Here is a 262,083-nt window from a genome sequence, read left to right as displayed (position 1 = left end):
ATCAGGAGGTGGTAAACAAGATAACCAGTCAGCCTGTTATTGATGTTAGTGTACTGCCAAACTATTTACTATCATCAGGAGGTGGTAAACAAGATAACCAGTCAGTCTGTTATTGATGTTATCAACACTATTCACTGTCATCAGGAGGTGGTAAACAAGATAACCAGTCAGCCTGTTATTGATGTTAGTGTACTGCCAAACTATTCACTATCATCAGGAGGTGGTAAACAAGATAACCAGTCAGCCTGTTATTGATGTTAGTGTACTGCCAAACTATTCACTGTCATCAGGAGGTGGTAAACAAGATAACCAGTCAGCCTGTTATTGATGTTAGTGTACTGCCAAACTATTTACTATCATCAGGAGGTGGTAAACAAGATAACCAGTCAGTCTGTTATTGATGTTAGTGTACTGCCAAACTATTCACTGTCATCAGGAGGTGGTAAACAAGATAACCAGTCAGCCTGTTATTGATGTTAGTGTACTGCCAAACTATTCACTGTCATCAGGAGGTGGTAAACAAGATAACCAGTCAGCCTGTTATTGATGTTAGTGTACTGCCAAACTATTCACTGTCATCAGGAGGTGGTAAACAAGATAACCAGTCAGCCTGTTATTGATGTTAGTGTACTGCCAAACTATTTACTATCATCAGGAGGTGGTAAACAAGATAACCAGTCAGCCTGTTATTGATGTTAACAACACTATTCACTGTCATCAGGAGGTGGTAAACAAGATAACCAGTCAGCCTGTTATTGATGTTAGTGTACTGCCAAACTATTCACTGTCATCAGGAGGTGGTAAACAAGATAACCAGTCAGCCTGTTATTGATGTTAACAACACTATTCACTGTCATCAGGAGGTGGTAAACAAGATAACCAGTCAGCCTGTTATTGATGTTAACAACACTATTCACTGTCATCAGGAGGTGGTAAACAAGATAACCAGTCAGCCTGTTATTGATGTTAGTGTACTGCCAAACTATTTACTATCATCAGGAGGTGGTAAACAAGATAACCAGTCAGCCTGTTATTGATGTTAGTGTACAACACTATTCACTGTCATCAGGAGGTGGTAAACAAGATAACCAGTCAGCCTGTTATTGATGTTAGTGTACTATTCACTGTCATCAAGGTGGTACTATTGTTACTATCATCAGGAGGTGGTAAACAAGATAACCAGTCAGCCTGTTATTGATGTTAGTGTACTGCCAAACTATTCACTGTCATCAGGAGGTGGTAAACAAGATAACCAGTCAGCCTGTTATTGATGTTAGTGTACTGCCAAACTATTCACTGTCATCAGGAGGTGGTAAACAAGATAACCAGTCAGCCTGTTATTGATGTTAGTGTACTGCCAAACTATTCACTGTCATCAGGAGGTGGTAAACAAGATAATCAGTCAGCCTGTTATTGATATTAGTGTACTGCCAAACTATCTACTATCATCAGGAGGTGGTAAACAAGATAACCAGTCAGCCTGTTATTGATGTTAGTGTACTGCCAAACTATTTACTATCATCAGGAGGTGGTAAACAAGATAACCAGTCAGCCTGTTATTGATGTTAGTGTACTGCCAAACTATTCACTGTCATCAGGAGGTGGTAAACAAGATAACCAGTCAGCCTGTTATTGATGTTAGTGTACTGCCAAACTATTTACTATCATCAGGAGGTGGTAAACAAGATAACCAGTCAGCCTGTTATTGATGTTAGTGTACTGCCAAACTATTCACTGTCATCAGGAGGTGGTAAACAAGATAACCAGTCAGCCTGTTATTGATGTTAGTGTACTGCCAAACTACTATTCACTGTCATCAGGAGGTGTAAGATAACCAGTCAGCTGTTATTGATGTTAACCAAACTATTCACTGTCATCAGGAGGTGGTAAACAAGATAACCAGTCAGCCTGTTATTGATGTTAGTGTACTGCCAAACTATTCACTGTCATCAGGAGGTGGTAAACAAGATAACCAGTCAGCCTGTTATTGATGTTAGTGTACTGCCAAACTATTCACTATCATCAGGAGGTGGTAAACAAGATAACCAGTCAGCCTGTTATTGATGTTAGTGTACTGCCAAACTATTAACTGTGTTCAGGAGGTGGTAAACAAGATAACCAGTCAGCCTGTTATTGATGTTAGTGTACTGCCAAACTATTTACTATCATCAGGAGGTGGTAAACAAGATAACCAGTCAGCCTGTTATTGATGTTAGTGTACTGCCAAACTATTCACTGTCATCAGGAGGTGGTAAACAAGATAACCAGTCAGCCTGTTATTGATGTTATTGATGTTACTGCCAAACTATTCACTGTCATCAGGAGGTGGTAAACAAGATAACCAGTCAGCCTGTTATTGATGTTAGTGTACTGCCAAACTATTCACTGTCATCAGGAGGTGGTAAACAAGATAACCAGTCAGCCTGTTATTGATGTTAGTGTACTGCCAAACTATTCACTGTCATCAGGAGGTGGTAAACAAGATAACCAGTCAGCCTGTTATTGATGTTAGTGTACTGCCAAACTATTCACTGTCATCAGGAGGTGGTAAACAAGATAACCAGTCAGCCTGTTATTGATGTTAGTGTACTGCCAAACTATTCACTGTCATCAGGAGGTGGTAAACAAGATAACCAGTCAGCCTGTTATTGATGTTAACAACACTATTCACTGTCATCAGGAGGTGGTAAACAAGATAACCAGTCAGCCTGTTATTGATGTTAACAACACTATTCACTGTCATCAGGAGGTGGTAAACAAGATAACCAGTCAGCCTGTTATTGATGTTAGTGTACTGCCAAACTATTCACTATCATCAGGAGGTGGTAAACAAGATAACCAGTCAGCCTGTTATTGATGTTAACAAGCCTGTTATTGATGTTAACAACACTATTCACTGTCATCAGGAGGTGGTAAACAAGATAACCAGTCAGCCTGTTATTGATGTTAACAACACTATTCACTGTCATCAGGAGGTGGTAAACAAGATAACCAGTCAGCCTGTTATTGATGTTAGTGTACTGCCAAACTATTCACTGTCATCAGGAGGTGGTAAACAAGATAACCAGTCAGCCTGTTATTGATGTTAGTGTACTGCCAAACTATTCACTGTCATCAGGAGGTGGTAAACAAGATAACCGGTCAGCCTGTTATTGATATTAGTGTACTGCGGAAATATTCACTATCATCAGGAGGTGGTAAACAAGAAAAAATAATAAAAAACAGTTTATATCCTTACGACCCAAGTCAAAGGAAGTACATTAATAAACATAAGACGCGTGAGTCCTCCAAAAGTCAACACTCGATGCAAGAGCGGAGTGGCTTTTATAATCAAGTTACATGGAACCAATTGATATTCTATTCCGAAATACAACACCAATCTTCGTCTCTCCAATTACTGACGTGACATGAGCCGAGTTGAACGTCGATCGTTGTGTCGGGGTGATGACCATGTTATAATGGTGTTACATGGAGGCATATGCTCGACCACTCGCAAAACGAAAGCTGGTCTGATATGTTAGTTGCTTGTCTGATAAGGTTAGAATTAACGTTCGTGAGACCAAGTAAAACAAATTATAATCCGATTGAAAAATCTGCCGCGGTACCATCTCAAACTAGTGGAATACATGAAGTCAAAGGGAACATGCCCGTGTCATGAAATACAATGTGATCTATTAAAACCTCTGTCACTAAAGTGTACCTGGTTTTTTCTGTGATTGATAACAATAGCGTTTTATTCTAGTGAAACCGCTTCTATTGACTGATCTGGGTGATTTCGGGTAATCTACTTATTTTCACGACATAACGATAATATAGATTAGGTTAGTTGTAAAATCTGGCCAGGTTTACTATATATATATATAGTGTCTTATGATGATCGTCGTGGCATTGCAATTTGCTGCTATAACAGGCGTTTCTAATCTAGACATATCGTTCATTCGCCATACGAAATAAAATTTTAGATTTTATATCAACCAATCAGAAATATTAATCATCTCGGCAAGTCACGTGCGTCAAAGTTTTAATTTTCTTCAAATAAAATTGATGATATCCTGAATTAGATGATGTATCTTGAGCAATATATGCGTCATGCATGGATACGTTTGAACATAACCACCCCCACTTCAGCCTCTGTCTTATCTAGTACTGAAATAGTACCATCATTTCAGTCTGTCTTACCTAGTACTGAAAAAGTACTATCATTTCAGTCTGTCTTATCTAATATTGAAATAGAACCGCCATTTCAGTCTGTCTTACCTAGTATTGAATTAGTATCAATTTCCATAATGTTTGGGGAGTGCGAGGACACACAACCCTTGCACTCCTCGTTACCATATATAACAATAGTCATAACAGAATCCCACATGATTAGGGCCTTTTTTGTCGTATTTACAAAAAAAAAAAAAAAACTCGCTTCGGATGTTTTTCACAAGGCCATAGCTGTCATGTTGACCGTGTTATTACGAACGAAATTTGCCGCGAGCAACACTGGAAATGGACTAACAGTTTACCTAGCGTAAAATCCTCCTAACAATGTCAGTTTTCTGTCGAATCCATTACTTAACAGTAGAAAGCGCCTTTGATTCGTCTCCATTTTTTAGCAATTAATTACAACGCGAGATAAAATTCATTAATAGCAAGTAAGACATGTATTGACAGTATACATCTAAATGGCCATCATTGATAGCGAACAAACATTCTCTGACACTCGACAAACACGTCCACGACTCACTTGATACATCGCTACATATTCCTCACTGTGACGCCATGATCAAGAAGCCCTAGGTATTTGCTTTCCGCCTACATACTGTTGATAGAGTAAGCTGTCATATTTTTGATCTGAAATCCTTTTTTCACCAGTGATCCATTTTGTACTCTCCTTCCAGAGGTAAATACATCACAAGCGTTGCTAGGAATATGACAGGACCGGAAGTTTCCCTTCTCCAGCTACCATCATTTTATTCCCCGACTCTCTCCGATATCATTGTCATCTGACCATCCGTTAACTGCTATAATGTATATTTCTCTCTCAGAGCATTTTTCTCCCAAGGTCAGATAAGATCCTTTATCAAACTTGATGGCGCTTAATGCAAAATTATCATTTAATACGAACATGACAAACACACTTCCGGTAACGATACGGTTACCTCCTTACAGTAATACAAGTTCTAACCAAACATATACGGATGTAGCTGACTTTGTCTAGTTAGCGATTAATGGAATACAAAGGTTAATGCCTTTCGGAATGGATAGGTCACGACTTCAGTTAAGTACACCAACATTTAAGACTTTTGATGTAGAGTGAATAATATGAAATTCTCATTAGATGAATCTAAATATAATGCTGACAATATCTGAAAGACTAGAAAGAAATCTCTATTGTTTTCTGGCCGTTCTCGTTCTGGTAGAGTGAAATCTTCCACCAGTCTCTGATGTGTTGTAATATGTCCTCGCTATTTGTTCCCGGTGTGACCTGACAGGGGTAGAATCTTCTCTTTGTTCGCCATCGGTTCCCGCCATGTCCTGACAGGGGTAGAATCTTCTCTTTGTTCGCCATCTGTTCCCGCCATGTCCTGACATGGGTAGAATCTTCTCTTTCTACGCCATCTGTTCCCGCCGTGTCCTGACAGGGGTAGAATCTTCTCTTTCTTCGCCATCTGTTCCCGCCGTGTCCTGACAGGGGTATAATTCTCTCTTTCTTCGCCATCTGTTCCCGCCGTGTCCTGACAGGGGTATAATCCTCTCTTTCTTCGCCATCTGTTCCCGCCGTGTCCTGACAGGGGTATAATCCTCTCTTTCTTTGCCATCTGTTCCCGCCGTGTCCTGACAGGGGTATAATCCTCTCTTTCTTCGCCATCTGTTCCCGCCGTGTCCTGACAGGGGTAGAATCTTCTCTTTCTACGCCATCTGTTCCCGCCGTGTCCTGACAGGGGTAGAATCTTCTCTTTCTACGCCATCTGTTCCCGCCGTGTCCTGACAGGGGTAGAATCCTCTCTTTCTACGCCATCTGTTCCCGCCGTGTCCTGACAGGGGTAGAATCCTCTCTTTCTTTGCCATCTGTTCCCGCCGTGTCCTGACAGGGGTAGAATCTTCTCTTTCTACGCCATCTGTTCCCGCCGTGTCCTGACAGGGGTAGAATCTTCTCTTTCTACGCCATCTGTTTCCGCCGTGTCCTGACAGGGGTAGAATCTTCTCTTTCTTCGCCATCTGTTCCCGGCGTGTCCTGATAGGGGAAGCAACTTCTCTTCCTTCGCTATCTGTTCCCGCCGTCTCCTGACAGAAGTAGCATATTTTCCTTCTCCGCCAGAATCTTCTCTTTCTTAACCATATGTTCTCTGCTTTCCGAATTGAGGCAACAACTTCCCAGTGTGTGACCTGACCGATTTCTCCTGTCCGGAGTTCTGTTCGAGGAATCATCGTGCCCGGGGATCAGATAAGTAAGATTCCTTCCCGTCACTCTCTGTCCCCAGATTGTCTCGGCTAACTTCAGCATCTTCTCCATATATTAGATAAGTAAGATTCCTTCCCGTCACTCTCTGTCCCCAGATTGTCTCGGCTAACTTCAGCATCTTCTCCATATATCAGATAAGTAAGATTCCTTCCCGTCACTCTCTGTCCCCAGATTGTCTCGGCTAACTTCAGCATCTTCTCCATATATCAGATAAGTAAGATTCCTTCCCGTCACTCTCTGTCCCCAGATTGTCTCGGCTAACTTCAGCATTATTTCCATATATCAGATAAGTAAGATTCCTTCCCGTCACTCTCTGTCCCCAGATTGTCTCGGCTAACTTCAGCATCTTCTCCATATATTAGATAAGTAAGATTCCTTCCCGTCACTCTCTGTCCCCAGATTGTCTCGGCTAACTTCAGCATCTTCTCCATATATCAGATAAGTAAGATTCCTTCCCGTCACTCTCTGTCCCCAGATTGTCTCGGCTAACTTCAGCATCTTCTCCATATATCAGATAAGTAAGATTCCTTCCCGTCACTCTCTGTCCCCAGATTGTCTCGGCTAACTTCAGCATTATTTCCATATATCAGATAAGTAAGATTCCTTCCCGTCACTCTCTGTCCCCAGATTGTCTCGGCTAACTTCAGCATCTTCTCCATATATCAGATAAGTAAGATTCCTTCCCGTCACTCTCTGTCCCCAGATTGTCTCGGCTAACTTCAGCATCTTCTCCATATATCAGATAAGTAAGATTCCTTCCCGTCACTCTCTGTCCCCAGATTGTCTCGGCTAACTTCAGCATCTTCTCCATATATCAGATAAGTAAGATTCCTTCCCGTCACTCTCTGTCCCCAGATTGTCTCGGCTAACTTCAGCATCGTTTCCATACATCAGATGAATGAGATTCCTTCTGCCATGTAAACCTTGGTCAATTCGAGTAAGTAATGTCACGTTCTCTTCATTTTGCACAAAGAAATCGAAACTTCTCACTTTGGCGACGTTAAAACTTCCCATGGTCTTCCTTCAACAACCTGCACCTCTATTGTTGAATAATGTATGTTAAAGTACAACTGACCATCCTAACATAATGTTGTGTGACGTGTACAGTAATATGACAGCCTATATATTTTCACATCAAATGACCAGCTATACGACAAATAAGGCCACATCCTATTTGTGGTCAGAATGTGCTGAATCCCCACGTTATATGTAGGTCAGTGGGTATTACAGAGAACGTTCGGTGACACGTATTGAATATAAAGAGTGTTATAATGGTTATGGAACGTTAGTCTGATTAGAACGAGCGGGAACAATGGCCGCGTGGACGATGTCAGGAATTATCGAATTGTGCACATTATCGGCTGGTCATGGTTGTTACTCCAGCCTAAACTTCCATACATGGCGCCTCTTCCTATTGTGGTGCTGGTGGTCAAATCAACAAACACAATCGTAGATATTGGCAGGACAGCTCTACACAGACGTATCAGGTGTTGTTTCAACAGGTTACCCATTGTTGTGGGCTATTTACAAATAGAACAGTTGTCAGATACATGTTTGTGACCGAGAGTATGACGTCAGTGAGATAGAATTGCCTAATTGCATTACGCCTACTGAATATTAGTATTGTCCTTTCAACAACATGGGTCATTTAAAACGACCTCCGTATTCATGCGAAGTGAGCCCATGTGTTGAGTGCGCGTGTTTGTGCGAGACTGTGATATGGTCATTTAAGATGCCTTGTGGAAGTGTTTCCGATCCTATATGTATTACAACACTGAAGTTTATAGCCAAATCCCCTCCTCTACACTCTCCGTTTTCTAGGTCTCGGGTCATGTGACCAACACATGTCATCAAGACAACAGGATCTCACGACCACAAACAGAACAAATGACGACAATTCAATGTCAGTATCATCGATTCCTGAAAGTACTAAATCTAAAAACAATCTCTTCAACGACCTTTTTTAAGTTCATTGACTTTTTTAAGTGCAAGTGTGTCAAATGTCATCTGACCTTCACATACACGGATGGGGTTGAATCAGACATGAACGGGTCTCCAGTTTCAACCTAGATTTATTAATTCCAGTTTCTTTCCACGATGTTGACCCTTAGCTGAATTGTTCCGGTCAAGGATATTGATTGGGAATATTTGTTTCATTATTATTGTAAACGTTTTATAAAGACTTTGTCTCAGTGATAATACCAGCAGACCTCGTGAAACCGTTAATATTGTTAAGTCCACTAGGCAACCAGAGATATGTTCCACGGCCTAATTATCAGCATTATTTAACACGCTGTTGATAATTTCCTATGTTAAAAGCCGGTGTCGCATGCTCATTGACGTGACTCGATCTTATTCCCTGGCACCCTGGTGTTGTACCTATGACTTACGTCAATATTACCTGGTCAGACGCTGTGAATCGACCCAGATAGTCAGCTTATACCAAACACATGTTTCAAATTATTAATTTCGATGGTCATAACATTTTACGTCATGTCGGTCTAAAAGGTGTAAACAAACCACAATCTACCGACTTTCTCATGTCAACAAATAAATCAACAGCATTGTTGTCAACTATTTAATATCCATGTGCCAAAAAAACCTTCATTCTCAAAAATATAGTTTCAAAACCATCTATCTAAACAACTGGAACGTGTGATATCACTACGTAGGTATTCAAGTGTTTCACTACCATGGTTACAATGAGGTTTAGTAATACATAATTTAAGAGGATTTTTTCCTGTGCCAAGAATCTACCAGATGAAACTAGCACTGTTTAATGTAAGATACAAATTATTTAATCATTGATCATATATGTCTTTTTCTCTCCTGAAAAACAGATGTCATGAAGTCTACACAACATAGTAAACGTGCCAACACGGCAAACACAACAACATACATTAATTATGAAGTACAGAAATAGTCTTGCTTACAAGATATACATACATATATATATATAATATACATATGAAATATATATATGTGGTTACATATCTAATTCTAATATTCACAAATCCTATATGCTGAAACTATTGAGGACCAATTCACACTCCTAAATTGAAAGGTGTTAAAGAACTTTTTGTGGCAAGTTTGTATCCATAAAGACCAATGAGAACCCAAGTTGGACTCTAAACAACATGCATTTAGTACCTGGTAAAACAAATGGACATTCAATGTTCCCGACAAATAAGGCCGGACGAAACAAATTTCATCAAATTGCCATTCAATGTTCGTGACCGGGAAATATGGAGAGTATACTGAAACACGTGACGGTGTATATAATGTGGGTGGATGAGAAGAAGCTGAAACAAGTGACGGTGTATTTAATGTGGGTAGATGAGAAGAAGCTGAAACACGTGACGGTGTATATAATGTGGGTGGATAAGAAAAGAGAAGAAGCTGAAACAAGTGACGGTGTATATAATGTGGGTGGATGAGAAGAAGCTGAAACACGTGACGGTGTATATAATGTGGGTGGATGAGAAGAGAAGAAGCTGAAACACGTGACGGTGTATATAATGTGTGTGGATGAGAAGAAGCTGATACACGTGACTGTGTATTTAATGTGGGTTGATGAGAAGATGCTGAAACACGTGACGGTGTATATAATGTGGGTGGATAAGAAAAGAGAAGAAGCTGAAACACGTGACGGTGTATATAATGTGGGTGGATGAGAAGAAGCTGAAACACGTGACGGTGTATATAATGTGGGTGGATGAGAAGAGAAGAAGCTGAAACACGTGACGGTGTATATAATGTGGGTGGATGAGAAGAAGCTGAAACACGTGACGGTGTATATAATGTGGGTAGATGAGAAGAAGCTGAAACACGTGACGGTGTATATAATGTGGGTGGATAAGAAAAGAGAAGAAGCTGAAACACGTGACGGTGTATATAATGTGGGTGGATGAGAAGAAGCTGAAACACGTGACGGTGTATATAATGTGGGTAGATGAGAAGAAGCTGAAACACGTGACGGTGTATATAATGTGGGTGGATAAAGAAGCTGGGAAGAGATATATAATGTGGGTGTAAGACTGAAACACGTGACGGTGTATATAATGTGGGTGGATGAGAAGAAGCTGAAACACGTGACGGTGTATATAATGTGGGTGGATGAGAAGAGAAGAAGCTGAAACACGTGACGGTGTATATAATGTGGGTGGATGAGAAGAAGCTGGAACACATGACGGTGTATATAATGTGGGTGGATGAGAAGAAGCTGGGACACGTGATGGTATATATAATGTGGGTGTATGACAAGAAGCTGGAACACGTGACGGTGTATATAATGTGGGTAGTTGAGAAGAAGCTGGAACACGTGACGGTGTATATAATGTGGGTGGATGAGAAGAGAAGAAGCTGAAACACGTGACGGTGTATATAATGTGGGTGGATGAGAAGAAGCTGGAACACGTGACGGTATATATAATGTGGGTGGATGAGAAGAAGCTGGAACACGTGACGGTATATATAATGTGGGTGGATGAGAAGAAGCTGGAACACGTGACGGTATATATAATGTGGGTGGATGAGAAGAATCTGGAACACGTGACGGTATATATAATGTGGGTGGATGAGAAGAAGCTGGAACACGTGACGGTATATATAATGTGGGTGGATGAGAAGAAGCTGGAACACGTGACGGTATATATAATGTGGGTAGATGAGAAGATGTTTATTTTAGGAGGAAATGTTGTAAAACTCTTATTACAACAGCCCCTTTTGGCAATAGTGTAGACAGTGGAATTAAGAAAAATACCCTTCTTCTCTTTTGTTCTAGACACACTGCTGTGCTAGTTTAAAATATTCCGAAACTTCGTTATAAGCTAGTTTTCACAACTTGTTCATTTTTCAAGTCACATTAATCCAAAACATGATCACTTTAGATAACGGAGAGCTGTATAGAGAGAGCTCTCCTTGACTTAAACGCTGTATTATTGCGTCTGTGGTTGGGGATGGGGTGGACGTGGCGCGTGGAGTGATGTATTCATATTTGGGGTTGAGAGTTCTTATATCCAGTCAAAACTAAACAACTACACAGATCTTTTTTCTTTCTTACATGTATCTTTATTTCTGTACAGAATTGTAAAATCAACGTTCGCTCTGACTAAATAAGGACACCGTACACGAGTACAACACAACGAATGACCTCAGATGTCTTAGATGTGCTCCTACTGAGTAGAGTTTCTGACAGTACACTAACAAGTCAGCTCCTACTGAGTAAAGTTTCTGACAGTACACTAATTAGTCAGCTCCTACTGAGTAGAGTTTCTGACAGTACACTAATTAGTCAGCTCCTACTGAGTAGAGTTTCTGACAGTACACTAATTAGTCAGCTTCTACTGAGTAGAGTTTCTGACAGTACACTAATTAGTCAGTTCCTACTGAGTAGAGTTTCTGACAGTACACTAATTAGTCAGCTCCTACTGAGTAGAGTTTCTGACAGTACACTAATAGCTCCTACTAGTAGAGTTTCTGACAGTAGCTCACTTAGAGTTTCTGACAGTACACTAATTAGTCAGCTCCTACTGAGTTTCTGACAGTACACTAATTAGTCAGCTCCTACTGAGTAGAGTTTCTGACAGTACACTAATAAGTCAGCTCCTACTGAGTAGAGTTTCTGACAGTACACTAATTAGTCAGCTCCTACTGAGTAGAGTTTCTGACAGTACACTAATTAGTCAGCTCCTACTGAGTTTCTGACAGTACACTAATTTGTCAGCTCCTACTGAGTAGAGTTTCTGACAGTACACTAATTTGTCAGCTCCTACTAAGTAGAATTTCAGACAGTTCACTTATAAGTAAGCTCCTACTAAGTAGAATACTAACAGTCCATTAATTAGTCTGATATGTCGGTAGTGTATCGACTGTGTCATGGGTTTGTGGGAATAGCGGATTAATACAGCGGAAATTGAAGAACAAAACGAACCTGATTTAACCCATACAAAATCCGACTTAGACGAGGTGGTCAGCACATGACGTGGGTGGGGTCAGCACCAGCACATAGACACACACGCGAACAGCTCATTATCCCCGCTAAATGACACATAATTTCGCAATAACGATGAAACAAATTGGTTACCAGAAAGTAATCACGAGCTTTGGTGTACTTTACTAATCGTCCCTCGGCAGACTGACCAGTGACGAGGCGTGGATATAATCGTCATCAAGAATACATAGCCAGGAAACTATGGCAATTCAAGTGATATTTATATTTAAATTCAGAATTATCGATTTGATTTAGAAATTTTCATTTGGATTAAAAAAAAAAACTTTTATAAAGCAACACTTGACATGCTGCAGGTAAAGTCATCTAGTGTGTATCAGCATGTGTCGACACCCGAAGTCAACATGATCCTGGGATTACCGATTTCTATCTGTCGTATTTGCCAGGAGACCTTGATAACATAGTGGTAGGCCCGTATGGTTTTAATATCATGTCCGTGTTAACACTTGATAAATCGGTGACTTCCAGCAGGTCCGCACTAGTCAAGAATTATTTAAGGATAAAACAATATCTGCCTTGTACTGATATACTGCTCCTATTGTCATTGCTGTGTACATAATTCCAATATGGTACCTCTGTCCTTGGTATTTTTTTTTTCATTCTTTTTATATGAAATTATTGCATTCAATGAATAATAAAAATCAATATTTGAAAAAAGAAATTTGAAATACATCGTGGCAAATGTATCCTGAATCAGCACAGGTCCCGCAGCTATTCGACCTCAGATCTGCTATTGATGGCAGTAATTAATACAAATGTGTAGCGGTCGGTTCGTAATTCTTGGCGCTGGGTACTTAGCTGTAATATGTCACTACAACTAGTCGGGTTTTCATAAGCCCTCATGGACCAAACAGAGACGTTAAACGGATTGCAAGAATTTTCCACTCTATTATGTAATTAATGTCAGCGTTCATTTTGAATATATATAAATATTAAAAAACTGTCCGAATATTAAGATATACCGGTGTCCGACATACAAAAATATCATCTCTCCGTGTATACTGTAATGTTGTACTGTTCTATGTAACCTATATATATTACTGACATCACGTGATGGAAGTCTTTATGCCTCTGAGTTAATGAGACAGTTAATTCCCTTGATCAGCTTTATCCAGCGTCCATGTTTGTTTCCATTCGAATGAGTCTGTATTATTTGGAAGCTTTACTTTAACACAGCAATATGATGTGTGTCTTCTGATGCTGTACACTCCTGTACTGTCAGAAAGTCGGAAAGCAATTTGTTTGGTTTAAGTAAAACTCATTTGTATCAGAATTCCTCAAAATGCAACAGCTGAAATTTTTTAAAAACATTTTAGAATATTTATCAATATTTGCCTTACGTAATGCTATCCGGTCAAAATACCCAAGTATAGAAATTATCCTCGCCATTTCCGGGGATTTAAATGCACACGTGAATACGAGATCGAGGAGATATCATTATTTAAATAGTATTACTGAGGAGCCTGGCTAGTTGATGGTACTATTACTGAGGGGGTTGGCTAGTTGATGTACTATTACTGAGGAGCCTGGCTAGTTAATGGTACTATTACTGAGGAGCCTGGCTAGTTAATGGTACTATTACTGAGGAGCCTGGCAAGTTGGTGGTACTATTACTGAGGAGCCTGGCAAGTTGGTGGTACTATTACTGAGGGGCCTGGCAAGTTGGTGGTACTATTACTGAGGAGTCTGACTAGTTGATGGTACTATTACTGAGGAGCCTGGCAAGTTGATAGTACTATTACTGAGGAGCCTGACTAGTTGATGGTACTATTACTGAGGAGCCTGGCTAGTTGGTGGTACTATTACTGAGGAGACTAGCAAGTTGGTGGTACTATTACTGAGGAGCCTGGCAAGTTGATAGTACTATTACTGAGGAGCCTGACTAGTTGATGGTACTATTACTGAGGAGCCTGGCTAGTTGGTGGTACTATTACTGAGGAGACTAGCAAGTTGGTGGTACTATTACTGAGGAGCCTGGCAAGTTGGTGGTACTATTACTGAGGGGCCTGGCAAGTTGGTGGTACTATTACTGAGGAGTCTGACTAGTTGATGGTACTATTACTGAGGAGCCTGGCAAGTTGATAGTACTATTACTGAGGAGCCTGACTAGTTGATGGTACTATTACTGAGGAGCCTGGCTAGTTGGTGGTACTATTACTGAGGAGCCTGGCTAGTTGATGGTACTATTACTAAGGTGTCTGGCTAGTTGATGGTACTATTACTGAGGGGTCTGGCTAGTTGATGTACTATTACTGAGGAGCCTGGCTAGTTGATGGTACTATTACTGAGGAGCCTGGCAAGTTGATGATACTATTACTGAGGAGCCTGGCAAGTTGGTGGTACTATTACTGAGGAGCCTGGCAAGTTGATGATACTATTACTGAGGAGCCTGGCTAGTTAATGGTACTATTACTGAGGAGCCTGGCTAGTTGATGTACTATTACTGAGGAGCCTGGCTAGTTGATGGTACTATTACTGAGGGGCCTGGCTAGTTGATGTACTATTACTGAGGGGTCTGGCTAGTTGATGGTACTATTACTGAGGGGCCTGGCTAGTTGATGGTACTATTACTGAGGGGTCTGGCATGTTGGTGGTACTATTACTGAGGAGTCTGACTAGTTGGTGGTACTATTACTTAGGGGGTTGGCTAGTTGGTCGTACTATTACTGAGGAGCCTGGCTAGTTGATGGTACTATTACTGAGGAGCCTGGCAAGTTGGTGGTACTATTACTGAGGAGCCTGGCTAGTTGATGGTACTATTACTGAGGAGCCTGGCTAGTTGACGGTACTATTACATTATCAGTACCATCTGGACATTCAATGTGGACATTATAAGTAAAATCTGGAAATTATCGGTATTGTACATTATCAGTAGAATCTGGACATTATCGGTATAATCTGGACATTATCACGGACTTTATCAGTACAATCTGGACATTATCAGTACAATCTGGACATCATCAGTACAATCTGGACATTATCAGCACAATCTGGACATTATCAGTATAATCTGGACATTATCAGTACATTCTGGACATTATCAGTATAATCTGGACATTATCAGTACAGTCTGGACATTATCAGTACAATCTGGACATTATCAGTATAATTCGGACATTATCAGTATAATCTGGACATTATCAGTACAGTCTGGACATTATCAGTACAATCTGGACATTATCAGTATAATCTGGACATTATCAGTACAATCTGGACATTATCAGTACAGTCTGGACATTATCAGTACAATCTGGACATTATCGGTACAATCTGGACATTATCGATGCTGTCTGTCGACAGATCTATTAATATATATTAATCGGTTTTATTATTGATAATACCACAACGTTTACTAGAAGTTGTATCCTTAGGAAATGAAAACATCGATCTCTGTCAATTAGGGATTATGTTTGTGATTAGATTTACCACATCTATTGATTATCGCTCTATACTCACAAACACCCATAGGAGAACTGGGGGCCTGTCTTCTAATGAGAATACTTGACGACTACCAGGATAGGTGTACTTGTTGTCAGAAATGTATGAGTAATGAGCTAAATACTAAACTACCCAACGAAGTGAGAAATGTTAGCAATTTCTGGGGATTCATTTTACTGCCTCATTACCTTTGTCCATATTGTCTCAGCTCTATTCGCCCTCCATTATAGCTAATTGGTCATATAATCACCGGTGTTCTGGTGTTGGTGTCTATCGAATTGTGATTGCTAAATAGTTATGTAAAACAAACACGCTAACACTTTTCCACTTACTCCTTCGAATAATGTAACATTAGAAGTTATACACAAACTCTTGTACATGAAACACAGGGTCTTGCGAGACTGGACAATAAAACAATTATAAAGAGCAATCGTTAGAGATCAATAGGTCTTATCAACTATAATCACCAGGACAATTGTTTACATTCCAACTCCGAAGTGTCGATATTATCACAACTCTGTTATCAAACATGCATTCATCATGTTTTACTGATTAAGAACTCCTTATCGGTATCAAAACCATATCATTATCCCTTAAGTTATTTACTGATTTTTTTTGTATATCAGAAAAAAATAAAATGACTTTATTACAAGACGTATGCGAATTCGTTATATAAAATATGTCAGAAGTTATTCCTTATCAGCATGGGTTCGCTAAGAGATACTGTCTACACTTTAAAGTCCCGGCGTGTAACGATACACAATGAATGAAAGATAACAGACAATTACAGAAAGTACAAACATTTTACGGACTTGTACTAAACTGAACGGTAGTAGATCATGATCTTTTGTGATGGTTAGATACTCACGGAGAAGTAAAATTATATTAGGTGAGAGGTAAACATCAAGAGAACACCTACAAGGGAAGAACATCTTATGTCAAACTCAAACGCATTGAAAAGAGAAAAAAATCACGAAGTCTGTTGTGGAGATACAATAAGAATAAGACCAGGTGTTGTGAGAGGGTAAGCGTCTTCTGGTTCATCGACGACACCCGTCTTAGTCGTTTCAAGTAAGCTTCTCAAATCAGTACTAGGGTAACAACAAGGCAACTACAATGTATACGAGACGTATAAGGAAATAGGCCATTCCTCAGTAATGTATGTATTGACGGCTGTAAAGCTTCCCCATCGTCTTCACCAAACTACAATACTACTGTAACCCGAAACACCGGATATTGTGTCTTAGGGCAGGAAATGGCGGGTAGGGCAGGGCAGGGCAGGGCAGGGCAAGGCAAGGCAGGGCAGGCCATGAAATGGCGGGTAGGGCAGGGCAGGACAGGGCAGGGCAAGGCATTGAAACTGTATATATTTGTGATACATTGACACTTCATTTCGCATCACTGATCTACCCGGTTTCACAAAAAAAAATCTGCTACAAGAAGAAATGAATGACTCTATCTTCTTAGTTTACCAAAGAGTTTAAAATTTAAACGTGTTTAGTTAGGCAGGTCATGTGCTGACATACAAACTTGTAAGGAGAGTGGGTTGCGAAGAAATAACATGGAAATGGCATTTGTCCCTCTTGTTGTGTATGGTAGAACGGTACAGTTAAGTCCACGATAATGATGTGGTAACGTTCTCTACCGACAATGTTATATAAATAATATTGTTTCTAAAAAGTAAATGATGCTAGTTTCTAAGCGATGTCATTTATCTGTCGGAATACCAAGCATTGTATAACTAACCCGAAGTGATTTATATCACGAACTCGTGTCCCAATCATAAACCACGTTAGTTTACAGTTATCAATAGATTCACGTCTCCCCAATAAACCACAGCAATTAAATCTTAGAGCAAAGTGACAATGCCCGATCGTGTTTCCCTCCGGGTTACACTGGTGACAGAGAAACTATTATCTCAAATGGCTAATACGATAAAACGCCAGTAATCACAAATGGATAGAAGATGTTCATTTAAATAAATGATGGCAATCACTGGGTCATATATATCTATATCGTTTTCTTTAAAAAAAGATAAGTGAAATAATAACGAGCAAGGGAAAATTAACATCCAGACATCCCTGATATCAATGTCCTTTGTAATTATTGCTGCACTCGACCAAAAGTTAATATTTGGGTAAGTACGTTATTTTCTTGTTTAATTTTGTTTTGTATTTTTGTTTTGTGTGTGTGTGTGTTTTTTTTTTTTTTTTTGTTTTTCAAATGAACGCAACAGTAAGAAAATTAAATAGAGTGAAGGATGACAGGAAAAAACAGTTACATACATTATCACTTATATTGTTAACGAATTATTCAACAATGGGAATATTTCAATTATATCTACAACTTCATATATTTAAAGTGCTTGTGTACAACTACTGATAAACACTGTTACTATAAAGAAAAAGATAGGTTAAAAACATGTCAGTAATTGTTAAATGAATCATGCATATTACACGTGAATAAATACGTTTTATGTAAACAACAACATGTGTCAACAAATCAATGGTTTGGTATTACCTTGGGACGCCAGCGCACACACTACCACTACAGCTAAGCCTGTATTGGTCTCCATGATCAAGTACTCCCAGACCTCCTTGTTTCAATACATGGATGCTATTTCAAACTGAGGACATCATCCAGGCTGCTTTTCTAGATTCTTATCGAGTCCATGATGAAAGCTAGCAGGATTTCCAACTCGGCGACAAACGGGGAGACTAGGCCTCGAACCATTATTACGTAAATGGTAAAGCGATGTTATTATTTTTTTTTATAAAAAGCACCTGTACAACTGATTGGGTTAGAAAGGATATATTTATTTTAATCACATTATCTATCTTCGTGTAATTTAATTTAATCGGATACGCCTGTCCTTTGTCCCCTTTTCTTGGAATGCTGGAGTCCAAACCAGAGCGGTGTCTGTAGTGGCTGGCTGTTGGATCGATCGAGCGAGAGACGCGTAACCAAGAGGAACACGTATTAATTATTAATCTATGTGGCTTGTTATAATTATAGTATATGACTCTCGACAAATCATTTTTATTGTCACCTAATATGTATTTCAACTTACCCGTATCCACACATTTACATATGTCTCGCGCTTCGTTGGGATTACGAACTTGTACAGATATTTTTTGTCTTTGAAAGGCCGTGAATATTTTGAATGCTCTGAGCGTGTCTTATGTTGGAATACTGGTACCATTTGTAGTTAGAATTGTCCATTTAGTGTATGGCCAGACGTTTTAAACTCCCCGTACGGTATAGTACAACATCAGTCCGGGTTAGTTTTTAGCACTTACCTAAACCCCATTTCTATATAAAATAATTTTGGTCGTTTGAGCGGTCCAGAAATATTATGAGGTGACACAAGCTTAGGTTTTAACTATCTCAATAAACGAATCTCAATCCTTCGGACAGTCTCTCCAGAGTGAGAAAGTTCCTCTACACCGACCTAGAATGGGAAAGTTCCTCTACACCGACCTAGAATGGGAAAGTTCCTAGACACCGACCTAGAATGGGAAAGTTCCTCTACACCGACCTAGAATGGGAAAGTTCCTCTACACCGACCTAGAATGGGAAAGTTCCTCTACACCGACCTAGAATGGGAAAGTGCCTCTACACCGACCTAGAATGGGAAAGTTCCTCTACACCGACCTAGAATGGGAAAGTTCCTCCACACCGACCTAGAATGGGAAAGTTCCTCGACACCGACCTAGAATGGGAAAGTTCCTCGACACCGACCTAGAATGGGAAAGATCCTCGACACCGACCTAGAATGGGAAAGTTCCTCCACACCGACCTAGAATGGGAAAGTTCCTCGACACCGACCTAGAATGGGAAAGTTCCTCCACACCGACCTAGAATGGGAAAGTCCCTAGACACCGACCTAGAATGGGAAAGTTCCTAGACTCCGACCTAGAATGGGAAAGTTCCTCCACACCGACCTAGAATGGGAAAGTCCCTAGACACCGACCTAGAATGGGAAAGTTCCTCCACACCGACCTAGAATGGGAAAGTCCCTAGACACCGACCTAGAATGGGAAAGTCCCTAGACACCGACCTAGAATGGGAAAGTTCCTAGACTCCGACCTAGAATGGGAAAGTTCGTTGACACCGACCTCTAAGCGTGCTTATACCCGATGTCAAAATCAATCAAAAACACGTCTCTTTCCTTTCAAAGGACCAAAGAATGGAGATGAATCGTAACCTTGCATAATCAGGGCTTTATTGTGTCTGGCATTAGGACGCAGATTGATTTTATAGTCATGTGTTGTGATGTTCTTCCAGGTTTACTGTCTTAGAGGAAAGTCATAGAGAGCTTTTACGCCAGGAATCAAGGGTTTCTTGTTGTGCCCTAACGAACGCTGAGTTCTATCATACCCGGAACCTAGGGTATTCCGTATTAAGCGAGCAATATATGATTTTCTGTCTTCCTTTCTGCTTTAGAAAACCGAAGGGGGTTTCTTCTTTTGTTCATGCTTTGGAGAACAAAAATATGCCTTCTGGCTTGGTTTTGGCTGGAAGTAAACAAAGGATTTTTAATCGTAAAACGTCTTGTCACCCCTGTGAGTAATAGCCCCCTCCTTAGTTGCTCCTTTGGTGTAACATCTTCCCTCTTCGTCGCTCCTCGGGAGTAATATCCATCGCTCATGGTAACTAACATCTTCCCTTTATCGCTCATGGTAACTAACATCTTCCCTTTATCGCTCATGGTAACAAATATCTCCACTTCGTTGCTCCTGGTAACTAACATCTCCCCTTTATCGCTCATGGTAACAAATATCTCCCCTTCGTTGCTCCTGGTAAATAACATCTCCCCTTTATCGCTCATGGTAACAAATATCTCCACTTCGTTGCTCCTGGTAACTAACATCTCCCCTTTATCGCTCATGGTAACTAACATCTTCCCTTTATCGCTCATGGTAACAAATATCTCCACTTCGTTGCTCCTGGTAACTAACATCTCCCCTTTATCGCTCATGGTAACAAATATCTCCCCTTCGTTGCTCCTGGTAAATAACATCTCCCCTTTATCGCTCATGGTAACAAATATCTCCCCTTTATCGCTCATGGTAAGTAACATCTCCCCTTTATCGCTCATGGTAACAAATATCTCCCCTTTATCGCTCATGGTAAGTAACATCTCCCCTTTATCGCTCATGGTAGCAAATATCTCCACTTCGTTGCTCCTGGTAACTAACATCTCCCTTTTATCGCTCATGGTAACTAACATCTCCCCTTTATCGCTCATGGTAACTAACATCTCCCCTTTATCGCTCATGGTAACAAATATCTCCCCTTTATCGCTCATGGTAACTGACATCTCCCCTTTATCGCTCATGGTAAGTAACATCTCCCCTTTATCGCTCATGGTAACAAATATCTCCCCTTTATCGCTCATGGTAAGTAACATCTCCCCTTTATCGCTCCTGGTAACTAACATCTCCCCTTTATCGCTCATGGTAACAAATATCTCCCCTTTATCGCTCATGGTAACAAATATCTCCCCTTTATCGCTCATGGTAAGTAACATCTCCCCTTTATCGCTCATGGTAACAAATATCTCCCCTTTATCGCTCATGGTAAGTAACATCTCCCTTTTATCGCTCATGGTAACAAATATCTCCCCTTTATCGCTCATGGTAACTAACATCTCCCCTTTATCGCTCATGGTAACAAATATCTCCCCTTTATCGCTCATGGTAACAAATATCTCCCCTTTATCGCTCATGGTAAGTAACATCTCCCCTTTATCGCTCATGTAGCAAATATCTCCCCTTTATCGCTCATGGTAAGTAACATCTCCCCTTTATCGCTCATGGTAACAAATATCTCCCCTTTATCGCTCATGGTAAGTAACATCTCCCCTTTATCGCTCATGGTAAGTAACATCTCCCCTTTATCGCTCATGGTAAGTAACATCTCCCCTTTATCGCTCATGGTAACAAATATCTCCACTTCGTTGCTCCTGGTAAGTAACATCTCCCCTTTATCGCTCATGGTAACAAATATCTCCCCTTTATCGCTCATGGTAAGTAACATCTCCCCTTTATCGCTCATGGTAACAAATATCTCCACTTCGTTGCTCCTGGTAACTAACATCTCCCCTTTATCGCTCCTGGTAACTAACATCTAACCTTTATCGCTCATGGTAACAAATATCTTCCCTTTATCGCTCATGGTAACTAACATCTCCCCTTTATCGCTCCTGGTAACTATCATCTCCCCTTTATCGCTCATGGTAACTAACATCTCCCCTTTGTTGCCCATGGTAAGTAACATCTCCCCTTTATCGCTCCTGGTAACTAACATCTCCCCTTCATCGCTCATGGTAAGTAACATCTCCCCTTTATCGCTCATGGTAACTAACATCTCCCCTTTATCGCTCATGGTAACTAATATCTCCACCCTTTATCGCTCATGCTAACAAATATCTCCCCTTCGTTGCTCCTGGTAGCTAACATCTCCCCTTTTTCGCTCCTGGTAAGTAACATCTCCCCTTTATCGCTCATAGTAACTAACATCTCCCCTTTATCGCTCATGGTAACAAATATCTCCCCTTCGTTGCTCCTGGTAACTAACATTTCCCCTTTATCGCTCATGGTAACTAACATCTCCCCTTTATCGCTCACGGTAACTAACATCTCCCCTTCGTTGCCCATGGTAACATCTCCCCTTTGTCGCTCATGGTAACTGACATCTCCCCTTTATCGCTCATGGTAACAAATATCTCCCCTTCGTTGCTTGGTAACTAACATCTCCCCTTTATCGCTCATGGTAACAAATATCTCCCCTTCGTTGCTCCTGGTAACTAACATCTCCCCTTTATCGCTCATGGTAACAAATATCTCCCCTTCGTTGCTCCTGGTAACTATCATCTCCCCTTTATCGCTCCTGGTAACTAACATCTCCCCTTTATCGCTCTTGGTAACTAACATCTCCCCTTTATCGCTCATGGTAATAAATATCTTCCCTTTATCGCTCATGGTAACAAATATCTCCCCTTTATCGCTCCTGGTAACTAACATCTCCCCTTTATCGCTCATGGTAATAAATATTTCCCCTTTATCGCTCCTGGTAACTAACATCTCCCCTTTATCGCTCCTGGTAACTAACATCTCCCCTTCGTTGCTCCTGGTAACTAACATCTCCCCTTTATCGCTCATGGTAACAAATATCTCCCCTTCGTTGTTCCTGGTAACTAACATCTCCCCATTATCGCTCCTTATAAGTAACATCTTCCTCTCATTGTTCTTGGTAAGTAACATCTCCTCTGGCCATTCCTGGTAAATTACATCTCCTTTTCACAGTAACACTTCTCCTTTGTCGCTCCTGGTAAGTAACATCCCTCTTTTTTCGCTCCTGGTAACACCTCATTCTCTTCACTCTTGGTAAGTAACATATTCAATTTGTCGCTCCTGGTAAGTAAAATCTCCCCTTTGTCGCTCCCGCGGAGAGTAATAGCCCTCCTTCCTAGTTGCCCCTCAGGAGTAACATCTCCCCTCTTCGTCGATCGTCAGGAATAACAACTTCCGTCCACGTCACTCCTGGAAAGTAACATCTCGCCTTCGTCGCTCTTGGTTAAAAATTTCTCCCCTTTGTCGCTCAACGTAGTAAGAAACATCTTCCCTTCGTCGCTCTTGGTAACAAACATCTCCCCTGTTGCTCCTCGTAGTAAGGGACATCTTCCCTTCGTCCCTCCTCCTGGTAAGTAAACATCTCCCCTTCGTCCCTCCTCCTTCCCTCCCTTCCCTCCTCCTGGTAAGTAAACATCTCCCCTTCGCCCCTCCTCCTGGTAAGATGCATCTTCCCTTCGTCGCTATTGGTAACAAACATCTTCCCTTCGTCGCTCTTGGTAGATAGCATTTCCTATCCGTCGCTCCTGTAACATCTCACTCCTCGTCACCCCTATGGAATATTACGTATCCCCCTCTCCTAGTTGCTTTTTGGGGGTAACATCTCACGTCTTCTTTGCTCCTGGAGAGTAACATCTTCCGTCCTCGTCGCTCCTGGGAAATATTACATTTTCCCTTCTTGCTACAGAGGAATAACTTCTCCCTCATCGTTACCCCCTATAATGGAGTCTTATCTTGGTTCAGAACGTTTGCTGTCGGCGATGCTCATGAATGGAGATTGAACGTCATCATTCCATTCCGGAGAGCTTTATAGCCATGATTGTGTCATGTATGGGTTTGCATATATCACGTATATTGTTTCTGGTAAATAACATTTTCTCAAGCGTCTGTGGGACAACGCCCACACGGCTGTCATCGGCTACTGCGTCTGCCATGGAATGCGGAATCAGACCTATTTTATCAAAAATCAACTCAAGTGTAAACGTTTATTTGAGAAGTATTTACTAGCCTAGACTTCAGTATCAAACTCTGGGCATATGATTTAGCATTTCAGCAAATTATGGTATAGATATATCAGCATAGTTATTCTGTAACCAATAGTGGGCATAAACAAGCTCCGATCAGTAGTGACTAATGATAAGCATGATTTTAGTGTAGCTACTCAGTGACCAATAGTAATATACTAGAATTGTATATGAGTAACCAGTTCTGAACATATACTAGTAAGCGTGCGCTAGCATGTTATAATGTATTTTACACACCAAGATAAGTCCATACAAATCTCTGTAAAAATGCCCATCTTCCTGTTGTCAGTTCACGTCACACCAGGTCGCTGAGAAAAATTAAATTGGTTTTAATCAATCAATTAATGTGTTAGCAAAAAATAAAGACTTCCGGAAGAAGTTTAGAGATACCAGATGCTTAAAAAAACACGGCTGTTTGTCATAGGAACGATAGAAAGACAATGGCTACTTGTTGGGCATGACCATTAGTCTTTGTGGTCAGTCTCTATATGTACTCAAGCTTGGAGTATTTTTCACGGCTGTTTCATAAAGTGTGGCAGGTGTTTATTTTCCTCTTTGTCATCGAAAGCCACGTCCACAACAAAACACGAAAACTTGTTAATTCAACAGCAAGGGCCGGTTATTTATGAACTGTTAAATGGTGTTTAACCAATTCGATAATACAGAAAGGTTTTTGAGGTTTATGTAAACAGAAACAAAGGTCATACATGTGTTTGTAGTGTTGCTGAATCAATCGGTCAGTTTGAGTATATGTAAACTTGACCGTATGGTCAGTATTGATGTGGCCAGAGTATTGGTACAACGGAGGCCATTTGGCGTGACGAGCTGGTCTTCTGTTTTCGCTAATTCATGTCGAGAAGTGGTTCCATGTGATGACTTGTGTCACGCCTAGACCAAAAACAGCATGTAATTAAAAGTACACAAGCACATACACTTTTACTTAATAAGTGACAAGTGAAAGTAGGTGATCTGATGAATATATGCCAGTCGTGACGATCGAAGACTGGTCGATGATAGATATACTTACAATATACGTATATGTATTTGAAAAGTGGGTGGGGGAGAGGGGGGGATGTACATTGATTTGGTACAAGTTTGTACACTGTACACGTGAATTCTGTATCAATATGCTACCTGGATGTAATTGGTTATGGGTGAGTATCTGAGGGTTTCTATTATGGCCTCTGAAACAAGTAAATAAGATAACAAAAGACTTGATTCATTTTGTATTTACAAACACAATTACTGCAACGGAAGTGATTTTAGAGACAGACAAAATTGTAATAGTAACGGAGAAAACCAACACGACTATCATTGTGTGACGTCAATTTGGTGTAACTTAAAACTCGTACTATTATCAATTAGTGCGTAAATAAATGTTCAACGTAAGTTTCACAAGTAAAAATAACGGTTGCTCCCCCAAAATACTTACACGCTTGCCTATTCTATACGTACACTTCCTGTTGTTTATACCTCTGTCACACCTGTTTCTTTATATCTTGTGAGGTGTGCCCATCGTTATCGGTCATTTTTACAGCTTTGTGTGGTGTTTTCTTCATACTCGTTTAAATTTCATCATGTACACGTCTCCGTAGTTGTGTAATTCTTACGATGTGTTTCTGTGTACATCAAACCACAGTCATTGATTCCATTCATCACACTTGGATGTTCAGAAAGGAACACCTCTTGTCGTCAATAATGTTTCGGCATAAATGATTCACGAGGACTATCGAACAAATATTCCTATGAAGATTTTTGAGATATATTGGATATTCGCCCTCACTAAATGGTCTTATCAAGTTGTTAAAAAGTATCTACAAAATGTTGGATCCAGGTAAAATTAAATAAACCCTGAAAAAACAGCTCTGATGTAAAAGTCTCTAGGTACTGATGGTCTCTAGGTACTGAAGGTTCTAGGTACTGATGGTCTCTAGGTACTGAAGGTCACTAGGTACTGAAGGTCTCTAGGTACTGAAGGTTCTAGGTACTGATGGTCTCTAGGTACTGATGGTCTCTAGGTACTGAAGGTTCTAGGTACTGATGGTCTCTAGGTACTGAAGGTTCTAGGTACTGAAGGTCTCTAGGTTCTGAAGGTCCTAGGTACTGATGGTCTCTAGGTACTGAAGGTTCTAGGTACTGATGGTCTCTAGGTACTGATGGTCTCTAGGTACTGAAGGTTCTAGGTACTGATGGTCTCTAGGTACTGATGGTCTCTAGGTACTGAAGGTCTCTAGGTACTGATGGTCTCTGACTGGTCTCTAACTGATTTCTAGGTACTGATGGTCTCTAGGTACTGAAGGTCTCTAGGTACTGATGGTCTCTAGGTACTGAAGGTCTCTAGGTACTGAAGGTTCTAGGTACTGATGGTCTCTAGGTACTAAAGGTCTCTAGGTACTGATGGTCTCTAGGTACTGAAGGTTCTAGGTACTGATGGTCTCTAGGTACTGAAGGTCTCTAGGTACTGAAGGTCTCTAGGTACTGAAGGTCTCTAGGTACTGAAGGTTCTAGGTACTGATGGTCTCTAGGTACTAGGTACTGAAGGTTCTAGGTACTGATGGTCTCTAGGTACTGATGGTCTCTAGGTACTGAAGGTTCTAGGTACTGATGGTCTCTAGGTACTGATGGTCTCTAGGTACTGATGGTCTCTAGGTACTGATGGTCTCTAAGTACTAAAGGTCTCTAGGTACTGATGGTCTCTAGGTACTGATGGTCTCTAGGTACTGAAGGTCACTAGGTACTGATGGTCTGTAGGTACTGAAGGTTTTAGGTACTGATGGTCTCTAGGTACTGATGGTCTCTAGGTACTGAAGGTCTCTGGGTATTGAAGGTCTCTGGGTACGGATGGTCTCTGGGTATTGAAGGTCTCTGGGTACGGATGGTCTCTAGGTACTGAAGGTTCTAGGTACTGAAGGTCTCTAGGTACTGATGGTCTCTAGGTACTGAAGGTTCTAGGTACTGAAGGTTCTAGGCACTGATGGTCTCTGGGTACTGAAGGTCTCTAGGTACTGATGATCTCTAGGTACTAAAGGTCTCTAGGTACTGAAGGTTCTAGGTACTGATGGTCTGTAGGTACTGAAGGTTCTAGGTACTGATGGTCTCTAGGTACTGATGGTCTCTAGGTACTAAAGGTCTCTAGGTACTGAAGGTCTCTAGGTACTGATGGTCTCTAGGTACTGATGGTCTCTAGGTACTGTTGGTCTCTAGGTACTGATGGTCTCTAAGTACTAAAGGTCTCTAGGTACTGATGGTCTCTAGGTACTGAAGGTTCTAGGTACTAAAGGTCTCTAGGTACTGATGGTCTCTAGGTACTGATGGTCTCTAGGTACTGAAGGTTCTAGGTACTGATGATCTCTAGGTACTGAAGGTCTCTAGGTACTGAAGGTCTCTAGGTACTGAAGGTCTCTAGGTACTGATGGTCTCTCTAGGTACTGATGGTCTCTAGGTACTGATGGTCTCTAGGTACTGAAGGTCTCTAGGTACTGAAGGTTCTGGGTACTGATGGTCTCTAGGTACCGATGGTCTCTAGGTACTAAAGGTCTCTAGGTACTGAAGGTTCTAGGTACTGATGGTCTCTAGGTACTGATGGTCTCTAGGTACTGAAGGTCTCTAGGTACTGATGGTCTCTAGGTACTGATGGTCTCTAGGTACTGAAGGTCTCTAGGTACTGAAGGTTCTAGGTATGGATGGTCTCTAAGTACTAAAGGTCTCTAGGTACCGATGGTCTCTAGGTACTGATGGTCTATAGGTACTAAAGGTCTCTAGGTACTGATGGTCTCTAGGTACTGAAGGTTCTAGGTACTGATGGTCTCTAGGTACTGATGGTCTCTAGGTACTGATGGTCTCTAGGTACTGAAGGTTCTAGGTACTGATGGTCTCTAGGTACTGAAGGTCTCTAGGTACGGAAGGTTCTGGGTACTGATGGTCTCTAGGTACTGATGGTCTCTAGGTACTGAAGGTCTCTAGGTACTGAAGGTTCTAGGTACTGAAGGTTCTAGGTACTGATGGTCTCTAGGTACTGAAGGTCTCTAGGTACTGAAGGTTCTAGGTACTGATGGTCTCTAGGTACTGAAGGTTCTAGGTACTGAAGGTTGGTATGATGGTCTCTAAGTACTAAAGGTCTCTAGGTACTGATGGTCTCTAGGTACTGAAGGTTCTAGGTACTGATGGTCTCTAGGTACTGATGGTCACTAGGTACTGATGGTCTCTAGGTACTGAAGGTTCTAGGTACTGAAGGTTCTAGGTACTGATGGTCTCTAGGTACTGAAGGTTCTAGGTACTGATGGTCTCTAGGTACTGAAGGTCTCTAGGTACTGATGGTCTCTAGGTACTGAAGGTCTAGGTACTGAAGGTTCTAGGTACTGAAGGTCGAATGCTAACAAAACGTTTTTATGTCTTTATCGGCAAAAGAAAGTTTCCTTAATCTATGTTCAGCTGAATGATAAACAGGCGGTATAGTTTTTACAGTTTTCAGTTTTTCAAGGTCCTGTTAATGTCTAACATCCTTTCACTGCCAGTTGTTGATCACTCCAGCAGTGTGAACATCTGTATCCTGTCAGACAACAACCATCACATGCAAAAGCAGTTGGTTAAATTTCAACATAAGTCACAACTCCTCATTTGTAAGTAAATATCTTGGGTCTTTATTTGATACTTTTTCATAACTATACATATCTTATTTATGAAAATATGATATATATATATATATATATATATTATACCAACAAATAGATGACGTCTGACTAATTGATAAAAAGGTCTATATAACATGATATGAGTATGGACACATTCTAAGTTATACTAGTAGCATGTATACATTTCACTATGCAATATGGAATGGATGCTATAGTTCTTCTAGTGTCTCTCTCTGCTAGCTAAATCTCTCTCACAACAAAACATAATGCCTCGTACAAGTTATAATAAGAAAAGAACAACACATCACATGATTTCACTATTCAGATCTAAGACTGGATGGACTCTAGCTATCCAAATTCACTTTATTGCATACAATATCATTTACTGACACAGTGCTATCAGTCCCCAGACACTACCAGACTTCCATACATTTATCCAACCTTGCTACACACAAATATCATATCGGTCTATCATGTCTCCATTATCTCCCTTTCACAACTGCCTGAGGAATCATAGCACTCTGTAGGTAAAATATATACTCTCATATGGAATCAATGTACAAATCAACAAAATATCCCTTAAATAATTAATGCATTCACAGTTGAAATATCAAACTATTTATGATCTATCATACAGAACTGCCCAAATACCCTAAGTAGTGGGAGTTCCAAACACTTGTTACAGAAAATTCTGTAACATCATCACATCATCAAATGTCAATATCATCTACATTCAACAAAATGTTCAACATCATCAACAAATAAATCAATCATAAGTAAACCAAAAAAGTAAATATACTTTAACTTGTCAGTTAACCGAGTGGTATACATATGTTTCTTAAACATTCCTTAGCATTTTCTTCATAAAATAACTAAAATTAAAGAAATTTTTAACTATTTTCTTCCAATAAAATGCTTCTCAATAGTAAATTTGAGGAAAATGGATGAAACATGACCAGAGTATGTATACGAAACTAATGAAACCATCAACAGAAAACAGGGAACCTAAAAGGTCCTTCTGAAACTGGGACCAGTTTATATAAGGAACTGTGAAAGGTTAACCTGGTGAGTCAATGACCAGAGTACAATCTGGGAACTGTGACAGGTTAACCTGGTGAGTCAATGACCAGAGTACAATCTGGGAACTGTGACAGGTTAACCTGGTGAGTCAATGACCAGAGTACAATCTGGGAACTGTGACAGGTTAACCTGGTGAGTCAATGACCAGAGTACAATCTGGGAACTGTGACAGGTTAACCCGGCGAGTCAATGACCAGAGTACAATCTGGGAACTGTGACATGTTAACCCGGTGAAACAATTGCCAGAGTACTTACACGGAACCTTGACAAGTTGAGGCAATGACCACAGTACATACAGGAAACTGTGACGAGTTATCCTAGTAAAACTGTGACCAGAGTACATACTGGTAACTGTGACGAGTTGTCCTAGTAAAACTGTGACCAGAGTACATACTGGTAACTGTGACGAGTTGTCCTAGTAAAACTGTGACCACAGTACATACAGGAAACTGTGACGAGTTGTCCTAGTAAAACTGTGACCAGAGTACATACTGGTAACTGTGACGAGTTGTCCTGATGAAACTGTGATCATGGTACATACATGGAACAGTGACAGGTTGTCCAAATCAACCCTAAACATGACTACTTACATTGTATGATGGGTTATGCTGTTAGGTTGATCAGTTTAATTGCAGTTTTGCATAGATAATGAGAGACATATGAATGTATTGTTTCATACTAGTTTACTTGAAATAATGCTGTACAAATATGACACAGGGGAGATAACCCTTGTTGAATCTGCCAGTGCAATGTGAAGGGCTATCTATAACACCAAAACTATGGGGAAAACCTTCCACAATTACATATGCTGCATTATGTTAAAAAAGGCAACAACTTATAGAAAGGTTAATAATGTCAAATTAGTATAATTTTTTTTTATTAGACTAGATGTAAACATGCTGCTCAATCCTCTGGTTATAACAATAGGCTGTCTGCTGGTCAGAAAAAAATAAAAGAACATTTCTTACAGGGTAAAATCGGTCTCTGGAATGACTACAGTGTGGATCACAATAAGGTCAATCTGTTCAAATCTCACTCAATTAACATTCTCCTGTTACATCCTCATAGGTCACACTTAAATATTTCTATTTCCTGATAACTTTAAAAGATTCCATAAGCTCTGCTTTTTGTTCTCAGTAAATATATGCTGACAAGTTTATCTTTCACCTGTATGGATGATATCCATTTAGTTCACCATTCCTCAGCAATAATGTTCAATGCTTACCTTTAGATTTGTTATATTCTGTTGTCCTAAATAGATTCTGATTAGATTTAAACCAAAATAAGTTATTATTTATCAACTTTTCATTTTTTAATATTGAACAGCCACTTGACAATGATATGTGGCAGACTAAGTGGCTAAACTGTAAAATAGATATGATTCTATAAAATCTTGATGGAGGCACTTTGACTCCTTTATATCATACTTTTCCCCTATTAGTCTTTACAGTACATATGCACAACAGCTAGTACATGCACATATATACCACAGGTTGTATACACATGTATACCAAAATAATGTATATACCAGCAGTACACTAACAGGTATGCAAGGTGTATACACATGTATACCATAGGTACATACACATGTACATTAAAGTACACATGTACACAGAAAGGACACATGTACACTAAAACACATCTATGCAATGGTACAAGCAAGAATACCTGTATCTACTGATAGGCACCACACACGAATACCGATCTCTACTGATAGGCACCACATATAAATACCTGTATCTAGTGATAGGCACCACATATAAATACCTGTATCTACTGATAGGCACCACAGATAAATACCTGTATCTACTGATAGGCACCACATATAAATACCTCTATCTATTGATAGGCACCACATGTAAATACCTGTATCTACTGATAGGCACCACATATAAATACCTGTATCTACTGATAGGCACCACGTATAAATACCTGTATCTACTGATAGGCACCACAGATAAATACCTGTATCTACTGATAGGCACCACATATAAATACCTGTATCTACTGATAGGCACCACATATAAATACCTGTATCTACTGATAGGCACCACATATAAATACCTGTATCTACTGATAGGCACCACATATAAATACCTGTATCTACTGATAGGCACCACATATAAATACCTGTATCTACTGATAGGCACCACATATAAATACCTGTATCTACTGATAGGCACCACAGATAAATACCTGTATCTACTGATAGGCATCAGCTTTGTACTGCATTAAATACGATCACTATTTGACATGGTTAAACATAATATAGTTATACACATTTACTTCCATATTATGTTCTCTAATACACAAATTTGCCAATTTTTGCTCATCATGTACAACTAATACACAATAAATATATCACCCTGAGCAAGATTACATTTCTCTTATAATGATATTTTTATGTACAAATCTATACAAATTACCATACAAATATGTTTTCTTACATAAAATGTACATTCTTGTTTACCACAATAGTTAAGCCATACAAACTTCCTTTGTCACCATTTACACAACACATGTCCTTCTGAAGGACCCTTCCTTGGGTATTCTAAACTTTTGGAGCTAATTCAAAGAAGTAAATGTTTAAGGCTTAATGCACCATTCAACCCCAAATTTAAGAGCTTCTTGCAAGCTCTAACAAATGTGCCTCTGTCAAAGAGTTCCTACAGACAGAATTTGAAAAGTATATAAACACAAATTTGTTAATAAGTCCCAACTTTACTGTAAGATTTCTCCATTCAAGAGCTTCTTTAGACAGAGCACCCTATTAAAGAACACCTTCAGAGCCCCTTGTTTTTGGGCTCCTACAGATGGAGCCTCCTGCTCAAGAGCACCTTCAGACAGAGCACCCTGTTAAGAGCCCCAACAGACAGAGTTCCCTTTTCATGAGCTCACCCACATTGAACAATCTTTTCAAGAGCTTTAACAGACAAAGCACAATAATGTTTTAAAAGATATTTCTGTATGTCACAGCTGAAGTTTATACAAGATATTTCTGTATGTCACAGCTGAAGGTTATACAAGATATTTCTGTATGTCACAGCTGAAGGTTATACAAGATATTTCTGTATGTCACAGCTGAAGGTTATACAAGATATTTCTGTATGTCACAGCTGAAGGTTATACAAGATATTTCTGTATGTCACAGCTGAAGGTTATATAAGATATTTCTGTATGTCAAAGTCATATGTTATATAACATATCTTATATGTCACAGTCATATGTTAAACAAGCTATTTCTGTATGTCAAAGTCATATGTTATACAAGATATTTCTGTATGTCAAAGTCATATGTTATATAACATATCTTATATGTCACAGTCATGTTAAACAAGCTATTTCTGTATGTCATACTCATATGTTATACAAGATATTTCTGTATGTCAAAGTCATATGTTAAACAAGCTATTTCTGTATGTCAAAGTCATATGTTATACAAGATATTTCTGTATGTCAAAGTCATATGTTAAACAAGATATTTCTGTATGTCAAAGTCATATGTTAAACAAGATATTTCTATATGTCAAAGTCATATGTTAAACAAGATATTTCTATATGTCACACACATTTTAAGTCCACAATATGTGTCTCTCACTCAAAGGAAATATATAAAATATATCTATATATATATTGCACTATACTATAAGAGAATGTGATAACACCATTCATATCTCTTCCATCCTCTTGACAAAGCCTGTATCAAATACAATCCACAAATACAAACGGATATACAAAATTGCTCACAGCTACATGTTTCTCATAAAATACACATGCATGTACATAGCTCACTATATATACTGGTAATATATAATGTAATAGAAGTTAATTTCTATATAACATATGTATTGTAAATGTTTGTTCTCATCAAAATACAAGAATAACGACCTGCTACATTGTTTTTCCTCTGAAATTGCCTTTTTCCATGTCTGACCTACTAGACTATCACCAGTAGTTAAAATGCTGACTTTTTTCTTTACAAATCATGATTTTTTAATCACGTAAATAAAAATCAAAACAGTATCTTCAATACCTTCAATTTATGTTAAGTGTATTTTGAAGTAAAAAATAAACATTTAACAACTGCCAATTTTCCTTGTTTTGATAAAATATAAACAAATATGGATATATCACAAGTTAACTTTCCAATAAAAAACAAGCTTGTAAAAACAGCAATAAACGCTTTGATCTGCATACAAACGTTTGACATTGTTTTGTGAAAAATAACTAGCTTATCATATATGAAATTTAGGTGGGAAATAAAAATACAAAACAAAAAAATGCATATTTCAAGTTGTTGAAAAATAATATCAATATAGTTTATATCACAATCCGACTTTTAATACAAAAGAAACCAGTAATATATTGCACTGGTATGTTATATGGGAAAATGCTCAAAATAGTACAATATGTGTAAAAATGGCAAGGAAAAGAAGAACATAGCAGAATTTTAATATATTTCCATGAATACATATACAAGATTGGAAATAATGGTTAAGCGACAAAATGTTAAAAACTGCAGAATGTTAAATCTGAAGATGACAAAATGAAGACAATCTTAATGAAAAAGAGCATGAGCTCACCTAAACATGTGTATATATATATATATAGTCCCGACCCAGCACCCTGTGATAGTATTCATGTACAAAAGCTGAAACAGGATCAGAGGTTTGTGCGTTATAGGAGAGATGAACTTGATAGTTCGACAAACTCTATCAGAACTCAAAGCAGGATCAGAGGTTTGTGCGTTATAGGAGAGATGAACTTGATAGTTCGACAAACTCTATCAGAACTCAAAGCAGATACTGGCTTTAAAATCATCTTTTCTATACAGGACAATATGCATTAATCTTTTTTTTTAAAATAAACTTTACATCTGTACAAGACATAAAATGTGTCCCATGAAAACAGTCTATAAGGGAAGCATATTTTCAACTCTTTTCCTTTAAAAACATGGGAAGAAACCTAAGGACCATCATTTTATAAGCAATCCAAGTTGTAACAAATTACTATATAAGTTTGTTAGCATCACTTTGTATTGAAAATAATATGGAAAGTTATTTTTTTGTTTAGTACTACAAAAGAAATATCAGCATAAATATTGTGACATGAGCTTATTCTTAAGTGATCTCTTACTTGTTTAAAAATCAACAGTCTATCTTTGAATATTCTTTGTGTTGTAACAACATATTTCAGAAAGAAAAAAAAAAGAATACAGCTAATATGCGACAGCTAACACATACAACAATAATAATATGTAACCATTAAAACATAGCAAATGTGACAGCTGACACATAAAGCACAGCCAATGTGACAACAAACACAAAGCACAGTCAATGTTACAATTGACACACAAAGCACAGTCAATGCGAACAGCTGACACAAAACACAGTTAATGTGACAGCTGACACAAAGCACAGCCAATGCGACAATTGACATACAAAGCACAGTCAATGCGAATGGCTGACACAAAACACAGCCAATGAGACAGTGGACACAAAGCACAGTCAATGTGACAATTGACACATAAAGCACAGCCAATGTGACATCTGACACAAAGCACAGCCAATGTGACAATTGACACATAAAGCACAGCCAATGTGACATCTGACACAAAGCACAGCCAATGTGACATCTGACACAAAGCACAGCCAATGTGACAATTGACACATTAGAAAGAACCAATCAAATCATCCACACTACCAGAAAGCACGGAAAGGATAACTGATATTTTTTCATTGTCATACAAAAATAGATAAAAACTTTTGAAGAAAGATTACGCAAAGCATATTTGAATATAAGTCTGAGATATCAAATATGAGTACTTTCATCTCAACAGAGATAGTATCAAGCTCATTGTAACATTAAGCACCAATACCAACTATCATTAGAGTTCATATGTAACATCACTTGACTGTGAAATTCTTCATTAGTGAAAAATAACGAGTAAAAGACATGAGTTTATCCCAACAAAGTCTGAAGAAGGTAACCTAAAAACAAAGACTGATGAGGGTTACCTAAACCATAAGTCTGCAGAGGGTTACCTAAAAACAAAGGCTGAAGAGGATTACCTAAAAACAAAGGCTGAAGAGGGTTACCTAAAAACAAAGACTGAAGAGGTTACCTAAAAGCAATGTCTGAAGAGGGTTACCTAAAAACAAAGTCTGAAGAGGGTTACCTAAAAACAAAGACTGAAGAGGTTACCTAAAAGCAATGTCTGAAGAGGGTTACCTAAAAACAAAGTCTGAAGAGGGTTACCTAAAAATAAAGGCTGAAGAGGGTTACCTAAAAACAAAGTCTGAAGAGGGTTACCTAAAAATAAAGGCTGAAGAGGGTTACCTAAAACAAAGTCTGATGAGGGTTACCTAAAACCAAATCTGAAGAGGGTTACCTTAAAAACAAAGTCTGAGGTAAATTACCTAAAAAGAAAGTCGAAATAGGGCTACCAAAAAAATCTAAAAAAAAGGATATCTAAAAACAAAGTTTGAAAAGGGTTGTCGAAAAACAAAGACTGAAAACGGTTACCTAAAATCGAATTTGAAGAGGGTTACCTAAAATCAAATCTGAAGAGAGTTACATAAAAACAAAGCCTAAAGAAATTTACCTAAAAGCAATGCCTGAAGAGGGTTACCTAAATACAAAGTTTGAGGAAAATTACCTAATAACAATGTCTAAAGAGAGTTATCTCTACCTACCAAATGTGGCATTGTTTGATGACAGTAGCAAACAGAAAGTCTTTATTTCCTGATCTACAGCTACATTGTAAAGAAATACAATGTTTACAATATTGGTAACTAAAATATGAAACAGGAATATGATTTGGCTGGCATGTAAAATACTGATGTAAAATAAGAGTATAATCCTCACAATATGTGTCTAACATGTGAAACAAGAAAGTTTTTTGAACAAAAGACACTGGCATCTGAAACTTTGGGAGAAATGTATGATACATTATTGGCAGGATTCATCTAAAGATGTGGAACAGTCTACATACTACTTTAATAGTCTTGGCAGGACATAAAAACACAATTTTGATTTCAAAATCAGATAGAATACCATCTGTTGTTAAACACATCAGAAAGATTGTATTCAGTAACAAATAGAGGTATTTATATTAGCACAGAGGGAACATAAACATAAAATGTCTAAAAACTCAACAAAGTTTAAAAAAAAAAAAAGAATAAGCAAAAACTTTCACTGTCATGCGATGCCTATTGTTTCCTTTAGTGGCTTTTGGCTGATATTTCTATCATTAGAGTTATGTCCCCTTCCACTGGAGATTTTTGGTGGAATCATATGCTGTGTCGCTATGAGTTCAGGTGAGTATCTGTCCAGCATGCCTTGCCTGAATGGAATCCCATGCGAAATAGCATGAGTCCAGGAAGCGTTTGATATCCCAGTCAAGTCACCAATATTTTGTGGCACACTCCGATGATTGTCGACAGAGGCAGTTACACCTGGGTAACCAGAAAAGGCCAATTGTGCGTCCAAGTCAAAACTTTCACTATGCCAACTGAATGGTCGATTGGAGTGTGATGATACCATAGTACTACTAGGGTAACAGGATGACAGTCGCCTAGGGTCAAGGTCACTGGACAACCTGTGTGAGATTCGTGAATCTGTTGATTGTATTGTAGATGAATCGTAAGAGCCACTTAGATTACCATTTTGACTGTTTGTGCCCATAAGGGATTTGTCCTTGCATAGTGCCATCATTAGTGGTATTGCAAACATATTTTGACCAAGTATTTTCTCCTTCAGTTCCGGATGTAATGTTTCCTTTTTCTTGTTTCCTGTTCTTGGTTTCTGTGGAAGACTGTCTGACAAGGAAGTATCTGGAGATGACTGTTGCAGACAAAAGAAAAAAAAAATAAATATGAATAACCTTATTAAATTATTAAAGAGAACAATTGCAAGATTATAAAATTTATGGAAAATTTTAAAATATATTCTGAGTTAATCAATGCTTTCGCATAAAATTAAGTACTATCACAGCAATTAACTTCATCGCACTTTGTTAAAAAGTATCCATACCTCTAAGTCCTCATCCAGATTTGTTTCCATGTAGCGCCTTTGTTCAGATGGGGGTTGGGACACCTGGGGGTCTTGACCTAAATTTAACACAGCACTTGTGTCCAACACAGGGGAGGAGTCCCCTAAGTTAACATGGCCAGACGAGTCAGCAAACATTGGTGGAGGGGCTAACAGTTCATGTGCTTGAAGTGTCATCTCACTGCCCTCTACATAGGCATTACTGGATTCTACAGTTCGATTTGAGGGCATAAAGTTGGACATTTGTAACCTGTGTGGAAGGCCAGCCTCTAGACCACACTGGTTCTGCTGATAGGCACCAGCTAGATTTACATTGCCAGAAAACATGTCCATCATTTGGTCACTTAGTCCAGAGTCCAGCTGAAGATGGGGCAGCTGGCTGTCACTGGTGTGTATTTGTAACTGGCCCAGCGTGCCCTTGAAACTGTCTGCCCGACTGGTGCTTCGACTGACTGGCTGTGAGTAGGAGATACGTTCAGGCATCGGGGCTCCCCCACTTGATGATGGTGTGTGTGCAGGTGCCATATATATGGGTACTGTCCTGGGGCTGAATTGTGGCGGGTGGATATGTTGTTGAGACATTCTACGGTACCCCTCACCCCCTGATGGGGAGAAATCTATATCTGACTGATGTCCACTAAGAGGGAAAGCCCCAACAGATGACGACCCTGGTGACCTCTTGTCTGTCCCATGTTTAGATGAGGGTGAGAGCTGTTGAGGACGTGGTATAGATGGGGAATGGTCTCCAGGTTTAGACCCACCTGGACGTCCCACTGATGAAGATTTGTACAATTCTGTAGGTCCCACCTCCATCCCAGAACTTCCATTCTTGTTTGATTTGTAGTCTGGAAAAGAAAAAAAAATTGTTACTGCATGGAGTCAAGTTCACATATAAAACTGTCACAGTAAGGTAGACATGACATGGGAGAGGATGAAGACAGCTTGCCAGCTTCAGTTGATAGGAAGTTCTTATTACCCTAGTAGCAGGAGGTTTAATAAAGAGATCACTATGTGGGATTCTGGCAAACTTGATTTTTTTTCAATTACTTGAATTATTCCTATTGCAGATTTGGTGTTTATTCATTGTGTAGGCTGTATGAGACTGAGAGACTTTGTGAAAGTATACGATGCAGAATGTAATTTTGCTGTAGAGCAGCACTCATATACTTACTTGGCAGAGTAGACACAGACACACCATCCCGTGACACTACTGAGTACTTGGAACGGGATTGACTAGGAGGTGTCAGTCGGCTCATTGGTCTAGGAGGACAGTCTATCAATATCTCTCTTGATGGATCTGTATATGAATACATAAATAAGGAATTAACAAGGTTATACAATTTTTATTATTTTGATTACACTGCAAAGGAGAATATGTCAAAACAGGTTTAACCACTTTTTCGATTAAATTCATCAAATTTTCTAGGTTGTACCAGTTAACAAAAGATTTCTTCAAAAAGACCTAGCTGTTAGTACATGGGAATCTCCAAACATAATCAATCTATCAAAAAGCTCACTATTTTGAGTTTTGATATAAAGCTTTTCTTTATTATGACTATAACTGGTCTTGAGAACAGATACTGAATGTAGTTCCAGAAGGAAGTATTACCATCCTCCCCCTCAAAACTGATGGTCATCTTGTCACTGGCAATGCCAGATGTGGTGTTGGAGCTGGCATCACTTATGACTGAGTAACGAGGGTTGGTACTTGAGGACTTGCTGGCAGGGGACAAACTCCCCCTGAAGGAACCTCCATTGGCCATGTAGTCCTTTGTGTCACTGTATATGTATGCTTCATTGTATCTCTTTTTGTCTGCAACAGAGTTAAACATGGACTTAAGAATTAGAAATCTATAGACAAGAAGAGGTGTAACACTGTCCATAAGCTTATTAAGAACAATCTGACCAATCTTAATTGTTTTCTTTTATGATCAATATATACTGAGTTACTGTCTGACTACTGAAATTTAGAGTTATCACCCCTGTCTTAGTAACATTCTAAACACAAGTGTAAGTTCTGAACATTGCTTGATCAATAAAAAGCATGAATGAGAAAAGCTAGAAATAATATCTTAAGTAATTGTATGAAATTTCAAAGTAACCATTTTACCAAAACACTTGCTCTGAGATGTCACATTCAGACATCGAGCTAGGAACTGCCAGTTGCTGTCTACAACAATCTTACTTCTGCCAGAGGTTAATGTCTACAACAATCTTACCTTCTGCGTCGAGGTGCTGTATTTCCATGAGTTTGGACTGAATGGCCATCTGGAACATGTGTGTGGTGCGACAGATGTACAGTAAGTACTTGGATGTGTTATCACAGTCAGTGTAGTAGGTAAACTTCCGCCCTGCAGGGTTACCTACTGATCTAATCTCAAACTTCTTTTTCTGTAAAATAACAACGATACTTTCTTTTCAAAACTTTCTCCGGCTTCAAAACTATTCGAAAGTTAATTACATCACAATAAATCACACATTTCATACCTAAACTTTGTCTAAACAATCAGTAGCAGATAGGATGTTGTTTTAATGAATACATAGAAAGTAATCATTATTATCATTTATATTTTAAAAAGAGGACTACAAGAGTTAGACTTATTAAACTGTTATAAAGAATGTCTCCTACAGGTAACAAACAAAATGTAAGTAACAACTTACATCAAAATATAATTTTCCTATGTCTGGCCACAGGAAAGTAGAAATCAAATCTTTCAAATGGCCTTCAAGTTCCTGAAACAATGAAAAAAACGTTACATAAATTTTCAATCCTTAACTAACATTCTTCTGTAATTTTGACTTTGAAATCAAATACAATGCAGTAGACTGAACAAGGGAGATAACACACACATATTAAAATATCTCTATCCATAATGTAACTCTCAGGATCACAAGTACACACATATATCTAAAATTTGTTGGTCCTACAGCCATTGCACTTACCATGTTCACTATTCTAGTGATATGTTCCCTATACACTTAAACAATGCAGAGTCTAACCCGTTCTCAATGGACTTTAATGCTACTGATGAAAATCTATCAAATATAAACTTCAATTTAAATTTCTCATTACTACTACAGCAGAATTGATTACTTTCCAATTTTACCTCATAAATCTCTATGCCACGTGCACAAATGCCTAGCCAGGCATTCCATCGTTTGTCCGTTTTCCTTTTTCGCAGGCGGTAGAAGTGGAGATTATGGGCAGCGGGAGATAGAGATGCTTCCTTGATAAATCGTAGTTTGGCTTCTGACTTGGTCAGATTTTGCAGATCTTGGTGTATAAGTGGAGTATTTTTTTGTATATAGGAACCACCTCTCTGCTGGATCATCTACAAATCAGATCTATATACTATAAGATACTTGTAGAAAATATTACAGGTTAGAAATAAATCCTACATATAACCATTTGAACATATATACAATTTTAACACCATCAGTACAATTTGTCATTCTTTGCCAAACTGTTTACACTAGAAATAGTCACACAAAGTTAAATTTATACAACTATTTACCCAAGCTGGGAAGTATTCCCTAGGGTCAAAGTAATCGTCACCATGTCGGTCAGGAAAGTAATTGCCAAAATCAGCCTGGAGAGCAAAGGATGCAATCTGGAAACACTTCTCCTCCGTACAAACATGGTCATAGTTGAGGATGTTTTCCCTCAGTTGTAGGTAATACAGATGCCGTGTCACATTCTCCCTATGAAATGTAAGTTTTATACATTGATACAGCAGTGTTTCACACCTTCACCCATAATAACAACTGTAAAGACAAGCAATAATTGTAAAATGATTCAAGTAAATTTTATAACACAATGTACTAGATGTCCAAATCTTTGTCAGTCATATCAAACTTCAAATGTGCAAGATGACATTATGCATGTCTTACATAAAATAAGTTCATCAATCATAGGTTAGAAAGAGAGAAAACTAGTTTTTCTTTTCAGCAAATAAACGAAGCCAGTTGTATAATGTGTGAGAATACAGAATAGATTAATCTTTCATTCAGTAATTTCAAAAACTAATCTCAAACAAAAGCAATGAGTAGAAAATCGTGGTTCATACAAACATGGGCCTCATATGTCCATAACTAGAGATAGAAGGAATGGTATCATAATGACACTGATCCAACTGACTTCAATGTCCTATATCATACTGGTAGTAAGCACACACAGCAGTGTCATTTATAAGACTGTAATGGTCATGAATGCAATTCTACTAAAACATGCAGCAGAAGTGCAAATAAAACTTTATTTTTTTTTTCATCAAACGTGATTGCTGATTAAAGACCCTGCACAATTTGAGCTAGTAATGATTGTTTTAATAGATGTACAAATGACATTGACAAATAACCTTTTGTTTCACGTCAGCAATGCCAGGTTAATCTTACCTCAACAGGACGACTTGGTCAACATAAAACTGCACTTTGAAGTACACAGTAAAAACAGGCTGGCCCAATGCATCAAAACCCTGTAAACGTTATATAACCTTATGTAGGTTTATGAATATAAAAAATGCAAACATATATACACGAAACATAATACAATAATTAACAGTAAAATCAATATTCTGTTAACAATTGTGTAAGGTACTAGTCACTGATCAGACATTAATTAAAGGAGTTCTTGTTAATTGTTAAAGTCCACTAAGAAACATGTCTTTCAACCAAAAATTAATTAAGATATTCCGATCTCTATTGAAGAGGTCCTGAATTGTTTCATGTAACCTAACACCCTAAATATATACAGGCTGTAGTACTTTCTCTGACACTCGACATAACTTTACAGCTTCCGTGAGTACACCTTCTCAAAAGTAACACCTTAAAAACCTTCTCAAAAGTAACACCTTAAAAACCTTATCAAGAGTAACACCCTAAGTCTTATTCTTCTCCTTCATCAAATAAAGTTCATCTAAAGGAACTGTATATTTAACAGGAAGACATTATAGCATAATGCATCTCATCAGGCAAAGGCAGTCATGTATCATATTGATGTTGAAATATGATTTTTAAGAAGCCAACATTTTTTAGTAATTAGGTATTAAGAGCTATTATTAAGTAATGATACAATAATATGATAAAGACGTGGCTATTATCTTTACCATAGAACCAGGTCAATCAACACCCACCCTAAATGATATATATATCAACAGAAACTTCAAACAGAAATCTGAATGACTTTTTAATATGTTGGAAATTATCTGTGTGTATAACTACCTCTCCATGACTCGACTTCCATGCTTTTGGTGCTTGCTTGTGAATTTTTTCCTCCAGAGTGACAAATTGGTATTCACCGTCTGCAAATAGAGAGACATAAAATTGATATAAAGTGGAATTCCTGAAATCTAGTCATGCATAGTAATTGGAAAATACTTATGATATCAATGGAAAAAAGCTTCATCTGCAATAGTGCATGAAATTACTATAAAGAATACAGGTATTTAATACTGATCTGTTAGAACTTCCTTCACTGGTCATGATCAACAGATCCTACCCTTACTATCTGCTACCCATTTAATGATAGGAGGTTCACATCTTTACAAATTCAAATCATATTCACAAATTATGGAGGGGTGGTACACTTGGCAAAATTTGATATGAAGAGATGTACATATTGTTAACATACCTTATATGGTAAAATCAAATGTTAGCTCATTATCACTTTTTGTCAATTTAGCCCAAAGATGAATTCCTACATCCATCATGAATGCCATATAATATATCATAATATCATATATGTATTTTAGTGCAATACTTACTGCATTAAAAGTGGTAAAATATGATTACTGCTACAATTTGTTTATTTACAGTATACCATTGTTTATATAACTTCTTCACATGTATTTAGCCTCATAAGTTGTAAATGAATTCTTGTACAGTTACATCACACTTTTTTATGGGTTTATCACCATGTAAAGAGCCACGGGTCATTTTGAAGCAGACAGGCCTGTCACATGCATTCAAACCCAACTGATTGATTGATTGAATGATTGACAGGTTTTCTGTATCAGTGCCTCTTCCTATGTCCGGGTATTGTCTCATCGACGAACGTCAGTGTTCTAGCTGTGTGAGGGGGTGACCTGCATCCCCCTCAATTGGGTGGAACCGTCTGTAGCAGTTAACATTTAATTATACTAGTTTTAGAAGATAGCTCCAGGGCCTAATAGTACTTTATCCTAACTCTAGTAGTTGAAACATGTCCAGAAGCTGAAAGGACGAGTTGGGAGCCTATCTAGATTTGGTTTGTGTTACTGTAATTTTGAAGTCTAACGCCTTAAACATAACTGACACTATCCCTAGACCTCTGGACTGGCGTTATCACACCTACTCTTTTTCTAAAAGCCAAAGAGAGATCTTTAGCATTGGAGATTAGACAATCCACATGGACCACCGTTTAAAGTCCCATCCATCGGACTATGGTGAGTGGTTAGTGGTTAGATTGGTAGAGGTGCAATTATAGTTATCACTTGTTATATTGTTGTCCCGTCTTGAAACCTTTCCGATCATATTAACTGAGCTTCTTTATCACTTTACAAATGTCTATTGCTTTCTCTGATTCCACTCCATTCCTTCTGTATACATCTCCTCACTATACCAATTTACATAATTATATATGTGATTTGTGTGAATGTGCAGAATTAGAAGGGGTTATGAGAGGTTTTCCGCATAATAAGTTACATTTAAGTACAAAGTGTAATAATAGGCTGAGAATATCTACGATAGGTTTAAAGTTTTTAAACACAGAGAGATTCGTTGCACATGCATGGGTAGAACAGTTGGATTATGTTTAAGGCTATGTGTTTAGCAGGAGTAATGTGTTAATTCTAACTGGTTACATCTTGAGTTTAGATAGAGAGGAATTAAGGTGTCTAATCTAACCTATATACGATTATATACATCCCGCAGTTTGAGTAGAAGTACTATTTATATAAGCGTGAGATGGGATGGGGGTGGTGGGGGGGTGGGGGCCGGGGGCTTTTATAATGTTTAGTTGGTTTGTATGCTTGTGTTGTATGAATGGTTTTGTGTTGAGTAAAATTTTGAGATTCTACATTTCAAGATAACAGGTATTGGTGTTGTGTTTGCTTTTTGACCCTCTAGCAAGTGTTGAATAAATAGTTCTGTATAAAAATTATCAAGACATGTTTATTCCCATTGCCCTACCCAACAGGGTTCCATATGCTACAAGCCAGGGTACAAGATCCGAATCCGACTTTAAACCAGTCCATGACCGTTGTACCCTGAGGTTCCCTTTATGTTTAAACTGTACTGGACATAGGGCCTTCAATGTGGAGTTTGTTTGTGTATTTTTCAACATATTGAGTCATAAGTACAACAAATATTTTAAAAAGGGCGCGTTTATTTATGTGTGTTGTTTTATTTATGTGTACAGTTTCAGCAACAAGAATTTCACTTGGAATCTCTGGGGGACACAATTGCCTTCAATGTGTGTGTAGACTTTTTTAAAAATGTGACATTTTTGGGTTTTACGTGTATAAAGACACAATCACAATACAGGACAGACTGTGATCTTGTCATTCTAAGAAATACAAAACTGTCCAAGAAGGGATTAAACAAAACACTTGAGATGTCTCACTGATGACGAGAAATTTTTGTGCTTATATACATATCAACACATAATTCAGACCGATTACTTTTACGTATTACTGTCCAATTAAACTTGTATACAGCTGTGAACAGTTACAAAATATGGGTAGGAAGGTATTAATTTTGACAATACAAACAAGTAAAATATAACCTAGCAGTGATTCAGTGTGTATTCATCTGTCATGTTTACCATGCCAGACAGAGATTCCTAATTCTACTTTCTTCTGCAGCACTACACGTCCCATAAAACACTCCCCATAAAAACACTCCAGGAGATAGAGAGCTAACATGAGAAGTGTTTCCCACACACATTAGAATTCTTAGCAAAAACTCATTCTGGTGTAAGATCATGATTAGTTAATTAAAGCCGGCTTGTTCACAGACACAATAAACAATGATACCTTTCTTCTGCGCCAATCCAAAATACTCAGTTTCACGCAGATTCAGGTGCCCTGTCACTTGATTGAACACATCCTGAAATTTTGATTTTACCTGAAAATAGAAAACAACAAATGGTATTTTTCAACTGGTACATCTATTTTTGTTAACTTTTGGCTGGTGTATGACTGCTACTACACTTCCTATCCTCCTATCCCCAGCATCATTTTACTGCCATAGAATAAAAACAGAAGGTATTGAAATGAACAATATTTCATTAATATTCACATACTAACATCTATCATAAATTGATGGCAAATGATTATATATTTCAGTGTTTCAAGAAAGCTTTAAATCTTTTTTTTTTTTTAGATTTTGAAAAAGCTTCTTATTATAACCATGTTTCAAAGTCAGATTTTGAAATATGACTGTACCAAACTGAGTGCAATCTTAAGAGGATGACACATATGAATGTCATTTCTAGAATTGGAAGTAATACACAAATTTTATCTCTACATCAAAGCTTGGTACTTTTATTTGAATTGTAATCAACCATCAACCAGGACACTTGTTAACACAAGTCAAAGTTAGTCTTTTAAAACTCCAACCACGAGCTGTACTTTGCCTCACTACAAAATAACCAGTGATATACGAACATGTGATTCCTATTAACCGCATAGTTGTGTGAAGGATTTAATTATGATGTAGTGTGGTGTAATGGAAATCTCTCCCTACGCCTGAAACATCTGTTGGTAAATTACTATATCTACTTATCACCATCTACAACAATTATAAAACTCCTCGGCCAGATCTAGGCAATCATGTCAAATCATGTCCCTTTTTCAAAAATAAATACCTCTCTGATGGTTTATATAAATCTATTATAAACACCTAAAACAAATCTTAAATTTAATTGTTAAAGATTATGAAAATAACAATATAAACAGAACAATATGGTAGATTAAATCAAAATAAGGTAATTCACACTGATTATAGTAAAATGTTTAACTACTTTTTATTACACATTTGATCTGTATGTTTCTAGAGACATAAAAAATTATAAACATAAAGGAAAATTGGGTTTTCAAATGAACAGTAAGTTTTGATAACCTTACAAATTTGTATTTCATGTCTAACAGGAATGATGTAAAGAGAAGGGTAGCATACAGGTACACTAAAACGGTACAGTTTCTGAATGTTTCAGCAATATAGATAGAAATTTATCATAATGCAACTGTTTTTCTGTACCTTTTCTTAAAAACTATAAAAAGTGGTGAAGAAATGTAGAAGGACATTTAAGACTGAAGTTTCATTTTGCATGGTGCTTTACAGGCCATATGTTTCACAATAGTGTTTAGTATTACAGTAGTGTTAAGTTCAGTTTTTAAAATTTTACAGTAGTGTGTTTCACAAGCCTTAAGTATTTTTTACAATAGCATTAAGTTTAACAGCAGTGTTTACCTTTTACAAGTAATCATTTCTTTTTACAGTAGTGTTAAGTTTTGCAGTAGTTTACAGCGGTATCAATTATAAATTTTCACAGTAATGTTCATTTTTACAACAGTGTTTAGTTTCAGAGTTCAGTTTTACAGTAAAGTTAAGTTTTAACAGTAATTTTGAGTTTTATACTATATATAATTTTAAGTTTCACATTAGTATTAAGTTTTACAGTACATATAGTGTTAAGTTTTAAAGAGTTTTTACAGTAGTGCTTTTTGTCCAGCATGATGGGTTTGAGAAGGTGCTGCCTCAGTTCTGTAATCAGTTTACGAGGTGTAAGTGTCTACTTCAAACTGTGCAGGTGTGAAAACTGACATGTAGCTTTCCTTTTCTCTGTATTCCCAAATTACATCTCTCCTGCACTCAGACAGCAGGGAGGGGTCCTTACCATTTTACTGCTCATAGCATTTCTCAATTCACAGTCAGTGTTAATTTTACAGATTTCCAATTATTTCTAGTGTTTACAAGTACATGTGTACTCAAGTAAAAACAGAAGGCTTCTATCTGTGGAACACACAAGCTATGAATGAGTCATCCTCACCCAAATAACTCTCACTGCTCCAGGAGGTGGCTGTGGTTTACCTGTACAGGGGAGGATGGAGTATGGTATGGTGGTTGTTAGCAATTGAACCAATGCAACTAGTTGAGGAATTAGTTGAATTGCTGCCATTTGATAGAAGATTAAAATTAAACTTACTGGTAGATATTGTGAATGAATTGCTATTGCTGATGGGATGATTGAATTATAAATTTGAAGTACAGGTGGATGAGATGGTTGAATTATTGATGTTTGATTGGGTGGTTGAATTATTGGTGTTGGATGAGATGGTTGAATTATTGGTGTTTGATTGGGTGGTTGAATTATTGGTGTTTGATTGAGTGGTTGAATTATTGGTGTTTGATTGGGTGGTTGAATTATTGATGCTTGATGAGATGGTTGAATTATTGGTGTTTGATTGGGTGGTTGAATTATTGGTGTTGAATGAGGTGGTTGAATTATTGGTGGTTGAATTATTGGTTGAATTATTGATGTTTGATTGGGTGGATGAATTATTGGTGTTTGATTGGGTGGTTGAATTATTGGTGTTTGATTGGGTGGTTGTATTATTGGTATTGAATGAGGTGGTTGAATTATTGATGCTTGATTGGGTGGTTGAATTATTGGTTGAATTATTGATGTTTGATTGGGTGGATGAATTATTGGTGTTTGATTGGGTGGTTGAATTGATGGTGATAAATTGGTGATGATGAATTGGTGGTGATGAATTTGATGGTTGAATCATTGCATTTTGAGCACTGGATGAGGTGATTGAATTGTTGATGGTAGATGGAGTATCTAATTGTGAGATATAAACAACTACATCAAAGCATTACAATCACAAACATCCCTTTATACCTTTTACTACAGCATTGTCTAATTGCTAAATCCTCCATTTTTGAACATTTCTGTAAGATATGATTTATTCACCGAGAACACTCAGCATTTATTCAATAATATCAATAGGTCTGCTTTCCTTTACCAGACATTACCTACATTTTCCATGTTACTTTTGGCATGTTCATTGATTGTCCCTTTTGTTATCCAATTTGTGTTATATTTCCTTTCCCATATCACCCTGTTAAAATCTGAAATAATTTTAATCTAATCAGAATATTTTATCTTGTCTTCCTCATTGTTTTCTCGTATCACGACAGAAACACTTTGATCAAAATCTTTTCTAGTGTTAATAATGTTACAAAGAAAGCACCGAGAAACTGAACTACAAGATAAAAGAGTACATGTGTATGAATGTGCCATATACAATGACCAGGAAATATTTTTAAGTTATGTCATTTCATGAACAATGTACCATTTCTTTTGAACCAGTACTATTTATATACTGTTAATACATATCAACGTGACATTGTGGTTGTAGGCGCTATTCAGTGTGAAGTTATAGACATACCACAAAACAAATATTCTGTTGATTAATTTCTGTACCATGTTATAGACATGCTACAAACAAATACTCTATACTGACAATTAAACTTCAATGTGATCACGTTGTTGTAGATCACTACAAATACTCTATACTGACAATTAAACTTCAATGTGATCACGTTGTTGTAGACCACTACAAATACTCTATACTGACAATTAAACTTCAATGTGATCACGTTGTTGTAGATCACTACAAATACTCTATACTGACAATTAAACTTCAATGTGATCACGTTGTTGTAGACCACTACAAATACTCTATACTGACAATTAAACTTCAATGTGATCACGTTGTTGTAGATCACTACAAATACTCTATACTGACAATTAAACTTCAATGTGATCACGTTGTTGTAGACCACTACAAATACTCTATACTGACAATTAAACTTCAATGTGATCACGTTGTTGTAGATCACTACAAATACTCTATACTGACAATTAAACTTCAATGTGATCACGTTGTTGTAGATCACTACAAATACTCTATACTGACAATTAAACTTCAATGTGATCACGTTGTTGTAGATCACTACAAACAAATACTCTATACTGACAATTAAACTTCAATGTGATCACGTTGTTGTAGATCACTACAAATACTCTATACTGACAATTAAACTTCAATGTGATCACGTTGTTGTAGATCACTACAAACAAATACTCTATACTGACAATTAAATTTCAATGTGATCACGTTGTTGTAGATCACTACAAATACTCTATACTGACAATTAAATTTCAATGTAATCACGTTGTTGTAGACCACTACAAATACTCTATACTGACAATTAAACTTCAATGTGATCACGTTGTAGTAGATCACTACAAACAAATACCCTACCCTGTCGATTCAATTTCAATGTGATCACGTTGTTGTAGACATGCCATACACAAATACTCTATACTGTTGAAAAATGTTAGTGTGATCACATTGTGCCATTAAAAATATATACTAAAACAATGGTTATTAAAATGTTTTTCATCTGATAGTTTTCAGGACCTAAACCCTGATATACTCCTGATATCTGACAATAGCCCAAGATGGTGACCATCTTAGTGGCCGAGGCATATGATCAACACTGACTTTGGAGAAATGTATTACAATGCTATGCTTAAATGTATCAACGAAATGTGAAGTTAGGAGTATGTTGATGATGTATTTCTGACGTATTTCAAATGACTTTTCTCTGTCGGTAATGTCAGAATGTTGATAAAGACAATACACTGTACCTAATCGTTACAGAAGGTAATATTCTCAATCCAAAAATAAAACAATGTCACAAGGTATTGTGACCCGAATCTATTGACATCATGACTTAAAGTGGGCGGAGCTTCTATGTTATCAATGGCTGAAAGAAGCATTTTGATTGGCTAAGACCAAGTGGGGGACCATTTCAAACTAAATTGTGCAGTTATTGGTTTTTGATGAATTTCATTGATATTGCAATAACAACATGATTTTCAGACTCGGCTTATTTTAGAATGGGTATGGTATGCTTGTTTTTAAACATGAACTGGAGATTAGATCATGAATATTGTCATGTTAACATTCGACTGTATCTCCTGTTAATACAAAAATTCATGATCTAATCTCCAGTATATTTATAAAAACAAGCACACTATCCCTTAATTATATATCACACACTGATGTCTACACAGTTAATACATTTTTGAGAGATGTTGTTTTCCGGAACAATGGTTTTTGATGTTTCTGATTGTTTTTTTTATGAAATAATAAATGAACACTGTTGTGACTACATTTGACGTAAGAAAATCCTGTTTATACTGAGGCAGCTGGATAAAGATATACAGTATTGAGAATGAATGTCCAGAAGATAATTTTTAATAATCTGTCTTGTTAGAATCAACTTCACAGCTGTTCCTCACAATAACTCTTTAAATGCTGAATAGCTATTTGCTGAAAAGTTATCAGTACAAATTGATATATACCAAATGAAATATAGTCAACGATAGAATGAGATTATCATTCAGTTACATGTTTAAGGAATACAAGTAATTATGAGCCAAAGGATTATTTTCCCATTTAAATGTAAATTGCACATGTTTTCACTGATGTTTACTATGCTGGATAATAGAATAAAACATTGGTGAAATTAACTTTCACCATGATACATGCATCATATATCATACTTCATTAGAAAGTCACCAACTAGGACTTGTATTCTTAATTACTTGTTAAAAATTCTATTTTACTCACATCAACGTAGACTTGTATATGTTCCTTGTCCAACAAAATTACGTTGACCACTTTGCGCTTCTTACAGGAGGCATGGGCCAGACTGAGAGAAGACATGCTCTTCCTGTCCGCCCCTAGTTACACGGTGGACGCGTCACACAGCGATCTATGGGCTTTGTGTGACCACAGCAGGCTATAGTGGCATCCATCCTGAAAAATCAACAAGAACACATTTCATCCAAGTTTCAATAAATATGACCGACCAGTTTTGATACAGGAATAAATTGATGAGCACCTGTTAGTGTTTCTATTGAACTGCAGCTGTATGGGCTTAATTATAGTAACAGTTCTCTTCGTGTAGAAAGAGGCAGTAAAATGATCTCAGTTATCTATCCCTGTGTAAGAAGATCCCAAAATGTGACCAACTTCATGTTAGTCCCTCAATGCACAAGTCATTGGAAGTTATAGGAATATGACACCCTGACATCATGCCGCAATCATCAGAGATGCTTAGAGAACTTCTGCTGCAGACAAGCGTCCCTACATAACTCAGGAGAGTTGTGGAGTTAAGGAAGATACAGGGCACTGGATTCCCAACTCTCTACAAAGTGTAATACACAGTGTCACAGGCAGCCCAGCAGCCATTCACCACAGCACCTAGTGACAACCCTAACTTTCTCCCATACTTCACAGGTGTATTCTGATTTTCCTCAGGTAGGAAAAAGATAGCTAACATTTGCTATATGACACTAATCACAATGGGGTAGCCCCATCATTTTTATGTAGCGTAACCATGTCACAGATTGATAACCTCATCAACTTCAACTTCATAAGATATTCATAATGACGTGATAAATAGGTTTCACAACAAATAACTTGTTTTTTTAGTATGGGCTTAAAAAAAATCAAACATAGGTCAGGACAGGACATGGGCCAGGATATCTCAATCTGAATGATTTTGATTGGGAATTGGACAACACAAGCTTTCACAATTTTTCATGGTCCTTTTCTTCAAAGTACAAAGGTACAAGTAATAAACTGATAAAGCAATTTATGCAATATACAGAGAGAGTAAATGATATCTATAGAGGAATATTCCTGTCCACAGAACAGACCCATTAAGAATCTATTAATCATCAGATTTAATCAGCTTTCAGCAATACACTAATTACACACAGATTTGTATATAACTCTCACTGTGGATAATTGATTCAACACAGAACAAACAGTATCAACTATTTCTACCTGAATATACACTAACTCAGCTTATGTATATCATTACCTAACATACAACCTGGATCATGCCAAGGAGAAGATACAACAGTATAGGATGCACTTTAAAAAGTACAAGTATGAATAATATCTTTGCCATGAGTGCTGTAGCTAATACCAGGTGTTTTGGTGGTATAACTCCAGGATCATGCTTTGTTAGCAGGACCACACGTGCAGGGCACTATGACACAGCCATGAGTCCCCATCCTAATTGTTTAAAGTTGTGTAATGTTGGCTTGGCATGGGTATAACACCCAACATTCTACAGACATGAATTATCTCACTGAACTAGTGTAGGGAGAGTACCTTAAACTCATGATCACAGTCAGATAGAAAGTATTATGTATTATCAATTTGGATAAATGTGAAGTTCAATACTATAGACCAGTTTATACTACGTGACTCTTTCTGTAGAGTAATTTTCTCTATGTTGATTAAGACACATAACAAGGCAGTGCATGATAGTCACTTTCTGCATGTGTATCTCCATGCCAACATGTGCAACTGTAGCATAACTAGCTATATATATCTGTTGAGTATGTGCAGCATGTGTTGTGGTGGTGATACAGGATTTGTGGTAATTATGTGGCATAGCAATGCTTGTAGCCAACTCCTTTATAATCTACCTGACTACAGACAACAATAGTTTGTCAACATATAGCAGTTGACTATTAAAATCGCATTATAATTAATGTCAAATTGCCTCATATCTATACATAAATTGTTGTCAGAACTGCATATATACAAATTAGTGAGTTATATATTACCCTATATAAAAGCACACATCAACCAGAGAAACCGTTTACATGGTGGTACCATAGGTTAGGAAGGCTTTGTGTACCATGCAAATTTAAAAGTCACATTTGATATATAATGACTAAAACCTATTTAAGTAAGATAGAAGTTTATCACTTGATATCAGGCACAAAGGCATTACATACATGCTGACAATACTGGTGCAGCAGTCAATTCTACAAGGGTTACAATACAATTTGACAACTTCATCATCAGATTGACCTCAGTGGTCTTGTGTAACTTGTTGTTGTTCTTTATTCCAGTCTCAAGTCACAATAAAACTGCATTCCTCTAATGTTATCAATAACAGATATAATGGTTGCATTAAAAATTTCTGATACCTATTACATTATCAAAAGATATTTGAGACATATTAATATCACAAATTACTGTTTGATCCATACCTAAATATCTACATTTCTCAGGAATTGAACTGACTCTCCACAAAACTTTTAAACAGGAGACTTATTGTGAGGTGGCCATATTTTTTTCACAGTAAAAAGGAATGTGTTGCATGCCAATAGATGTGATTCCTTGTATATAGTGTCTTGTCCACTGATGTGGTTCCTTGTCTGGACATGTGGTGTCAGGTCTAGTGTCTTGTCCACTGATGTGGTTCCTTGTCTGGACATGTGGTGTCAGGTCTAGAGTCTTGTCCACTGATGTGGTTCCTGGTCTCTACATGTGGTGTCAGGTCTAGTGTCTTGTCCACTGATGTGGTTCCTTGTCGGTTAATGTGGTGCCTGGTTTAGTGCTTTGTCCACTGATGCAGTTCCTTGTCTGGACATGTGGTGTCAGGTCTAGTGTCTTGTCCACTGATGTGGTTCCTTGTCGGTAAATGTGGTGCCTGGGTTAGTGCTTTGTCCACTGATGCAGTTCCTTGTCTGGACATGTGGTGCTATGTCTAGTGCCTTATCCACTGATATGGTTTCATGTCTGTTCAAGTGGTACCTTATCTATAGGTGTGGTGCCTTGTCTGAAAAAAATTTCAGTGCCTGGCCAATAGATATATGGTGTCTTCTCTGTGCATATCGATGTTTATAATTTAGGTGAAGTGCCTTCAAAACATTATTGGTGCCTTCTGTATGTGCTGTGCCTTGTCTGTCTATATACAGCATGCTTTGTCTGGATGCCTTGTACATACATGTGCCTTTTCTGTACATAGGGTGCGTTGCTGTCATGCTGTTTTCAATGTATATATGTTTGCATGATAAACGATTGCTGTTTTGCCATTAACATTCATGTTCAAAGTCTTATCAGCTGATCAGTTTGTAGAGCATGTTGCTTGCATCCTACATGCACACCAGTTGCGCTTCTCCATCACAACCTCTCCCTTCCCCATATTATAACACTTGTTCGTATGCTGTCTCACTTGTTTATGTAAAAACCTCAGCACTGACAGAATTGTAAACAAAGTCTGCATCTTTCTCAAAATAGAATTCAAGTCATATGACAGCATACTCAAAGGTAGTCTATAAATCTTGGGTGTACAATATGGACACCTATCAACCACACCAGTAGTCTATAAGTCTGGGAACACATGACCACATACAACTTCTCAGACACATTAGTAGTCTGTAAATCTAGGAACACATGGCTGGCCATGTACTACTTCTTGGACACATCAGTAATAAATAAATCTGGGAACACATGGCCACATATTACTTCTCAGACACATCAGTAGTCTATAAATCTGAGAATGTGTTTTTTCGGACATATCACTACTTCTCAGACACATCAGTAGTCTGTAAATCTGAGAATGTGTTTTTTCGGACATATAACTACTTCTCAGACACACCAGTAGTCTGTAAACCTGGGAACACATGGCTGGCCATGTACTACTTCTAAGACACCTCAGTAATAAATAAATCTGGGAACACATGGCCACATATTACTTCTCAGACACATCAGTAGCCTATAAATCTCGGAACACATGGCCACATATTACTTCTCAGACACATCAGTAGTCTATAAATCTGGGAACACATGGCCACATATTACTTCTCAGACACATCAGTAATAAATAAATCTGGGAAGACATGGCCACATATTACTTCTCAGACACATCAGTAGCCTATAAATCTCGGAACACATGGCCACATATTACTTCTCAGACACATCAGTAGCCTATAAATCTCGGAACACATGGCCACATATTACTTCTCAGACACATCAGTAGTCTATAAATCTGAGAATGTCTTTTTTCGGACATATAACTACTTCTCAGACACATCAGTAGTCTGTAAATCTGGGAACACATGGCTGACCACGTACTACTTCTTGGACACATCAGTAATAAATAAATCTGGGAACACATGGCCACATATTACTTCTCAGACACATCAGTAGCCTATAAATCTGGGAACACATGGCTGGCCATGTACTACTTCTCCGACACATCAGTAGTCTATAAATCTGGGAACACATGGCTGGCCATGTACTTCTTCTCCGACACATCAGTAGTCTATAAGTCTGGGAACACATGACCACATACAACTTCTCAGACACATCAGTAGTCTGTAAATCTGGGAACACATGGCTGGCCATGTACTACTTCTTGGACACATCAGTAGTCTATAAATCTGGGAACACATGGCTGGCCATGTACTACTTCTCAGACACATCTGTAGTCTATAAGTCTGGGAACACATGGCTGACCACGTACTACTTCTCAGACACATCAGTAGTCTACAAATCTGGGAACACATGGTCACATATTATTTCTCAGACACATCAGTAGTCTATAAATCTGGGAATACAAAGACGTGTACTACTTCAACACCATATCAGTAGTAAAGAAATCTGGAAATGTGATATGGACATTAACTACTTCTCAAAGGCACCATTATACATTGTAGTCTATATATCTAGGAATACAAAAGTCTATAAATCTGTAAATACAATAGTCTATAAATGTGAGAAAACAATAGTCTGGGAATACACTAGTCTATAATGGGAATACACTAATCTATAAATCTGGGAATACACTAATCTATAAATCGGGGAATACACTATTCTATAAATCTGTAAATACAATAGTCTATAATGGGAATACACTATTCTATAAATCTGTAAATACAATAGTCTATAATGGGAATACACTAATCTATAAATCGGGGAATACACTAATCTATAAATCGGGGAATACACTAGTCTATAAATCTGTAAATACAATAGTCTATAATGGGAATACACTAATCTATAAATCTGGGAATACACTAGTCTATAAATCTGTAAATACAATAGTCTATAATGGGAATACACTAATCTATAAATCTGGGAATACACTAGTCTATAATGGGAATACACTAGTCTATAAATCTGTAGATACAATAGTCTATAATGGGAATACACTAATCTATAAATCGGGGAATACAAAAGTCTATAAATCTGTAAATACAATAGTTTATAATGGGAATACACTAATCTATAAATCGGGGGAATACACTAATCTATAAATCTGGGGAATACACTAGTCTATAAATCTGTAAATACAATAGTCTATAATGGGAATACACTAGTCTATAAATCTGGGAATACACTAATCTATAAATCTGGGAATACACTAATCTATAAATCTGGGAATACACTAATCTATAAATCTGTAAATACAATAGTCTATAATGGGAATACACTAATCTATAAATCTGGGACTAAACTAGTCTATAAATCTGGGAATACACTATATCTATAAATCTATAATGGGAATACACTAATCTATAAATCTGGGAATACACTAATCTATAAATCTGTAAATACAATAGTCTATAATGGGAATACACTAATCTATAAATCTGGGAATACACTAGTCTATAATGGGAATACACTAATCTATAATGGGAATACACTAATCTATAATGGGAATACACTAATCTATAAATCTGTAAATACAATAGTCTATAATGGGAATACACTAATCTATAATGGGAATACACTAATCTATAAATCTGTAAATACAATAGTCTATAATGGGAATACACTAATCTAATAACTAATAAATCTGGGAATACACTAATCTATAAATCTGTAAATACAATAGTCTATAATGTGAATACACTAATATATAACTCTGGGAATACAATAGTCTATAATGGGAATACACTAATCTATAAATCTGTAAATACACTAATCTATAAATCTGGGAATACACTATTCTATAAATCTGGGAATACACTAGTCTATAATGGGAATACACTAATCTATAAATCTGGGAATACACTAATCTATAAATCTGGGAATACACTAATCTATAAATCTGGGAATACACTAATCTATAAATCTGGGAATAAATCTGGGAATACACTAATCTATAAATCTGGGAATACACTAATCTATAAATCTGGGAATACACTAATCTATAAATCTGGGAATACACTAGTCTATAATCACTATAAAATCTGGGAATACTATAATAATACACTATAAATGGGAATACACTAATCTATAAATCTGGGAATACACTAATCTATAAATCTGGGAATACACTAGTCTATAATGGGAATACACTAGTCTATAATGGGAATACACTAATCTATAAATCTGGGAATACACTAATCTATAAATCTGGGAATACACTAGTCTATAATGGGAATACACTAGTCTATAAATCTGGGAATACACTAGTCTATAATGGGAATACACTAGTCTATAATGGGAATACACTAATCTATAAATCTGGGAATACACTAGTCTATAAATCTGTAAATACAATAGTCTATAATGGGAATACACTAATCTATAAATCGGGGAATACACTAGTCTATAAATCTGGGAATACACTAATCTATAAATCTGGGAATACACTAATATATAAATCTGGGAATACACTAATCTATAAATCTGGGAATACACTATTCTATAAATCTGTAAATACAATAGTCTATAATGGGAATACACTAATCTATAAATCTGGGAATACACTATTCTATAAATCTGGGAATACACTAATCTATAAATCTGGGAATACACTAATCTATAAATCTGGGAATACACTAGTCTATAAATCTGGGAATACACTAATCTATAAATCTGGGAATACACTAGTCTATAAATCTGGGAATACACTAATCTATAAATCTGGGAATACACTAATCTATAAATCTGGGAATACACTAATCTATAAATCTGGGAATACACTAATCTATAAATCTGGGAATACACTATTCTATAAATCTGGGAATACACTAATCTATAATGGGAATACAACATAGCAGGTAACCAAGAAAACCTAACTTCTCCTTTTTCCTTTATCTACCCTATTCACAGTAAGAAGTGTTGAGGAGACAACTTTGTCTGTATTGCTGACCATGGCACAGTGAGGAGTAGTTTGAAGGGTTCCGATTATCTATTGGCAATTTTTTTTTCATTTTTTGTTGCGGATGATAGTCAGAATTCCTATTCCTGCGAGGATCTGCATTCAGAAGATGTTTCTGTAAACCTACCAAATTCTCGCAGAATTGGCTTGGTTTACAACATTTAATTGATTTGACACATACTATAGTTTATAAATTATGTTTTATCTTTCCATTGATGCATGATTTATAACTATCATGCTGTTGTAAACTTTATAAAACATCTCCTAAAGACTGACCCTTACTGGGGTTGCTAATATTTGGTGTTTTTATATAGGGAAGAATTTTGACTATAGTCCAAACAAAGACAAAAATGTAATTGCAAATAGATAGTCAAAACCCTTGAAACTAAGTGATGAGGATTATATAAGTTCTGATGTACTCCTAGATTGTTTCTAACATCTAATAACATCTTGTTCCCAGGAATCCTGTATACAGATTAGTGCGTACACTCCCTTCATTTGTGTCTCAACATATTGATGGTGTTATACAACATATACAAATAATGGGTCCATCATAAACAATATCAAGTACATAATCATCATACAGTGATGAACTAATCATGTGATCAGTATAATACAATCCTATATACACTGTCATATCCAAAGTGTGGGTGGAAGTGGAACTGGTTGTTTTCTAAAACTCACATATAACATGTACTAATCAGGTAATGTATACACACAACTTAATTATAACCCATCAGCTGTAGAGGTATCTTGGGTTAAAAACTATTTTAATTATAACACACCAGAATAATGACAGTATGGGTATATAGGTACATGGCTCTTTAATACAAACAAATAAGAATTCAAATTCAATTTTCATTTCCTAAAAAACAAACCTTTTAAAAAGTTGATATAACACAACTAGTCTGAATGTTCAAATAAATAACTTGACACTTCACATTTAGCAACAAAAATCTACATGAGTCCCGTCTGATATGACGATGTGCTCATATCACTTAGTATCTGAACAAAGGCTAAACTGCTTGGCAGAATAAAACTTACCAAATTCGGAATAGTCACTAAAGCCAGGTGCATTCAATTAAACATTGTATTATATCATCTAGTTACATGATTGGTGTCCTACATGTTTACTGAAACACTGACTTTCCTCACTGATTTAGCAGGTCCTTTGTTTTTTTCTTTCTCTAGTACACATTACAGCCCCTTTCTACACAATGTACTTTTATTTTAAAAGTATTGATACCGATGAAAAAGTTAATATAAAGTAGATTTTTGTGATTTGTTTGTGATTTTAATGATATATACCAATCAAACTATCAGAATCATTGCAAAATTCTCAATACAGTCAAACTTTTGGGTTTAAGCCTTAATGATTGTTTATTTTTTAGGTATGTGAAAAACTTTCAGCAATATCATTAAGTGACACTTTAAAGCTCACGCCATCAACATCATCTTTTCCCCATCCATTTGGTATCTCTTATCAGGATTTTAAATTATCTTTATATGGCATACAGGCATATCTGTAGTATGTAATTATAAGGATATTTACCAACACTTTTGACATTTAAATACCATGGCCACGATTAATTAGTTATATCACAATGTTCGCTCGTACTAACATTTGTATGAAATGTGCAGACAGTCCTGCTGCTGTACTGTGTAGTCCTCAGACTCCTTGAAAAATCATGGACTTAGCCCTGTGATATTTATGCTTACCCATTCATAACAAAAAAAACAATAACATTCTTTGATAAAGAGCCAACCCAGTATGTTAGCCAAGATGAGCCACGATAAGACAGCTTGCCAGACAAGAAGAAATATATGATCTGTAAGCTGATATACATACAGCATTTAGATGTCCAAATATTTTCCAAGAGGTCAACGGTTGTAAAGGGCAATATGCCTGGAATGTGTATTGATACAACACAAAGAGAAGAATTTACATATATATATATATATACCACATACACAGGCATTTCATCATAGACTTAATAGTAAATTATAATTTTTTTTTCCTTTCATTTCTTTTTGTTTGTCTGTCACATTCCCTCAGCTAGCACTGCCCAATGCAGTACTTACACAATTATTACATGCATGTGGAGGCATAATTTATATGAAGCTTTGCCAAACAAGATCTCTTCACAGCCCACACAACAATGCAGTGGCAACAAACAGCTAGTGATTAGACAATCTGGTGATAGTGATACGTCTGTAAGGTGATTAATACAGGTATTAATACCATACAAATCATTCATCAACTGTCTTCTAAAATCTCTGCACTGCATTTTAACTCCAATTATCCTATTATATATGTACAGTAAACTTTGATACTAAATGCTGATATACAATGTATAAGTAATTAAATGCTATTTAATAAACATGTAACTTCAGTGCCTCAGTCACGGTATTTCTACGTAACCTGTACAAAAAATATAATAGGAACTTCACAAAGCCAACCTTTACCTTTGAGCCGAGTATTTCATAATTATATTAAGGAATGATAGTATAATATGCAGGGAAATAACACTGAGAAAATATTTTAGGACAACAATATTCAATATGAAATAGGTATTACCTTAAAGTGAGTTATAATTATATATATATCATTTAAAATGCCTTTTGATATATTTCATAGCTTCACTAAAGTGGTTTATACATCTTTATAAAGGAAACTTAATGAGCTTTCAAATGAAATTGAATTAAAATAATCATATTTCATTATATTAAGGACAAATGGAGAATCAGAGTTCCTCATTATGTGAAAGTTTTAAACCAAATCAAGGCCCTTCAACACATTTCTTTTATGAAACGATAATACATTTAGTGACGAAAATTACCAAGTCTTAAACTAGCAATATCAGGTAAACAAGGAATCAGATGTGATCCAATCTTGATTGTTATATGATTTTCTCAATAAAAATTGCATTTCCCAGACCGGTAATAGGCGATTATTAAATCAAATACAGTATGTTTGTTAAGTTTATTTGAATTATTTCAAAATTTTAGAATGCTTTTATCTCTACATGAAAGTTTGAAAAAAAATTCTGAAAGTCAAGATTTTTTTTAAAAGAAATAAACAGGTCGGAAGTTCCCAGTTTGTTCTGAGATGAAAGTTCCAGCAACCCAGCTGTTCAAGGAGGATCATAGTTAGCCAGGCTATGCCTGTTTTTACCACTTTGAATTTCCATTTTCAATAACATAAAGCACTTGCTATAACTGCAGATTTGAATAATTTTCCTAATAAAAATACAATGAAAAAGAAAAAAATTCAAATGCTGAAAGAGCTAGTGTATTTATATTGTAAAGCACAAGTACATTTTACTGATTTACATCAACCTACTTACTACATTCACAGGCACATACATAGATTAAGTAACATCTAATGATTTCCATACCTACAGAAGGAATGTATTATTTACATACCTGAGCATTCATGTCATTACTTACATTTACATAGAGCCATAAAGACAGGAAGGATTTTGCTGTCTCAATAGGAAAGATAGAAATCTACACTTGTAGCCGACCAATATGATTACAGTTACCTTCTAATTAAAAGTATTCATAACTGTCAAAACTTTTTGATCCCATGTCAATAATTATATAAAAACATCAATTTTACGTATTTTTACCAGTTCACAAGGTACATCTGCACTGACCTCCATATTGAGAAATTAATACATTTTTGACAGTGACAGGGTTAATATACACTGTTTGGATTAGATAGGGTGTCAGAATACACAAGATAAGGCATAAATGACACTCAAGAGTCAGTAAACTTGGGGTCAAGTTTGATTATAAATGTATTCCTTTCTTTTTTTTGGTATACACATATTTTTTTACACAAATTAGGTACATGTAATTTATAAAGCAATTTGGCAATATACCTAGTATTCAAAATTTTAGTATGAAAAAGTGCCTTCATTTGACAAAAAATAAGACACTGGTTATAGAAGGGGAAATAGAACAAAACATTAAGTATTATTCAGATGTGATGCTATGACGACTCTTGATAATTATATTTAGTGTTGATGATGTTATAAACAATGGGCAATAACCCTAAGAAAGTGTACAGTGGAATATGGACTCATGAAAATAAGTTGTAGATTGACCACTGAGAGCGTTGCAACTTATAATTAATGGCAAGTGAAACCCTTAATCATTGTCATGGCATATTATTATAGCAAATCATGTTTTTTAGATATAACTTTAGTTCTTCCTTTTTTCTTATAATTTTAAAATTAATGTCATCTTGTAGATATCATGACAATAAAGTGCTAATTGTCTATAATATTTTACATCCTTCATTATCCAGTTGATTTTCTTGGTTCAACAGCCTTTCGCCAGTCTATTATGGACATATCACTAAATAAAAAAAAATCAACTGAACACTTTCTCTGTTGATTTGCTGCTGGCTTATACTGTTGGGCTCAAAAAATAAAGTCAGTGATATAAGATGGTTAATATTAAACCCCATGCTTTCTTTCTAGATATACAGATCGATATCAAAATGTTTATAATTTATTATATGACAGTTTGTTAAATCTAACCATGTGAAGAATTTCCAGCCTTGTGCAATACTGATAATTCTGGTGACAAAATCTATATAATATACAATATTGTTCAGTATTGAAAGTAATGAAACATTATAGGTAAAAATTGCATCTCAACAATAGTATCTTTTTTCCTCGTTATACTTGAAAATTTTGTTTTATATATTGTCCACATAACCAGTCTGAGCTGGTTCCACTCATGTTAATCCATGATCCCATTATTCTATATCAGGTGTATTTGATTAATGAGGATTTACATGTAGCTGACACAGCTATGAAGAATACTTTGGGTATCTGATCGTGAATCATACTTTCACTTTCATGACTGTGAAAAATACTTTTCAATAGTGTGGGTTACATAATGGCAAAGACTGAAAATTAAACAGTGTCTCTTTCTTGGATGTCAAGATTTCCATGATCTCAACAGGCCAGCAAAGAATCCTGTGTGATTATGACAAACACAATTTGACTGACTGATCAGATGATTGCTAAAATATGAATTAATTTAATTATTTATTGTGACAATTTCTTTCTTACTATATTATGGTTCAAAATTTGATTCATATGTATAGGATATCATAAAAAAAACTGGGTTCTATCATCCCCCTCCCCGAAAAAAAATATATATATATATAATAAAATACAAGGGACTGTCTCATTTCAGGAGAAAATGTGATGTATCAAGTACTATATATCATATTGGAATGATCAGTTATTGTCTTCCTGTATACATTAAACGAGGAATGTTGACATATATGAATTTCCAATAAAATATGTTATGTAAATAGATGTTTTCCAACAGTGTGAACACACTCAATGAAAAAATCAGTCAGATTTAAACGTGTTTTCCTGTGTTATTGACATAAATAGAAGCTTTAAATGCCTTTGTCTATATTCTATTAGTAGCAATTCATGAATGGTATGTGTGAATGGTTAGATTTGTCTCAAGAATGTTGTGAGAATTTTAATTTCTGTAACTAGAGCTAGAGCTGTCACATATACTGATCCTGTACAGTGGCATCAAATTGTGTTACCGTCTGTAGGTATGTAGCTTAGTACCAGTTTGTACATGGAAATTGATAGGTAGAGTGATTCTTATTATGTATCCACTCTTTAAATTCTACTCCTGTTACAATGACCGAATTGTGATACCCATCATACATATATGCCATTGTCATTCACACTTATGTCATTGTAGCTATTTTAACACAGCACAGTACAACACTAAATAACCCCCCCCCCCTTTTTTTTCGTTCTTTCTCCATCCCAAGTGGTCTGCTGTAGCTGAACATTGAGAAGTAGAAGGATCAACAGGTAATCATGAGATAAAAGTAACATGTTGCTGTAACAATTGAGGGAGAGGGGACCGCATGGCAAGCAACCTCCGTCAAGGTATGTTCTTTAAGACAGTGTGCTCATTCAACCGTCAAAGTAAGCTGGAGCAATCAAACCGGGCCAACGAAAGCTCTAACACCCCCTAACCGGAATAAAGATATATCTATAAAACGGCATGTAGAAACATATTACCTGTCGAAATCTAGGTCCAAGATACTTGCAAAAATGCATAGCGATCCAACATTGTAATAAAACTGCACATAACAGTCACATCGCACCCAAATTCTTCACATTCCGAACTTCTTTGTAGATTTTCGCTTCATACAGACCGATGAGCCTCGTTTTCTAACCAAACATAATCTCGAATCCACCTGTTTGCATTGTACAACTTATTTCTTACTTCCTCAAGAACAATCCAGAATAAACAACCAGTGTAAATTACCTAAATGCACTTTATGTCATTTTCATTTTATTGTACCTAAACGTACTTCTAAAACATGTATACTTATCACATTAATGTTGGTTAAAGATTAACACTAAACCACTTCCGGTATTTGAAGCATGGAGGGAACACAAACCCATGTGCAGTATGCTTTCGTGAGCTAGCCAGCGATCGCGAATGCGAGACACTATCCGTCAAATGTTACCAGAAAACAGACGATTTTTTGTCTAGTGTCATAGAAAATGTTCGAACAATTAAAACAATATAGCATCATTACATTGACAACCACAAGACTGGCTGACGTTTCTTGCTGAGAACGTGGCTACATAAGGTATAGTTTAAGTAAGGTTAAACGTAACCACTGTGAGTTAGGTTATCGTTAAAAACCAAATAAAATCTTTGAAAAATCTTTAATCTCAATTCAGGATCATTGTTCCAGATATGTGTACACACATCAGTCTTCTTTCAGCTGTTCAGAAGTAGCCTGATCAGAAGTCTAGGTATGAGGGCAATTCGACCCAAAGTATGACTAAGTGTAGTGAAATATTTTTTTTTACATGGAAAAAAGTGCAGCATTGTTAAATAAGATAACCATATTGATATATAGACTGATGAGGGAACATTGGGTTTTTAATAAATACTCTGTATGGAAGCATTACAAACATGTTCAACATTATCATTAAGAATATTATTTATTGTAAATTAATTTACAGATATGGACACAGAGGCTTATTCCCAGCCTGCGTCCATCATATATCCTAATAAATTAAATAATTTACATAAGCCCCCAATTGCTGTACAATTGAACATGTTGGCGAGGTCCAGTGCTTGTATAGAACTTTTGAAATGGTCATAATTTTAAAGGTGAAAGACAGAAAATTCCTATGAAGAAAAGAACCTATTTTATTGTTCATTGTTTGTCCAAATATTATCAGACATGTACGTAATACCACCAGGCCCTCCGTTAACACCATGCACTCTTGACATTGATTTAGATTACTAGAGATTTACAGACGGAAGGATTGTCAAAAGCTTTGTATAATTTTTTCCTTCCATCCATTGTTCACTTTTCTATATGTCTGGAGATTTTTTGGGTTTTCATCTGATCACTTAGAACTTTTTTAAAGCTTTTTCTTCAGGCTTTGTATTACAATGACATGAGATTGTACTTTAGGAATGGCTTTTTAGTTTTAAAATTTTTAGAAGAGTTAATGGGTGTATATAGATCCACTCAGCACTCTTACTGAAAAAAATATAGTCAAAATTCCACTTTCTCTACTAAGATGCTTCATTTCATTTCCTTTGCAATTTTCATGATACATTCTTTTAGACAACTTAAGTTATATCTATTTGTTGCAAGTGATTATGTAATGTTTTGTGATGTAAAACAATCAGAAATGACGAAAGACTAAAAGAAAAAAATAAACAAAGGGGCTATCCATGGTTATATTATCAAAGGGAGGCAATCCCTGTAAAACACATGCACACTGCATGCCAACTCTTTTATTGTGTACATTGTAACGGAAAGAGTTTTCAAAGGTAAAACTGAGACAATTTTACTTTTTTTAGCTTTTTAATTTGAAGAATAGAGAGCTGATGTAGTCACATCTGCATTAGTGTTGGTGGCAACGTTACCCAACCTTAATTCAGCATTTTTCTCTAGCAGTACTAGATTATCACTATCAAATGATGTTGATTATGAGATAATTACGTATTAATTTATCAAAGTAAGGGTTTCTCCATTCTGAAAGATGAAGCGTACAGATGCCTAAAACATTACGAATAACATATTACAATACATGGTAAAACATGTCATAGAACACACCCAAATCAAACTCGCACTTACACACAACACACAGGTGACATTCACATTACTGTCAATACATATTGCTCAGTAGTACAGATACAAAAGTGAATATTAATTCTGCTATGTAGCTTACTACAGAAATACGACATGTTACTTACATTTACATAGGACATAAATGACGTAGACCAAAACTAAATAGAGGATAACATAATGTACTTTAAAAGATATTACTCTCGTCCAGATTGATCAGATGAAAATATAGAAAAAATCTGAATAGTTGAATTACTTCTTTGAAATAGATCAATAATTGATCTTTATCAATAATTTGTATAGACATAAACAATTTGCAATATAAATCAAAGACTTACCCTGTGTATGGCACGACAGACTGGAAATAATGAGAAATATCAAAACAGGTCTTTTCGGTATCAGCCCAAAATCAGAAGTTAGAAAGGAAAGAAAGGTTAACTGAAAAAAGGAAGAAATGATTAAACAGCGCATGTCACAGGTCAAGTGGTCAGTCATTGTCCCGAACATGTACGTAACTAAAAATAGTATACCTATTCTGGGCCTACTAGATATGTACTAAATACAAACAATCACTTGTATTACAGGGTCCCACATTAATATGAATTATTTTTAATATGCCAAACCATTTCTCTCATATTTATGAGGTCCTAAAGGTGTACATTTCTGTTTGTGGAATTTAGGAAAAAGTCTAATGTTGAAGTTTTTAGCAAGTTTTTCAAGCAGTACTTGATCACACGTCATTAGGCAGTTGACCATTAAATGGTTCAAGCATTCATATGAATTATCTCTAGTATTATCAATATACTGAATCATACTTTTCATATTTTTGTGGCCCAAAAGAGGTAAATGTGTTTATGAATAAATATGTGTTCTGTGCTGTTCTCAAACAGCTCTTGTTCTATGTAATTACAGTACACATACAGGATGATGGGAAGCACTGTGCCATCTTCATCTCTCCAAAATTATTGAATAGCAATGGAATCGGTTCTTGATTGTCTGAAGATTCAAGACAAACAAATCTTTGAAGATTTATTGGTTTACAGGTATACTGTTGTTGACAAATATTACAAGCTCCGGTATTAATGAACTATGTTCCCAATATGTACTTGATTGTATACTGAAATGATATATAAGTTTTCATATTGTAATCTTATAAATTATGTTTTAATCAAATATGATTCAATGTAGTATTGTGAAAATAATCAATCCTCAGTGAATGTGGAACAAAATTGATATGCCTATCAACCAAACAACAACAAAAACGCGATAATATGTAAATGCAGAGTCGCAACTCTTGTCAGTTATTATATTAATTATTTATGATTAAGATGAACTAAGACGAATGTTGATATAGACATGTACATTGCTGGTATATTATATTAGAACTCATGATGCACATCGTTTGCTGAAGAGGCTGGATCATATCCACAAAAGCCTACAGGATGCTGATCAGAAAGGTCACCTGAAACAAATTGTACCGACCACTACCAAACAGTTCCTCCAACAAGTTATACAATGCTACTATAGATGTATTGAATCTATGAAGCTTGCCAGATCTGTGGAAAAGGTACTTATTCCTGATAGGGATGGCATAGATTGATCTCCCTTGCTTTATTATTTCAAACAACTGTTTCACAGTCTTGTAATTTTAGGCATGAACAATATTAGTCAACTCAAATCTGCCTTTAAGGTTGAGGTCCTTGTATATACAGATGCTGCCATTCGATCTAGTGATTAAATGTCTGTCCTTTGATTTAATTTTTTTTGTGTCGAGTGATTGAAATGTTAGGAGTAGTGATTAAATTTGGTGTCTTGTGATCATCAGATTATTCCTTTGGTAATCTGTATATTTGTTAGAGAAATTCATTTTTCATTCTGTTTGTACTTTGTCGTCATTTTCTTCCGACGTTTTGATGATTTGATAATTTTTGTTGGTTTATTATTTTAATTGTTTGCTTTTGTCTTTCAGTTGTTACACCCTTGGAGATCAACGTATGAAGCATATATCCATGATGAATTGTCAGCATTTGTTTCCTCAGTGATATCCAAGGAAAATCCAGATTTAGCAAGTTTAACAGCAGGTAATTTTAGGCAAATTGATGCTCTTTACTACTATTTGAAATATATATATTTTTTTCTGTGATTAACAGAAAACAAGAAATCAAATAAAAAAAAGAAATAAAAAAGAAATATCTCCTCTCTTGGATTCATGAAAAAATTTATATGGCTGAGTATGGTTGTTTCTTGAATAGTATCCAATTTGCTGGAGCTTAACTTAGTGGTGAGAGATGCTGTGGTGAAGATTCTGGTCCCATTTCTTAATTGGATAGAAAGATGTTTAGGCCTATTGACGAGGAAACCACCTTTAGATCTATCTACAACTGAGGCTGGAAATCTTTATATTCTGGTCAAGGTGAGATTTCCAGATTTTCTTTTCTTTTCTTAAATTCTATGGCCAAAGTTACTTTTACATGTATTTTTCATGTAAGTAGGAAAATTGATTCTAATTCACTCATGATTTCCTAAATCAATTCACGGTAATTTTGCTAATTTCAGGTTCTTCTTTTCAAAACAATGCTACAAATTGGTGTTTTTAAGGATTAAAGGTCAAAAGTCAAGGTCATTATCAATAGAAAATGGGCTTCTACTCAATAGCATATTAAAAAGTATATAACTCTTTATGATATTTCTACTATGCTGTATCATTGCACTCAGTGTAATTTTGTAGGTGTGATATGAATTCTGAAAAAAATTCTGTATGTGATGACTTTTGTTTCCCTTCTTTAATTATTTGTCCACAACAGATTGTGCTGCAGCTGTTTCAATCCTGTCCACTGGGAACAGCCATTACAGAAAACAACCTTCCTCAGTATAAATCTCTGGAATCAATACTTAATACAGTGTACAGCATTCTGGATATTGATGTAAGCAGAAATATGTTTGTGTTACTTTCAGAGACTGGTAGACTAGGATAGTTTGTCATAAAATGATGGAATACAATTTGTGTTCAAGGTTTCAGGTGACCGTTGATGTTTTATTAAGTCCAACAATTTTGCACTATATATTTTTTTGTAGTTGAATTTATTGAAAGCAAAATTCTGTCAAATGACATAGATGATAATAGATGATAGATCTTTTTATTATTAAGTGTGTTAAAGCCACAAGATCAAAAAGTCTTATAGAACTTATTTAAATTCCTCATTGTTGATATTGTGTTCTAGTTGTATTCTTAGGTCCATTTCTCAGCCATTTTAACCAAGAGGATCTCAATTTATGTGACATCTTCCTGTCCTATCCTGACACAAACATTAGCCAACCTCATTATACAAAACCATACTTCCTTCTGTTCTAGGGGTATGCCACAGACTGTGTTTTGTTGGCGGGGACAACATTTTCCTATGTTTTGACCACAGTCTCCACACCAGCTGTCACTGTGTCAGCTTTCTGGTCAACATTCCAGTCTCTCAATAATCCAGGTACATGTCATTTCATCACTCTATCCTTGATTTAATTAACAATAAAACTAGAGGCATTTCAGGATTTAGTTTAGGGAGGAGGATTGATGTAGTTGTAATCTTTGGTAAATTACACCGTATGCAGTGTGAAAATAGCAGCCAATAATAAATAGACTCTAAAATGATGTGTTATTGAGATTGCTGAACAGAGAACAGAGGTATTCTCCACCCACTGATGGTTGTGTTTGTTCTTCGATAAATAACTCATTTGTTAATATGCCAATCAATCTCTGTTTGGTGCATACAGATTTCATTGTTGTACAATATATAGATGTTATAAACTTTTAGCAGTGCTTTTGAATGTCAGTTTCTTTTCAGATTTCAAGTTTTCCACTGACATTCTGAAGACTCCTGAATACACACCCTGTCTGTCTAACCCCTTCAGAAAGTCCCTTGGTCCTGTTTGTCTGGTCAAAGGTATGGTAGCCTGTAGTTCAGCTGAACTGTTGTGTTACCAAGGAGAGAACCAGTCCAATATTTTCATCACTGACCTTTACCCAGTGATGATTGGATACTGCACGGGACCAATCAATTTACACTTCCATTCATTTAGTTTATTATTGTCATGGTTTAAAAAATTCTCCATGTGTTTATCACAAAGTGAAAATTTTCATATTGGAAAACTTGAAATAAGTGCCATTTTTCCACAAACTTTGACTTTAGTATATTTGAATTGGGACAGTCCAGTAGAAGATGTGGCAGAAATAGTTGGAGAGATATTTCGAATGTTATTGGAATGCTGGGATACCACATCAACTAAACATAAAACTAGTCGGAAAGAATTGGACAATGACTTACCAGAAAGTGTTTTGTCCAAATTAGAAACCACACCTTGGTATGTGAAGGGAAAGTACAGGATTCTAGCTATACTTTTGTCTCATATGGACCAAGAAAAGGTGAGAAGCTCTCTTTGAAGGATGTTGAGTGATTATCCTTACATCTGTATTTTGATATGATTAGTAGTTGAATTTTCTTCAAACAAAGAATATCTCCTTACAGACTTTCAGAAGATAGGCTTTCATGTCGGGATTAAAAGTAGATATTGTCAAGTATGGCAGATAATTTTTGGTTCACAGGTGGTGACTCTGTGTAATTTTGACTGTATCATCAGCTCTTCCTTTTCTTTTGGCCATTTTCTATTGTTTGTGTAGAATAATAGACTGACCTTTCTCAAAGATTGGAATTTCAAGCCTCTGTAAATTGATTTTTATTGACAATATATTATGTTGATAAAAGCCTTCAGGACACCTTAATGCTATTCATTGTCTTCACATATTAAAAAAATGATGTATTTTGCAACCATTTTTTTTGTTAGTTTTGTATATAGAAGGATGTAAAGTTTGTGAATCTCTGACCTACAAATCTTGTCCATTCTCGATTACCATACCCATAGATTCTTACCTAACAGTTCTGATCTGTTTTTGTATTACTTCCTTGGTAGATACTTACAAGATATCCTGAGATTAGAAAGCACCTGCAACAGTGTATGTCTACAAACTACTTAGCTCCATGTGGAGCAGATGTCTACAAATCCTTCCTTCAGCAAATCAGGTAATTCCATACCTAGAGTATACCCTCCATATATCATCCTTTAACTGGGTATATACTGTCTGCAGATAATCCAATAAGATGTATTTTGTCCTCAGGTAATCCCAAGGTCTTCTACATTGTTCGGTCCTCAGGTAATCCCATAACTATGGGCGGTACATACTGTATTTTCTGAATATATATATATATATATCATTCTCAGGTAATCTTAATTGTGATGTAATGTTCTGTGAAAGCAGATTGGGGATTTTCAAATCATAGATTTGAAAGTACAACCCAAAGATTTTGATCCAGCAAGTGTTTTTTTTATATGACAGTTATTGTATCTTAAAAAGCTCTGTTTACACTTTCTCATCAGGAAACAAAATGGCAGTGATATCAGTGTGTGGATTACTATCTGGCTGGAAACCATGATGCAGAGTCTCACCAACAGTAACACGTAAATACATTTTGAGGCAATAAAATTCAAAGTTTAAAGTTAGTTTTTTTTTATGTTACTATTATAGGCGCTTCCCTTGATGATAATTCAGAACATATGATATGCAATATATATTGAAGGCATTTCATATCAAAATCTTACTGAAACTATTCATTTTGTCTCTTAAGTTTTTGAAAGTGTCAAAAGAAATATTTTTACAATGTAAGATGATTCACAGGGAAGTACCCTAAGGATCTTTCACTCTTTAAATTAGACAAAATTTGTACATAAAGTACATCTCATTGTATGAAAGTATACCGGTGGCATTCACTGGATTAGTAATAAGAGTAAGAGTTAATATCATTTTTTGAAAACTTCTGAAGAGCACAAAAAAAATCACTGAAATGTTGATATTTATTTCCATATGATGTCAGACTACTGCGAAGTAATACTAATCACTACTGGGTGCAGTCCACACTCAAGGTGCTGCCATCTGTGGGGGATTTTCTCCAGGAACACATGTCAGATGTGCTGTACTCAAGTAATACTCAGTTCCCACGACAACATGTTCTTCATGCCTGGGTGGTGGTGTCAAAGGTCATCAGGAACCTTACAGGAAGGGAAGCTCAGGTGGGTTATCTATTCATCCTTGTTTACATTAAACCATTATTGAAAACATTCTAAAGGTCTTGTTACATTTTGCACCAATACAATGGACCCTCGATTGTCTGGACATCTTTGTTTCTACCTAAAATTGTCTGGAATAGGTGTTTTCCAGAACTACGAGATTAACTGGTCATACAGAGTTACATCCCTTTAAAACATAATCAACAGCATTTGATTGACATCCACTATTGATGTTTTGTTAAGTCATTTCGATGTTTAACATTCCTGATAATTTTTTAATTTCATGTATAAAACACATAATGAACAACTTTCTGAGTCTGATTGGACTTTTACTTTTTTAGAAAAAACAAATGATTAGAAGTATTATCTTCATCAGCTGAGCATTTTCTTTGTAGAAAATTTGAAGTTTCTTGAAAAGAAAATGAGCTGCTTGATAATTTGGTGAAAAATATATTGTTTTCTAATAACTGGCACGATGTGCAAATTATAATCATACCTTCTGATGAATGGCAGACCCTTCTTTTGTCACTAGAAATTGAGATGTAAAATAAACGATGGCATTCTCATTGAACTAAATTAAACACCCTGTATATGTTGAATTAGTGTTAAAATGTATCATAAACAGGTTATTAAATATCTGTTCACCAAATGTTTCTTTGTGTGAAAATGGATGTATCCAATAAAAATGGTATCAGAAGAACATGGAAGTTTTTCAATATATAAGCTTCATATTGTGTCTTCTGACTTGAACTTCCAGTATTCACGTCTTACAAATGAGTATTGTTTATCCATTATCAATCTGATACCTACCTGACTACTGTCAGATTTTCTTTACCATAGAAGTAGCACCATTACACAGGTGAGTGCCCACAAGTATGACCCTACATTGGTCTCTATGACTATGAACACTGCTTACTGTTATAGAAGTGTGGTCTGTATGTAATAAATTTTCATTCATCCCGACCAGTTAGAATATTTGTGTTGCCCATCTTTCTGAGTTATACAAAGTCCTGTTAACATTAAAGGACTCTACTTTGCTGAGGGAAGCTCTGTACAGCAGTTCAGAAGAGACACGAGCAGAGGCAATCAGTTTGATGTGTTGCTCCTTACGTAAGGCAGGTAAGTATTCAACAGTCTCTGCAATTTATATTCAACATCTATCTAATCTTGTAATGCTGGCTAGTACTCAACATATTTCTGTACATTGGCAAATATGTGACATAGCTCTATACTTTTGCTGGTACCGTAATTGACATAATTCTGTACTCTGGCTTGGCTAGCTCTCGACTTATTTCTGTATCTGGCTAGTTCACATCATATTTCTGTCCTCTAATCCAGTTTGAAGCGGTATTTAACATGCATGCTTCTGTATTTGGAAAGTATTTCAATATGTAACATGTAATATTTGGTATAAACACAACACAACTTGTTGTTTTATTGAATAAGAATATTGAAAATACATAGATTTATATGCATGTTACAAAATGCACTTCATGTTAAGCTATAAAAGAAATATTACAAAATGTGCTTTTAACATATGTCCAGCATGAATAGATAAGTTCAGCTGATGACTTAAAAGTTTTATGAGGTAACCTTGGAATGTTTTGTTTGGTAGTTAGGAAATCTTTGACTGTTATAGTATTGTTAGGAGAATAACCATCATTATCTACAGAATCCCTGTCAGAGAGAGACAGCACATTGTTGATGGAAATTCTGCCCTTCAACCTGAAGATTGATTCTGCCCCGTTTAGACAACATCTGGGAGCCAGTGTGAAGAAGCTATTGGCCAGAATACGAGACAGCTGTCTTGCGGGTTTAAAGGTCAAAAAGGATACCTTAATAGGTTTGTACATGTCATACTAGATAAAAGTATGTGATAGCTGTCTTGTGGGTTTAAAGGTCAAAAAGGATACTTTATTAGGTTTGTACAGGTCATTCTCGATAAAGTATGAGACAGCTGTCTTGTAGGGTTTAAAGGCATAAAGAAGGATGTTATAGTGGGGATGGACAGATCATACTGTATACAGAGATAGGACAGGCATCAAGAAGGATGTCATGGTGGGGATGTACACCTCATACTGTGTACAGGGATGGGACAGGCATCAAGAAGGATGTCATGGTGGGGATGTACACCTCATACTGTATACTGGGATGGGACAGGCATCAAGAAGGATGTCATGGTGGGGATGTACACCTCATACTGTGTACAGGGATGGGACAGGCATCAAGAAGGATGTCATGGTGGGGATGTATACAGGAATGGGACAGGCATCAAGAAGGATGTCATGGTGGGGATGTACACCTCATACTGTGTACAGGGATGGGACAGGCATCAAGAAGGATGTCAGGATGTCATGGGACAGGCATGGGGATGTATACAGGAATGGGACAGGCATCAAGAAGGATGTCATGGTGGGGATGTATACAGGAATGGGACAGGCATCAAGAAGGATGTCATGGTGGGGATGTATACAGGAATGGGACAGGCATCAAGAAGGATGTCATGGTGGAGATGTACAGATCATACTGTATACTGGGATGGGACAGGCATCAAGAAGGATGTCATGGTGGGGATGTACACCTCATACTGTATACTGGGATGGGACAGGCATCAAAAAGGATGTCATGGTGGGGATGTATACAGGGATGGGACAGGCATCAAGAAAGATGTCATGGTGGGGATGTACTGATCATACTGTATATAGGGATGGGACAGGCATCAAGAAAGATATCATGTTGGTGATGTATACAGGGATGGGACAGGCATCAAGAAGGATGTCATGGTGGGGATGTATACAGGAATGGGACAGGCATCAAGAAAAATATCATGGTGGGGATGTATACAGGGATGGGACAGGCATCAAGAAAGATGTCATGGTGGGGTTGTATACAGAGTGGGACAGGCATCAAGAAGGATGTCATGGTGGGGTTGTATACAGAGTGGGACAGGCAACAAGAAGGATATCATGGTTGGGATGTACACCTCATACTGTATACAGGGATGGGACAGGCATCAAGAAAGATGTCATGGTGGGGTTGTATACAGAGTGGGACAGGCATCAAGAAGGATGTCATGGTGGGGATGTACACCTCATACTGTATACAGGGATGAGACAAGTGTGTTGAAGGAAGTCCTGGCAAAGTAAATTTTCATAATCTGCTTTAAATTTTTTAATCCAAATCGAGTAATGATTGAAAAAATAAACCATAAATGATTCATTTCTCATATACAAATGTATGATTCATAATTAAGGACACTGGTTTAGAATAATTTTGATCAGAGTACATGCACAATGGAAACCATTTAAAGTCACTTTCCCCTATATATTTTATTTAACGCAACACCAGATAATGTTATTTACATTTGTGTGTGTCTATTTCTCAACACCTAATAACAGATTGCCTTTTCCATCTGTTGATGCAGTGGTTTGGTAATGGACCTTTAAATAAATGGAATGCTTTGATATTGAAAAAAAGAAAGTAGGTTTGATCTTTGTTTGGTATGATTTATTCATTACAGGTCCCTCTTTAACATTTGTTGAATGGCTGCACCAACTCTTGGTAGATAACCTGATGCCTGGGGCTTGTTACCAAAGACGCAAGACTTGTCTTGACCTCTTAACCATTGTGTATGACACACTGGTGTACCAGACCGACTCCAGACAGAGAAAGTCCTTCACACCAGGTAAAAGCTGTAAATTCATCATTGAAAATGGCAGAAATGCAAGTTATAAATCATTAGCTTTCATATAGGAGAATTTTATGTCATTTTCTTCAAGTTTTATTGCTGTATACTGAGAAACATTCCCTCCCTGACAAAAATACTTTATCTCCCCATGTAAAATTTGACTTGGGCATAGGTTAGACATGCCAATTGTTGTAAAGTTAGGAATTTCACCATTTCATTTTAATTGATGGATTATCAATCATAGGCCTATTTTTACTGTAAATTAAAACATTGATAATTAACAGGAATTTCCTTAGTTTAACTCAGTTTTTGTCAGGATGACATGTAGCCATTGTATTTCATCAGGCCTCATGCACCATTCCCTGTGTGTACAAACTTCATCTTCAGTTTCACTGGTGGTATTCAGTTGAATCTTGCCAAGAAAAATCCTTACCAGGTGTTCTTATTTTTTGGGCAGGTCAGAAATCCAAGAATATAAACCTCTCAAGTTTCACTTGTGCCATTAACCTGAAATTGACAGGGATCAAATGTTCAACATGCCACTCATGTCAGCCTTTTTGAAACATGATTGTGTAATCATTGTTTTGTTGAATAACACCTTTTTTAAGCTTCTTCTCAAGTTCTCTAAGAGAGATTGATCTGAAACTTGCTATGAACAATCTTTAAACAAAGTTTACTTATTTGTTGCACTAGTCCGAAATGATGTGAGAACATTTTATGGTTATTGTTAATTTACATTGCTCCCATTGAACTGAAAATTTGACGAGATATCAAGGAAATGAAACCAGCAAAGTGTTTTATTTATTGGCCTCCTTGAAACTTTGACATGGGAGTTGCAGCAGTGGTTTTGTAACATGATTGAAAAATCATGGTTTTCCAGAACAACAACTACTTTTAGCCCACCTGGTCCAAAGGACTTGTGAGCTTATTCCATGGCATGGTGTTGCTATTAGTCACGAATGACTTAGCCAGATTTGGCCTAATTTGGGAGGGAGGGAGGGAGGGACATGCCTAATAGGGGAAATACTGAAAATCTTACTTCCCTTGTAGGAATTATTGGATTTTGTCCAAATTAGGACTTAGATATCCATGGGTGGAGGGGAATCAATTCTGTATAAATGGTAGATCCAGGCCTCCTGAGGTGGGAGGAATAGAGCCCAGTTTGGAATATGGAAGTTCTTAAAAATCAGCAAGGATGTTGTCCAGTTTTGGTCTGAAGCAGTTTTTATGAAGAGTGAATTAGATTTCTATGTGACCGCAAGGCAGAGACCTAACAGGGAAACTAATTCAGAAATTAGTTGTCATATTTGAAATTCGTTTTAACATGACTGAATAGCTGAATTAGCCAGGTGAGCAATACAGGCTTCTTAGGCCTCTTGTTTGGAAAGGAATTGTACAAAAGTGAATAGCACTTTCAATACAAATTCAGGTACTGGTAAAAGCAAACATTGCATCACACAGGTTTTTGGTCCTTCTAGGACTTGTCAGTGATGCTAAGGGCCTAAACTTTTAAACCTGAATGAAGTGTTCTAGCCCTATAACTTCTTCTTAAGTTCTTTAGTGGGAGTTAGCTAAAACTTGCTGAAATTATCAGATTTTGTCCTGACCAAGTATTTTCGTGTTGGTCTGAAATCTAACATGGCTGCCATGGTTGCCATCTCAAAAAACACATTTAAAACTTCTTCCCATAGTGCCATTGATGGAAAATTAATCATTTGATAATTGATCACACTACCAATACTGCTGTTATATCATATAAAGGTCTTCATAGTCCAATGGCTGTGCAGGCCCATTGGCCTCTTGTTAACAATAGATGAATATCTACCTGCAGTTTACAAGTATCCTGAGTACTTACAGCTGTAGCGCATTCGTAAATCTGTTGTTTATCTGTTGTTGATTAAATGTCAAAATTATTCAGGTTTATGAACAGGACTGTGACCCTCACACACCCTATTGCATGCTTCTATGATTAAATGTTGTGACCAAAATAGCAACTGGGATGGGGTCATCTACAGGATTTAAATAAAGATGTTTCATGTTTTACACTGAAACTTTCCTATGTTGTTAAATCACAAGATGGTTAAAGATTCCTGGAATGCAGTATGTATGTAAATATCACTGCAAACAGAGGGAGAATTAACAAAATTATTTCATTTCAGAATCAACATTATCGTTGGTCGCCTATGCCAGGGAACAGAATTTATGGGATTTTTTTTCTGCATCCAACAAAGTCTGTCTCCTCCAATGTTTATGTGATGGCGCTGACGAGGTAAGTCTTACTGGTACATAGTCAGTCTCCACCACTGTCTGTGTGATGACGAGGTAACAGTCACCACCACTGTGTGTGTGATGAACAGATAACAGTCTCCACCACTGTCTGTGTGATGACGAGGTAACAGTCTCCATCACTGTCTGTGTGATGACCAGATAACAGTCTCCACCACTGTCTGTGTGATGACGAGGTAACAGTCTCCATCACTGTCTGTGTGATGACCAGATAACAGTCTCCACCACTGTCTGTGTGATGACGAGGTAACAGTCTCCACCACTGTCTGTGTGATGACGAGGTAACAATCTCCACCACAGTCTGTGTGATGACGAGGTAACAGTCTCGACCACTGTCTGTGTGATGACGAGGTAAGTCTTACTGGTACATAGTCAGTCTCCATCACTGTCTGTGTGGTGATGAGGTAACAGTCTCCACCACTGTCTGTGTGTTGACGAGGTTGGTCTTACTGATACATAGTCAGTCTTCATCACTGTCTGTGTGATGATGAGATAACAGTCTCCACCACTGTCTGTGTGATTATGAGGTAACACTCTCCACCACTGTCTGTGTGATGATGAGGTAACAGTCTCCATCACTGTCTGTGTGATGACGAGGTAACAGTCTCCACCACTGTCTGTGTGTTGACGAGGTAAGTCTTACTGGTACAAAGTCAGTCTCCACCCGATGGGTTGAAATATTGATACAATGAATCTGCAATAGTCTGGACGTGAAAAATCTGGAAAAATCACAATCACAATTGTAACACCCAAATTAACTACATTAAGAAGCGGAAGAGTATGTACACTGATTTATATAACATTGCAGCCACATTGCCAATGTGTAATACTGGAAAATAACATACATTTGGTGTAGTAGATTCATCTCAGTGGTACACAATGGAAATTCAAATATTTTACGATGAATTCAATAAAGAATAAACATTTGAATAAATAATCATATCATTAATGAAATATCTATTGTTGCATTATAAACAGATGTAACTCCGGGAAACTGGTCATATGAACAAACTCAGCAGTCGGGAAACAAGCAGTCCAGATATTTTTAGCTGGGAATCGCTGTATCTGGATTATTAAGGGACATGTTCGTTAACTTTGAAATTTTGTGTACCTGTTTCTTCAAAATTGTTTGTTGTTGCATTTTTAACAGATCCAAGAAATGGCTGCTCATTTATTGATGAAGTATTTTCAATGGCCATTGTTATCATATTCATCAAGACCTAGAATGACTCAGGAGGACTTTGCATGCCACCTGCTGACTCATGCACTCAATTGTTGTAACAGTCCAAAGGCTTCGGAAAGTCAGAGTGGAGCTCTTCTGACAAAGATCATCTTCACAAAGTAAGTCACATGTGAAGGACTTCTGACAAAGATAGCCTTCACTAAGTGAGTCCTATTTGGAGGACTTTTACCAATGATTGTCTCGACAAAGTGAGTCACATTTGGAGGACTTCTGACAAAGATTGTCAGTAAATTTCTACTGACAGATATGTAGTATATGTCTGATATAAAGTAATTTTCTGCTAACAGTGACGTTGTAAATATCTGATTTACGGTAATTTTCTACTGATAGTGATGTTGTAAATATCTGATTTACAGTAATTTTCTGCTAACAGTGATGTTGTAAATATCTGATTTACAGTAATTTTCTACTGACAGTGACATTGTAAAGATCTGATTTACAGTAATTTACTACTGACAGTGATGTTGTAAATATCTGATTTACAGTAATTTTCTACTGACAGTGATGTTGTAAATATCTGATTTACAGTAATTTACTACTGACCATGACGTTGTAAATATCTGATTTACAGTAATTTTCTACTGACAGTGATGTTGTAAATATCTGATTTACAGTAATTTTCTACTGACAGTGATGTTGTAAATATCTGATTTACAGTAATTTTCTACTGATAGTGATGTTGTAAATATCTGATTTACGGTAATTTTCTACTGACAGTGACATAAATATCTGATTTACGGTAATTTTTTACTGACAGTGATGTAAATATCTGATTTACAGTAATTTTCTACTGATTTACGGTAATTTTCTACTGACAGTGACATAAATATCTGATTTACGGTAATTTTTTACTGACAGTGATATAAATATCTGATTTACAGTAATTTTCTGCTAACAGTGATGTTGTAAATATCTGATTTACAGTAATTTTCTACTGACAGTGACGTTGTAAATATCTGATTTACAGTAATTTTCTACTGACAGTGATGTTGTAAATATCTGATTTACAGTAATTTTCTACTGATATTGATGTTGTAAATATCTGATTTACGGTAATTTTCTACTGACAGTGACATTGTAAATATCTGATTTACGGTAATTTTCTACTGACAGTGATGTAAATATCTGATTTACAGTAATTTTCTGCTAACAGTGATGTTGTAAATATCTGATTTACAGTAATTTTCTACTGACAGTGACGTTGTAAATATCTGATTTACGGTAATTTTCTGCTAACAGTGATGTTGTAAATATCTGATTTACAGTAATTTTCTACTGACAGTGACGTTGTAAATATCTGATTTACAGTAATTTTCTACTGACCATGACGTTGTAAATATCTGATTTACAGTAATTTTCTACTGACAGTGATGTTGTAAATATCTGATTTACAGTAATTTTCTACTGACAGGTATGTGGAATATATCTGATATAAAGTAATTCTCTTCTGACAGGTATGTAGTAGAACAGGGATGGACATTTGAAATGTCTCTCACTGAAGTTGGGGTGCATTGTACTGTTCAACCTTTAAACAATCCAAGAGGAGATAACGCAGCTGTGAAGTTTCTGAGAACACTCATCTCATTCATTGTTAAGACTTTGGAAGCTTCCAAGACCAATGTTGTTTTGGCCTCAAGGACATCACCAGTTCATGGTAAGTAATTTGGTTTCATTGGTAATGTTGTTTCCCTCTGTTCGTCATCATAAAGTTTTGTTCTGAGTCTACGTAGAATATGTCCAATATAGTAGAGAATATAAAATAATCGTGGCTATCAAAATAGAGAATATAAAATGATGCTGACTGTGAAACGAATTTGATTTCATACTAATTTTTCATCTGTTCACAGCTTTTTGTAATTTCACACTTTTGACCGGAGTTATCTAACATGTATTTGATGATGAACTTTTTTTCAAGGGTTTGTTACGGCCTGTACAAGATGTGTAACTGAGACCGTGGACCTTCTGTGCAAACACTTGAGTGACTTAGACACAGTTGTTATGGAGATGATATCATTGAATATAGATGTGATTGATACAATGCTGAAGGTGATGGCTAGAGACAGTGAGATGGGTGAGTGCTCATTGTCAAGGTGAGGTATAAGCTTTTAATGGCAAGGCTTGACTTTGATTCAGTCCATGTGTGTTCTGCTCACTAAGTAATTCTAGATAAGATTATTGTTCAGGAATGGATCATTTTAAAGGTAATTGTTTGTCGAATTAGATCTTTGCTTGTCTCTGTTGGTAACTAGAGATGGAGTTGTAATGATGTTGTATCATTTTTATCTTGCGGTGACTAGGTATGTTGAAGTAATGAGACATAGGTGCAACTTTTCTGTCAGTGTCCCATACCAAACATAAAGAAGTTACATTTACATTAATTTCTTAGAAAGCATAAGTAGTATTTGATGATAAAGTTACATTGAAGAATGCATAACTCAAATCAGGATAGAAATAGAGATTTAGCTGTTTTAGTGAATCTAAGTGGAACAGTGAGACATATATATCCTTAGAATTCTTGTGATAGATAAACACTGAAAGTTTAACTAGTGAATGTGTGACTGTTTCTGATACACATGTCTCTATCCCACAGAAAGTAACATCTGTTAAATGTTTGTATGTGTGCTACGTTACAGAGTTGTGTCCATCCTTTGCTGAGATCGGTTCTGCTCTTGAGAGTTGGATCGCGGAGAGTGAGGATACATATACAGAGTCGACATCTTTATCTGCAGAGTATCAATACCTGCTCTCCTGGTGCTGGATCAACCTCAAGGTGAAATTCTACGACTTTGGTTGTTAATTTGTGTATATCTTACTAGAGTTATGACTATCAATTAGAATCAAGGATATTAAATAAGAAAGTTTTACTTCAAGTATATACTTACCCATGTCAGGAAACAGCACCATGATTTAAATGTAAGGCCTTCATAATAATTTTCTATTAATTTTATAAAAACCTCAACATATGTCGGAGTAAAAAGATAAAATGCCATTTGTGTATGACACTTCTAGTGAAGTCTGGAACCGACTTGTGACTCTGGGAACTGTTTATTCTCTCACATTGGTACGATATTGTCTGGAATGTTTTGGAATTTCAAAGTAATGTTTTAATTTAAAAAGATCACAATCTTGTACTGATGATATTTTACATTTATAATTTGAAGTTTAATCATACAAAAGTAATCATATATATAACATTGCCAATGTTGTTTGATACTGTGTTCTTTAAACTAACTGTGTGAGTTATGATTGTATATTGATCAGTTTAATATCTCAAAGAAAATTACACTACAGGAGAGTTGTAAGAGCTTGGGCCACCTCACAGAAGTACTGGATCAAAATAAAGAAGGAGCTATGAAAACCATACACAGAATTAGTCAAGTGTTCCTAAACATTCTCACAAATTGCCGTCACAAGGTAGGTCACCAAAACATCCGCACTCACTGTCAACACAAAGTAGGTCACCAAAACATCCGCTCAAACTGTCAACATAAAGTAGGTCACCAAAACATCCGCGCGAACTATCAACACAAAAGTATATCACCAAAACATCCTCACAAGATGTCAACACAAAGTAGGTCACCAAAACATCCGCTCAAACTGTCAACACAAAGTAGGTCACCAAAACATCTGCTCAAACTGTCAACACAAAGTAGGTCACCAAAACATCCACTCAAACTGTCAACACAAAGTAGGTCACCAAAACATCTGCACAAACTGTCAACACAAAGTAGGTCACCAAAATATCTGCACAAACTGTCAACACCAAGTAGGTCACCAAAACATCCACTCAAACTGTCAACACAAAGTAGGTTACCAAAACATTCTCACAAACTGTCAACACAAAGTAGGTCACCAAAATATCTGCTCAAACTGTCAACACAAGGTAGGTCACCAAAACATCTGCTCAAACTGTCAACACAAGGTAGGTCACTAAAATATCCTCATAAAATGTCAACACAAAGTAGGTCACCAAAATATCTGCTCAAACTGTCAACACAAAGTAGGTCACCAAAATATCTGCTCAAAATGTCAACACAAGGTAGGTTATTAAAATATCCTCACAAATGGTAAACACAAGGTAGGTCACCAAAACATCTGCTCAAACTGTCAACACAAGGTAGGTCACCAAAACATCCTCACAAACTGTCAACACAAGGTAGGTAACCAAAACATCCACACAAACTGTCAACACAAAGTAGGTAACCAAAACCTCCTCACAAACTGTCAACACAAAGTAGGTCACCAAAACATCCGCTCAAACTGTCAACACAAAGTAGGTCACCAAAACATTCTCACAAACTGTCAACACAAAGTAGGTCACCAAAACATCCACACAAACTGTCAACACAAAGTAGGTCACCAAAACATTCTCACAAACTGTCAACACAATGTAGGTCACCAAAACATCTGCTTCAACTGTCAACACATTGTAGGTCACCAAAACATTCTCACAAACTGTCAACACCAGTTATATCACCTAAACATCTCTATCATTGTACATGAACAGGAAGAAATGATGAAATATTGACAGAATTGTTTTAATATAACATGATAGTATTTACATTATTTCTTTGAGAATTATGTGTCTTCTTTGTTGTAGGGTGTTATAGAGGGTTGTCGATCAGCTTTTGCCCGCTTTTGTTATTCACTGTTTACATCCATCAATAAGGAACTTAATCAGATTCCTGAACTCATCCTGAAAGAGGTATGGTTAAAATATAACTGTTATTTTTACAGCTTTTCAATATGTGTTCACATTGCATCTTCTCCTTGGCTTGTTACAGGCTTTAGAATAATCTCCTTCTGCATGCCAATTTATTATCGGTAACTTTGTGTGTTGGCAAGGTATTGCTAACACCTGTGTTGTACTGTGTATGTTTACTAGGTACTAGTAAGACCTGTGTTATACTGTGTATGTTTACTAGTAAGACCTGAGTTGTACTGTGTATGTTTACTAGGTACTAGCAAGACCTGTGTTGTACTGTGTATATTTAAAAGGTACTAGTAAGACCTGTGTTGTACTGTGTATGTTTACTAGGTATTAGTAAGACCTGTGTTGTACTGTGTGTGTTTACTAGTAAGACCTGTGTTGTACTGTGTATGTTTACTAGGTACTAGTAAGACCTGTGTTGTACTTTGTATGTTTACTACGTACTAGTAAGACCTGTGTTGTACTGTGTATGTTTACTAGGTACTAGTAAGACCTGTGTTGTACTGTGTATGTTTACTAGGTACTAGTAACACCCGTGTTGTACTGTGTATGTTTACTAGGTACTAGTAAGACCTGTGTTGTACTGTGTATGTTTACTAGGTACTAATAAGACCTGTGTTGTACTGTGTATGTTTACTAGTAAGACCTGAGTTGTACTGTGTATGTTTACTAGTAAGACCTGAGTTGTACTGTGTATGTTTACTAGGTGTTGTTAAGACCTGTGTTGTACTGTGTATGTTTACTAGGTACTAGTAAGACCTGTATTGTACTGTGTATGTTTACAAGGTACTAGTAACACCCGTGTTGTACTGTGTATGTTTACTAGGTACTACTAAGACCTGTGTTGTACTGTGTATGTTTACTAGGTAGTAGTAAGACCTGTATTGTACTGTGTATGTTTACTAGGTACTAGTAAGACCTGTGTTGTACTGTGTATGTTTACAAGGTATTGTTATTACCTGTGTCATATTGTGTATGTTTACTAGGTACTAGTAAGACCTGTGTTGTACTGTGTGTGTTTACTAGTAAGAGCTGTGTTGTACTGTGTATGTTTACTAGGTGTTGTTAAGACCTGTGTTTTACTGTGTATGTTTACTAGGTACTAGTAAGACCTGTGTTGTACTGTGTATGTTTACTAGGTAGTAGTAAGACCTGTATTGTACTGTGTATGTTTACTAGGTACTAGTAAGACCTGTGTTGTACTGTGTATGTTTACTAGGTAGTAGTAAGACCTGTATTGTACTGTGTATGTTTACTAGGTACTAGTAAGACCTGTGTTGTACTGTGTATGTTTACAAGGTATTGTTATTACCGGTGTCATATTGTGTATGTTTACTAGGTACTAGTAAGACCTGTGTTGTACTGTGTGTGTTTACTAGTAAGAGCTGTGTTGTACTGTGTATGTTTACTAGGTGTTGTTAAGACCTGTGTTTTACTGTGTATGTTTACTAGGTACTAGTAAGACCTGTGTTGTACTGTGTGTGTTTACTAGTAAGAGCTGTGTTGTACTGTGTATGTTTACTAGGTGTTGTTAAGACCTGTGTTTTACTGTGTATGTTTACTAGGTACTAGTAAGACCTGTGTTGTACTGTGTATGTTTACTAGGTACTAGTAAGACCTGTGTTGTACTGTGTATGTTTACTAGGTACTAGTAAGACCTGTGTTGTACTGTGTATGTTTAGTAGGTACTAGTAAAACCTGTGTTGTACTGAGTGTGTTTACTAGTAAGACCTATGTTGTACTGTGTATGTTTACTAGGTACTAGTAAGACCTGTGTTGTACTGTGTATGTTTACTAGGTGTTGTTAAGACCTGTGTTGTACTGTGTATGTTTACTAGGTACTAGTAAGACCTGTGTTGTACTGTGTATGTTTACTAGGTACTAGTAAGACCTGTGTTGTACTGAGTGTGTTTACTAGTAAGACCTATGTTGTACTGTGTATGTTTACTAGGTACTAGTAAGACCTGTGTTTTATCTTCAGGAGTAAACATTTGGGTACCAACCCTCATCAACTAACTGCTGTAATTTGATGTTCTATCCATGGTATAAGATATTATAAGGAAATATTACCTGGTTCACTGTAATGCCCACTTTCATATTATAACCTATATGGTCATAGCCCCCAACTCAAGGTCATACTTCTTACTCCAAGGTCAACATTGATAGTTTGGTTGTAAGATGAAATATTGAAATTACATTTTAATCCTTTTTCTTCAGTCTTTGTCCACCCTGGTTACCAAGGCGACCTCTACCTCCACGACCAGGATGTCAGCTGGGCTGCCTATAATTATACAGACTATTGTCAGCTGTGAGAGGAAATATAAAAAGGTTGACCATGATACATTCAAATTTTATGTATACCATTGCACTGGTTCAAGACTTGAGTCCAATTAATTAGGACCAAACTGGTTCAGAATGACAGCTTAATGGGCAGAAATTACTTTTGTCTAGAAGATGTCAAATAGATTAAAACATATCAAATTGACAAGAATCAAATTAGAAGAACTATCATGTATGTTCATCTTGTGTATGATTCTCCTTCTGATTTATTGGACCTAATATCAGTTGAACTCATTTCTTTATTATTTATCTGTACTACCCAGTATCACTCTGTGATTGATTACCTGGTTCCTTTACAGACCAAGCTGTTACAGACGGCCCTAGACTCTCTATTCCACATCACCAGTCTACCCCTGGCTGCACAGCTAGATGATAAGTTTGACTTACCTCAGGTTCACGGCTTGAACATCCTCAACTCCCTCTACAGTGACTCCAGTTTGTCCGCATCGCTCACACAATACATAGAGAACACTGTAAAGCTGGTGGTGGACAGCTTTGGTTCGCCAGCCTGGGCTATACGTAATGCTGCCACACGACTTTTCAGTATGTAGACTTGCACAAGTGGAAGTAATAGAGTTTGTATTTTCTGATTGTAATGTTACAATATTAGGGGAGAGTCTTATCAAATTATCATTAAAGTTTAATTAAGTCAATTTGACATGGACATGAGTGGAAGATTATATTCAACATATACCAACAATAAAATGTGACTCATATTCTTTAGAAATAAGAGAAAATTCAAATTAATTTCAGTACGATACCATCAAATTTTGAGGTGAACAGGAGATTTTCTCGCTGCTTAGACAATAGTGTGACATCATTCATTTATGATGTCATAGAGATATTTTTACAAGTATTGTCTTCTTGTGTTGATGACATTGGTATATTACACGGCAGAACAGTAAGTCTTTTGTGCCAATGTTTCCATACTCTTTAGAAGGAAAAATGCTGTTTTGTGTCCTAATTATGATCTGTGATATTTCAGGTGCTTTGGTGACAAGGATATTTGGTCCTAGGAAGAGTTTGGAGGAAGGTGCCTGTAATACATTGTCTTTCCAGGAGTTTGCTGCCCATTACCCAGAGATACCTCCCTTTATGCTAGGACAGCTAGACAGAGCTCTACAGACAGATATTGGTGCTGTAGACAAGCTCCACCCATCTCTCTTCCCTGTGCTAACTCTGCTGTCACACCTTGGACCCACAGAAACAGCTGAACAGCAGCACAGGTACTTCTCTTATAGGGTCTGTAAAAAAAGTCTGACAGCACCAGAGATACTTCTCATGTAGGGTCATTAGAAACAGTCAAACAACAGAACAGGTACTTTTCTTATAGGATCTGTAGAAAGTGGCCATCAGTAGCACACATACTTCTCTAATAGGTTCTGTAGAATGTGGCCTACAGTAGCACACATACTTCTCTAATAGGTTCTGTAGAAAGTGGCCATCAGTAGCACACATACTTCTCTAATAGGATCTGTAGAAAGTGGCCATCAGTAGCACACATACTTCTCTAATAGGATCTGTAGAAAGTGGCCATCAGTAGCACACATACTTCTCTAATAGGATCTGTAGAAAGTGGCCATCAGTAGCACACATACTTCTCTAATAGGTTCTGTAGAAAGTGGCCATCAGTAGCACACATACTTCTCTAATAGGTTCTATAGAAAGTGGCCATCAGTAGCACAGGTACTTCTCTTATAAGCTCTGTAGAAAGTGGCAAACAGTACCACACAAACTTCTCTAATAGGTTCTGTGAAATGTCGCCTGCAGTAGCACAGTGTACTTCTCTAAAAGTTTCTGTAGAAAGTGGCCTACAGTAGCACACATACTTCTCTAATAGGTTCTGTAGAACGTGGCCTGCAGTAGCACACATACTTCTCTAATAGGTTCTGTAGAAAGTGGCATCAGTAGCACACATACTTCTCTAATAGGATCTGTAGAAAGTGGCCATCAGTAGCACACATACTTCTCTAATAGGATCTGTAGAAAGTGGCCATCAGTAGCACACATACTTCTCTAATAGGTTCTGTAGAAAGTGGCCATCAGTAGCACACATACTTCTCTAATAGGTTCTATAGAAAGTGGCCATCAGTAGCACAGGTACTTCTCTTATAAGCTCTGTAGAAAGTGGCAAACAGTACCACACAAACTTCTCTAATAGGTTCTGTGAAATGTCGCCTGCAGTAGCACAGTGTACTTCTCTAAAAGTTTCTGTAGAAAGTGGCCTACAGTAGCACACATACTTCTCTAATAGGTTCTGTAAAATGTAGCAAACAGTAACTTTTTTCTGTATTTTATTTATTTCTGGCTGCAATCTGAAAACTGTTATAAATTATAAAATAGTAACACGTCCATTTATGGTTGGAAAGAAAGACTTGCTTTATGCATTTACAATACTGAATAATCCTCATTAAAAATGTCAGTTGAAAGTTTACTAAAAAACCTAAAATAAAATTTGCTGCTTTCTCCAGCCTTATCACAGAGTTCAAGAGTCGGATCGAGTTCTTGTTGGCAAGTCCAGTGTATTACCTCCGCCATTTGACAGCAAGTGCATTTGTTGCTATGATAACTGTACAGTCAGTGAAGGACTCTATGATAAGCCTACTGAAGGACATCCCAGAGAATCCATGTCCAAGTCACAAGTACAACAGACTTCATGGAACTCTTCTGTGTTTGGAGAAAACTCTAGTCGTCCATAATGCATGTATAAGGTTTGTGGATATACACTGTTTAATTTTTCAAGGATTGTGAGAAGAAAATTGTATTTACTCCTACTGAGGATTAGATCTATGTCTAGAAGTACATTCATTGTCGTTAGGCTCCTGCAAGGACAGTATGTATAAGTAACTGGGATAGGTACTGTAAAGTCATTCAATTCAGTGGGGGATTTATTTTGATGGTACTTTTGATCCTTGTATTCTATAGAGCAATATTTACTTACTAAATCAATTGTCTATGAAATACAACTTTTTGGAAACCAACGAAAATTAAGACCCACAAAAATGTATGATTTTACTGATATGTAATAACCATTACTTCCTCTTACTGTTCTTTTGTGATCTGTTCAGAGTTAATTCTTTTTTTATTTTTACAGTGAAACTGACTGTGTGGATGTGATGAAGGTACTGAAGACACGAGCTTGGATAAGTAGTGACCCAGCAGTGTGTCCACTCATCACAAATACGTACCTTTCTGTACTCAATAAACTTACAGAATTGTTTCCAGCTAAAGTGCGGACTGATAGTCTTCATTTGGTCAGGTTGATGCAGAAGTCTGCTACCTGTCATTATAAAAGTGTCAATGTAAGTATCTATACAAGTGGTATAATATATATACATGTGTACACAACTTAAAGGCTCCACGAAATATCTAATAAAATAATAGTAGTCTTTGAAATAGATCTTTCTGCAAAACAAGCAATGCTGTCTCCTAATATTTAGTTTGGTTTTCTACATGTGTACAACGATTCATCAGCACAAGTGTTATATATTTAATTAGTGATACACTTTTCTTATAAATTTAAATCTAATCTAATCCTTATGTAAAATATTTGTTCTTGTGAAAAGCTGGGCCAAGGAGTATTAACCAAGAACCTGGTACAGTGTTTGCTGAGGAACCACGACTGGGAGGTGGAGAATGATGACGAGTTAGTTCATGACCTACTCGGGGGGACTGAAAAGGACGCTAAGCTGGCTTGTGTGTCCACACTGGAATGTATGCTGGAGTCAAGGACCTGGCAAGCTTTGCAGTGGAGCACCATTCAGGTACAGTTCTCATCACATGGGCTTCACTTCTTCTAACCACAGAAACATCATGTTAAAACTCTGTAGAATGATATGTCATTAACAAATGTTACTGGAAATTTTAGTTCTGTAAAATTTCTTAATCATTGATCAGAGAAGTGTACATGGAGAGGATTTTTATAACATGTTGTTATTGTAATCTGTACTTTATAGCTTTGTCATTGACATGGTACTAACATTTCAAAACTGCAACAGACATTTCTGTCATCCTCCAATATCTTGAAACTTCAATGATACAGCTTCTGTTGTATAGATTTTGGTTGCTTTGTACAACCATCCAACAGTCACACATCATCATTGTAAATCTTCAGGGTCAGCTGATTGATGTCCTTCATAGGGAGACTTACCCTCCATTGCTGGCCAACTGTCTGTCTCTGTTACTCAATATACACAACACTCATGGCACCAACTCGGACACTGCCGAACAATTGTACCAGTACTGCTGTAACCATGGTGACAGTCAAGGGGGAAGTCTGGAGGCAACCATACTGGCAGTAATGGCAATCGGAATTAAAAACAGTTTTGACATTTCTAGGTATCATCTCTGTGAATTCCTTTTTAACCTTATTCATAGAAGAAAGTTACACATTCATCATAGTATCTAATACAAACATGAAGCTTATTAAGCATGATATGTTGAACTCTATGATGTTTTCATTTTGCCATTATGTTTGTGGCATCAAAGAAAAGTTTAAATGTACCCTAATAATATAATAAAGACTTGCCATTCTCTTTGATCTTTATTTGATAATTTATTTGATACCGGATTATTGTTTTAACTAAAAAATGAAAAAAATAGAGATTATGTTTCCCAATATCTAGTGATAGTTTGAAAAATCAAGAATATTATTGGAGTGTATTTTGTTCGTTAATCCCAACTTCTGTCTGGCTGTGTCACTTATGTGATCATTTTAACTCACTTTGTCCAAAGGGCCAACAAGATTATGCCATGGCCCAGCGTCTGTCGTCAGGCTGGTGTCTGTCAATTCTTTATGAAAAACTGCTAGCTGTCTTTAATGGAGCTCAAGTTTGTATTAACAGATAGTCTTGGCCCACTTTGGTAGGAGGGACATGGCCTAATATTGGAAATTAAGCAAATTTTTTAAAATTCTTCTGTTGGAATGGCTAGATGTTGTCCCAATTTGGTCTGAAGCATGCAAGGGCGAAGGAGAATCAATTTTGTATAAGCTATGTGTTATGTCCCTTAGGGTACGGGAGGGGCAGGGCTCACATTGCGAAAAAGAGCATATTATTATAAATCTTTCATACGTTGGAATGTGTTAATTTTGTCCAAATATGATCTTGAGCATCCATGTGAGAAGAGAACTTGTATCAGTGTTGCATCTGACATTAACATCCCCCACTCTCCCCAATGGGGCCTAAAATGGATAATAATATCTGGTACCTTGTTTTATTTTTACCTCCATTGTTAGACCTGAGGTTGTGATATGACTAATATTTTCTCTGTTATTTAGGCCCTCGTCACCAGACCTGATTGCATGGTGCAACCGAGTGTTGAAGGCCAGCAGAACGACCGGTGATGAACATTTTAGACTTGCTGCCGCACAAGCCATGGGCACAGCTGGACATGTCATAATGTCTCCATCCGGGGTGTCTGAAGATGTTACCCATCAGGAGTGTGTTGTAAAGTGAGTGTTCAACGATTCTATTCTGGTAATATGTTTTTTGTATAAACTGAAAACTGTAATTGTGCTGCTCACTTTAAGGTATATGGGACCAAATCTATTAGCATGGTTCTTTTGTTTCTGATGATAATGATTTTTTTACAACACAAATGCTATCTACATCATCATACATTAACCGCTGTTTGATAAGAATGCGTTTCTGTGTAGACTTTTCCAGGCATTGTCAAACCTGATCCAGGATGATGACACAGATGTACGAGTACAAGCAATGGAGATTATACCACACCTGTGTTACAAAGGAAGGTCTATTGAGGTGAGAGGACACACAATCTTTGTTATATGTGTGTTTTGGAGGTTAGAGCACAGGTCAGCATATACAGGTAATCATATCTGTTATACAGGTCATCACACAGGTTATACAGGTCAGCACATATACAGGTAATAATTCCAGTTATACAGGTCATCACACAGGTTATACAGGTCAGCACATATACAGGTAATCATATCTGTTATACAGGTCAGCACATATACAGGTAATAATTCCAGTTATACAGGTCATCACACAGGTTGTACAGGTTATCACACAAATTATACAGGTAATAACACAAATTATACAGGTAACCACACAAATTATACAGGTAATCACACAAATTATACAGGTAATCACACAAATTATACAGATAATCACACAAATTATACAGGTAATCACACAAATTATACAGGTAATAACACAAATTATACAGGTAATCACACAAATTATACAGATAATCACACAAATTATACAGGTAATCACACAAATTATACAGGTAATCACACAAATTATATAGATAATCACACAAATTATACAGATAACCACACAAATTATATAGATAATCACACAAATTATACAGATAACCACACAAATTATACAGGTAATCACACAAATTATACAGGTAATCACACAAATTATATAGATAATCACACAAATTATACAGGTAATCACACAAATTATACAGGTAATCACACAAATTATATAGATAATCACACAAATTATACAGATAACCACACAAATTATATAGATAATCACACAAATTATACAGGTAATCACACAAATTATACAGGTAATCACACAAATTATATAGATAATCACACAAATTATATAGATAATCACACAAATTATATAGATAATCACACAAATTATACAGATAATCACACAAATTATACAGGTAATCACACAAATTATACAGGTAATCACACAAATTATATAGATAATCACACAAATTATACAGATAACCACACAAATTATATAGATAATCACACAAATTATACAGGTAATCACACAAATTATATTATATAGATAATCACACAAATTATATAGATAATCACACAAATTATATAGATAATCACACAAATTATACAGGTAACCACACAAATTATACAGGTAATCACACAAATTATACAGATAATCACACAAATTATACATACAGGTAATCACACAAATTATACAGGTAATCACACAAATTATATAGATAATCACACAAATTATACAGATAACCACACAAATTATATAGATAATCACACAAATTATACAGATAACCACACAAATTATACAGGTAATCACACAAATTATACAGGTAATCACACAAATTATATAGATAATCACACAAATTATACAGGTAATCACACAAATTATACAGGTAATCACACAAATTATATAGATAATCACACAAATTATACAGATAATCACACAAATTATATAGATAACCACACAAATTATATAGATAATCACACAAATTATACAGGTAATCACACAAATTATATAGATAATCACACAAATTATACAGGTAATCACACAAATTATACAGATAAACACACAAATTATACAGGTAATCACACAAATTATACAGCTAATCACACAAATTATATAGATAATCACACAAATTATACAGGTAATCACACAAATTATACAGGTAATCACACAAATTATACAGATAACCACACAAATTATACAGGTAATCACACAAATTATACAGGTAATCACACAAATTATATAGATAATCACACAAATTATATAGATAATCACACAAATTATACAGGTAACCACACAAATTATACAGGTAATCACACAAATTATACAGATAACCACACAAATTATACAGGTAACCACACAAATTATACAGGTAATCACACAAATTATACAGATAACCACACAAATTATACAGGTAACCACACAAATTATACAGGTAATCACACAAATTATATAGATAATCACACAAATTATATAGATAATCACACAAATTATACAGGTAACCACACAAATTATACAGGTAATCACACAAATTATACAGATAACCACACAAATTATACAGGTAACCACACAAATTATACAGGTAATCACACAAATTATACAGATAACCACACAAATTATACAGGTAATCACACAAAGTATACAGGTAATCACACAAATTTTACAAGTAACCACACAAATTATACAGGCAATCGCACAAATTATACAGATAACCACACAAATTATACAGGTAATCACACAAAGTATACAGGTAACCACACGTTTTACAGGTAACCACACGTTTTACAGGTAACCACACAAAGTATACAGGTAACCACACATGTTTTACAGGTAACCACACTTGTTTTACAGGTAATAACACTAGTTATACAGGTAATCATACAAGTTATACAGGCCATTACAGAAGTTATACAGGTAATCACACTGATCCATCTCGATTTGGAATATCAAACCAATTTTGTGTCCAAAATGGTTGAAATATCCTGGAAACCACCTCTGAAAATGAGCCTAACCTGAATGATCAAGACCAGAGTTCTGACCAGTGCACTGTGAAATTGACATTTGTGATGACAGTTGTAAGCTTTGTGACCTGGGCTTGTACACTGGTCAGGGAAAGGTTATATGCACAATACCTACCCTTATTGGGAGGTTTATTGTAAACATAATATATAGTTATCTCCAATGACAGATTGAAATCCTATCAAAAGACAGCACAGTGAAGTGTATATAAGGATGCAGTTTTACTTTGAACTCTGACAGTGTTATGACATATTAACACTTTCTTATTTACAGTATGGTGCTGTACAATACAACACCGGATACCAGGTAAACACACCTATTTTAACAACATTCTGATGTTAGTCACAGATATGTACTTAATATGAATCGTGATACTTTTTTGTAGAATTTGTCAATTGTCAACCATACAATGTAAGCTGTGATTACTAACAGGATTGTTCATGTTTTAAAAAAAAAATGTTTGTCGTCATAGTTGTTGAGAATTTTATTAATTTTTTAATTATGAAAAAAACACAGTTAATACCACGTTTAAATTTGCTCAATTAACTTTTACATATTGTGCTAATGGTATTAGATGTGTTAACGTGGAACAGGAAATTAGAATACATCAGACATTAATGTTATCTACAGGTATGTTAGGGCATCACTTTTCTTCATGTGTCAGTTCAAAATGATAGTCATTCTGATTTGTAAACATTGTGTAATGGTTTCCTCTACAGCTGCTGTTTGAGTTCCTACACATGTCATACTGGTGGTCAGAGGCTGTGGTGTCCAGTCTTGTTAAGATGTTGTACCAACCAAAGGATGTCCATGCATGCATTACACACAAGCTTACTACATGGTATGTATATATGATTATATCCTTACAGGTAGTGTGTGATCAAGGAAAAATAGCATGTACACAATGTGTCGTGTATGATCAGGGCCTGTCACACGTGTTGTGTGTCGTGTATCATCAGGGGCAGATAACACACATGTGTTGTGTATCATCAGGGCCTGTCACACGTGTTATGTGTCGTGTATCATCAGGGGCAGATAACAAACATGTGTTGTGTGTGATCAGTGCAGATAACACGCGCATTATGTGTCGTGTATCATCAGGGGCAGATAACTCACATTATGTGTTGTGTGTGATCAGGGGCAGATAACACATGCATTATGTGTTGTATGTGATCAGTGCAGATAACACATGCATTATGTGTTGTATGTGATCGGTGCAGATAACACATGCATTATGTGTTGTATGTGATCAGGGGCAGCTAACATATACATTTTGTTGTGTGTATTTAAGGGCAGATAACACATGCATAATGAGATGTATGTGATCGGGTCAGATAACACATGCATAATGAGATGTATGTGATCGGGTCAGATAACATACATAATGTGTTGTGTATGATCAGGGGCAGATAGCAAACCTGTGTTGTGTGTGATCAGTGCATATAACACACACATTATGTGTTGTGTGTGATCAGTGCAGTTGTGTGTGATCAGTGCATATAACACACACATTATGTGTTGTGTGTGATCAGTGCAGATAACACACACATTACATGTTGTGTGTTATCAGAGGCAGATAACACATGCATCATTTGTTGTGTGTGATCAGGGGGAGATAACACACATTATTTGTTGTGTGTGATCAGGGGCAGCTAATATACATTATGTGTTGTGTATAGTCAAGGGCAGATAGCACATGCATAATGAGATGTATGTGATTGGGGCAGATAACATACTCATAATGTGTTGTGTATGATAAAGGGAAGATAACTCATACACAATGTGTTGTCTACTATCAAGGGAAGATAACTCATACACAATGTGTTGTCTACTATCAAGGGAAGATAACTCATACACAATGTGTTGTGTATAATAAAGGGAAGATAACTCATACACAATGTGTTGTCTACTATCAAGGGAAGATAACTCATACACAATGTGTTGTCTACTATCAAGGGAAGATAACTCATACACAATGTGTTGTCTACTATCAAGGGAAGATAACTCATACACAATGTGTTGTGTATAATAAAGGGAAGATAACTCATACACAATGTGTTGTCTACTATCAAGGGAAGATAACTCATACACAATGTGTTGTCTACTATCAAGGGAAGATAACTCATACACAATGTGTTGTATACTATCAAGGGTATATAACTCATACACAATGTGTTGTGTGTGAAAAGTGGGGACTATCATGTAGAGAATATAAAAGCTGTATTTCATACTTACTGAAAAAAAAATTTGATTAAGTCATGTTACCAGATAAACATTTCACTTTAGTGTCACAGGTGTTATTATTAAGGTCCTCTATCAAGACCCGTGTTCTGTGTATTGCTTTGTTTCAGTCAGCAGCAACTATTTGAGCAGGAGGATGATACATTCTGCACAGAAAGTATATTTACCAGACTCCAAATCTACAAGTCATTGAAGGTAAACTTGAAATATCATCATTGTTTTTGTCTAGGTTGTGTATATCTGGTAGGAAAGGAACTGTATTACTATATTTACCTATAAGATTTTAAAATCTACCTTCAATAGAGTCATTAGGATTCAGATTTTTATCACTAGTGGAAGTTTGGAACATAGTAATTATTGTGGAAATCATTGGCCTATAATCATACCACTACATCTTCCTGGGATATGAATATTTTTCGTTGTTTCAGAATATTGTGGGTAAATGTGAAGATGAGCAGTCCTACTCTAGTATCCAATGTCTGAGAGAGACAGGACAAGCCCTGAGTGCTGATCTAGTGTTTGTGGAGGATTTCCTCAACACACATGTGAAGGGTATGTATTGTGACATGTACACTGATACTGTTGTACCTGTTGCCATGTTAGGGATCCAGAACTTTTGGCTTAATTCTGTAGTGATTGAGAGATGATATCCTCACTGAGTTGATAGGAAGCAGTATTTTATCAGGGAGATATAATGAATGTTTTATGTTACAGGTAAGCCTGTATACAATGTCTGTATGGATACAGCAGTTCTATCAGCTATTGCTGGTTGTGTGCTGTTTGGTTTGGTCCTGGTTGACGCCAATGTTCTTTCCGAGCTTTTCAACTCTACACAGCTGCAAAACATTATCTCTGTAAGTTAGCTTACTGACCAGAAGTTTCTTTTTTCACAAAAAGATTACAAATTTATCATCATTGGTTTAATTAACGATGTCAGCAACCAAGAATGAATTAAAAATGACAACAACACTAACATGAAGCTTTGTTCAACTTTGAATGTTAATGTGAAAACCAGATTTCTGAAACAATGCACCAAATGGTACTAAATTAATATAGCTTTTATGGTTTAAATCTCAATAAGTAAAAATATTGATAGCACTTCTATGTTTTGAAAATTGCACTGCAGTCATTACATCGTGATTGTACTATAAATATAAATTACTGATAGCACTTCTACCTGTAAATCTTTCACCCATGTCACACAGATCATCTTGTCTAATTTGGAAGCTAAACATTTCGGATCATTATCAGGGATTTTCTCATCATCATGTTCCTACCAGTCATGTTCACAATATGCTGAGTGAATTTTCTTTTGATTTACAGAATCCAAATCTGCCACCTTCGTTCATACATAGAATTTGTGGAACAAGTAATCAAGACAGAAACTGGTTGGAGTAACTTGAGTGACGTGAATGATTAAAATTTAAAACCTGATGGATTTGTGTGGCTGTAGCTAATTAATGATTCCTAGTACTATACTATAGGACTCTTTCATTTCTCAGGTAGTAGGATGGGGACATTCCACCAGAGGTCACAAAATGTTGTAAAACCCGAGACTTTACTGAGGGTTTTAACACATTTTGGACCATGAAGGTAAAGTATCCCATCCTTCACCCTACATGTGATAAGAGTATTTTTCTCTCATTTCCCATTCTTAAATATTGAAAAAATATTAGCTTCACATCGACAATTTACCAACTACCAAGGACGCCATACTATACAAAAATCATATTTATTGGCGCAATTAATTGACAAGTTGACATAGAAAATAAATTCTCTGTATGTAGATTTTACAAACAAAATTTGACCTAGAAAGAATAAACAGTCATTGTAAATAACTATTTGTACACATGTGTAAAAATTGTATCATGTCATGACGTCTTTGGGAAGGGACACGTCACATTTCCTACATGCGCATGTCTGTATTGCATGGGTGTATGTGTTATACAAGAACAGCCAACCTGGGTGTATTGCTGTGGACAGACCAGTATTACATGGGTAGAAATGAGAGAAAAGACTTTATGACTACTTAAATGCTGAACTAGAATGTAGAGACTTGATACAATTTTTTATCCTGTGACTAGCACTGCCATTGTCAGAATACACCTGCCACATAAATTTTTGCTATATTTGGCTGTGATGGAAAGCAGTTGTATTTGAGCAAGTGCATTAATTTGACAGAATTACTTACTGAATATACTTATATAGTAGCATGTTTAGAAATTGAAATAGTTATTGAAATAGGCGATTTTACATATTAAGAAGAAGTTGATTTATGAAAATTCATAAAATCGCTCTTATATGGGATGAAGTTTGAAACTATATTTCCACATGGAGCAATTATTTTGGTGCCCATTGTCTGATAAAACTCAGGGTAACATCAAAGTCAGGTAGAGAGATTGAACAACAAAAAGGTTAAAGTTTAAATAGTCCGATTTTAAAGCAATGCTGCAGGATAAATAGAATATATAGTCATTGTCATAAAATACCAGCTGTATTTTGGGGCGGGTGAAGAGACAAAAGTGGGAGCTTCTGGACATGTATTCTCTATGTATACTGGACAAGATATTAACTTGTGTATAGAAAGTCGTATACAAATGTTTATAAAAATATATCAATGGTTTGTGTCAAACTGTCCTTTGTCTTGTGTAGTAATGACTTAAGCAATGGGTGTGTGTGAAGAGACCATCAATACTTGGTGTACATCTGGGTGTAGTGAGGTCATACAACCAATCAAGAACTCCTTGTCTTGTAACTTATAACAAAGAAAACATAAAACAACAGAAAATCTTCTTTTTTCAAAATAAAAAATTAACTTTTTGCAATAACGTTCAATAGAAATATACAAATAGAAGGTAAAATCATTAAAGAAAACATCAAATGCCCAATAAACAAAGATTGGAATGTCCTTCCTTGGTAAAGTCCTTTCACTAAATCGTATTCTGGGTATAACCAATTGTTCTGTATCACATGATTAAGAGTTAAATATATATTCCAAATTTTTATAAATTTAAAATTAACATGCAATAAAATTTCATACACGTGACATGGTTGTGTATATTTGCACATTTAAATCAAATCATGATTTGATTATAAATAAGACCTGGATGTTGTTGTAATAACAAATGTCCTACTCATTATTAACACTGAGTCAAATTCCTTTATAGCTTCCTTTCCCTGGGGTAACATTCATATAGATTTCTGACCCGCCATTAAACACTAAACCAAACTTTGTATACATCCTCCACCCGCCATTAAAAACTACACCAAACTTTGTATATATCCCCCAACCGCCATTAAAAACTACACCAAACTTTGTATATATCCCCCACCCGCCATTAAACACTACACCAAAATTTGTATACATCCCCATCCGCTATGAAACACTACACCAAAATAGACATTGGGTCAGAATCCTCCTAGATCTCCCATCCGGCATTAAAACTGGGCCAAAATTCTTACAGATCCCTCGCCTAACATAAACATTGGAGCAAAATTCATACAGATCTCCCATCCGTTATGACACTAGGCCATTCTTTAAAGGCCCGTACCTAGCTTTAACACGAGGTAAATGTTCGTCGAGTGTATTATGTGTATACTGGCTAAACATCGGTTAATCATCTATCCGGTCTGAATGTTGGATTTAGTTATAAAGATCATACCCTGCCAGTCTGAACATTAAAATCCCCATCCTAACCTATATCCAATTTGTGAAAAGGAAGTCTTATTTTACATATGCAGTATAATTTTAAATCCCAATAGGTTTTTGCATATAGCGAAGTAGCTTTCAGTCTGTGCAATTTAGATATGTAGATGCATATGTACGTGGAAGCTTAACGAAAATGTGAAAGACTTAATCTAATGGCTAGATCACACGACATCATTCTGCATGACACATGGCATGTTTATTTCATGCCGGACAGGCAGGTGATGCTTTCTGCGCATTGGGGGCCATTTGGTTTTCTTCCAGTCAAGACCACATTCCTGACAAGCCACACGGCGCTTCAGCTCCCGGGCAAGGTAAGCGGAGTTGTCACTGCGAGGGACAGGACCAAGGCCACGCTCCAGATATGACTTACGGAATACCTACGACCAGCAAAGATGAAGACATGCCTCAGGATTTGTGTCAATTGCTTTCAATGTTGGTGATATAATTTGTATTTATAGTCAAAAGTCTCCACCGTTAAAGTATCCAAATAACACCACACAGCGAAGTAGACATATCGTGAAATATTAACACTCCCGCGAACTTATAGCGGTATTGAGTTGTCATTCTTGACTACAATGCTAAGCATGATAGGAGTTCTTTCTCGTTAATTGTGAAGTAAGTGTACTGTTATCAAGAAATTATTCAAAACTCATATGCGCTCATATTTTAGCATGCGAAGCTCTGAATTTGTCGTGACAAATACCGGGGTAAGAAATTCCCTTTGTTGGAATTTCCGACTCTAAATTAGATCGAAATGATGACATTTGCTTTATTCAAGCGAATTCATTGGTTGGTATAGTAAGATGATGGATAATCGTCCTACGTCATTTTAAAAGTAATATGCGATTGGCTGAGAAAAAGAAAAGTTATAAACGCGAAACCAGGGGAACCCTTGCAAGGCGTACTCTCGGTATACAGTCACGGACTATCTCCTGACTTCACGATAACCTTTTTTGACGGTTAAATTCCGTTTGCTTTTAAATTAGAAATTAATTGTACATTTTTATGAATACTTCAACTATAATTCGCCGAAAGTAATAGAGTTAATTTTTCATCGATAGCGAACAACGGACGGAAAACTCAACAAACTCGGGTTTTCATGCACAAGAAACTGTTCACTCGCCAAGAACAGTAACTCTGTATATATCTCAAAGGACAAGTATTTCCCGCTATGTTTAGCGATAACGAAAAGGCGTCCATAATTCGTTTCAGCATGCTGGTAAAGCATCTCACACGAACGTTTCACATCTATCAAGCATTTTACAAAGTCGCACTTTTCCCAACTGTTGGTATTCCTCAATACATTTTGACCAAATCGTCATCTGCCATTATTCTTTTAGAAATATATGGCATATGAAGAATGTGATGGTTGAAATAGATATTGTGCAACAATGTCCGTAATTTGCTTCCGGGCACAAGTCTCTACACATTATCATTTCTCATTTTGTATTCTGCATCAATGAATTTTGCGTTTAGCTCAAAACGTCGTACTAGTTTTCCATAACTAAAACCGTTATTTGTGATAGTAAACTGAAAAGGAGAGAACTGGTATTGGCAATGTCTGTTGCCCGATATACACGTGCAATGGTTAGCTGCATTAAAATGCATAAAATATTATAATATTCGGTTAGTGAACGTTATGATCGGTTAGCCGGTGACAACCCTAACATTTACCCTTAGATATTCTGCGCGTTTGTCCTCCACTATCTGTTCTAGGATTTCATAGTCCTTTTCGCTGAACTTGGACTTCAGGACCATTAGTCGGTCATCTTGCTCCTTCCGCGGGAGTCGCTCTATGTCCACCACTGCCTCGTGTATCCGGTTGTTGGTGATGGGTATACTGTTATGGAGCAAACGTTGTATAAAACACACACAATAATGGCACCCTTCAATACGAAATTAGAATCAGATAATGTACAGCCAGATAATGAATTAAACAGCACCATACAGCTGTTTCATGGTCCATCCTTCTAGGATCCATCAGTGATGCAAATGGGATCAGACATTAATGTTTGGAGGAGCGAATAAGGCTCTTGATGAGTGTATAGAACATTTCATGTGGGTTTTAAAACTACCTTGAGTGGAATAGGGGTGATAAGCAGATTGAGGTGAAGTAGGTTTTGCTGTAAACCTGGGTTTCAATGACAATACCATATCATCGTGTTTAAGTTCTGACAAGAAAAAGTTGTTACCATTTCGGAATGTTCTTGTAAGATCGCGTTGTTGAGCTGTTTGATTTGTTCTCCCTCCGCCGGTTGTCCGTCCGTCCGCTAGCCCGACCGCTACTAGAGGCGACATTCCTGGAACAATGCTCCCATAACTGAAAGGAACAAGCTACCATTAAGCATGACATTGCTTATACAAAATAGACAAAAAGTGTAAAAAGTACCGTGAAACATATGAAAATATGGAACTTGACACAAATAAAATGTCTCGGCGACACAAGTGGAGCCTATCAAATCTCTGCCACATAGATCTAGGTTCATCCCCTTTGTTCGAATTGTCGTGTCTCACCTCGCTAGCCGACATATCCTCGGGGATGAGGGAAGTATCGGGAGACGGCCAATATCGGGCGGGGAAGTCGCACACATCTGGGTCCGGCCTGGGACGAACTGGGGATCATAAAACACTGATGCAAATATAAACAGGGTTATGTTTTACTTTTCTACCAAATTAATATGGACTCATTGATAATCGGTAATATCCAAAAGTATCACTCAAAATTCAATTTTCTATGGGCTGTTATTTGTACATTATGTTATATAGCAACAAAACATGATAATTATTATAACCGGTGTCTTTGGTAAAATGAGTGTCTTACAAGTGTTAAAGGAAAGCGGTTCGGGAAGGGAGGCTGGATCAATGATGTTAGATAATTTATACTTGGCCGGAAGTGTCATCATATCCCCTTCGTAGTATTGCGAACGCATGAATCGCACCTTGTCCTCTCTCCTCTGTCTTGGCATGTTGATAATCTCTGAAAAAAGTGGGCACAATCTGGAGACAATTGGATGTTAACTGGTGAGGTGACTATATTCGAAACACATTTCAATGTGCTACAATACATTTAAGAGCAAATCGGAAAGATCGCAGTTAGCTTTCTTTATTTTTTTCCAAAAAACTTGACTGGTAGTTGCGTTTGAAGGTTACATGCTGCACCAATATACCAAGTGATTCCTCATCTCTGTGTAAGACATCACTGATGCGTCCGTACCCGTTTATGGACTAGCTCACTCGCGCAATCCCCGAGATGGTATATTGTACCCCGATGGTTTGAGATGAGAGACGGATAAGGGACATGGGATTGAGAGGCAGGTTGCATAGTTAGTTGATAAACGACCGGGTTTCATGAGAGGTGGGTTTGAGAATCAGTTTGAGAGATGTGCTTCGTGAGAGGTGGGTTTGAGAATCGGTTTAAGAGGCGAGTTTGTTGGATTTGAGAATTAGTTTGATAGATAGGTTTCATGACGGGCAAGTTTGTGGATTACTTTTAGAGATGAGTTTGGTGCTGTGATCTTGTCGTCTCCCGATGTTACAGTAAACTTTCCAGACTCATTTATCTCATCTGGCTCCTCGTTGAATAATATCGCTAAAAGAGTTCTGATATAACCTAAGTTTAATCTTGTCATTTTGAAAAGGCAGTGCTCCAACCACAGTCTTACAATAATAAACATATTCTACGTTTGTGTCCCCATGTTACAGTCAAAAAGAAATCAAACCAGAAAATTTACCTATAGGTCAACGAGATTGATCAAAAGGAGCGAGGATGGATAGATAGTTGGAAAACAAATGTAGTCGTGAAAGTGAAGCTATTGGGATTAAATGTTTCAAGTCGAAAAGGTGATCCCTGGGTCGGTAGATTTGATCCATATTATTGAAACTTCAAAATTGAACAAAATTTCAATTTGATTGCTTTTTTCTGAAATCATGCATTGATTGTTATCTAGGGGGATCTCGGAATGTTCAAGCGATAGAAACAAAATTATCTTCACATGTTAATAAAGCACCATGTGTTTTTGAAAGGACCCTGTAAATGGTGAAAATCACGTTTGGTATGGTTTTGATTTCATTTTTTAAACTCTCAGATATAAAATAAAATGCAGTTAAATGCCGCACTTCAAGTTTTAATTCATTTACTGCCATAAATTCGCCATACACAAGATAAAGTAGACAGCAGTGTGTGCATATGGATCTATCCTGACTCGAATCATGTTATTACGTAATAAAGTCAAATCGGTATCACAGAGACATGTAGTACTCCTAAATCTTGAAAAAAACCCAAATGACCGTTAAAGTATTTGATTGAAAAACATGTCACAAATTTTACTTACCTGTTTATCCTGTTAGTGCCGTTTTTATTTGTATCCTTTGCTTGAAATTATGTTTTGATGACGTCATAGTTCTTATTGTGTGTAACGTGAATAATGGATAACGACGTTATTTGGCGGAATCGGGTCATATAGTGAGACCTACAGTAGACAGAATCGGGTCCTATATGGAGGCCTACAGTAGACAGAATCGAGTCCTATAGTGAGCCCTACAGTAGACAGAATCGGGTCCTATAGTGAGACCTACACTAGACGGAATCGGGTCCTATAGTGAGACCTACAGTAGAAAGAATCGGGTCCTATAGGGAGGCCTACAGAAGACGGAATCGGGTCCTATAGTGAGGCCTACAGTAGACGGAATCGGGTCCTATAGTGAGCCCTACAGTAGACAGAATCGGGTCATATAGTGAGACCTACAGTAGACGGAATCGGGTCCTATAGGGAGGCCTACAGTAAACGGAATCGGGTTCTATAATGAGGCCTACAGTAGACGGAATCGGGTCCTATAGTAAGGCCTACAGTAGACGGAATCGGGTCCTATAGGGAGGCCTACAGTAGAAAGAATCGGGTCCTATAGGGAGGCCTACAGTAGACAGAATCGGGTCCTATAGTGAGGCCTACGGTAGACGGAATCGGGTCCTATAGGGAGGCCTACAGTAGACAGAATCGGGTCCTATAATGAGCCCTACCGTAGACAGAATCGGGTCATATAGTGAGACCTACAGTAGACAGAATCGGGTCCTATAGTGAGACCTACCGTAGACGGAATCGGGTCCTATAGGGAGGCCTACAGTAAACGGAATCGGGTTCTATAATGAGGCCTACAGTAGACGGAATCGGGTCCTATAGGGAGGTCTACAGTAGACGGAATCGGGTTCTATAGTGAGGCCTACAGTAGACAGAATCGGGTCCTAAAAGGAGACCTACAGTAGACAGAATCGGGTCCTATAGTGAGACCTACCGTAGACAGAATCGGGTCCTATAGGGAGGCCTACAGTAAACGGAATCGGGTTCTATAATGAGGCCTACAGTAGACGGAATCGGGTCCTATAGGGAGCCCTACAGTAGACAGAATCGGGTCCTATAGTGAGACCTACACTAGACGGAATCGGGTCCTATAGTGAGACCTACAGTAGAAAGAATCGGGTCCTATAGGGAGGCCTACAGTAGACAGAATCGGGTCCTATAATGAGGCCTAAAGTAGACAGAATCGGGTCCTATAGTGAGGCCTACAGTAGACAGAATCGGGTCACATAGTGATACCTACAGTAGACGGAATCGGGTTCTATAGTGAGGCCTACAGTAAACGGAATCGGGTTCTATAATGAGGCCTACAGTAGATGGAATCGGGTCCTATAGTAAGGCCTACAGTAGACGGAATCGGGTCCTATAGGGAGGCCTACAGTAGAAAGAATCGGGTCCTATAGGGAGGCCTACAGTAAACAGAATCGGATCCTATAGTGAGGCCTACGGTAGACGGACCTATAGGGAGGCCTACAGACAGAATCGGGTCCTATAATGAGCCCTACCGTAGACAGAATCGGGTCATATAGTGAGACCTACAGTAGACAGAATCGGGTCCTATAGTGAGACCTACCGTAGACAGAATTGGGTCCTATAGGGAGGCCTACAGTAAACGGAATCGGGTTCTATAATGAGGCCTACAGTAGACGGAATCGGGTCCTATAGGGAGGCCTACAGTAGACGGAATCGGGTTCTATAGTGAGGCCTACAGTAGACAGAATCGGGTCCTAAAAGGAGACCTACAGTAGACAGAATCGGGTCCTATAGTGAGACCTACCGTAGACAGAATCGGGTCCTATAGGGAGGCCTACAGTAAACGGAATCGGGTTCTATAATGAGGCCTACAGTAGACGGAATCGGGTCCTATAGGGAGCCCTACAGTAGACAGAATCGGGTCCTATAGTGAGACCTACACTAGACGGAATCGGGTCCTATAGTGAGACCTACAGTAGACAGAATCGGGTCCTATAGTGAGGCCTACAGTAGACAGAATCGGGTCACAAAGTGATACCTACAGTAGACGGAATCGGGTCATATAGTGAGGCCTACAGTAGACAGAATCGGGTCCTATAATGAGGCCTAAAGTAGACAGAATCGGGTCCTATAGTGAGGCCTATAGTAGACAGAATCGGGTCCAATAGGGAGGCCTACAGAAGACAGAATCGGGTCCTATAGTAAGGCCTATAGTGGACAGAATCGGGTCACATAGTGATACCTACAGTAGACGGAATCGGGTCCTATAGTGAGGCCTACAGTAGACATGACGGGTCCTATAGTGAGGTCTACAGTAAACAGAATCGGGTCCTATAGTGAGGTCTACAGTCAACAGAATCGGGTCCAATAGGGAGGCCTACAGAAGACAGGATCGGGTTCTATAGTGAGGCCTATAGTAAACAGAATCGGGTCTTATAGTGAGGCCTACAGTAGACAGGACGGGTCCTATAGTGAGGCCTACAGTAGACGGAATCGGGTCCTATTGTGAGGCGTACAGTAGACAGGACGAGTCCTATAGTGAGGCCTACAGTAAACAGAATCGGGTCCTATAGTGAGGTCTACAGTCGACAGAATCGGGTCCAATTGGGAGGTCTACAGAAGACAGAATCGGGTCCTATTGTGAGGCCTACAGTAGACAGGACGGGTCCTATAGTGAGATAAAAGAGATAAAAGGCATTCGTGGTCACCAGCGATCGACACTATCCAGTTCCGATAGTCACCTGGTCTGTGGTTTCTTCAATCTCTCCGTCTTCCCAAGTCACCTACTCATCAGCTAAAATAAAAATAGTCATCCTATTGAATTGACATTCAACAGCTTTTTAGCTTTGTGTTTGATGTGAGTTGATAAGCGTGGGGTCGGAAACATAACTTATAGTAATTCTGCATACGCACATCTTGGCATTTATAATTGTAGTGTCAACAAATATTGGTTAATAGAAAGAAATTAATATCCAGATATTATTTCGAAAGACCCAGTACATTTAAATCTAACACTTTATTTAATTATGGTGCTAATGATGAATAAATGTCACTTGTAAAATTTATTATGATAATTAATGATCGGCTAAACTCGGAAAACTAATGTCATTTGTACTGATATTATGTAATTGTGGTATTGCATATGTCCTACTTGTACTTGTATTCAAATTCTCTACACCACTTTGTTTATTAGAATAAACTATTCTCTACACTACTTTGTTTATTAGAATAAGATATTTTTCATTGGTGAAATTTAAGAGAAATTAGCATTGAATACGTATAGAAAATTGTTCAAAATAAACACCAGCCAATGAAATGATGTGGTAGGTGTGGTACACCATACTCCAGTACCTATCAGTCTAAGTTCATTATACTTCTGTTTTGAATTTGTTACCCTGTATGTAACAGGGTTGAAAAAATAGTCTATAGACTCATTCAGTGTTCCTCTCCACGGAAATCTTTAGTAAAAGGCGAAAGATTTATGCGTGGTTTGAAGAGAAACCAGAGTGCCATTAAAACGTCTTTTCTCGTAGTATATAGTAAAATAAGTGAGTAACTTGAGGTTTGCAAAGCTACGTTTGTTCTTATTAACTTATTAAAAAGAATTAGTGACAAGATGCGTACGAAAATAAATTGATTTTAATGAGCCAACACGTAATCTTAGAATTTGTTATGTTCTAACAACAAGTGAAAAAAGCAGCAAAGTAGATGAAAATGTATTTATCAAGATTTTTTTTAATAACGCAACTGAATCGTCAAGGAAGGGGCGACAACTGCAGAATGGCAATGGGCTTTACGTGGTTTCCGCCTTCCTCGATACTTTTTTGTTGAGTTCGTAACAGAACAGACAAGAACTTGTATTATGTATGATAATTATTATAATGGTTTGGGGCATATAGTGTTACCGTTGTTCATATCCCATCGTATATAGAACTGTTATTAGTGTTGTCAGGACTGTATACTATAATAGTAATTAAAATCACGAGATTTGTATAGTTTTCGGGTTAATCAGGGACGTATACGTCATATACATATGACAGACCATATACGTCCCTGGGTTAATGCACATCCTCGTCTAGTTTTTGGCATTTAATTAGGTCCAACGAAATAATGTTTACTCTATCGCAACATCGCTATCTCTGATTCACTATTATATCGTTAAACATCATCATTTCATTGACATAGACAGGACCAACCACAACTAATTACACTGGAGGGAACTGGATTTGTCTTTCTTTGACGAACTACACACATGGCAGGGACTAATTTCATCCACCCCAATTTAAAAACAATTAACTAATCGCGTTTTCGTTTTAACCTTCAAGGATTAATGCCATCACGAAGAAAATTAATTGTTGATAATAACGATGATAAATTCTGTATAATTTGCGGTGAAAAGGGTTTTTGCAATAAGTAACCTATTTACGTGTGTACCATGTTAACTTCATGTTCTATAACAGTTATCTCCCCTCATGAAACGTTTTACTTGCGTTGTTGTTAGACAGGTAAAAATCAAAGAAATATATGAAAGTATGTATTCGTTTAAAATCTCATTGTTTCTGTGTAATTTTTTATCGTCTTTATATTAATTATGTAATTATAAGATGGCTCATTCGTTATATCTGATTTAGAACGTATATAGATACATAAAATCATTGTAACCAGATTACCAAACACCTTAACTATTCTCTACATGTTAAGATATGTAGTTTTCAGTTACCTGTGTTGAACACTCTGGTTTCTCTTCAAACCACGCATAAATCTTTCGCCTTTTACTAAAGATTTCCGTGGAGAGGAACATTGAATGAGTCTATAGACCATTTTTTCAACCCTGTTACACACAGGGTAACAAATCCCAACAATGTGGGTGGTCCGGTGGCGCAGTGTTAACGCACTCGCCTTTCACCAAGCCGACCGGGGTTCGATTCCCGGAACGGACGTGAAAAGGTAAGGGGCCACCTGCCGGACCACGTGGGTTTTCCCCGGGTACTCCGGTTTCCTCCCACAATAAGACCCCTCGCGCGCTTACATCCGGGCCAACAAGAGTGATTAGTATAAGTTGACATAACTTGTTTCGCAATTGTTGTAAAATAAATAAAGTTTATATATAATGTGAAGTTGTGTAAAGCTATACTCTATTACTAAGAGGTCAAAGAGAAGTCACCTGATTTTAGGTGCTATCTCCCTAATTTACAATCTTCGTTTACTACATGTTTTTCCTGTAATTTATCTTCTGCAAATCTTTGACTGCAAAGAGAAATATTTTAAGACAAAACAAGGTAAGCTCATAAGAAATTTTGCGACCCCCGAAATGGTATAAAACAATTACAAGATCGGCTGTTGTATAGGTATGATGCTGTTTTCCATGATATATGTTACAAGTGTTATGCTATGGTGACGCGTTGATCAGAGCTACAGGGAGTTTTTTTTCACTATGATCCAATAGTTCATCATGTTGACATTATTAATTCCATGGCTAAAGTTATAGTTTTATGCGTGTTTATTTCATTAATTTAAGAGATTAATTATTTTGATTGTCTCCCTTGTTACGTTGTACAAAAATATTTTGTACAATAATAGAGTGCCGCACATCACAATACATTTAGCAATATATTACTACCAAAGTGATCATCTCTTACGTTGAACATAAGGTCAAGTGATTGTAGTTACGTTGGTCTCCAGTACCGTGCACGTATGACAAGTCCATTCGCCATTTATCCATGAAGGAATGCTGATCTGATACTCAACCAAATAACACGAGATGACATTACTTTTATAAGATACGACATACACTTTAAATCTAAGATGTCTATTAAATGTATCTTCAAGTCACAGGGTGCAAGGGAATAACTCAATGAAAGTGTCTATTAGTTTATTTTAGAAGTTGAACTGGCAACTGTATTTGCAAACGACAAGAATATTTTCAGGAAAAGAACATTATTTATTCTTTATAGTTACAGTTTTATTCATCATACGAATAACTGTATTTCCTCAACACCGACTTTCTTATTCATTCTATTTTTTAATATTCAATTTCTTTCATAGTTGCTTTAGAATAACAAAACATGTTCTGATTTTCCATGCGTCGTAAAATGAATTTCTTTTCAAAAGTTTTGTTTGGAGGACAATATTACTTTTTTCTGGAAGAGAGATTAAAAAATGGTTATATCTAATAACAAAATTGTTGTTCCAACTCATGGATGTCCTAGATTATTGTGGAAATATAATTTTGGAGTTTCTCTATGGAGATATATGGCCTTGATGCCATATATCTCCACAACTCCACATAACTGTAGGAGCATCTTTACTGTATAATCGATCTATTGTTTTATAAAATTCCTTTCAAATCCAAATTATTTAAGACATTGCTTTCCTTTAACAATATCGTCGTGATTTGTGTGAGTGTGGCCTATGTCAACTTCTGAAAACGAAATATCGACATTTTTCTGTGAAGGCATGTATAAGATTATTATAGATACACTAAATAATGAACACTTAGGTGTCAATAGATGGGATTGTATTTCATCTGACAAATAGTCTAATGAAAACATGTTTAATATCAGCTATTGGTCGACATGTATTTCATTTGCGAAAAAGGGGGTGTGTCTTGGAGATATCGAAAGTAGGTCAAACACATGTTACTATGTTTATAGAGGGCGCTGGAATCAGTTAGTGTTGACCTTATTTTAAGTGCTGCCTTACAGCGATGGCGGGTGCTAAATATCTGTATCAGATTGGAAAAACTAACCAATCTCTTCTTATCGCCAGTCTTAAGAACCAGTTCACCTGCCTGACATGGAAAGGTGCCGTCTGTACACCTTTTAGAGGAATAACAACGACACCATTTCCAGAATTCCAAGGGGACCCTCAACTTCAATCTCATGCAGATTTGTACAATGCAAGTTTACAAAATCCGGACCATTTTTGGGGCACACTTGCCAAATCTAGGTTACAATGGTTTGAGACGTTTAAGCAGGTTAAAGACTGTGATATAAATAAGGGACACATACGATGGTTTATGGACGGCAAGTTAAATGCGTCTGGTGAGTATGCATTATAGTTTGTGACCTAATTTTACGTGGCCACACATGTAACACGACAGAACGTGCGTGCGTGTGTCTGCATACCAACACGATAACGAAACCATGTGTGTTTATGTCAGCGGTATGAAACACCGCGCGTTAGCTTTATCGTGAGTCTACGAAAGACATGTCTAAACCAGAATGAGTTGTCATTTTGACGAAAACTCCACCTACATAACATGAATTAGCAAGGATGGCATCTCGGGGTCCTGCTGGCAGATTACTATATACCCAACGCACGTTGGACCAACTATTCATGTGAATGTGTACTTAAAAACATTTAACCACTCAGTAATGTTTAAATAATTTTTATGGTGAGTTTAGAGCACAATTTCTAAAATTTTGAGGATACAAATGGTTCTCAAAATGAATATAACAGGAAAAGCATGAACCCAGGACTCCAATATAAACTAATGCCACTCGGTCAAGGAAATTACTACCTTTGTGAGATAAAAAAAAAAAGTCAATTTTGATACGGCTTACAATGCTCACTGCACACAAGCAGAGGTCTCAACACTTTTTCCGGATTCAGGTTGCACATACAATATATAAGTCTATTTGTCACATTTGATTTTCTTTCGGAAATTCTTAAGTGACTTTATCTCTGGGATCTAGAATAATGATGTATTTTTGCTTTGTCTGCTTCTGTTGTTTTGCTTTTATTTATGTAACTACTACTTAATAAATTAATTTGTTTTGCTTCACTTTTTACGAAGACATAGTCCTTTCCATTATCAGACATCACTGTTCTGAGCTTTCAAATTGTCACTTCAAATCATTTTTACATAAAATGTTGCATATTTTTGTGTGTGAGAGCACCTGTGAGGATGGTGTAGACTCCCCAGAATTATTACATATATATATAATCATCTTTTCACAAGAAACCATACACTCAAATATGTTTACAATAGACTGCTGCGATCTAAAGAAAAGAAAAAAACTTAAGCCAGAAAAATATCATTAATTGGTTAGGTATAGATCAGCACATTTTAAACCCAAAGGTTTGTCATGTGGATAAGTTATCTTTGAGTTCTTCAGCTGTCTCATTTACTGATCATTCAAGAGGTATTAAAGTCTATGAAGAGGACTCCTAGTAAAACATCAGGTGACCCTGTGAAGCACAGTGGTAGACAATAGCAGATAAGAAACATTCTTGTATCGACCAGAAGATAAGTTAACATGTCTAGACCAGTAATACTTGACCAAAGGTAAATTGAAACCTGTATATAAAGTGCTCACTTCAAACTACCTCATGATATTAACACTTTTACACTGGCAATACTCTAGGGTATTTTATTAGTCAGTTGCTTGTAATTCAAAAGTGTGTTAATATTATTCATAGTATTTCCATACCAACAATATCAGAAATTTACAAGTGGTGTTTGTTAAATTTTAATAAGCCCAGTATTTACAAAAGAGAGAGGCCATAGATTCAGGGATTATGAGACTTTTGAAGTTAATATCTACCATACAGGTAACTGCAGGCCGAATGCCAAAATTGCTGTGATGTAGGAGGTCTCTCATTGTCATATACAGATATTGTTGTCAATATTGTGATTACATTTGATCAATCAAACAGGGAGCTTACAAATAAACCTTCAAAACTCAATATAATGTGAATTTCTTTTTTACTTGATAAATGAATACATAAGACATTCTAGTGTTCAGTATTATATTTTTTCGATCTATATGTGGATCTCATGTAGTAACTTTAAAAACCACCATGTTCTACTCACATGATTAGGATTTCATATGTAAATGATGTATTTAAGTTAGCCAGTGTTTTCCATGGGAGCTGAGGAATTAGTCTTCAAGTTTGTAGTTTCATTTTATAGATAACAAATTAACAATTTGCTTGGTAACTACAAAATGTATGAATGTACTATACTCTTCATAGTTTTGTAAGTAAATGCAATGGGCAGGTTCCAATTAAAGAAGTGTAGGATGGATATGTAACATACCAGTCCTTTTAAGAGCAGCTTGATATAAAAAAATTGAACTTGATATGCACCAACGACCTATGTGAAAATGGGATTAATTTATCTTGAACCTAAGGTTTGCACTCCACTTAAATTAGTGATAAGATTAGTAAATATTTTCTATATAAATATAGATGGTATTGTTCCAAAATTGAAGTCAGATTATTAATTCTTTTCTCAAAATTGGAAATGAATTTTGGTCAATGGCAATAAGAGGTATCCTTTAAAATTTTCAATGATTTTAAATCATGGTCTCCTTTAAAACAGTATGATATCATTGACCTGCTTACAATACTTTTAACCTATGCTTGGATTGGTGATTGTATGGCATGCTGTTTTAGTATGTTTGATATCACTAATTCCAATTAATGGTATCAAATATTTTGGACATTTTCTGATATCATAAATTCAAATTAGCGATATCAGTAATTTGTTTAATAATGTTGTTAGTTCAAATTAGTGAAATCAAAAAAATGAATTAATGACAATAATTCAAATTAGTGATGTCACATTTTGTAGATTTTAGTATTTATAGGCATATCTGAAAAAATGTTCACTCAACATCTTATCACTTATCTTTGTAGTAAACTGTGTGGACAGGTATGCAAACAAGAATGGTGACGCTATAGCCTTGATCTGGGAAAAAGATGAACCTGGAACACAGGAATACATTAGTTACAGGTAATGTGGCTGTAGCAACTTGTTTTATCCTCATGACAACAAGACAAATACCGGATAGAGCTCACAGGATTTGTAAAATGAATATGTAAAAGGAGGATAGCTTTCAGCTTTCATTGAATAATTGAGTTTTAGGTCACATGGTCAAATATGAGCCTAAGGTCACATATAAGAGACTTAAGTTTGTTAATATAGATGACCTTGACATGCTTTCAAGGTGAAATCCTTTAACTTTCCCTGAATAATCGATTGGTCCAGGGTCATGATATTTGACCAGGGATGTTAACATGATTAACTCTACATTATGTAGAAATGTATATTACTGGTAAAATTTATAGAAATTAAACAAATTGGTGTTTTTAGATGTAGTTGTTTAAACGAAACCTAGTCATCATGTGATGATTTTTCTTTTATAGATGTTGTGAAAATAAATTATATGTATGCAATACTGGCCCTTTGTGTCTCTCAATGCCTTGGCTTTTGGTTATACACCTGACAAATTTTTCTATCTAGTTTGGTGCTTAAACATGTTCACAGGCAGTTGTCACAAATGGTTAACAAGATGGCTAACATGCTCAAGAGTTCTGGTGTACGTCGTGGAGACCGTGTGGCCATCTACTTGCCTACCTCACCTATAGCTGTAGCAGCCATGATGGCATGTGCCAGGATAGGAGCCATTCACAGCGTGGTTTTTGCTGGGTTTAGTGCCGAGGCCCTGGCTGGCAGGATCATTGATGGTAATCACCTTTACCCCAGCAGTGACTGTCAACATTTCGTGATCATGACCGAGATATTCATTTTTTTAATAAACCTTTTTAGCTAACACATAATGCATAATTCAAAGTTTGGGGTTGGTTTATGACAGGATGTGATACACCCCTTGTTGGCATTTCAAACAAAATCTGAATAAGGTAGGTGTTGATTACAAGGTATGGTCATATCCTGATAAATACAGTGTTTACCTTATATCTTAAATGTTGATATCTCCATATCACATATATATTTCACTTGGTGAATATCTAAGTATGAAAGAAATTTGTGAACACGTCTGGGTGGTCGGGTGGCGCAGTGTTATGCCTTTCAAAGAAATTTGTGAACACGGCCCCTCGCGCGCTTACATCCGGGCCAACAAGAGTGATTAGTATAAGTTTAAATAACTTGTTTCGCAATTGTTGTAAAACAAATAAAGTTTATATATACATTTCTCGGGAAGTAAATATTCGTAAATATTTTCACTGTTTTTCCAAACAAATGTTTCATTGGTCGTTTGATTGAATGCTTCTGTAGACATTTATTTAAATGGGATATTGTTTGACTTGTTGAATCTCTCACTGGTTAGATATTTGAATGAGGAATTGTGTGACCAGTTTACCAGACATATATATATATAAGTGGATTAATGTTTGACCTGTTAAATGTTTCCAATTATACATTGCTGATTTCCAGTTGGATAATTGAATAAATGTTGGTTGTGTGATGTAGCTGATGCTGAAACAGTAATAACAGCTGATGAGGGAGTGAGAGGAGGGAGGACGATACCCCTCAAACAGACTGTAGATGCTGCTGTGGCCAGCTGTCCCTGTGTTAAACGTGTGTTTGTTTACCAGAGAACTGGAAACTCCGTCCCTATGACAAAACTTGACATCCCATTAGACAAGGTAGATCTAAGTCTCATGGTTATAATAATGTGTTTTCTTCTAATAATACATGTTAGAATAAAAAAGCATTGGATCAAATTCCATTACCAGAGGAAAGTTTGGGGAAACTTGCTCTAACATGGCACACTAAAAGATGACAGTATTTTTTGGTATTTTTGCGTTTCAGATAGCCATGTTATCAGTTTACCATATTAAGCATATTTACAGTAATCTGACTTCAGAGAGCTTTGAAAATTGTCTGGAGACACTTCTTATCATTCAACAAAATATAAACTGGTAACAGGTAGTAATTAAATATCATCACGGTTAATTACAGTATAATTAGCTGTTTTTCTGAAAGTACTTTAAAACCAGATTATTTAGCATATCTGACAGAAGCCATTAGGGGATGATTCTGGACATGGTGACTACCTTTTAAGCAGCTTTACTGATTAATAATATGTCAATGCTCTGAATCACAAGTGTTTATGATTTGAACATGTCTGGGTTTCACTAGGAAATGGCGAGCCAGTCTGACATTTGTGAGCCAGAAGAAATGGGAAGTGAGGACCTCTTGTTCATGCTCTATACCTCAGGTTCTACAGGGAAACCTAAAGGGATTGTCCACTCTACTGCAGGGTATCTCCTGTATGCTGGTATCACACAGAAGGTATATATAGATAGTGTTACATATACTTGTGTTACAGATTGATACTTTCATCTACCTTTGTATAACACTGCTCTAGTATATTTAACCTTGCCAAGGTCACAAATGTATAACCAGCTGATACAACCATATGTAAATTAAAAATCTTGGTTTTGAACTGCTTTCAGTTGGTATTTATTGCCTTTGTGAATGCTAACACGAAATATGCAAAGGTAAGACTCTGTTTTGCAGATGCATAAAAGGAATATATGTATAAAAGGACTCCTTTATCTGTGATTTCAGCATGTGTTTGACTATAAAGAGGGAGAGAGGTTTGGCTGTGTAGCAGACATAGGCTGGATTACTGGTCACACATATGTGGTATATGGACCACTTAGTAATGGTGCCACCACAGTGTTATTTGAGAGTACACCAACCTACCCCAATCCAGGTAAGATATATCAGATATTTGTTTTTCTTTTTTTTTAACCAAAGTTCACTCAGCATTAGAGTGTTTTGAAGAACAAAGAAATAATTGAGAGGTTATTTATGACTTAGTAATCTCGTTTTGTGTTAAATTCCTGATTCATAAGGTCATGCATCTCACTTTTGAAAATGAGTGATTCTGCAATACAGTGGACATGTTTAACAGGGCGATACTGGGAAATGGTGGAACGATTGAAACTGAACCATATCTACCTGGCTCCTACATCTCTACGACTACTGCTTAAGGAAGGCAATGAGTGGGTGACAAAGTATGATCGGTCTTCACTCAGGAAACTTGGCTGTGGTGAGTATAGAGGGATCCTCATTCTGGAAACTTGGCTGTGGTGAGTATAGAGGGATCCTCATTCTGGAAACTTGGCTGTGGTGAGTATAGAGGGATCCTCATTCTGGAAACTTGGTTGTGGTGAGTATAGAGGGATCCTCACTCAGGAAACTTGGCTGTGGTGAGTATAGAGAAATCCTCACTCAGGAAACATGGTTGTGGTTAGTATAGAGGGATCCTCATTCTGGAAACTTGGCTGTGTTGAGTATAGAGAAATCCTCACTAAGGAAACTTGGTTGTGGTTAGTATAGAGGGATCCTCACTCAGGAAACTTGGCTGTGGTGAGTATAGAGGGATCCTCATTCTGGAAACTTGGCTGTGGTGAGTATAGAGGGATCCTCACTCAGGAAACTTGGTTGTGGTGAGTATAGAGGGATCCTCACTGAGGAAACTTGGCTATGGTGAGTATAGAGGGATCCTCATTCTGGAAACTTGGTTGTGGTGAGTATAGAGGGATCCTCACTCAGGAAACTTGGTTGTGGTGAGTATAGAGGGATCCTCACTCAGGAAACTTGGTTGTGGTGAGTATAGAGGGATCCTCACTCAGGAAACTTGGCTGTGGTGAGTATAGAGGGATCCTCATTCTGGAAACTTGGCTGTGGTGAGTATAGGGGGATCCTCATTCTGGAAACTTGGTTGTGGTGAGTATAGAGGGATCCTCACTCAGGAAACTTGGTTGTGGTGAGTATAGAGGGATCCTCATTCTGGAAACTTGGCTGTGGTGAGTATTGAGAAATCCTCACTCAGGAAACTTGGCTGTGGTGAGTATAGAGGGATCCTCACTCTGGAAACATGGCTATGGTGAGTATAGAGGGATCCTCATTCTGGAAACTTGGTTGTGGTGAGTATAGAGGGATCCTCACTCAGGAAACATGGTTGTGGTTAGTATAGAGGGATCCTCACTCAGGAAACTTGGCTGGGTGAGTATAGGGGGATCCTCACTCAGGAAACTTGGTTGTGGTGAGTATAGAGGGATCCTCACTCAGGAAACTTGGTTGTGGTGAGTATAGAGAAATCCTCACTCAGGAAACATGGTTGTGGTTAGTATAGAGGGATCCTCACTCAGGAAACTTGGCTGTGGTGAGTATAGAGGGATCCTCACTCAGGAAACTTGGTTGTGGTGAGTATAGAGGGATCCTCACTCAGGAAACTTGGTTGTGGTGAGTATAGAGGGATCCTCACTCAGGAAACTTGGTTGTGGTGAGTATAGAGGGATCCTCACTGAGGAAACTTGGTTGTGGTGAGTATAGAGGGATCCTCACTGAGGAAACTTGGTTGTGGTGAGTATAGAGGGATCCTCACTCAGGAAACTTGGTTGTGGTGAGTATAGAGGGATCCTCACTCAGGAAACTTGGTTGTGGTGAGTATAGAGGGATCCTCACTCAGGAAACTTGGTTGTGGTGAGTATAGAGGGATCCTCACTCAGGAAACTTGGTTGTGGTGAGTATAGAGGGATCCTCACTCAGGAAACTTGGTTGTGGTGAGTATAGAGGGATCCTCACTCAGGAAACTTGGTTGTGGTGAGTATAGAGGGATCCTCACTCAGGAAACTTGGTTGTGGTGAGTATAGAGAAATCCGATTTCACGATTGTTGGGTTGGTGTTCCTATAGAGGGATCCTCACTCAGGAAACTTGGCTGGGTGAGTATAGAGGGATCCTCATTCTGGAAACTTGGCTGTGTTGAGTATAGAGAAATCCTCACTCAGGAAACTTGGTTGTGGTGAGTATAGAGGGATCCTCATTCTGGAAACTTGGTTGTGGTGAGTATAGAGGGATCCTCACTCAGGAAACTTGGCTGTGGTGAGTATAGAGGGATCCTCACTCAGGAAACTTGGCTGTGGTGAGTATAGAGGGATCCTCATTCTGGAAACTTGGCTGTGGTGAGTATAGAGGGATCCTCACTCAGGAAACTTGGCTGTGGTGAGTATAGAGCTATCCTCACTCAGGAAACTTGGTTGTGGTGAGTATAGAGGGATCCTCACTCAGGAAACTTGGTTGTGGTGAGTATAGAGGGATCCTCACTAAGGAAACTTGGCTGTGGTGAGTATAGAGAAATCCTCACTCAGGAAACTTGGCTGTGGTGAGTATAGAGAAATCCTCACTGAGGAAACTTGGTTGTGGTGAGTATAGAGGGATCCTCACTCAGGAAACTTGGTTGTGGTGAGTATAGAGGGATCCTCACTCAGGAAACTTGGTTGTGGTGAGTATAGAGGGATCCTCACTAAGGAAACTTGGTTGTGGTGAGTATAGAGGGATCCTCACTCAGGAAACTTGGTTGTGGTGAGTATAGAGGGATCCTCACTTGGTTGGTGAGTGAGGAAACTTGGTGGCTGTGGTGAGTATAGGGGAACTCTGGAAACTTGGCTGTGGAGTAAAGACAGATCCTCACTCAGGAAACTTGGCTGTGGTGAGTATAGAGGGATCCTCACTCAGGAAACTTAGGCTGAACAGGAATGGGAGAGATTCTGGAAACTTGGTTGTGGTGGGTTGTGGTGAGTATAGAGAAGGATCCTCACTCTGGAAATTGAGTTGTGGTGTAAAGGGATCCTCACTCAGGAAACAAATATGGTGAGTTGGGAAGGCATCTTAGAGAGGCTTTTCCTTTCTGATAGTTTCCTATATAAACTATGTGAAAAGTGAGAGAGAGGCATATAACCCCTGGTACAAGTGGGAAATGTGAGAGGCTATATAAACTATAGTAAACTGGTGTGAAGTGGTGGAACTTGAGGCAGACAGGTGTGTGTTGGTAAGGAGAGGTAGGCAGTATAGTTGGAGAACCATTGAAAGAGTGAGGCATGAGGTGGTACAATGATGTTGTTGAGAGGCGGCAGTGGTGGACACTGGTGGCAAGTGTGTGGAAAGGAGGGTAGGCAGGGATTAGGTGGTGTGTGGAGTGGGAAGGAAGGTGGGGAGAGAGAGTATAATGAGGCAGTATAATGAGAGAGAGGCAGTTGGTGGTGGGGAAGGAGGCAGTAGAGGAGGCAGTATAATGATGGGGAGTAGAGAGGAGGCAGTATGATGGGGAGTGGGGAAAGGAGAGAGAGGCAGTATAATGGTGGTGAGTAAGGAGAGAGGAGTGGTGGGAAGTGGGGAAGGAGAGAGGAGGCAGTATAATGATGGGGAGTGGGGAAGGAGAGAGGGGGCAGTATAATGATGGGGAGTGGGGAAGGAGAGAGGAGGCAGTATAATGATGGGGAGTGGGGAAGGAGAGAGGAGGCAGTATAATGATGGTGAGTGGGGAAGGAGAGAGGAGGCAGTATAATGTTGGGGAGTGGGGAAGGAGAGAGGAGGCAGTATAATGATGGGGAGTGGGGAAGGAGAGAGGAGGCAGTATAATGATGGGGAGTGGGGAAGGAGAGAGGAGGCAGTATAATGGTGGTGAGTGGGGAAGGAGAGAGGAGGCAGTATAATGGTGGTGAGTGGGGAAGGAGAGAGGAGGCAGTATAATGGTGGGGAGTGGGGAAGGAGAGAGGAGGCAGTATAATGATGGGGAGTGGGGAAGGAGAGAGGAGGCAGTATAATGATGGGGAGTGGGGAAGGAGAGAGGAGGCAGTATAATGGTGGTGAGTGGGGAAGGAGAGAGGAGGCAGTATAATGGTGGTGAGTGGGGAAGGAGAGAGGAGGCAGTATAATGGTGGTGAGTGGGGAAGGAGAGAGGAGGCAGTATAATGATGGTGAGTGGGGAAGGAGAGAGGAGGCAGTATAATGGTGGTGAGTGGGGAAGGAGAGAGGAGGCAGTATAATGATGGGGAGTGGGGAAGGAGAGAGGAGGCAGTATAATGATGGGGAGTGGGGAAGGAGAGAGGAGGCAGTATAATGGTGGTGAGTGGGGAAGGAGAGAGGAGGCAGTATAATGGTGGTGGAGTGGGGAAGGAGAGAGAGAGGCAGTATAATGATGGGGAGTGGGGAAGGAGAGAGGGGAGGCAGTATAATGGTGGTGAGTGGGGAAGGAGAGAGGAGGCAGTATAATGATGGGGAGTGGGGAAGGAGAGAGGAGGCAGTATAATGATGGGGAGTGGGGAAGGAGAGAGGAGGCAGTATAATGGTGGTGAGTGGGGAAGGAGAGAGGAGGCAGTATAATGGTGGTGAGTGGGGAAGGAGAGAGGAGGCAGTATAATGGTGGTGAGTGGGGAAGGAGAGAGGAGGCAGTATAATGATGGGGAGTGGGGAAGGAGAGAGGAGGCAGTATAATGATGGGGAGTGGGGAAGGAGAGAGGAGGCAGTATAATGGTGGTGAGTGGGGAAGGAGAGAGGAGGCAGTATAATGGTGGTGAGTGGGGAAGGAGAGAGGAGGCAGTATAATGATGGGGAGTGGGGAAGGAGAGAGGAGGCAGTATAATGATGGGGAGTGGGGAAGGAGAGAGGAGGCAGTATAATGGTGGTGAGTGGGGAAGGAGAGAGGAGACAGTATAATGATGGGGAGTGATGGGGAGTGGGGAAGGAGAGAGGAGGCAGTATAATGATGGGGAGTGGGGAAGGAGAGAGGAGGCAGTATAATGTTGGTGAGTGGGGAAGGAGAGAGGAGGCAGTATAATGGTGGTGAGTGGGGAAGGAGAGAGGAGGCAGTATAATGATGGGGAGTGGGGAAGGAGAGAGGAGGCAGTATAATGAGTGGGGAAGGAGAGAGGAGGCAGTATAATGAGAGAGAGAGGAGGCAGTATAATGGTGGTGAGTGGGGAAGGAGAGAGGAGGCAGTATAATGGTGGTGAGTGGGGAAGGAGAGAGGAGGAGAGAGGAGAGAGGAGGCAGTATAATGGTGGTGAGTGGGGAAGGAGAGAGGAGGCAGGAGAGGTGGTGAGTGGGGAAGGAGAGAGGAGGCAGTATAATGATGGGGAGTGGGGAAGGAGAGAGGAGGCAGTATAATGATGGGGAGTGGGGAAGGAGAGAGGAGGCAGTATAATGGTGGTGAGTGGGGAAGGAGAGAGGAGGCAGTATAATGGTGGTGAGTGGGGAAGGAGAGAGGAGGCAGTATAATGATGAGGAGTGGGGAAGAGAGGAGGCAGTATAATGGTGGGGAGTGGGGAAGGAGAGAGGAGGCAGTATAATGGTGGTGAGTGGGGAAGGAGAAAGGAGGCAGTATAATGGTGGTGAGTGGGGAAGGAGAGAGGAGGCAGTATAATGATGGTGAGTGGGGAAGGAGAGAGGAGGCAGTATAATGATGGGGAGTGGGGAAGGAGAGAGGAGGCAGTATAATGGTGGTGAGTGGGGAAGGAGAGAGGAGGCAGTATAATGGTGGTGTGTGGGGAAGGAGAGAGGAGGCAGTATAATGATGGGGAGTGGGGAAGGAGAGAGGAGGCAGTATAACTATGGGGAGTGGGGAAGGAGAGAGGAGGCAGTATAATGATGGGGAGTGGGGAAGGAGAGAGGAGGCAGTATAATGGTGGTGAGTGGGGAAGGAGAGAGGAGGCAGTATAATGATGGGGAGTGGGGAAGGAGAGAGGAGGCAGTATAATGATGGGGAGTGGGGAAGGAGAGAGGAGGCAGTATAATGGTGGTGAGTGGGGAAGGAGAGAGGAGGCAGTATAATGGTGGTGAGTGGGGAAGGAGAGAGGAGGCAGTATAATGATGGGGAGTGGGGAAGGAGAGAGGAGGCAGTATAATGGTGGTGAGTGGGGAAGGAGAGAGGAGGCAGTATAATGGTGGTGAGTGGGGAAGGAGAGAGGAGGCAGTATAATGGTGGTGAGTGGGGAAGGAGAGAGGAGGCAGTATAATGGTGGTGAGTGGGGAAGGAGAGAGGAGGCAGTATAATGATGGGGAGTGGGGAAGGAGAGAGGAGGCAGTATAATGATGGGGAGTGGGGAAGGAGAGAGGAGGCAGTATAATGGTGGTGAGTGGGGAAGGAGAGAGGAGGCAGTATAACTATGGGGAGTGGGGAAGGAGAGAGGAGGCAGTATAATGATGGGGAGTGGGGAAGGAGAAAGGAGGCAGTATAATGGTGGTAGTCGGGAAGGAGAGAGGAGGCAGTATAATGATGGGGAGTGGGGAAGGAGAGAGGATGCAGTATAATGATGGTGAGTGGGGAAGGAGAGAGGAGGCAGTATAATGGTGTTGAGTGGGGAAGGAGAGAGGAGGCAGTATAATGGTGGTGAGTGGGGAAGGAGAGAGGAGGCAGTATAATGATGGTGAGTGGGGAAGGAGAGAGGAGGCAGTATAATGATGGGGAGTGGGGAAGGAGAGAGGAGGCAGTATAATGGTGGTTAGTGGGGAAGGAGAGAGGAGGCAGTATAATGGTGGAGTGGGGAAGGAGAGAGGAGGCTATAATGGTGGTGAGTGGGGAAGGTGAGTGGAGGCAGTATAATGGTGGTGAGTGGGGAAGGAGAGAGGAGGCAGTATAATGGTGGTGAGTGGGGAAGGAGAGAGGAGGCAGTATAATGGTGGTGAGTGGGGAAGGAGAGAGGAGGCAGTATAATGGTGGTGAGTGGGGAAGGAGAGAGGAGACAGTATAATGATGGGGAGTGGGGAAGGAGAGAGGAGGCAATATAATGGTGGTGAGTGGGGAAGGAGAGAGGAGGCAGTATAATGGTGGTGAGTGGGGAAGGAGAGAGGAGGCAGTATAATGATGGTGAGTGGGGAAGGAGAGAGGAGGCAGTATAATGATGGGGAGTGGGGAAGGAGAGAGGAGGCAGTATAATGGTGGTAAGTGGGGAAGGAGAGAGGAGGCAGTATAATGGTGGTGTGTGGGGAAGGAGAGAGGAGGCAGTATAATGATGGGGAGTGGGGAAGGAGAGAGGAGGCAGTATAATGATGGGGAGTGGGGAAGGAGAGAGGAGGCAGTATAATGATGGGGAGTGGGGAAGGAGAGAGGAGGCAGTATAATGGTGGTAAGTGGGGAAGGAGAGAGGAGGCAGTATAACTATGGGGAGTGGGGAAGGAGAGAGGAGGCAGTATAATGATGGGGAGTGGGGAAGGAGAGAGGAGGCAGTTTAATGGTGGTGAGTGGGGAAGGAGAGAGGAGGCAGTATAATGGTGGTGAGTGGGGAAGGAGAGAGGAGACAGTATAATGATGGGGAGTGAGGAAGGAGAGAGGAGGCAATATAATGGTGGTGAGTGGGGAAGGAGAGAGGAGGCAGTATAATGGTGGTGAGTGGGGAAGGAGAGAGGAGGCAGTATAATGGTGGTGAGTGGGGAAGGAGAGAGGAGGCAGTATAATGGTGGTGAGTGGGGAAGGAGAGAGGAGGCAGTATAATGATGGGGAGTGGGGAAGGAGAGAGGAGGCAGTATAATGATGGGGAGTGGGGAAGGAGAGAGGAGGCAGTATAATGGTGGTGAGTGGGGAAGGAGAGAGGAGGCAGTATAATGGTGGGGAGTGGGGAAGGAGAGAGAGGCAGTATACTGAAGGGAATAAGGAAAAGAGAGGAGGTAGTATAGTGGTGGGGAGTGGGGAAGGAGGGAGTAGGCAGTATAATGATGGGGAGTGGGGAAGGAGAGAGGAGGCAGTATAATGATGGGGAGTGGGGAAGGAGAGAGGAGGCAGTATAATGGTGGTGAGTGGGGAAGGAGAGAGGAGGCAGTATAATGGTGGTGAGTGGGGAAGGAGAGAGGAGGCAGTATAATGGTGGTGAGTGGGGAAGGAGAGAGGAGGCAGTATAATGATAGGGATTGGGGAAGGAGAGAGGAGGCAGTATAATGATGGGGAGTGGGGAAGGAGAGAGGAGGCAGTATAATGGTGGTGAGTGGGGAAGGAGAGAGGAGGCAGTATAATGGTGGTGAGTGGGGAAGGAGAGAGTAGGCAGTATAATGATGGTGAGTGGGGAAGGAGAGAGGAGGCAGTATAATGATGGGGAGTGGGGAAGGAGAGAGGAGGCAGTATAATGGTGGTGAGTGGGGAAGGAGAGAGGAGACAGTATAATGATGGGGAGTGGGGAAGGAGAGAGAAGGCAATATAATGGTGGTAGTGGGAAAGGAGAGAGGAGGCAGTATAATGGTGGTGAGTGGGGAAGAACAGAGAGGCAGCATGGTTATGGGGCATTGGGAAGGGGAGTGGGGAACTGTGATGGGATTTAGGGAAGGAAGGGCAGTATAATGATGGGACATGCATGTATATTGGGGTAGGAAAGCAGAGAATGATTGTATAATGGTGGGGGAGGATCATTATCTGAGTAGTTATTAGGTTTCCTGAGACCTATTGGGATCACTTTTCAGAAACCTTCCCTTGCTTAAGATGGACTACAGTCCCCACCCCACTGGGGCTGATGGGCAGGGCCAAAAAGGGTCAAATTAACTGGGATCTCAAAAATATCTTTTTCTCAACATCCAGATATGGTGGAATCACACACTCTTCATGAATGGAAGCATCTTAATATGGATTATCTCAGGTGGCAGTCAAGGCTGCTAGGAAAATTTTGATGAAAAAAAGATGGTTCATATATGTTGTTTTAATATATGTATAAGCTGTTATTTGTAAGCTTTTTATTGATTAATTTACCCAGAGACTGGAGGAATCTCCATAGCACCAAGACCATCAGCTCCAGGAGCCAAAATTGTAGCCGCTAAGCCCATGAGACCACACTTTGGTATTCAACCTGCTCTCATGGACAAGGATGTAAGAATTTATACATCTTCAGTCCTTGTAATCATAGAAATGTGCTAATTTCCTCATAATAAAATCTTAAAATTGAAGACTTTACAAACATTGGTATAATCTTTGATATTTTACCAGCCTTTGGTGAAATCTTTTTACTTTTCTATCTGTGTCAGTCTGTACAATCCTTAACACCATTTTTTGTATTGTTTGACTGTCTTTATTTAAATTGTGTTGCCTGTAACTTGACGAGGCTTTGGTAAAGTAAGTAACTTTACAAACCTTTGGTTTGACTTGTTCAGCCTTTGATGAAATTTGTTGCTTGACCAGCATTTTGTGAAATATGTGACCTGACCAGCCTTCGATAATATTTGTGATTTGACCAGCCTTTAATCAAATATGTGACTTGAAAAGCCTTAGTTGAAATTTGCTACTTGATAAGTCTTAGTTGAAATTTGCTACTTGAAAAGCCATAGTTGAAATTTGCTACTTGAAAAGCCATAGTTGAAATTTGCTACTTGAAAAGCCTTAGTTGAAATTTGCTACTTGAAAAGCCTTAGTTGAAATTTGCTACTTGAAAAGCCTTAGTTGAAATTTGCTACTTGAAAAGCCTTAGTTGAAATTTGCTACTTGACAAGTCATTGTTGAAATTTGCTACTTGAAAAGCCTTAGTTGAAATTTGCTACTTGAAAAGCCTTAGTTGAAATTTGCTACTTGAAAAGCCTTAGTTGAAATTTGCTACTTGAAAAGCCGTAGTTGAAATTTGCTACTTGACAAGTCATTGTGGAAATTTGCAACTTGACAAGCTTTGGTGAAATTTGTGACTCTTTCAGGGAAAGGAACTGATAGGCAGTAATGTACAGGGAGCATTGTGTATTAAGTCTGTGTGGCCAGGGATGGCTCGTACAATATATGGGGACCACAGACGTTTCCTGGATACATACTATCATCCTTACCCAGGTCAGTATGTAGAATAAGTCTGTTTATCTAAGGATTGATATTCTACCATAACAGATAATATAACATAAGTCATGATGTATAATTCTGCCACCCGGGAATCAAACCTAGAACCTCAAGTCACCAAATGGAATGAGCTAGTGTAATCTTATATATATAGGAAAAGATTTTTGCTGATTCTTCCTAAGCCAGGTAGGTAGGAAGTGACATTACTGATTCTGTCTACCTCCATAGCCAGGTAGGTAGGAAGTGACTTTACTGATTCTGTCTACCTCCATAGCCAGGTAGGTAGGAAGTAACTTTACTGATTCTGTCTACCTCCATAGCCAGGTAGGTAGGAAGTGACATTACTGATTCTGTCTACCTCCATAGCCAGGTAGGTAGGAAGTGACTTTAATGATTCTGTCTACCTCCATAGCCAGGTAGGTAGGAAGCAACTTTACTGATTCTGTCTACCTCCATAGCCAGGTAGGTAGGAAGTAACTTTAATGATTCTGTCTACCTCCATAGCCAGGTAGGTAGGAAGTAACTTTACTGATTCTGTCTACCTCCATAGCCAGGTAGGTAGGAAGTAACTTTACTGATTCTGTCTACCTCCATAGCCAGGTAGGTAGGAAGTAACTTTACTGATTCTGTCTACCTCCATAGCCAGGTAGGTAGGAAGTAACTTTACTGATTCTGTCTACCTCCATAGCCAGGTAGGTAGGAAGTAACTTTACTGATTCTGTCTACCTCCATAGCCAGGTAGGTAGGAAGTAACTTTACTGATTCTGTCTACCTCCATAGCCAGGTAGGTAGGAAGTAACTTTACATTACTGCCAGGTTCTGTCTACCTCCATAGCCAGGTAGGTAGGAAGTAACTTTACTGATTCTGTCTACCTCCATAGCCAGGTAGGTAGGAAGTAACTTTACTGATTCTGTCTACCTCCATAGCCAGGTAGGTAGGAAGTGACATTACTGATTCTGTCTACCTCCATAGCCAGGTAGGTAGGAAGTAACTTTACTGATTCTGTCTACCTCCATAGCCAGGTAGGTAGGAAGTGACTTTACTGATTCTGTCTACCTCCATAGCCAGGTAGGTAGGAAGTAACTTTACTGATTCTGTCTACCTCCATAGCCAGGTAGGTAGGAAGTGACTTTACTGATTCTGTCTACCTCCATAGCCAGGTAGGTAGGAAGTGACATTACTGATTCTGTCTACCTCCATAGCCAGGTAGGTAGGAAGTGACATTACTGATTCTGTCTACCTCCATAGCCAGGTAGGTAGGAAGTGACATTACTGATTCTGTCTACCTCCATAGCCAGGTAGGTAGGAAGTGACATTACTGATTCTGTCTACCTCCATAGCCAGGTAGGTAGGAAGTGACATTACTGATTCTGTCTACCTCCATAGCCAGGTAGGTAGGAAGTAACTTTACTGATTCTACCTACCTCCATGACTTGTTTTACACCTGTGATATTACACCAGACCTGATTTACACCCAATAGATTACACCTGATTTGATTTACACCTGTAAGATTATACTAGACTTTATTTACACCTTATAAGATTATACTGGACTTTATTTACACCTGTAAGATTATACTAGACTTTATTTACACCTGTAAGATTATACTAGACTTTATTTACACCTGTAAGATTATACTGGACTTTATTTACACCTGTAAGATTATACTTGTCTTGATTTATGCTGATCAGATTACACTAAATTTGATTTACACCTGCTTGATTACATCATGTCACACATAATACATACAATTCTGTTCTGTAGGTTACTACTTCAGTGGAGATGGAGCCCAGAGGTGTGAGGAGGGTTACTATCAGATTACAGGAAGGATGGATGATGTAATAAATGTTAGTGGACACAGAATAGGCACTGCTGAAGTGGAGGATGCGATGGTATGGTTACATGTTTTATATTTATTAGAGGATATGGCCACAGTGAAAATTTTATCAGACCATTTTCTCTCATTCTTTCAGAAACTCTACGGTCCATTTTGTTTCCACCATTCAATAAATTTATTGATTTACAAACCGGAGATCAATTTCCCAAATCAATATAGATCCATTTCCTCTTCTTTGTGTAAAATTTTGTCCAAAGCAAAATTTACCATATTTCCGATCTTCAATAAATTGATTCACTTATATATATATATGAATAATGTGCTGCACACTGAATTCGATCTTTTTAAACTATATATCAACAAACTTGCTCCTTCAGTCACTCATTTATTATTCTACATAACACATTCTGAATGACAGGTTTAGAATTGCTGTTCTCTAGCTACTCTTCTTTTTGTGACTTTGTAATCAAAATGGTGATGAGAGAAATTTTTCATTACCAAATACATTTAAAGCTGAAGAATGTTAAGCAGATTCAGTTAGTGATTTTATCTCGCAAGAAATCTCATTCAGAAAATACCATCATTTATCAAGGTTTGAATTTGTGGTCTGTGCTGTTGTAGGATAACCATTCTCAAGTGGCTGAAACAGCTGTGGTAGGCTATCCACATGATATCAAAGGAGAAGGTAGGTTGCAGTGATCATGTGTGTTCTTTAGGTTTGTGTCCCTTCAACTTTTGTCTGCCCAAGTAAAATGTTACAAACTTTGTACAAGGTTAGTGTTCATAAAGGTAAAAAGGGGCTGCTTAATTGTGTACATCCAGTCTTCAGAATGGAAGGATTGCTAATTTATGAAGAAAGGCTACTGATATGTGTAAGTCTTCAAAAGAGAAAGAGGCTTGTATGGTATAATGCTGAAGTGTTCTGTTAACCAAGATTCAGACTTAACCGTTATACTGTCAGACTTTACCATTATACAGCCAGACTTTACCATTATACAGCCAGACTTTACCATTATACTGCCAGACTTTTACCATTATACAGCCAGACTTTACCATTATACTGTCAGACTTTACCATTATACAGCCAGACTTTACCATTCTACTGCCAGACTTTACCATTATACAGCCAGACTTTACCATTATACAGCCAGACTTTACCATTCTACTGCCAGACTTTACCATTATACAGCCAGACTTTACCATTATACAGCCAGACTTTACAGCCAGACTTTACCATTATACAGCCAGACTTTTACCATTATACAGCCAGACTTTTACCATACTACTGCCAGACTTTACCATTATACAGCCAGACTTTACCATTCTACTGCCAGACTTTACCATTATACAGCCAGACTTTTACCATTCTACTGTCAGACTTTACCATTATACAGCCAGACTTTACCATTCTACTGTCAGACTTTACCATTATACAGCCAGACTTTACCGTTATACTGTCAGACTTTACCATTATACAGTCAGACTTTACCATTATACAGCCAGACTTTACCATTCTACTGCCAGACTTTACCATTATACTGCCAGACTTTTACCATTCTACTGCCAGACTTTACCATTATACAGCCAGACTTTACCATTCTACTGCCAGACTTTACCATTATACAGCCAGACTTTACCATTATACAGCCAGACTTTACCGTTCTACTGCCAGACTTTTACCATACTACTGCCAGACTTTACCATTCTACTGCCAGACTTTTACCATTCTACTGTCAGACTTTACCATTATACAGCCAGACTTTACCATTATACAGCCAGACTTTACCATTATACAGCCAGACTTTTACCATACTACTGCCAGACTTTACCAGTATACTGCCAGACTTTTACCATTCTACTGCCAGACTTTTACCATTCTACTGCCAGACTTTACCATTATACAGCCAGACTTTACCATTATACAGCCAGACTTTTACCATACTACTGCCAGACTTTTACCATTCTACTGCCAGACTTTACCATTCTACTGCCAGACTTTACCATTATACAGCCAGATTTTTACCATTATACAGCCAGACTTTACCATTCTGCTGCCAGACTTTACCATTATACAGCCAGATTTTTACCATTATACAGCCAGACTTTACCATTGTACAGCCAGACTTTTACCATACTACTGCCAGACTTTTACCATTCTACTGCCAGACTTTACCATTCTACTGCCAGACTTTACCATTCTGCTGCCAGACTTTACCATTATACAGCCAGATTTTTACCATTATACAGCCAGACTTTACCATTGTACAGCCAGACTTTTACCATACTACTGCCAGACTTTACCATTATACTGCCAGACGTTTACCATTCTACTGCCAGACTTTTACCATTCTACTGCCAGACTTTACCATTATACAGCCAGACTTTACCATTCTACTGCCAGACTTTTACCATTCTACTGCCAGACTTTACCATTATACAGCCAGACTTTACCATTCTACTGCCAGACTTTACCATTCTACTGCCAGACTTTTACCATTCTACTGCCAGACTTTACCATTATACAGCCAGACTTTACCATTATACTGCCAGACTTTACCGTTCTACTGTCAGACTTTACCATTATACAGCCAGACTTTACCATTATACAGCCAGACTTTACCATTCTACTGCCAGACTCTACAATTATACAGCCAGACTTTACCATTATACAGCCAGACTTTACCATTCTACTGCCTGACTTTACCATTCTACAGCCAGACTTTTACCATTCTACTGTCAGACTTTACCATTATACAGCCAGACTTTACCATTATACAGCCAGACTTTACCATTCTACTCCCAGACTTTACTATTCTACTGCCAGACTTTTACCATTCTACTGCCAGACTTTACCATTCTAATGCCAGACTTTACCATTATACAGCCAGACTTTACCATTATACAGCCAGACTTTACCATTATACTGCCAGACTTTTACCATTCTACTGTCACACTTTACCATTCTACTGTCAGATTTTACCATTATACTGCCAGACTTTACCGTTCTACTGCCAAATTGTACATAACTGACCATCTTGTCTAGGTATATATGCTTTTGTGGTGCCCATGGAAGATGTTACCTCTGAGAATGCTGAGGCTTTAAAAGGTGAACTGAAGTCAATGGTGAAGACCAGGATAGGAAGCTTTGCTCAGCCTGACAAGATTCTTGTAAGTGTGATAAGTACAATGAAAACCACGTCCAGTTTTATCTATTAACCATGTGGATCAGTCCATAATTATTGCTGTAAAATTCGGACTGCTGCAATTTGTTATTACAGGAGGTTACAATATCATTACTCATTCCATCTATTATGCTCAAAGATGAGTTTAAAATGTTTGTTTTTAGTTCACTCCTGGGTTACCGAAAACACGGTCCGGAAAAATCATGAGAAGAATTTTGCGAAAGGTTGCAGACAACAAACCAGATGAACTTGGTGACATTTCCACACTAGTTGACCCATCAGTGGTTGAGATTCTTGTACAGCTACACAGTGAGGCATTCCAGGGCTGAGGCTTGCCAATAACAGGAAGCTGGTGGACCAAAGAGAGCTGCTTTTTAAAACTCAGTTACAATACAGTGGTGCTGTGTAACCAAAGATTTCAGGATCTGATGATCGAAGTCTTAATTAACCACCGGAGTCAACTTAGGGGAGTAGAAGTTGTGTCATTAACTGAAGAAAGTAAAACAAGTCTAATTAGCCAAGTAGTAATGCCTTATAATCAAACTTTGTTATTGATTATTGTTAAGGATGGGTTTGTAATATTGTAAAAGTATAGGGCAACCCAAGCCATTAGCTAGGGTGACAAGCTGAAAGTCTACTTCATGGTACACGTTAATTAATGTAAATATTCTTATTGTTGGGTTACCATATTTTTTGTGTCAGGGGCCAGTGTGGTTGTTCCTGTGGAGTAGTTGAAGGTCGTATTTCTTTTTTATAAGAGTGTGATATGATACTTGAATGAATGCTCAAAATTGTGTCATATTTTTGTTGTAGATCTTTTTATCTTTCATTAGGAAATATTTTTGAAATATTGTCATTAAATATTGTATCAAGCGTACAAAGGCACTGGATCATTCTGGTGGAGGTATCATATAGGATGTTTGTACTTGTATTCTCTGTCATCAATCATTTACCAAATCTCCCTCACCTGGAGGCATGCTCTCAATTTTTAGTCAGCTTTTATACTGGAGTTAATCAGACAGTTCCACACAACTTGCTTTTTGTTACTACCCTGTTAATGTGTTACTACCCTGTTAATGTAATGTATAAAAAAAGGTTTAAGCAAGGTCATTTATACTTGTGTTTTGTTATAGAATGGCTTAAACCATATTAATTTACACTCGTTTTGTTAGTTTTGGTGCTGTTTATGTTTTAAGTATTTCAATTTTTTTTTTCTTTTCTTAATATACATGCTAGAAAAGCTCTACTGGTTACTATCAGCTTATAAATGAGTTACGATATAAAAGAGCTTGACTTATATGACAGAACCCAAATATCCAAACAAAAATACGAATGGAAGTGAAGGTATTTCTGTGGTTGCTGCTAGTGTGTGGTGATTACCAGTGCTTGTTTTAATTGTTAAGATGTTACATTTAATGAATTTAATGTGCAGTATCACGTTGTGTTTACTAGGTAATAGTTTTTACCATTTTATTTTACTGTCAATACAGGTGTGTGTTACCTAGATTAAGAAGTGCCTATCAAATGTATTGAAAGTGATATACGTTTACTTATCTCATCTTTTATGTTTTATGTCAGTAAGGTTTGTGAATTAATGCTGCTGTTGTTAAAGTTATTATTTCTCTTTTGTTGTACAACATTACAGTTCTTCAAAATATATGGCAAATTTTATTAGATAGTACCAAATACAATGGATTTTAGTTGATATTAAAAGATTGTGATAAAATACCATTGTGAAATTGAATGGTTTTTTTTATGTGTATTATATATCTATATTAATACAGGTGATAGCACTCAATACTGTGTCCCAACATTGCAATTTTTAAAACAATTTTTGTAGGATAGAATATATAGAAGTAAACTTGTAATTAAACCACATCATTAGGTATTCAATTGATTGTGCTAATTATCAGTCAGCAAAAATTTTCCATAGTGAATGCAACCCTGTAGATCTGATAAAGGCTTTGCATTTAAAGAGCTTACACCAATATTTTTTGTTTTTATTTTAAGCTTGCAGATAAATGAAATTATTGTCAGATAACTAGTCATTTAGTTTTTCTTTGTGGTATCACATGTCAAAGCAATTATTTGTGTTGGTTAATGATTTCATTTCCTTGTTTTGCTAAAATCAAAACTAAACTATGAAATGGGAAACTGGAGAGGTTATTAAGACTGAGCTTTTTATTTTTATATTTCTATAACTGTAAACAAGTGCTAGTGTGCTGATATGAGAGTTAATTTCATTGTGTATTCATTAATACTCAACATTGTAAATATATACATTTTCAGCATTTTATAAATGATGTGACATTTTTAGCTGTGTTTTCCCAAAAAGCAGGAATGCAGTATGTTTACTTTTTCATATGCATGTTAAACAGAATAAAGATCAATCTATATTGATTGTATTGTTGTGTTCTGACCATAAGACCAGTTTGACCATTTCAAAAGATGATCATCCACTGGTGCCAGTTATTATCAATAATTTGGTAAGTTATGAGCCTTTAGATAAATAAATCCCATACTTCATGGACTCAAGTGCAAGATTCTATTGATCATACATGTCATTTCATAGTTCTGGGAAAAAGAGGGGAAAAAATAACCCAGAAGAGTTTTGAATTTTACTCAAAATTGCAGAAACAATATTTCTGGTTAATCACATAATCAAGCAAGAATGTGGCAAATACAAATGTAATTCACTTTATTTACCTTCAGCTAGAGTACCATGTGGTAAAGTAATTGGAAATCAAACAATGGTTGTCTAAACTGCCACTTGAAAATCATGATAAAATGAAGATAAATATGTGAAAAACAGAGGAGACATCTTGTCGCCCTGAAAAGTATAGAAGTCATTTAAACATTTTGAACACATTTGATACCTGTAACCCTGAAAGATGTAACAAAATGAGTAAAAAATAGGTTTAATGGTAACTTTGGAATGGTGTGTATCGTAGAGAGCAGTATCTTAGTTTAAAGTACATCAGGTCAAAAGTCAGTCAATGCTGGACCGAGGTAAAAATCTCGTGAGTGACAGGTAGTGATGCACGACTGATAACGGGTGGGGTGTGTACTCCAGTGTTGAAGCACCGTAGCAGAATATCGTTGTAGAATAGTGGTCATTTGATTATAAAAATATGTATATGAATGAGGTAAAATAGGCCTAAATTAATTTCTTAACTACTCTACAGCTTACATAGAACACACTGTTGGTTCATCAAGACATTTTCTGCAAACTTGAAATAATATTCTTTATACATGCACTACACAAATGTCATTACTCTGGACATATTTCTTGTTGAAAAAGCAAGCTACAGGCCAAATATCAAGACCCTTAAGCTTTCGGTTACTGAGAAAAAGTTGCTTAATAGTTCAACAAATTTGCAGTGACCTTGAAAGTTGGTCCAATATCAATACCCTTGTCCTCTTAGTAATTGAGAAGAAGTCATTTAAAATATTTGAACACATTTGTCATTCATATTAACAAATTTGGTAGCCCTTCATCCTAGCATGCTACAGGCCTATTATCATCATTCTTGGCTCTTTGGTTATGGAGAAATCAGTTAAAGATTTTAACATATTTGATCCATGTGCCCTAAAAAAAATGATTATACCTTTTCCATTTCAAGCAAAAGATCCTAGAATGGTATTGGAGCTAATCATTGAATGATCTCTATTTGTTCAATATAAGACTTTTCTTTTCTCTATTTCTCCATTTCAAAGGAATCCTACATATGAAATTTACAATAGATCTAACAAACCCTCTGAGTAATAGTAGAAAAAAAGGTCCAAGATGGTCACCTATCAGCCATTTTGTTTTCTTGAACTTTGAAAATTATATGGGCACAACTTGGAACAAAGGAAAACCTACACATCATGCAATGAGAAAAATCTTTCCACTACTTCCAATGAAGATAGTAATGACAAGAGGCCCAAGGGGCCTTAACAGTCACCTGAGGAATATATGTCAATAATCTGGGGATTTTAAAATGTTGCAAAAATGTAAAAACACTTGTGCAGGACCATGTGTAAAACATCTGTACCAAATTTGAACATGACCCACCCAATGGTTCTTGAGAGGAAGTCCATAATGTCTTATCCAAAAAGAGGCCAGGGTGGCCATCTTGGATTTTGAATCACCCCAAAAAAGTTTAAACACTTGCCAGGACCTTGTGTAGAACATTCGTATCAAGTTTCCCCTTTTCCCCCCTCCTGGGGCCCCTATTGGGGCCACACCCTTTTTCTTCGCAAACTTGAAGCGGCTTCCCATGGGAATGCTTTGTGCCAAGTTTGGTCAATATCCATCCACTGGTTCTTGAGAAGTAGTCATTTAATGAAGGTTTTTACATATGGCCCCTTTTACACCCCTAATGGGCGCCAAAGGGGACATTATCACTTTTTTCAACATAATTTCATATGTTCTTCACTAAAGGATGCTTTCTAACAAATTTGGTTGAAATCGGTCAAAGTTGAATTTTTGACCCGTTTGAGTGCCCCCTAGTGGGGCCGTTTTTGACCCGATTTTTTTCATTCGCCCACTTTGTAGACCTTGCCATAAGGACCCTAAATATCAAATAGGAACTTAATCTGACTGTTGGTTCATGAGAAGAAGATTTTTAAAGATTTACTTAATTTTAACCCCTTTTCCCCCCTCCTGGGGCCCCAATTGGTGCCACACCTTTTTTCTTCCCAAACTTGAAGCGGCTTCCCGTGGAGATGCTTTGTGCCAAGTTTGTTCAAAATCCATTCAGTGGTTCTTGAGAAGAAGTCGAATATGTGAAAAGTTAACGACGCACGGCGACAGACAAATCATGATGGCTCAGGCGACCTGAAATTTTTAAACCATCAGAATCTGAGTTGGGGGTTTATCAATTTATTTGTCCCAATCAGACTCTAAGTTAAGTAGAAATAACTAGGGACCATAGGAAGCACAAAAATATCCCTCCATTACTTTTAAAGAAATAGTGGTAACAGTTTTCAACTGTCGAAATCCAAGATGGCCATTTAATTTACAGCAATTTTGTTTCACTGATAGGACTCTAAATTGGATGGGCACAACTATGGAAAGAGGGGAAGTTACATATGAATTCTAGAAATATCTGTCCAGGACTGTCAATGGATGGACATCAAACATCAGATAGCGGGCTGGAATATACAGACTTCAGACAAATTTTGGCAGACTTAAGATTTACATCCAAAACAATTTTTCGAGATGGCTGCTATGCCTAGCAACATAAATTTCAAATTGATAAGATGGTGCATTTGTCATTCTATATAAGTATCAAGTTATCAATAATGTGTGTCAATAAAAAATGTTCACCTGAGAATCTCTGATCACAAATGGGTGATATGTCAAAAAATCTAAAATCATACAATTCATAACATGACATTTCTCTCTTGTTTTAAACAGCACAAATGGCAACAACGAGACATATGCATACTAATCAACCAAATATTTTGCATCCATGAAAATGATACTTATTTAGACTTGTCAGCAGGTGCTTGCTGATATAAGACTGTCTTTAATTGGCTGCATCTTCCAATCTCCTTGACCATTCAAGATGATCTCTATGGTATGGAATTGGTTAAGACTCTGGCGGTGGCCAACACTGAGCACAGTGATACCAAGCTGGCTGCACTTTTCATAAATCTTTTCCTCTGCTGCCATACCAATCTGACTGGTTGCCTCATCCAGCACTGTATGAAATAAAATAACATTACATAATGTCTACAGGTCGATTGGGTAAGTCACCTTGTCTAGCACTGTTAGGCCAGTATATTTAGCCTTAAAATAAGATGTAATCTGACAAAATTGCTAAAGAATTCCTTTTGGCATATTTTCTGTCATATATTCACTGCCTCAATGTCCCAAAAAGTCCCAAGGAATTATAGAAAGGGGACACCAAAGATTACCGTGGTACATGTCATCAACCCACTCCAAGCAAATTTTACATACAATAAAGATGAAAATCGATGAAAAAATGAGCATGACCTTTTCATCATGATCAAAAGCACAATTACCCAACAGTTATTGTTCAACTACATTAATCAGCAACCTATTATTTCAGTTAATTCTCTGAATTAATACAAGTATTGATTAAAAATCCCTAATTATCTGTCCTGTTCTACATCAATTTAAGGATACAAATCATTCCATAAAACTGTGTAGGGTGAAATCAAAGTACAGTGGAAACCACTTAATGTCATGTCGCTTAATGTCACTTTCCGGCTAATATCATGTTTTTCTTGAAAGATCATTTTCCCCCTATATTTTCTATGTAATCCAACGTCTCGCTCAGCTTATTATCATATTTCCTTTGATATTAAGTGGTTTTCACTTCATTATTAAAATAAGACTGATAGTTATTCAATATTTATTCATCCATTTTTCTTCTTACAAGACATGAAGTTCACAGTATTAATTGTCTTGTGTTGCAAATAAATCAAAATTATATGTATTACATACAACATCTATTAACATTAGGTACTGAATCTTCATAACAATGAAGATGTTCCATATCCATTGTACAATATAGAACTGGTTTCCAACGTAGCTATACACCTACATTAACTAAGGGTAAATACTCTAGATAATCTAAGTTACAGTTAACATCCACAAGTGTATCATATAAGGGCCCTAAAACATTGTAATATGAAGGACCAGCTTGTTAGGTCAGTATTTCCGATATCAATAAATAAAATGAATGAATATAAAAAATTGAGATATTGCCCTAAGCATGATATATATAATATATAATTATATTTCATAATGTCTCAACACTGACCATTGTCTAATCATGTACAAATGAAAATAATTTGATCAAATTCTAGTGATGAATATATCATGGTCACTTTAGCAAGTTGAATTGATGTGAATGAGAACACTATGAACATGTAGAATCTGGTCTTTGTACCTGATGTAATTGCTGCAATTATAGCCATACCATGGAAAGTTCCTTTTCCATCTCACGTGCATGAATTATGATCAACATCATCTGCTGAATATTGCAGGAAAACTCCATCTGTAAAGCCTGGAATGTTCACATTTTGTGTGCAAGCCGCATTTGATTCAAATCTTTGTAGTTGTTATTATGACAAACAGTATCCCAAGGTATGCAAAGTATTGACAAGAGATCTCAACCCAAACTGGAGATGCACTTGAAGTCCTAGGCCAAGTTGAAACAGGGACAGCAATTGCCTAGTCCTCTCATTACCTGATTATCTTTGCAGCAGTGTCTATGGTATGCTTCTTCTTTGCTTCCTCATCAATGTTAAGTGACTTTTGGTGAAACTGTTTAAGGATAGTTAATATAGCCTCTCATATGGTAATGATATCAGACTTTCTGCATTGAATTGTGAATACAATGCTGTCTCCATAATGTTCTTACAGTTTCCTTTTCATATGCTGATCTCCTTCATAGCTCATTTCTTTCATTTGTTCTACAAGTTCCAGCAATATCACCGGTTGGTCAGCTCTTTCTTCAAGATAGTTGATGACTCTTTGGAAATTATCTGTCTGATTACTTTGCCTTCCCAACTTTGGACGAATCATATGATTTTGACAATGAATGTAAATGCGTTGTCTGCACCAGAAGTGTCTGCATTTCTTGTATGGAAGACAATATGTGCTGTATGATGTTGCATAAAATTGCTAATGTTTGACTACATATTAAACAACTTCCCCACTTTTTAGTTCTTTGGGACATTTTACACAATGGTTATTTAAACTTTCATTTACAATAGTAGTAATTTCTTTTGCAATTTTGCCAGATTAAAATACGTAACTGGACAAGCTAATGTACAAAATACAAAATCAGTTATCATTTCACAAAGGAATGTGTCCTACGACAGTCTGCCTTGCCCTTCCTCCAGATATACATACCATGATGGCAAGACATAACTGATTGTAAAGTTGTGGAGTCATCCTTCAGTTTAGACCTTGATGTTTGAAAGATAAATCTGATTGATTATATGATTATATATGTGGTAGAAACATACTGAGTACACACATACAGTCCTTATAGAAGTTCAAATTACCTGCAAATTTTGGTTGATGATAAAACAGACGAACAAAGGACAGTCTCTGCATTTCTCCTGGTGACAACTCATCATACCTGTGACAGTAATACACTTGATTCAGCTGATTGGATAGCTGACACTATTTTACATATAGCAATATGGCTGCTTATGTCGTTATTGTATATTTTGAGATAGCTGAAAAAGGCATTACTTTTGGCCATCATATTATCATTGTATGTAGTATTTACTGCTGCCTGACTATTTACCGGAGTGATAAACTGATAAAGTAATATGAGGAATAAACACTGGAGTTTTACTTGTGTTGTTACCAAGTAAATATACCTGGTAATATATCAAATGAATCAATACACTGTGGTTATTTAACATGTTACTTACCAGTTCCAATCCATGTTCTCGTCAAGGTCAATCACCCTGTCCAATATGTCCTTTAATCCAACATATTCTAGATAAGTGAAGATCTTCTCATTCTCCGCCGACACTACATAATGACAATACATACAGCTAAGTATTTGGTCTTCACCACTTCCTACTGAAATTCAACTTTTAATGACGTGCAATAAAAGATGGTCAAGTATGTAAAAATTTATCAAATTTTCTGAAAATAGTAACAGTAATCTTGACCTTACCCAACAACTCTGAAACACATACATGTGCGAGATATCAACATGGTGTAAAAATCATTTTTGAACTGAATCTGCCAGAGCACCGACAAGAAATTCTAAATATATCAACGGTGACATTTCCCTGACCCTTCAAGCCCAAAACTTTTGCTTGTATAATAGTTATTACACTTTTTAAAAGTATAGATTTTTTTATGAAAATAACTCAAGGATAAATGACAGAAAAATGCTGACAACCATAAAATGATGCTATGTAAACACATGTACATTATTATCCTGACATTCACTCCAAAGGTAATAAGGAGAAACAAAATACTTTTTACAGAGCAGAAAACAACCCTTGTTTAGGCATAAGAGATCAACTCTGATGAATGAATGAGTGCGACACTTCATATATGTAATTTAGCAAATCTTGATAGGAAGGGCAGACAAATTTGACTCAGGATGATTAAGCAGATTTTGAAACAGGAAGGGAAGCAAAAATAGATGAAAGCAAGTTTACGAGCATATAAATACACACATATTAGTTACAAGAAAAGAGTTATAACATGCAATCAAAAGCAGATTACTTTAGGCAGATTGAATCACTCCTAGAGGTGTTGTTCAAGGAAATGACTACTGTAGAATATGATTAACTTCACATTTTTGTCACAACATTCTCCAAAATTTTGGAAATTCCCAATGAAAGCACTGTTAAGTTTATTATGGTGTACATGGGCGATTGTCTTTAGGAAAGGTAATAATAACATGAGTGCCAAGGACACAATATACGCCCCCACAAAATACAGAGATCAAGATTGGTCCTTTTAATTATCGCTTTTAACATGTCTGTATACATAAGCTCAAAATGAAGTCTGTGAGACCAGTAAGCTTAGCTGGAAGAGACAGGGGCCTGAGATCATAAATGACATAAATCTTACAAAAATCAAAGAACCGAAAAATCGCCCCTTCACGCACATCTATCCATTGTAGTAGTGACATTGAGCAAGTTTTGTGAAAATCTGATGATTATTTTAGGAGTTGCGTTCACAAAGCTCCACTATGAGCAGGCTACAGATACAAATTTGAAAATGGCATAAATCTTACAAAAATCAAAGCACCGAAAAATCGCCCCTTCATGCACATCTATCCATTGTAGTAGTGACATTGAGCAAGTTTTGTGAAAATCTGATGATTATTTTAGGAGTTGCGTTCACAAAGCTCCACTATGAGCAGGCTACAGATACAAATTTGAAAATGGCATAAATCTTACAAAAATCAAAGAACCGAAAAATCACCTCTTCACGCACATCTACCCATTGTAGTACAGTAAGAAACGTTTATAACGAACACGCTTACAATGAATTAATAGTTATAACGTAGTGATTTTCATTCCCCGTCAATCGCCCTATCATTTATATGTTAAAATCAAAATATATAACAAATTTCACATAATGAATTAATGTCTATAACGTAGCAGCTTTTGGGTCCACTCAGGTGAATATTAGTGCTAATTAATAACCATATAACGTAGTAGCCTCGGGCTGTTGTCACACCTTAGTGAAGTCAGTCGTGTGTCCGGTATCGACACCCGTGTCCACGTAAGTTTCAATTACGTACAGGTAAGATTGATTATTAAAGTGAGTTGTTGTCATACGCACCTGCGTTCTATTGTTTTTTGAATTACTGAACTGATTTTATCGATACAAAATCTTTGCGTTCTGTTCTTGTTGTCGTCATTTTGGAAATGGCTTCGTTGTCGCCGTCTCGTAAGCGGAAAGTGTTAACAATTGAAACCAAATACCAAATTATTTGTGAAGTAGACAATGGGAAAAAGGCTAAAAAGGATAATGCAGATAGCTTCGAAATTCCAGCAACAACACTAAGTACAATTTTTAAAAAATCGAAATGAAATTTTGAACCAATATTTGTCTGGGAATTCATCGCCAAGCAGGAAACGACACCGAAGTGTCGCACATGAAAATGTTGAAAAAGCTCTTTATCAATGGTTTATAGGAAAACGGAACCAGAACATTCCATTATCTGGTCGATATTGTTGGCAAAATCTGAGGATTTTGCAAAACAACTCAGAGACTGTGATTTCAAAGCTAATACTGGTTGGTTGGAGCATTTTAAAATGAGAAAATGTGTCACTCTGTCTGTGGGCAAAGTGCTGTTGTGTGTCCTGAAATAGAGGATGAGTGGGTAAAAAACAAACTTCCGAAACTCATTGAACAGTATGCCCTGGGAGATGTGTACAATGCTGAAAAAACCGCACTTTCGTCTTTTACCAAATAAAACGTTACAACTAAAAGGTGAAGGTTGTCATGGTGGGAAAAAATCAAAAGAAAGATTGACAGTGTTATTAACAGCAAATATGGACGGATCTGACAAACTGAAACCTCTCGTTATTGGAAAGTTTAAAAATCCACGATGTTTTAAGGGAGTGAAATCTCTACCTGTTGTATATAAGGCAAACACTAAAGCATGGATGACATCTAACATTTTTACAGATTGGATTAAAACTCTGGATCGCCAAATGATAGCACAAAACCGTAAAATTCTTATGATCGCAGATAACTGCGCAGCACATCCAAATGTTGAAAATTTTAAAGCAATTAAACTGGCCTTCCTCCCGCCAAACACCACAAGAAAACTCCAACCAATGGATCAAGGCATTATCTACAACACCAAGGTGAAATACCGACAGGCACTCGTGTCATATCTTTTGAAGGTAAGTGTTCGTGGTTTGTTATTATGCTGTTTCATTCATAGAATATTACGATGTTTATAGTAACTCATAACAAAATAATTCACTTTCATACACAAGTATTATCACACAATGACTGGTCTGTTAATTATTTCTGACGTATGTTTCAATATCAGGTGACTTTGTAAAGTTATTTTTAAGAATTTTTAAATTTCAGTGTCACAACAAAAACCAAGATCCCGGTGTTCATATATTAATGGCCATCCGCTTGCTTCATAACGCATGGAGAGATGTTTCGGCTTCATGTATTGCAAAGTGTTTTGGTAAGGCAGGTTTTGCCTGGCATACAACATTCATCGAGGACGATGAGTTGCCCCTATCTTTACTTGCTGGTGACGAAGACGATGACATCCCTCTTCAGAATCTGATTACTAAACTGAAAGAGGAAAGTGGTGATTCTTGAACGGAGCACAATGTGACGATGGCAGACTACGCAAATGTTGATGCTAACATTATGAATTCAGCAGAAATGTCTGATTCTGACATAGTTGATTCGGTACTCAACGATGTAGGGGATGTGGAGAACGATGATGATGATGATGACGTAACTATAGACATTGATAAAGACTTCCTCTCCAGTGTAGCGGACGCACAGAAATATCTGACAAAACTGCATCGTTTTATAGAATGTCAGTCAGATATTTCTGAATCTGCATTCAATGCATTTCACACCATCCAAAAGACCCTTAACAAGATCTCAGACAGTAACAAAAGGCAAACTGTCATTTGTGATTTTTTCAAGTAACTGTTCGAGATTTTCGGAAGCAATGTGAATTGTTACTTATTTGAACATACTATATATAAAATGAAATATAATCATAAAATAAGACTCCGTTATTTTTATTGCATGTACAATTCCTATAACGAACTATGTGTGACTGTTTGCCAAAATTTGTTATATGTGTATAACGAACTATGTTTATAACAAAGTAAGTTTCTTGGTCCCTAGAGGTTTGTTATAAACGTGTTTTACTGTAGTGACATTGAGCAAGTTTCATGAAAATCTGATGATTAGTTTAGGAGGAGTTGTGTTCACAAGAAACAGATGTACGGATGGACGTACGGACGGACAGACGGTGAAGATGACGCCAATATACGACTGCCTCTTGCGGCGTATAAAAAGTGTATGAAATGGTAAGGAATCAACCCACTTTTTAGACTTTAATTCTAGGTACACTATGGTCCAAACCAGAGGATTTACTGTGGCAATGGTATTACAACAGCCATGAAACTTCACAAGACTATGAAATGTCCTAGTCCATCCTAGGGATAAAAGACCCAAAGAAAACATCGCAGAATACATATACAAAATCAGATGCAAGAACTGCCACGCATCTTATATCACAAAAACAGGCAGGAGATTCAGAGTCCGACTTAATGAACATAAGAGAAGTGCAGAATTCCAAGAAGGCAAAAAGGAACCTGAGCAGAGAGAAACCACTAGATCAATAAATCAACTGTTATAGACCATTCCACACAGTAAAATCATGGGCTACGAGATATGTATATAACTTCTGTCAGTGCTAGTATGCTTCACACTGGCCATTTGTTTGATAAAGGCGTCAGTGTTCTCAGGTCACACTTTAATGTTCTAGTGGTTGTGTTATAAGGACTTTTATTCTATAAAGCATCCTCCTTTTGTTTTGGTATGGATTCTGTCATTTGCATTCCATGGTACTTTCCAAATTAGTCACATTTCTAACAGCAATAAACAAACCAATGTTTTACCAAAATTATTGGTGTAAGTGTGATAAAAGGATATGATATCAGAGATTGGATATATGAGGAAACGAGCATTGTTACAGATACAAGTCAACTAAAGCTTAAATAGTTCTATTCTTTCATAATATATGGATATTTTATATTTAACACAAAATGACACCATAGGATGGCATTGACCATATTGTAGATATGATAAGCTTACCTGACCCTGAAGTTATATCCTGCATCGGGAACATCACCTGTAATCATTAACAAGAGCGTCTAGGAAAAATAATGCCACTGTGCAATTCTATACACAAGATACACAACATAATCTGAGATATGTATGTGCACTAAACATCCTAAATATAACAAAGAACTTTACAAATTCTTACTAGGTAAATATTTGAGATAGAAGGAACATGTAGGATATATACCTGTTCTCTCAGTGATCCATTTGTGAAGTAAGGCTTCTGCGGGAGAAACAATATCTTTTTGTGTTCCATTGGAATGTGTTTTGTAACAGATCCTAAGAAAGAAAATAAGTCATAAAACATGAGTCTCTGTACACTGCATTGTCTGATCTATTCCTTAATATAGGTATAATCCTTAACAGTATCTCTACTTAAACTTAGGGGAAAAAAATCAACAGTATAGCCCACTCAGTACCTGTAACAGTAGGCCATAGTCCTGCTATAACCCTCAGTACCTGTAACAGTAGGCCATAGTCCTGCTATAACCCTCAGTACCTGTAACAGTAGGCCATAGTCCTGCTATAACCCTCAGTACCTGTAACAGTAGGCCATAGTCCTGCTATAACCCTTAGTACCTATAACAGTAGGCCATAGTCCTGCTATAACCCTCAGTACCTGTAACAGTAGACCATAGTCCTGCTATAACCCTCAGTACCTGTAACAGTAGGCCATAGTCCTGCTATAACCCTCAGTACCTGTAACAGTAGGCCATAGTCCTGCTATAACCCTCAGTACCTGTAACAGTAGGCCATAGCCCTGCTATAACCCTCAGTACCTGTAACAGTAGGCCATAGTTCCTGTAACAGTAGGCCATAGTCCTGCTATAACCCTCAGTACCTGTAACAGTAGATCATAGTCCTGCTATAACCCTCAGTACCTGTAACAGTAGACCATAGCCTTGCTATAACCCTCAGTACCTGTAACAGTAGGCCATAGTCCTGCTATAACCCTCAGTACCTGTAACAGTAGGCCATAGTCCTGCTATAACCCTCAGTACCTGTAACAGTAGACCAATATCCTGCTATAACCCTCAGTACCTGTAACAGTAGGCCATAGCCCTGCTATAACCCTCAGTACCTGTAACAGTAGACCATAGCCCTGCTATAACCCTCAGTACCTGTAACAGTAGGCCATAGCCTTGCTATAACCCTCAGTTCCTGTAACAGTAGGCCATAGTCCTGCTATAACCCTCAGTACCTGTAACAGTAGGCCATAGTCCTGCTATAACCCTCAGTACCTGTAACAGTAGGCCATAGCCCTGCTATAACCCTCAGTACCTGTAACAGTAGACCATAGTCCAGTAGACCCTAGCCCTGCTATAACCCTCAGTACCTGTAACAGTAGGCCATAGTCCTGCTATAACTCTCAGTGCCTGTAACAGTAGACCCTAACCCTTCTATAACCCTCAGTGCCTGTAACAGTAGGCCATAGCCCTGCTATAACCCTCAGTACCTGTAACAGTAGGCCATAGTCCTGCTATAACCCTCAGTACCTGTAACAGTAGGCCATAGCCCTGCTATAACCCTCAGTACCTGTAACAGTAGGCCATAGTCCTGCTATAACCCTCAGTACCTGTAACAGTAGACCATAGTCCTGCTATAACCCTCAGTGCTTGTAACAGTAGGCCATAGCCCTGCTATAACCCTCAGTACCTGTAACAGTAGGCTATAGTCCTGCTATAACCCTCAGTACCTGTAACAGTAGACCAATATCCTGCTATAACCCTCAGTACCTGTAACAGTAGACCCTAGCCTTGCTATAACCCTCAGTACCTGTAACAGTAGACCATAGTCCTGCTATAACCCTCAGTACCTGTAACAGTAGAACATAGTCCTGCTATAACCCTCAGTACCAGTAACAGTAGGCCATAGTCCTGCTATAACTCTCAGTGCCTGTAACAGTAGACCCTAACCCTTCTATAACCCTCAGTGCCTGTAACAGTAGGCCATAGTCCTGCTATAGCCCTCAGTACCTGTAACATTAGAACATAGCCCTGCTATAACTCTCAGTACCTGTAACAGTAGGCCATAGTCCTGTTATAACCCTCAGTACCTGTAGCAGTAGATCATAGTCCTGCTATAACCCTCAGTACCTGTAACAGTAGGCCATAGCCTTGCTATAACCCTCAGTACCTGTAACAGTAGACCATAGTCTGCTTTAACACTCAGTACCTGTAACAGTAGGCCACAGCCCTGCTATAACTCTCAGCAGGGAACTCTTGCCGCAACCACTGTCACCTTTAATCAAGACGTTCACACCAGACTCCAGTTGAAAGGACAAATCTGAAAGAAAGCACCATAGTATTAAGCTGATAAAAATTTGGGGAAATTTAACATATCATATTACATTGGGCAAATGTGATCATTTTTTTAATACATTTTGTATGTTATGTTATGTATGGGAATCATTCCTAAATTTCCTCCGTGACATTCGTCTCCATGAGATTATTATTCTACAAGCCAATATATTAAAAGCTGTGACCCTTTGATCTTGAATAAAGGTTGAGGTAATTTCTGTTTGCAAAATTGTAGCACTCATTAGAAAGATGCCAGTCAACATTATCATTTTAGGCCATTTGGTGAATCATAATATGCTGTTAAAGTGTTTTCACAAAAATTTAACCCATGTGATTATGAATACAGATCAAGGTTGATTCTTTTAGCAACCTTGTTCAGGCTTCAATCTAAACAATATCATTGCCCCCTCAAAATATGTATTGTATGAAAATGCCATTATTAGTGAAAGAAAAAGTTGACAGTTGATGCAGAGAAAGAGCAGAAGCACCACTGCAAAAGCTCACTTTCCCTGATGAACTCGCCAGTTACATCATATAAACTTACTTCTACAGAGAATCACTTGACTTTGTGGAGGTCCGTATGTCAGGTCCTTTATCGTTAAAGCTTTATCACTCATCTGTATACTTCTGTATGACACTGTGTCTTCACTTTGTCTGTCGGGTACAACAGGTATGTCTGATAAAGGAATAGCTCCCTCCCTAAAGAAAGCAGGAGGAAGGGGTTCTAATATCTAGCAGTAATATATTGTGTGTAGTAATACCAGATACAAGGGAGGTGAGCTAGCCACTAATGCTAGATACATCATACTAATAACAGATGTTTCTAGGTGAAGACCAGAAGTTGGAACAAGTAAGTGCACTATAGATGATGATGTGATCATTTTCAATGCTGAAATTATTTGGTGTATGACATTTATTGTACCACAAATAACTATAACAGAACTTGTCAGTCAATATAACGTGCACCTGTGTGTAGGACTACAATACTCTCAAAATGTTTGTTAAAAATGGTATTATGCAGAAAGCAGCATTGAGAGTGAATAAGAAATCAGCAAATCAGGTCACAACAGCCTCATTAGATATGTCAGGAATTCATTATTTGCCCTTAATCTAACTTTTGCAAGTGATTATAAAAAAATTCATAAAAATTAGACCCGTCCTTCAAAATATATCATGAGGAGAGCAGCATCCAGACTTCTATTGTTAAAGTAATATCTTTCTGACAGAATGCAAAGAGTAAGTACATAAGGTTATTTTTTACTGTTTAAGAATGTAAATGTGGGGGTTCCCCAGGGATCACTCAGGGATATGTGGCCCACTACCATTTCTTCTGTATATCCATGACATTACTACTAATGTTACCACTAATATAAAACTCCTTGCCGATGATACTTCTCTATATGTAATAATAGACGATTACCCAGAACTGGCTGCACAACCTCATACCACATATATTATCACAGATGAATGGGCAACTGTCTAGGATATTAATTTCAACCCAAACAAAACAAAATAAGCAAATCATAGAAACAATATCACACCAGCATCTACATGGTATAAAAATCTTACACTGCAAATTATCACACTATCTGTTAATAGAAACAAGATATTAATGTACAAAACTATCCATGATTATGCACCATGTTACTTAAAAGATACTTCAAATCACTTACTTAACAAACAAACTGACAATCCTTACCCTCCAAGACAAACCAGGTTTTTTTCCCTCATACATGTCTCACATTTTACACATCTAGTCATGATCTTCTTAATTCTGCCTCTCTTGCAACTTTAAAAATATTTTGAATAAAGATATTCCTTAAGGTAGTGAATCTTCTATAATTTTCTAACCAGGAGGTAATAGACAATCTAATATCATTCTAGCTTGGAAACTATTGTTGTAATTTAAATTTTGATTTATACTCTGATCCTCTTACCACGGCCATCTTTTACTTGTTCAGCAGAACATGAAACAGGTTTTCACTACTTTTTGGAATGCCCTTTGTAGGATAAGTAAAGAGTTTTGTTATTTAATTCCCTTACTAGTTATGGAAATCCTAATCATATAGATATTAATGTTCTTCTACAGGGCAGTCCTGTTTGTGATGGACCTACAAACAAACCTTAACTTAATGATATACACCTTTTTAATGGAAAATCATGCTGCTTTAATATGTATGTAACTTAGAAAGCTGAGATGTAGATGTAGCACCGAATTTAATTTTACATAATTACATATTGTTATCTATAAAGACAAATATAGTAAAGGCTAGTCGACCATGGCTGTTGATTCATACATTAACTACATAACCTATTGATTACTTAATAATTGATTAAATAAAATGTCTTTATATATATCAGCTGTTAACAGTTGGCTTGCCATTTTGGATACAAGGACCTTTAGGCCATATCTGTTGATGATTTTTCATAATCAAATGTATAAAGGATATCATAAAAAATGTTATATTTGTATAAATGTATGTATACATATGTAAAGTGTGTATGATGTGTGAGAGTTATCTTTATTTTTTATATCAATTACTTTGTGTTATTTTGCATTTTACTCTTGTAAAAATATTAAGTGTAAATTAATTAATTTATTCTTCTCTGGCCAGTCTGTGGAGAAAATTTATTTAAGCTTTGCCTGTTACTTAATTCACATTGAGGTTCATTAGAATTATGATCAAACACTATTTATAATTATCCTTAATTATTACAATAGGTCCATCCCCTACCAGATTTAGATGCCGCAGAATTTTAAGGTGATCATTAATTAACTTCAAAATAAACACTGGTATGTCAATATATAATTCTTGGAGCATGCATTCTTTCAGACCGTTCAAAATTGTTATCGCCTCTGAAAAGGTCTGCTCAATCTTGTACCAAGCAAGACAGGAATATGAAGAGGTGACTATAAGGGAGGTAATTTAACAGGATACCAACTCATCATGACTGGAAACCAGAAAGTTGTAAACAGTGTCATCCTCAGCTCTCTGTCTATCCAAGGCTTCCACCAACTCTCCTACTCTGTAACACAATAACAGCATTTTAGACATAAGATTCCACACTAACTCAACATAATTAGTGACTATTTGTTTCCATGGTAATATGAGTGTAGACCTGCTAAACAGTATAGGCCAGTCCTATGTTGTGGCATACATTATTTACCACAATCAATCCGAACTGAAAGAGTAGCCAGTATAGTCATAAAATCTAACTGCTGCTGGAGAAAGCACGACCACACATCATGGTGATAAAGACGTAGCAAATATCAACCAATCAGTCAAGGTGAGAAGGTCAAATGACAATTATGTTGCTGAAAGTAATTCAGAGACAATTCTTTCAAAACATTTTGAAACAATATCCAAAGGATCAGCTGAACACTATTACTATATCTATGTTCACATGAAGGTTTGTAAATTATTCGGAATGTTTGAGATTGACTATGAAAACTGCCTCAAATAGCCAGAGTAAATTTCTTTATTAAACCCTAGCCAACATTTATTGACAGGGAAATGGTGAGAGATTAACCAATGTAAGACCTTCAAAGAAAACGTTGGAATTTTACAAAATATCAGATGGAAGAAAAACGGAAATAAACAAATAAATAAGTATGAACAATCCAGTAATCTTTAGGATCTCAAACTCAGGAACTCCAGATGTTAATAAGTTTACTTGAGAAAGAGAAATTACTGTCAGTTAAGGTGAACTACAAGAAACTGTTGTAGCATTAAAAATAATGACCTCCATTAAGATCATTTAACAGGGAATGGTTAATGTGCATGAGGATACTGATTTGAAACAGCATTACATTTGTTTTTTTTAACTTTGCAGATATTTTTGAGTGACCTATATGAAAATTTTGTTGAAGAAACTCCTGATCATCTATTAATGCATGTTATTGTTAATAGTTGTGAGCATCTGCAATGAAAACAGAAATCTTGTTGCTATCTCCAATTTTATTACCTGAATCTGCATGAAACTGAGTATTTTGGATTGGCGCAGAAGAAAGGTATCATTGTTTATTGTGTCTGTGAACAAGCCGGCTTTGATTAACTAATCATGATCTTACTCCAGAATGAGTTTTTGCTAAGAATTCTAATGTGTGTGGGAAACACTTCTCATGTTAGCTCTCTATCTCCTGGAGTGTTTTTATGGGGAGTGTTTTATGGGACGTGTAGTGCTGCAGAAGAAAGTAGAATTAGGAATCTCTGTCTGGCATTGTAAACATGACAGATGAATACACACTGAACCACTGCTAGGTTATATTTTACTTGTTTGTATTGTCAAAATTAATACCTTCCTACCCATATTTTGTAACTGTTCACAGCTGTATACAAATTTAATTGGACAGTAATAAGTAAAAGTAATTGGTCTGAATTATGTGTTGATATGTATATAAGCACAAAAATTTCTCGTCATCAGTGAGAAATCCGAAGTGTTGTATTTCTTGGAATGCCGAGATCACAGTCTGTCCTGCACTTCGGTTGTGATCAAACTGGTAAGAAATTGTTAGTCTGTAAGAAATTTAAGCAGGCATGCCGTTCACAAGTGTATAACCTAGTATTGTGTCTACATGAAATGAGCATTGCAGCTGCTGTCAGTGATTTTTTTTTACCAAATTTGATTAAATCCATAAAAGCCTTAAGGAAGAATAGCATTTTGAAGTAAAATATTGTCTAAATTCCCATTTTGGAACCTCGAACCTAAGTCCTTAGAGGTCAAATCAACTTTATGAATTTAAGAAATGATAACCAACCTACAATAATGTTTCAACCAAATTTGGTTGTAATGTACCCAGGCATTAAGAAGGAGTAGCTTTTTATATATAAACTTTATTTATTTTACAACAATTGCGAAACAAGTTATGTCAACTTATACTAATCACTCTTGTTGGCCCGGATGTAAGCGCGCGAGGGGTCTTATTGTGGGAGGAAACCGGAGTGCCCGGGGAAAACCCACGTGGTCCGGCAGGTGGCCCCTTACCTTTTCACGTCCGTTCCGGGAATCGAACCCCGGTCGGCTTGGTGAAAGGCGAGTGCGTTAACACTGCGCCACCGGACCACCGGAGTAGCTTTTTGAAGCAAAATATTGTCTAATTTCCCCTTAAGTCCCCAGGAGTCCAATCAACTTTCTGAATTTATGAAATGATTTCCCACTCTCTATGATGTTTTAGACCAAATTTGGTTAAAATCCATTAAAGCCTTAAGGAAGATTACTGTTTTGAAGTCATATTGTCTAAATTCCCATCCTGGAGCCTCGCCCCCATGTACCTTGGGGTCAAATAAACTTTCTGAATTTGAGAGATGACAACCGACCTACAATAATGTTTCAACCAAATTTGGTTGAAATGTACCCAGGCATTATGAAGGTGTAGCGTTTTGAAGCAAAATATTGTCTAATTTCCCCTCCCTAGGGATTGAATCAAATTTGTGAATTTAAGAATTATTTGCCAACCCCTACTGATATTATGGACAAAATTTTAATGAAATCCATATAAGCTTTAAGGAAGAGTAATGTTTTGAAGCAAAATATTGTCTAACTACCCTTTTGGACCCCATCCAAGGTCCCTAAAGGTCTAATCAAATATCTGAATTTAAGAAATGATCCTCCACCCCCTTGGATGTTTCGAATCAAATTTGGTTGAAATCTGCCTTGGCATTAAGCAGGAGTAGTGTTTTAAATCAAAAGTTTATGGAGGGCGGATGGCACATGACAAGACGATAGTGATAGGTCATCTTGACCCTTGAACCTTGAACCAAATGCATTTATCCTGAATTGGATACTGATTTTAGTCTTGATGAACTGTTTGTTCAAATAAAGGAGCTATCTAGGGGTAAGGCATCAGGACTTGATGGAGTATTAAATGAATATTTTATTGAATATAAGAAAGTTTTTGCACCAGTTTTAGAAAAGACATTTAATACCATATTACATGTGTTTCCCTAAAACGTGGACAGAAGAGGTCATAATATTTTGTTTAAGAAAAGTGATAAAAATTGTGTGAATAATTATAGGGGAATTACACTGATCAGTCATATTGCCAAATTATTAACGTCACTTTTAGATAAACATTTGCCTAAGTGGAATGAGAGTGATAATGTAATATCAGATGCTCAGTTCGGTTTTAAATCCGGTAGCGGTACTAGAGATGCTATTTTTTGTACTGCATAGTATAATTATAAAATCATTGCAAAGTAACAAAAGGCTTAACTGTATATTTGTTGACTACAGAAAAGCTTTTGATATCATTTCACATGATAGATTATGGTTTAAATTGTGGAAAACTAGTGTAAGGAGGCATTTAATGAATGTTGTTAAATCTATATATGAAAGTGTCAAGTCCTGCGTAAAGCTGCATGGTAAGTCGTCTGCAACGATCGACTTGCAAGTTGGCCTGTTACAAGGGGAATCTTTATCATCAATTATGTTTTCTTTATTTATAAATGTTTCCAGATGATTTGTAGACCAATTTTATCCATAAAATTTCTTAACTGAAAAGTTGTCTTGTCAAAGTCTTATTGAGACCACCAACCGCAGTTCCAAAATCCGAAACCTGAAATGGTTCCTATATTCAACTGTCTGTGCTCGTTACCTTTAATCACCACTGTGAAGATTTTTGTAGAATTCTATTTTCCGTAGTTCTAGCTCTCCTCCTAGCTCCTACGCCTATCATATGTCAATATACAATTTGTAATACCTGCTGTTACCTATCAAAGCTTACTTTGTTTTCATATTTTTTTGTTTATTTTCAAGTATGTCTATCCCTGTGATGATAATGCCATGATAATGCCCCTTCCGGTCTACAAGGTATACATGGGTTTATGATAATTTTGTCAATTCAAATGTAAAGATATTGATGGGTGCGCTCTCCTTAATTTGATTTAATTTCCAATCAGTTGATTTTTGTTGTAAAAACTATGGGTTCATGATGTTGTCCAGAGACTAAGCAATAAAAAAGTATATGAACAGTCACTGGATTACGAAAGTCAATAGAAACTCCTTTCATAATTAAAATTGCAAAAAGTAATTTCCATATGTATATATTTGCAAAAAGTAATTTCCATATGTATATATTTGCAAAAAGTAATTTCCATATGTATATATTTGCAAAAAGTAATTTCCATATGTATATATTTGCAAAAAGTAATTTCTATATATATATATTTAAGTCCATGGTAGCACATTCAAAATAAACTACACTAGTAAATGATGAAGGAATATATCATATAACTAGCTAAAAAAACTCACATATTTGAATGCCCAATTGAAGCTTACTTGCATGTTTTTAAGATGGCTGTTTTGACAGCACTAAACTGGTGATGTCAGGATCACATGGGCAACCCATATAATCTTTTTATCCTTTGTATTTGTCTGATGTCCTTTTCTATTTTCCATTGTGTGTTCATACTCTATATTAGCATTATGGTATGTCGTTTCTGTGGATATTTTTTTAACATACTTGTATGTATATACAAGGTGATAAAGAAATGAACACAATTGCTAAGGCCTCTACTTAATAATGGAGAAGAAGAATCATTCTCAAGATCTTGTTATATACACATAATGAATTACCAACCAAATGCTGACAATACAGAAATTAGTGACAATTACAGACGAAGCACCATGGCTATAGACCATCTTGACCCTTTGGGTCAGATGATTTCATAAAACAAAACTCAAAGTTTGCAATGGTTAGAATTATCACTTTGTGCTTTCAAGGATTATCAAGATGAAAAAGTTGCCAGAGCTATGAAGAAAATTTACAAGATGTGCTTATTTTCAAGAAAACCAAGATCAGGAAGTCTAAAATGATTAATTTATAGCATTTTTTTCTATAAAGTATTTCTCACCTGTGGGCATTTCCTGCCATTTCTGAGACCTGTACTGACAAGTCTATCAGCTTAGTGAAGCAACTGATCAGATATATGATCACAAATGCATTCTGTAACATAAACACATCAAATAGGACAGAAATCAATACTTGTATAAACATATCTACAATAACACTCATTAACAGAGCAAGCACTGTGGTTAAAAAAAATTGTCCAAAAATCATTTTAAAAATGATGTCATTCACTGTTCAATAAATTATCATCCTTCTCTCACCTTCTCCACATAGTCTCAGTGTTACGGTGGACATAAAAGCTAAAAACTTCCAGGTCATGAAACATATTTTTGCAAAGCAAAGCAACACATGACAAATAATACAAGAGATCCCAGAGGGATCTTGGCGCCACATGTCAGCCATTTCACTCTCCTGATCAGTCTCAAAAGGGCATACTTAGGGACAAAGGGAAACTCCCATGATATTTGAGAAAGATCCATTCAGTGCTTCTCGAGAAATAGTGATTACAAGGATTGTTTACAGACACAGACAACAGACCATGAATGTAGGGCAACTTGAACAGGTCATCATCTCATGATAATAGCCTTTGTTAAGAAACATGCAATCACCAAGGCTAAATTATGTACTAATTAAAGTTTCTTGTCTTTCAACATCAAATTCTAAAACATATTTGTGATACACTAATTATTTTTTTTACCTGACTAATTAAGGAAGAGAGATCAGCAGCAGACAAACTGTCATAAGAACCACTGAAGATGGGCAGGGCTAGCAACAGATAACTCAGGATGCTTCCCAGGTAATCACTCAGGTTTACGGACACTACATGGAAAAAACGAACATTTTGTATCAGTAAACTTGAATTTGGATATCAATCTCCATTGTAGTTATTTCATTGATCAATTTTCAATTACTAAAGTAATGTTATCAACTTTTACCTATAAAAATGTTCAAAATTTCAGACACAATATCTGATACTTAAGTAACTGAAACTTTGCTTACAGTTAAGAAAGAATTTTCTAATAACTAGTTTCCTTTGGATGCTAAGAAGATCGTCAAGGTGAGCATCAGCCTTGTTTTGTTCTACAGCACCAGCTTTATAAAATGCTGCCGACTCTGCATTCACCCTCATCTGCATATGTTTAAACCTACAAGAAACAGAAACAAAGGTGTTGATTCAATTATTTGTATATTAAGTTAAAATATAAAGATCAACTTTATTTTTTTCGATACAATTTTGTCAGCTAATTTTGTCTGGTAGACACACTTTTATCTTTTGTGACGTCAAGCTAATCATCTTTGCTGTTGACGTCTGGTGTGTATGTTTGCATATTTGAAGAAAAAAATACATACAGGTGTCATAGTGGTTCTGTTGAAAGAGTTTCATTTTTCAGGACACATATCAATGTCAACAAGCAGTGACAAAATAAGATTTTTTTACAGGTAAAATCGTCTAAAATGAATAATGTTCAACCCCACTGTATATTATAATTACATTGTAGGTCTAGAAGAGTTCTCCATCTTTTGTGCGAGAAACAATAACACTATCTTGTATTCAATCAGATGATCTTCTAAATGATCTTCTAAATCTGTTTCTGTTTACAATCTTCTCATTTATTTTGATATGCAATTTGTAGGGAATGAGTGAAAATTTGTCAGACAAGAGGGCCATGGCCCTTAATGGTCAGCTGACAATCGGCGAATGGATGGACAAACCACAGAATTTGCTGATGGTGGTCTGTCTGACAAATCTGATGAATGCAAATTTTGAACATTCTATATAACACAATATTAAGTATCATTTAGGTGAATATCATTGATTTCCTCATCTGCTACAGAAATAATTCTATCATAACTGAGGCTTTTCTTGTTTTTTCCTACTTTGTGAAAATTTGTGTGAAATCATCCAGATATTGATTCAATCTGTATTATTTGAGTGATCTCTACATATTTCCACCTCACAAATACGGACAACCTAAAGGCAACACTGGCATATGCTTCAATATCTAGTCGTTCTTCCAAATGTTTAATCATTCTGATATTCCAGAAACAGTACACAAACTATTCTAAATGTAAACGCACACAGCAAAAACATCCAAAGCACAAATGAAAAATGATTGATGATTCAGAATGCAATCTTAAAAGCATGAAATGCAGAAAAAAAGGAAAAGCTTTTTTAAGAATATTAAACAATTTTTCATTTGTAAATGACATTTGATCCAGAAACATTGTGCTTCATCATTGTTTTAACACTTACCTAAAATTGCCCTCCATCTTCTCCCTTTTAAATACAAAGCTGACAACTGGCGACATCAATATTTTGTTGGCTACAGTTCCCACCAGGAAAAACCCTAGAACACCCACTGGACCAAGGTATCCTGTTCTAATAACAAGAAGGCCATGTCATCTGACATTCGATGAACTGATGGACAAATCATAGAATTTGCTGGTGATGATCTGACAAATCTGATGAATGCAAATTTTGAACATTCATTGAAAATATCAGAAACTCATAAATGGTAGGTTCTGTACATGAAAAACAGTTGCGCCATCATGTTACAAAATAACTACTGTGGTTACTGTGTTGAAATTTTGATCAAACTGAAAAGTAACGACAAATCATCTCTTTCTTTCTTTAAAAAAAGTCAAAACTCCAAATATTTTTCTCATTGGTGTGAATGAAACATGAGAAGTTCAGACTATTTGTTCTAGTAAGTTATCTGGGATTTTTGGACCAAAGCGTAAAATAAGACTTGGTCAGGACAATCTCAGGATCACTACATTCCTGTTTTATATCATTGCCATTACCTAATAATATTTCAGGCCAAATTTGGCTGAAGTCTACTGTGGCATTAAGAAGGGGTAGCATTTTGAAGCAAAATATTGTCCAACTTTCTGAATGTAAGAACTGATTCTCCACCCATAATGATGTTTCGTACCCCACTTGGTTTAAATCCATTTAAACATTAAGCAAGAGCAGTGTTTTGAAGCGAAATATTGTCTAACTTCCCCTTTGGTCTTTAAAATAAGAAACCAATGCCATTGTCATAGTGATGGGACAATGATGTGATGATCAATTGTAATTCTTCATAATTGATCATGGTACCTTATTATTTGTTTCTAAAATTCCTAAAATGCATTATAAAAATGCCAATTGCCAACAACATAAAATACTATGCCAGTAAGTGAGGTATTCTTAGTTTACAGTTACAAAAGATGAATATATTACAGCATCTGAGAATGCATTCACTTTTTATGTAAACTGAATACACAGTCAGGTCATCATGCAATCAAATAACAACTAAGGTTGACTATTGAGGTCAAAACACAGCTATTACAATAGTATTGTGACAATAAAATTACTATTGTGATATTTTTGCGATAGTCCAGTGACTATTGCGATATTATGATAGATTTTTTTTACAGATAATACATAACAAAAGATACTCACTTTTTGATACATTGATAAATGTAATATGCTATTGTGAAAGGGGAGATAATCAAAGGTGACAATATTTGGGTGAAGTAATAACAAAGTTGTTCCACATCCTTAGTAATACGTTGGTCACTGAAATGAAGACAAAAATGTTTAAATCATGGAGCTTATGAACTGATTTCTAGTAGATGTTGTAGATCTGCTCACCAGTAAAATGACAAATACTAGTCACAGCTATACTAGTAATATTTTCAAATGATGATCATTGGAAAAAACTGAATATGATATGTTTAGATGAAAAGGATATTTTTAAAGTTATATTAGCATAGTCTGTTTAAAGTCACTAATTACACAAACAAATAATAGATGTATGTCATATTACTGAGACTATAGCAAAGACTTGAACTGCATTATCCCCTGTGGCTGCCAATAGTTAATTTTAGAACATATATGGTATGAATGCAGAGGCTATATGTACAATTTTCAAGTTACACATTTGTATGACTCTAAATGCCTGATTTAAGATTTGTAAATACTATCAAGTTTCATGTCTTTTTGGAAATTCCCAAGAACCAACTAGACAGTTCTCAAACATGTATATCTATTTATAAAACGACAAGTAAGTAACTCTATCACCCCTGAGGATACAAAACCTACCCACAAACCATCAGTCATGATTTCAAAACATAAACAAAGATCTGGAATGATATCCCAACAATTTCTTATGGTAATAATAGATGTATGAAACTATAATAAAACTTATTTCAATCCTAATTATTAATTACTTGGTTAGATAACTAATCATTAATTACTTGGTTAGATAACTAATCATTAATTACTTGGTTAGATAACTAATCATTAATTACTTGGTTAGATAACTAATCATTAATTACTTGGTTAGATAACTAATCATTAATTACATGGTTAGATAACTAATCATTAATTACTTGGTTAGATAACTAATCATTAATTACTTGGTTAGATAACTAATCATTAATTACATGGTTAGATAACTAATCATTAATTACTTGGTTAGATAACTAATCATTAATTACATGGTTAGATAACTAATCATTAATTACTTGGTTAGATAACTAATCATTAATTACTTGGTTAGATAACTAATCATTAATTACATGGTTAGATAACTAATCATTAATTACATGGTTAGATAACTAATCATTAATTACATGGTTAGATAACTAATCATTAATTACATGGTTAGATAACTAATCATTAATTACATGGTTAGATAACTAATCATTAATTACATGGTTAGATAACTAATCATTAATTACATGGTTAGATAACTAATCATTAATTACATGGTTAGATAACTAATCATTAATTACATGGTTAGATAACTAATCATTAATTACTTGGTTAGATAACTAATCATTAATTACTTGGTTAGATAACTAATCATTAATTACATGGTTAGATAACTAATCATTAATTACTTGGTTAGATAACTAATCATTAATTATATGGTTAGATAACTAATAATTAATTACTTGGTTAGATAACTAATCATTAATTACTTGGTTAGATAACTAATCATTAATTACATGGTTAGATAACTAATCATTAATTACTTGGTTAGATAACTAATTATCAATTACTTGGTTAGATAACTAATCATCAATTACATGGTTAGATAACTAATCATCAATTACATGGTTAGATAACTAATCATCAATTACTTGGTTAGATAACTAATCATTAATTACTTGGTTAGATAACTAATCATTAATTACATGGTTAGATAACTAATCATTAATTACTTGGTTAGATAACTAATCATTAATTACTTGGTTAGATAACTAATCATTCATTACATGGTTAGATAACTAATCATTAATTACATGGTTAGATAACTAATCATTAATTACATGGTTAGATAACTAATCATTAATTACATGGTTAGATAACTAATCATTAATTACATGGTTAGATAACTAATTATCAATTACTTGGTTAGATAACTAATCATTAATTACATGGTTAGATAACTAATCATTAATTACATGGTTAGATAACTAATCATTAATTACATGGTTAGATAACTAATCATTAATTACTTGGTTAGATAACTAATTATCAATTACTTGGTTAGATAACTAATCATTAATTACATGGTTAGATAACTAATCATTAATTACATGGTTAGATAACTAATCATTAATTACATGGTTAGATAACTAATCATTAATTACTTGGTTAGATAACTAATCATTAATTACATGGTTAGATAACTAATCATTAATTACATGGTTAGATAACTAATTATCAATTACTTGGTTAGATAACTATTTTTTTTTTTTTTTTATTTTGTTTTTCAAGATTTTACAAAGGTACGCAACACACGACATATACTAGACTCACATACACATACACACCCTAGCACACATCACACTACACCCATGTACACTCACTCAAAACATGCACTCATTATTTCCTACTCTTTCCTCTTTGCTGACATGACATACAATGTACTACTGTGTTTCATTCACACGCCCCAATAATAATACAAACTCAATGACTGCTGTCATCATCATCATCATCATCATCATCATCATCATCATCATCATCATCATCGTCATCATCGTCACATAGTTATCATCATGATCATCGTATCATCATCACTTCATTATCATGATCATCACCATATCGTCATCATCATCATCACTATCATATCATCATCAGCAGTAACACATATTCAGCATTGTAATCATCATATCATCATCACCACTTCATCATCAACCTTTCATCCTCATTATCACATCATACACTGATCAACAATAGAGCTGTTTATTATTATTAGTGTTTTGCCTCATCATCATCTATTCACACCTAATCCCCAAACTTTATTCAAAATTATATGTTTTCAATAGTGTAATCCCAAACCAGAAGTGCAAGCATGGATTGGGAGTAGCGAGATATGCCCCACATAACAGCCTTTCCATGTTGCAACTTCTGCTTGTTTGAAACAAAGTGTAATTCACGTTAAAAAAAAAACATAAAAAAATAATTGAGGTGTGAATAGCTGGTGATGATTCTTTGTTATCTGCCCTTGTTGTCAAAGATTACACAGAGCATAGTACAGCCAGACTAAATGATAGCATAGAGGAAATATCAATAATTAACATTATACATAGATTGCTCTCTCTCACTGAATCATTCTCTACAATTAAAGAAACAGACAAAGCGATGAAAACAGAAATAGGAAGATAGGGGATGGGGAGGGGGGAATGACATAAGAAGTCCATGGGATGTTGAAACAAATTTTTAGCTAAAGACAGTGAAACAAAGATATGACAGCACTGTCAAGGATAAAAAGTATTATAATTATTTAAATATTCAATTGGATAAGATTTTCCCATTTTTTCCAATCATTTGTGAAATTTTGTTTGTAAGACGTGTTTTTGCTATTTGAAATATATTTTTGAACAGAATAGTGATTTTGTATAATCTTTACAATGGCGTTGATATTGAGAGTAGCATGGAGGCATCTTGTTTTATATATATAATGTTTAATCATAAGAATTACTTCATTGTCAACTCTAAAGCTAGGGCTATTGTTCCTTTTAATTCCAAGTATAAAAGACCTTTTGTTGACTGAGAATGGTATTAATAAAGACTCTGTTAGTGTTTCAAATGATTGTAAAAAGTTTTGCACACTGACATTCCCAAAGGAGATGAGAGATCGATTCTCTTTCTGAGTTGCATAGATTACAAAGTGGACTGGACACAAGTTTTGCCTTAAAAAGCCTACTATTAGTTGTCAGAATGTGATGAGAGATCCTATACTGGAGCCATTGAAGTTTGGTGTTTTTTGTAATTTGAAATGGCATTTTGTAGAAAATTTCCCAATCACTATTTGTTAAATCAAACTGCTCTCCCCATTTAGCTTTACCAGTTGGCTCTGTCCGAGTTGTATTTAAAATATTATAAAATATTTTTTAACCTTTTAAATGCTCGAAAAACATCTTTATATAAAATGGTATTACAGGCCGTTGAGTCATTCTTCACAGGTGGATTATCTCTTAGGAATTTTTAACTGCAGAAATGATACCTTGATAGTTCAAAAAGTTAGTTGTCACATTGTATATTCTCTGAAAGTCTTGAAAACTAAGAAAATTATTAGTATTACCAGCTTCTAGTAAGTCTGCTATTGTTCTTATCCCTTTTCTATACCATTGCTTATAAAAAATTGATTTTCCAGATAGAGTGATATTTCTATTAAACCATATAGGTATTTCCAAAACTGATTTTTCCTTTCCTGTACACATTTCAATTGTTGTTTTTAGTTTGTACCATACTCTGAAAACATCTTTCCAAAATTTATTTTTGATTTCATTTTTGCAGTTTTGTATATACTCACCTCCAATATTCAGTAGGATGTCAATGTTTACATTAGTCTGTAATATTGCAGACTACTTACCTGCTCTATGATAAAGTCTCCTTACCCAACTTAGTTTTAATGCATCTGCAAAAGCTCTTATATTTATCATTTTTAAACCACCATTTATAAGGTCTTGCATCACTACATTTCTCTTGATTTTGTCTATTTTACTACTCCACAAAAATTCAAATATGATAGATTCAATTGTCTTAAATGTTTTTTCATCAGGATTTGGTAAAGCTATAAAGAGGTGGTTGAGCTGAGAAATTAAAAGGGATTTTATTATGTGTATTTTACCTATTGGTGTAAGATTTCTTCTTTTCCATGTATTTATAAGTGCTTTTAGCTTTACTATTTTCTTGTCATAATTAATTTTTGGCATAGCATGAAGATTGACATCAAATTCTACTCCTAGAAGAGTAAACCGCTCTTGCCCCCATTGTAGATTCAAATGTGGTAAAAAAGTATCTTCACTATACTTCTTAGACCCTATCCATATAATCTGGGTCTTATCAATGTTTACTTTAAGACCTGAAATGCTAGCATATGTATTAAGTTCTTTTAAAGATTCCGATAATGATGGTTCAGATCCATCAAGTGTGAAAAAAGTGTCATCAGCGTATTGAGATAGCAAAATAGGAAGCTCACCTGCTTTGATGCCTTTAATTCTATGGTTATTTCTAATTCTAATCGCTAGAACTTCAGCACAGAGGATGAAAATATAGGGTGCGAGCGGGTCGCCTTGTCTACAGCCCCTTCTAATATCAAAGAAAGCAGATAAGTTACCTCCCTGGTTAATTGAAGCTGATACATTTTTATGTAGCGTTTTAAACCATACAATAATATCATTTTTGAATCCAAAATAGATTAAAACCTTTTCAATAAACTTCCAAGAGACAGAGTCAAACGCTTTTTCAAAGTCTACCATTAAAATCATACCTGGTACATCATTTTCTTCTGCATATTGCATTAAATCATATAGTAGTCTAGTGTTTTCTCCTATATAGCGTCCCAATATAAAACCAGTTTGATCCATATTAATTAGCTTGTCTAAAACTGACTTAATTATATTAGAAATAACCCCTGATGCTATTTTGTATGTAACATTTAATAAGGATATTGGACGCCAGTTTTTAATAAAATGTCTAGGCTTATTCCCTTTAGGAAGGCAGGTGATCACTGCTTGTCTCTGAGTAACTGAAAGTTCTCTATGTGAATACCCATAATTTAAAGACCTGACAACATAAACACCTATCTTATTCCAAAAAAATTTTAAAAATTCTGCAGTGAACCCATCTGACCCAGGACTTTTGTTGTTTTTCATATTCCTTAAACATTTACTGGCTTCTTCTAATGTGATTAAACCTTCTAAATTTTCAGCTTCTGTTTCAGAGAGTTTAGGAATACTGTTACAATTTAGATATTCATTTAAATTAATGTCTGTAATATTTCCTTCTTCATATAGATTCTCATAAAACAATTTTACTGTTTCTAAAATCTCTTCCTGTTTTATAATTATGTCTCCTTCATCTGTCTGAACTTTCGGAATTATTTTTGATGTAAAGTTTCTATTTTCTAATCCAAAAAAATAGCTTGTTGGTTTTTCCCCTTCCTCTATCCATTGTGCTCTAGATCTCACTAAACTGCCTTTCATTCGAAGTATTCTAATCTGCTCTAATTCTCTTTTCTTAGATTCTATCTGGTTTATATCAATATTATCCTCATTTTCTAAAACCTGTATGCTATCTTTTAATTCATTTTCTCTCATATTTCTCTGATTTTTCCTGTATGATGAATAGGAAATACTCTTACCTCTTATATTCATTAAAAGAACCTCTAAAAACAGTTAGTCAGATAACTAATTATTAATTACTTGGTAAGATAGCTAATTATTAATTACTTGGTAAGATAGCTAATTATTAATTACTTGGTAAGATAGCTAATTATTAATTACTTGGTAAGATAGCTAATTATTAATTACTTGGTAAGATAGCTAATTATTAATTACTTGATAAGATAGCTAATTATTAATTACTTGGTTAGAGATATTAATAATTATTAATTACTTGGTTAGATAACTAATCATTAATTACTTGGTAAGATAGCTAATTATTAATTACTTGGTTAGGTAACTAATCATTAATTACTTGGTTAGATAACTAATTATCAATTACTTGTTAAGATAACTAATTATTGATTACTTGGTTAGCTAACTTATTATTAATTACTTGGTCAGATAAGTATTTATTAATTACTTGGTTAGATAACTAATTATTAATTACCTGGTTAGATAACAGGTAAGGTAATCTAACCTGACAAAGTCAATATGAACACTAAAAACTTACGGATTGTCTGTAGAACTGAGAACATTGATTTTATAATACAGATAATCTTTGAAGTATTTCTGGTGTATTTTCTTGGTCAACACGCCTCGCCACTGGATATATAAGATGGATTCCGTAAACGTAATAGTACTCTTTACCTGAAGCATAAACAATTAACATCAGGTGACATGTTAAGGAATTCGAGTACAGGAGTTAGAGGAGAAGGAAAGTGTTGTTTTGACAGTACTATGGCTATATGAGAATGTAATCTACATTTCTATAGATAAGGTATAAACTTACCAATGATTCTGAGACTATCAACATCAAGGCTTGGAGTGTTTCATGTACAAATCCCTTGTAGTCTTTGTCACCAAACACCTTGTAGTACTTTGAAGGCACATAACCTATGTTAAACACTATCACTTGTTCTGAAGCAGAAACAAAAAGACAATCACTTGTTCTGAAGCAGAAACAAAAAAGACAATCACTTGTTCTGAAGCAGAAACAAAACACACAATCACTTGTTCTGAAGCAGAAACAAAACACACAATCACTTGTTCTGAAGCAGAAGGCAAAAACAACAAGAGATACCAGAGGGATCTTGGCATCCACCATTGTTTGATCTTTACATTTTCTTTGAAAGTTGTATCTTTTCCCTTCTGTTCTCTTCTCATTTTCTGCTCTTAATGATAAGACATTTGAACATTACTTTGCAGAAATAGCAATGATAATCTTTGCCTGCAAAAGCCAAGATAGCTGTCTGTTGTCCATTTTGTTTCTTCTCATCAGTCCCAAAATCAAATTTGCACAACTTGGGACCAAAGGGAACCTACATATGAAATTTAAGAAAGATCCATCAAGTTCTTCTCAAGAAATAGCAATAACAAACTTTCAAATTCAAAATCAAAGATGGCCATCTGTGGGCCATTTCGTTTTTCTGATCAGACCAAAAATTAGATCGGCACAACAAGGGACCAAAAGAAACTTATATATGAAATTTGAGAAAGAACTACCGAGTACTTCTCAAGAAATAGTAATAATAAACTTGCATAGTTAAAATACAAGATGGCTGCCTGTTGGCCATTTGGTTTCTTTTATCAGCCCAAAATCAGATAGGCACAACTAATGACCAAAGGGAACCTACATATGAAATTTAAGAAAGATCCATCCAGTACTTCCCAAGAAATAGCGATAACAAACTGTCAAAGTCAAAATCCAAGATGGCCACCTTTTGGACAATTTGTTATTTTGATCAGTCCCAAAATCAAATGGGCACAATTAGGGAACCCTTTTTTGAGAGAGATCCATCTTTTCTTTTCAAGAAATAGCGATAACAAAAATTGTTTACAAGCTGATGGACGACAGACCGTGAACACGGAGCAATTTGACTATTCATGTAAATTCTTATCTAACATTATCTAACTAGAGATTTATATCATGCTTTTATGTTATTGTGTTTTAGTGACTACACTCTCATTTTCATGACAAAAATGACCAGTAGATATGCAACAAGTTTAGATATGAGGCAAAATATGTAAACATGTATAAATATGTAGGAGTCCAAGACACAACAGGAACAAGGAGAAACTGATTATTCCAGAGATTGTATGTACTTACCTAGGAGTCCAAGACACAACAGGAACAAGGAGAAACTGATTATTACAGAGAAAGTATGTAGAATTTACCTAGGAGTCCAAGACACAACAGGAACAAGAAGAGGAGAGACTGTTCACTACACAGACTTGGGAACATCCATCCAAACAGACGCAAGAAACGTTTGAAGAATTTGAAGTCAAATTTGGAACTGAAATAAAGGATAAACACATCCTTTAGAATTTCTCATGAAATTCTACTTGATTCATCTCAATGGTTAAGTAATGTAGACACAAGAATTTCTTTTCTGGTCTTGTAGTCTTTGCTTAATGACAAGTTTTAAATAATTTCTATTAAATGTACATATTTTCTGGAAGTCCCAGGTAAAGTTTAAACCAAGTTTCTATAAAAATATTTTGTACATTTTTCAACCACTTGAAATCCATATTTTAATATAATTTCATTAAGTTATACATATTTTTGACAAGTTATTACAGGTAATTAATTTATACCAAAACATAAAAACTCTGCTTTTAGCTTCAATAAGTAAAGGGAATCTCCCCAATTCACCATAAATCATAAAATTTGGTGTACTTCTTCTAATACCTAAAATACGTTTGCAGAATTGTAAATGAAGTTTTTCAATGACACTTAAATTTTCAAAACCCCAAACTTCTACTGAATACAAAAGTATAGGCAACACAAGTGAGTCAAAAATCTTCAACTGAAGGTCTACTGGAAGCTGAATATTTCTTATTTTCTTATAAACGGCAAACATTGCTTTTTTAGACTGTTCCATTAATTTACATTTAGTTTTAAAGTAACTTCCGTTGTAATTAATTTAAACACCCAAATAAGGAAATTCATCAAGAATTTCAATTTCTTCATTACACAATGTAAAATGGAAGGCTGTACGACCTTTTCTCTTTGCAAATATAACAATTTTGGTTTTGTTAGTATTAACATTAAGCTTCCAGGTATTGCAATATACTTCAAAAGTATTAAGAGCAGATTGAAATCCTTCCGCTGTTTCAGACATAATAATAGTGTCGTCTGCATACAGAAGAATAAACAATTTTAAATACATTTCAATGTTTTCACCCAAAGTTCCTATTGTTTGAAGACAATTAACATTATTTTCTGTAAGAAAATCTTCCAGATCATTAAGATAAATTGAGAATAAAAATGGTGATAAATTTTCCCCTTGTTTTACCCCGATATCACAATTGAACATTTCAGACAATTCATGTCTGGTAAAAAATCTTGTGGGTACTTGATGTCATCCCATGTGATGAAGTCAGTGCAAAATTTCTTCTTTAGGAGCTTCTTTACTTGTTTTCTTTGTCTGTCAAAGCTGTCTTTTGTTAACCCCGGAGATTTTGTGAAGTTCCCTCTTGTTAGTATTTCCCTAATAAAAACACGATGAACCCCTATGTTGTGGAAATGTGCAACTAGAGTGCACATTCTGTCAAAGATGTCCCTTGGTGTTGATGTAGTTGTTATGTCGTTCCCGCCTATCTGTATAAATACTGTGTTGGGTTTGTGTCTGGCAACTGTGTTGAGTAGTTCAGGATCCATTCTATCTGTACGAAGTCCCCCCTTCCCACAAAATACTGTGCATACTCCTGGAACGTGAAGATCTCCATCTGAAAACCTCCTTAGTCATTCAATAAAACTGCTTCCAAACAAGACGGTTACTGCCATGATTGTTGTATCACAAAAAATTTTCCCTTCATTTATATGATTTGATAATTATTGACCAATATTATGATTAGCTTGGGATAAGTGTTCACTTTCTTTTTTTAACTTTTATAAACCAATTATTAAAATGATACATTTAGGTGTCATCCAACATCATGTATTCAGCTTCTAATGTGTCATTATCATGAGTGATTGTTTATTAAGGGAAATCAATTCAGGAGTTTATTGATTACTAAATAATAACTGTTAAAGCCATGCATGCACTGTTGTTTGGACAGGTGAGACACTCCTCAGGTGAGCTGTCAGACACTCTTGTTTATTCAAGTGATCACTAATAATTGCTAATAGGTGCGAATTTGTTGTCTGGCAGTACCTGTTGCTTTTATTTAGTGATTAAGTAATCAACACTGATTTTTTGAATACTTTTTAACATGAATGAAAACAATTCAGTAAAAATTATATCATATAAATATGGGCATTTCACTCAGTACAAATCATACCCATTGCAGAACCCTAACAGGTAACATATTGTTCATTTCATAGTGCTTTTTTCAACTGTGTACATAATCAAGGTAAAATATTGATTGTGTTATTTTTGTTTAGACTTTAGTGCTGTCAATTATGTCTGTCCTTGTAGCTGGTGATTCGCAGGCAAAATATTTTGATAGTTATCTTTCTGAAAATGATGGTGCTAAGGTGTTGTTTAGGAGTTATGAGAAAATAGGAAATATTTGGGGATTGATCAGGGATGCTGTGTGTCATCATGATGTGCTGGTTATTCATAGTGGTAAAGACAATCTGTCGGGTGGAGATAGTGTTTCGGATATTCTTAGGTCATTTCAAAGTCTTGTTGAGAAAATTTGGCATGTTCATCCTGATATGCACATAGTGATATCAGGAATTCTTCCAAGAGGGCAAAATTTACATGGGAATGTTTTGGTGAAGCATTCATATTTGGAGGGTATAAATGATAAGGCTAGGCAGATTAACAGGGCTTTGGCAACAATATGTGGCAAATATAGGCAGTTATCATTCATAGGTCATGGATATTTTTCGCAGGGAGGATTGTTGAAGAGGTCATTTTTAAGTAGAGATGGACTGCATCTTAGTGTAGATGGTAGTAGACAGGTTGTGAAAACGATGATGGACTGTGTTTGTTTTGTCAGGAAAAGATTTATTTGGCCTTGTTTAAATTCAATTTGGGATCAAGAGTGTGAAATAGTTACTAGTAGTTCAAAAGAGGAAAGTTAAAAACTGGTTAGTTCAAAACTGGTTAGTTCAAAACTGGTTAGTTCAAAACAGGTTACTTCAAAACAGGTTACTTCAAAACAGGCTAGTTCAAAACAGGTTAGTTCAACTCAGGATAGTTCAAATCAGGAAAGTTCAAAACAGGATTGTTCAAAACAGGATTGTTCAAATCAGGATAGTTCTTATTATTGCAGCTAAGTTATCAATTGGTTTAGATTGTTCTGTGAAAAAAACGTACAATTAATCTGAAACAGTTATGTAAGAATTCACACAAAAAATCTGACAAAAAATCTGGAAGAAAAAGACCTCGTGATCTGGATGTAGAAGTAATACCAGCCCCTGATTCAAAAGTAATGAAATTAGATAATAGTGAAGACTCCATGGACACTGAATGTATAAAATGTATAAAATCTAAGAAAAAGTTACAATTTGATGAACAACCACAAATTAAAACAATAACTCCAAATTCTTACAAACTATTATTGAAAACACAATAAATAACACTCAAATTTCTTCTGAAAGCGTTAGGTCTGAGATTAAAGACCCTTCTGAAATACAAACTATTATTGAAAACACAATAAATAACACTCTAAAAAGGTAAACTTCTGCACACAGTATCTCAGACAGCATTTAATTACTTGTTTAGAAAATCAATCTTTCAAACCTTTCCCACAAATAAAAAATAAATCTAAAGCTGAACCAAAACATAAAACTGTTAAAATTGAATGTAATTGTAGTTGTGGTAAACCAGACTGTATAGAAGACATGATTGGATGTGACTGGACAAAAGGTAAAAAACAGTGTGTAAATTGGAAACATCGGAGTTGTGTAGAAGATTTGACAGAGAAGGGAGACTGGATTTGCGACTTTCATCACATAAAATCTGAATCTGTAGTGTATTATAATTTGATCTCTAGGTAATTTCAGTATTTGATAAAATCCAGTTGCAGATCGGCTCGTCACATCGTAATGTGGCCTATCTTGGATTGAATAAAACTATTTTTGTTACATTCTATTAATTTGGTGGTTTTTTTTGGGAGGGGGGGGGATTGTTGCATATTTTCAGGGTTTCAGGTATATAATTCTTCTTATGGTATATTGTGTTTTTTAGGTGGAGTTTCTGGTATTACTATTTTTGCCATTTTTATATTATCAATAGATCTATAGTTTGTCTCAAAATTATTTGTCACAGTCATTTCGATAGTTTTGGACTAGAAAGGAATGTCATAGAAAGCTGAAATTTGGACACATACTTTCCTATGTGGCAGCATTTTGTTTTCTTTTCAAATTCTGATGTTGTGATCAGTATTTCGACAGTTATGATAAAAAGTATGTTTTACTATAGGACATCCCATTGACTTTCTGAAGAAGTACCGTGTCCCAGAGGAGGCATAACAATATCATTGTCACATTATTTGGCATTAATTCTTAATCATATTGCATAAGCATCATTATTGCCAAATATCAATGTTCTAGGATATTTCTAAGTTGTCTTTTCAAAGACCACTGAAATTTCAGTGACAAAATATTTTGAGACAAACTATAGTGAATTTTTATCAGTAATCAAATTTGGTAATTTTAAAGTATAAAGTTTTTGTTATTTCTATTAGAACACAGAATAAATTATTATTTATTAAAAAAAACCAATATGGACTCTTGGTAGAACTACGTCCCCGTCGTTGAGTCTGGTAACATTTGAAGAAAAAATTCAAATGGCTAAATGTTCTACACAGCAATAATCAAAATGTGCAGGTCATAAGTATGTAGACCTGTCCGAGTTATGTCCCTTCCTGCCACTAGCGTGAGGTAGCAGTACACAGTTTCTCGGTGTGGCCATGGGTGATTTTTTTGCTCATTAGATTACCCCATTATAAAGGTTTTAATTAAAAATGAAAAAAAAAATCCTTTCTAAAATTGGTCCTGTCATGTTAAAGTGGACAATGTGGGGTTTCATTTTTTTCAGGATAATATTTTAGCTTTGTGTTGGAGATTACCATTTGGGCAGTCTCGAATCTGTGTCTACGCACCAAAAACTAGCTTTACAGGAAGTGAAATTTTCATAGTGTTCACATGTGGTCATGTTATGAAGAATTTCCGAGTTGGAATTTGCTGAAATGTAAGTACTTTGTTACCATGACAGTGTTGTTGATTGTAAGATAGGTGTTTAGGATTAAATTTCTCCTAGAAAGTTGTAGTGTTGGGTTGGAATTAGCAGTATTTTTGCATTTTTAGCATTTTTTCAGTAGGTAACCATGACAATCAAATGTCAGAAATCAGAGGAAATTTTTTTTTTACACAAATTTCATCTCTCTACTGTTAATGTAATTGTTATATAGTTTATAAATATATATACATGTAATGATGTATTTTCCATAACCAATCTGCTATACCTGTATATCTCAAACATGACAAATAATTTCAGGAAAAATGCAAATTAACTGTTTACTGCTACCTCAAAATATATAGAAGACATTTCACTTCCGGTTCATCTGGGTTCATGGATAAACGTGACAAGTCTGGAACGAAGTCAATTTAAATGATGTATCATGATTACCAAGTCTTTTGTCAAGATTCTGGAACAGGTAAATGTCACAACCATGCTATCTTACCGGTGCACTTCAGTTGTCTTTTCCAAACCTTTATTCGAACATGAAATCCAACACATGTCTCTGATGATAAACTACACAATGACTTCAGCCGGAAATATCACTGTTCAATGTAGTTGTGAAGCCAAATGCAGGGAGCCTCATTCCGGAATCACGGATAATCCACGGGCGACACAGCAAAGTTCATCACAACAATCTACATGGGCGCCATTTGTAACAGGGTGAAAACACCACGCCAAAGCTTGTTTTCTTATTAATAACATTTATTCAATGCATAAAAAAACCCTAGAAAAGAAACAAAGACAAGCACTTAGTATTGCACACACAACCTCAGGGGACATAACTCTCGCACTGTATAATTACCTATTTTTTTTTCTATTATCTAAATTATGGCAAATACAAATTGTTTACCAACTTTACAATATAATTAGATTATTTAAATTAACATTACTTATACAGTACTGTTATATGATTAAATAATACAAAACACAGAAAACACTTCTATGACTAAATTGTCTTACTTTCCTGAAACATACATATACTATCCATATTTCATATTCATTAACATCGAATATACATTTCAACGTAATAATTTTATATAGTAAACTCACCCTACATATGGTGTAGAGGTTTATAGAGGTTCTCTAATATACACACTTGAAACTATGCTGTCTCCCGCTATCACTCTCCAATTATCTATAAAATTAATACAACTACTTAATACTTGTCATATACCGTTTAACATGACAATAGACAACACAAATTGAGAATTAAAAATATGATCAGGCAACTTTGTAGCACTGCAGATAAACTTCCAAAGAGAAAAATGATACAAGTATTATACTATATACTATATATTCAAAAAATACATTTATTCTACAGGACTAATTTATTGTAATATATATTAAACAATAAATTAACTACAATATTCTGAAATATTAATAAACATATAACTTACCAATTATAATGTATCTCCGTTTCTTTCTAATCAAAAATGCATCTTTCCCCTTGGGAATCTAAATCTGTTCTCCAACAAAGAACTGAATACCGATGTTCAAATCAAGCTTACTTTCCCTCTCAATCAAAATCGTCAATGTCGGTTCACTGGACAGGTCAGTGGCTGTCATTGGTCAAACTTGTGCATGTACATGTATTTACCATATATGGAATTTATACAGGTAATAGTGAGTACAATTCACATCACAAGACATACTTACCTGGCATTCTATAACTAAAAATAAAACATTATAAATATCTGACCCATGTCAGACATATAGACATGTTACCTATTAAAAATACATATAAAGTTAACAACCTGACCCATGTCAGAAGATATAAAATATGCATTTCTGACATTGTCAAAACATGCCCTAGTACGTAGGTAAAATTAAAAAGCATAAATAACACACTGTCACATACTCCCCCCTGTTGAAAAAAATGACCTCCGTGTCATTTACTACTTATTACGGCAAGTACTGCAGTCCTCGCACACTCTGGCATATCCTCAAATGCACGTGTACGGGCAAGCTCAGCAATGTACTCTGCACGTAATAGCCAGTCTGGTCCTTTTGTAGGGGTTTGTATACTCATAAGATATTCACCAGATGTCTGCCACTTTGGTTGTTCTCTGTTTCTTGTTGATCTCCTTGGTTTAGGAACTGGTCTAACTTGTACAGGATCCATCAAATTGGTGTCCTTTCCAGACACCTCTTCACCTGGACATGGTGGCTCTGGATCCTCATGAGATGTGGGAATATCTACATCCTCTATTGGTATTTGGTCGTCACCACTATTCCCATCACCTCCTGTCTCCGCAATCTCATCCTGATCGTCATCAGAGGATTCGGCGACAACAGACTCCTCAGCTAGAGTTGTCTCCTTGGTGCTGGAAGGGGCACACACAACTCTAACTTCAGGAGCAAGAACAACATACATATCCTCAGAGTCTGCATCACTCTCAGTCTCACTGGATTCATCTTTACACACTTCTGTGCATGAATCAACAGTCCTGTTCTTCTTCTCCGTCTTACTAGTTTTGTCTATTACTGATAGTGGCACACTAGAAATGGGAAGTAACAAATTTCTATGCAGTGTGCGAATTCTCCCTTCACCTGTTTCCTTCTTAACTTTAAACACAGGAACATCCTTGTTCAACTGCCCGAGCACAATGTACGCATCCTCCTCCCACTTGTCGGCTAATTTATGGCGTCCATCATGCACCAGAAGTTTTACTAAAACTCGGTCACCGGGTTGGATACAAGAACCTCTTACTCGAGTGTCATAGTTCTTCTTTTGTCTGTCCTTGGAATGACTGGATGCTTCGGCCGCACACTGATATGATAACTTCAACCTCCTCCGAAGAGAATCAACATAATGGGAGTAGGTGGTACTCTTTCCTTCAAGAGATCTATCAATGCCAAATACTAAATCACTAGGCAATCTCGGATGCCTTCCGTACATGAGAAAGAATGGTGTGTGTCCAGTGCTCTCATGTCGAGTGCAGTTATATGCATGGACTAAAGGTCCAATATGTTTATTCCAGTCAGCTTTCTCACTTGGTTCTAGTGTTCCTAACATGTCCATCAACGTACGATTAAATCGTTCACACAACCCATTTCCCATTGGGTGATATGGCGTTGTTCTGGACTTCTTTATTCCTGCTGTCAAACACAATTCTTGGATTACTTTTCCTGTAAAATTGGCTCCTTGGTCTGAATGTATTCTCAAAGGAAAACCATAGTGTATAAAGAATTTGTTGAACAAAACCTCAGCTGTTGTTTTTGCAGACATGTTGCGCGTAGGATAAGCTTGCGCGTATCTAGTAAAATGGTCGGTAAGTACCAATACATACTGGAATCCTCCTTTGGATGTTTCTAAAGACAAAAAGTCAACACATATCACTTCCAATGGTTGGGTAGAAACTATAGGTATCAAAGGTGCTCTCTGGGTAGCATATGGAGTCTTCCTCCGAATGCAACGATGACACTTCTGTATCCATGAATCCACATCCTTTGTCATCCCGGGCCAGAAAAATCTATCTTGAATTAACGACAGTGTTCTGTCTCTTCCCGGATGTCCAACAGAATCATGGAAGTAATGTAGCACTTTGTTGATTAATACAGATGGAACTATCCGCTGACGAACACACTCACCATTTCTCTTGGTAGTACGATAAAGCACACCTCGGTCCAAGACTAAATTTTCAAAATATCTAAGCAGCTTAGACTGATCAAGAGACAAATTACGTCGATGAGGTTTCCTGTTATCTCTGATAGCTGTGATCATTGGTTGTAAGGCTCTATCCTGCCCCTGCTTACTCCTCCATTCCCGCTGGGTCATATGTTCCATATCAGTGATGTCTACATCTTCTAGATCACTCATAGGATCAGAGGTAATAACTTCTGCTCTGTTACCATTCTGTACGCTGGAGCACACAGCTTTAATCGTCTCTCGCTTTATCTCATCTTCAACTTCACTGTCGCTATCGTCGAGTCTGGACAATGCATCCGCATCCATGTTGTTACGGCCTGGTCTGTACTTGATACAAAAATCATATGATGCCAGAGATGCCAGCCACCTGTGTCCTGTTGCGTCTAATTTGGCAGATGATAACACGTATGTAAGAGGATTATTATCGGTCAATACTGTAAATGACGTCCCATATAAATAATCCTGAAACTTATCAGTTATTGCCCACTTGAGCGCAAGAAACTCTAATTTATGCGCAGGATAGTTGCGTTCCGCTCGACTTAATCCTCTGCTAGCATAACTTATAACTACTTTCTTACCATCCTGTTCCTGGTATAAGACTGCACCTAACGCCTTAGAACTTGCATCTGTATGTACTTCAAAAGGCAAAGTCATATCCGGGTAACCAAGTATAGGCGGTGATGTAAGCTTTTCCTTCAGGGTATTGAAAGCTTCTTCTTGATCCTTACCCCAATGCCATGGAACCTCAGTAGAGTTACTGTCTGGCTTCTTTGTTTTCTTTCTGCCTTTCTTCTTAGTCCTAGTACCAGGAAGGAGATCATGTAGTGGCTTGGCAATAGCAGAAAAATTCTTCACAAATTTTCTGTAGTAACCGGCAAATCCTATAAAACTTCTCAATTCATCTGGGTTAGTGGGTGTCTTCCATTCTAAGATCTTCTTAGTCTTTTCTGGATCAACTTCAACACCATCTTCGGATACAATGAATCCTAAATACTTCACTTTCGACTGGAATAGTGAACACTTCTTTGGTGAAAGTTTTAATCCATGTTCTCTGAGTCTCTGTAGTACTTTTCCAAGTCGTTCCAAATGCTCCTCATAAGTTCCAGAGAAAACTATTAGGTCATCTAAGTGAATAAAACAGATGGATCCAATATACTCACCCAGGCACTCTTCCATCAAGCGTTGATAGGTAGCCAGTGCGTTCACCAACCCAAAGGGCAATCTGTTAAACTCCCATAATCCTAAGAGACCAACAGTGAATGCTGTCCTGACTTTGTGCTCTTCTAACACCTCAACCTGATGGTATCCGCTTTTCATATCCAACACGGTAAAATATTTAGAGCCATGCAGAGCGTCAAGGATCTCCTCAATTCTTGGTAATGCATAACTATCCCGTACTGTCTTGGTATTCAGTTGACGATAGTCAACACACATTCTCAGACTGCCATCTCGCTTCCTCGCCATTACAACACAGGATGACCAAGGTGAATGGGATTTACGTATCACACCACAAGCTGCCAACTGCCGTAAATGATCTCGAACCTCCTCAAGTATTGCAGGTGGTATTCGTCGATAACGGTGCCGAAATGGTGTAGTATCTGTTAGATCCACTCTATGTTGAACATCTGTGCAATGTCCTAAATCCAGGTCGCTTCTGGCAAACACATCCTTAAAATCTTCAAGTAACGAATGAACTTTCTCAACTTCACTAGCATCAAGGTCAACATCATTCAAATTCAGTAACTGAATAAACTCTGTATCACTAGCTGAAGGCAAAGTTTCCACAGATCCTTCTGTTTTCACCGGTTGTAACTCACAAATAATGGTTTTAGGTGCTAACATCACATTCCTTGTGGTCACATTTGAAATAGTAACAGGAATATATCCACAGTCCTTATAATCATAATGAACAAGTCCTGGAGTGATGTCCAAATCAGAATCCAGTCCTGAAAAGGTAGTGGGTTGTATCAAGGCACATGTGGGAAAATAATCCACTTTCTTATCAATGTATCCTTGAATTGTGACCTTAGAATTAGATGGAATACTTACCATACTATGTTCTGCACTCTTTACAATACCGATACACCAATTCTTCCTGGCAAGTTCACGGTCTCTCAAGGTTTTACATCTGCATGCCATATACCAAGGGGCATCAAAGTTCATTGTTTGAAGGAACCTCTCACCAAAATTATCCTTGCACAACTTAACATTGGTAGGACCCCGGATGTGAGACTGCACTTCTGTTTCTGATGATATCACTAAATCACAGATAGCTTGACTTAATCCGTTTCCTATATTCTCTACCCTTCTTAGTCATTTTTTCACGATTAACACTAGTTGTTGCCATCTTGTACCTTATCAAATGCCTGCTTCCATGTTTACCTGGGGTGTATCGGTTGATAATTACCATCCATGCCGATCACACTTTCATTTCATGGACGTCACGGCACTTCCGCTATGGTAGCCCCAAAAGTAAACATAAAGGCCCAAAGAGAACACCCCCCTCCCCTGCCTTTGGCATGGGTAGTCTTTGTATGTATACATGTGGCTATTAGTTAGTCCAGTGGGTGTCATTCACTGTGATTGTTTACTGCAAGTCTTCACTGTTATCTATTGATTGTTTCATGTCCAAATCAAAGCTGAAAAATGCTTTAAAGCAGATTAAATGTTCAGTTAATATTAAAATTTGGTAATTAAAAAAAAAAAATTTAAATTCTACGAAAAAAAATGAAGTTGTAATTTGAAATTGAAAAACTTTTTTGTATAGGTATATGTAGGAATTATTCACGTTTATATACCAATTTACAGAACTGAAATATCTTAATAATTGCAAAATCTGTTTCATTTTTCCTGACGCTTGGTGTCTGTGATATGTACAGCAAAGTGTATGTAAAGCTGAGTTAAAATCTCAGTCTGAGAGGGGTTTTTCAATTCTTCATAACTCCTGTTTTATTTGACCTACGCTGATTCTGTTTACGCCGAAATGTTTGAAATAGCTCACAGTTGATCAAATTTTTTTTTTTAAATTTAAAAAAAAAGTGTCTTATAATAGGACTAAGACCACAATTAAATACTTCCGGGTTCAGTACCCACGAATGAAGTCCCTAAAAAATGTATGTATATTTGGGAAAAAAATAATATGTCTCTTTGAATTGGATTTTTGCCTATAAATTTGCAGTAGATGTGTTATAGAGATGATAATCTAGCTGTCAGTGTGTAAATCATTCATATTGAACATGTATTTTGTGCTGCAGGATCCGGTGTAAAAAGTCCTGTTTTCACCTTTACCCCTGACCCGGATGTATATAATTGACGTTGGTGACACATATGGAGGTATATCTCCAGAAAATGCCCAACGTGATGGGTTGAAACTTTTACATTTTGCTTCTCAGATGTTGATCTTGGCCAGGTGAAATGGAAATTTGCAGATGAAACTTTGGGACTTATTTATGAATTTTAATGTTACAATGAAACATATAGTGAAATTAATTGTGGTCTTAGTCCTTATGTCACCGGAAGTACTTATGCGTGAAATGGGTCTATTACAGTCCGGTATTGCACGGTGTCGCCAGGGACTGCTCGGTACCGGTTTCTACTTTTGGAAACATGAGCTCGCGAACAGCAGCTTTTTCTTCGAAGACGGGGTTCATCTTAACAGAGTTAGAACCAAAATGTTTTTCTTCAGTGCCGTGGCTGCAGTTCAACGATACATCTAAACCGTCTCATAGAAGTTAAACAAAAAAACACTAATTCTCCAAAAAGTGCTCCATTGACGCTCAAGTTATTATTATTATCTATATTTCCTCTAAATATGAAGATTTACAAAGACAACTATATAAACAGCAATAAATTACATAAATTTACACACGTACACACCAACACGCACATACATATATATACAGTTACAATATGTTTTGATAGTTAATTAGAGGTATTTCACTACTTTCAACACATTTTCAAGATATAAGGTTTTGGTACTTATATGTACAAGAAAAACAGATTACTGATAATAGCTTTTCAACATTTGACATACATATGATATAGCGCCTAATCTGAAATGTTCCATTTTCTCTGAAGATAAATCATACTTTAATAGACTGCCTAACAGAGCATTAGTTAATTCGAAATCCGATAAGTTATGTATATGGACACTGAATTGAATATCTGACATGTTAATAACATAGCACCATAATTCGTCTCTAATGCATGCATTTGCATCACAATTTAGAACAATATGAGTTATAGAATCATTGTAAAATTTTCCACAAACATGGCACAATTCCGTATTGGTAGACCTGCGAGAGGTTACACACCATCTTAAAATACAATGTATAGATCTAGAGTACTGAGGATATTTTGCAGCAAGTTTCCATAAGCAATGTGACTCTAGCTTGTTATGAATCGACGCGAACCGGAAGAAGTCACTGTCATTTGACATTCTTTGTTTCAATTCATTTTCTTCAAATATATATACGTACTTATTTACCAATGTTTTCCACTGTCGTTTACCAGGTAACGAGCCCGTTCTTATACAATCTGAAAAAATACCATACAATGTATATTTGCGTAGGATCCGTGCAATATCTGGTATGAACCCACTTTGTTTTGCAGTACTCGTATTAAACATAAAAAATCTAGTGGCAAATATTTTATATACCAAAGTGCTAATGTTCATACTATATATTCGCCTCAAAAATAGTAACTTTCTTATATCAATATAAGCTTCAATAGATGTCCAACCTAATAATGAGTTACACATATCGGTTCTCGTCCTTTTTTCAAAACCTTGGATGGATTTAACAATAAACTTTTGTGCTCTTTCTAACATGGCTATTTCAGCTTTTGAGAGTATCCATAGTTCACAACCATACAACGCAGACGGATACACTTTAATCTTAACCAGTTTAGCTACAGTTAGAGGGTTAAGTGCACTGGGGTGAGCACCAGATTTAAGGAGAGACATGGTACCAGATTTTAAATTGTTGCAAGCTCTTTCTGTTCTTTCAGTTGAATTACATCTACCGTTTAACAGTATACCTACATGTCTAATTTCACTAACTACCGACAGAACACAATTGTTTAACGTGGGACAAGTGTCAGATTTAGATGTTCGGAAAAAAAAACAAACCAACTACATATACAAAAAAATAATATACGATTTATTGGACACACAATGGCTTATATACAATACACAAGATGACATACACACTCAAACCACACATTCACTTTACTAGATAAACAAACAAATAAAGTTCATAAAGTCTATGGCCATACATGGAAACATCCCAACACAGCACAGCTCAGTACAGCTTCCGATACTCACGAGGGCGAATCCCGCGCAGTAATCACCTCAGAGAACCATAGAAAGTGTTCCTCCCAGAATACACAAAGTGTACCTTCCTGTCGACAGGTCTGACAAGTAAATTGCCTTGTACAAAGACATGTATGGACGCAACTGCGCCTCTATGGGTGGAGGTCTAAAGCGTCTACACGTATATCACTGGGTCGTCCACGGCGTAAGACGGCCGCTCCGGATCATGAATGAACGTCACTCCGACCTGCCTGAAATACGGCGACATGAAACTCCCTGTGGCTGACCAAATGACCAATGCCATAAACTGGTCCTGCTGCCGAAGTACACAGTCTCGATAGGTCCTGTGTGGAGTTGACTCAGCTCGTCATGGAGAGCTTTAAAACAGACACAAACATAACATTTACATACCAACCATGCATGCATGCATGCTCACGGCTTCCATACATTAATTTTCACATTATAGACTGTATAAGGCAATACAATATATTACTCACATTTAAACACAAATTAACATTCCTATTCCCTACATACTATATAACTATCTATAAACTGAAACTTTACCAGCGTGTCGGTCCAATTAAACATAAAACTTCCTTACGACTAATAACACTATGGCATCTCAAGGCTTCCGTAGTTTTAAACAACGGTCAAAATCACTATCTGAATTTGACGTTAAAATAACACATTAATAAGTGATCACCAATTACACTATAAATACAAGGTTCATGACATGATATAACCACGTTCTATTACAGTTACACATAATTAAAATGACCAAATACAAACAACAAAATGTAACTTTATACAATCATACACTACACCTAATCAATCGTCACGCTTGATTGGACCGCACGTCAATATAATCAAAATAAATGTATTTGAACTGGTATAAAGACAATAAGAAATCAGATTAATGAACAGAAATATAAGGAAAGTATTAGTAACTTACCATGGTCTGTATTCCATGCCTGTATATATATCCATGTATGAGATTCCTCTGCTACAGGTGTCTATCACAACTTCGCCATTGTACCTCGCTTACCCGTAGCCTTCCGGTTTAATCCTGTTTGTTCCAAAACTGAAAAAAATCTATGTCCTGACATATATCGTCTGCTTGAGTACACTTTTGTACACTGCACAGAAGGAAATTTGGAGTTGTTCATTTTAAATGTAAACTATACATTTGTACATGCCCATGGATTGGAGAGTTATTATTTTTCTATCACCCAACAGATTTTCTCATTTTTCCTAAAAAAAAAAGAGATACTAAAAGTACACTTTATGCATTTTATATTCTGTATAACTGTAGGTATATACATGTACATGTTAAATTACACACACTACTTATGCACACATGGTCAATGTATCCTGACTTTTGTCAAATTATTTAACACACAAAATATGTCAAGTGTCAAACTACTAAGTCATGAAAACTTAGACAACAATCTGAAATACATAAAGCCTATGGACACACAATAATTAATGATAAATAAGTCATATATCTGTTATGTCTATGGTATTGTCTTTAAACACTAGAGCTATGTCTATATATACAGAAAAAGATAAATCTAGTTGGTACATTTAGATTTTAGAATCTGGCGCAAGCTGCTTGATTTTTTTCTACATGTCTACTTGAAACATCAAAACACCCAAAAACTACCCAAAAACACCCAAAAACTACCCCAAACACACAATTAACAACAACAACAAAACAAAAACAAAACTAGAACGAGTTTTTCTTATTTGTCGGCGTTTTGAAAAGATCAAAGAAAATTTTGAAAATGGCGTACAGCGGAAATGGTAAACGTTTCAGAAGAACTGAAAACACTAAATTCATCGGAAGGACGTTCTGCATTGAACTGAAGAAGAAAATTTCAAGAAAATTCAAAATTGAAAAAAAAAAAAATTTACCCAACAGCGAGCTTTTATTCGACATGTTTTCTGATAACATGTCATGACAAAAATTTAGATAGGAAATTTATTACAAATAATATTATTGCACAAACTCTGTACAATCAATGGTTTTCGAGATATTGCCGTTTTTAAGTTTTTAAGTTATGACGTCATGGCGGCCATATTAGATTTCTGACCTACTTAAAAAAACTGGCATCGACAACTTCATATACGTATCTACATACAGGTGAATAGACAGTATGTCTAGCTTTTACAATTTAAAAGATTACGAACCCACAAAATTGGAATAAGAATAATAATAATAAGAAACCGAACAAAAACAATAGGTCTTTTCACAAGGTAGTGAAAAGCCCGAATAAGAAACATAACAAAAACAATAACCAGTTAGTGAAAAGCTCTAATAATAAGAAACCGAACAAAAACAATAGGTCTTTTCACAAGTTAGTGAAAAGCCCTAATAAGAAACCGAACAAAAACAATAGGTCTTTTCACCAGTTAGTGAAAAGCTCTAATAATAAGAAACCGAACAAAAACAATAGGTCTTTTCACAAGTTAGTGAAAAGCTCTAATAATAAGAAACCGAACAAAAACAATAGGTCTTTTCACAAGTTAGTGAAAAGCTCTAATAATAAGAAACCGAACAAAAACAATAGGTCTTTTCACAAGTTAGTGAAAACCCCTTATAATAAGAAACCGAACAAAAACAATAGGTCTTTTCACAAGTTAGTGAAAAGCTCTAATAATAAGAAACCGAACAAAAACAATAGGTCTTTTCACAAGTTAGTGAAAAGCCCAAATAAGAAACATAACAAAAACAATAGGTCTTTTCACAAGTTAGTGAAAAGCTCTAAAATAAGAAACTCTAATAATAAGAAACCGAACAAAAACAATAGGTCTTTTCACTTTTCAGTTAGTGAAAAGCTCTAATAATAAGAAACCGAACAAAAACAAGGTCTTTTCACAAGTTAGTGAAAAGCTTTTCACAAAAACAATAGTTTTTCACAAGTGAAAAGCTTCTTTTCACAAGTTAGTGAAAAGCTCTAATAATAAGAAACCGAACAAAAACAATAGGTCTTTTCACAAGTTAGTGAAAAGCTCTAATAATAAGAAACCGAACAAAAACAATAGGTCTTTTCACAAGTTAGTGAAAAGCCCTAATAATAATAATAATAAGAAACCGAACAAAAACAATAGGTCTTTTCACAAGTTAGTGAAAACCCCTTATAATAAGAAACCGAACAAAAACAATAGGTCTTTTCACAAGTTAGTGAAAAGCTCTAATAATAAGAAACCGAACAAAAACAATAGGTCTTTTCACAAGTTAGTGAAAAGCTCTAATAATAAGAAACCGAACAAAAACAATAGGTCTTTTCACCAGTTAGTGAAAAGCCCTAATAATAAGAAACCGAACAAAAACAATAGGTCTTTTCACAAGTTAGTGAAAAGCTCTAATAATAAGAAACCGAACAAAAACAATAGGTCTTTTCACAAGTTAGTGAAAAGCTCTAATAATAAGAAACCGAACAACAAGTTAGTGAAAAGCAATAGGTCTTTTCACAAGTTAGTGAAAAGCTCGAAACAAACAAAAACAATAGGTCTTTTCACAAGTTAGTGAAAAGCTTTTCACTTAGTGAAAAGCTCTAATAATAAGAAACATAACAAAAAAACAATAGGTCTTTTCACAAGTTAGTGAAAAGCCCAAATTAACAAAAACAATAGGTCTTTTCACAAGGTGAAAACCCCTTATAATAAGAACAAAAACAATAGGTCTTTTCACAAGTTAGTGAAAAGCTCTAATAATAAGAAACCGAACAAAAACAATAGGTCTTTTCACAAGTTAGTGAAAAGCTCTACTTTGGATATACATGTATACGCACAAATTGTATGCGTTTTCTAACTTTGTAAATTTGTTGAACCAAATATATATATTAGAATCGACTACAAGATGTAAAACCGTGTCTCTTTATTGTGTGTGAGTATGTGTGTGTATTTTTTTTGTACGTGATGGTCGGCAATTACCAAACACTTCATCAATACATGTACCGTATTGTGAATTTGTGAGACAGGTCTATTACATAAAAATCGGACAATTTTACTCTTAGTGGCTTAGAGATTTGGACACTTACTACATTTAATTTGTGCAAGACCTACTGAATAGCGTTGCTCATCACAAAAAAATATGACGCAATATTTATATAATGAAATTTTATTAACATTACATTGATACAGTTCATTATACAAAGTTGAATGGATTAACATATTGGCTCTGATATGCTAAAACTGAAAATGAAGACAAATGTAAATAAAATGATAATGATAAAAATCCGTTTAAAACATCACAATGAACGTATAAAATACAATGTAAATCTAAATGTCAATGGCTGAAATATAACTAAAATATACTTGGATAATATATAAATAGGTCACGGCATCATTGTTAAACAATTTATATATTAAGTAAATTATTTAAGTAACAAGGATCATAAAGGTAATATTCTAAATTCATCAGTATTATCAGCCTAGATAACCATGATTGGCTCCGACAAGCGGAAACTGTACCTGAAAATAAAGACAAATGTAAAAAATTAAGGATAAACAAACATATCACATGATCGTAAGTCTAACATGTGTATTTTGGAAACGAGTGCGAGTTTTTCTACTAGGAGAGGAAGCTTATGCTAATAATATTATATTCTACAGTGATTGCTGTTTATAGAAATATATTCTATGTGGATTCAGATAATTTATCCCTGCGTTTAAAACAATTTTATATCGTTAAAACGATAATGGTAAATGCGTATTTTTATTTTTTAGTTTAAACATATTTTATTGCCAAAATAATTTGAACAAGGGAATTGGGCACAAGTTATTACAACTTATTGGAGCCCTCTGCCATTATACATTTTCAAATACATGCTTATACAGATATAGGCTTAAACATAAAGTATACATATTAGGCATTCACACACAGACATAAATACATCACTGTGTCAGAATCTTTAAAACCTTTTGCTGGATTTAATGAAATTTTGCACATGTGTAAAGATAAAATAGTTTAGGTCCTCAGAAAGATCAATACTACCAAACAAAAGAAGCTCTAAATTCAAATCTACTTCTAATTCAGCCAGATTATGAAACAAAGCGCGTCTTTCATTTCTGAAAGTTTGACACTCGAAGAAGAAGTGAAAGGCATTCTCACAAGGATGTCCACAGGAGCACACTGGATTTTCAGCAAGATTTACTCGATAAAGATCGTATTTAAGGGAACTACAACTGTGTCTAAGTTTAGTATGTATTATGTTTAACTTCCGTTCACCATAACTAAAATAGATAGGTGGGGATTGTTGTGTATTTAAAGTAATTGAGGTTTTAAACAAATTTATGGAAGGCAGTGGCCGTACAGAGAAACCTAACAAGTTCCAGCTACGAAGCGTAGAAGGTATATAATAGAGAGGTTTGTTAGAGAAAGCCCAAATAGAGGAACTCTATAATCATTGTTATTTCTAAAATTGTATCGGTTATTATCTGCAACAATAGGTGGTAAGATATCGTAGGTATCTGATCATCTAAATGAGTTTCTGTTAGACATACAATATCATACTCACCTGTTATATCTTCTACATAATCAAGTTTATTCCTAACACTTCTGATATTAAGGTGAAAAATCGAAAGCTCGTTAAGCCCCGGGCCAGGATTGGATTCAATGTCCATATGCAATAAAAGTAGCAACAAGATTACTGAAAATTCAAAATTTTGAAAACAGGAGAGCATTAATTTATTTAAACTATAGATTGACCAAGAAAGATAAAGACGACAACAGTCGAACATGCTTAAAATTAACCTGAGATTTAATGATAGAAATAGAAGTGATTTCATAACGCATTTACCGTAGACCTTTGAATAGAAGATACCGATCGCTATTCTGTGACACGTGTAAGAATTACCCATTATCAAATAAACGGAGACGTAAGTTTACAAAATAGCGAAACGGTATCATACATAGTAGACATTGTGCAAACCAGCAAAAGGTTTTGTTTATTTGCGTAAGTGAGAAGAAAAGAACAAAATAAGCCTTGATGTGAGCATAAAAAAATGAAAAATTACACGTAAAAAAGGCAATAAGCCGGATAATCACAGTCACGTGAAGCAATGAGATAATCGACATATCGAGTTTTAGTATAAATGTAAAACACAGTTCAGGCGGGAATAATAATGTTATTAATTGATATAGCGATAGAGAATACCTGATGAAATTATTTACGTTTTAATTGTGTGTAGTGTTCTCCACCGTCATGTTGCATAAACTGTATTGATATTGTTGTGTACCCTGATTTGTAAATCCTATATGCTGTACTGCATTTGGAAATAAACTGAATTTCAATTTCAAACACGTACAAGCTATAATACATCCAAAACACAAACACTCGTCAATACCTAAGTGCATATATAAATATACATATACTTACCGCACTCACACACACACCCTCACACACGCGCATACTCACCCTCTCTCACACTTTACAGCGCATACACGCACTTACATTCACAGCACATACTCACACGCATACACATGCATAACATACGCACTCCCAAACATATCCAAAACATACACGCACAGCTGTAAATATACACAACACACACACACATACACACATATATATGTAACACTACATAGCGTACATACACGTGCATCACACACACGTATAAACTCACATACACACTTATGAACAACACCCACATCCTTATATTTGCTCACTACATCAGAGACATATATAATAACACAAGTGTTATATACGTCTCTGATGATATGTTATATAGATACGAGAATAGACATGAATGCCGAGTGGTCAAAATTGTTAATAACAACCCAAATACATCATTGTTATTTCCACGATTTTAAATGGTAATATTTCTGTTATTTTTAATAATTTTTTTTTCTATCATGACTTTAAAAAAATGTTACCATTTCATTATTATTATGTTCATGTTGTTAATATTTAAGGATAGAAAGAAAGCCGTGGCGGTCAAGACATAGGGCAAATAACGCGATCCAATCTCTTCGTTGCGGATCATGCTGATTTTAAATGTACATGATTCGTGTATTTTGTAAATATTATTTCATGATATATCAGTGGTATTATTCATGAGTGTGAAACAGTTCAATAACCAATTTTCTCATTCTTTCAAAATTGTCAAATTTATTAATTTTAATAGAAATAAAAGCCCGGGCGGCCATTTAAAATATTTTTTCAATATTTCTATATTATGAAATTAATTTTATTCACAAGAATGTTGATAATACAGACTTAACGATACGTGAATAGAAATAAAAGCCCAGACCGTCACGATATTGCAAACAAGATGCGAGCACATGTTTGCGATGTTGGTGATTTCAAATAGTAATAATTCTGTCAATTATTAATATTTTTCATCATTTCTGGATTGTGATATTCATTTTATGTACATGAATATGAATAAGGCAGATTTAACGATACGTGAAAAAAAAAAAAAAAGCACGGGCGGTCCCTGCATTGCAAATAACAAGATTTATGAGAATTGTAGCAACATAACTAATTTCTAATACCCATATCTTGGAAAATTTTTGATAATTTTTAAAAATACAATTAAAATATATGTAACAATGCATCCATACAGATAAGTACTCTCCGAACTAACGATGCACAAAACTATTCTTTGCCAAATTTTCGAATACAACTAACGAGCTTATCTGTTTTCCCTTTTACTATCCGACTTTGCTTTAAATCATGACCTTTTCAGATCTAATTTAATAGATTACCTCTCCTGTCTGGCCTTCGCTCTTCGTTTCTTTTCGCAGACCAATAGAAGTCTTTTTATACTAAAATATCATTACACATTAGAAAAATGGCCAATAAATATTGAATAACACTTGAGTAGCTGCACATGGACTTTTACACATAAACAGTAATAGATTAGGTGGCGGACTGTCCCGGGCAATTTCGGGTGGTGCCGAGCTGTAAATATATCATCGACCACGTGCGATTCAGAAACACGTACAAGTACTTATGTAACTCTGTCTCCTTATTTATAGAATAACAATGGAACAGTATTAATAATAATACACATAACTTGTGCATGGAAAACGGAGAGAAAGGGTGTAAAGGTTTAAACTTAAAAAAACTAAAAAAAGGTTTATAGGGAGATAGAATAATAAGTCGAAGTTGTTCTTTATGTCTCAGTAACCCTTGCGAAAATGAAAGTAGATAGAAATACGCAACTACGTCTAAAGTCCGATGTCCAGCAAGGTACAGTTGTCGTTTTTAAGATTCGTTTGGTACTGTTGGTTCAAAGTGCAAACACGAGGGCTGTGGCAAATTATTTCCGTTATCCACCTAATGATCAAGCTACTAAATAATAGATGCAGAATCTACTATACTGTATTGGTACAATTTATCGACTACATAACCTACCAACTGCTGGTTTCCTGGATTCCGGACGATCAAGCTGTATAAGGCATTTATAAAATATATATTTATGTCTCTACTTAAAAACAGCATATGTTACTCAGTCATATTGAAACAGAAATTCTAATGTATCAAATGATTGAACATGTATGCAGGTTAAAATAGTCGATAAATCAAATAACTTGGGACGTCATAAGTGGCTATCTATTAATAACATGATGATATTGTATGATATGAAAACTTGGAAAGACGGCCTTAGACCTGCAACGCATGCTGTCAAACTAGGGGATAATCTCACAGCTCTCGTTGTAAGTCAACTTTCTTTAAGGAAATGGCAAAATTGGGCAATATCATGACGCAGGTTAGGCATTGTCAACAATTATCTGTTTGGGGCTATATGAATGGGGGAAAAGGACGAGGAGACATTATGTGCAATTTAATAGCTGTATTAGCAATAAGGGTATGCATTTAAGTGCACAGATATGAATATGACAGAAGTTCTGCAACACAGCAAGTACATTGTGTAAAATATAAGCGCATAGTGTCAAAAAACCGGTGAATAGTCAGTTTCTGTCTGACCTAATGAAGGAACAATACTTACGAAGAAAACTTTCATACCAGTGGCCATTAATAGCACACAGTACAATGTATTCCATTACGCAAACGTAGACAATTCACTAATATCAGGTAAGACCTCTCGACCAGTGTGCGCTATGAATAGGACAGGTACCCGGACTGGCTGCACAAGTAATGTGGTTTAAAATAGATTGCCCTTCCTGGTCAACAGTATGGGTACATGTATACATGTAAACCACACAGGTAAAAGAAATACAGTCATTTATAGAAACATGTACAAAACACAATTACAATGAATGTGTAACTTCCTGACAATATGTAAACAATATGCTTTCATGACCCTTGATAGGCATGGCTATCAAGTCACAGATATCGGTGCTAGGATTCAAACCCTGGATTCCTGACTTACTCGGCTGATTGAGCTAAAGAGAAGTTCTCTCAAGTCAAGCTGTATATTACAGCTAGTATCTACCAGGGCTACATACTCCTCCTTCAGGAAATAAGTTGTCCTCAAGTTTTCAGGGGTGGAGCAATGCTGGTGGGACATGGCTAAGTATCATTCCCGAGTTCCTACATAGGCATCACTGTAACAGAGGTCCTTATATATTTTTTATATGCCTCCACAAGGATTCAAACCCAGGACCACTGGTGTACTAGTCTGACTCTCAACTGATTTAGCTAAAGAAAAGTTCTCTCTAGTCGAGCAGTATATTGCAGCTAGATTTACCAGGGACTCCTCCTCCAGGAAAAAACTTGTCCTCAACATTTCAGGGGTTACAGCGATGCTGATGTGGCATGGCTAAGTATCATTCCTGAGTTCCTACATTGGCACCAATGTAACAGAGGTCATTATTTATTCCAATTCCTCTGCTTGGATTTTGATCCCAGGACTTCTGGGTTACTAGTCTGACACTCAAGTGATCGAGCTAACGAGAAGTTCTCTCTAGCCCAGTGGTATATTGCATATAATATTTACAAGGGATAGGAAAATTAGTCCACTACTAAATCATATTGTTCTCAAAACACTTAATCTTATCTTAAATTTCTATTTACTTATTTATTTTTTGGAAATGTGAAACTCAAAAAGTATTTTTGCCAGCAAATGTAAATGTTCAATTTTTGTTTGTTGTTGTTAAAAGAAAAAGTACAATGTAGTTTATGAGTTACCTGTATGACTACATCTACAGCTACATTATCAGATGGTGGGCTTTTCAAATAGCCCAGTATTCATGACCCGTCCCCTTTAGTACCTTGTTGTGCCCTTTTGATTTTGAGGTTGATATGAATGACAAAATGGCTGATAAGTACCCATCTTGGATTTTGACATTGAAATATTATTATCACTTTTTCTTGAAAAGTACTGGATGGATCTTTCTTAAATTTTTCATGTAGGTTACCTTTGGTCCCTAGTTGTGCCTGCTTGATTTTTCAAATGACCTGAAAAACAAAATGGCCAACAAGCGACAATCTTCAATTTGTCATTTAAGGATTATTATAGCATTTTCCTTTGAGCAATTTTAAAATTTTGTGTAATTTAAGGAAAGAATAGAAAAGACGAGGGAAAAAGAATTTTTGAAGAAGGAATAAAGATCAAACAGTGATCATGATAAAACCAATCTTATCAAAAAAAGATCAACTTCAAACTTGCCTCATATTTAAAGTTCTAGCCAATTAGGGCATATGGTATTGTCCATATCCATCCAATCATCCATCCATCCATCCATCTCTCCTGGCACCATGTTCCCAGTCAATGATATATCTTAAGACCATTTCAGACAGATCTGGATTATTAATATGTACACCATGAATTCTACACATGATCAGAATCTAGTTTGCATGGAAATGGAAGCTTTCGTAACATACAGACATTTTCTACTTGTTTAAAGCCCGTTTCATTTCCTTGACTTAATAGTACACTTTCAACATGATATTAAAAAAATGTTTTATCAATTTGGTCATTCTGTTGATGGATCCCCCAATAGTTGTATGATTGTAGATAAATCAGACCCTGATGGTGATAAGGCAGTGAACAGGCCTAACACAGCTGAGAACGTACAGTGACATTTTGACTTGATAGATTTATCATGGGGGAGAAGTCGGGTGTCAGGCGCAGAAGACTTGTTGGTCAGCGATCTGACGATTTGGACAGGGAAGCCTATCATGAAGAAGCATCTCAGGGGTAATGCACACACATGTATTCTCTAGCTCATTCATCACTACAAGAGTATATGACTGGGTTATAAAGTAGAGGTCTTGGTTTTAATTCCTAGTGCAGTAATTCCACATCAGTATAACATATAGTATATAGATTCCTACTTTGAGGATGCATGGAAAAATAATTTCAAAATGGAGCAAAGACGAGTTGAATATATAAATATCATTGACCCGAATTCAAATATTTTTCATAGTTTTGTTAAATAGTTTAAATTTTTTTCATATATGTTTGTGATTTAGTTAGTATCAAAAATCAAAGTCTGTTCTGAAAACTAAAATTATCACTTAAACATGGAGAGTGTTACACAATTTTCAAATGTTTTACAGATGGAACAGACCTGCCTGTCTCATTGGCGTGTTTGCAGCCTTAATTCTAACTCCAATCATCATTGCTGTTATTCCTGCTCCTATAGAACCAGTAGTGTATCAGTAAGAATGTTTTACTTCTGTTCCATTGTTTTTGATAATTAATGACTATTATTTTTTATAAAACCTGTATGGTTACACTTAAAATAACATATTAAATTATCTAAGTGCTTTATGTTTTTGTCACTGTATCTCTATAACAAAGATACTGGTACTGTGTTGAACATATGTTATATTGCGTGAGGCCAAATTATTCATGTCCATTTACATGTATTTGATATTCTTTACAATTTCCTCATAGGGTTTTAGCCTGAAGGGTCAAGATGACCTCTAACTGTTGTGTATATCCATCATCATTTGCTCGTCAATGAGCCTGAACATTCCATTCACGCAAATTCTTGTCCATAACCTTAAGGGTCAGGGTGCTGATATTGGGCTTGAAGCATGTTGGGATTAAGGCTACAAAGTTGACTCAAATGAGTGACCCTGACCCACATTTAAGGTCACAGGAGTCAAATGTGTTAAAATATGTAAACAATTTCTCAATAACCATAAGGCCCATGATGCTGATACTTTGGCTATAACATGCTGGGTTGAAGGGCTACCAAGTACTGTATATTCAGATGATAAAACTTGAGTAAAATGTGTTATGTATGTTAAACTCTTTACAATCATTTTACAATAACCAAAAGGCCCATGGTGCTGATGAGTAAAATGTGTTATGTATGTTAAACTCTTTACACTCATTTTACAATAACCAAAAGGCCCATGGTGCTGATGGGCTTGTAGCATGCTGGTATTACAGACTACCAGTTCTGTTCAAATTAATAACCTTTACCAACTTGCAAGGTCACAAGGATCTAATATATATGGAAATTCTTTTTCTTTAAACAAATGATAGGTCTTAGGTCATGGCATTTGAGTAGTAGCTATATAGCATGCTTGATGAACAGTATTTCATTATTGCAGATATTTACTTTATGAACCAGCAAAGTCTTTGTTGTAAGCTGTAGAACAGGTGAATAATTCAGGTCCATTGAGCCATATTATATATAGGTGTTTATAGTCAGATGACTGTTAAGGTCCATTGGCCACTTGTCTATCATAACCTGGAACTCAACAGAATGCCTAGCCAACAACCATATATACTCTGCATCTTCGACACAATGTTTAGTCCAAAAAAAGAAACATCTATGTCTGGTTTCCCGACTGTCTTTATCTTTTACTACTGACCTTAGTTTCTTTTTTTTAACAGTTTTGCAAAAATGACTCCAAAATCATCTCCATGTTGACTTTGTTCTTGTTTTGCTCTACGATCTCCAGAAGCACTAGTACCTTGAGGCAAATTCACTTAGATGCTTGACATATATCTAAACTGACCAGTGTCAAACATTCTCTCAACACTTTTCTGGGAAGATGGTGGTCACTAGACCATTGAAAGTAACTGGGTTGTTTGTTCAGTTTTGTTATTATGGTTCAGTAAAGTTGTCTACTTAGGTATATCAATTGTCTATGTTGATTCTGATTCTATTTCTCTGTAAGTAGAGGAAAGACTACCATTTTCAAAAATCAAACAGCGCAGATGTTCTTATAGTTTGTTTGGCCTGTATTCAGAATGACCATCTTATCTGCGATTTCATTTTTGTTTTGGGCATGGTTGATAGTCTGAATACTTCATTTTATATAAATATAAAATTCTGTAACCTTTCTGTCCATCTGTCGATTGTCATATGACTGTTAAAGGCCACGGCCCTCTATTGGCTTTACACAGTATGTAAACGAGAAAGGCATTGTCTCCTATACACTTTGTATGTATAGGTTCAATCTAATGTCCAATCCTATTGTTGGAAAGATGGCTATTTCAATATTCTAGAACTTATAAGTATAGGCACTTAAATGGAGGGTCGATGGGGATTAGGAAGCACACATTTGTTTTTTGTTTCTTTGTATAACCTGACAAAACAATTGAAGCAGGCCTACGGTAATGCCAAGTGAGAAAATTAAACAATAAGGTGACTTTAAACTTTGATAAACAGGATGATTGATACAGTTGGAATGGGGTCCTTGAAAATTTAAACATAATTACAAAATGTATATGATTTAATGGGATCATCACCATTGTAAACCTAATAGTACTTTCTATACATATTTTAAATTGCTGTTTCAAAAATGTTGATCCAGGATTTAATTATCTCTTTCTATATAGACTCAAAGAGCCCCCTGTTTTTGAGGGACCACTAGAGCCGAACAACCACTTGCAAAAAGCAGAACGCATATATGAAAACCAGCTGATAGGACCAGAGTCCATTGTTGTGGATGGAGGTATCTATAAATTCATTTTTACTGAAAAAGTGTTAACTGTTTTGAAAATTGACTTTCACCATTCAGTAAATAACAGAGAATATTTAATTGATTCACCAAATGTATTTCACAAGTACAAGGACAGGTAAATTTTTTTTCAAGAGAGTGAAGAAAAACAGAAGAAAATCGGCTAATGCAGTGTACAAGTACACATGTACCAAATAATAATAATCGTAAATGTGAACCAATACAATTAGTTTTAAAACATATAAAACAATGATTGGTACCATCGATATCATATTCATAAGTATGTGAAAACACATGTAATGACCCTGAGTACAAACAGCTGTGCCATAATTATTTGTAAATATATTTGGTATTTAAGTGGAACACCAATTGAGTTTCTATTTGTTATATTATTAGTCACCTACAGCAACAAAAAAACTTTGCTTTGTAAAACTATCAAAAAGTGGAGGGAACCATATGTCTTTGGCGTCATTTTCTAGAGAGCTTCTGAACACCGTTCAATCATTTTCTTCTATTTTTTGAAGTGATTCGCTAAAATATTATTTGATTGTGTAATGCCATACCTACATGGTGTACATTTACCGTAATACATTGTATTTGTTGAAACGATGTTCCATATATCAAGTGCATTTTAAAAACTTAAATTATAAGATGAATGCTATTTAAATCTTTTTTTTTTAATTACTTTTGTCTGTAGAACACACATATACAGGTACTGCAGATGGGAAAATATTACATATACATAAAGGGGAGATAACTGTCCTGGCAAAACTGGGCGTCGAACCATGTGGTAAGTATTACGTCACTTATTAGGGAAAGAGAAATCAAAGGATCGCCAATTAATATAGAAATTAATATGTTAAGTGGAAAACTGAATCAAAAGGAATGATGTATCTGCTGTTTGATTATAGGATATCTATGCAGGTTAAAAATTTACACTGAAATGTATGTTAGTGTACTGATAATAACATAATTTTTATGATAAAGTCAGAGCCAGTGAACAAATTTGTTACGATACTACATCCATGTTTCACAAGTTAGAGAATTTTATCTGTCATCACTTTTAATGTCTTTACTTGGAAGTTACTGTGTATTGCAGCATATTAATTTATTTTATACTAGGTACATTTGAGTCGGAACCAACATGTGGTCGCCCGTTGGGAATGCGGTTAGATAAAGAGGGATACTTGATTGTAGCAGATGCTTACTTAGGGCTGTTCAGAGTTAATGTAGCCACAGGTGAAATATGTTTATAAGATTTTCATTGCATTCTGTCAATTATAGAAAAAGGATACTGAACTGTATATGATAAATGTGATCATGCTCATATATGTATTCATATAACGGCACAACGAAATCTATGACCAGTAAGGTGTCTAATCACAAAACTACTTATTTTTGTGAAGTCTTGTCTGTGCTAAATTCAAAGATACAAAATCTATGACCAGTACGGTGTCTGATCACAAAATTACTTATTTGTGTGATGTCTTGTCTGTGCTAAATTCAAAGATACAAAATCTATGACCAGTACGGTGTCTGATCACAAAATTACTTATTTGTGTGATGTCTTGTCTGTGCTAAATTCAAAGATACAAAATCTATGACCAGTACGGTGTCTGATCACAAAATTACTTATTTGTGAGATATCTTGTCTGTGCTAACATCAAAGATTCCCATTTTGTATAAGATTCAGATAAAATGGTGTACATGCATATTTATCCTAAAATCAGTTCATAGAATTGTTGATATTTTGATGTTTTGATTTTGGCTTTTTGTGAATTGAATGCAATAAGTGCTACGTAGTTATTAGTGCTGAAATCATTCATAGTATAACATATGTTAGATCTAATGTAGTTTAGGCATCACTAAGCTCCTGTTGATCAAGCAACAGTTTTTACTGTCATTTTTATTGCTTCAATTTGTTGAATAACCAGGTGATGTGTTTGCACTTTGGCCATCCACTTTCTCTATTGGTGGAGATAAGATCCGCTTCCTCAATGATGTGGCAGTTGCCAGCAATGGACTCATTTACATGACAGACTCCAGCACAAAGTGGGATCGGCGCCACAATCGTTACCTTGTTCTGGAAGCAGACAGAAGTGGCAGGTAGGGAGACAATATATGTAATGGAAAGAGAAAGTAGACATTGTCATACTGAACCATGTAATGGTTTCATCCCTGTAAAATGTGATTCTGACATTCCTATCACATGGACTTCCTGTAGGATATAATTACAGGTGGCTGGACCAGAACAAGGAGCTAAGCCACGGAAATCAATCAGTCAACAGGAGTGACATGTACTCTGAAATCTTTGAAGAAATAACAGCTATTGCACTATAGATAAGCTTATTAAGAGTGGTATTGATATAAAATTCCTATGGCACAGTCAGTCTTTTTGTAAGTGTACATGTGGATGCGTCAGTGTGTGTCTTGTTAAAATTTAAGCAAATTAAAAACTCATGCTAGTGTATCCATACATAAGACAGTTCAAAATGTGCATCTTGTTGATGAGCTTGTGCTCCCTTTTAGGCAGGGCCTAATTGATATTGATGAAGCACTGCATACATGTGTTTGCAGACTGCAGTAAGAGAAGGGTACACATAGCTAATGTTGTATAGCAACTGTGAGACTTATCCAGTGTATAACACTGTTAATTGTGTACAGGTACAGGGAGGCAACTACCATGAATTTCATGCTTGTGGCATTGTCAGTGGCACTCATGTGACTATGATTACCATCATCCGTCCATTCATAAAAAAAATTGTTATCACTATTTCTTGAGAAGTACTGGATGGATCTTTCTCAAATTGCATATGTAGGTTCCCCTTGGTCCCTAGTTGTGCCTGTTCAATTTGGGACTGATAAACAAACAAAATGGCTGATAGGCAGCCATCTTGTTTTTTTCAATGAAGTTGTTATTGCTATTTCTTGAAAAGTTTGAGACGGATCTCTCACAAATATCCTACATAGGTACCGTTTGGTCTCTGCTTGTGCCTGTTTCATTTTGGGACTGATCAGCAGAAACAAAATGACTTCCAGATGACCATTTTAGATTTGGCAGGTAAAGATTATCATTGCTATTTCTGCAAAGGAATGTTCAAATGTCTTATTTTTAAGACCAAAAGATCCAACTTTCAAAGAGCAAATAAACAGCAAACAATGGTGGGTGCTAAGATCACTCTGGGTCTCTTGTTATTGGTGTATTTACGCTGCAGCATTGTTGTTAGTGTTGTGGTATTGTGGTAGTGCTGTTGCTTTACAAATAAAGCAATGTAGTCACTGGATATTTTATAATTATTGTTTGTCCAACTATATAATTAGTGCTGGAGAAAGTATTGAAAATTCTAAACATTGAAATGTTTCCAAATAATTATGAGTGCTGGATATAGTATTGAAAATTTCTTATTTTGCTGGCCAGAATGTCATAATAATGCTTATATTTAGGCTACTGGAACATGACCCAAAGACTAACACCACAGCGAGGATTGCCAGTACCATGGCCTTCCCAAATGGTATACAGTTGTCAAAGGATGAAGATTTCCTGTTGATCTGTGAGACAACTAAAGCAAGAATTTTAAAGTAAGTTTTACTGTCAGTTTACCGTAGTGATAAGTTAAGGAAAAGTTGAATTTTAAAGAAAGTTTTTCCGCCAGTTTACTGTAGTGATAAGTAAAGGAAAGTTGAATTTTAAAGAAAGTGTTTCTGTCAGTTTACTGTAGTGATAAGTTAAGGAAAAGTTGAATTTTAAAGAAAGTGTTTCTGTCCGTTTACTGTAGCGATAAATTAAGGAAAAGTTGAATTTAAAGAAAGTGTTTATGGCTGTTTACTGTAGTAATAAGTTAAGGAAAAGTTGAATTTAAAGAAAGTGTTTATGGCTGTTTACTGTAGTAATAAGTTAAGGAAAAGTTGAATTTTAAAAAAAGTGTTTCTGTCTGTTTACTGTAGTGACAGATTCAGCAAACACTCCCTTTTTGATTTCACTATATCTGCCATGCTCACATAGTTATGTTGGAATGATTTTCGTGAAATCTTCGTTATTTCAGTGTTGACACTGTTAAAAACATTTCCATGTAGCAGTCAGTATTACCATACTTGTAAATCCCCTCTGCATTTATCTTCAATAATCCAAGGATTACCATCAGTTTGCTTCAACCCATACAATTTCGGACATGATGAAGAGTTAATCTTATGAATTGTTTATAATATCAAAAAACCATTAAAGTCCATAAGAAAGTGAAGTTTAAAAGTATACATAGTTAATTAGAAAGAGGTCCTGAAAATTATGCATTTGTTTGAAGTTTTATACCTGTGAAAATCTTTCCCTTAAAATAAACAGTTATATTTATAGTTGACATTTATAACTAGTTTCATGATTTGATTGAAATAAAACAAGGAATAAAAACACTTAATAGCCTTTAATATTTTGTTGTTTTTGCAGATATTATTTGACGGGGTCAAGATCAGGGGAGATAAGTGTGTTTATGGACAATTTGCCTGGTCTACCAGACAATATTCGTCCGAGTAGCAGAGGTGGGTTCTGGATAGGTATGGCAGCAGCCCGGCGCGGGGGGAAATTTAGCTTGATAGATTATGCATCACAGAGACCCTGGCTAAGAACACTCATCACAAAGGTAAGTATCGTTAGGGGGTGGTTTTAGGGGTTGTTGCTCCTGTGTATCAGCACATGCATAACTGACAGAGGTTAGCAATGATTATGGTCAAGAAAATTACATTAGGTCAAATTTCTCTGTAAAACACTCTTGTGATCCTGATGGCATTTATATTCTCCATTAAAGCCAATGGAATTTCTATATTGATACACAGTAAAAGGAATGTTTTACAGATGGACTAGTGTAAAGAATGTTAATGTCTTATTATTACATTTATTAATGTTGGTAGAGATAAAAACACCATACACAGATAGCGACTTTGATTAAGAGTACAGTAACTATTCATGTGATATTAAACATCTATGGTTCATGATCCTCTGCTAAAGTCTGCCTGGGTTGTTTATTAATCATTGATTGGTTCAGGTCCTATTACAGTAGTAATCATATGATTAAATAAAGTTGGTGGAAATAGTGGGAATGTCCTATCAGTATAGTTTGTGACATTTCAGGAAAATAATTCAGCTCTCTATGGACATGTTAAAGGAAAGATAACTCTTACAGAATATATCTACACATTTTGTTTACTTTGCTTCATTTGTGATCTACATTTTGGAAGAGTAATTCTTTAGGAATTCATTCCCACATACAATTGTACAATTACATCATGTTCTCAATTAAAACAATATTCATGGTGTGTTGGAATTTGTACACATTTGATGATTGTTATCATTTTTTTCAGCTGCTCTCCCAAGAAATGATAATGAGATTTATACCCAAGTATGGCTTGGTGATTGAAGTCAGTGCTGATGGAAAGATACTGCGAAGTCTGCATGACCCTACAGGAGAGGTTATTCCATCAGTGAGTGAGGTGGAAGACAAGAATGGTGTGCTTTATCTCGGCTCATATGGGCTTCCTTACATGTCAAGATTGTATTTAGCCAGCCTGGACCAAAGTTAATCTTAATTGTAAATCATTGTTATACAGTTAATTGTATTATGTTAAGATAATCTATTCTTTTTTTTCTTTTCTTTTTTTTATAATTGCTATTATTATAATTATCTCAGAATTATTACCAGCGATAAGTTTGAAATACATTTTAATGTAAACAAACCTGTTTTTTTGGAAGAAATTGTATAACTGTATTTTTCTGTTATGTTCCATTGTCTTTTCATATATAGATGTCAAATTATCAGAACTGATTACATAGTTTTGTATTTTAATTAAAGTTAATTTTTACTTTTGTTGACTACATTGGCATTTTTTACTCCAAAAGTAAATGTTCTAGAATTGTTTTTGATTGTTTTTAATGAGAAATATTGGCTGTGTTATCTCGGTCGTTACAGCGTTGGCCTATGTAACCTCAGATGAAGATCTGAGTTGAATGGTTAGATACTTCTCACATGTGACGGTGTGTGTTTCTCAGGAAGCTGACCGGTCGGTGCTGATGTAGTTGTGTCTTTGATCCTGGCTTTAAACTAATTAACAAACAAACATTTATAAAAAAAACATTCCTTTTTGTTTAAAGAGTATTAACTATTTCAATAGGATTTGTCATTTGTTATTTTTTTTTTAAATCTTTAAATTGTTAATGCTTTTTGTGTTTGTTATGAGTTGTTAATGCCAACAAATATTAATGCTACTGGAAATTGAGTTTGCCAACAATTGTTAATGCTTGGGGAATGAGTTTGCCAACAATTGTTAATGCTTGGACACTGGTGTGTCAGCAATTCCTGAATATTTAATGCTTTGGGACTGAGTTTGCCAACAAATATTAATGCTTGGAAATTGAGTTTGCCAACTTTAAATTGTTAATGCTTGGGGACTGAGTTTGCAAACAAATATTAATGCTTGGAAATTGAGTTTGCCAACAATTGTTAATGCTTGGGGAATGAGTTTGCCAACAATTCCTAATGCTTGGGGACTGAGTTTGCCAGCAATTTCTAATGCTTGAGGACTGAGTTTGCCAGCAATTCCTAATGCTTGAGGACTGAGTTTGCCAGCAGTTCCTAATGCTTGGGGGCTGAGTTTGCCAACAATTGTTAATGCTTGGGGACTGAGTTTGCCAACAATTCCTAATGCTTGGGGACTGAGTTTGCCAGCAATTCCTAATGCTTGGGGACTGAGTTTGCCAGCAATTCCTAATGCTTGGGGACTGAGTTTGCCAGCTTGGGGACTGAGTTTGCCAGCAATTCCTAATGCTTGGGGACTGAGTTTGCCAGCAATTCCTAATGCTTGGGGACTGAGTTTGCCAACAATTGTTAATGCTTGGGGAATGAGTTTGCCAACAATTCCTAATGCTTGGGGACTGAGTTTGCCAGCAATTCCTAATGCTTGGGGACTGAGTTTGCCAGCAATTCCTAATGCTTTGAGACTGAGTTTGCCAACAATTGTTAATGCTTGGGGACTGAGTTTGCCAGCAATTCCTAATGCTTGAGGACTGAGTTTTCCAGGAATTACCTGGTAAAACGTTTTGTGATCTGTACCACATTTCATGAAGACATTTCACTTTGTAGAACTATTTTGGGATTTTCTGTAAAAATTAGTTAAGAATTTGATAAGGGATGGGAAGAATAGTTCAAGTTTCCACTAAGAATTGTTTACTTGTTTTTACAGTGGATTTTATTGTAGGTTCTTCAAACCTTTGTTGAACAAATATTACATTTATTTTCTAAGTGTTTGTTTTCGAAGTAATTTTATTATTAGGAGAAGTTAACATACCAGATGAACAATTTAAAATTTGTCACAATGATGTTTGCGAGGAGGTGCTCTAAATTAAGACAAAAATTACAAAATTGCCTAGTCACTAAGATTGCAGTGCTGTTATGTATGAGGAAGTTATTTTTGTAAGCAGATTAATGTTGTGTGGAAGGATGTTTGTATGCACCTGCATTTGACAAAGAAGTAAGGTGGGTTTTTTCTGTGTGACTGATGTCTTTTGTGATTTAGATGTTTAAATGAATGGAGTGAATGTTGGAGTATTATTTTTAAATTGTATAGTCCTGAGACTTTATACTCGGAAAAACCTTCCATATTCTACCAAATTAGCCCATGTCTCCTATAATTGCACTAAACTGCACTAAATCAACACTTGTATAACTGTTTACTTCTCTAATCTACCTTCCCAGCCAATAAAATATTAATGCAATTTCAAAGGTAAAAAAATTGAAATTTTCCTTCAAAATTACAGAATCATGTTTTAATGAATTAAAATTTGGCAATCTAGATGTAACAGACATCTAACTCACTTGTGTATCATTACTTCATGCATTATTGTTTTTTGCCATCACGCTAATGTACCTCAAAATAGTGAAAATCATTCTTGTAGAAAGAGGTATAAATCAGTAAATCCTGTAGTGTTTCATGTGTATGGTTTACCAAGCCCCATACAACAGGGATGAAAATGTCCAGGTTTATTTCAAATCCAAATAATGTTTTCTGTTACCACAGTTTCAAATGTCATCACATTTTACATAGAAACTTAATTCAATTGAGGGAATTCACTTTGGCCGTCTGATTTTGAGGGTTATATATATAATTTTTTGCTGCGTTTAGCTTTTCTTTTTACAGACGTTTTACCAGTTTAACTCACAATAGTTAGATTAATTGTTTAAGTTTGTATCTTACATCATAAATGATTAACGATAATTACTAAATGAGTTTACAATGCAATCAGCTCCATTACCAACAGAGAAAGGAAACATACTTATTTCTCTCATTAGATTCATTGTCAACATTTGATTAATGTGCTTTATTGTTCTTTGCTGAAAATCAAAATACCTGTATCTGGTGAGTTTTGTAATCATTGTACAAATTAACTAGAGAGGCAACAATTCCCATTTTCACATATTGTATGATTGTATTGTTATAGTTGTAGTAATTGGCAACAGACAATTATATGTGGGTCAACAATAAATAATAATAATAATAAATACACAATAAAAGATTGGTGTTTGTGTTACCTATGTATATATCCACAATGTTCCCAAAGCTTTTTTTTATTTTGTAAAAGAATATAATTACATTCTTGTGTTATCAGTGTAATTACACACATTACATTACTTCCCTGTTATCAGTGTAATTACACACATTACATAACTGCCCTGTTATCAGTGTAATTACACACATTACATAGCTGCCCTGTTATCAGTGTAATTACACACATTACATAACTGCCCTGTTATCAGTGTAATTACACACATTACATGACTGCCCTGTTATCAGTGTAATTACACACATTACATGACTGCCCTGTTATCAGTGTAATTACACACATTACATAACTGCCCTGTTATCAGTGTAATTACACACATTACATGACTGCCCTGTTATCAGTGTAATTACACACATTACATGACTGCCCTGTTATCAGTGTAATTACACACATTACATGACTGCCCTGTTATCAGTGTAATTACACACATTACATAACTGCCCTGTTATCAGTGTAATTACACACATTACATTACTGCCCTGTTATCAGTGTAATTACACACATTACATAACTGCCCTGTTATCAGTGTAATTACACACATTACATAGCTGCCCTGTTATCAGTGTAATTACACACATTACATGACTGCCCTGTTATCAGTGTAATTACACACATTACATGACTGCCCTGTTATCAGTGTAATTACACACATTACATGACTGCCCTGTTATCAGTGTAATTACACACATTACATGACTGCCCTGTTATCAGTGTAATTACACACATTACATGACTGCCCTGTTATCAGTGTAATTACACATTACATGACTGCCCTGTTATCAGTGTAATTACACACATTACATAGCTGCCCTGTTATCAGTGTAATTACACATTACATAACTGCCCTGTTATCAGTGTAATTACACACATTACATAACTGCCCTGTTATCAGTGTAATAACACACATTACATGACTGTCCTGTAATCAGTGTAATAACACACATTACATGACTGCCCTGTTATCAGTGTAATTACACATTACATAACTGTCCTGTAATCAGTGTAATTACACACATTACATGACTGCCCTGTTATCAGTGTAATTATACACATTACATAGCTGCCCTGTTATCAGTGTAATTACACACATTACATGACTGCCCTGTTATCAGTGTAATAACACACATTACATAGCTGCCCTGTTATCAGTGTAATTACACACATTACATGACTGCCCTGTTATCAGTGTAATTACACACATTACATAACTGCCCTGTTATCAGTGTAACTACACACATTACATAACTGCCCTGTTATCAGTGTAATAACACACATTACATGACTGCCCTGTTATCAGTGTAATTACACACATTACATGACTGCCCTGTTATCAGTGTAATTACACACATTACATGACTGCCCTGTTATCAGTGTAATTACACACATTACATGACTGCCCTGTTATCAGTGTAATAACACACATTACATGACTGCCCTGTTATCAGTGTAATTACACACATTACATAACTGCCCTGTTATCAGTGTAATTACACACATTACATTACTGCCCTGTTATCAGTGTAATTACACACATTACATGACTGCCCTGTTATCAGTGTAATTACACACATTACATGACTGCCCTGTTATCAGTGTAATTACACACATTACATGACTGCCCTGTTATCAGTGTAATTACACACATTACATGACTGCCCTGTTATCAGTGTAATTACACACATTACATGACTGCCCTGTTATCAGTGTAATTACACACATTACATGACTGCCCTGTTATCAGTGTAACTACACACATTACATAACTGCCCTGTCATCAGTGTAATTACACACATTACATGACTGCCCTGTTATCAGTGTAATTACACACATTACATCACTGCCCTGTTATCAGTGTAATTACACACATTACATGACTGCCCTGTTATCAGTGTAATTACACACATTACATAACTGCCCTGTCATCAGTGTAATTACACACATTACATGACTGCCCTGTTATCAGTGTAATTACACACATTACATGACTGCCCTGTTATCAGTGTAATTACACACATTACATGACTGCCCTGTTATCAGTGTAATTACATACATTACATAACTGCCCTGTTATCAATGTAATAACACCCATTACATAACTACGTTGTTATCAGTGTTATAGTAGCTGTTACATAACTACCCTGTTATCAATGTAATTACACCCATTACGTAACTGCACTGTTATCAATGCAATAACACCCATTACATAACTACCCTGTTATCTGTGTTATAGTAGCTGTTACATAGCTACCCTGTTATCAACATTATTACACCCATTACAAAATATACGTCATATTTTGTCAGTATAATGAAATTGTTTCATGAGCTTATGTATCTTTCTTAAAGACACTGCAGAATAAAAAAACGTGACTTTATTCATTCATCTCCTCTCAATGAAAACTCATACATTTTACCTCGTTATTTATAGGTCTGACCTGTATTGAATACACCACTTTACCACGTTATTTATAGGTCTGACCTGTATTGAATACACCACTATAACACGTTATTTATAGGTCTGACCTGTATTGAATACACCACTTTACCACGTTATTTATAGGTCAGACCTGTATTGAATACACCACCAGATTACCACGTTATTTATAGGTCTGACCTGTATTGAATACACCACTTTACCACGTTATTTATAGGTCTGACCTGTATTGAATACACCACTTTACCACGTTATTTATAGGTTTGACCTGTATTGAATACACCACTATAACACGTTATTTATAGGTCTGACCTGTATTGAATACACCACTCTAACACGTTATTTATAGGTCTGACCTGTATTGAATACACCACTATACCACGTTATTTATAGGTCTGACCTGTATTGAATACACCACTTTACCACGTTATTTATAGGTCTGACCTGTATTGAATACACCACTCTAACACGTTATTTATTGGTCTGACCTGTATTGAATACACCACTCTAACACGTTATTTATTGGTCTGACCTGTATTGAATACACCACTTTACCACGTTATTTATAGGTCTGACCTGTATTGAATACACCACCAGATTACCACGTTATTTATAGGTCTGACCTGTATTGAATACACCACTCTAACACGTTATTTATAGGTCTGACCTGTATTGAATACACCACTTTACCACGTTATTTATAGGTCTGACCTGTATTGAATACACCACTATAACACGTTATTTATAGGTCTGACCTGTATTGAATACACCACTTTACCACGTTATTTATAGGTCTGACCTGTATTGAATACACCACTATAACACGTTATTTATAGGTCTGACCTGTATTGAATACACCACCAGATTACCACGTTATTTATAGGTCTGACCTGTATTGAATACACCACTCTAACACGTTATTTATAGGTCTGACCTGTATTGAATACACCACCAGATTACCACGTTATTTATAGGTCTGACCTGTATTGAATACACCACTCTAACACGTTATTTATAGGTCTGACCTGTATTGAATACACCACTTTACCACGTTATTTATAGGTCTGACCTGTATTGAATACACCACTATAACACGTTATTTATAGGTCTGACCTGTATTGAATACACCACCAGATTACCACGTTATTTATAGGTCTGACCTGTATTGAATACACCACTCTAACACGTTATTTATAGGTCTGACCTGTATTGAATACACCACTTTACCACGTTATTTATAGGTCTGACCTGTATTGAATACACCACTTTACCACGTTATTTATAGGTCTGACCTGTATTGAATACACCACTCTAACACGTTATTTATTGGTCTGACCTGTATTGAATATACCAATCTACCACGTTATTTATAGGTCTGACCTGTATTGAATACACCACTTTACCACGTTATTTATAGGTTTGACCTGTATTGAATACACCACTATAACACGTTATTTATAGGTCTGACCTGTATTGAATACACCACTTTACCACGTTATTTATAGGTCTGACCTGTATTGAATACACCACTTTACCACGTTATTTATAGGTCTGACCTGTATTGAATACACCACTCTAACACGTTATTTATTGGTCTGACCTGTATTGAATACACCACTCTAACACGTTATTTATTGGTCTGACCTGTATTGAATATACCAATCTACCACGTTATTTATAGGTCTGACCTGTATTGAATACACCACTCTAACACGTTATTTATAGGTCTGACCTGTATTGAATACACCACTTTACCATGTTATTTATAGGTCTGACCTGTATTGAATACACCACTATAACACGTTATTTATAGGTCTGACCTGTATTGAATACACCACCAGATTACCACGTTATTTATAGGTCTGACCTGTATTGAATACACCACTCTAACACGTTATTTATAGGTCTGACCTGTATTGAATACACCACTTTACCACGTTATTTATAGGTCTGACCTGTATTGAATACACCACTTTACCACGTTATTTATAGGTCTGACCTGTATTGAATACACCACTCTAACACGTTATTTATTGGTCTGACCTGTATTGAATATACCAATCTACCACGTTATTTATAGGTCTGACCTGTATTGAATACACCACTTTACCACGTTATTTATAGGTTTGACCTGTATTGAATACACCACTATAACACGTTATTTATAGGTCTGACCTGTATCGAATACACCACCAGATTACCACGTTATTTATAGGTTTGACCTGTATTGAATACACCACTCTACCACGTTATTTATAGGTCTGACCTGTTTTGAATACACCACCAGATTACCACGTTATCTTGCAGCTCGACCAGTAGTGAATACACCAACAGTTTACAACGTTTTAGATCTGGCCTGCAAGGAATACACCCTGTTTACCACGTTATTTATAGGTATGACCAATTGTGAATATATCACGTGTTTACAACGTGATCATGTGGTCACTCGTTATACACAGACTGACGAACAAAGACCGCATATCAATCATCGAATGATTGGAGCACTTCGCCTCACAGCGTTTACGACACCAATAAATAAATACTCCATATTAGGAAACCATAAATTTAAAGAAAGATAGATGTCAAGTCATGATTAATTGCTATTTGAGTCGTTACAAATCGGTATGACTAAGATGGAATTTTAATGAAAATTATTAAATTCTGTGAACATATGTACGATTTCATGAATATTCCTCTATATCGTCAATTAAATTATTTATAGAATACCGTTAAGTTCACAAGCACCCATTGCCTCAATCATTCAGTTCCGTAGAAATTACTCACAGCCTTTCCATAACTTTCAGCATACTCCTTGCTCGATATCTCATCGAAGGAAAGCTAGAATTTCTGAGATATAGATATTGTAGAGGAGAGCCGTTCAGTAAGGGTTCAGTTTTGTATAGGATTGGACCAATTTCCAGGTGGCGGTAAGTTTGATTGTTTATAAGATATTTTGGAATCAGATGGTGCTGATCTGATCCGTATTTTATGGATCCAAAAAAAGTTCAGGTCAGAGATAATTCCGAGATGTCGGGAATGTGTCACTGAAGTCACAACAAAACTCTATATTCCTAGCAAACATTCATTTAGAATGCCACTGCAGCTAAACAATGAATTAAACTACATCATACAATTAGTCTGTGTCATTCTAGCACTCGTCAGTGTTTTTAGGGCCTTGAATTGTTAAAATACATGGGAGATGCATGGACCCATACAATCAATGAATTCAATATTGAAAAATTTCGAAATTGAACTTGGGTGAATTAAAACGTTACTTGAAAGTTACGACAAACTTCGGAGGCTAAAAGTCCACCGACAGTGTCTACCACCAGCAATCTGAAGATTATACACTATACAAATAGAGTTTACGCTTATCGGAACAATTTAGAACTCCATGTTGTCACAAGTAACACGGACAAGCACGGTCAGTTGGATGCTACTTTACATAATATCTTGAGGAGGAGGGGCTTATACATCAGAAGTAGTCTTTGCTGAATAGCAGACATTGCTATTCTTCAAGGTTTTCTTATTTGGAATGGTTTCCCAGTTTTGAAAACATCTATTCAAAACGTTTTAGCTGCTCTACTAACATAAACAAGCAGAACAGACATACTAGTTTTTACCGTTTCTGATTATCAGTATACTAGTAGGAAAAAGGAGCTTGTCCACTACAAAATTGTAGACGATAAAAAAGGGCCAAGTTATTATCAACAATAATTCTCTGATAATATCATTTTACTATGTAAGAGGGTACTGCGAGTCAAAATCTATATTTGAAAACAAAAAAATATCTAATTTGAACAGTCTCATGTGGTTATCTTGTCGTGACGTCACAAACGACCGTCCAAAGAACTGTTGATTATGGATATAGGCACTGTATTGAAATGAAATCTTATAGCACACAGCCGATGACTTTCCGTAAGCTACGGCGTCACAATTTCGTTAACAAACCTATTCATAACCTTGCGAACAACTATCCACCAGCACGAGTGTGGGATTCGAATCTGTCTTAATCGAACATTGACAGGTAGGTTTAGATGAGATAATTTAGATAGTGTATACAGGATAGAACAATGATAAGCCGAGGAAATTTTAAAGGTTTTCGGCATTTAGTTCATTTTATCTATTATCAATAATTCTACATTCATCCCCAAAGAGACAAGCCTGAGATTATCTTCATACCTAAGGATTGTACAAAACAGTTTATCAATTATCTAGATATTTAAATTAAATATACTTGATTTCATATTATATGTTCAGGAATAATCTATTTCATTTACGCTGCATGATATCGTAATGGTGTGGAATCCTTACAAAAAGGAATGTATCAATAAGGTTTATATCTGTCCAAAATTACACCTAAATCATCTGATGGTAACGACCTCGGAAATGACAAGATATATGATAAAGAGTCCTTAATATAGTAACTGAATTTTAGATGTTAACGATTACTCATTGTTACGGGGCTGTTTGATGAATAATGATTATGGTAATTGACGTCTATACGTTTTTGATAAGAAAAAACAATGTACTCCTGTAACTTTGCATATCATTTCCATACAACATCAATTAAAAATCCTAACTGTGCTCTCTGTAAATAATTGTATACACACTGAATGTTTTGTACGGAGAAATTCATGTGATACACCTGTCCGATGTATGCACTATAGTATGTTTGACAAGAAGACACTTAAAATTGTAGTAGTATGTTTAGTAAAGACTCTTGTGTGTGAGTGTTTTTCAATCTAGTGTAGAAATGCATGGTTCTTGTGCAAAGTGAGACCCCAATAACACGTATCACGACTGACACATATGATTAAAGGTGATGTATGGCATTACAGCTAAAGCATCACAGGTACGTGTCCTTATAGGTGCAAAACATTCACTCATTTGGCATTTGGTTAAAGATATTTGGCAAATAATGCGTGCGTCACAAAATTGTTTAAGATGTCTTGTTTGCTTATCTAACTGATGTACATATATAATTTATCAGCTAGTTCCAAATAACACATAACTGAAGTTGATATGTCATGTGCAAGATTTAGAAACGTGAAATGAAGACAATATGAACACAGAATTATATCGTCACCGACATCAAATGATGCTGTTGTTTTAGACAGTTTAAGACTGAGATCTCTAACTCATGCGATCTAGATCGAGGTAGACATAGCTAAGACATGCAGAAATTGTCTACACAAATTGGGTTAGTGCTGAAGTAATTGTTACTAATCAACGACCTGTATCTACGAGATGATGTTAACACAATGTATCTCTATGTACGATTTTCACCATTTTATGTTGTGAGTAGCGACTAATGATCACAACCTTCTTTGTTTATCTTAGATTCCAATAATTCATAAAAATCCTCATAACGTTGAATAGCCTACCCGCTAAACCAACCCGAGATACAAGCGTTTTCCTGCCAGTCTTCGTGCTATTAAATAAAGTTACTGCTTGTGTTGTGGCACTGTATACCAAGAGCTGCTCGCCTATTTCTGAAATATGTCTTTGGTATTGAAAGTTAACCTTCTTCTCTATAAGATCGTACTCTTAAACTAAGGAAATGTCTCCATATATTGTTATTGTTTCTAAAAATAGCAATACAGAGACATACCTAAAGCGAAGATAAAGTACATTGTAGACTGAGGATGAAATAGAATGATAAGTGTTTGTTTTATCCGAGCTTGATAGTAAGACCGTTCAATGGACTGTTAGTAGACCTACTGAAACTGTGTCGCTCTCTAGTGTTTTCATCTTGCTCTATATTTCTCTAAATTTCTGGAAGGGGATAACAGAACAGGTGACAAAGTTCTTTCTAATATCTGTCGATTTCACCTTTCAATGAATTGTTCATACGCTGTTATTAAATAACATGAAATAGGTAGAGGTTTTCGAGAGAATAGGTTTCCAGAAACTTGGAATCAAGGACACGACGAACTCACAATGTAGTCGAAACACGGGTCTGCAAGATCACTTCAAACTAATGAAACGAGGGTAAAATCAGAATAGAAGGAAATTTTAGATAGACAGCATCGACAAAGACCAGAGAAAAGTCTTCTTCATCCACGACACCCGCTATGTAAATTTTGGTCAATCCAACTGTACTTTGTAAGTTTTCGAATACATCAGTTTCCTTGACGAGCAAAGAGTTTAAATGACTGAGTCTTGGCGACAGTTCATTCTTCAGCGAATGGATTAAATTGTAAAGCCAGCTGTCAAATTGTTACTACATATTTTCATCCCCATAACACTCTTGTATCGGTGGCAGTCAGAGGGACGGTTGATGAGCCTTCTGTCCCTTATTGGTTGTAAAATTGAGGTAAGAAAGATGGCTCAGTTGTGCCCATCTCCCCTCCCCTCTTTTTCTGTGTTCATCAGTTCTCCTTTCTCTATCCTTATACCAATCTTTCTATGATTGTCGTTGTAAACCTACTAAAATATTAACCCTCGCGAGATTGGTGAAAGTGGTTAGAGGCGGCTATTGCAAATATGGTGGAAAGAAATGTTGTTGGGAAAAATGAGTGGAAATACTTAGTCTACATTTAATTGCTGTGACACATATGTAAGTCAGTAAAATGTATCATTTTTCTACAACGTATCATTGATATTCATTGCTCTGTTGTGCATTATTTAGCATATTCCCTGAACGCTGACCCATACACGGTTCGGTAGAATTCGGCGTCTTTTATTCTGGAAGGAATTCTTACTGTGGCCAAGACAAAAATGAAATCACAGATAGACAGAACCCGTCAGAATATAACAGCAGCGGCTTGACGGCGTTGTGTGGAGGCTACTAATGTCATCATTTCGCGACACCCTCGAAATGGCTACCAACACCCATGTGGTGTCAGGCATGGTGACCATGTCGTTTGATTTCTGTGTTATTTCTTGTTTATCTTGTTATTTATCCATCAGACATGTCTGGATAACTACATCTTGTGAGAGCATGTTTAATATAAATCTCTTCGTTTTCAAGTCTCAATTCCTGCTCGTATACGATTTTACTGATTCGTTCCACCCAAAACTTCTGGTGCAATGGATGGTGTGACTTAAAGCTAAGGTACTGCTCTGCCTGTTTTTCCTTCCTGCTTACATGTGATTTTATTTTGCCTTTTCTTCTGGTGTAAATCATTTCCAGACGAGGTTGTCCACGTCATCTTTCATGACTTCCAAATTCTTTTTCTTCCATTTCTTTCGATCACGTGACTTTCTTTAGTTGACTCGCAGTTTTAAAATTTAATCCCTTGGCATCACTGACAAGTCCTAGAAGGACGAAACAGCTGTATGATATAACATTACTGACAAGTCCTAGAAGGACGAAACAGCTGTATGATGTAGCATCACTGACAAGTCCTAGAAGGACGAAACAGCTGTATGATATAACATCACTGACAAGTCCTAGAAGGACGAAACAGCTATATGATGTAGCATCACTGACAAGTCCTAGAAGGACGAAACAGCTGTATGATATAGAATCACTGACAAGTCCTAGAAGGACGAAACAGCTGTATGATGTAGCATCACTGACAAGTCCTAGAAGGACGAAACAGCTGTATGATATAACATCACTGACAAGTCCTAGAAGGACGAAACAGCTGTATGATATAGAATCACTGACAAGTCCTAGAAGGACGAAACAGCTGTATGATGTAGCATCACTGACAAGTCCTAGAAGGACGAAACAGCTGTATGATATAGAATCACTTAAAAGTCCTAGAAGGACGAAACAGCTGTATGATGTAGCATCACTGACGAGTCCTAGAAGGACGAAACAGCTGTATGATATAGAATCACTTAAAAGTCCTAGAAGGACGAAACAGCTGTATGATGTAGCATCACTGACGAGTCCTAGAAGGACGAAACAGCAGTATGATACAATTTAATTAATTGTTTGGCTCTGCTGTATCTTATCTAAATCTGTATTTGTACGATACTCTAACTCTTAAATCCTGGGAACTCAGGCTAGGTCGATTTACATCATTTGGTCAGAATTTTATCAAGTGAAAGAAATAAAATTACATATGTTTTCCTTATTTGTGATCATTTAGACAAATTGTAGCAAACAAACACTATCATCATATAGACTTAAGTTATATTTAATTAGGCATGGTATAAAGACATAAACCTCTCTTTGAATCGGTATGATTGAAACCTTCCCTTCACGAACATGTAGTTTGATTGTGTAAAACAATCAGAAACGTCCATTATCAGGTACATAACATTGGTACTTAATTCCATGGTTACAGAAAATATTCATCACTTAAAGTTTGATGAATTTAGCCTTTGATAGAGATCACTTATGTGATAATTCTTCTTGTGGGTCACTAACTGCTTTGTGTTTTTCCTGTGCCAATTTGCTCATTCACAGTACGTTCCTTTATTTAGATTGAAAGTATATTACGGATACAAATATTTGATTAAACTCCCTTTAGGTCACATTCTAAGAACTTTGATAGCCTAGGTAGACGACTATGAATACATATATGAATCCCTTCTGTTTAACAAAAATGTAAGATGAATATTTTTTTTGAATCAGCAAACTATGTGGAATGAAACGTACTTGGAATTATTGATCCTATCATTGATTAACCATTAATTTATCTCTACTTCAGAGAGATGTTTTAATTATTATATTATTTAACGTATAAAACCAAAGCACAAAACAAAAACAACTAAACATTTGTGAACATGTAACATTAGTGATCACTGCAATAAGAAGAAAAGACTTTGAGCTTAAAGACCTGATTTAGTTTCATGTCACAGGTAATCGGAGTGGTAATTAAAGTAATGTCTTATCCAGGAATTTTCAGCCTTTCCTATTTGGCATAACCCTCATTTTACACAGGCAATGTAGCTTTTTCACGAAGAATGTATGTATGTTTCTAGACCAAAATATCAGACTTTAAACTTTATTGTTTTACTTAAAAAGATGTGTAGATTCTTTGAACTTTTAAAATTATCATGGTGTAAGTCATTCTGTGGAAGAAAATTGTAAACAATTATATTTCTTATAAATTCGCTAAAATGCTGATAGTTTGAAAAAAACATTCATACCAAGTCACATAAAGATATTGTTAAGAAATAAAGAAACAAAAAAACAAAGACATGTATTAAACTTACAATTACTATAAAAATAAATAAATACAACGGAGAAAAAATGACAACTGAAATATATCTTTAGAAAATGAACTAGGTATCAACTTTAACATTTATTTACTTTATCTATTACAAAGTAACATCCTCCAGTTAAACAATTGCCGTTATTTAAACTTATTGGTGTTTCAAATAATAACAGTTGTAAAACACAACCCCTATACTAAAATTAAAAAAAAAAAAAAAACGAAGGTCGCATCCAATTTCCTTAAAGTTATCTTTATCGTATAGGCTCAATATTGGATAAAATAATTAATAATCATGTAATTAACTTTGTCCAAAAGAGAAATTTACAGGACACTTGCTATTTTATTTAGTATAAAGTGACAGAAAACCGGACGAAACAATCCTAGAGAAGTACACAGTTTTTATGATATAATTGTAGATATCCATGTGATCATTTATACTGTCAGTGCCTCATCCATTCATCACCGGATGCTTTGTTCTATAAAAAGATTACTTAGAATATATAAGAAATATTTGTGCGTGTTATACAATGTTTTCGCTAATTTTATTCTTTTCAGAAAGCGATGGCAATCAATCTAATGCTTTGAACATATATATATTAGAAATACTGATGCTAAATATATCCACATGTAGGAGAATTAAATAGAATATCCTTGATTTATATTAATGTTAAAACAATAACAGAGGTCATGGTTACATGGTCTCTACAGGGAGAAAACCGTGCTTTTAAAGTAGCATACTGACATCTTCAAGTCAAAGATTAAATGTTCCTGGAACAGATGTTAAGAACGATACCAGGGAATGAATCAATGAATAAAACAAACCATGAATAGCCAGATTCGGATAAATTATGCGGACTAATGGACACTGATATAGTAAACGCATTGATTATTAACAAATTTGCAGAGTTTCCATCTTATCAATTTGACGTATACAGCATTCAAAAGCAATGGGACCTTGCTTTATGTCAAAAGGCTACTTTGAAACAAAAAGAATATTTGAATGCAAATGAAATATTGATTAAAAGTCAACATCAAGAGAGAAATCAATTTAAAAAGATAAGTATTTATATAACTCGGAAACCTTTGGAAAAGAACAAAGAAAGTAAGACTGGCGTTCTTTAAGGGTAGGCGTTTTCTACATCCCCTTCTATTGCTGTTCAAGTAAACCAGACATGTGATCGCCTTACCCTCTCTACTACTGTCCCAGTAAGACAGAACTGCCATAACCTGAATTCCTTTACTACTGTCTCATACAAAAACGAAATGGTACCATCTCTTCACAACCTCTTTACTACCTTCCCAATCAAACTGAAATGTACCAACTCTTTTACCACTATTTCAATGAAACGGAATTTGGTAAACATTTTGCATCTACATCTACTATAGTCCCAATGAAGCGGAAATACCACCACATTGCCCCGGCTATCACTATCAGAAGGAAATGAAAATGTGTCTACCTTAACCCCCTCTACTACTGCCCCAATGACACGCAAATGTGATCGCCTTAACCCCCTCTACTAATATCCCTGTGAAACCCTATCTATTACTGCCCAAATGACCAGGAAATGTGTCCACCTCAAACCCCTCTACTATTGCTCCAATGACACGGAAATGTGCCCATCTTATCCTCCTCTACCATTGTCCCAATTACACAGAGAAGTGTCAGCCTTAGCCCCTCTTAATACTTTCCCAATGACACGCAAATGTGTCCGCCTTAGCACACCTCTACTAATATCCCCGTGAAACGGAAATGTATTCATCTTAACACTAAATATTTCTGCCCAAATTACACGGAAATGTGTCCACCTTAACTCCCTCTACTACTGTCCCAGTTATACAGAAATGTGTCCACCTCAAACCCCTCTACTACTGCCCCAATGACACAGGAATGTGTCCACCTAAACTCCCTTTATTTCTGTCACTATGAAACGGAAGTATACCCACCCTAACCTCTTTACTACCGTCACTATGAAACGGAAATATACCCACCCTCACCCCCTTTACTACTGTCACTATGAAACGGAAATATACCCACCCTCCCCCCTCTACTACCGTCACTATGAAACGGAAATGTACCCACCCTCACCCCCTCTACTACTGTCACTATGAATCGGAAATATACCCACCCTAACCCCCTCTACTACTGTCACTATGAAACGGAAATATACCCACCCTAACCCCCTCTACTACTGTCACTATGAAACGGAAATATACCCACCCTAACCCCCTCTACTACCGTCACTACGAAACGGAAATATACCCACCCTAACCCCCTCTACTACTGTCACTACGAAACGGAAATATACCCACCCTCACCCCCTTTACTACTGTCACTATGAAACGGAAATATACCCACCCTAACCCCCTCTACTACTGTCACTATGAATCGGAAATATACCCACCCTCACCCCCTCTACTACTGTCACTATGAAACGGAAATATACCCACCCTCCCCCCTCTACTACCGTCACTATGAAACGGAAATGTACCCACCCTCACCCCCTCTACTACTGTCACTATGAATCGGAAATATACCCACCCTAACCCCCTCTACTACTGTCACTATGAAACGGAAATATACCCACCCTCCCCCCTCTACTACCGTCACTATGAAACGGAAATGTACCCACCCTAACCCCCTCTACTACTGTCACTATGAAAAAGCTATAATTGGAAGACAATATGATTGATGGCGCTGGTGAGAACGTCGAGCACGGTATAAATAAAGAACAAGAGTTGCTTTCCGCGGAATTGTCCTTGGCAGACTAAGGTAGAGGACGCTGATTAACAGGTAATTTCTTCACTTGTATTATATAAGTTTTCTGTTGGCTTTTTTCTTCTAAGTTACTAACTTACAGACATCAATCATTTTGCTATTTCATCTGGCCATTAATTTTTACATTTTTTTCTTAAATACGTTTGCTGATCACGAATGACAGGCATGCACCCTATTTCTTACATTGTGATAATGTGTTTGTGTGTTGTTAATGTAATACTGTGTAGAGATATGGGTGAGGTACTACGCTAATGACATACAAATTGATAGCATTTCAATACAAATATGGCGATAATTAAAGTCACATCTGATTCAAAATATATATACAAAGTAACTGTGTTACGCAGCTGTGTCTCTATGTCTTTGGTGATGTAAGTCCGGAGAGCGATGTAGGGGAAATTAAATTCCACCTCAACAACTATTAGAAAATAGAGTAGAGGGTGTAATATGATTTAATTAAAGACGTTTGGAAGTTTGTATGAGAAGAGAGCGTGAGGTACACGTGTGTTTTCATAAGCTGATGTTACGTTAATAAAAAAAAGCAAGAGTTACGACAAATCTCAAGATACTTACCCAGTTATGAGTCAAATAATATCAACTTCCAACATTTCCTTCGATACAAATGTGTTGTGTGACCTAGCAGAATGACCCCACTGTTTCTATTGTCAATCTGTCTGGTTTTATGGTGCCATATGTATTGTGATGTCACCAAAGGAGGAGATGCAGCTGTAGAACATTGACAATTAGAATTTTGTTATCAGTTTGTTGTCGCATATGATAAACAGAATCTTCCATTTGTTTCCATTTCTCCGAGGTTAATAAAGCTCGTCAGATTGCCATGCCACTGGCGAAGTAAAATGAGTGGACATTTGTGTAGGATCCTCTACTTCTTTTTTAATGTAAAGGCCTGCTTGTATGATTGTAAATATGCCGGCATACTGTCGATCTTGGGAACTAGTATTTTCTTTGAAACATTAATGCGTTTCGCAGTTGCTGTGTTGACCTGTTTTGGTTGTGTTAACATGATTGTTTGTATTGTGAATAATCTATCCAAACTCTTTCGAGTTAAAGATATAAATTAGATAATTACATAGTGAACTTATCTAAATTGTAATATTCGAGTTCAACCTTCGTTTAGTCATATACAAATAAAAGATTTATTCGTGTTATCCATAAACTAATAGACATTCAACACCTTAACTAACATTAGCCTGACATATTTATATAACTATGCATCTGATATAACCATATATCCTAGATTAACACAGTAAATGCTACACCGTGCTTTTTCTTATTTTGGATTTCATTGACTAGGGAATCGAACAGAATTGTACACTATCTATGTCATCAGCAATCTAGGACAAATAAAACCGTAAGGCTACACAGAAACACCTGATTAAGAAACCAGGATATATTCACAACTGTATCTGTAGTAACATCAGCAGCTGTGTTTAAAGTAACATTACTAACTGTGTCTGTAGTTACATCAGTAGCTGTGTTTAAAGTAACATTACTAACTGTGTCTGTAGTTACATCAGTAGCTGTGTTTATAGTAACATTACTAACTGTGTCTGTAGTTATATCAGGAGCCGTGTTTATAGTAACATTACTAACTGTGTCTGTAGTTACATCAGTAGCTGTGTTTATAGTAACATTACTAACTGTGTCTGTAGTTATATCAGGAGCCGTTTTTATAGTAACATTACTAACTGTGTCTGTAGTTATATCAGGAGCTGTTTTTATAGTAACATTACTAACTGTGTCTGTAGTTATATCAGGAGCCGTTTTTATAGTAACATGCTAACTGTGTCTGTAGTTATATCAGGAGCCGTGTTTATAGTAACATGCTAACTGTGTCTGTAGTTATATCAGGAGCCGTGTTTATAGTAACATGCTAACATGTCTGTTGTTATATCAGGAGCCGTGTTTATAGTAACATGCTAACATGTCTGTTGTTATATCAGGAGCCGTGTTTATAGTAACATGCTAACATGTCTGTTGTTATATCAGGAGCCGTGTTTATAGTAACATGCTAACATGTCTGTAGTTACATCAGTAGCTGTGTTTATAGTAACATTACTAACTGTTTCACTAGTTATATCAGGAGCCGTGTTTATAGTAACATGCTAACATGTCTGTAGTTATATCAGGAGCCGTGTTTATAGTAACATGCTAACATGTCTGTTGTTATATCAGGAGCCGTGTTTATAGTAACATGCTAACATGTCTGTTGTTATATCAGGAGCCGTGTTTATAGTAACATGCTAACATGTCTGTTGTTATATCAGGAGCCGTGTTTATAGTAACATGCCTAACTGTGTCTGTAGTTATATCAGGAGCCGTGTTTATAGTAACATGCTAACATGTCTGTTGTTACACTAAAAGCTTTGTTTATTTGTCCTTATTACAACGATAGTAATTGTCGCTAATGAATGAAATAATCAATGTTGATGTGTGCTGAAATGTTATTATAAAAAGCTAGAAACTGCATAAAGGATGGAAAAATAAATGAAAAAAGGCAAATATTACTGGCATATGTTAAGAACGGCAGCGTGATATCGGTACATATGCATTACAACCAGCCCGCACTCAAACATGATATCGGTACATATGCATTACAACCAGCCCGCACTCAAACATGATATCGGTACATATGCATTACAACCAGCCCGCACTCAAACATGATATCGGTACATATGCATTACAACCAGCCCGCACTCAAACATGATATCGGTACATATGCATTACTACCAGCCCGCACTCAAACATGATATCGGTACATATGTTTAATGACATACACATAAATAGCTTTAAAAAAGTCATTTGATATAAAAAAAAGTTTTTTTTTTTACAGAGAGCACACGAAATGATGACATCCATCCAGCTCGTGTTGCTGCTGGTTCTGTGTTTGCTACATGTCTCCATGGCTTTCCATGGAGGACGATGGAGACTAGATTTTGGACCATGGGATCACGTCAATTACTATCATCTACCACCTCCTCCTGTGTTCTTCCCCTACCCAGGACGTCCAGTCATCGTACCCCTCGCTCACATATGGGATTGAAAAAGAGTGTTATATAGTCTACAAAGGTACGTCTGAGGTAGCAGGAAACAGTCAATTTTCATTTTTCCTGAAATTATCGGTCACGCTATACAAGTATAGCAGTTTTGTTATGAAAAATACATTTTACATGCATATATAGATGTATAAACTACATAACAATTACATATACAATTAAATAGTAGAGAGACAAAATCTGTGTAAATAGAAAAATTCCTCTAATTTCTGACATGTGATTGCCTTGATTACCAACTCAAAAATGCTAAAAATGCATTTCAGCAAACTTGGAAATCCTTCACAACATGACCACGTGTATACACTATGGAAATTTCACTTCCTGTAAATCTAGTTTTTGGTGCGTAGATACAGATTCGAGACCGCCCAACACAAAGCTAAAATATCATTCTGAAAAAAATAATAAATACCCACATTATCCACTTCAACATGACAAGACCAATTTTGGCAAGGATTTATTCAATTTTTAAAAATTTTAATGAAAACCTTTGTAATGGTATAAACTAATGAACAAAATATCACCCATTGCCACAATGAGAAACTGTACTGCTACCGATGTGTCTGGTAAAGAGTAGGTTTTTGTGACGGTAGTGTCATCTAGTACAGCCACTGATCTAACAACGAAGCGTATCAACATGCATCAACAGGTTTTCCTTTGCATTATACAAAACCTACATGCATTAGCTCGGCTAAACAGGAATTTCACCACTGAAAAAAGTAACGCATAGGCACATAGATCTATACATTCAACTTACTATACAATGTCTAATAAAGTTGTTATAAAGACATATAACATTTGTATGTGACTGATGTGGTCTGTAGTGCTCCTATAATATATTTTTAGCAGGGTATGAATGTTGACACTATCAACACAATAAATGTATGACAAGTTATGATAGTTATATTTAAATAAAACAAGATACATTTGTCTGATGGTAAAATCTTATGACTTTAATGTGTTATTGCTTTCCATAACTGTCTTCCGATCAATTCATCTTAACATGACAAATTCTGATCAGAGGAGTACAGCATATTTTATCTCAAAATGACTGAATTCAGTAAACTAACCTGTAACAGGATTAGTGAATAACACCTGGTAATACAAAATTAGAAAACAGACACAGTAAAGACAAATAGTAATACCAGAGCTGTTTCATCAATTTAGGGCCCTTTAGTGATGATAGTGGCCAAAATTATGAAGCCTAGGTGGCGACTAAGTAAAATTGAAATTGGCACAACAAATGTAATAAAGCAGATTTTTTCATGTTTTTTCCCTTCAATATTGTTTGATTTCAATAGACTGTTAGGAACGTGTGTATTCTGAACCGTACAACTATTCAAATGAATTACATCGTGGCATGCAAGTTAGGGCAAACCACAGGGACTGAAATCTTGAAGATAAAATTAATATATTGGTTATTTTACATTCCACTTACACAGTCAGGGAAATAACCAGATTATGAAAGAAACTAATATTTGTATTCTACATTTACAGATAATCCCTACCTAGGCGAGCTGACCAATGTCGCACTTTACGGACCAACATCATTTTTCTGTTCCATTCGACGAACCCATTGGACAAACACCATAGAATTTAGAATAAATAAGTTTGGTATCATTGGAGAGATGGAATTTTTTTCCTGATCAATATCGTACCTATATCAGTACAAAATGTCGTTCTTTTAGTCACACAGACCAGTGGTTTACGCTTCCTCCGAAAACATTTTTTTCCATTTTGAACTAATATTCATACCTTTACGATGATACATTGTCATTACGATTCATTTTGAACGACTTGATATAAAGTTCCCTTTGTCTCTCGATGTATTAACGTTGGGGGTTACGAACTGTTGACGAGCGCTGAAATCTCACCAAGCTGGAGTATACACACTGATAAGTTAGTATTTTTCTTGTAGTATGTAGTTTGATTTTACAACAGTTACAATGTGGTATGTTTTATCACTACATTTAATAAAAACCAGAAATGACACACCTTCTTCGGATTATTCTTTAAAAAACATCTTCAACATACCTCGATATCATGACACCTGCCACGGCAATCAAACAAGGTTCACAGTGGAAGAGCTGATCTATGCACATACGTAACTATTCATTAATTGACAAAACAGAAACACACTTCTTTATTTCTTCTTTCTTTATATGAAGTAGTTTTATACAAATAACGGTTTAACAAAGACCGCCGAATAACATAAAATGATTAATTACATGTTCTAGTGACAGCCAGCAGTATTTATACAATCTGCACTTCACTTTCAACTGTAGCGGTATTGTCTTGAATACAAATAAATATAACCTAGGACATATTTAAGAAAGTTGCTAGTCGATTAAACAAAGGATTTTTAAATCACATTTAAGTTACTTAAGAAAGTAACAAAGAAAATACAGTGATGTTCACAGATTGTTTTTTCAAGGCTTATTATTTTTCATTTCAAAATGTATCAAAAGTATTATCGATATATTATTACAATATATTTATCAATGATAAATGATATTTGCTGATGAAAATTTAATATCTGCAAGTATCTAGTTGTAAGCATCTCGACAGGGAAACAAACCACGACGGAATACAACAATCACATACGGTTCTTCATTCATGACTTACATTGAACTTTGACGTAATAATACTACATATCATTAACAATGAGGAAATGTTTACAACATGCAAGTGTACATAAAATTTGAATAAATAAATAAATAAATATTTGTTCATCACCGTTGGACCTTAACAAGTAAAAATCAGTTTGATACATTGCAGTGAAACAACCTTTTCAATACTTGACAGCAAAAATTAAAATCCTGAATAATTAAAGTTCATTTAAAGAATGTTTTTCTGTGTTTGCCTCCATACAAATTTTACTTTCACATGTACATTTCTTATCGTAGTTCCAGCGGTGATCTATCATTTAATATACATGTCGTATTTTAACATCAAGACATACATTTAAATAGTAACCCCTTTTTGTAAATTCCTGTATTGTCTTATTCGTGAATTAGAAAATTCGTGTCTTTTGACTTTATTCAAATCTGTCCACATAACCATATCAGAAAGAACTAATTAATATCATATCCAAATATATCATATACAACTTAAAAAGATTTTATTGTGGTCAATTCGATATAGTTCCATATTGTACAATGTTACAAAGGTAATAATGAGACCCCTCTATTTCAATCTGTCTTCAGTAAGGTACCTGATTACAAAAAACAACAGTAGGAGTAGGTTATAAATAACAATTACAAAGATAATTAAAATACATCGAAACTGAGAAAAGGCAAATTCGGCAAATATATAAATGTCATAGATATTTAAACATTTAGTTAAAATATTTGACATGGATTGACACGGAAACATTTGTTGGAGAGTTTCCGGAGAATGACCAATCAGAAATAGACGGTATCATTGAGGTCTTAAAACAACTTTATAAATTATACACATCAGTTTAAAACTGCTACCAAGATATATTCCCGTAGTATCTTTGTTTTGATATTGATTCGTAGTTATAAATAATAGCATAGCAATGTATTACCAATCTACTCAAAACATTGCTAGTTTTCATTGCCAATCCCTGAGTGGCTTTTATTCGATCAGAATATCACTGAAAATTGGCACGGATCGGTCTCAGACAAATAGGACATATAACCTGTGTAAGATCACAGGTATGGCAGATTCTTAAAACACAAATTCGATGAAAATATTGCAAAATATGAATAAAAGAAAATGCTGACCAAGTGATGTCACGTTTATAAATGAGAGCAACGTAAACAAACACGGAACCAAAAGGTATATCAACGAGCATCAGTACGCCAAACTTCATAAAGCATAAGGAAATAGAATACATTCAGATAAATAAAGTAACATTATCTACCAGAAACCTGGTATATTTAGGGAAATATGGTAACATTATCAACCAGAAACCTGGTATATTTAGGGAAATATGGTAACATTATCAACCAGAAACCTGGTATATTTAGAGAAATAGGGTAACATTATAAACCAGAAACCTGGTATATTTAGAGAAATAGGGTAACATTATCTACCAGAAACCTGGTATATTTAGGGAAATATGGTAACATTATCAACCAGAGAACATTATCAACCAGAAACCTGGTATATTTAGAGAAATAGGGTAACATTATCAACCAGAAACCTGGTATATTTAGAGAAATATGGTAACATTATCAACCAGAAACCTGATATATTTAGAGAAATAGGGTAACATTATCAACCAGAAACCTGGTATATTTAGAGAAATAGGGTAACATTATCAACCAGAAACCTGGTATATTTAGAGAAATAGAACATTATAAACCAGAAACCTGGTATATTTAGAGAAATAGGGTAACATTATCAACCAGAAACCTGGTATATTTAGAGAAATAGGGTAACATTATCAACCAGAAACCTGGTATATTTAGAGAAATAGAGTAACATTATCAACCAGAAACCTGGTATATTTAGAGAAATAGGGTAACATTATCAACCAGAAACCTGGTATATTTAGAGAAATAGGGTAACATTATCAACCAGAAACCTGGTATATTTAGAGAAATATGGTAACATTATCAACCAGAAACCTGGTATATTTAGAGAAATATGGTAACATTATCAACAATAAACCTGGTATATCTAAAGAAGCAGGGTAACATTATCAACTAGAAACCTGGTATATCTAAAGAAGCAGGGTATAACATTATCAACAATAAACCTGGTATATCAGGAAGCAGGGTAACATTATCAACATTATCAAACATTATCAACTATAAACCTGGTATATCTAAAGAAGCAGGGTAACATTATCAACCAGAAACCTGGTATATTTAGAGAAATAGGGTAACATTATCAACCAGAAAATTGGTATATTTAGAGAAACAGGGTAACATTATTAACAATAATGCAAATATATTTAGAGAAATAAGGTTACATTATCAACAATAAACCTGGTATATCTAAAGAAGCAGGATAACATTATCAACTAGAAACCTGGTATATCTAAAGAAGCAGGGTAACATTATCAACTAGAAACCTGGTATATATAAAGAAGCAGGGTAACATTATCAACAATAAACCTGGTATATCTAAAGAAGCAGGGTAACAATATCAACAATATATCTAAAGAAGCAGGGTAACATTATCACCTGGTATATCTAAAGAAGCAGGGTAACATTATCAACAATAAACCTGGTATATCTAAAGAAGCAGGGTAACATTATCAACAATAAACCTGTAATCTAAAGAAGCAGGGTAACATTATCAACAATAAACCTGGTATATCTAAAGAAGCAGGGTAACATTATCAACTAGAAACCTGGTATATCTAAAGAAGCAGGGTAACATTATCAACATTATCAACAGGGTAAACCTGGTATATCTAAAGAAGCAGGGTAACATTATTATCATTATCAACTAACCTGGTATATCTAAAGAAACAGGGTATATCTGGTATATCAGGGTAGAAGCAGGGTAACATTATCAACAGAAGCAGGGTAACATTATCAACAATAAACCTGGTATATCTAAAGAAGCAGGGTAACATTATCAACTAGAAACCTGGTATATCTAAAGAAGCAGGGTAACATTATCAACAATAAACCTGGTATATGTAAAGAAGCAGGGTAACATTATCAACTAGAAACCTGGTATATCTAAAGAAGCAGGGTAACATTATCAACAATAAACCTGGTATATCTAAAGAAGCAGGGTAACATTATCAACAATAAACCTGGTATATCTAAAGAAGCAGGGTAACATTATCAACAATAAACCTGGTATATCTAAAGAAGCAGGGTAACATTATCAACAATAAACCTGGTATATCTAAAGAAGCAGGGTAACATTATCAACTAGAAACCTGGTATATCTAAAGAAGCAGGGTAACATTATCAACTAGAAACCTGGTATATCTAAAGAAGCAGGGTAACATTATCAACAATAAACCTGGTATATCTAAAGAAGCAGGGTAACATTATCAACAATAAACCTGGTATATCTAAAGAAGCAGGGTAACATTATCAACAATAAACCTGGTATATCTAAAGAAGCAGGATAACATTATCAACAATAAACCTGGTATATCTAAAGAAGCAGGGTAACAAGGTAACATTATCAACAATAAACCTGGTATATGTAAAGAGATTGTATGATCATAATGATATTCAATAGAAAGTCATTATTCAGATATGGATACAACAAGTAGTAAAAGTTACTAAAGGATGACAATTATACATTGAAATTTAACATTTAATACGTTGTAAAACATAGTGGGAATCCGTGCGGGAACTACAATTAAAAAAATCCCACTTTTCTTTGAACGATAAATATAGTTATCTGGTAATGCTACATTGTACTACAAAGTACTGGGAATCTGCTGACCGCCATTCACTAAACCTTTACGATTCCAACTGGAAAAAGAAAAAAAGTGAAATAATTGCAACGTTTTCAAAACAGTTCATTTACCATCGTAAATATTTTAGCACAAACATAAAAATATATCAGAGTGGTCACACGTGTGAAACATAAAATGTTATCACTGGGGGTAATTCGTGAAAATCTATTCAGAATACTCACCAAGACGATAAAAATGTTTCATGATAGATCAATGTGTCATTTGAAGATTCACTCTTTACTTGACAATATGCTTAAAGATCAGCAATGAATAAAAACCTGTAAACGCTTAGATGTGATAGCAGTCCTAAATGTAGCCTTTGATTCTGTTTACAAAAATTACCGTTAGATTTTAAATATATATATATCCACAAATAATTTATTTGAAAAAAAAACTGTTCTATTCACCTTTAACTTAAAATAAATATGTATATAAATATTTATAGTATATTCATTATCGCAGCAATTTTAATTCGCGTCATTCCAGATATGAAGTCTCTAGTGACCAGTGAATTGGTCTACCTGTTTACCTGTAGTAAGTTACCACCAGCTTGAGCCCAAGCATATGTATATAGGCGTGCTGTAATCTGTCATAATAATTTTCGAGTAGAAGATTGACCTGTAAGGACGAGGTGAAAGTGTTGGTAAGGAGTTACTTCATCGCTGATGAAGATATTTTATATAACTATTATGACAGCCAGTGTCAGATGTTTCAAACAGTAAACATTGGTATGGAGATTAATTATCTCTTGTACTTAGACACGCCTCGTTATTATTATTTCAAAAGCTTGTGTCACTATTTCCGAAATGGAATATATTTTAATAAATTTCATAAATTTCATGATTAAGACAGTATTTTTAAGTTATAGTTATACGTTTTTTACTTTACAAGATGTCATTGATGTATCAAAACAAAAAAGTAAATAGCAACATGTCAACAGCATCACAATCCAAACTCAGATTCAATAAAACCAGGGCAAAATATAAACAAGGGAAGACTTACACATTTACATTGATGTTCCATAAGAAATGCGGCCTCTGCTTCATCGACGACACCGCCATGTAAATGTTTGTCAGACCATGTAAGTAATGTCACGTTCCCAAATCAGAACAAACAAACAAGAACAAAAGCAGTAGGCATACGAACGATCATCCAATTTAATAATTCCTAAGGAAATAGAATATTTCCCAAGGAGACCATTTTGATGAATACAGTTATACGTATCGATTATTGAACTTACATTCCTCTTTTTTTCATAATGCACCATTAGAAAACATACAATATGATACTCTGTAGGTGAGATGGGGAGCAGTTGTTGTATATTTAAATACCCATAAAATACGTATGATATGGCACTCTTTGAAGAAAAACGGGAGGAATTACTAACTTGTTATTTTTTGTTTTATTTTAACAGCACATTGTGAATATAAGTAGTCGTCATACAGGATTGAGAGGATGTTGTTTGGGACTATTTAGAAGCAGGTATTGCATTTAAATATAGTGCCCACCACATAAGATAAAGCATAAGCTATTTCACAAACATTTGCAAGATACACGTATACTATTTAGATTCCTGAAAATTTACAGAAAAAATAAATGTAAATTACAAACATTCATCAGATAAAATTAAGCAAATTGTGTTTTTACTGATGTGCGATCATTGAAATATATATAGATAAAAACAAGTCAGGAGTAGTTTTGAAAACCATCCTTAAAATAATACTATTATCTATGTCGATACGTCAGGACTAAGTGTGTATATTTACCACGCCCACCTGTCAGTAAGCTTGATTATCAAACATCGAAAGACACACAAGTGAATAGCACATTTTAATACAAATTTATAGTTAGATAAAGTAGATCCAAACAAAGAATTAAACTGCTGTTTCGTCCTTGTAGAACTCGTAAAATTCTAAGATAACTGAAAAAGTATTTTCTGTCCATAATAAATGTTTTAATTAAGCCAGGATTTGATCACAACAAAAACTGGTATATCTTTGATTACAATAATATTAGAAATAATACTTTTTTTTACCTAACATTCAGTGTTTTATTAACACTTTAAATGTTGAAACAATAGCACATTAAGTGTCCCTTAATTTGCCATTTTCTTTCCATCAAATCCTTTAAGTTTACATAATATCGTAACTGGTGTTGTTATTGTTGGCAGCGACAGAAAAGTTGTACTTCCGTAAATTAATGGAAAAAGACGAAGGCTTACCAAGCAGAAATTGATAATCACTAAAAAAAGTCGCCCATTGTTTAGTTGACGTTAATTAATGAGTTTAACTTTCGGTAGCTGTTATTGGTCCATAACACACGGCTACCAATTTATTATCTAAGCGATTGTACGTAAACCAGGAAACCCGGAAGTGGATGCGCCAATCGCCACAAGTTGCTGACCCGTTGACCGTTGGTAGAAACCCGGGAGCGATGCCTTGTTTTGACAAACAGAGTGAGTGTATGAGGACATAGATCGGTTATTCAGTTCATCATCAATCAAGGTGTTTCTGCGACAGAAATGCAGTAACTGGGTTATATATAAAGCGGGTACTCGTGGTACCTAGGCATACCCTCCTGATCCGCAGATACCACTCCTCAGGTAAGTCGAAACACTGCAAACATTGCTTTCAAAACTTGGCAATTTACATTGAAAACAACTATATGTATAAATATTTAGATAAATCGTGAAACAGTTTAGCATTGCTTTAATGCAAATTTATGAAATGGGGTTTATAATAACTTCGACATCCCATAATGAATACACCATGAATTGAGATTAAAACCATTACTTATCTTAATTAGCATTTCATGCAAAACGTGTAATTTACTTCTTATAATGCCCGAAATTTCATTAAAACAATTGTTGTGTACATAAAAGATGAATTCAGATATGGTTGACTTTTAAAGAATGTGATAATTCTCAAACCGCTGTCTTCAAATCTAGACTCGGGACCGGCTTCTATATTCTTTGCTGCTAGATAACATCTAAATGGCTTAGAATCAGCCTTCTTATTGTCTGTGCTCATGCCATGAATTTACATAATTTTTTCTTTCAAATGTTCTTTTGTACGATATTTCTGATAATGATAACTGTTATGTGTCTGATTTGAATATACAATTATACCTAATTTTTTTTTTTTTTTTATTTGTATGAAAACTACGAATACGATTGAATTATGTGGCTAGTGCACCTGACCAATTAAATTTTCATATGTACCTGAATCATTTTGGATTTTCCTCAATTGCCTTCCAGGCTTAAAATTATACGCCTTTAGCATCAATATCGAGTCCCCGAATAACGAAACATTCAGTATGATAAAATGGTTTGGCTTTAGAGTATATTAATCTAAATTTGTATGGAAAAGTGGTATTCGCTTCTATATAATATTTGATATCTGATATCAATTTGTAAAAGTTTTATTTTGACAGGACAATCACAATGAAAGCCGTGTTGTGTATAGCTGTTTTGGTTTTGGTGATGGCTCTGGCAGAGGCCGGTGGATATTATCCGCGTATGTACCATAAGGGTAGGGCATCAAAGAAGTGTAATCATCATGTCGTAGATGTCTCCTTAATGACCTAAAATCTAAATTGAATCTATTGACGAAATTGTTCATTATGACAACGGTGAATGTTGTTGGAAATGATATTTTCAGATATTTACCGATCGGATCCGCGCAGTTAATTTGAATTAGACTACCACTGGCCTAACGTCAATTGATTGTGAATTACTAATATTAGGGTGATATAACGACCCTTCATCGGAAGAGTTTTAAATGCGAGACATTTTATAGATTTTCGACAATAACTAAAGATATTATATAGAGTTGGAATCGTTAAGGTATTTATCACTCCTTACTTTACAGTAATATCAGTAGTGATTTATCAGACGGTATTACCCCTAAGTGTTGAAGTCATTATTCGTTCTTGCCTCGTAGTAAATGCAGTCGTTGTTTAGAAATCTAACGAATATGACATGTTTCCGAACTCCTACGTTATGAAATGTTCGTTTCCATACTGCATAAACGAGAAAGCGCAAAGAGAATGTTCTTAGGATGATGCAAACTTTTCAATAGATTAATCCAATATTTTTTCAGTATACTTACTGTGTAAGCGGCAATCACAATTGTTTTAATACAAACACGAAGACAAGAACTAGGGTGATGTTTCTCTGATGACATTGCTTTAACAGTCGTGTGTTCATTGTTTCTATGATTGACAATCACTATTCTTCTCATCATTCAGGCAGACCATGCTCCAAGGGTGGCAAGGGCCATTTCTATGGTGGCGGTTATCCTGTAACCTACCCAGCCTCTTACAGTACCTACAGCATGGGCTACCCCTCTTACGGGGGTTCTTATTACGATAACTCCTACATGGGTAGCGGATCTTACCTCGGTGGTGCCACGTACATCACAAGTGGAGCCAGCCCATACCTAAGCGGTGGAGGATCGTACATCAGTAGTGGTAGCTACTACCCGAGTAGTAGTGTATCGTACGCTTCAGGAGGATATCCCTCCACTTACAGTACAGGATATCCCACCACTTACAGTACAGGATACCCTACCGTCTACAGCAGTGGCGGTGGATACCCATACAGCGGAGGCAGCACCTTCAGTAGTGGCAGTTATCCTGCTACTTACCAGGGTTGAGGCAAGTCAAATCTTCACTGAAAAGTGGCATGGCGTTACATCTATTTCCATATCAATTCAGTGTGTTCACTGTTTACTTTCTATAATATTTGTTGTCATATCAATTAAAACGATTAGTGATTTGGGCTCTGATAATGTTATTTACTGTTTGCTTTCTATAACATTTATTTCCATATCAATTAAAACGTTAAGTGATTTGGGGTTCCCAGATGTATTTACTGCATCTATAATATTGGGAACCACGTCCACTCGATCAACAACGGGAATGTTCACTAACAGTTATGCGTTGTTCTTGATGATTTGGAAAAGTAATAAAATAAGGAAGTGCTGACTGTACATAATGATTTTTAATTCCAGAGTCGAGTGGATGCCTGACGATTTGCTTAAGTTTACGATTTTGAGGTCGCCATTTAGTCACACAAGCCAGCATGCTTCTAGTATAATCAGTCTCTCCTCCACTTTAAATATTCTGCTGTTTATAGTTGTTGAAAGTCTATTTTTGCCAGAAACATGTCACGCGATTTTCATTGTTAATAAAACTTGTTTAAACTCATTTGTTCTTCTTATAATTGTTGTCTATGTGTTATCATTGATGTTTTTTTTTCTGCATTCAAAACCACAAAATTAGAAAGTAACTCAAAAATATTGGGTGTAAGCCTTAATATTTGTTTCATTGTCTTCATTATTCGTAAATTTATCTGAACAAGGTGACATAAGATGCAGTTTAATATGCACAGAAACATATTAATGCTAAGTTATTTAAGTGCCAATGTAACTATACAAGTTAAACTAGAGAAAATCTGACACGTTAACAAAGGTATTTTAAGTAGTAATTGATTCTATGTCAGTAAAAAAACATTCATTTTATACTACTATATCCGAAAAAGGTTTAGCGGATATTCGTAATCCGCGGTCAATATAAATTTATTCCAAGTACCTGTGGATTTAATTGAAACTTGCTCAGAAAAACGTCAATTGAATAACATATATCGCAGTATAAACATCATAGGGATTTGTTAATTTGATATTAAACGTTCGAACTGATCAATGCGATTACATGGAAGTCCTGTATGGTTTGGTTTGTTATATCGGGAAATATGTTAACGCCTAATATGAAACAGGACGTTAGAGAATACGACATTTCCAATTTTAACTGAGCAAGATGTTAATGGCACGTGTTGTCGATGAAGCAGAAGACGCTTGTCCAGAACACTTGGTCTTATTCTGCTTGTACTTTTCAGTAGTTTCCGTATAAATCTTGTTTTGTTTATATTTTGTTAACATGGTTATTCGCAAATCGAACGTCAGGAAGCCGAAACTTTTTCCATATGCAGCGGAATAATCAATGAGTGAAGGTATTTCTGGATTCGGCTTAAGTAGGTCATAGTGCACGGTTACCGTTTTTGGGCCTGTCACTTAAAAGTCAAACAAATAGTGACATCCTAAACAGTGGCAAAAACATCATCCAAATCTCATTCAACTGTCCGTTGAAAGTGCAAGCAAAATATACTTTTGAATGCTACCGATAAAACACTTTGGAATAAAATGGTATTTAAATATGTCATTAAACTTACAGTATATTTATCTCTCATATTTGTTAAGAATAATACTATCCGTGGAATTTTATGTACTGGTATATAAGATGCTAGCCGTTACTGATTTACCAATATTTTACATAAATACGTGTGTGTGTATACATGTAATGTATGTCTTAAAAACCTACAAACATAGAAATCTAAGCAATTATGCCATATATAATCAGTAAATATATCTAAATAAGTGTACTTCAGAATACATCAGTGTCAGTCGTACATGTTAACATTGTAGATATATAGCTCTGTGTTATACCTACTTCAAAGTACCTAGCTGTACAATCTGTCGAACGAGACGAGATTTATCTCACTCACACACACACACACACACCCTACAATACATGCAATATACATACAAACATACATACAAACATACATACATACATACATACATACATACATACATACATACATACATACATACATACATACATACATGTCTGGAGAGTAATCTCTTATAGCAGGCATATATAATACATAGGAAACATGATGGACATATACAATGCAAGAGATTTAAAAACACACACTTACTTACTGACAGAGACGGGAGGTAACTCCGCAAAAACGATTACTGTGATCACAGCAGTTTTCGATGAAGCTGACGTGTAAATCTATCACCTGCTAACATTTCAATTAAATATCTAGATACGAACGACCTGGAAATACTATAAGTTATGTTATTATAGTTGTAATTATCTGGAAACGGGAAAATCAAAATAGAACATGGTACACAATTCACCATGTGGGTCATATGATATTTTATTGTAAGCTAATCTCATTCGGTTTATAGAAATAATGTTTTCCATCAAATAATCACATGATGATGTTTACTTCTCTTGAGGGAAGGATGTAGTCCCCCAGAACCGGCGGTCAGACGGCATTTTTCCTCTTTTTACAATCGAATAACAGGCACGAGATTTCATTTTAAGAAAATGATAAAAGTGTACGTTTTTGACAATCTTACTAATGCACAGGTAAAACGCGTCAGATTAAAAACATATACCAACCCGTGTAAGATCAAGATCTGGAAGGATATTTAATCTTACAAATAGAAAAACAAACGACAAAATAATATGGGTGTTTGATGATTTAGAAAAAAAGTGCAGCGACACTTGTAAACAAGAAGAGAACAAACATGGTCACACTTGTCTGAGAATGTCTGTCCCCAACTTTACGCCGAAGTCACGTTACATCTTGCCTGGTAGGCCCGTGATATAACAAACGTCAGTCATATTTGTCAATATTTGTCAAACACCTTGAGGCTTAGTTTTCGTTCAAATTGAGAAAGCTTTACGTCAACGGGCATATCTGCTTTTGATCAGTGGTAATTAAAATCACATTCTGTGTTTGACATGTACTCATTACAATTCATTAAAATTACGTCTTTACTCTGACAAGACGAATAGTACATCTTGAAAAAGAAATGTTATTCCCTTTGAGCTGTCGGTGCTGTTTCTGATGGACTTTGTGATGTTTTACGTTCTGTTTTAATCCATTCTCTCTACTCCATTTTCAAATCGATTTTTTATATCCTCGATAAATGTAATTTATGATATGCTTTTGAGAACAAAACAACAAGAAAATCACCAACATGTCAACATAATCATAATCCAAACTCAAATTTAATTACATAAGGACAAAAATATCAACAAAAGAAAGACTTACACTGAAACTGAAAGTACAAGGAGAATTAAACCCGAATTTAGTAGTATATGTGGTTGTAAGGCAGCTTTTCCATACATTCAAAGATATATGTTATAATTTTATTTAAAGAGATCAACTTCAAAATTTACTAACAAATTTATAGAAAAATATCAGATGGATCACCCTCCATAACAACCTTATGTTTGTCGTAAATTCAGCCAATGGAACAACATTCCAAGAGAAAACAGAGCTTGCTGCCTTTGTAACAAAAACTCAATGGTCGAGACGACTTTCATTATTCAACTGTAATGACAGACAAATATTATTAACAGGACATTTTTATCCAGATACTATTTTGCAAGTCCCCATAACTATAAGTTCAACACTCTATTCAACAACATAGTTGATGATGAATTGAGCTGTAAAATAGTAAGTGATCATCATAACTCTATTAAGTAACACAATGGAATGACTAGCAATGATATGTCCTGTATATGACTCCTACCATGACTTGATACGGTCAAGTGTCTAAATTTCTTGTCATTGTCGTTTTCGTATGTGAATGCTACGGTATTGATTGTAATTGGGCCATGACTATTTTATAAGGGATACATTCCAATAAAGTTTTAATTCACCAGTAGCCCATCTTTACGTATGAATATTGCAGATCTCTATTCTAAGTTTAATTACTGTATATGAACCAGAATTACAACTGTAACATTAAGATTTCCCTTACTAATATATCAGTAAGTTAGGCGGAGGAGGCGGGCGTAGAATTTTATATTGTGACAACTGCCACACGTATTTACTTTTACTCGACTGTGTGTACTTACACCCTACGCGAATCATTAGTTACTTAATTGATACAAGAACTCCAATGAAGTTCTTTTATATGAGTTCGATCTATGAGTGCCAGTGATACAGGAAATACAGTGTTCTATATAGACTGTAAAGGTCACTGGCCCGGGGCGACAAGAACAACACATATAGCAATTAGAGTTATAAATAAACTTGTCACTTGTCAACTTCTCAATAAATTATGATCTTAATGTTGAGATGTTACGATGTTTAATAAATAATAACCTTTAGTTACCATTGCATTTGTTCAGTAGAGGTTAACAATGTGTATAATATGTTCCGTCTCTAGATCTTCAGTGCCTTTATTAAGACTGCTTTCTGTTTATTGTTCGTTCATAAAGGACCCTGTATTGGTCCGTGCGGCTTATAAAAGAAAAATATGTTAGTCAGGTTCTCAATACAACTTTTTTTATTTGTACAGCAATATGTGAATCGATTTTGTATTATTTTTATTTCCCTGAGTCTATGTCTGAATAAAATGTTCACCTATTTAATACAATTAAGTCATTAAATTTGAATTACCTGTTTGGTATGGTGACTGATATGTGCCATCTGCTACTGTCATCTTTTCACAATAGTTATCCTTCCGTTATTTTTATATCAACCCGAAAGAACGACATTTGAAATCATTATTAATTTTGCCATGCCGTTCTTTGTCCTCAAGTACAACTGTTATCCGGTAAGTTGTCGCGATTTAACATCTGGTCCATTCACACACACAGTTTCGCCATTTCTTCTTGATCTTCGTCCAATTGACCTTTCAAAGACATTTACTATTTTTAATTGTCGTTCTTTGACCCAAGTGAAGGTAAATATGTGTCGTTGATACAGACCGAAGAGACGACGATTAAGAATATCGTCCTTTCGAAGCGAAAGACTGAAAGGACAAGAAGAAAAATATCAGGAGAGTGTGGGGTAGGGGTGGGGGTGGGTTGTTGATCAACGAAAAGCGATAAAAAAGTGAGATATCACCTTTTCGATGAACTAAAGGCATGGGAGAAATCGTTTAATTTAACTGCTAAGTGTAATACAGAATTGTCACCACTTACAATACACGAGATTCCTATTACCTTGAAACGTGCTTATAAAAGTAACACGGAAATAACTGGCAACTAAAACGATCAAGTGAACTAATAAAGTGAGAGAAGCATTAAATGTCTGCATTCTATCGATCATATGAATAAATATCGTAACAGAAGACATCTAATTTTTCCATTCTTTCGATCAGGATCATCCACATCTATACACTATATGATTGGTGTCGCTACTATCATCGGTTGTTATACTTAATGATGAAGACATTTATAAAGATTGTACAAAAGACACACCAGTGATTAGAACCTTTTGATAAAAAGATACTGTAGAGCTAGTCGATGTTTTAACTGCGCGATTCGACTGTTTTGTCCCCAGTCAGTGACGTCAAAGTTTGAAATCAAAAGAGGCGACTGAGTAAAATTTATAGGTGATCGAAAAAATGTCAAACTCTGAATGGATATCTGATAATTATAATAAAAAAAGTCAGGTGCATGTGCAAATTATGAACAATGCTTTAATAGATGTCGTGTGATAGAGCAACACTGGTGAATGACGTTGATTAACATTATAAGCATGTGTACTCTATCTGATAATGAGAAGATTTACAAGGTGTTATTTAGTGATGTTGGAACGATCACGTGCTTTGTCTGTTGCTAGTGACGCTGTTTGGCTCTTCTTTATGTAATTCTACTTTTTAAGAATTATATACAAGCTTGGTGTTTTCCAAAAATGATTTATTGATGATATTTGTTGAGATAATATCAGTAAATGTGTAACTCATTGTTTCATTCCTATTGAAAAGTTGTACCTGATTGTCACGACAAGAAGTCAATGCTGTTGGCTAATGTAACTTATCATGTTTATTTAAAAACCGGTGATCAAGATTTTTCCAACACAGATATACTTTGTTTTATTATTACAGGTCATATATAGTGTAAGTAGACAAACAATCCTACGGTCAGTACGTTCTAATCGCACTGGCCTTTCACACAAGGTGGTTTACACGCTATTTAAAACTAAAAAGGCGTTAAATATTTGATTTGAGCTGCCGTATAATTACAATGATGATTGTTTGTGAAATGTTCCCGCAGGTCTCCATATTCCGGTTCTTCTGTTCAGTAGACCATGTAAATATTATACAGTTCATTTACATGGAGTTGATCAAACACAGGTACAAAGATGTGTTTGTATTCCTGACGAGGAAACATTTGAAAGGAAAAGTACTTGTTAGATTTCACTTCCCACCCGGCCCGCCTTCGTTTGTTTTGTATCAAAACTTAGTCATGCACACGTTGTCAAGTCTAATATTAAATACAGATATATATGGAGTATATACCTGTATATACAGTAGCATTATGTTTCTACTTTCCAATCAACGGGGCGGACACTCACTCAGCGGACATGTAGTGAAATCAATTGGCCAGGAAAGAAAACTCGAGTACTTTTGTTTAATGTCGAAGAAGTAAAGTTGTCCTATGGCTATACTTATATATCGGAATGTAAATGTATGTTTAAAATTTATGCTCAACAACTTGGGTGTCGCGCGTATAGAGTAGCTGTAAATTTTGTATTATTAGAGTAAAAGGCTCACTGTGGACAGTTTAGTAGTTGGCACTTTGGCGCGAGGACATGTGTAATATTGTTACCAGATAGAGATGCCACTAGGAGCCTTAGGCCCTCCATACACAGGACCCAACTGCTTAATACATGAGAGAAATGCTAACTAGTGTGAGGAAACTCCAATATGGAATATCACCAACATATACCATTTTACACAGAGTTGTGATAGCATCAAAATGTTTGTCGCATATAGCACTGCGATGTTTAAAGTGAGGAGTCGAGTTATTTATCTTTAAGTTTGTTGATGTGTAAGAGGCTTAAGAACACTTGTTAACATATAGGTAGCTTGTAATACAACAACTGCCAATCAATATGGGTATTTAATACTTCTGTATCCACGCGTGTAGAACACCGTTGTGTACCGACTGATGAGGATAACTTTTATACAATGGCACATATGCAAAAAAAAGTTGTGGATTTTATTTCCAAAAAACCTTCGGATAGGAAGGATGTTATCATACCGATATTTCTACCCTGGCTGAGGAAGAAAAGCAACCTCCTTCAGGATATGGACAAAGGTAAGACGCTGCTCATGTTAGCTACATCTGAACACCATTACGAAAACAATATATTGACGAATATTTGTTTTCAATGTAGTAATAATGGTGATCGTATTTTAGAGTCACATCAGAGTTGTTAGTCGAATGGGTGTTGCTGTGGGTGCAGTTTACTATGTACATGTATATAAGGGCTGATAGATTTCCATACCTATGGGGATGTTTGGGTAACCGTGATTCTTTGGGTTAGTGGGGTTACTATGCCTCTCGGTGTTAACAGGTAACTATGATTCTCGGGGCTGATAGGTAAATGTACATATGTGGTTTGTTGGATAACGATGCATCTCGGAGTTAATGTGCACAGCACATGTGGGTAGATGGGTAACTACAAGATGCATGCAAGGGTTATTGGAAGGTTTAGAGGACATGGAGGATATACGTTAGGGTTTGTGGGTTAATATATACATGCAAATGTAGGAATATTGTTAAAGTTTTACTAATGATCGGGACAAATTCGATAATATGACATACTTCAAATTAGCATTAAGGGAGTATTTCTATCGAAAATTCAAGGTCTAAGTTAATGTTAAAAAACGATGTTTTTCTATCCGTACAAATAAATTAACAGTATGCTTTTGTATGTAAAAAATAGGATTACAGATTTAAACACTCCCTATTTCCAGTGGTTGTCATCAGATAAATACAGAGGTTATTGTAGATATGTAAAGATTGACAGTATGAATTTACTATTATTCATTATATAATTCAAACAATGGCAAACCATTTAATGGCAAGTGACTGGAAACCTTTATCGAACAAAGTCACTTTTGTACCGAGGTTACCATGACATCAAGAACAAACACACATCTTTAAAAGTATCACATAGGTAGTGTTGTTTATGAAATTGTAAACTTTCGGCTGAAGGTTGAATAGAGTTGTGTACAGATATCTTTAAAACTTTGTTCTATGTGGTATGATGTGATACCATCTAAGCGTTCTATATCAGGTTCGTGTGGTGTGTTACTCTAGATTTATGATAAACCTATTTATACGCTTTCTCAAGACCATACACATCCATAGACAAACATTTATGGATGACTACAAATTACATACATTTTATTTCTCACGCGTCAAAGATAATTACCTTCCGGGTATAATTAACAGTTTCTTTTGACAATAAATGAAATTAAACTTTGTAAAGATTTAAGGTGTAAGAGGATATTCCTACATAGGCTTCAATATTGACGTGGTTAGAAACATCGAGTATTCAAATTAACGATAATTTGGTCTAGAGTACAAACAGGTGAATGGACTAAGTGACAAGAGAACTGTCTCTTTATAGATTAGTATCTGTTATATATCCATGGTTCAGCGACCCTCAATGATTCTATGCCTTCTTGTATAGAAGAACCACACAGTAATCTACCAATATTCGTTTTTTTAAATAATTACAAATCATTCATTTAATCAACATATATGCTATAACGTGCGTCATTTCAATAATGACATTTGAAAATAAACGTCTAAATTTGCCATTATTACCCATTTGGAAAAACTCCAGAGTGATTTAGGATTTTAAACTGGTATTCCTGGTATACCTTCACAAACATATTTTCAAAAAAGAAATCTTAAAAAAAAAGAAAGAATTTGTGTGGAATTTCATGACTGAAGAGATAAGTAGTCTAGCTATAATTAACTATAGTTGAATAGTGAAATAAAAAAGACCTAATACAAAAATAGACAGTAAGATCTTAATGTCTACGTCCTTTTTTGTAAGATAGTTTTCACATGATGTATGCTAAGACAGGTAAAAAGTAACATTAACCGGAAATTTATTGAAATATGAAGTTATTGCATCTCCTCGTTTAGATTTTATAATGTTTCTTCTATCACGTTTGATTTGATTTCCTTCAGTCGCCTCCTAGGTTTCAAAATATGGGCACATATCATCACTGACAAGACTTGGAAGGACGAAACAGTTGCACGTGGAAGTTTAATCCAATATTTTGCTCTGCTTTCTCTGATTCTATGTATTTAAAGCCGCTATTTACTTGTGTGTCTTTTGCACACTCTTGTGATTCCGGGTGGTAGACACTGCTTGTGGACCTTTTGTCCCCGGGCTTTGCGTTAATTGCATGCTACTTAAGTTCATTCTAATGGTGTTTATGAATGTACACACGTATACTTGACATTCCTTGGAAGTTATCAGATGTATGTAACGTCTTATAGGTTTTAAAATGTATACTGGTAGCATCACTGACGAGTCCTAGAAGGACGGAACATCTGCATGATGCAGTTTAATTCATTTTTTGGCTCTAGGTGCTATTTTTGTACATACTTAACATCATTAGATAAAAAAATTGCCCCAGGAAAGTAGCTGACGCAAAATATGATTTAATAACCTCTGTAATGTAAGTTAGCGAAGAGAAGATAATTATATCGCTCACGTTATATAATTTGAAGTTAATAATTGATAATATGGTCAGTCTGTGTCAGTACCAAGGCCATTGATACCTTGTTATGGGTTGCATAATCGGCTTACATTACCACGAGGGTGTCACTGTGGCAATAACCTCACTAGCCCGTCTATAGGAATAGAGTTGGTATCAAACACCGTCGCCAATCAATTAGGATTGAAATTATATATGAAAAACATTGACTTAGCCAATTCTCATTTCACAACAAAGCATATTAAAGGTGGTTGTTGTCTTGCAATCGTCTGGTTCGAGTGTGTTCGACCTGGGGCTGTGTACATTAACACGCAGGTATAGCATGGAACTACACACAGACCATACACCGATAACACTGTACTGTCAATATGTTTTCTTAGCTCAATTACATATATTTAGATTTATTTCTTGTCCTTGAATATCACTAATACTTTCATTTCTAAACGTTTGTGTACATTTATTTAGCAACCTTTATACATATATATGTAGTTAGGAGCTTATAACAGGCCCATTTCAATGGAACATCTGCTTCCACGTCTGACCAAATCAAATTTGACCAATAAATTACACGTTTATTGAATTAGAACATTTATTCAATCAAACGGTTTATTCTCGTAAGAGGTCAAATATAAGATGCAACGTTTGTGTAGATTTGTCTATCTCGGAGTTCTTCAGCTTACAATGGGTTTAATATAGATGTTATTTTCGGATCACATACAAACTAACGTTATATAAGTAGCTTAACCGACCTTATCAAATTACCTGGATTCTACGAAAAATCTTCAAACACTTAACAGCAGATAATAAGTCGGAGTTGTTCTTAATAAATGTCTCGTGATTAGTATGGTATTACGGTTGACTCTAATGTTTAGTTTTTTTCTTTATGTAATTTTAAAACAACAATGATAAGTTCACAAAATCGTCATTCTTACTCGATAAAAACTGATAAACAATGTACATTTTAGAATAAAATAAGACCAGGTGTTGCTAGAGGGAAGGTGACTTCTACTATATAGTTACAATTACTGGAACCATCACGTGATAATTGTAAGGTTTGATCACGTGATGGCTAACATTGAAAACAAAAGCACCGAGTCCATCAATAAATGAAAACGTGTAAAATCTTGTATGACAAAATGAAATAGAACATTGCCCCAATGATATTTGGACAGAAATAAACTGCCCTTACTCTTTCTAGTTCTGGTAGAGTCTAAATCTTTTTAATATGATTACAAATATCATTGGTAGTAACATTGAAACGTTTCGCACATTTATCAAATTTTAGAACAACAATGTATATTATATGTAATGTTTGTAAAAGGTATTATATAGTTTGTTACTGGTATTTAGAATACATCAAACTAGAACTTATGAACTCCATTCCCTTATAATATAGGATATCACAGGTGCGGAATAGTAGATAAAGTAAGGCATGATCTTTATAATCATGGGTACAAAGGACACAAACGTTCCACGTTAGTTTATAAAGCGACCATGATTAATTTGCGAGGGTATTGTCCGATTGGGGAAAGAGATTGGTAAAGTCAAATCTTAAATTTACCAGGTATGTTTGTGTAAAATCTCAATAACAAATAGATTGTCAGAATCAATGTTTACAAACTCTGAACTGAAGAGTTCTCCATTCAGAGTGTTGTCCATACAAGTGAATTATGAATCACTTGAAACATAACAACAATAGACCAAGGTTGAGGACAACATGATCACGCGGAGATAATAAATGTCAAGAATAAATATCGTTGTTAGCGTTCAGTCCGTACAATTTTTACTACCTTAAAGTGTTCAAATGTAATTTGTAGCAATCAATGTTATTCATATCAGAACTTCAGAAAAAACATGGGACGTCCATGTGAAAATGTTGCAAAATCGCATAATTTTAACCTTGCAGAAATTCTTCACGTTAGACGCGCTATAATACTAATCGTTTTTACAACACTTAAAATATTTTCACCTGAACACTTTACAAATATGCCACATGTTCATACAAGTTAAACTTTTGCAAGGTTGTCACACTCCAAATTGAAGAGTACTGGCGACATGAAAGTTATACAGTACTAGCAATATCGGAACTTTTGAGACATTTGAACATCTCTGCCACACTGTACCTGTAAAACCCGATCTAATCAATAGTTTACACTATTGTAACTAAACTTTCCGTATCAATACGAGGTTCTGTAGTATAAGCTTTACTATCAGGACATATCAAGTGCACCAGAATATGTCCATCATCCATTCAAATCTACCATCATCCATTCAAATGTACCAGCTAAAAAATCGAAAACCAATTACATTCATGGATTTTTTATGTTGATGTGATGATAAGTATGGTTGTTTTGCCTGCAATCAATAACTTTACAGAGTGATCATTGTTTTTACAAAAACGATTAAATACCAACATGTCAACTTAATCAATACTCAAATTCACTAAAACTATGGCAAAATATAAACAAAAAAAAAAGAGATCTACACGAAGACTCCGGAGAAAGTATCTGGAGAAAAAGGATGAGATGTTTTAGGAGATAAAGCATCTCCTGCTTCATCGACGTCATCCGCCATGTAAACATTTGGTCGATCCAAGTAGGTAATGTCACTTTTTCAAATGAGAACAAGGTATACAACAACGCAGCCAACAGGCAAACTAACATCGACCACGCCAAGCTTCATATCACACAAAGAAAAAGAATATTTCTCAATGAGAAATTGCCGAAAAACTGCCCGTGAAGCACAGGAAACTTGTCCTCAATGTTATGAAATTTCACAGAGAGGAACGAATAGCGAAATGAGAACAAGGAAACAATAACGGAACCACAGGCTTAATAACAAACATCAAACATACCTAGTTTAATATCGCAAAAGGAAATAGAATATTTCATCTTGACGACCGTAAAACTTCGCCATGATCGTCGTGATTGTCGGCTGGCTACACGGAAATTGTGATATTGGGGACAGGCCTTTGAAATCAAATCAACTGTGAAATGTACTCAGCATAGGTCGGGGAACCAGGAATGTTGCTATCTCATAATGGTAATTTCGGAAAATTCACAAAAGGGAATTCGAAATCAAAATTTAGGCTTTAGCATCAAAGATGAGCCCTAGAAGGACACTACAACTGTATGAAGTAGCATCACTGACGAGTCCTAGAAGGACAACTGTATGATGTAGTATCACTGACGAGTCTTAGGAGGACAGCTGTATGATGTAGCATCACTGACGAGTCCTAGAAGGACAGTTGTATGATGTAGTATCACTGACGAGTCCTAGAATGACAGTTGTATGATGTAACATCACTGACGAGTCCTAGAAGGACAGCTGTATGATGTAGTATCACTGACGAGTCCTAGAAGGACAGTTGTATGATGTAGTATCACTGACGAGTCCTAGAATGACAGTTGTATGATGTAACATCACTGACGAGTCCTAGAAGGACAGCTGTATGATGTAGTATCACTGACGAGTCTTAGAAGGACAGCTGTATGATGTAGCATCACTGACGAGTCCTAGAATGACAGTTGTATGATGTAACATCACTGACGAGTCCTAGAAGAACAGTTGTATGATGTAGTATCACTGACGAGTCCTAGAAGGACAGTTGTATGATGTAACATCACTGACGAGTCCTAGAAGGACAGCTGTATGATGTAGTATCACTGACGAGTCTTAGAAGGACAGCTGTATGATGTAGCATCACTGACGAGTCCTAGAAGGACAGCTGTATGATGTAGCATCACTGACGAGTCCTAGAAGGACAGCTGTATGATGTAGCATCACTGACGAGTCCTAGAAGGACAGCTGTATGATGTAGTATCACTGACGAGTCCTAGAATGACAGTTGTATGATGTAGTATCACTGACGAGTCCTAGAATGACAGTTGTATGATGTAACATCACTGACGAGTCCTAGAAGAACAGTTGTATGATGTAGTATCACTGACGAGTCCTAGAAGGACAGTTGTATGATGTAACATCACTGACGAGTCCTAGAAGGACAGCTGTATGATGTAGTATCACTAACGAGTCCTAGAAGGACAGTTGTATGATACAGTGTAATTAAATGGTTATGTCTACTGTATGTAACTCTAAAGCTGTATCAAAATGTGTTATTCAATTGTGTGTCTTTTGTATAATCATCTAGATGTACATGACGGTTGTCTACGATCCGGTAGAAGAAATGTACAGTTAAAAAAGATAGCGTGTATAATTTATACAAATATGTTTTCTGCACAATATATGGAAACAAGTTTTCACACAAGTTATAAAGTTGGCACAATAGAAATACATTGGCTCATTCTAACAATGAAAACATTCTGTGGACGCAGTCGTTCGCTTTGGTAGATGTAATCTGCAATCGTTCAGAGCTTACATCTAACAATAAAGAGTTCAATATTGATTCTTTTACGTATTAGATATTGTTATGCTGCCTTCATGAAGATAACAACAACAATCATATAATGTTACTCTTAAACTGTCAGGATGGACAATGTATTGCAAAACCGCATTATCATTGGGCACAACGTGCTCCTTGTTTTCTAAATGTCAATCATTTACATTGTGAATTTAAACAACTTTTTTGAGGATTTTTTTTATTTTCAGATGTCCTTACTGACGTCATGAGGAACTGTGCATATCAAAAGGCAAATCGTGATGACGTCATCATCACTCAAGGGGAGCAAGGAGACAGGTAAATGGAGAAATCAGATACAGGGAGCAAAATCGGACACTTTGGAATACAATGAAAGTTGTAGGGGTCAAAGATCGATTGTGTTAGAAGGAATATAAACTAAAGGGTAGTGATTGATTAGACTTGGGACCGGAATGGAGGTGTAAATCTCGTTTTCGGAGATTGCGCCCCGATATGAAGAAAGAAGGATATTTTTAGATGATTTCGGACCGGATATAAAAGGTAGAACCCTGGTAGAGGAACACTGATAGAAAAGGTCAGCTACTTGTCGGTAGGGAGGAAAACTTGTCCCGGAGAGGGAAGATTCTGTAGCCTATAGTGTCATTCTATGCCATTGATAAAAGTTTATATACCTTTATAACCACAATTAAAACATAACCACATGAGGTTCACAGTGTTTTGTACTACACCACATTCGAATTCGTATCTCTGAAAGGATACAAGCAATATTGGTATTCAGTGTAGGCTGTGGGATGTAAACAGAGAAAGAAAACAATATTTGATGAAAAGGTAATATAATTATATGTACAGTAAGAAACTGAACACCACAATAAAGGTAAAATAAATGGGACATTGTTGTGACTAACAATATAAAAACAAGATGAAACATCAATTTGGGAAAGAAAAATATTTTCCCACAAGCGACCTGCTGGATATTGACAAGGTTTTCAGTGTAATAGATCACTATCGTCACTGTCTCTCCTCGGCTTGTCTCTCATGAACGTCCTTGGCCGGATTACCATATTGATACATTTCATTAATCGATTAATGCCATTGTTCTGCTGTATATATACAGTGTATACAAGTACAGATTGAATAGATTTGTTTAACAGAATCTATAACTCACTTTGCTACGGACGCGATCTATTTCATTTTCTCTGGCTATCGATAGGCACACAGAATATATAACACTGTCTTTTGCAGTTTTTACATCATGTTGACGGGCAGAACCTCCGTATATATCACTCCGATCAAAGTTGAAGACGACCAGCAAGATACAACGGCGGTCAGTCAGGAACAACAAGAAAACGACGACACGAAAAAGGATATTGATGAAAGTTCACAGGAAGAAGAGGAAACAGACGAAACTGAACCATTAGATCGATCGAAATTTGGAAAATTCATCATGCACTATGGTAAGAATTGTTTTGTTTTCTTGCTGTTTTTATCTTCATGTATCAACAGGTTTTTGTTTCTTTATGCGTCAGTTATGGTGTAATTCCTATGCTGTTTTGTATATCTTTCCTGTTATGTCTTACATATATAGGTATGTATATATATATGTCTATACATTTTTATATCGGATACAATGAACATGTTATTTTCTTTCTATTTCTGCTAATTTGCCTTCCTTAGAAATTAATTATCACCCTGTTGTTCCAATCAATATTTCAACGCCCCTGACCATTCATAGTAGTTTGTTAAAACGAATAATACATTTATGTACAATTATTTCTTGATCACAAGATGTTGCGTGTCATTAACATTACAGAATAGTTTAGAAAACAACATTGATTGGGGAATGCTTTATGTAATAGCTGTCGCCCACTTGTACTCGTCTTTATATCCTGATCAACACGTAATGTTAAAACACACAATAGTATTTACACAAACTATCGATCAATTAATTATCGAGTCTCTGTGGTTTTGCAGGTTCAAAGTCTTATTTGAGGCGTTCTGAATATCGATAAAATTTGAAAGACGTTGTATTCTTATGGCCGTGTCTGGTTGTGTTCCTACAAAATGTTATTGCAGTCATTATATGTTATCTAAGAAAAATAAAACACAGAGTCAATTGGAACCATAACATTTCAAAATATGATGGACACGGTATATTATGTAATGTGACAAGTATTGAATGCTTGATATTGAGTAATGAAAACAGTCATGAGTGTGGCAGACCATGGGTATGTGTGACATTGTGTAATATAACAGACCATGGGTATGTGTGATATTGTGTAATATGACAGACCATGGGTATGTGTGATATTGTGTAATATGACAGACCATGGGTATATGTGTTATTGTGTAATATGACAGACCATGGGTATGTGTGTTATTGTGTAATATAACAGACCATGGGTATGTGTGATATTGTGTAATATGACAGACCATGGGTATGTGTGTTATTGTGTAATATGACAGACCATGGGTATGTGTGATATTGTGTAATATAACAGACCATGGGTATGTATGTTATTGTGTAATATGACAGACCATGGGTATGTGTGATATAGTTTAATATGACAGACCATGGGTATGTGTGATATTGTGTAATATGACAGACCATGGGTATGTGTGATATTGTGTAATATAACAGACCATGGGTATGTGTGTTATTGTGTAATATAACAGACCATGGGTATGTGTGTTATTGTGTAATATAACAGACCATGGGTATGTGTGATATTGTGTAATATGACAGACCATGGGTATGTGTGATATTGTGTAATATAACAGACCATGGGTATGTGTGATATTGTGTAATATAACAGACCATGGGTATGTGTGTTATTGTGTAATATAACAGACCATGGGTATGTGTGATATTGTGTAACATAACAGACCATGGGTATGTGTGTTATTGTGTAACATGACAGACCATGGGTATGTGTGATATTGTGTAACATGACAGACCATGGGTATGTGTGATATTGTGTAATATGACAGACCATGGGTATGTGTGATATTGTGTAATATGACAGACCATGGGTATGTGTGATATTGTGTAATATGACAGACCATGGGTATGCGTGATATTGTGTATTGTGTAATATGTGTGATATTGTGTAATATGACAGACCATGGGTATGTGTGATATTGTGTAATATGACAGACCATGGGTATGTGTGATATTGTGTAATATGACAGACCATGGGTATGTGTGATATTGTGTAATATAACAGACCATGGGTATGTGTGATATTGTGTAATATGACAGACCATGGGTATGTGTGATATTGTGTAATATGACAGACCATGGGTATGTGTGATATTGTGTAATATGACAGACCATGGGTATGTGTGATATTGTGTAATATGACAGACCATGGGTATTGGGGATATTGTGTAATATGACAGACCATGGGTATGTGTGATATTGTGTAATATAACAGACCATGGGTATGCGTGATATTGTGTAATATAACAGACCATGGGTATGTGTGATATTGTGTAATATAACAGACCATGGGTATGTGTGATATTGTGTAATATAACGTGATATTGTGTAATATAACAGACCATGGGTATGTGTGATATTGTGTAATATAACAGACCATGGGTATGTGTGATATTGTGTAACATAACAGACCATGGGTATGTGTGATATTGTGTAATATGACAGACCATGGGTATGTGTGATATTGTGTAATATAACAGACCATGGGTATGTGTGATATTGTGTAATATAACAGACCATGGGTATGTGTGATATTGTGTAATATGACAGACCATGGGTATGTGTGATATTGTGTAATATGACAGACCATGGGTATGTGTGATATTGTGTAATATAACAGACCATGGGTATGTGTGATATTGTGTAACATAACAGACCATGGGTATGTGTGATATTGTGTAACATAACAGACCATGGGTATGTGTGATATTGTGTAATATGACAGACCATGGGTATGTGTGATATTGTGACAAAACGTAATAGGAAAGGGACTTGAATATCATGCCAGCTAGGGACAGTTAACCATGCTTTGATGAATCATATGAATGATACAGAATCGAAATTATACTTTCATATTGCGCAAGTGAAAACAGACATATACAGTCTTAAATGGTTTTATTTGATACAGAAGGTGGAAAGAGTTTTGGAGAAGTCGCTTTGATGAGTGAAGATTCCGTGAGGAATGCTACGATTATAGCAGACGAGGAGACGGATCTGTTGGTTATCAGCCGAGAACTCTTCAATCGATCAATCAAGGTACTCTACCAATTATCAATTCACCCAATGGACAGTTGACGTCACGTGATGTTATAGACAGCAATATGGTCGCCATCAGCATGATGACATGCGCCGCTTTGAGTATCTGGACGTCCGTAAAAGACTTGGGCATAGTTAATTGCAATCATGACGTTATTGTCCTTTGTCATATTAACCGGATCGGTACCTGGAGGTTCATATATAAAAGAACTACTTCATTAGCACTTCAAAACGTATAATTGGTTTCCTCAATTTACATTTTTGTTACCAATGATTTATATAAAAACCAAAACGATTTCGGTAGTTCGATAGTTAAAAAAGAAGTTTCTCGATGAAATAAAACCGTTATATGATAATTTATTGTTAGTTACCAGGATTATCTAGGCGTTCTCAGGCTTTCTGTAAATAAGTGTGACATAATATGTTTATCTCTTTTACTCGATCGTAAATATATATCATTCAATATTATTATGACTAAATACAAGTTAGAAAGTTAGTAATATCAACATAGAGGTATTTTATCGTCATTATTACAGGCGAAACAGGAAGAAGAATATGAGGAAAAGAAGGACTTTATCAACAAAAGTCCATTTTTCCATAATTGGTCACCAAAGTTCAAACGTCTTCTGGAAATGAGTATAAGGAAAGAGCAGTATCCTTTTGGTAGTACCATTGTGAGACAGGGAGAAGCGGCATGTGGACTGGTGTTTCTGTTAAGGTAAGTCCACTGGTAAATCGTTCTTAGAAGACAGATTTAACGTCAATGTATTTCACCTCGGAATAGGTTTCACTGATCTCACCGTACTGTCTACACGCCTGTTAAAGACAGTGTAAAGTTACAGACGACAATACTGTTACGTCGCTTCACGGTTTTAAACGCCTAAAGAACAGTATAGTAGAGATTTGGTTTCCATGACGTACAAACATGACACGTTCATGTCACCTCCATTTGAAAACAAATTAAACAATGGACAGATTAAAAGTCAATGATATTTTTTTCAATAGTGGTCAAGCAAAGGTGACAGTGAACCCATCTCATCACAACGGCCAGTTCCCATTACTGACGAAACAGGAAATAAATCCGATTGCCAAGGAAATAGGAAGGTAAGATATATATCGGGCTAAAGTTTTCGGTTTAATACATCCAAATGTGCCCCACACCTATAATATCTCCACCACAAATTATCGTTTTTTCACTGAGCACAGATAACGCTGTGGATACAAGCTGTCATTCTTAGGCCTCCAGTTTTTGATGGACTCGGCCGTCTATCTAAAGTCTCTAAGTTTGTGTGGGTAGCGTTGGACACAGCTGTCTATATAAAGTCTCCAGTTCTATACAATAACTCTGAGCACAGTTATCAATCTTAAGTCTCTGATTTTGTATGGTTAGCGATGAAAACAGCTACATATATCTGTATGAAGTATCATGTTCTGTACGGATAATGCTGGGCACAGCTACCTATCTAAAATCTCTGGTTTTGTATGGGTAGCGCAGGACACAGCTACATGTATCTGTATGAAGGCACATGTTCTGTATGTGTAGCGCAGGACACAGCTACATATATCTGTATGAAGGCACATGTTCTGTATATCTGTATGAAGGCACATGTTCTGTATGGGTAGCGCAGGACACAGCTACATGTATCTGTATGAAGGCACATGTTCTGTATGGGTAGCGCAGGACACAGCTACATATATCTGTATGAAGGCATATGTTCTGCACGGATAACGCTGGGCACAGCTACCTATCTAAAGTCTCCAGTGTTGTATGGGTAGCGCAGGACACAGCTACATGTATCTGTATGATGTCATATGTTCTGTACGGATAACACTAGAAACAGCTATCTGTCCTAACGTCTCTGGTTTTGTTTGAGTACCGCTTGACACAGCTATAGCGTGCCCGGTTTTGTTTATATAGTGCTGCACGCGAAGATCTGTCTAACGTTTAAAGCTTTGCAGAGGTCTGTTTAATCTGGAATGTGATTGAGTCCTTGTGAGTTGACGATGTATATATATGTTGATGAGGTATACGTTGTCAGTGATCTCATCTTTTCACCGTTTCCTTTTGTGCTGACGCTGTGTTATAGTTCGCCCTTGTGTGCTGACGCTGTGGTATAGTTCGCCCTTGTGTGCTGTAGCTGTGGTATGGTTCGTCCTTGTGTGCTGAAGTTGTGGTATGGTTCGTCCTTGTGTGCTGTAGTTGTGGTATGGTTCGTCCTTGTGTGCTGACGCTGTGGTATGGTTCGTCCTTGTGTGCTGTAGTTGTGGTGTGGTTCGTCCTTGTGTGCTGACGCTGTGGTATGGTTCGTCCTTGTGTGCTGACGCTGTGTATGTGTCCTTGTGTGCTGTAATTGTGGTATGGTTCGTCCTTGTGTGCTGTAGTTGTGGTATGGTTCCTCCTTGTGTGCTGTAGTTGTGGTATGGTTCGTCCTTGTGTGCTGACGCTGTGGTATAGTTCGTCCTTGTGTGCTTTAGTTGTGGTGTGGTTCGTCCTTGTGTGCTGACGCTGTGGTATGGTTCGTCCTTGTGTGCTGACGCTGTGGTATGGTTCGTCCTTGTGTGCTGTAATTGTGGTATGGTTCGTCCTTGTGTGCTGTAGTTGTGGTGTGGTTCGCCCTTGTGTGCTGCCGCTGTGGTATGGTTCGTCCTTGTGTGCTGTAATTGTGGTATGGTTCGTCCTTATGTGCTGTAGTTGTGATGTGGTTCGTCCTTGTGTGCTGTAATTGTGGTATGGTTCGTCCTTGTGTGTTGGCGTCGCAGCATATTTCGCCATTTTGTTGACGCTGTAGTAAATTTACTTTGTGCCGTCCCTTATTTCAGTGTGAATTTTGTTTGAATACCGTAAGATTAATTAAACCTATACTCGTATACTTAACCATTGAATGGCGTCAGCTTCTGTTTATTACCAGCTATGTTTAATGTGGCGATAGTTATCTGTATTAAACTAGTAAACTATAATAAATGTATAAAATTTGTGTGGATTTCTTTCACATTTTACTATTTTGATATCTATCACTCGTGCTCCACGCACTTGTGAAAGCTAACCACATTTTAAACATGTATTTATTATTTATGACGATATTAAATATATATTCTATTTTTATTTAATTCTATTCGATTTACAACAACATGTCAATGTGAACACGATTTAGTCTGTACCCATTCATAGAAACTTTTATTTGTTAATACATAATTCACTACCATAATTTCCCTGTATTATGATAAATCGGTACACGAGAGAATACGGTCTCCGTATTTACACCTGATTGACTTTAATTAATTACTTAATTTTAAGACTTTTGCTGATATACTTTGATATTTAGCTTATAAATGATTTGTTCTTTAATCCAAATTCGTAGTAAAGATACATCTGTTCAGTGCTATTCATTAAAAAGTAGTCTTCACATATATAAAGATACGTGTGTAAAAACACTACGTCATCGTCCATTACCGTGAGTTTTAATTAATCTTTATACATGAAAGATGTGACGAAAACATAAAATTTATAGATATATTAGAAATAGGTTTCTGACAGTGTTACTAAGTAGTAAACTTATAACATGGATAGTGATACTATATCAACAATATTAACCAGTTTGCTTTTAGGACATTTGGTCGTAAAATGTAAAATATCACAGTCACCGTTTTCTATGATTTCAAACGTAGCATGACAACCGAAACTGTGAAATCGTGAGTGTTTCCCAAAGGTATACGTGTTTATATTGTAGCATCACAATTACACCTGTGTTTGTATTATTAACATATATTGGGGTTTATATATGATGTAAAGCAAATAAATGATCTAATTTGTATATCGTTTTACAGGTATTCAAACATTCCATCAACACGAGAAACCATTGACAGAAAATTGTATTATAACAATCTGACCACGACGTCAACAAGTACCAATTAAGATATACACTTATTCTCGTGTTACATAGAAACGCGAGACAATTTTCTCGTCCTAATTCAGATGTTTACTAATACCTACACGTACATGTTAGAGGACAAACAGAAAAGAGAAGTACCGACTGTTTAAGTATGTTTCACATGCTCTTGTCATGTTTGTTAAGTATTCCACAAACACTGGAGTTCTAACGGGTACCTCATTAATTAATAATGATGTGAATTGGACTTGGATGGAGTGTTATTTGATCACACGGTTTTAACCGCAACACTTTTAATTTACTAAAACCGTACATTATCATAAGAGGTGCTATGTTTGTATTACCGATCTCACCAACTTCTTCAAAAACTTCACGATATACTAAATACACACCCTATTAGTTCAAGAATACTCGAGCCCATAGAATTCTAGAATACCCTAACGACTTAACAAATTATATTCACAGAGTCTATGAACTAAAACGCTGATATGATAGTTAGAAGTCGGAGACATGGACAGACACCAGATAAATACCCGTAGTATAGTTCTATTTTTAGATGTATCCGTCGCTATATATAGCTACGCAACCATCTGGGAGAGATTTTGAAGCATGTCATTAGAATTTTTTTATGGTTATACAAAGAAAATATAGAAAACCAGTGCAAAATACCGAAAACCAGCGAAATATATCGAAAACCAGCTAAATATACCGAAAACCAGCGAAATATATCGAAAACCAGTGCAAAATACCGAAAACCAGCGAAATATATCGAAAACCAGTGCAAAATACCGAAAACCAGCGAAATATATCGAAAACCAGCGAAATATATCGAAAACCAGAAGGAAATATAGAAAACCAGTTGGAAATTTCGAAAACAAGCGAAAAATCACAAGTGAGCGAGTTTTAACGTGATCCCCCCCATCCCCCCCCCTTTAGTATCCAAAATACCCTATCGCTTTTAATGTTACTCTTCACTCTCCAATATATTCTTAATATTTCGTATGTCCGATTAGGATCATGGTTCCTTGTGGATTTCAATAAGAGTGGCTCCTAGATTCACCAAGTTGTCTTTATGGAAAAACCCTGAGATGAAGTTTTAACCATTATTTGACGCATATTGTTGTCCGACTGAAAAAAATATTTATTTTGTGTTATGTACCGTTCTTTAAGTTTATGTATCTCTGCCTAATTATAAGATGTATTCCAGTACTTTGCTGGTCAAACATCTCCCCGTTACATCCGGCTTGCCTGTGTTTAGCTGTTAAATGAGAGAGAACAAATATTGTCCTATTCGGTAGATTCCTCTATGTATATATTTGTAATATATCGATAAAGAGCATATAGTCACACAACACTTGTTTGATTAAAGGAACATCAAATAACTGTACGAAGTTGAACTTTGGTTGTTGTTGTAGAGTAAAACGGTATTTTCAAAACAAAACACTTACCGCCCTGTACAATAATTACTGGAACGTGCGAAGTTCAGCAAGCCCCCTAAAACACGGAACGTCACCCTGACTATCAAGACTCTGATTTTGTAATCACAGCACTATAAACTGTTCAAAACCATTCCACTCACTTGAAACGAACCATCATAGATGCTAGATTTTCACAAAATTTCAGATAAATCAAATCTCCAAGGATGGCATTGTCTATAACAGTTGTGTTTAATGGCCGTGCATAAACAATGACACTCAGATATGTAAAAGGAAAACACCGAAAATTAAAGATTTTACAAAAGTCTGAAGCTATAAATAACGAATACATAGGTCACGAAGGGATAAATCTGTCTTTTATTGTCTAATTCATGCCTCATTCAACGCAATAATGAGAAAATTACGGTCCTAGTTATACTGTCAATGATCTGTTCTGTATGAGAACATCAGTCTTCTTGCCTTATTTTATATCATAGCGTCGGTTCTATAATCATTATAGTATGTTAATATCGTTATTTGCTATTTAAAAGTAAATAACATATCTGGAATCCGATGTTTTATTTGGAACTTTGAACAAATTTTACCTTGGAGTTGAACTTTTTTCACGGCTATGCCATCTAACCGAACCTTAAAAAGGTTGGAAAAACTTATATCATTTAGAAAGAAATTTATTTCTAGGTGGTGAAGGATAAAACTAGTTAGTAAACTGGTCGTTACATGTGGAGACTTATAAATGGTGAAGTGATATGGTGTAAACCAGAAGAAACCCCTTCTATACGACAGCCAATGTACGGTCAGCAATGTTAATCTATTGTAGTCTATCTAACTGGGCACAAAAGATTAACACCAAACCAATGTATTTTGTGTAAGAATCATTTTATCATGTATAAAGTCTTGAGTCTCAACAGTATTTTTTTCTTTCCAATTAGAAATTCATACAACAAAATAGTGAAGAAGCGAGAACGTAACTTTACTCAGCATCAGATACAGATCCGTCGGAAGGAGGGTTACGCGGCGGCAGAGAAGAGAGTCATGAGTCGTACAGTGGAGCTTTGTTGTATTGAATCTAACGATGTCGTAGGTGAGTAAGTCTTGTCAGAGTATCACGTCTTGTCAGAGACTCAAGTCTTGTCAGAGTATCGAATCTGGTCAAAGTATCGAATCTGGTCAAAGTATCAAGTCAGAGTATCCAGTCTTGTCAGAGAATCAAGTTTTTTCAGAGTATCAAGTAGTGTGAGAGAATCAAATCTCAAATTTGTCCTTTTGTAAGCAGGCCCTTATATGATAGGTCACTACGTAGTAAATAATGAAAAAAGTCCATTGTTCACGGTACTTAAGTCATGTAACAATACGAATCAAACCATATGGCTTTATTTTAATAACGTAATATAAAGAAACATCGGAGTGAACATCTATTAACAATGCATGCGGATTTTCACATCCGTTAGAAAGATAATGATTTGGGGAAAAGGTTTTTAAAGAACTTTACAAACATCTAAAACATAATGTTCTTAACTGGCGTATGAGTCCTCCAAGAATGGTCCCCCATACCTATAGGTTTTATTAACATGAAAGTTCATTATTGATGTCTTTGAACTTTTAGGAGATATCGAGATGGTGATGGAGCTAGAGAGAAGTACATGTACTGTACATTGTACTGAGAACACAACAGCGATGGTGCTAGACACAAAGAACTATGACAGGTTGATAGCCAAGAAAAACATGCACACCATTAGAAAACTGTGCAAGTCTGCTCTCCAGAAGGTTCTTTGTAGAGCTAATTCAGGAAAAGGATCTCAAGTACCACTGCTAGATATACTCCAAAAAAAGTTACAGGAAAAACTGCCACCAAAGGACAACAACCTAAAACCTAAAACTGATCGATCTAAGTCAGTAGTGATGGAGCAGCTGATTCAGTTCTTCCTGAAGGACAAAGCTCCTCTCATTGAGCCGTGTGTACCAAATGCCTTGTATTATCGAATGAAATCCGAAAAACGTGCAAAAATGATAGAAATTAACGAAATGAAATTGAAGGGACAAGGGAATAAAGTGGAAAATAGGTTATATGACTATCGGTCCCGTAGGAAGGTGGCACGAAGTATGAAACAGTTGAAAAGCATGAGAGCAGAGAATGATCTCTTACGGACCAGCCAATCGGCGTGGGACTATCCACAATCTTCTCGCACCAGTTTACGGCCTCGCACCGCACTAGGCATACACAGGGAAATCAGTCATTCTCCCTCTTCTAGACCACATACCGCTGGAATATTCCACCTTACCGAATGCAACAACGCAGACGAGGAATCAGTTGTTTCACCTACCAGGGATGAACCAAGTGTTGCAATGTCAGATATATTAGAACAGATTGATCTCGTACAGAAAGAGAAAACAGAAGTCAGATCTAAAGTGATTTGTTCAGCAATGGCCGTCAGTGAAATTAACAAAACGAGCATGAGGAATGGAGGAAGTTCATCGAGTGCACTAACAGCCATGGAACCTTTCGACGAAGATTACTTTGACTGGGAAACGAGCGAGAGGAACCTATGTAACTTGGAAGACAGGATCAAACAGTTTTGCTCTGACGGTGACAGCAGGCCAAGCAAAGTGGCACCACAGGTAGCTGCTCTTAGGAGATTCAGCATCCGGGACGAGAAAGAGGTTAGTCATTTCATATTCAAAGAGCTCCATTTTTCGCACAATATTTCATTTTTGAACGTCAACGTACTCTAAATTTAAGTCTCCAAACAACACTTTTTGCAAACATTCTTAAAATCGAAAGCTTCTTCCTTGTAAATCCTTCATTACTTCATATATATCCCGATTCTATTGAATCGTTTTTTAATAAGAAGGAAAAGCAGTCGTAAATCTCTTTCCTTGAAACCATTCTAACACGAGTAAGGGAACCATGTCACTTTTCTTTCTGAAATAAACATTAATTTCTAATTGTGTGACGTTTTACAGGATGAGTCTTCGTTTGAGGTTAAGGTTCCTAAACCTGGAGGAACGGTATTTATAAAATCAAAGCCATGCCATCTTCCTCAAAAGGCAAATATTCACTCTGACGGGCATCAGCACGTTCGACGGTTTGTTGTAACACGAGATGAGACACAAGATATTTCCTCTATGTTGTCAAGACGACCTAAATCTGCACGGCCTACTCGCAGCATCAGCCCTCCCTCGCTCAGCGGCAGACGACCTAAAACTGCCATTGGGGGAAGGACATCTTTCAGTCGAACTGAATCCCTTGTACAAATGGTCGCTTCTTAAATCTGGCCTCGTCATGTATGGAATGTATGGTTCTATAGATCAGATCCCATGCAGCATACTTCTGGTTACGACATTTCATAGCGTTACTATTACACATAGACTTAATTCGGTGTTTCATAATGTGGATTGCAAAATCATAAAGATTGTCTGAACCGAAAATTAACGTTTTCAAGTGAGATCAGTTGTAGTTTTAATAGGTATGAACATTAAAAATGATTATTTACCTGTATTTGGGAATACAAAATGCAATTTTCCCTTAAAATGCCAGTTAAACCTTTGCAGGTCAGCTTTGTATCCAGAGACATTTTCATCTGTTCATTTGTTTCTTCTTATTCTGTTTTGATATCAGCACACATAAGTTACGGATAATTTTCGGACAGTATTCCGTTCGGATATCTCGGACGTCAACATTATTGAAGTACTCAATAAAGACAATACAGTGTTACTCAAGACTTCCTTTTTATCAGTAGTATTGAAACGTTTTCTGAAGGTAGAAATAAATATAGGATGACATCCTTACCTATTTGATACTGTACTTATAATAACTAGAACTTTCTACGTGTTTTTTTGTTTTATAAGACGTATCGTGCATAACATATCCCTAGGGAACATGTCGTGTTCGTCATATATAACAAAAATATGCAGTAAAGGCCACACCTAGACATGGATATATCTGCTGTAACACTCGGTAACAATTGTAACAATTTAAACAGATTATTCATTTTGATCGATAGGTTTTGAAAGAAAGAGTTTTTGAAATATGTGCAATATATGTTAAATACGCCGATGGTGACTTTATTTATCACAAATGTGTCTGACCATCCTAACATATATATATGTATGTCATGCGTTATATATTGCATGCACTTACACGTGTGTGTCCGTTGACAATTTACATGTACCTACTTAACGCTGGATTAATGACAGACAGACACCATCGTTCATTTCTCTTTCATTCCTTAAAAACAGGTCGTTAACTCCTGGCAAGTCGTCAGCACCAGTGATTGAAGGGAAACTCGTCAGAACATGTCATAGTGGGCTCGGTCGTCAGTACATGTATAGAAGGCAAGGTCGTCAGCACATGTCATAGAGGGCAGGGTCGTCAGTACATGTTATAGAAGGCAAGGTCGTCAGCACATGTCATAGAGGGCTCGGTCGTCAGTACATGTATAGAAGGCAAGGTCGTCAGCACATGTCATAGAGGGCTCGGTCGTCAGTACATGTATAGAAGGCAAGGTCGTCAGCACATGTTATAGAAGGCAGGGTCGTCAGTACATGTCATAGAAGGCAGGGTCGTCATTACATGTTATAGAATGCAGGGTCGTCAGCACATGTTATAGAAGGCAAGGTCGTCAGTACATGTTATAGAAGGCGAGTCGTCAGTACATGTTATAGAAGGCA

General features: G+C 36.3%; 8 protein-coding genes and 2 non-coding genes across 18 annotated transcripts; 6 read left to right on the top strand and 4 right to left on the bottom strand.

The window, feature by feature from the left end:
- Positions 1–28,895: 28,895 nt before the first annotated feature.
- LOC132549086 (protein expanded-like) lies at positions 28,896–65,266 on the bottom strand. 2 transcript variants are annotated; one of them, XM_060213000.1, is made up of 13 exons: positions 65,171–65,266; positions 51,731–51,919; positions 46,052–46,142; positions 43,260–43,339; positions 42,435–42,514; positions 41,558–41,744; positions 41,150–41,374; positions 40,704–40,775; positions 40,262–40,433; positions 39,652–39,855; positions 39,214–39,339; positions 38,025–38,887; positions 28,896–37,835 (listed from the first exon to the last, which is right to left on the bottom strand). In XM_060213000.1, the coding sequence occupies exons 2-13, from the start codon at positions 51,824–51,826 to the stop codon at positions 37,191–37,193; spliced, it is 2,841 nt and encodes a 946-aa protein (XP_060068983.1). In that variant the 5' UTR covers positions 51,827–51,919; positions 65,171–65,266; the 3' UTR covers positions 28,896–37,190. The 2 variants fall into 2 exon arrangements, with proteins under 2 accessions (XP_060068983.1, XP_060068984.1); XM_060213001.1 differs by lacking the exon at positions 65,171–65,266 and adding an exon at positions 52,005–52,120.
- A 320-nt stretch (positions 65,267–65,586) lies between these two features.
- LOC132549071 (thyroid adenoma-associated protein homolog) lies at positions 65,587–100,739 on the top strand. Of its 2 annotated transcripts, XM_060212971.1 has the most exons (36): positions 65,587–65,751; positions 68,170–68,300; positions 68,641–68,824; positions 69,227–69,338; positions 69,510–69,670; positions 70,062–70,181; positions 70,610–70,733; positions 71,091–71,668; positions 72,214–72,323; positions 72,679–72,759; positions 73,173–73,368; positions 74,391–74,484; positions 75,038–75,208; positions 76,886–77,050; positions 79,213–79,322; positions 80,490–80,680; positions 82,037–82,236; positions 82,498–82,653; positions 83,216–83,352; positions 83,874–83,996; positions 85,183–85,287; positions 87,511–87,621; positions 87,933–88,176; positions 88,619–88,859; positions 90,105–90,344; positions 90,728–90,935; positions 91,200–91,397; positions 91,748–91,971; positions 92,912–93,085; positions 93,290–93,395; positions 96,162–96,194; positions 96,608–96,729; positions 98,240–98,324; positions 98,558–98,681; positions 98,844–98,983; positions 99,453–100,739. In XM_060212971.1, the coding sequence occupies exons 2-36, from the start codon at positions 68,233–68,235 to the stop codon at positions 99,525–99,527; spliced, it is 5,511 nt and encodes a 1,836-aa protein (XP_060068954.1). In that variant the 5' UTR covers positions 65,587–65,751; positions 68,170–68,232; the 3' UTR covers positions 99,528–100,739. The 2 variants fall into 2 exon arrangements, with proteins under 2 accessions (XP_060068954.1, XP_060068955.1); XM_060212972.1 differs by lacking the exon at positions 96,162–96,194.
- Positions 100,740–101,999: 1,260 nt separating this feature from the next.
- LOC132549057 (uncharacterized) lies at positions 102,000–104,804 on the bottom strand. The gene is made up of 5 exons (XM_060212958.1): positions 104,660–104,804; positions 104,353–104,450; positions 104,031–104,158; positions 103,513–103,678; positions 102,000–102,215 (listed from the first exon to the last, which is right to left on the bottom strand). The coding sequence occupies exons 1-5, from the start codon at positions 104,802–104,804 to the stop codon at positions 102,000–102,002; spliced, it is 753 nt and encodes a 250-aa protein (XP_060068941.1).
- A 4,751-nt stretch (positions 104,805–109,555) lies between these two features.
- Positions 109,556–109,673, bottom strand: LOC132549178 (U5 spliceosomal RNA). Its single transcript, XR_009554169.1, has one exon. It is a non-coding gene; the product is annotated as a U5 spliceosomal RNA (small nuclear RNA).
- A 1,219-nt stretch (positions 109,674–110,892) lies between these two features.
- Positions 110,893–111,010, top strand: LOC132549177 (U5 spliceosomal RNA). Its single transcript, XR_009554168.1, has one exon. It is a non-coding gene; the product is annotated as a U5 spliceosomal RNA (small nuclear RNA).
- Positions 111,011–112,869: 1,859 nt separating this feature from the next.
- Positions 112,870–135,919, top strand: LOC132549122 (acetyl-coenzyme A synthetase 2-like, mitochondrial). The gene is made up of 15 exons (XM_060213044.1): positions 112,870–113,206; positions 115,809–115,905; positions 116,440–116,639; positions 117,385–117,560; positions 118,057–118,209; positions 118,489–118,636; positions 118,838–118,975; positions 121,784–121,802; positions 127,157–127,215; positions 127,444–127,556; positions 128,369–128,495; positions 130,265–130,392; positions 130,959–131,022; positions 133,381–133,505; positions 133,684–135,919. Exons 1-15 carry the CDS (start codon positions 112,870–112,872, stop codon positions 133,846–133,848), a joined length of 2,049 nt encoding a protein of 682 aa, XP_060069027.1. The 3' UTR covers positions 133,849–135,919.
- Positions 135,920–136,200: 281 nt separating this feature from the next.
- On the bottom strand, positions 136,201–174,414 carry LOC132549084 (lysosomal cobalamin transporter ABCD4-like). 6 transcript variants are annotated; one of them, XM_060212992.1, is made up of 17 exons: positions 174,336–174,414; positions 168,870–168,988; positions 167,485–167,612; positions 167,206–167,342; positions 160,471–160,587; positions 159,277–159,402; positions 158,022–158,167; positions 157,720–157,841; positions 157,027–157,118; positions 152,117–152,200; positions 149,718–149,872; positions 149,049–149,159; positions 147,061–147,152; positions 146,847–146,883; positions 141,929–142,031; positions 141,551–141,627; positions 136,201–139,210 (listed from the first exon to the last, which is right to left on the bottom strand). In XM_060212992.1, the coding sequence occupies exons 1-17, from the start codon at positions 174,389–174,391 to the stop codon at positions 139,005–139,007; spliced, it is 1,908 nt and encodes a 635-aa protein (XP_060068975.1). In that variant the 5' UTR covers positions 174,392–174,414; the 3' UTR covers positions 136,201–139,004. The 6 variants fall into 6 exon arrangements, with proteins under 6 accessions (XP_060068975.1, XP_060068977.1, XP_060068978.1 ...); XM_060212994.1 differs by having other exon boundaries at positions 149,718–149,827; XM_060212995.1 differs by having other exon boundaries at positions 157,027–157,055.
- Positions 174,415–191,464: 17,050 nt separating this feature from the next.
- Positions 191,465–202,424, top strand: LOC132549111 (adipocyte plasma membrane-associated protein-like). 2 transcript variants are annotated; one of them, XM_060213029.1, is made up of 10 exons: positions 191,465–191,521; positions 193,772–193,968; positions 194,331–194,432; positions 196,576–196,691; positions 197,395–197,487; positions 197,820–197,936; positions 198,632–198,803; positions 200,142–200,276; positions 201,136–201,328; positions 202,047–202,424. In XM_060213029.1, exons 2-10 carry the CDS (start codon positions 193,874–193,876, stop codon positions 202,263–202,265), a joined length of 1,242 nt encoding a protein of 413 aa, XP_060069012.1. In that variant the 5' UTR covers positions 191,465–191,521; positions 193,772–193,873; the 3' UTR covers positions 202,266–202,424. The 2 variants fall into 2 exon arrangements, with proteins under 2 accessions (XP_060069012.1, XP_060069013.1); XM_060213030.1 differs by having other exon boundaries at positions 191,501–191,521; positions 193,867–193,968.
- A 30,126-nt stretch (positions 202,425–232,550) lies between these two features.
- On the top strand, positions 232,551–233,763 carry LOC132549121 (peroxisomal membrane protein PEX13-like). Its single transcript, XM_060213043.1, has 2 exons — positions 232,551–232,638; positions 233,357–233,763. Exons 1-2 carry the CDS (start codon positions 232,551–232,553, stop codon positions 233,761–233,763), a joined length of 495 nt encoding a protein of 164 aa, XP_060069026.1.
- Positions 233,764–240,900: 7,137 nt separating this feature from the next.
- LOC132549175 (uncharacterized) lies at positions 240,901–260,682 on the top strand. The gene is made up of 9 exons (XM_060213095.1): positions 240,901–241,030; positions 248,068–248,155; positions 249,080–249,291; positions 251,965–252,092; positions 252,629–252,810; positions 253,098–253,196; positions 258,345–258,496; positions 259,019–260,073; positions 260,377–260,682. The coding sequence occupies exons 1-9, from the start codon at positions 240,901–240,903 to the stop codon at positions 260,680–260,682; spliced, it is 2,352 nt and encodes a 783-aa protein (XP_060069078.1).
- The last annotated feature ends 1,401 nt before the right edge of the window (positions 260,683–262,083 follow it).

Source organism: Ylistrum balloti, unplaced genomic scaffold (genome assembly GCF_031769215.1).
Source record: "Ylistrum balloti isolate Yb309-2 unplaced genomic scaffold, AGI_CSIRO_Ybal_v1 Utg370042, whole genome shotgun sequence".
Taxonomy (NCBI): Eukaryota; Metazoa; Mollusca; class Bivalvia; order Pectinida; family Pectinidae; genus Ylistrum; species Ylistrum balloti.
Note: the sequence above shows the minus strand (reverse complement) of the source record. Positions and strands in the feature narration are given on the sequence as shown.

Coding starts and splice junctions, on each gene's coding strand:
- LOC132549086 (XM_060213000.1), bottom strand. CDS start 51,826: ATGTCTTCTCTCAGTCTGGCCCATGCCTCCTGTAAGAAGCGCAAAGTG. Junction 43,340..46,051: donor TGGATTGGCGCAGAAGAAAG/GTATCATTGTTT, acceptor CTCTATTTGCAG/ACGGTGAATACCAATTTGTC. Junction 42,515..43,259: donor GGAAGTCGAGTCATGGAGAG/GTAGTTATACAC, acceptor TAACGTTTACAG/GGTTTTGATGCATTGGGCCA.
- LOC132549071 (XM_060212971.1), top strand. CDS start 68,233: ATGGAATCGGTTCTTGATTGTCTGAAGATTCAAGACAAACAAATCTTT. Junction 68,301..68,640: donor GAAGATTTATTGGTTTACAG/GTATACTGTTGT, acceptor ATATTATATTAG/AACTCATGATGCACATCGTT. Junction 80,681..82,036: donor ACAAAGATCATCTTCACAAA/GTAAGTCACATG, acceptor CTCTTCTGACAG/GTATGTAGTAGAACAGGGAT.
- LOC132549057 (XM_060212958.1), bottom strand. CDS start 104,804: ATGCCAAGACAGAGGAGAGAGGACAAGGTGCGATTCATGCGTTCGCAA. Junction 104,451..104,659: donor ACCGCTTTCCTTTAACACTT/GTAAGACACTCA, acceptor TATGATCCCCAG/TTCGTCCCAGGCCGGACCCA. Junction 102,216..103,512: donor AACGCGCAGAATATCTAAGG/GTAAATGTTAGG, acceptor TGCTGGTCGTAG/GTATTCCGTAAGTCATATCT.
- LOC132549122 (XM_060213044.1), top strand. CDS start 112,870: ATGGCGGGTGCTAAATATCTGTATCAGATTGGAAAAACTAACCAATCT. Junction 115,906..116,439: donor CAGGAATACATTAGTTACAG/GTAATGTGGCTG, acceptor ACATGTTCACAG/GCAGTTGTCACAAATGGTTA. Junction 117,561..118,056: donor TTGACATCCCATTAGACAAG/GTAGATCTAAGT, acceptor GGGTTTCACTAG/GAAATGGCGAGCCAGTCTGA.
- LOC132549084 (XM_060212992.1), bottom strand. CDS start 174,391: ATGTGTTGGATTTCATGTTCGAATAAAGGTTTGGAAAAGACAACTGAA. Junction 168,989..174,335: donor AAGACAACTGAAGTGCACCG/GTAAGATAGCAT, acceptor CCTTTATTTCAG/TTCCAAATTTGACTTCAAAT. Junction 167,613..168,869: donor GTTGTGTCTTGGACTCCTAG/GTAAATTCTACA, acceptor TTTCTGCTTCAG/AACAAGTGATAGTGTTTAAC.
- LOC132549111 (XM_060213029.1), top strand. CDS start 193,874: ATGGGGGAGAAGTCGGGTGTCAGGCGCAGAAGACTTGTTGGTCAGCGA. Junction 193,969..194,330: donor CATGAAGAAGCATCTCAGGG/GTAATGCACACA, acceptor AATGTTTTACAG/ATGGAACAGACCTGCCTGTC. Junction 197,488..197,819: donor ACTGGGCGTCGAACCATGTG/GTAAGTATTACG, acceptor ATTTTATACTAG/GTACATTTGAGTCGGAACCA.
- LOC132549121 (XM_060213043.1), top strand. CDS start 232,551: ATGAAAGCCGTGTTGTGTATAGCTGTTTTGGTTTTGGTGATGGCTCTG. Junction 232,639..233,356: donor TCCGCGTATGTACCATAAGG/GTAGGGCATCAA, acceptor CTCATCATTCAG/GCAGACCATGCTCCAAGGGT.
- LOC132549175 (XM_060213095.1), top strand. CDS start 240,901: ATGGCACATATGCAAAAAAAAGTTGTGGATTTTATTTCCAAAAAACCT. Junction 252,093..252,628: donor TCTTCAATCGATCAATCAAG/GTACTCTACCAA, acceptor TCATTATTACAG/GCGAAACAGGAAGAAGAATA. Junction 260,074..260,376: donor GCATCCGGGACGAGAAAGAG/GTTAGTCATTTC, acceptor GACGTTTTACAG/GATGAGTCTTCGTTTGAGGT.